This window comes from Micromys minutus, assembly GCF_963924665.1.
Source record: "Micromys minutus genome assembly, chromosome: 25".
Classification (NCBI taxonomy): domain Eukaryota; kingdom Metazoa; phylum Chordata; class Mammalia; order Rodentia; family Muridae; genus Micromys; species Micromys minutus.
In genome coordinates, this window is record NC_137960.1 from 38,539,401 (window position 1) to 38,744,543 (window position 205,143).

At 44.2% G+C, this 205,143-nt stretch overlaps 2 protein-coding genes across 5 annotated transcripts; one reads left to right on the forward strand and one right to left on the reverse strand.

Annotated features, from left to right (window-relative positions):
• Positions 1-1,250: 1,250 nt before the first annotated feature.
• Positions 1,251-29,436, reverse strand: SNX3 (sorting nexin 3). Its single transcript, XM_080938378.1, has 4 exons — positions 29,064-29,436; positions 7,586-7,681; positions 3,814-3,938; positions 1,251-1,955 (listed from the first exon to the last, which is right to left on the reverse strand). Exons 1-4 carry the CDS (start codon positions 29,223-29,225, stop codon positions 1,850-1,852), a joined length of 489 nt encoding a protein of 162 aa, XP_080794504.1. The 5' UTR covers positions 29,226-29,436; the 3' UTR covers positions 1,251-1,849.
• Positions 29,437-49,035: 19,599 nt separating this feature from the next.
• On the forward strand, positions 49,036-195,305 carry AFG1L (AFG1 like ATPase). Of its 4 annotated transcripts, none has more exons than XM_080937873.1 (13): positions 49,036-49,291; positions 68,527-68,750; positions 88,837-88,888; positions 98,503-98,604; positions 99,891-100,021; positions 110,115-110,214; positions 125,809-125,867; positions 152,185-152,267; positions 171,502-171,572; positions 171,829-171,929; positions 190,500-190,640; positions 192,088-192,201; positions 194,353-195,305. In XM_080937873.1, the coding sequence occupies exons 1-13, from the start codon at positions 49,156-49,158 to the stop codon at positions 194,479-194,481; spliced, it is 1,443 nt and encodes a 480-aa protein (XP_080793999.1). In that variant the 5' UTR covers positions 49,036-49,155; the 3' UTR covers positions 194,482-195,305. The 4 variants fall into 4 exon arrangements, with proteins under 4 accessions (XP_080793999.1, XP_080794000.1, XP_080794001.1 ...); XM_080937874.1 differs by having other exon boundaries at positions 194,381-195,305; XM_080937875.1 differs by lacking the exons at positions 192,088-192,201; positions 194,353-195,305 and adding an exon at positions 191,976-192,069.
• The last annotated feature ends 9,838 nt before the right edge of the window (positions 195,306-205,143 follow it).

Consider the following 205,143-nt stretch of genomic DNA (forward strand, 5'->3'; position numbering starts at 1 on the left):
ACCGACACTCGCTACAGCAAATGGGCAGTCACTAGGGCTTCCCAATGCCAGGACAAAACTCTCACCAACTGAGCGCCATCTCCAAGCCCAGAATTCGGTAACTACAGAGAAGCTTCTCCATATCCCTAAGCTTCTTGTTCTAGACTTTCACAATTAATCCTGTTAGTTAACTTTTGTGTCTCCCTGTTTATATCTTTGTATCTTTGTAAAAGATTTTTTTTTTAATTTTAAATCATGTGTCTGTGAGTACAGCTGTCCTTGGAGGCCAGAAGAGGACATTGGACCTGGACCACCTGGAGCTGGGGTTACAGGCAGGTGTCAACTGCCAGATCATGTGTATATAAATGTGGAGACCCAAAGTCAAAGCCAGGTAGGTGTCTTTGCCTACTTTCCCACACCAATGCACTTGGAGGATTTCATAGAACCCTGAACTTTCTATGTGTTGGGATTATAGATTACAGGTGGCAACATACCGGTCTGGGCTTAACACAGGTTCTCGGGCTTTGAACTCTGCTGGGCCCTATCTTCAGCCTTGTTTAGATACACCTCCCCCTTCCTTCGGTTTTTCAAGCAGAGTTTTGCTCTACATTCCAGATTAACTCTGGAATTTACTGTAATCCTCTTGCCTTTGCTTCCTGAAGGCTGGGATTACAGGTGTTCACCGCTGCACCTGACTGCTTTATAACATCTTGTAGTGATTCAGTCAAGTAACTGGCTTTATAGAATTCTGAAATACTGTTTTGAGCAACAAGAGGTCTTTTTCTGCACTTGTGACTTCATTGCACTTGTAGCCTTACAGATAGCCCAAGCTAGTTTCTTCTTAAATATTTTGTCTCAAGCTTGTGTGTTGGCACATGCCTGTGGTCCCAGCATTTATTTGGGAGACTGAGTGACAGAGAGCAGACACCTGCCACTCACTACATCATCACTCATGCCTGGGGAGCAGCTCAGAACAGGAGGCGAGGTACTGACTAACTTAAAAGGGCCTTCGACAGAGTGACTTGAGACTGCACAGCATTTGTTAACAGTCCTTCCCAGCAAGGCTGTAAGTGGAGGAAGCTCTGTCTCCCAGTGTTTAGAGCCCCATTTGAAAAGTGGTGATGTGTTTGGTCCCCTACCCTTTGAAGAGAGGTGCTATGGGAATGAGAGCTGCACAGTGAGCACACAGTCCTCAGTCAGGGAGGACTGCACCGCAGCCACAGAAGGCAAGCGCTCTGGAGGCCATGCAATCAGAGCACACAGAATGCATTTCAACTTTTATTTGAAAACAACTTAAATCTTAGACAAATGATTTTAGTATATAAATTTTTGATTTTGTTTTTATACAGAATATAAAGATTTCCCTCATTAATCTTTCATTAAGGGGATTACAGGCCAGAAGGAAGACACATTCTGCACACAAAGTACACCTCGTATGTGTGGCACTGGAGACAAATGGTGTCGTGCTCCTGCACATAAATTAGGACCAAGTGGTGACATCACACATCAAGGGGTGGGAGGAGAAATATTCTAGCCAATCAGATTCAAGAAGCAAACATGACACAGAAACTGCAAATAAGAGCAAGTGGGCAGCTTTAGTCAGGACACTGAGGGTCTACAGGGCTGCGAGGCTACAGTGCACATGGACACAGTGGGGAGAGCTACTGAGAAAGGCTGGAGCGAGGGGGTTTCACTAAAGCAAATTCACTTCTTGTCAACTGCCAAAACAAACAATGAGGGAGCGAGTGAGTGTTAGTATACCCGGGGCGTGGCAGCCCAGTGTCTGCGCAGCATGCTAAGTTAGTTACAGCTTCTTCACTGGTGCGGGTGAATCATTCATGGTCTCAGGTTTTATCTCTTCTTGCCAAACTCAGGCATGTCTGATTTTAGATGGAGTATAGCTTTTATCTATAATTTCATCCTGTAAAAACATGTGAAGACAACGTTCGTTCTGGGCCAGAGGATGACCAGCAACCCTGGAAATAAAAAAACACAAAATTTTAGTCCATTGTTTATTAAAGATGGTGGTGGGAGGGGTCAAAAAAAAAAAAAACACACTTTAAGGCTAGGAAATGTGTATAATTTATTAACTGCAAGCATTCCTCTCAACTACCCATAAGCTATGCTATCAAATAATGGTCCTTCCGTTTGACATATAAAGGTGGTAAGGTGGCTCAGTGGGTAAGGGCGCTTTTGGTCATGTCTGGTGATCTGAGTATGGTTCTCAGGACCTCATGTGTCAGAAAGAAAGGACAAGCCTGCACACACATGCACATGTACACACACACACACACACACACACACACACACAGTAAATGTAATAATAAAGAAATAAAAATAACTTTTAAAACTTTGTAATGTTTCTGGAATGCATATTGTTAGCTTAATTAGTTGGTACACACCTAAGAAACTTACATTTTATTGTTACCTGTGAAATAGTTCATGCATTATTAAAGTCCATTTTAAACATACGGGACCCAAACCAGTGTTAGCCCATGCTGTAACCCCAGATCAGGGAAGGCTGAGCAAGGAGGCTGAGTCTAAGGCCAGTTTGGACAAGTAAAAAGAGATAGCACAAAGTGAAACGGGATAGGTTTTGACCTGAAATCCAGAAAGCTCAGAAATGAACAACTTCGCGCTTAGGTGTCTGCTCTTCCCCTTTCCCATCTAAGTTTTCCTCTGTAGCTTGCAATGAGCTGTGTGCTTCAGACCTAGCTTTGCTTTCTTGAGGAGTGTGTTCACAGAAAGGAAACTGCAGGGGGTGCTGGTGCACACCTGTCATCTCACTCATCTCCCTGCCTTGTGAGAGCTCAAGGCCAGCCTGGGCTACACAGTGAGTCCAGCCTTTGCCAAAAACAAAAACACAACCACAAATGAAGATTATGTGCTAAACAGTTAACAAAGGTACAGGCTTTTGTTCACCTCTCTCAGATACCAAATTATTAGTTAAAATTAATGTGTAGCTCAAACAACTATCTTCTCCAAGAGCTGACTAATCGGGTAGATCTCAAGACTACACAATCACACTGGGTCCAGTGGCCTGCTGCGATCTCAGCTCCTCACAGGCAGCCCAGCTCAGGGCCAACAGTGCATCTCCACCCCGCCCCCACGCTTCTCCCTGCAGCCACAGCTGGGTGCGTGGGTGTCTCAGTGCTGGGCCACATCTCTTCGAGGAAAGAGAGAAAGATGGGGTGGGGGGTGGTGGTGGATAATACTGGTTTGAGCTTATCAATCAACAGCTGCTAAGAAGACAATCATAAATTTTCTTAAGTTTTTCAAAAAAATTTAACACATACTTTTACATAAAACACGTTGATAATACTGCTACCTGCAATCAAACAAAATGATTGCAAATATAATGTACATTTTATTATTCACATGAGAATATACCTTAAATCAGAATCACAAGTAAAACTATTTTTTCTGAATGATGCAATTTAAAATGTAATTTGCATAAATTATCCAAAAACAACAAATATAAAACTTGGGTCAACACAAAAATCCCTCACTTCAGCCACTCAAGGGTGTCAGCATTCATCACGTGGTGTTCAGCTTCAGGGGAATTTCAGTTCATTTAAATAATATACAAAAAGTCTGGAAATGGCTAAAAGGCATAGATTTACTTTAACATTTAAATGACAGGTAGTCAGGGCTGTAGATGGTTCAGCAGTGGAAAACACTGACTGCTCTTGTAGAGGACCTGAGTTCAATTCCCAGCATGCACGGGAAACATACAGGCAAAACATCCAAACACACAAAATAAAATACTGAATAAATACAAAAGGACCAGCAGTCCTCTAGGGCACCGCCCCTGCAAGGGTGAAAAGTACTTACTTGTTGATGAACTGTTCCAGCCCTTGCTTCCTTTCCTCGATGAAATTGTCATCAAATATCCCATCGTCTCCTCTAAAAGGAAGCTGCCGCAAAAATGCTTTCCCAGGGAGTGGAGGAACTACAACCTAAAACACAAACAGAGTGAGTCGTGGTGATGCCAACTCAGGAGCCGCTCAGTTGGTGAAGTGGAGGTAGCAAGCCTGTTCACTGGAGCACGGCTGCCCCTGGCCCCACACGGTGGAATGAGGACCAAGTCTCACAAGTCATCCTTTGACCTTCAAATGTGGCACTCATGTGGCTGCACACATTTACATGGAAGGGCATGTGTGCACACATATGTGCACGTATACACACACACTGAATCAAATGTAATACAAAGAAAACGTAAGTGTGGTGTAAGCTTTTAATCCCAGCACTTGGAGGCAAAGGTGGGCAGATCTCAGTGAGTCCAGTCAGCCAGGGCCACATAATGAGAATATACAGCACAACACAGAGACAGGGACAGAGTGCCCTCACAAGGACAGCCATCTTACTCTCAAACCGTTCAAACACACAACCGAAAAGAAAAACACAGAAAGCGGAGAATGTAACTCAGTGCTGAGAGTTCTTACCTATCAAGAGTGAGGTTCAATCTCAGCACTGTAAAAACCAAATCAAAGGAACAGACAAACCATAGTAGAAAGACATGGCTCTGGAGGCAAGATGAGCAGCTGTGGATGTGAAGAAGTCCATGGAAACAAGGCTCCTTCAAGATGGTGCCACAGGTTTCCTCTTGAACTTATTAAAGAACAGTATATAAAGACAACATCCTGTCCTTTGACACGGAGACAAAGGTTCCTGAGCCTCTCAACACCTCTAATACTAAGTGGCGAAGGCAATGCTTCTCGCACAGACTAAACTCAAGCCCTAGCTAAAGAATAAAATGTCCTTTCTGCAGCAGAGCTGGTGTCAGAATCCACACACCTGGGAGCACTGCACGTTTCTGCCGGTGTGACGGAGCCCATCATCACTTCTGCGGCCATTCTTCTAACAAACCATCTACTTTCCCCCAAGCCCCCTTTTCCACTTTCTCCACTAGCATTTCTTCTTTCCCACTTACAGACTACCCCAGTCCTTCCCACTCAACATAATCTGAGTTCAGGTTTCCTGAAGCCTGGGAATTTTTCTAAAACACAACCATTTGGTTCCTTTACACAGCACCTAGCTACACAACTCAGTTCCTTTGTCCATCGCAGGGTCTCACACCCCAGCTGGGCTCCTTCCTTCTTTCACTGGAAGGAACTGGGATTTCACCCAGGGCCTGTGCACCTTAGGCAAACAAGGAAACTGATGCAGAAGATCAAGAATTCAAGGGCAGCCTCAGCTACCACACAGAGTTTGAAGTTATCATGGGCTACATGGGATCCTGTCTTAAAAGAAAACAAACTCTACCAAAATACTCCGGGTTGCCATGGTGCTAGGGGCTGTAACTCTAAGCAGCCCAGGAGCTCAACTCGAAGTCCCTGAGGCACAGTCCCTGGTTCTTTTAACCAGGTCCTTCCCATGCAGCCCTCTCTGTTTCTTTACAAACTTACCCTAAAACAGTAACTCAATGAAGTTAAAAATAAAAGAACCAGTTCAACTGCACGCAGACAAGTGGGACAGCAACAGAAAAGAGCAGCAAGGAAACGGATTTACTTCCAGAAGTCTGTCTTAGAACCAACATCTCTCTTTCCATATTGGCAATTTGTCAAATTAAATGTTAAAACCTGCAGAGACTTCACAGTAGAGAAAGGACTTGGTCCCACAGTTCTAACAGCCTGGTAGGGAGGGAAGAGCACCCACACTTACAAAATTATCTATTAAGGAAAAAAAAAGGCTGGGTGGTGGTAATGACACACACCTTTAATCCCAGCACTCAGGAGACAGCCAGTCAGGTCCCTGCAGTTTGAGGCCAGCCTAGTCTATATAGTTAGTTTCAGGACAGCCAGAACGACACAGAGAAACCCTGTCTTGAAAAATCAAAAAAGGTGGAGGAGATGTTCAGCAGGTAAATGCACTGAGGACTGGCTGCTCTCCCAGAAGCACATGGCAGCTCACAACTCTACAGTTCCAGTTCCAAGAGACTTAGATGTCTTCCTTGGCATACAAATAAAATTTAAAATAAAAACAAAACAACCTCAACCAAAACCAATAGAACCAGTGTACTAAATAATCATCTTTAATCTATGTGTAAGATTGCTTTGCTCTTTTTTCAATAAGGTTTTATGTAGCCCAGGCTACTCTTGAGCTTGTTATGTAGCTGAGGATAACCTTAGATTTATGACTCCCCTGCCTCCACCTGGGATTATAAACTTCAGCCATCTGTTTTCTGTAAATACATTTTCTTCCTAACAATGTTCAAAATAGTCAGTAGAATGGACCTTATAGGTAGCAGGCTTGATACCTACACAAAAGTCATGAATGGCTTATCTTGCAAAGAGCCTCTCAAACAGCAAATAAGCTAAGACAACACTGCTACATTTGCTGACTTATTTGTGTGTATATGTGCTTAAGTGTGTAGCACATGTATGTACAAGCTCCTAATGGTGCCCATGTAGACAACTTGCAGACGTCAGACCTTTTCTTCCACTGTGTGAGCTCAGGCCATCAGGCATGTGCCTTTATCTGCTAAGCATCTCAGCATCAGCACAGCCAACAATTCTTAAGTATGACAACATTTAATTAGAATTCCTTTATTTCACTTTTGTAGCTAAGGATGACCTTACGCTTCTGGTCTTCCTATGCTGGGACTACCTGTAGGTGCCATCAAGCTGGATTTGTGTAGTACTGGGAACTGAACTTGGGACTCTGTACATCAGAGAGCCAAGCACTCTGACTGTGCTACATATATTCAAAGTTAACCAGGATTCTTCTTATCAATTTGCAGCCAAGAACAGTAGGGCACACTCATAATTTCAACTTGTAAAAAGCAGGAGAAAAGACCTGAAAGATACCTTTAGTTACAGAGTTTAGAGGTCAGCTTAGACTGCATGAGACCCTGTCTAGAACAAACACACGAACACTTCTTATATGTTTCTGTATGTGGGTAAAAAGGAGGATGTCTTCTTAGTAAAATGTTGAAAGCTAAAGAATCAAACCATGATGACAAACAGATACTGAACTTGGTGTGATAACACATGGCTGTATTGCAGCTTTCAGACCAAGGCCTACAACTCTAAAATCTGGCTGGGATGGATGAAGTGGATCTAGGGCTTGCTGGCCAGCCATCCTAGCTAGGCAGCCAAACTTCAGCATCAGTGAGAGACCCTACAAAAGTGGAAAGTGACAGAGGAGACATCCAAAGGTGGCTCTGGTCTTCAAATGAGCACACACATGTTCATCAGGCTCCTACGCCTGCCCACAGGCTTATCTGAAGAATACAATGACTCAAACAATAAGATCATGTTGTGAAATGCCTACATACATTGGGATAAGAAATGCAGACTGAGTTAAACAAAATTGAGAAAACATACTGCCCTTGAGGATGAGGAAGGAACAGCAGGAAGGCGTAGGGGCTGTTCAAATGTGACGCTGCAAAGGCTCACTTGCACCACTGAGCAGAAAAGGGCAAGAGCTCTGATCAGTGAGGATGACTGTCCTCTACTCGGGGCACAGCTTGAGGTGGACCCGTCCACTGGCTTTCACCCATCTTAAGACGTATTTTGGAGATCTCAAGTCAGAATTGGCATGTTTTGCTTTAAAGTTACACGGTAAGTCAGCGAAGTATAGCTGCACTGTAAATAAGTCTTACCTTGCTCTCTCTCTCTAGTTCGCTTCGAAGCCACTCAAAGTCACTGTATCTTCTTCTAACAGTAGATTCCTTCAGCTTGAAGATAGGAAGATTTGTCTGAAACCAAACAGTCACTCTTAAGTTAAGACATTCAGAAAGGGAGGAAGATGCCTGCCACACTGGTAAGGTGACAAATGTGGTTACCGTACAAAAACCATAAAGTTATTAAGGGCATTACCCAGGCTAAGCCTCGACTACCCCTCAGTATATAGTCCAGGCAGGTCTTGAACTTGCTATCATCCTGCCCTGGCCAGTGAGAACTCTTCTTTTTGCAGTGCTGGGGCCAGAGCAGCAGCTCCTCATATTTTGGACTTACCTCCAGTTCAGAAATACATCTTTCTATTTTGTTTTCTCCTCTGAAATTCATTTCTCTAGCATGTGTGAGACGGTATGTGGGTGTGCATGTATGTGGAAGTCTGAGCACAACATTTTGAGTTCGTTGTTTCCTTCTCCCGTGTTTTGCAAAGATGTGTATTCTTTCTGTCTGGCCTGCCTGCTCTGAGCTGTAGGAAAGCTGGGATCATAGAAGCCTGCCACTATGTCACCCAGCTTTTCAGCATGGGTTCTAAGAGATTGAATTCACACTTGCACAGCAAGCACCTTTAATTGCCCAGCATCTCCCTGAACCCTAAATGTTATCCTTAATTGGTTTCTTTAAAAATGTCCAAAAGGTCAGGGAGTGTCATAATTTCTTTATTTATCACTAGGGGAAATTAGGAGTCATACAAAACAAAAACCACCCCCTTAACATAAAAAGGGTACTTAAGGGATCGGAGAAATTGCTCAGTAGCTAAGAGCAAGAGTCCTTTTGCAAGACTCAAGTTCAGTTTTCAGCACCAACACTGGATGACTCACAACCACTTGTAACAGGTTCCAAGAGATGCAATACCTTCTTCTGGTCTCTGTGGCCACTGTACTCCTGGGCACATGCCCACATTCACACACATCTTTAAAGATGAATATCTTTACAGGAAGAGGACATACTAAGAACTGAGACCATGATGCTGAGTATGCAGAGGTTAGTCATAGTACACACAATTTTTGGATTAAAGGCTATTTGTTGCTATTTCTGTCATCTTTGGGATAGTGGGTGGGTGTGGAGGGAGGCTGAGGTAAGGCCTCTCTATGTAGACCTGGCTATCCTGGAACTCACTATGCAGACCAGGTTGACCCTGATATATCTATATCTTCCTGTGTCTGCCTCCTAAGAGCATTGAGATTAAAGGTGTGCACCATCACTCCTGACCCAGTGACAAGAGGGTCATGACAGCCAGGGCAGGGAAAGGTCACTTTCTATCAAGCATAAGCTCAATCCCTGAAACTCAGGTGGTAGAAAGCTGTCCTGACTTCCACATGGGTACTGTGGTATGTGCATGTGTTCATAAACAAGTAAGTGTTAAGAAACACACAAGAATTGGTTTGGGGAGCAGGGTGCAGCTTAGTACTAAAGTGTTTAACTGGAAAGATGAGGCCCTGGATTCAATGCCTAGCAGAGAAAAAAAGGAAAACCACTAAGTCCTTAGAAATAATTTATGACTTAAAACATTAGCTGAAGAAAATATTTTAATATGCATGTAAAAATTATAATCCTTGTTCTCTGGAGGCAAAGTGGGACATTGAGTGCAAAGCCAGCCTGGGCTCCAGAGATACCCTGTCACACAGTTTACTGTAGAGTTCAGAAATTATTTCATGCAGCAAATGCCAAGCTCTATTCAAATTCTACTTAATATGAGCGACCCATTCTCTGGGGTGGATTTTATTCTTAATTCAGTATTGCACTTGGGGAACTGTAAACTGTTTTATAGCTGAGAAGAAAACAACTGAAAGGCACCTGGAGGAGAGTGCTTCCTGCTGTGTAGATCCAGGCAGAGTGCTATAGCATCCACTGCTGCGAGCGTCTGCTCACTTGCTAACCTTAATGCTGCTGTAAATAGAAGAATGCCTTCTATTCAGGACCTCGTTCAGTTTGTAGTGGTGTCAATTTTTCCAAAGTGTATTAACTTCTATGTTGTACAGCTTAAAGCTTGGAGCCTTCTACAGATGCTACCGGGCATAACAGTGTATAGGTTTCAAGCATGAAACCAAATCTCACAAGAGGTTTAAAAGCACTTGAGTTTTCTTTCCCAGGTAACCACAACATTTGTTCATTGTATTAATGACTAGGAGCAAAATTGCACCTAACAAGACGCTTATTATACTAAAAGTCAAACTTGCATTTAAGAGATGCGGGCTTGCTATACAGAGGAGCATTCTCATTCCTCAGAAGAAAAAATCAGGTCCCCTGGAGAGTAGGATGATAATTCCCAGAAAGAAAGCCCTGGATTATTTCTCTCTAATTTCACCCATTGGCTTTTTAACCAGGCTCACCCTTCCGCATTAAAATATTAAGTCTTTGTAAGTGTCTAAAGATAGAAAGGTCTTTACAGAGCTGAGTATTTTCTGCAGGTGAGATTTTACATTCTGAATTCCCTCCTCTCAAATTACTTTACAAAAGGGATTAACTGCTCTCTTTATTCAGTATGTTAAGATCAAGCCTGTGAAAAGAGGTCCCCAAGAATTTTCATACTTCTGGGTACGGAAGTCTGTAAAGTTAATCTCTCAAACAACATATCAAGCTTACAGGTACAATGTTGAGGGAAAGGAGCCAGCTCGGCTCGTTTTACCTCCCATTTTCCCTTTTGAACTTTTGACACAATCATGATTATATCTGATTCTCTCTAATTGAGTGAGGAATGAGGGGAAAGGCTCTTCTCTATATTAGCTAGCAGTTTTTATATTTGAAAAGGGATCTTTTAGGTTTACTCAGCTGGCTATAATTTCTCTTGTACAAGTGCTACACTGGAGTTCTGACAAGGTCTAGCAGGAAACTCTAGGCTAGGGTGTGACCGACTAATGGCGGGAGAGCCCCTGCCCAGTATGCAGAGACCCTCTAGCACTGTGAGAACAGACAAACATTGGATATTATTTTCCCATTGCATTTAGAACATTGAGCTTGACTGCGGTGTCTGTCAACGGTTTTCCTAATAAATTTCAGAGGCAGCTAGCAAAGCCAGCACTAGGTACGAGAATCAGAAAGTCACCCTCAGCTACATTAAGTGTGAGGCCAGCCCAGGATATGTCTCAATAAAGTTGTTTCTCTGAGGCTTAGCATTTACGAGCACTGGCTGTTCTTCTAGAGGACCCAGATTTGCTCCTCAGCACCCACATGGTGGCTCACAGCTTTTTTAAGTCCAGCTTCAGGGGACCTAAGTCCTCTTCTGAGCTCTGTGGACAATAACCCTCACATGGTATGTACATACGTACGTACATACACATGTATGCAGAGACCAAGCACTCATACACATAAAATAAGTCTGAAAAAGAAGTAGTCTTGATCATTAAAGATCACTCTAACTTCCCTGAACAAAAGAAAGAACTGCCATGCTTTGTTTGCACTACTGAGCTGCCACTATTTGATGGCAAACTGTTATTTGGCCACTTTCAATTTAGTGCTAATAAAAAAGGGCCTGAGGCTGGATATTCCCCCACCTTCTAACTCTGGTAGACTATTATTTACTAAGCATCTGTAAGACAACAGTGCTAAATATAGAATCATCATTGAGAACGATTAATAAAATATAGTCCAACCCCTCATGAAACACCAAGAAAAATAGAAATGATATAAAAATCTGAATGTGTATGGTTTAGGACTTGGGGTTTAGTTCATCAATGGAGCCTTGCCTAATATACACAAAGTCCTGGGATTGATCTCAGTACTATCCCACAATGCCTTTACAGCCTTCTACATTAAACCAACCATGTACCCCCACCCCAAAAGGGAAACTAACAACAAAAGCAGGAAACTAATGAGAAATTTGATCAGAACTGTAAGAGGGACTTGCCATATATAGCCCAGGCTGGCCATGCGTTCTCTCTTCAGAGCTCTCATGCTGGCATTCTCTGAGTGAGTGAGTGAGTGAGTGAGTGTGTGTGTGTGTGTGTGTGTGTGTGTCTGAGGGTGCATATGCCCAAAGGTCAGGGGGTGTTGGATCCCTGGTGCTGCAATCACAGGAACTTAGCTGTGAGCTGCACCATGTGGGTGCTGAGAACCAAATGGCAGTCTTCTGGAAGAGCACATGTGCTCCAGATTACTGGGTGACTCTTAATGACTGCCACTGATAAAGTGTCTCTAAAGGAAAGCTCAAAGACCTGGTGTGGCGGTGAATTAGAACAATCCTGTTGTTTGGTGGGGATGCTCTTAGGAAGTAAGATGAAGACACCTCATTAGGAGCAGGGCAGAAGAGCTGCTCAGCGAACCCTGTGAGGCAGGTGACTAGATACAAATTCTAATACTTGAAAGAGCTATACAAATGATCTTGAATGTTTTATCAGAAAAAAACATGTTTCAGATCTATTTAGACTTCATCCCAATATATATCCAAACATCATAATTTAGCTGATGATCCATCATTATGTAAAAATTTTTGTTGTTCTGAGACATGTTCTTTACATAGTCCAGGCTAGCCTCAAACCACTCTGTAGCCCTGGGATGGCCCTGAATTCTGATATTCCTGCAGCAGCCTCCTGAGAACTAATCCCACTTTAACATGTGCAATTTTAAAGTACCAGGTTAAAAAAACAACAACAAAAAGATGGACGAACAAGATGGTTCATCAGGTAGAGGCACCTGCTGCCAGCCAAGCCTGATGACCTCATGGTGATTCCTGGGCCCCACATGATGGATGGAGAATTGATTCCCACAGGCTGTTGTCAGATCTCCACATTTTTACCCTATCACATGTGAGCACACAAGTTCATGCATATGTGCATGTGCACACACAGAGTGAATAAAAATGTAATTTATTGAAGCAAGTTCTTTCCCTGAGGCCTGAAGATTTCTGACTGGCTAGACTGCAGCCAGAAAACCTCCAGGATCTGCTTGTTCCTATGAGTCAGTGCTGGGGTTACAGGACTGTGCCACTGTAACCATGGCCAGCTCTTGAAACAAAAACACACAGGTGCTGGGATCTGCTCTCAGGTCCTCACACTCCACAGCAAGCACTCTATCCACTGAGCCACCGCCTCAGTCCCAATGTGTTTTTGATTATTTATAGGAAGAGTTACTGTAGTTCAGTGGGAGTAGGGTCTGGAGGGACAACGGGAAGGTTGCCTGTGAACCTTTGTTTTACTTGCTTACTTGTACACTTTAAAAGATTGTAAATGGAAACAGACAACAAGGCAAAACAGAGTTACAGTATAATTCAATACCCTGTATGCTGTTTTCTATTTTCTCCAAGTTAGCAATATATTTTCTATGTCTTTTACAATAACCTAAAAAGCAATAATTCCAATGTTATAAGAGTTGGCCTTTGAGTGTATAAATATAAGAGGAAAACCACTGGAGTTCATGTATTGAGAGTGGCTTACTAAAGCAAGCAAGCCAGTAACAAAGCTGGTAACTTAGCTGTGCAGGGATACCAATGCTTTCTGAGGACCCTACTTGACATGCTCAGAAGGGTGCTTGGTTCATACTGTTACAGGACAGTCTTCGCCTTGCCAGGTTTCTCCAGTGTGGTTAACTTTCAGTCTCCTTCCCCAGTCCTCTATCTAATCCCCCAATGTCTGCCTGTTTTCTCCCTCCCAGAGCTGAGGCTTGAGTCCAGACTGTACACTACTAGGTGAGCACAAGATCACTTGCCTGGTCACCCAGTCTTTTCTTTCCCTCTTTCAAGCATCTCTCCCCATCCTCCAGTACCTGTCCTTTATACAGTTCAAGAGTTATAGAACTTATATGAGGACAAAAGAAATTCTGCTTCTTGGGAATTCATGTATTTGAGTGAAGTTGCCTAAAATGTATTTTTATCAGTACTCAGGACTGAACACACGACTGCATGTTAAGCATGGGTTTCATTAATTAGTCACAACACCAAATCAGTGTGCCTGACTTTACCACTAAGACAGAGACAAGTTTTTTACTGAAGAAAGCAGCCATTCGGGCTGGAGAGATGGCTTGGTGGTTAAGAAAACTGACTGCTCTCCAGAGGTCCTGAGTTCAATTCCCAGCAACCACATGATGGCTCACAACCATCTGTAATGGGATCTGATGCCCTCTACTGGCGAGTCTGAAGACAGCAACAGTGTACTCATATACATAAAATAAATAATTCTTGGAAAAGAAAGAAGGAAGGAAGGGGCGATTCCCTGTAAAATACTGTGTGAATCAACAGATTGTGTTTTATGGTCACAATCTGCTGATTCAGCATTCAGCATACACAGCATGTCTTATAGTCGAGTTGGCAGAAAGGATATCTGCCTCTGTCCAAAAGAAATCCAGTGTGATGGGTACAGTTCTTAGGTATCATTCTTGCCTAGTCATTTGCAACAGATAACTGAATTCTTCTAAGTTCACAAGAAAGACTAGATTACAAAATGATGGAACACAGAAAAAAAAAAAAAGTAGTCCATGATGGTGCATTCCTACGGTCCCTGTGCATGGGAAGGAGGCAGGGGGATAGATTCCATGAATCTTTGGATACACAGCAAGTATGAGATCAGCATAAGCTACCTATGACCTGTCTCAAAAACCAAAAGTAAGTAGCACCATCTTACTGCTTTTAATGTACTTTAAATACCAAAAGCAAAATGTACCAATATTAGGAAAGACCTCTGCAGCCTGTACTCTTAACTTGCTACTTAGAGAAAAATAAAAATGGTTAAGAGCACTGATTGCTCTTCCAGAGGTCCTGGGTTCAATCCCCAGCAACCACATGGTGGCTCATAACCATCTGTAATGGGATCTGATGCCCTCTTCTGGTGTGTCTGAAGACAGCAACAGTATACTCATATACATAAATATTAAAAAGAAAGAAAGAAAGGTCAGCCTTTTTTTCCTCCTGAAACTGTATATACATCACATGGGTGAGAGCATCAGGACCCAGACGGACAGTGAGAGGACACCTCTCTGAAGCCATGTATAGAGCTCAGAAACAAACTCCCTTCAGTCTAAGCAGGCAAGCCGCCCCCTCATCAAGCCATACACGTACACAGCTGACCCATTAAAGTCAGCAGCAGCTCACATACACCCTATATGTAACCCGATCACCACTGATACCAAGCAGAAAACTGAGCTTTAAAATGCAATCAACTGAATATAGCTTAACAGATAGGAGAAAAATGTTTACCAGGTGTTTCTAGTATTTCTCCTGATAGTGTCACGTGTGCATTTGAAAAGACTGGCAACAACATCAAAAGTACACTCAATAGAGCACACTCTATTCAGCCAATCCTAAGAGGTGTAAGCGGATGCCCGCTCCAGGCTCTCCTTCGGCAGTTGCGTTTCTTCAGATATCTGCATCTAGATAAAGGATAAGGTGAAGTGCTGCAGCTCTTACCTCTCCCTCCAGTACTGGATGCTCATTTCACCCACTCCACAACAGCATGAATGAGCAGAGATATGGTTTATAACCTAGATGAACTCCTAAATATGGCTGCAGAGAAGTCACTTAATTGAAGAATAAGCTTTTAGTCTGAAGAACCTTTGAAATGGAGATTGTGACTAGGCCAAGGTATTTAGTTTCGCCTTTTTTAAAAATTAAGGACACGGCCCCTTAATGATACAATTTCTCATTATTGTAAGGAAATATGCTTTATGGTATAATCTCCAAAAAGGACAACAAAGAGTTATTTCTAAACTAGTTTAATGTATAAACCAACTCACTCATATACTCTTCCCACTTTGTTCACAGCCTGCATTTTATGAATTGCCAAGAACATAAAAGGTTTTCCATGAGCAACCTTTGACAGAAATGTATAATAATTCCACTGTAAAGGAAATTCATGTACAAGTTTACAATCATAATTCTACATACTTATGGTAGAAAAATTAGGCCTATAAATGAATGTATCTGTTACTAATCTTACATTTTTTGCACATTTTATACGTTCAAAAGCTTAAAATTTGTATTTAAGACCCATCTTCCCAACTTGCCTAACCGTAAGAGCCATACCTAGACAGGACTACCACCTACAGTGGCACCGAAATGGCTGAGGGTAGTGTGGTAGTTACTTTTCGGTTGCTGTGATAAGCACAATGACCAAAAGCAATGTATAGAATAAAGCGTGAGTTTATTTGGCCTTAGGATTAAGAAGGTAAGACGTGTTATGGCGGGAAGGCTTCGCATCAATAGCAGGAACCTGGGTGTTCACATGTTTTTTGCTCCCTTTTCTGTTTTTGAGACAGGCTCTTTCTGTATAGTCTCTGGCTCTCGAGTGCTGGAATTAAAGGTGTGTGCACAGAGAATGCTCACATCTTGAACCACAAGTACAAAGCAGAAAGAACTGGGGGGCCTAAAGCTTTAATCCAAATGACATACTTCCTCCATCAAGTCTGAGCCACTTACATCTCCCCCAAAACGGGACACCAACCAGTGACACAGGGCTTGTTCAAAGTACCACAGGCAGAATCTAGCCATCAGCTGAAAACTACAGCCAAGACTTATATGAATTAAGGCAAAAACTCATGAATCTGAACATAAATCCATTTTGAGGTAGCTAAATGTGAATATGTTGCCTTGAATAGAGATCCAGAAAAATGTGAACTGGGAATGGTAGGCAAAAACCACTGTGAGTCCATCCATCTAGGATGTAAAAATGAGGAAAGACTATTAGTTAAGTGGCTCTATCTGACAAGATTAAAATTCTCAGGGAATCAAAATCTTGGAAGAGCTAATACAATTTTGAAAAAGAAAAAAGAGAGGCATTACATTTTCTGAATTAAAAGTAATGAAATTGTATGGGCTGACCAGATAACTCAGGGTAAACACATGTGCTGCCAAAACTGACCACAGGAGTTTGATCCTCAGAGGCCACATGGTGGGAGAGAACTGATTCAGTAAGTTGTCCTCTGACCTCCACATCTGTGTCCCAGCCCAGGTACGCATACACATGAATAAACACATTTTAAGAAATCAGGGAAAAGAGGGGAGTCCAATAAATAGACCCAGAGATAATATGGTCAAGTCATTTTGACAAAGAGCAAAAAAAAAAAAAAAAAAAAAAAGACATGAAAAAAGTAAATCTCTTTAAAAAAACTGTGCCATAGGAATTGGATGTTTATCTAAAAGAATAAAACTTGCCTGGCAAGATGGTGACAGCATGTGCTACTCAAGCCTGAGGAGCTGAGTCCAAGTTTTGACACTGATGTAAAAGCTGCAGGAGGAACAGACTCCACCCAATCCCTGTGACCTCAGCCCTCGAACCAGGGCATGTGCACATTCTACATATATAGCAGATGGTCGGTCGTCTTCTGCTCCACTCACTTGCTCGGATACACACACCTTTATAGAGGTGCATACACACAACATTCATCCACCCGACAAGAATAATATAAGTTAAGATCTTTTGTCTTCAACTATAGCGCTTAAGAGAAATGCATAAAAGAAAAGTAGGCCGGGGCGGCTTCAGTGATGGAGTACCTGACTAGCAGGAGGCCTTGGGGGTTCATCTTCAGTATCACCAAAGCAGGCAAGGCTGCAGCTTCGACACTGTTGGAGTGAGCTCTATAAAGCCTCTTCTCCATAATAACAATTGTGTCAAAGACAACTGAGTTAAAGGCGACTGTATCTGGCCTTTAGAAACTGGGCAGTGGCAAAAGCAAGCTGAAAAGCATTCACTAATAAAAACCACAGGCTGGGCCGAGCATGGTGAAAGCCTAACACCCACATCCTTGGGAGGCTGCGTAGGAGGGTTTTGAATGTGAGGCAGTACAGGCTACATGTGATGCTGTTCCACAATGTGCTACTGAACAAGTAAGAGTGCAAGTATGGAATTTTGTTACTGTCATACCAACTCCCACTCGAATCCAGCAATGATAGAGAAAATAATAAAGCTGTATTTACAGGTATACTGCTTAAAAACAATAACAAAAAAAAGTGTTCTTGAGAACTGAACACTGGGGAGGGCAAATACTGCAGGAAGCAAAGAGTGCAATTCTAAGTAAGGTCTCAGAGACCTGAAGGACAGAGGGGAACAGCCGTGACAGCCTTGACAGGCTTCTGTCTTCTCTCGGGTGGCTTGAAATGAGGAGAAAGACTGGAGGTTTAACACTGGTTATCTACAGAGCTACAGCTGAATGTGATGCCTCCACAGGACAGAAACAAACAGAACTGTGCTATGTAAAAGCTAGGGCAAATTCATTAAGTGCCTGAAGTCTGAATCCATTCCCCAACCTACACACTGATTTCTTCCAAAGGCAGAAGTTTTTCTAGCTTTTTATGTATTTATGTATAGTATAACCTTGGACCGGTGGCTAATCACTAGTGTAAGATGATCCAGGGGTGACCCCCAGGAGGCCAGGCTTAAAACCTGAAGAAAAAAACAAAAACTCTGCTCAGAGAAACCAGCTCATACTACAAAGCTTACAGGCAAATCCCTAAAATAAACAATGAATAGAAACAATGGACATGATGTGGCTCTGTCAAATTGTCTTCCAGATCTATGTTTTCTTTTACTTTTTTGCCCACAGATTGACAGTGTTCTTTACTTTAATCAGAGGTTGTTTTTGCAGTGGGCAGTATATATTACAGACTCATAACTGGTTAAAGTATTAAGAATAAGTGACTCCTGGTGGTGCACGCCTTTAATTCCAGCACTTGGGAGGCAGAGACAGGTAGATCTCTGAGTTCAAGGCCAGCCTGATCTACACAGTGAGTTCTAGGACAACCTAGTAGGGCTTCACAGAGAAACCTTGTCTCAAAAAAGAAATACTCTACTAGCCCCAGAAAGCTCTGAATATCCAAGAAACAACTCACAGACCATATGAAGCTCAAAAAGAAGGAAAAAGAAGAATGGCCAAAATGTGGAAGCCTCAGTCTTTCTTAGGGAAAAAAAAGTGTATAGTACCTTCTCAAAGTGTGGTACACCTAGACCTTAAATCATTAATAATTCAAGAGCTAAGAATGCAGCATTGTGGCAATCCTTGGTATTTAAAAATCATTATGTTTAATCTTTACACACCAAGAAAACTTTGACTATTTCCACATTACGTTTTGTTCTATATGTACTTTATGCTCATTGTAACAAGTATGTTTTCAATGTACACTATCAAACCTTTAAAAAAAATCAAGTACTGACAAAAATATATTCATATAGTTTTAAGCAAAAATGCTCTTAAAATCTATACATTTATCTGCTTTTTAAAAATAAAGTTGTTTAATTTAAAAAAAGAAACAAACAAACACCCAAACAAGGTTATCAGAAGATTACTTAAGAGAATGGGTGTGAAGTCAATCCACACCTGGAGTTTGGCACAGAAGTTCCAGTGATCAGACAGTGCATAGAGTGGAGGCCACATTCTAGTACACACTGGATCCTTCATTAGAGCTGCCCTGTACATCTCAAAGGCTACCGACCATCACTTATGATAAATAAGTACAAACTGAACAAGCCAAAATCAATTTCTGAGAGACCAGGCAAATGGGAATCTGGTAGTGGGTCTCTAACATCCCCCTGAAATGACTGCTGGGGGCTGGAGAGATGGCTCAGAGGCTAAGCACTGATTGCTCTTCTAAAGGAGCTGGGTTCAATTCCCAGCATCCACATGGCAGCTCACAGCCATCCGTAACTCTAGTTCCAGTGGATCAGACGCCCTCTGTCCACAGTGCAGACATACCTTAGGCAAATACTCATATGCAAGAAATAAAAATAAACACCCCCTGGTAAATTTAATGATTGTTGGGTACTGTATTAGGAAAATTCTAAAACAGAAAAGACCAAAAAGCATATTCCTAAGTAATTCACCCGCAGAACTAATTGTATTCATAACGGATGGCCTTAACATCTAAAGCTTTCCTTTTTTCCTCTTTTCTCAGCTAAGGTCTCTCTCTACAGGCTGGTACTCATTATGTAGAGCAGGATGTTAACTAAAAATTGGACATCAACACTCAATCTCCTGTCTCTACTGAGTGTGGGGATTGCAAGTGCATACCACTGACATGGTATGGACATTAAAAAATTCTTAAGCTGGGCATGGTGGCACACACCTTTAATATCAGCACTTGGGAAGCAGAGGCAGGCAGTTCAAGTTCAAGGTCAGCCTGGTGTAATGTAGCCAAGTCTACATAAAAAAAAAAAATCCTATCTTGAAAAACAAAAAAACCTCTTTGTATATACATGATGTGTGCATGTGTACTCAAAAAACAATTTAGTGGAATTTGGTTCTCTTTGCAGCTTTAACTGAGTGGATCTGGAGACTGAACTTGGGGTGTCAATCTTGCAGCATCAGGAAGCAAGTACCTTTTATACACTCAGCCTTCACATGGCCTTATGAAAAAACATTGTTCTTGTTTGTCCTTAAGTACAGGAAATTGTGCAGTGACATATTTATTAGCTAAAAACCTTAAGAATGCTTGTACTATTGACACTTAAAGCCACAAGTTGCAAAAGGACTTCTAATGCATGCAGAAATGTGACAGCACTGACTCTAGAGCCTCGTCCAGAACTCTGGTGGTTCAAGTCTGGAATTATGTCAAAGGCTGTGTTTGTGTGGGGTGGGGGTTGTGAATGGCTACCCAGGAAGTAAGATGTAAACAAATGGGATCATTTTTTAAAAAGATTGTGCTTGTGTGTGTAACTCGAAAAAACAAGTTTATGGAGGTCTGGGGAGACAATTCAGAGGGTCACACAAACACAAGAAACGGAGTTTGGATACCCAGAAAAGGATAGTGTGGTATGTCCCTATAGTCCCAGCACCCAAAGGTTGAGACAGGAGGATCTCAGGGACTTGCTGACCAGCCAATCTAACCAAGCTATGAGCTTCAGGACCCTGCCTCAAAAAATAGGGACAAAGCCTATCAGTACTTCATGCTGACCTGTGGTATTTAGGTACATATACATGAATACCATCCCAACCCCAGTAAACAAATGTTTTAACATATAGTTCTTTCATTTTCCTTGTCTTTCCTATTTGTTTTTAGATGGGGATGTCTGTCTGTTGCTTGACTGTCCCGGTCCCACAGCCTTCAGAATAGTCAGTATTGCAGACATGTGCTTCTGTGCCTAGCTCACTCGGCCTAAGTGACTTGTCTTTGGGAAATTTTTCACATTTTCTTTTTATAAGCATTTACTTACTATCAAGATGGATATCAACCTTTTCTCTCTGGTATGTGTGCACTCCAAGTGTATATGCATGCACAAACTGTGCTTGTTGTGTGGCCAAGCCTGAAAGCCACGGGTTGACATTAGGATGTGCTCTTCAATCACTTAAATCTTAAACATTATCTTATGTGTGTGACTGTCTTCTATGTCTGTCTTTCTGTACACCACTGTGTGCCTGGTACCTTGGGAGACCAGAAGAGAACATCAGATCCATGGGAACTGGAACTATAGATAGATGTGAGCCAGTACATGGGTGCTGACACTCAAACCCAGGTCCTGTGTTAGAGCAGCCAGTGCTTTTAACCATCTCTCCCCAGCCCCTCAGGCAGTTTTCTAACCTTATTTAACACAGGGTTTTCTCACTGAATCTAGAGCTTGTCATTTCAGTCAATGCCCAGTGAGCCCAGTGGGTATTGCCAGTCTCTGCCTCTCAGGGTTGGGGTCCAGACACTGGCCACCACACCGAGCTTTTTGGTAGGTGGTGGAACAGAACTTGGGTCCTTATGCCTGTGTAGCAAGTGACAATATAAAATGTCAAACATGTTGGTCATTTGGCTAACAGTCATGTAAGCAACAGAGACACCACCAAACATTTAGAGGGAATAGAAGCATTCAACATCCTTGGCCATCAGGAGAATGCAAATTTAAAGTGCTCTCTCTCAGGGCCAGGGAGATGGCTCAGCTGGTAAAGCACTTGACAACCTCACCGCAACCCCAGGACCCAAATGTTGAAGTGAACAGACTCTAGTAAATTATCTTCTGAGACCCACAGGTAAACCATGGGTGTGTGTACCAAACCCTCACATACCCAAAACAACCTCAAAAAAAACTTTATCTCACCCCAGTCAGAACAGCTATCATTGGTAAGAGCTGTGTGGGTGTTCGTTAGAACATGGACAGACAGCAGTATGAAAGGTCATCAATTACATGATCCAGTTATAGCACGCCTTAGCTCTAAGGACTCTGTCAGCAAAGGAGAAGCAGTTGTATGTCCTTGTTCACTGCTGTATCACTGCTGTATATGCTTGACTGCTGGTGTGTAGAACCAGCCCTGGTGCCCAGTGACAGTGAATGGATAAGGAAAACCTACTACTTACATGAAATGGAACTGTATTCAGTTGTAAAGATTGAAACTGTGACACTGCAGGAAAATTAAAATTATGTAATGCTGGCCTGATAAAGACAGATACTACATTTTCTCACATAACAAGTGAAAGCTTACTCGTGTATGCATGTGGGGAGTCATGAAAGTGAAAAAGGGACTATGGGCAGAAAGGAACAGGTCTAGAGAATAGAGAAGGAAACAAGAGTGTATGTGATGAGGCAGACAGGAGGGTTCTTTAAAGGAAAGAAAAACAGAAAGGGTTCAACGAGAGGAAAAGGAGACAAAAGAAGGTAGAGAAACGTTTCGGTCTGACAGTAGTAACAAGGAGTCCTAGAGAATCAAGTAGTCAGAAACCACTATCAGGATTACACGATGCAGGCAGGTCTATCTATATGCTGGCAGGCAAATACAGAAAACATAGGCGCTCCCTCTACTGGCCCATCTTCTGCACCCATACTCCTGGCCGGAATGGGGTTCTTATCACATATCATGCATTCTCACCAAGTGTGCACCAAGCTGGAATTGAGCTTACCTACTCCCCTCTCCCCACCTTCAACCAACCCCCCAACACACACACAGATACAGAGTGTGAGTATGTATCCAGGTGCATGTGGAAGCCAGAGGTCAATCCTGTGCACTGTTCCTCAGGATCCATCCACATTGGGGACAGGAGTTTCTCACCAGAAACTAGGCCTCTCAGATTAGGCTGAACTGGTTGGCTTCAAGCTCTAGGGTTCCTCCATCTTCACTTCCCACTGCTATAATAACTAGCTTTTTACATAGATGCTGGAGGGCTAACCCAGGTCACTATGCTGGAATAAAAATGTGTGCCAATATGCCCAGCCCCAGGGCTCCTCATCTTTTAGTCAAGCACACAACCAATACAGTTATCTGTCACACAATAGAATTTATAAATGTTCATTTATTGGCTGGTTGTGAAAAACAAGAACTGATCAGAAAAATCCAGTCCTATTTTAGGATGGTGTAGTTTTATTTTCTGAGAGTCACTGAGCAAGCCCAGGCTTGCCTGGAGTTCCTTGTGTAGCCCAAGCTGGTCTCAAGCTCCTATCTATCAGTCCTCCTTCTGGTCCTAGTCCCCAGTGCTAGGACTGCAGGAGCTACCATGTCTTATTCAACTCAGTCTTTTAAGCATTCAATAAGGAACTGGCCCCCAGAAACTACTCAATTCTAAGAATTTTTTCTTAAACATGTATTTGTCTTTTCTTGATTTCTGGCTTACTTTCATGTTATAGAATAAATATGCCTAGAGGTAAAACCACTTGGCTTAGGTGAATATAGTCTAGGTCTCTCCTTTTCAAATACCAAGCTGTAGAAACTGACATTTTTTAACCTATTAAACTGCCTCTCCTTCAAAACACATTTTCTAACTTTGAAAATTATCCATGGCTTTCATCATAGGCTCTGCCATATTTGTATTTATCACAACTATTTCAAAACCCTTTAGTCCCATCAAGGCTACTAACAAGTGTAGCTGTCTTTTTCTCAGTCTTCCCTACTGTGTATTCCTCAGGGAGACAACACAGCACACTAAGAAAATTCCTAATGAGGTGTCCAAGGTGCCTTTGCTGGGATGCTTGTTAAACTACCACTGCCCAAACCTTATCTATCTAGTTAAGAGTATCTTTAATGGGGCTCAAAAGCTCTCCACAGGACGTGGATATGTGAGGGTGGTAGAGCAGGTATACACTCTATCAGAAAAAGATAGATTTAAATCCCAGCTTCACCACTAAGAGTTATGACCTTCAGCAAGTTATGTCCCAAATCAGAACGAGTCTAGGTGTCCACTATGTGCTGAGCAGTGTATGATATAGAAACCACAGAAAGCCACAAACATAGGGCAACTAAGGCACACAGGATGTAAAGCTAGTCTAGTGAGGCAGGATCAGCAACATCTCTACAAAGAGAACATTAAATCCGAGTCTATGGGATAAGTCATGAGAGCAGATGAGGCTGCTGAAGAGGAGGAAGCACACAGAGCTCCGAGTAGAGTGCACTTGCCCTGGCGTGGTCTGACTGTTCATGTACTTCCCATATAACTGCTATCAAGGGAGTAATCTCTCCCCTTCACAGTGTTAGGCCAACATTCTGGTTACCTCTTCATCTTCTCAGCTGGTTTTTAGGCACACCTTACCTGCTGATGTCAACTTCTACATTTCAAGCTTGCCAACATTGGAATGTCCTTCCCAAGGGTTAAAACATCTGAATACACCAAAATTAGGGTATAGATATAACAAGTTTAGTGTACTTTTTAAATAAAAATAATTGCAGTCTGTACCAAATACTTAGTTTATAATCACAGCAGCTCTTGTGCATTAAACAGACTACTTCTTTTGGGGAGGAAAGAAGCTAAGCTTTTTGCCTTTGTTTCTGACTCTTTAAGCTGGATATAGATCTGAGTTTCTAATTATCCAACATAAAACAATAAGGCTCCTTTCTAACTGCCACTGCCTTTATGGCATTCTCTTAAGGCTGGTGTTAAGTTAGAACATACTCTTCTGCCATCAGTGAGTGACTCCACTTGATGAAGATCCAGAAAAACCAATCACAGGACTGAAGAGATGGTTCAATGAGTAAGAACACTTGCCACTCTTGTAGCAGACCCAATATCAGTTCCCAGCACCCACACAGCAGCTCCCACAGCCACCCACAACTCTAGTTCTAGATCCACTGGTCTCTTCTGGCCTCTGTGGCACCACTAGGTACACATCACATACAGGCAGAACATTCACACACATAAAAAGTAATTAAAAAAATAAAGAAATCTTCAGACTGGAGAAATGGCTCAGTGATTAAAAGCACTGACTGCTCTTTCAGAGGTCCTGAGTTCAAATCCCAGCAACCACCTGGTGGCTCACAGCCATCTGTAATGAGAGCTAATGTCTTCTTCTGATGTATCTGAAACAGCTACAGTGTATTTATATATAATAAATAAGTAAATCTTAAAAAAAAATCTTCAAAAGTCAATTTCAACATTTCAGCTGGGCATGGTAGTACACCTCTTTATTCCTGGCACTCAGGAGACAGAGGCAGGAGGAACTCTGTGAGTTCAAGGTCAGATAAGACTATATAGAAAGACCCTGTCTCGAAAAATAAATAAAAAATAGTAACACCCCAAATCCATGGCTGACTGACTGACTCTGAAGATTGGACAACTACCCTCTGGCATCAAGATGACTTGATTTGGGCTTAGGAGTTGAAAGTACGTGCAGTTTTTGCAGAGAATCTGGGTTAAATTCCCAAAACCCACACAATGCTTTACAAACACCTTAACTCCAGCTCCAAGAGACCGAACATCTTCTCATCTCACCCTTGAAGGCACCCAGCATGAATGGAGCACAGACATTCATACAGATAAAATAAGTGTATTTTTTAAATACCTGGTTTTCAGTTGGGCATAGTGGCACATGCCTTTAACCCCAGTCCCTTGGAGATAGTGGGAAGTGGCCTTTGAGTACAAGGCTAGCCAAGGCTAAATAAGATCCTGTCTTTAGGGGAAAAAAAAAAGGATTTTTTGAACCACTATTTTGGCCAGGCATGGTGATGTAGGTGTGTGATATAGCACTTCTGAAGGATCAGGAATGAAAAGCTAGAGTGAGTTGGAGGGCAGTGCTGCCTCAGAAATCACAATATGGATACATATACATACATACATACATATACATACAATTTTGACCCTTTAATAAAATACTTTCATGATTTCCGAATTTAGTATCAGAGGACTAAACCCAAAGAAAACCCTAGAGCTGGGGAAAGGCATGCTGGATACCCAGCCATCCTGCTACTTCTACCAACTACCTCCATGTTAAAACTTTTATTCATCAATGCTTATATTAAGCTTTAAACTTTAATGCAAATTTCAAATGGCTATTTGGTTAGGTACTAAACAAGATGGCTGCTTTTTGTATCTGACTTGCCTCAAAGAAGTGCCTCAAAGAAGGTAGACGTTCATGTCAAATAGTCTTTCTGACAATAAGGTAATCATTTTAGTAAGTCAACTGCAAGTTAACTTTCATTTAGAAGACATTTATATTTAGAAAGGGCCAGACTTCCATGACTATTGGGTGCCAGTCATTACATTATCCAGTCCGAGGAGGTAGGTGTGACTACCAAGGATTTTCTTCATGGAAAGAAAAAGAATTTTAATTTTTGGTACCCCGTCCTGCCAGGAAATGGTACTTATTTTTTAGCTCAAACCTCAAGAAAGAATCTCGATTGTCTCCAGATACAATAGTAGACTTTAAATAATTGAAAAATCCCCAAACTATTAACAAACTTCAAGCAGTGCCTGAATTTCCTTTCCAGCCTTCTCTTTAGTATGCCAAATAATCTGGACCATAGCTTTCCCAGACCTTTAATCATTTACAGTGCTCTCTGCTGTACCTACCCATTATGACAATTTAAAAAAACATTAACACTGTCCAATTATTTTCAGAAGCCGCGAGATACTAATCAAGTGATCCTAATAGTCTTAAACACTGTTCTCAGAGAGGAGATAAATGGAGATCGGGAAACTTGTACTCTAAAGTGCCACCATCTAGATGAAATTACCCTGTGAATTGGAGCAATTTCAATCAATCAGTCCCTGTAAAACTCAACATCTTTCTCAAGGCTAGGATTAGAGTATAACTGTAAGATAGTTAGTTTAAGGGCCCAGACTCTGGAAAATAAAATGGCCTCCTACATGATAAATACAATGGCAAAAGGCAAGCAGTGGAAACTAGAGAATATCAACAGGTTGAAACAGAATGCATCCACCTCACCGTCACTCTACCTGTCCCCTCCTATCCTGGAACTACATAGACCAGGCTGGCATCGAACTCAGAGATCTGCCTGCCTCTGCCGCTCAAGTACTAGGGTTAAAGGCATATGCCTCACTCTACCTTAATACAAGATCAAAATCACTCTCAAAAATCACAGCTGCCTAAATAAAGCCTAATGTCTTACTACATGGTATCCTGGGTTTTCAGTCAATACATTAAATACTAAGAAAAACTCCAGCATTTTCTAAGCATGTAAAATTCTCAATTATGTTTTATTGTTGGGTACCAGTATTTCAGACTGTAAATTGTTCACATATAACCAACTGCCTCATAATAAAAAATAAGGCAGAGGAAGTATACCATTTATTTAATTATCTCGCTAATCACTATTTTCTATGAACATAGACAGGCCATCAATAATTATATCCAAATGTCATACTCTTTGGTAATAAGATCTGTATTTTAGGAAAGAGAGTCATCTACTCAGATCCTTTAACAATGTACTCAGCAAGATAAGCACTAGGTTGTTAAGTGGAGGAAGTGGGGGCGGATCCAACTCAACCATGACAGGAAGCACTAGCTATGGAAGTTCAGAAACAGGAATGAATACCAAGTTTCATGCCAACACAGGGAAAAAAATTCTGGTGAATAAAGGCCAAAGAGGAAGTTCTTTTTTGTCACAGGCCATATATTAAAGACAAAAATCATCCCCAAAGGTAAAAAGAAAAAAAAATCACCTCTTAAAAAATGTTTTGGTTAAAAAAAAAGTATGTCTGTCTGTGTACCATGTGTCTGAAAGTGCTCAGAGGGACCAGAAGAGGGCACTGGGTCCTCTGTACCTGCAGTTAGAGGTGGTGTGAGTCATCTGAGGTGGGTGCTGGGAACTCAGCCCAAATCCTCTGCAAAAGCTGCCAAGTGTGCTTAACCACTGAGTCGCCTCTCTCTAGCTCCTAAAATTGTCCCCCTTTAAAACAGGCTTGGGTAAGGCTCTAGTGTACTGGAGCCTGAACTTTGCAGGCTTTGGAAAACAGAATACTAATTTGGCTCATGCTTTACCCATCTATACGGTTCAAAAAGGAGCTTCAATGACCAGGCCATTAAGCTTAATATCTTATAAGTTCGATGATCCAACAGGCAAGGAGACACACAAGTTTTAATTCCAGCAGTTGTGGCCAGCTTGGTCTACATAGCAAGTTTAAGACCAGCCAGGAGCCTACATTTCCGATTCTGTCTCAAAAGAAAGAAAAGTTTTATGATTAGCTTTTTTCCAGATCACTGACCACTCAAGAACCACTCTTTAAAAGTGTGTAAGTTTCACAAGCTAAATATATACAGCACTCCCGAACCATACAACTTAAAAATGACTAGGATGGCAAATTGTGTTTACCACACAGAAAGTGCTTACTTTAATAAGAAATTTCTTCACAGAAACGCTAACATTAACAGTGGTCACAGCTTCTTATGAATTCCTCCCATGGCCAAAATTATCTTATGGTTACATTTTAATATTTAACTTTTAGCAATGAACTAATTTAATAACTTTTCCCAAATGCTGGATAAAAAAGCCCTTTAATCCTGATATAGAGTAAAACAAAGCAGCACTCTCATTTAGTATCCCTCAAATTAATTACTGCCAAGAAACCCACTAGTTATGAAATTCTAAGTGTACGTTTCTACTTCAGCCTATTCCTTCACTCTGTGGAAGTGAAAAAGCTAACGCTTAAGAGAGCAAGATTAAGGTTCCCCGTTCCCAGGCAGTTGCTACTTTAGATACTGAGGTAGACGACATTCCACACACCTAGGCCTTCAGCAGGAGGACAGCCAAACATGCTAAGGTCAACCATTTCTCATCACTGCTAACGCTTGGTTCGGCCCCACCACAAAAATCTGACACGCTCCCGTGAACTCCCATCAAGTTCTGCTCAGAGAAGCGTACGACCCAGGTTACTCTTACTGTAGCCCGAGAAAGGCCTAGAAAGAGCAGCTAAGCTTGGCTTGGCTACGTCTTGGTAAGCGTCCAGGAAAAAAAGAGAGAGGGAGGGAGAGAAGCTTCAACTTTACACTCCCCCCCCCCCTTTTCCTTCAGTCACACCTAGATCCCTTTGCGGAGAATGGTGTTCTCGAAAGATCTACCTCTTCAACTCAAATGTCAAGCCCAGATCAGCTGCTGGAGAGGCAAGCAGAGCTCAACCCACGCCCTCATCTTCCAGCACCTTCTACCAGAGCCAGCGGGCTGGTCCTCCTACGAACCGTCCACCGAGAGAGCGAGCGAGCCCCGGGCTCACGCCTCCGCCCGCAGACAAGCTGCCCTGCAGGGGCGTCTGGCCTGGCCGGCCGCTGACATCTCAGGGCCCCGCGCCGGGGTCCCGCAGGGGACAGCGGCCCCGAACCGAGGGTTGCGGGAGAGGGGCGGACGCCTCACCTTGACCCTGATCTCGTAGGTGGTAAAGCGGCCCCGGCCGACCCCCACGGTCTGCGGGTTGCTCACGTCGATCTCGAGGAAGTTGCTGGGCGGCCCGTAGGCGTCATTCAGGTTCTGCGGCTTGGTGATGAGCCGCCGGGTGTCCGCTACGGTCTCCGCCATTTCGCTATCGCCGCGGCAGCCGCGGGCTCCTCTCTACCGCCGCCGCCTTCCGCCAACGCCGCCGCCGCCGCCCGCCGCGGGGACTCCCGGCTCGCGCGCAGCGAACAGAGGCGAACGAGCACGTAGGACGGGTGGGCGTTCGCTCTACGCGAAGCTCCGCCCTAGGCCGCTCGGGCTTCCGCCCTTTACCCAAGGAGAAACAGCTGACTGGCCTGAACGCCGCGCTCGGTTCACAGGCCCCGCGGCGGCCCCGGAGGGACACTGCGGGGTGGGGCTGAGGCGTGGCGGCGTCACGGGACTGTGGGCGCCTAGGATATGGGGAGACTACAGCAACCACAATGCCTTAGGCGAGCGCGCCGCCGCGCGTCGCGCAGGCGCAGTAGCGGGCGCTTGGGAGGGAGCGGGAGGGAAGTGTTCCGGTTTTCTTGACCCAACTTCTCCGCTTGGAGGGACCCCGGAAACGATTTTAGCTGTCCTGGTGCATTGAAGGCAGTGGTTAGGACATCAGGAAGAAGACAAAACTGCCTATACTGTAAGACAGCTGTGATCTCTAGAAATTCATTTCTAGAAATCTTTAATAAACGTCTCAAATGAATCAGTGCACACCTGTAATCCTGACCTTTGGGGAATGGAGAACAGAAAATCAAGACTTCGAGGCCAGCCTGGGCTACATGAGACCTTATCTCACAAAACCAAGGGAGCTGATGATGTAGCTCAGTTGGTAGATTGATTGCCTAGGATTCATTAAGTCCTGGTTTCAATCTCAAGAAACATAAATTCTGGCATAATGTAATGCCAGTACCCAGAAGGTAGGGAGGGCTGAGAGGATCAGAAGTTTCAAGGTCACCTTTGTATGCACTGATACACAGCAGTAAAATAAGAAGTGAAAATGTTACACCTACAAAGTCAAACTGCCATTTTGTTTCAAACACTGAAACAAAAATGTGGACCAGATGAAAGCCGGGAACCCTGTCTGGGTAAGTTGCCATTCTTGTTCCCCACAAATCCTAGTAAGTTTGTTTTGCTTTTAAGTGGTAAATTCCAAATTACACTTGGAATGCAACTTAGATAAAATTTATGTAAAATGGGAGAAAGGACCACAGAACGACTCTGGAAGGGGAAATAGAGACAGGAAGGCAGAGGTGTGCTGAGAACCAGGATACCAGGAGCCAGTGTGCATCAGGTATCCATGATACCTGAACAAAGCCATGATTCTCGTATGTTCTTTAGAGACCCTTCAGGCCAGCCTACGGAACCGCGTGGTAGCACAGTCATAACGCTAGCAAGCTCCAGAGTTAGCAGTTTCTTTCCAGAGTACAGGAGAATACAGCTCTGAAAAGAGTTGGAGCTATGGTTCACTGATTAGCAGTGCTGGTTGTTTGAGCACGAGGACCAGAGCTTGGACCCCAGCGTTCAAGCAACAAGGCTCGCCAGTACCAGCACTTTTTTAACAGTACTGTGGGGATGGGGTGGGGAATCACTGAGGTTTGAAGGTTCTCAGCCTGGGGTGGGGTGGGGTAGAGAACTACAAAACAATGAGCCCCAGGCTCTGGAGAGATCATACCTCAGAGAAATAACTAAGGGTAATAGAAGAGGACATGGGTGTTGGCTTCTGCATGCTTGTGTGCACCACACACACATAGGCATCACACACACAAACACACCATATTACACACACACTCGGTAGGGGGAGAGAGAATTAAATAATCTAGAATTAAAGAGACAACATGGCTAGATGAAAGTAACAGTACTTTTGTTTTGTCTAGACAAATGCCTAGTTATATTGGCAATGGGAAAAAAAATTAAAGGAAACAAACACAGAGAAAACAATGAATCCTATTCATAACAATGACCTTAATAACCAAATCTCAAGACTTCATGGGAAAGCAAGCACCTGGACTTCAAGGATATCCTGGGGAACATACCACATTTAGAGGTTTGCAGGAGACTTTTTCTCAAAAAACGAGTTCAAGATTTAAATTAATAAATGAAAGATGTGGTCTGAAACACAGTGTAGTTGGTAGAATGCCTGCCTATCGTGCCGTGGGACTGTGGGTTGATCCCGGCACCACGTTAGATGGCTGTGAAGGCAAATGGCTACAGTCCTAGCTCTCAGTGGCTTAAGGAGGATCAGGAGTTCAAAGCCAGCTTGGACACCTGAGACCTTGTCTAGAAATAATAAGTGCTGGGTTTGGAGACACATGCCCATCATCCTAGCAGTCAGAAGACTGAAGCAGGAGACTTCATTGGAGACCAGTTTGAGATTCAAATCAAGACCCTGTCTCAAAAAGAGAGAGGGAGAGAGGGGGGGGCGGGATTGAAAAGTTGTAGAACTTAGAACCCCAAGAGTGTCTATCTTAATGTGAGAAACAACTGTATTATTTATTAGTTACTCTAATTTATTTTTTATTATTTATTCATTTATTTTTGCTGTGACAAGATGCCCAGTTGGAATAAATTAAGGGGAAAAGGATTTATCTTGGCAGAATTGATGGGAGGAGGGCGCGGGCACACAGCCGGGACTCCTCACTGTTGGAAAGACCAGGAAGCCGACAGCAGTGTATGTTGGCATTCCTTTTTCAGTTTCCATTCAGCCCTGGCCCCTAATCCATGGGATGGTGCTGCTCACATTGAGAGTGGGTCTTCCTCCGTCAGTCTAACCTCTTGGGAAACACCCTCCCACATGTAAAGTCTATGTCCTTAGTGTTTCCAAACCCAGTCAAGTAAATGTTTGGTTTCAGGACGAGGAATTGAGCTGCATAGCTTACATAACAAAGCGGACCTGGCCTCCAGGTTCTCCCAGCATCCCTCAGTCCCTATCTGGCATACCCTCCTCCCAACCTTGAACTTTCCAGCCCAGTATGGATCTGCCCTTCCCTAAGAGGCTCCTCCCTATATAATCCAGACATTTTACTCTCTTGCTCTCTTTTCTTCTCTCTCTGAATGCCCTTTCTTTCTTTCTCTTTCCCTTCCCTCCCTCCTCTCCTTTCCCCATGGCGACTTTCCTGGCCTAGGTCCTTGGGGCCAGCGATCTCCCGAGAACAGCTTCCTACTAAACCTGTCTTTAATATGATCTAATCTGGCTTGAATTGGCTTATTTCACTCGTGCCTTTAACTTCAACACTTGGGGGCAGATACCGGTGGGTCTCTGTGAGCTCAAGGCCAGCCTGGTCTACGTATAGCACAGTCCAGGCCAGTCAGAGCTACACAGTGAGACTCTTTCAAAAGAGGAATGCCTGTGCTTATCAGTAATTCACACAGCCTCTGAAGAAGGGAAGTTAAATAGATAATAAGCATAAAGCCTGTGCCCGAATATTTCAATCAAATAAATGCAACTGGCCAAGGCCTATACCACCTACACCCAATTTATAATTTTCACCTTAATGTTGTCATCTTAAATGTCAGTTAAGGGTCTGCTTTATGAGTGTCTTTCTTACTTGGTTAGGTCACTTCCCCAAACCCAGAAATCTCAGAGGGAAACAAAAGCAAGTAATTGGGCATCCAAAGAGTCAGGATCTGGAATCACAGCACACCTAAGAAGACTTAGGGTGGCAAAGATCAGCCCAGTCTCTCCTAGATCATTTACCAGTGCAAAGCTCTTTAAAGCTCACACCCTGATCTGTCTCCAGGCTGCTCAGCTGCGCTGAGGAAAATCCCTTACTGAATAGCACCTTGGCTATTCTTGGTTCCCAACTTCATCCGAGATGTCAGTACACCCGAGAAATCTCTTATTTTACCCTCTTACATAGGTCAGTGTTTCCTCACTCCTAAAGGGTCACCTCACTTTATACACACAGAGAAGTTTAAAACAAACACAACTGGGCATGAAGGCACAGAGCTGGAATCCCAGCACTTGGGAATTAGAGGCAGAAGGATGGGGAGTTCAAGGTCATGTTCGGCCATGTAAGGAGTTAGAAGCCAGTCCAAACTACTAAGACCCATCTCAAAACAGACCAGTGCTCCTTCTGCAAACCTGGATGACCCAAGCTCCAGCCCCAGAACCCAAGGAAAGGTAGGAGAGACCCAACTCCACAGAGTTGTCCTCTGACCTCCACACCCCTGCCCTGGCACATGTCCACCTACATACACATCTCACATATGCTAACAATACTAAAATTAAAAATCGAAAAGGAAAAGGAAATTATGGAGCCCAGCACATCCCTATTTACAGCCCAAGTTTCTCCCAGAACTTCTCAGACTGTTGAGGCCATATTAGGCCATGTGAGTCTTTTGAGAATTTGGGTAGGTTTTTTTTTTTTCTTCTTACTATGGTATTGTAGATACGATAAGAACTGTGCTTTCTATTATGGCAAAGTATGAGGTTGGAGAGATGGCTCAGTGGTTAAGAGCACTGACTGCTCTTCTAGAGGTCCTGAGTTCAAATCCCAGCAACCACATGGTGGCTCACAACCATCTGTAATGAGATCTGATGCCCTCTTCTGATGTGTCTGAAGACAGCTACAGTGTAGTCATATACATTAAATAATTCTTTTTTAAAAAAGGTTGAATTTATTTATGTTATGTGTAAGAGTGTTTTGTCTAAACCCATGTGCACTGTGTGTACTTGGTTCCTGAAGGGGTCAGAGATGGACGGCATTGGATCTCCTTGAACTACAGTTATGGTATTGGGAACCCAATCCTGGTCCTCTGAAAGGACAAGTGCTCTGAACTGATGAACCATCTTTCACACTATACAATACATGGAGTACATTTGTCTGAAGCTTCACAAACACTGTGTATTATCTTTTTTTTTAAAATCTTTACTCATTTAAATGGTATCCTGATTTGAATTTTTCTTATTTTGTTATTTGTTTAACATATATTTATTAATATGAATGCACTTTAGCCCTCTTCAGACACAGCAGAAGAGGACATCTACTTCCATTACAAATGGTTGTGAGCCTCCATGTGGTTGCTGAGAATTGAACTCAGGACCTCTGGAAAAGCTCTTAATCACTGAGCCATCTCTCCAGCCCTGAATTTTCCTTATTTTAAATGACTGAACACTTTTTTTTTTTTTACAATTTATCAACTCTTTATATTTCCTTTTGCTATGCGTGACCTATACAGAGTTTTTGCCTGTCTTAAATCGATGGTCCGTTTTCTTCTTTCTTTCTTTAAAAGCTATATACCTCTTGTGTGTGTGAGCCTTGTATTGGAGTGCCCTGTACACCAGAAGAGATTGTTAGAGCTAAAGTTACACACTATTTTGAACCACCATGTGAGTGCTCAGAATTGAACCTGGGTCCTTTGTAACAACAGCAAGTGTCCTTAACCACTGAGCCATCTCTCTAGACCCTGGCGGCTGCTTTCTTAAAGGATACTTTTTTTGTAAATAACAAATTACTCTCTCAGTTTACGTTTTGGTCATGATAATGATGATGTTTAATACTCAGTTCTCTATCTATCTATCTATCTATCATCTATCTATTATTTATTTATTGAGACAGGATTTCACTCTGTAAACCTTGCCGGTCTGAAACTCACAGAGGTCTTTCTGCCTCTGCCTCTGCCTCCTGAATGCTTGGATTAAAGGTGTGTGTTTGTGCCCTGTCTTCTATAGCATCTGAATTGTAAAAAATGACAAGAGGGACTAAAAACCCACCACCACCACCGCCATCACTACCACTGCCAAGAACAACAACCAAAACAACAACACCACCTCTAGCACCATCACCAACATCAATCAACAACAAAACCTCCAGCAATTACTCTTGCAATAGGAATGTCAGGGTGTGGTCAGACTAAAATATAGCAAAGACAAGTGGGAATTTCTGTCAGGGAACCAGAGTAAGGGTGTCAGTGCATGGAAAACTACCGAGAAGAACTACCATGATGCCAAGATTCTTGCTAAGCAGAACTAAGAAGATTCTTGCCATTATCAAACCCAAGGGTTTAGACATCAACTGATCTGGCATCTCTGAGCATTCTTTCTAGACTGGCTTAGCAATGCTTTATTGAGGACGAACATGGAAGGTCAAGATGAGGAGGGCTAGCAAGAGAACAGCTCAAGGATGTGAGGGTGATGTGGCTGTGGCATCTGGCACTTCATTAATCACCCAGGCTGATCTGGATGATCTGTCAAATGTCCCCTTCCGCCTGCATTGCTACCATCCTTCCTGAAGTTGCATACTGGGTGGAGAGGGACCTTTCCTCTCTAGCCAGGATCTTTGTTCCTCCACTAGCTGGTCCCAGATAAGCTCCTAAGAGCTCAGTGGGGCCTCTATGCTGATTGTTCACTGGGAGAGGCTCCCAGTAGTGTGAGAGGGGATACCACTGAAGAACAGTGAGATTACAGAGCAGACTCACGGTTTTCTCTGACCTGCTCCCCTCCCCCAGCTACTTAATCATTCCCAGAGCTCCAGGAGATAAGGGCCTGAACTTTCCTTTCCAGGAGGAATGCAACTCTTAGGAAATCCCACTTAAGAAAGATTAGCCACCTGAGCGAGAAAAGGGTAAAGGTCTCTTTTTTGTAAGAATGGCTCCAACAGATCACCTGAGAGGTTTTATCTGCTTAAAACAACCTTTGGGTGTGGGGTAGGGAGCACATGCCAATGATCTCAGGTCTCAGGAGGCTGCAGCTGGAGGGTCATGAGCTTGAGGCCAGCCTAGACCTGCCTAGTAAATCCCTGCCTTAAAAAAAGAAAAGCAAGGGCAGAAATGTTTGGTTAATTGGTGAGGTGTGAGAGAGTCCCATTCTAGGGTCAGTGGCATTTTGTAATCTTGTGGCCGAGTAGAAATGTCCTCTTCACCAGAGCTTTACAGTGAGAGACCTGTCTCAGAACACGAACAGCAAGAGAGACGGTTTCTCCAGGACTTTTGGATCCCTTTGGCTGTTTTTTAAAACAAGCATGTATTAAGCAGGTTGTATAAGGCTCGAGTGGATGGATGGGAGCCAGACAAGAGGACGGGAGATGGCCACAACTGGTCATAGGGACAAAACAAGGACACCATAATCCCAGCAACTGGGAGGAGGAAGCAAGAGGTTCAGCAGCTCAAGGCCAGTACATAGTGGGTTCTAGGCCATTCTGGACTACGGAGGACCTGTTACAAAACAACGAAAAAAGTCACACAGCACAGTCGGGGGAAGGGGTTCAAAAATAGTGAAACTGAAACATGAAAATGTTACGGATTTATTTGTTTGTTTGTTTATTTGTTTTGTTTTGTTTTTTTTTTTTTTTTTTTGTGCTAAGGACTGAACCTAGAGTCTTGTTCATGTTTGAATGCTTACTGTTTCCTAGCCCTGGAACTGATAACTGACTGGTAAATTGCCTATAATTTGGGTGTTCCTTGGGGAGATACATTTCAAAGATAGGGATAAACCATTGAGAGTGTAGTTGGTGCACACTTTTAAGCCCAACACTTGGGAGGCAAAGGAAAATGATTTTTGTGAGTTTGAGGCTAGCTTGCTCTTCATAGTGAGTTCCAAGATAGCTAGGGCTATGTAGAGAGACCCTGCCAAAAAGAAAAGAAAAGAACCAAATCATCACAGGAGGCTGGCTTGGTGGCTCACAGTAATCTAGGACTTGGTGTCAGCATGGGTTACATGAGATGGTCTCAAAACAAAACAAAAACAAACCAGACCAACGGACATGGCGCAGAAGATAAAGGTGCTCACTTGCCTCTAAGCCTGATAACCAACATGCAGGGTGGAAAGAACCAAGTCCTCCAAGCTGTCCTCTGACTTCATACAAGAACCAGGCACACACACTCCCATAAGTAAGTGAACATAATAAAAACGAAATCCACCAAACCAAATAAAGAGCAACGAAAGCTGCAAGACTAAATGTATGCATCAGGCCACAGAAGAACAGGCTAGTGACAGAGTCAATCATCCTAAAGTACCATGGCAACCAAACTCAACTGAATCAGCTTATCTGACTTGCTGAGGATCTAGGGTAAAGGTGGGATGGACTTATAATCCTAGCACTTGGGAAGCTGGGACAAGCATACTGCAAGTTCAAGGCCAGCCTGGACTAGCACAGGAGACCTCTGTCATTTTTTTTTCTTCTTTGAGTTGTTTTTGTAAAGAGTTCTGTTTCTGTGGACTAGAGTTAACAGAAAAAAAATGCTAAAGTTGTAGATAAACCTGCGATATTGGTGTAGGCATCTCAAAAGAGAATCATCTCACTGGGAGGAAAAAAAAATCCATCTTAGGGAAAAAATAAACCAGTCTTAAAAAAAAGTAATAAATAAATAAATAAACAAACAGTTAAAAAAAAAGCTGAGTGGTGGTACTCACTTTTAATCCCAACACTCTGAAGGCAGAGACCAGCAGATCTCTGAGTTTGAGGCCAGTCTGGTCTTCAGAGTGAGTTTCAGAACAGCCAGGACTACACAGAGAAACCCTCTCTGGGGATGGAAGCGGAGGAAGAAAAGCAACGCTAGGTCCAGCTACAGGTACACCCAGGACTGTGCCTCACTTGTTACAGGGAGCTGGGATTTGAACTCGGGTCCTTGTGTTTATGCAGTGAGAGCTTGTATCTGCTGAGCCATCTCCAGCATCAATAATGGCAGGCTCTCTACTGTGCTCCTTCAAGAAAAGAAGCCATCCCAGATCAGCAGCAGTCTTTTTCTTCTGGCTCTGTCTCCCGTCCCTGCTATGTGAGGAAGTAATTTTGCAGTGACTAATCTATTTTCTGTCTGTTTGTTTGCTTGTTCTTTTCTGTCCATAAAACTGAGCTTTTCTTTTCAGCCCTTTGGAACATTTATCCTGTTCTGGGAAACGGAATACTGCCAGTTCTCTAATGAAGAAGAAAGTCAGTCAAGACCTTTAGGGAGAGATGGCACAGAGGGTACAGGCATTGACACCACCTCAGAAGTGGAGGAGGAGAGTCCTCTGATCCTACGTGCTTGCACACACTCCCCTCTGTCATACTTACGTCATACACAGTGACCACAGTAATAATAAAGTCAAAATAAATCTTTAAGCTGAGAATGTGGCTTGTCTGTAGAGAGCTTGCCTAGCGTGTACAAGGCTCATCTACAAAAGCAAAGTTTAAATTGCTGTCCCTGTCTTAGCCTTAGGGAAATAGACTCCAAGGCGTATTGCAAAGGAAGCTGCAGATGTCTTGGGAGCCCCTAGATAAACAGGAGTTTATCTAGAACCTGTGTATTGGGTTTGGTAGGTACCTCCCAAGGGCCAAAGTGTGGCCCCCTGAGCTCTCCACTGCCCCCAGTCTCTTGTTACCTCAACTGGGATGTGAACATATCACTATATGATTGACCACGCAGGGGACAGTGATGCGGTTCAGCGGGTAAAGGTGCTTATCTTAGTTCCATCCTAGGGTCCACAAGACCCAAGGAGGAAAAGGACTCTGACCCTGCCACCAAAGACACACAAACGCAAGGGGATGGGGGAACAGTGGGCATTCACACATTCACGCAGGCACCTACCTATACATGATTTGTTTGTTGTACCAATTAGATTCTTTTAAAAATCATCCTCATCTATTTCCCCTAAAGAGAATTCCAGTATTTTCCTCCGTTTTCTGCTCTCTGTTGCTTGGAATGGGGACCTGAGTCCTTGCTTTTGCTCTTCTCCCTGCTCTCACCCTGCTCAGCTGACTTAAGGATGCTCAGACCCCGCCCTGCCTTGCTCCTGCTGTAAACTCCAGTCTGTTGTGCATAGCCCTAGCATGACTTAAATAGAACAATTCTAGTCTTTTGGGCTTTTGTATTATAAATTTATCACGGCTGAAATTTCTGCCTAAGATGGAGGCAAGGCTCTAAGCAGATACAATTCTATGGCAGTAACCTGAAGGAAAATTATCCCTGCCATCCTCCTTCTTTCCTGCCTTACTCTTTCTCCCCAACTCCCTCTCTCCCTTCTTAACCCCTTCCCCTCCTTTCAACAGTCTTGGTATACTGCTCAACCTAGTCTGGCACTTGCCACATGGCCTAGGCTGGTCTCCAGTGTGTGATGCTCTTGTCTTAGCCTCTGAAGGGTTGAATAACAGGTATATAACTCTGTACTGGCTGGTTTTGTGTCTACTTGACACAAGCTGGAGTTATCACAGAGAAAGGAGCCTCAGCTGAGAAAATGCCTCCATGAAATCCAGCTGTAAGGTATTTTCTCAACTAGTGATGGGGGGGGGGCGTTGTGGGTGGTGCCATCCCTGGGCTGGTAGACCTGGGTTCTATAAGAAAGCAGGCTGAGCAAGCCAGGAGAAGCAAGCCAGTAAGTGGCATCCCTCCATGGCCTCTGTATCAGCTCCTGCTTCCTGACCTGCTTGGGTTCCAGTCCTGACTTCCTCTGGTGATGAACAGCAATGTGAAAGTGTAAGCTGAATACAAACCCTGACTAAGACAAACCCCATGTCAGGGTGAGTTTACATTTCTTCACATATATAAGATATAACCCCAGCAGGGCCTGCTGCCTCGAACCTGTAATCCTAGCATTTAGGAGGCTGTGCTAGGAAGAATGCTGTGAATATGAGGCCAGCTTGTATTACAGTTCTAAGTTCGAGGCCAGCCATGACCACATAGCAAAACCTTGACTCATGAATGAATGAATGAATGGGGGCCCTGATAATGGCTCAGTCATCAAAGTGCTTGCTGGATAAACAGGATGACTGTTTAATCCTCAGCATTCACATGACATGACAGACCTGCCAGAGCAAACTGGAGGCTCTGACACTTATTAGACAGGCAATGTGGCTAAATCATGAATTCCAGGTTCAATGAGAAACTTGGCCTCAAAAAGTAAGGTGGAAATTGATTGAAGAAAATACCTAGGACCAAAGAGGTAGCTCAGCAGGTAAAGGCTGCTGAGTTGAATCCTGGAACAAATATGGTGGGAAGAAGAGAACTGTCTCCTTTGTCCTTGAGCTTCCGTGTGTGTGCATATATACATGCACTTACATACATGTAATAAAAGGAGGGGGTCTGGAGAGATGACTCAGCAGTTAAGAGCACTGACTGCTCTTTCGGAGGATCTGGGGTTGGTTTTCATATGGCAGCCTACAACTCACTGTCAACTTCAGTTCCAGGATGTGTGGCCCACTCCTTTGGCCCTACACATGCACAGGGTACACCTATATACATAAAGGCAAAGCACACATACATTACAGAAAAAGAAAAAGGACACCCAGTGTTGACTCTGGCCTCCGCATGCAGACATGCACACACACACACACACACACACACACACACAAAGCATGATCACATACAACTAACAAAAACAGGGATGGTAAAGGACTACTTCACTGAGCACCAAAGGAGTTCTTACTTTGGAGGCATTTGGGGAAGTGTCCAACTCATGAGTCAACCAGGTAGTGGGCTTTTGTACAAAGAATACGATGGTGAGAAGTCATGAACCTGGACTGCCAGGATTACGAGTGACCTTGGTGGAGTCTGGTGGGGTCCTAGGAGAAAGACCATGCCTGACTGAATCCTAGAGGGATGCTTAACCACCAAGCTTAAATCTGATGGAATGTTTGAATACCTTCATTTATTTACCATGTTTTTAAGTTCATCAGCATATCAATTGAATGCAAAGTCAGTAAGACCCTAAACCCAGTAGTGTCCATAAAGGTTTATATCACCAGAGTTTTCATTTAAGGGAGCCAAAGATTTCTAAATGTGCTTAGTTTCAAAGTTTTTTTTTTTTTTTTTTTTTTTTTTGATAAACCAACTTGAATACTGCATTGTGGGTAACAAGGTTAAATAAAGGTTCTAATAAGACAAACAGTGACAATTTAAATAAATCAGATGTTTTTGTGGAAGATTACTCTGTGATTTTCTCCAATTATTCATGACATTTCACCCATTCATATTGTGATCTGCTTTAATAGTGGAATGGGAAAAAGAAAAAAAAAAAAAAACTCTTGTCTCCTTGTTTATTCTTTGTTCTCAAGGAGATAAGCTGTTTATAAAGACACGTTATTTGTTATTTAAATCACTTTTACTGAAGTTGTTTATTTCCTAGTTTCAGTTTCTAAAAATATTGCAACAATTGTAATGCTTCTTAGAGATGTCTATTCAATTCGCAGTGATTTGTACTGAAATCTTTGCTAACTGGGCCCAGGTGCTGATGTGTAGAATACACTAGTGTGAGTCAAAACCCACAGTCTGAGAGATGGGAGAGGGACTTACTGGGTCAGCTTCTCAAATCTGTGGCTAAAATCATTCTAGACCTTTAAAAATTCTACATGTTTACAAAGGTCTGATGCTATCACATGCCATCTTGTAAGCATTTAATAATAGTAATAATAATGACGATGATGATAATAATAATAAGCCAGGTCTAAAGCTAAAAGCACAAGCAGAAAAACTGCGCAATTTAAATCCAGAAATCTGTTCCTTAGAAAGTGGCCTTTAATCACTTTGCAGACTTTCAAGATCATAATTATTACATAAAAGTAATTACATTAAAAGATAATTTACCTGCTAGTAAAGTATCAAATTAAATGCTGAAAAGCACTACTTATAAACAGAATTAAATATATATTTTTGAAAAATTGTTGGACAGCAAACATGAAATTATATCTCTCTTACTTCCTTTCTCTTTGCCACCCACAAGCTTACCACAGAAATAAATTTCGGTGCTTTGCTATTAAGAAGGCACATGGGAATCTGCCGTGTGGCCACGTTACACATCTTACTTACACAGCAACCTACAAACCTAATCGCCGGCTCGACTTCGGTAAGCGACAGGATTGGCGTGTGAGAGCACACGGGGGATTTGATGTTAGAAGGGACTTTGCATTATTTCCAAGAAGAACAGCTCCAAATCCAGCTGGGTTGATTTGTCTGAAAAGAAAGTGAAGCTGGTAATTTACAGCCTGCATTCCTGCGGGGTGAGCCTGGTACTGGCAGCCCGGGTCTGTGGGTGCTCAGCTTTCCCCTTGAGACTGATGAGGACCGCTTGTGGTAAGTGAGATGCATGCTGGGAAAATTGAGCCCTTACATTGGTGTGTGTAGACATTAGTGGTCGCACGGCACTTTCCTGATCTGGTCTCTCCGTTTTCTCCAGTCTTGGTTCTGGCGGAAGATACTCAGCTTTGGAAACTATAAGATACTATCCACCACATCCGTCTATCATCCTGGGTCTCACTTGAGAACTTTTCCGTTGTCAGTGAAGTTGGACAAACAAAACTTACCGGATTGAAATCTTATTTAAATCATCTCAGGTATCCATTTGCAAAACCAAACCGAACCCAGCCGACTCCTTTGAAGTCCAGGCCAACTCCCTGCTAATTCGGAGTGTAGTCACCTACAGCAGGGAGTACAGTGGGTTCACATAGTTTCATGATGAACCACAAGGATTGGGGGCATTTTGGGCCAGCCTCAGTTCCTCAGGATGAGTGGGCTATATAGAAAGACACTCAGTTCTTACTACCTGGGCACATTCATCAGATACAAACACCATCACAACTATAATGGTTAGATGGTCAGGGAGCAGTAGCATGTTCCGAAGCAGTTAGAAGTCTTGGGATCTGTGGGACCCGATGTGGTTCCTGGCTATTAGATCCCTGGGGCAGGCCTTTCAAGGGTAAGGTCTGGTTCCTACTTGCCTCTAGGCTCTGCCCTTAATTATTCTTCTTAATCTACAGTCATGTGAACAGCAAGGTCACATGACCTATCCACAATTGAGAGAGCCAGTCACCTTGCTTTCTCTGCTATGATAAACAGAAACTTCTGAAAAAAAACGTGAGTCCAAAGGAATCTTTCCTCTCTGCTTTGTTTGGTAACTTAGGACAGCAGCAGGAAGAGACAGAATCCTCTTACAGTATAGCCCTGGCTACCTTCTAGCCTTAGCCCTTAAAGTGTAGGGTTAGTGGGGTCCTGCGTCGACTCTGCCACAGGGCTCAGCTGCTTGGGGAGACAGGCTCTGGGGATAAGGAAGTGCAGTCTGAGGTGTAGGGCAGCCGGAGCTAGCTCTGGGGTCCGTAGGTCTGCAAAGAGGTCGGGGTCATCTGGTTCTCAGGCTGTCAGACACCCAGGTACCACTGGATGCTACAGAAGAGCTGAGAATAGAGAGGAGCCCGCTGGCTGGATCTAGCCTGAGACAGAGGGGAAAGGGGAGGCTGGACCCTGAGGGGAGTCCTCGGCTTGACTATGGTGGCCTTGGTCTTGGCCTGGTGGTGGTGGAGGCTGGGAGTTCAAAGAGACCTTCTACGAGAGATTAGAATGGCTTTCCATTGCAGATCCCGATGAAAAGAGGCAGTCCATGGTTTCAGGGCATTTATTGTCATGGCTGAAAGTGGATGAGTAAAACGGTGCCCCACTTCTCAGGGTGGACCTGAGGTTAAATACCTTTTGCAGGGAGGAGTGTCTGGGAAGAAAAGCTTATTGTCTAAGCCTCCAGGCCTTTAGGCTCCTCATTAAAATGGAGATCTGTCTTGAGCCTATGGCCTGTGGAGGGGTTTGGGGTGTTGCCCTTATGTTACTGATGACCACAAATCTATGGAGAGCTGTGGCTAGTGACAGGGGCCTGGTTTCCTGAGAATCAGGCAAAATGCCTACGGTTCCTTCAGGATTCTGGGGTCTCTAGCCTTAGCTCAACCAGGAACCAAGCTGCTCTCCACGGGCCCTCATTCAAGTGTTTGTGATTATAAATGTGTACCACCCCCGCTGAATATCCAGTTGCTGAAATCAATTCAAAGCCACACCACAGGGCTGGTGAGATGGCTCCGTGGTTACAGGTGCTAATGTCCAGAGCCCATGTGTGGAAAGAGAAAAACCAACTCCAGCAAGTTGCAGGAGGGTGTGGCTCTGTGGGCATGTGTGTGCTCACACATGCACACACCCATACACACATAAACAAACAAACTTAGTAAGAAACTAACCCTAAAATCCCACTATCGGGCCACTTGAGCCTCAAAGATACGTTCTCAAAAGTGTGACTCAAAGCCACCCAGAAGCAGCAATAAACTCTTGCTGCTCTCCATCCCGAAGCTTTCCCCACCTTCACCTCTTATCTTTGGCTAATACAGATGTACAGACAATACACATGTTTTGTTGCCCACTTAAGTGTGTGTACCACATACCTGGTGCCCATGGAAGGCAGGGAAGGCATTAGATCACCTACAAGTGGCGTTCCAGATGGTTTCGAGCCATAGGAGGGGGTGTTGGTGGTGCTAGGAATTGAACCTGAGTCCTTTGCAATAGGTACAAGCATTCTTAACCGCCAAGCCAGGCCATCTCTCCGGTTCTTCAGTCTGGCATAGTACACACTTCCCAGGACTGCTTCACTGTCCTGTCAGTAGCTTTTGGAAATGTTCCCTGGGACCTGGCTCTTTTCTGGCTAGCATCTATTTTGTTCCTTCTTAATAAATTCCCCCAGGATGGCCTGCAACCTCCGCACCCAAATGATTCCCTGCCTTGCCTTTCAAACAGCCAGGACTGTGGGCATGTGACCCTCAGCCTGATTCTGGCAAAGTGATATAACAGTTTATTAAGCCCTTTTATTTCAGAAATTCCCAGGCTTCTGAGTTCTAATTGAAGCATAGAAACTCAATGCATATGTAGTAGCAAGCCTGGAACATTCTTGCCGTTTCCCTGGAAACTTAAATTTTAGATGGTTGTTCTAATATTTAATTTAAAAAAATACACCTTCAGCTGCCTAAACTTATGGTGATCTTCCTGCCTCTCGAAGAGTGTTGGTCCACCATACCTGACTTAAAAATATGTTTTTATTAAAAACACAACAACCCGCAAATAGGATCAGAATACACACTTAGGAAATAGAGTATAAATTGGTAGATTGGACTACTGTTCTACTTCTTCTGGAATAATATATAGTAATCACTATACTAAAACACAAAAACAAATAAAATGCTTGCTAAACATACTGATGTCATTCTCCAAAGCCTGGACTCTTTAACATGAGCAGAGACAGGAGCCATGTGTTGATTTTCTTAAGTTTTCTTACAAAGACATAGTGCCAAGTGTGGTGTTGAATGCCTTTAATCCCAGCATGTGAGCGGCAGAGGCAGGCAGATCTCTGTGCAGACTAGCCTGGTCTACATAGGGAGTTTTAGGACAGCCAGAGATACATAGTGAGACTATGTATCAAAAGGAAAAAAAAGGAGAGGAAAAGGAAAAGAAAGTAAATGGTGATTTATCTTTTCACTCTTTGGTCTATAGGGAAGTTCTCCTAACTTAGTTATGTTACAGCTTTGGAAAGATACACAGAGCGGTTTGGAGAGGAAAGAGACTACATCAGCTCTGACAGAGCAAGTGATAAGGCTCGGATTTAAGGTGCTTTAAGACATTAGGGGCAATGATATTTGAGGAAGGATTGGATGTGAGGGTTGAGGCCCAGAAATTAATTGAAAGTGGTTCCTAGCTTCCTTGTGTGTAGCTGGGTGTGATGATGCATGGATGGAAGCCCACTCCTTCAGAGGCTGAGACAGGGGGATTATTGCTAGGTTAAGGCCACTTTAGGCTGCTCAGTACCAGGTCAGCTAAGGCCACATAGTGTGCTGGGGTCTAGGAATCACCTCACAAACCACAGGAACACAGAGCTCAGTCAGAAAGGGATAGTTTATTGAGCATGTGCCCCAGGACTGGTTGACCAGGGCATAGTCCAGATTTTGGAACCAGACCATGGCCCCGAGTTAAGATCCTACAGGGTATTTAAGCTCCAAATCCACAAACATCTGTGCCAGGTTATTTCACCATTTTATCCTGTTTCCATTGGTGGGGTTCACCTTGGTGGGGGACTTGCTTTGTCTAATATTCATGTTTTAACTTGCCAACCAGGATGTCAGTTGCCCAAATACACGTCTCTTTCTGCCAAGTGGGATGTCAGTTCCCAGGGAGGTCTTGAGGACTTAAGCTGCACTTGACCACTACTCAACATGGAAGTCTTATTCCAAATAGTTTCTTATATTGGTGCCGTTGTCTCTCTTATTTGGGGTCTATCTAAGGGGCAGCTTATACCGTAAAAGCTCATACACAGGTGCAGGAAGTGCTGCTGGATGGTTTATTTATTCATTTTAGTTCTGGATAGTGAAAGACCTTTTTAAGAAAAAACAGGTCGTGAGCAGCAGAGATGGTTCAGTGGTTAAGAGCACTGACTGCTCTGTCAAGAGGACCTGGGTTCCATTCCCAGTGTACACCCATCCATGGTCAGTTCCGGGAGATTTGATGGCCTCTTCTGGTCTCCTCAGGCACCAGGCATGCATGTGATACACAGACATGTCTGCTGGAAAAGCACTGATAAACCTAAAAAGGTTTAAAAGCACGTTGCTTCAGCCAGGCTGGGAGATGGGAGTTGGGGGATGGGGGGCACCCTTTCTATCACTCAGGAAGCAGAGGCAGGCAGATCTCTGAGTTCAAGGCCAGCCTGGACCTGCTAGTTTTAGGACTAGCTCTGTATAGAAAAATAAAAATAATAAACAGAGAGAAACACACACACACACACACACACACACACACACACACACACACAGAGGGGCGGGGAGAGGGAGAGGGAGAGAGAGAACGAATTAAAGGACTGGAGATGTGTCTCAGGAGTTAAGAGCACTAGATTTTTTTTTTTTTCTAGAGGACCCAGATACAGTGACAAATGAATGGATGAATGAATAAATAAACAAATAAATAACAAATAATGCCATCCCACAAAGTGTCACACTAAAACTAGTAATGCTAATGGAAAAAAGTTCCCTGTGGTATGGAGAAACAGTTGTTCCCATCAGAACAATGACATTAAAAAGTCGGGTGTGTAAATCAGTAGATATGGTTGTTAAGGTCAGAGCTAGGTAGCCTTAATAAACTAGAACCAGCTACCAGCCCTTATAGAGCAAATTAGAATAACACATAAACACAGGTAAAGCAGATGTGGCTCATGTCTCCAGTCCTAGTCCTCAAGGGGTGAGGCAAAAGGATCACCAGGAATTTGTGGCTAGCCTGGGTTACAGAGACCCTGATTCATAAAACAAAAATGATAGACTAGCAGTGGTAGCACACTGATCCCAGCACTCGAGACGAAGAGGCAGGTGGATCTCTGAGTTTGAGTCTAGCCTGGTCTATAGAGCGAGTTCCAGGGCAGCCAAGGCTATACAGAAAAACTCGGTCTTGAAAAACAAAACAAACCAAAAACAACAACAGCAAGGTTAACATCGGAATGCTGGCCACGCCTTTAATCCCATCTGGGGGGGGGGGGGGAAGGGGGGAGGCAGAGGCAGAAGAGCTGTCAGAAAGACAGCCTAGTCTGCAGAGTTCCAGGCCAGCCAGGGCTACCCAGAGAAACCCTGTATATGAGAAGAGGGGGAGAGAGGGTAGGGGGAGGCAGGGGGAGGGGAGAGGAGAGACTAGCTAAAAGTAAAAGCAGGAAACATAGGCACATTAGGAAGAGAAACAGAGATTCAGCAAATAGGCTTAAATCATAGGAAGAAGGTACAACAACTCAGCTGTCCAGGTCAGTGTAGTCTGCCCAGCACTGACCCACCCTGCTCCAGTGAGCCCTATGTGGTGGTCTGGCATGTTGTCTGAACTCTGTGACGTCACTTCCTGGGAGACAAGTTTCTCCCTTGTCTGGTTGGCACCAGGCTTCAGCCCCTTCCTTGTCCCAGCGTGAGATTCTTAGGACCAGTCCAATTTCTTAGAGGCCATTGTTTCAATAATGTAATAGTCAAAGGGAGGGACATAAGTGTCTCTCGTTGGACTATCTTCACTCCCATCGGGGTGGGTACATACTTTGACAAAGCAGCCGAGAAGAGTCTTGAAGTTACTCTGGCGCTTTACATCTTCCATTTCCTGTTTCTTCAGAATTCCTCTTCTGGTGAGCACCGTCTGGCTCCCTGGAAGTGTTCTCTTCTGGTTACACAATTGAAACTTTTGTTTTCCCCTCCCTAGGAATGCTAGACTTTCTTGTTTTCCATAATTCCCAGCTAAATGTTCAGGTCTTTCAGGTGTGATCCATGGTTGAAGGGTTTATTTATTTATTTTTAATTAATTAATTAATTAGTTAATTAATTAATTTTTAAGGATTTCATGTAGCCCAGGCCTATGTAACTATGTAGCTGGACTTCTAATCCTGCCGTCTCCATTTCCCAGGTGTTAGGATTGCAGCTTGTGCCATCCCTTCCCAAATTGGTGAACCTTGGGCTTCCTGCTAACTAGGCAAACACTCTATTAACTGAGCAACACCCTACGTCCCCCGGGGAAGGTCTTTATCTTTTGTTAAAAGTTAATCTTGTATGCACTGCAGAACTGGCTCAACAGTTAAAATAATATCTAACTTCTGCAGCCGACAAGGGTCTGGTTTGTAGCACCCATGTCTCGTGGCTTTGACTCCAGCAAGCTCCAGGGGATTAATACCCACTTCTGGCCACCAGAAAAATCGCTTTTAATGTACACATACATATACACACCTAGGTTAAAATTATAACTTTTCATTCTCCTTACTTCTCCACAACAGTGCTCTCTCCTTGATTCCACTTTTTGACTCCAGTTGCAGTTTTCATCTACCCTAAGAGTCGCCAGCCTCAAATGGGGGCAGTCACAAACTCAGCCCATGACTACCACATCCACCAGTTGTCAATCTGGGGCCTTTGGCTTTCCTGTCTTACTTATAAGCTTCTACAAAGCATGAAAGCATGTGCTATATAGAAAACGATTTCTATTCATATTATGCAGACTTAGAAGGTTCAGGAATTGTTACCAGCTACAGTGTTTTTTTAAGGCCTGGAGAACTTGGGTTCCAGTGGTGGGTGTAAGCTCCCAGCCCGCTCTCAGTGGGGCGTGGAGCACCCGGGACTGTCGGGCCACACCTTCTAGAGGCGCGTTGCCTCTCGGGAATTGTAGTCCCAAGGCCCACCGGAAGGCGTGAAGGACAGGCGTTGCACCCTTTCTAAGCTTGAGGTCACCTCTCTTTAACACTCCCTCATTCTCAGGCGTGGCCTCTTCGAGCGCCTCGGCACTGTGGCGTCTTCTGGGTTACAATAAAGTTTTCCTCCCTGTACGGAGGGAGCTCAAGATGGCGGCCTCCTGGTCGCCCTTGGTTACCCTGTGCTCCGCTGCGCGCTGCCGGCTGACTGGGAGAGGTGTTGGGTGCAGGGCGCGGGTCCTCGCAATTCCTCCGGCCCCTGGCCCCGGGAAGTCCCTTTGGAAAGGTCAGTGACCGTGTCACGAGCGGGCCGCGCAAGGCCGTGGGGTTACCCTACTGTCTGATCTCTCCCAGCTGCACTCATGGCTTCACAGGTTTTAAGGATCCTAGAGACAAGTTCGTGTCTGTTGACCTTTTGTACCTCGCTGCCCTGAAGGAGCGCTGAGCACCTTAGGCAGCTGCCCAGAGTAACTTCCATTTGAGGGTCAGAGGTCAACTAAGTCTTTCCCAGGTACCTGAGACCTGGAGAGGGCAGGTATGCAAGTGCCCTGCTCAGAGAGATGAGGTAGGCAAGGGTGGGGCTGGTGTGTGGTGAGCCTTTCACCCCACCCCATCTGGGTTCTTAAGGCTGATAGTAGACTTAAAAGTCATGGGACCCTGTGACCCTCTTCACCTTTTTTTTCTAGAAGCAGTCTCAAATGAGGATCTTGTTCTTAATGTTTAAAGTTCTAGAGGCATCAGTTTATCTGTCTATCATGTATGTATCCATCCACCATCCATCCATCCATCCATCCATCCATCCATCCATATATCTATCAGTCTATGCTTTGCCCCTGACCTTCAGTTCACTCGTTCTACTGTTGTGTGTCGGTGAATGAGTGGATTAATATTTTGGCTAACCAAGCCTGTAAACTTTGTTTGCCAAATTATATTCAAGGGGTCTCACTGTGGTGCAGGCTGGCAACTTGAGACCCTCCTGCTGCTGTCTCCCAGAAGGGTGGATTTTACCTCTCTGTTCACTGAGCTGGTTACTCAAAAGACAGCAGACCCCGCGTTACTATCTCCCTGGCACTTGGGATGGTGATCCGTGTCTGATGAGCAGATATTTTCAAATGAATGAAGTTATTCTCGTGGTCTCTCTCGTTCACGAATCTGCTTTACCTTTTCTCATCTCCAAGCGCCTCTTTATATACCTTAATAAATCGATATAATTTAACAGTATATATAATGAATATCGATTCTCATCATCTCAAGATAGTATTTCTCTCCAGTTACTGAAATGAATATTAGAACTGTTAACCTTCCATGGCCCTATTAGCAGAGGGACTTGCTTGAGTTCAATCCCTAGGCTCTATATGGTAGAAGGAAAGGACCAACACCCACCACTTGTCCTCTGACACACACACACACACACACACACACACACACCATGGTAATGCTTTTTTTTTTTAATAGTAAAAAGCATTTTCCTCCATTTTATAAATGAGAAATCCTGAAGTTTAAATCTCATCAGTTGAGTCTGGTTTACAGTTTCTGTCCCTTTCTTGACACCCTCCCCCCCATCAAGAAATAACCCCAGGAGGGGGTGTTTAGTATTCACACTGTTTTATCTCTATTACTCCCCCTTGTTTGAAGTTTCATTTAGCAAAGCTTGGCTTAAACAAAGACAGGAAGGAAGTGATGGGAAAGACTTTGAGAACAGGACGGGCAGGCTTTGGCTTGGGCTTTGGCAGTACTGTGCTTTGAACCCAAGGTCTCCCGAGTCACCCTTCTGCCCCTGGGCTTTAGCTTTACTTCTTTACACTTTGCTTTAGGATGGGGTCTAATTTGCCTCCGAAGCTCTCAGTTCACTCAGGTGGGGTTGATGCCTGTGGCTCTTTTTCCTCAAACTCCTAGGGAGCTGGGACTGCCTGCCTGCACCACCAGGCCTGGGTGATCATTCCTTCCTTGTTTTCTTAACAATTATGTGTGTGTTTTGCCTGCATGTGTGTTTGTGTTAACTCTGTCCCAGCAAAGCAATGGACAGCTACCAACAACAAAGAAATCAGATTGGCCAGTGTGTGGGTAGAAATGGGACAACATGGTTAATGTGTTTGAAGGAGTTGTGCGAATGAACTGGGGCCCTAGCCCTTGGAGAGAATTACAGTACCTAAAGTTTGATAGCTAATGTGTCAGGAACTTAAAAAAATTATATACACACATATAGACACACACTCTTATGTTTTAGGAAAGCGAGTCTTGGCTGGAGCTCACTTGCTATGAGTTCACTAGGTTTACCTCAATCTTGCAGTCCCCTTGTCTTGGCCTCCCAGCTAACATTCCAGGCGAGAGCCACCAGCTCCAGCGGAGCCTTTTCTGTATTCTAGGCTGACTTCTAATCATTTCTTTCTTTCTTACCATCTGGGTTGCGTTTGTTTTTTTCAGCCAAGTGTGGAGAGAACAGCCTGTGACCCCTCACTGGTTTTTATGGTTCTGAGGGAGGGGGCAGAGGTGAACCTAGGATGGGGGCTGCCATTTGGGTTCAAAGAGCCGTTGATGCCAAGGGGGCTGTCTAGGCTTAATGAGATCAGGTAGTGGAGGGTTCTTTGGAATAGATGTGGTTGGGTCTGTTTCGGCATGTGTGCTTCTGGGCCTGCCTGGACATACTAGGCACTGGAGGGGATGCTGATGTTGGAAGTTCAAATACTTGAGAAGGCAGTTTTGTTATAACTAGATATTGCTGTGGTAAAGGGCAGGGTGTTGGGGAGGGAATTCAGAGATGGCTTCTTGATAGGATCGACAGTCCTACAACAGATAAGGAAGATTAGTTAATATCAACGTGGAACTCCTAGTTTGGGCTACTTAAGGGAAACTGAATCAAGGCAAAAAAGAAGCCCAAAGGGGTGGTTTGATTTTTTTTTTTTGGCTTAAATTGTTGTTTTTAAACATATTTATTTATTTTATGTATATGGGCACTTTTGTCTGCATGTATATCTATCTGTATACCAGAAGACAGCGTCAGACAGTGGTGAGCTAGGTGCTCGAACTCAGGACCTTTGGGAGAGCAGTGAGTGCTCTTAACCACTGAGCCATCTCTTCAACCCCGCTTTTGTTTGTTTGTTTGTTTGCTATGTTTTTTTTTTTTAAATAAAACAAGTTAGGTATCTTGGAAGGGCAGCAAACATTTATAACCACTGAGCCACCCCAGCCCTGAGAGTCAGTTTTGACTAGTTAAACTTGAAGTGTTGGTGATGGTGCTAGTTGTGGGAGTCTAGCTAGTTGTGGGGTGTGGGGAGGGAGGAAGAAATTGGACGGGGGGTGGGGGAGCTTGCCTGGGCAGGTCTGTGGAGAGGAGTGGAGAAGCTCTGGAGAACTGGGGCAGAAACCGAGAAGGATTGATTCTCGGCGTTTTCCAACAGAAAAAAAAAAAAAACTGCTGCCTAAAATTCTGCTTTATTTGAGCTAGCCTAAACCAAGTGTGTTTTGTAGGGGCAAGAGACTGTGAGGGAGGTCAGATCTCTTGATTGCTCTTTGTTGTCATATGGTGTGTATTTTTAGGTGTTGCTATTGGATGGTACCCTGTTACGTTCAGCTCACAGCATCCTCAGAGGTCCTTCTCAACAAGAGTGGAAGTAGCTTACATGGCGAGGACTGCACTCACCGAGCTGCCTCCTAGTCCTGAGGATGTATTTTGTATTTCTCAGTGTAGTGACTGTTGAGTGGGAAACAAGTCAAGTCCATTGGTTTTTATTACATGTTAATAATAATTAATAATAATTTTTATTATTAGAGATGAGCATTCATCCTGCCCCTGCCCCCTTTGTTTGTCTTTCAAGACAGATTTCTCTGGGTGTCCTGGAACTCATTTTGTCGACTAGGCTGGTCTTGAATTTAGAGATCTACCTGCCCCTGCCTTCCACGTGCTGGGATGAAAGCTGTGTACCAGCATTTCCTTCAGGCCTCCTCTTGAGAGTGCTTTTTTTGTTTTTAAGATCATTTTTTTTTTTAATGCCATTCTTTTAAACACTAGATATAATTCTGGGATAAACAGAAGTTTAGCTGTAGTAGGGCTGATCTACAAATACATGATTAACCCCCCCCCCCCCACTAACTTGGAGAGGAAGAAATGGCTCTGAAGTTAGAGCATTGGCTGCTCCCTTGAGGACCTGGGTTGGATTCCCAGCACCCACATGATGGGTCCCAATTGTCTGTAACTCCAGATCAGGGATCTAAGTCACTGGTACACAAGTCATACAAAGACATGTATGCAGGCCAAACACATAAATAAAAATTTTAACTACAAAAATAAAAACCTCATAAGCTTCAGGGGTTTAAGATTACTTAAAAAGCTTTATTGCCCTTAAGTGGCCGATGAATATGGGATACGAATGTTCTAGATTTGCCTTTTCATGGTAAGAACCATAGTAACAAACAAAAGATATGGAAGCCTGGGAATTGGTGGTACAACCTTGGGACAGTATAGTAATATGCTATCTAAATTCTCCAACAAAAAAACCTCATTTTGGTTCTCATGTGTATGAAATACTAGTTTTCCCGTGCTGCTTGTTTCTTTCTGACCTGTGACCAAGATTTGTCTTTTAGATTTTCTATTTTGTTATTTTATTGTATGTGTGAAAATGTTTTGACTGCATGTATGTCTATGTATCACGTGTATACCTGGTGCCTGTAGAGGCACAAGTGGTATGGGCTGCCTTGTGGGTTCTGGGAATTGAACCCGGGTCCTCTGCTAGAACAGTCAGTGCTCTTAGCGGCTGAGCCATCTCTTCAACCCATAACTCTTAAAGACATGTTCACGTAGAAATGCAGGTGTGTATTCTGAGTCCCAGGCTAGCCTGGGCTACACAGGAAGACACTGTCTTAGAACCCCCAAAACCTGAAAAAGACAACAACGAAAACAAAACTTGATCTCTGGGATACGGTGGAGAATCAAGTTCCTTAAGTTGTCCTTCACGTGTGCACTGTAGCGTGTTTGTCCCACCTCTCTCCAACAGTCAACAGCTAATCAGAAAGGTAATCAGAGAAAACAGAAAGCGTGCTGGATGTTGCTGTTCCTGATGTTTGTCCTCCTTGGCAGGATGATTTCTTGGGTTCCATCTATAAATTCCATTTTTTGGAGATGTCTGGCAATGGTCACAGTACTATGGGTGTGCCTTGTCTTGTATGGCTCTCTCTCTCTCACTCTCTCTCTCACTCTCTCTCTCTCCCTCCCTCCCTCCTTCCCTCCCTCTCCCTCTCTCTCTCTCTCATTTTTATTTGTATGTTTTTGGTTTTTTGAGACAGGGTTTCTCTGTGTAACCCTGACTGTCCTGGAACTCACGCTGTAGATCAGGCTGGCCTTGAACTCAGAAAGATCCACCTGCCTCCGCCTCCCAAGTGTTATATGAATCTCTTGACCACATTACACTGTATTGATTATTTCTTGTTTAAAATAAACCACCCTGCATTATTAATGTTGTGTATGTGTATCTGGTGCATGGGTCTGGCCGACACATGAAGCTCAGAGGACAGTTTTGTGGAGTCAGGTCTGTCTCTCCAGCTTTGTGAAGGTTCCAAGGATCAAACCCAAGTGATCAGGCATGTGCAATTGCTACCCTTCCCTGCTGGGCCATCTTGCTGGCCCTGGCTAGCTCTTCAGTTTCTTCCATTACTGTTCTCACCCTAGAGGCTCCTTCCATCTGCATTTTTTTTGTTTGTTTGTTTGTTTGCTATGTTCTCTACCCAGTGACAGGTTTCAGTTAGGAAACCACAGACCCTGAACACATAGTTATTTTTTAAAAGTAATATTTTAAAAGTATTATTTGACAGCTTAATACATGTGCACAGTGTGTTTTGATCTTCTCTACAGCCCCATCCCAGACTCTCCCTTCCGTTCCCTTCTGTTTTCATTTTTTCAAGATAGGGTCTCACTATGTAGCCCTGGCTGTCCTGGGATTCACTATGTAGACCAGGCTGGCCTCTGCCTCCTAAGTGCTGGGGTTCATGGACCCTTCGCCCAGCTTTTTTTTTTCCTTCTTATAACTCACCAGATGTTGCCTATGTGAGCATGGTGTGGGGCGGACACTGGAGAATGGGCAACCTACCAGTGTGTATACTACCCAAGAAAAGTTGTTCTCAGTCCTTCAGCAGCCACCAAGCGCTAATGCCTTCCGTTAGGGGTAGGGTCCTGTGGGCCCCTGCCCCACTCATGCTGGGATGCGGGCTGGCTTGATCTTGTGTATTCAATCACTGTTGCTGTGAGTTCATTCACACAACAGTGATGTTGTATTCAGAATACACTGTTTTCTATCACTAATCCCCATCCTCTGGCCCTTCCATTCTTTCTGCCCCTCTGAATCTTGGTGGGGCATGTGGGAATAGGAAAGTTGATATGGATGCCCCATTTAAGGCTAATCACTTAGTAACTTGCTCCCAGCACTTGGACCAGTTAGTTGAAAATCTCTGCCAGTAACCACTGCCCACTGCAGAAGCTTCTCAGACCAAGGCTGAGAACAGCACCCATATATAGATATTCCTGAACACATTTATTTATTTTGTATATAGGGTTTTAAAAAATTACATTAGTGTTTTGTCTGCATGTAGGTCTGTCCCCTGGACCTGGAGTTACAGACAGTTGCAAACTGCCATGTGGGTGCTGGAAACTGAACGGGGTCCTTTGGAAGAACAGCCAGTGCTCTTAACCACTGAGCCACGTCTCCAGCCCCAAGTGAATATATCTAGAAGGCAGTTTGACAACATGACCGTCTAGCAAAATAAAACAACAATAGTAGGTTCTCTCCCTGCCATGCCCTAGTGACAGTCCCCCCCCCTTCCCCATCTTTGGCTAGATTTGTAGTACCAGTCTTGAATTCCATCCTATGGAGTCCAGCAAGATTGGTTACTCCGGTAGCAGTCAGGCCACCAGTGCAGCAGACACATCTTGTCTGGCAGGTCAGGGTTGTAGCATTCAGGCTCCAGCTGTGTGTGAGATTATGTCTTTTCCTCCTTGGTGGCTGGGATAGCATCCGGCACTAAGGAAAGCTCGTTGGCAGGAAGACACTTCTGGGTGGGTTGCCGTACAGCTCTGTTTTGACATCTCTGGTGTCAGGTACACTAACTGCATACATGGATACATCGTGTAATGATGATATCAGGATAGTTACCCATCCCGTCTCCTTCAACCCTTACCACTCATTTCTGCCGGGAGCCCTCAGCTCCCCTCTATTACATCTGAGTAAGACATGTAGTTACAAACTGTAGTCAGTCCTCTGTATTTTGATGCCCATTGCCTGGCCTTCTGCCCCCTTCATCCCTAGCCTATCAGTTACCGTCTATTCAACCCTCTACTTCTGTAAATTGACTTTAGCTTCCATGTGTGAGCGAGACCCCGCAGTGAGCAGCATTGGAGCAGCGTTTGTGTTTCTGTGCCTGGCGTGTTACACTGAAGTGTCATACCACTCGGCTCCGTCTACGGACGTGGCATTCTAAGGTTGCTTTCTCACGGGTTATCCTATGCCTTATATTTTCTACGTAACTCCAGCATTCAGAAGGTGGAGGCGGCGGGATCTGAAGTTCAAGGTTATGTGCAGCCACGTAGTGAGTTCGAGGCCAGCCTGGGTAGCATGAGACCCTGCCTCGATTAAACAACACAAGGACGCGATCATTTTCTTTGTAATTCGAAGGAGATGAGGTCTCCTAGTCCTCCTTAGCAAATCATGTGCGCACAGTGAGCACTAAGAAGTTACACAGTGTGCTGGGCCATGCCTGTGATTACTTCAGAGTGGTTTTATTCAGATTTTTAGGCACTATTTTACTGATTTGTTATCATGAAATTTAAAGTACTCCCCCTCCCCCGTAACGTTATACACACCGGCACATTTAAGATTACCTACCTTCTAAAGGAAAAGAATGATAGCCGGGAGCGCTTAGTTTTAATTTTCATAATTTTTCTATTTAAATCAAAAGCACCATTTTAAAGCCCCCAAATCAGCCTTTTATAAATAAAGTAAATCATCGCGCTATGCATTCCTTGATGACGGCTTATGTTGTTTTTTTAAAGAAAGAGTTTAATTAAGATTTGATTTTCTTTATTCTGCACCCTGTTTACTCATCACCAAATCAAACACGGGTCTTCAATGTCACCAGGAGGCTTGACTTCTTGAGTCCTTTGTGACCATTTCGTTTCTCAGAAAAGAAGCGGAATGTTTATCTTTTGGGATGATTAGAATGTAACAGAGCATAAAGGAGCTGCTTCTGACCCCAGGATAAGCTTTTGCCTCCATAACAGGACATTGCTGGTCAGTGGCTACTGTTGACAGTGTGCTGGAATCAACACAAATGTACTAATAACTCAGGAATAATTTGTACACAGTATTTGAATGATGTTTAATAAATATGCATTAAAAATCTAATTACAGTAATGAAGTTTACAGCTGAAATTCTAATCCAGCCCTTTAGAAATATTAAATGTGTTTTTCCTGATTGTGCATTTTTTCTCTCCCAGCAGTTGGGTAAACATTTTAAACTAGAAATCGAAATGCCTTATAGAGTTTTGATTCATTTAGCTAAGCATGCGTTTGTTCCCCTTTGTTGAATAAGTGAAGCTTCTTCCTTGTGTAACTGGTATTTGGAAGAATTTCCCATTAGTTCTGTTTTGGGACCAGTGGATACGTGTGATCCCAGGTGACTACTAACATGTGACCTGGAGAGCTTTGACTGCCATCTTGATTCTATTCTGGGTCTATTTCCTCACTGTTGATTAGTCCTTCCTTCTCATCATGGGTGAGGCCCAAATAGCTGTTGGATGGTCCACTGAAAGCTGTCAGGAATGCATGGCTGTGCCTGCAGTCACTGGGCCTCTGAGACTGATGCTCGAGGGATGGTGGCTCCCAGTCAGTGAGTTCTCTAGGGCAGCCTGTAAGATGCTGATGCTGCTTGGATTGTAGAGAATGCTAAGGTTAACCATGGCAGGTTAACTGATCCACTGATGCGCTGATGCAGGGACTGCGTTCTAGAAAGGAGCTTTTTCAAATTCTGCCCAGCACTTGGGCCGTACGTGGGGGCCAGTCTTCATTCAGTGTTTCTGAGATCATCCATGCAGCTTCTGTAGATAATTTGGTTCTTTACTTTTTTTTTTTCCTGAAAGACAGAGTCTTGTTATGTACATACACTTGGCTGGAACTCACAATGTTGTGGAGGTTATCCTTGAACTAACAGCAGTCCTCCTGTGTCTGCCTTCTTAGTGCTGTACCTAGGCATATATCACCGCCTGTGGCTTTCGGCAAAAGAAACAGAACGTTTATGCATCCCGAGGCTTTGATTGTTATTAGCTCTGCCCCAGGCACATTTGACAACTGGGTCAAATAGGTTTGTCTCTTCCCGATGTATGTGCTGTCTGGTTATTGTTAATTTGACACAAACTAGAGAGACCTGGGAAGAAGGAACCCCAATTGAGGAGTTACATCCATTAGATTGGCCTGTGGTTATGCCTTTGGGGCATTTTTAAGACTCGCTAATTGATGATGAAGGGCTTATCCCATTGTGGGAGGCATCATCCTTAGGCAGGTGATCCCGGGCTGTAGTTGAGCGAAACAAAGAAGCAAGTCAGTCAGCATCCTCCTCCGTGGTCTCTGCTTAGTTCCTGCCTTCAGGTTCCTGTCTGAGGTTCTGCTCTGACTCTCCTTGATGGTGGGCTTTGCCTGGGACCTGCAAGCCAAGTGCATCCTTTCTTCCTGGAGTTACTTGCTCAGTGTTTTACCATAGCACTAGAAAGCAGACAGAAGTAGAGATATAACCCTGGGTCACTCCACTGAATGTTGTCGGTGAGACTTCACTAAGGTAACGTTCAGTGGAGAACTCCAGAATTAGAGTTTTCTTCATCACTCACTCTCTCTCTGAATACATGAGTGTTACTTACTGTACCACAGCTTTTGTGTTTTTGGTAGTAATAGTCTGTTTACTTACTTATTTATTTTCAAATAGGGGCACTCTCTATGTAGTCCTGGCTATCCTGGGACTTGTTATGTAGACAAGGCTGTCCTAGAAGTTCTATTTGTCTTCTTGACTCAGTTTCCTGAATGTTGGGGTTACAGGCATGTACCGCCAAACTCAGGTGTTTGTTGTTTTTTGGGTTTTTGGTATCTTTTGGTTTTGTTTTTTTTTTTTTTTTTTTTTTTTTTGCTCACCTAGGTGGATCTCAAATTCTTAGACTCAAGCAGTTTTCCTGCCTTGGCCTCACTAGTAGCTAGGACACAGGCACAGGAGTGGGGCGGGTCAGACACTGGGGAGGGCCGTGAGTGGTACCAAGGGAACTAAAGCTTATGCTGGCTACTCCGGCTCCGCTAGTCACAGTCACTCAGCTTTGCAGAACCCTAAGTACAGGTGTGGCTTTTTTGGGGGTGTGGGGGGTTATAGTTTGTATGGTTGAGGTTGATTATAATCAACCCCATACTTATTCACTTATACTTACTAGACACTTGGATAAACTCTTGGACATGAACTTTCTGCTTTGTCTACCCCCCACCAGCACCTATGCCCCCTCTTTCTCTCTACTTCTTGTAGGGTCTTGCCTTGTAGCCCTGGCTGTTGTGGAATTTGAGATCCTCTGACCCTAACCTGTGGGGTACTGGGTTTCAGGTGTCACAACACCAGCCTAGCTACAGCTCCCTTGTTCAGTTTCCCTGTAGATAGAAAACTCTGACAGGTCTTTATTTTTTAGTCTCAGACCTTGCTGTGTGCCTCAGTCCAAGTTCCTCCAGTGCTAAGGAGTCAAACATAACTCAGTTTGTATCAAAGTTGAGACACTCAGGGCTCAGTAGACCCCCATCTTTCTTAGGGGTCTGCCGAGAAACCTTCCCAGACTTCGATCTGAGGAGAAAGAGAAACTAGAATAGAACCCCACTTTCTGTTTGGCAGAATATCCCTTTGGCATTTGTGGTCTCTGTTGTGGCAATCCGATGGGGCAGGAAAGTGGCCACGGCAATCCATAGCTGGGCACACACCGAGTGAGCCGCACAGAGTCTGCAAACCCCGCCCAGCTAATAGTCATATGTACTTGGCTTCTTTGTTTTGAATTAGAAATATTTACAGTAAATCTGGATGTGGCAGCATGGGTTTATCATCCCAGCACTTGGGAATTGGTGGGAAAGTGAGCAGCTGTCCATAGCAGCAGCTTGAGTTTGAGGTCAGCCGGGGCTGCGTACGGCCCCATCTCATAACAAAGAAGCTGTCACCAACAAACCACCTGGCAGGTATGTATTCCGGTGTGTAGTAGGATCTACTCTAAATCAAAGTCTTTTGCTTTTCAGTTTCCAGATGTTAGTTGTTGGATGATCTGTTGCCTTCCATAGCTTACTTCAGCCACTCAGCAGACAGCCTGTGCTTTTCATGTATGTTCTGCCTCTGCTAGACACTGTACATACATGGTAAACTGAGTTACGCAGGTATGGCTTCTTCTTAAAAAGAATGACAAATGTGTAGTTATAAACTGATGGGAAACAAAAAACACCCCCCCCAAGGGGGGAAAAAAAACAAAACAAACCAAACCAACAAACAAAAGAAAAATCCAACCCCAAAAGACAGTGGTGAGATTTTGAGATTTTTCTGTTCTGAGCTATATGGTAGATGCTTACTCCAAGCCCAGTGGCCTGAGTTATCCCCAGGACTCACAGGGTGGAAGGAGAGACCAAAAGTTGTCCTCTAATTTTTAGTTTAAAAAATTCAAAAGATTGGTTTATTTCATTTCTCCTTGGAATATGTGTCCTAGCCATGGCTCTTTTTGTGTTCTTGCTTTTTGTTTGTTTATTTCGGTTTGTTCTGGTAAGGAGGGAGATAGTCTCCTGCATTCGGTTGCCTTTGGACTCTAGTCTGTAGCTGTTCTTGAACACCCAGTCCTAGCTGCCTCCCTCTCCAAGTGCCGGGAAACGGGTCTTTCTGTTGGAACATTTCACGTATTTTTCCACATTTGGTAGTCAGGAGGGCTTTGCTACTTGATTTCTAGGTGTGGTGAGCATGTGTTTCTGTAGCATGTGCCTGTTACCCCGAGGGGGAGACCAGAGGTTCTGTCCTGTCTTCTCCCATTCCCTTCTTCTTGTTTCTCGAGACGGGATCTTTCACTGAGCGTGGAGCTCATCGGCTGGCTACACTGGCCGGTGAGTTCTGGGGCTCATTTGGCCCTGCCTGCCCCGTGCTGTGGTTATGGTCTTACTGTAGGTGCTGGCTGGGGATCCTGAGCACCTCAAGCCTGGCTGGAGGCTTTACCACCGCACTCCCTTATCCTCCGAGGGCTTTACGTTAGGATTTGGGGAAATATTTATTTTGTGAATTAATTGGGGATAATTGATAATTTATAACATTTTATCTTTCCTTCTTAGAACATGCTACTTTCTCATATTTTGCTTATGCCTTTGTGAAAGATTTTCTGTGTTTTTCATAAAGACCTTGCATCTTGATTAGTATCATTACTTAGACCTTTTTTTTTTTTTCTTCATTTTTTGAGATAGGATCCCACGGTGCTTCCACTTGATTCCAGAGCCATTCTGAACTGGGTTCCAGAGTGCGCACACTTGAGCTCCGGAGCCTCCTGGCCCGCCAGTGTGCCAGCTCCCTTCCTTCCCCTGGCTGAATTCTTTCTGCCCTTTTGATCTCAATGGAAGTGTCATTTCCCCTCACCCTTCCTTACTTTCCTGACCTAGGCTGCTATCTTTGGCTCTGTGATCTCACAGGTCGGTCCCTCCCTTTGCTGCAGAGCCGTGTTTTGTCCATGTCTGTTCTTCTGAGAGTGCACTTACAGGCCGTTTAGCTCAGCATGGAGTGCGCCGAGCTTTGTACTGTAGACGCTGCATTTCTCCAGTTCTTTACTGCTAAATACATTCTTCTGTTCAGTATTTTTTTATTATTTTATTTGGTCGATTCTTTTACAGACAGTAAGGAGTTTTTTGAGACTCTGGCTGGGTAGCCAGGCTGTTGTCAGATTTGCAGTCCTCTGCCTCCGCAGCTGAGAGGCTGAGCTGACACAGGGTACTGCCGGGTCCAGCTCGGTCGTCTTTTGCTCTTGAGGCAGAGTCTTGCTGCATGGCCCAGGTTGGTTTCAAAATTGTGGCAATCCCCCTGCCCCAGACTCTTGAGTGTTGGGATCATACCCAACTCCCAGCTAACTTTTTAAACATGAATGCGCCGTGGTTAAATTCTGGTTGGTTGTTTTAGCCACTGAGATTTTGAGTTTCCTTTGTGATCTGACTTAACTTGGTGTCAGTTTCATACTGGAGGTCATAGCAGAGGTCAGACTGAAGGTCACAGTCATAGCAGAGGTCATAGCAGAGGACTGTACACTTCTGTTCTCATCTAGTGTCTGTATATTTAACACATGTAATTGTGTATACATCTGATTACCCTCACACTTCTTTCAAGTCAGCTGTGTGAAACACAAGGGCTTGTAGACTCACACAGGAAGACTTTCTCTCTGACCCTTTAATTTTGGGCGTTTAGCCAGAGCAGTGTTGTTGGAAGAGTTTTGCCAGCATGAGATGACCCACGGTGAGCCTACCATGATGGAGGGCAGAGTTCAGCATGAGAAACAGACAGCCAGGCACTGACTGACCAGAAGCAGCAGATATAGTCTGTCACTGATGCTTCGCTTGAAGACAGACGAATTACACATTCTGTTGACTGTTTCTGGATATGCACCTGCCGTGGAATGTTCTGGAGTTTAAAAGAAAGTTTTCTTTACCTTGTGACAGCTTGCTTATCTTTAGTGTTAGGTTATACATTTGTGTTTACTGTCTTCTTATTTTTTTTTTTTTTATTAGAGGTGGGCAGGGAGATGGGTTCTTACTGTGTAGCCATGGTTGGTGGTCTAGAGCTCTTTGTGTAGACCAGGCTGTCCTTGAACTCACAGAAGCCTGCCCTTTTCTGTCTTCTGGTTGTATCCTGCCTCAGGTTTCCAAATATCTGTGACTATCAATGTTCACTAGCTAAAACCTCCAGATTGGGACAAATTTTCAACGTTTCTTAAAAGAAAATGGCTTGTTTCCTGTTGGATTTTCTTTTTTGTTTATTTTGTTTTAAAATCTATTTATTTTGTGTGTGTGGATGGCTTGCCTGCACGTGTGTCTGTACACCCAGTGCATGCTTGCTCCTGGTAGAGAGAAGAGGGAGCTACATTCCCCAGAAGTGGAGTTACAGACTGCTGTGGGCTGCTGTGTGGGAGGTGAGAACTGAACCCTAGTCCTTTGGAGGAACAGGCAGGGCTTCTAACCACTGAGCCATATCTCCAGCTCCCTGTTTGATTCTTTTGTTTATTATTTTGTCTGAAGTTCCAAATTCTATAGAGATAATGAATCCATCTGAACCCTGTGAATCCTTGTTCCCAATCCAGTCAGAACAATTGTACTTCTTGTCACATGTATGGATTATGATGGCCTTGGATGGGTCGTCCATGTTTCTCTTCATGCTCTTGAATTGCCATAGCAGTGAAGGCAGAGGGGAGTGAACGCATGTCTTGGACTCCTTCTTTCTGAAGAGGTCTGATGTCACTGTGAGCATCCCTGGTGAGGAAGGTGATCAGAGGCTGTCTGCCAGGGAAAGTGACAGTTGTGTGATTGAGTCCCATGCTGAAGCACACGGGGGCCTGAGCTCCTCCCCTTAGCATCCCAGCTCCCCGATGCACGCCTGGGACTTGTTGCTCATGCTGCCTTCTGACCTGGGAATGTGGACCAGTTACTAAGCATCTCTGTGCCTCTGTTTCTTCGGTTGTTTTGTTTTCTGAGACAAGGATTAATGTAGTTCAGGCTAGCTTTGAACATGTTATGTAGCTGAGGGTGATCTTGAATTCCTGATTCTCTTGCCACCAAGTGCTGAGATGGTAGCCTGTACCACCATGACTGTCCTGCAGCTCCCTTATCTTTGAGGCTGGGATAATGTATCTTGTAAAGGTGACTTTTATTGCCCAGATATTAATTGTCATCTTGGAGGCTTACTGCTGAATAGCTCACCTTTTCTAGCTCTGGCTGTCTGGTTCAACTCAGTTGTTCTGGTCTAAACTCCTCTCCAAGCTGACTGATCCAATCTTGCTTCTCTGGGCTTCTCACTGAATTGCTCTGCTTGTCCTCAAACTAACACTAGCAATCTGTTTTAATCTTCTGGCCTCTTCTGTCTTCATCTGTGTGTAGCTTGTTCTCCCTGCCATCTGTCTCTGCACAGCTGTTTCAGGAAAAACTCCTTTGAACACCAGGAACTGAACCATCACTAATGACCTTCCATGAACTCAGCTCGCCTGCACCGCCTCAGCTGACTCCCTGTCTGAGATGCTGCTCTTCCATAGCTTCTCAAGAGAGCTGGGCGTATCCTATCTATGCTTCATTGTGTCAGATCTTTCTCTGACTCATCACTTTGTCTACCCCTCAATTAGATGTAATTGCTTGGGCACAAAGGTGTGTAATAAAGGATTTCAGCCAGAGGGATTAAAAGTGTGTACTAAGGCATGTCTGCATTCTAGCCAGATAACACAGACCTACATTTTTGGATGTGATCCCTTGCTAGAGCAGCCTTGGTGCTGGATTAAATTTCTTCTATAGTGTCTACCTAATAGTGTGGTGGTGAAGATCAGATGAGTTGGTCTATAGAAAGTACTCAGTACAGGTCGGTGGTTCTGTCTGCGGCTGTTCTTAACTACTTGGTCTCTAGCAGTTTACTCAGCCTTCAGTGGTACCTGGTTCTAATCATCTCTCCCTCATTCTCTGCACACACACACACACACACACACACACACACACACACACACACACACACATAGTAGCTGGGATGACAGGCATACATCTCTGTGTCCAGCTCTGACGAACTTGTATAACCAGTGAGCTATAGCACAGTCTTCCAGGAACTTGGTCTGCAGAAAGCACTGACATAAGACAACGGTGATAAATACAGAGAGCATCTAAGAAGTTTTAAAACAACATTGAGGTTTCAGAAAGAACAACATGGACTTTTGGGCTTCTAAAATCTTCCATGTTTGTTTGCAGACTAGTGTATGGAACTTCAGAAGGGATTTTCCCACTGTCCGTTTAGAGTACAATAAGACAAATTAATACAAGTCAAATAATATGGTAGCAGCATCCCATAATTTGTGTATGCTGATGTAGTAACAGAGTTAATTTAGTGAAGCTTTGGAAAAGTCTTTTGTATTTCAGTGTATACAGCTGCTCTCCAGAGCTGGCCGATCTCAACCTTGAGCACTGTTCAGTGAGTCTCCACAGCTGCTGACTGGCTGAGCAGACGCCTCTTTCTCAGTTCACCTTCAGTTTCTTTTCTGGGAGCAGAAGAGTGTGTACAGTAGTGGGTAACCGTTGAGAACTAGTACAAGCAGTAAAGAGTGCTGTGCCTTCCAAAGCTGGGCGTGACAGTGTGCGTTGTCCCCAGGCCTGACCAAGTGAAATATTTTACACACGGAGATGGGGACAGGAAGACCACGTTGCTCTGAGTTTGCCAGCGATGAGTCCTAGGGGCCTTGTCAGGAGCCATCTCATCTAGGCCTGTTATCCTAGGCGGAGAGAGCAGGATATGACTAGTGGCCGGGAAAGGCTCCAGCGGTTGGTTGAGTTGTGACAGGAAGGGAGGAGAGCGTCTGTTCTACAACAATGGGGCTCAGGATGCTTTGTTGTTAATTTTGATGTTTTAAAAATAGATTTAGAGTTGAGTGATAGGGGAAAAAAACCAGTAGAAAGCCGGGTGCGGTGATGCACTGACAGTCCCAGAATCTGGAGGGCAGAGAGGAGGGCACTGTGAGTTAGAGGATGGTACAGGCCGACAGTGGGACTGTCACACAAGCAAAGACAGCAAAAACGGAAAGGCGGCCCTCAGGCAGTACAGAGGGAAAGACCGTGCGGTGGTGTCAGAGAGGAACAAGATATTCAAAAAGGTACACAGAAGATTGAAAAGTATCCAGTGGGGTGTGGAGGTGCTCACTTCTTACGCAGCACTAGGGAGATGGCAGAGGCAGGGAGGCAGGCAATTCTGAGTTCACAGCCACCCTGGTCTAGAGTTAATTTCAGGCACACGTGTGGAGGTCAGAGGACAGTTTGTGAAAGTGGATACTTTCTGTCTGCTATTCAGGCTTTAGGGATTAGAAACACATCATCAGGATTGGGCAAGTACTTTAGCCGAGTGAGCCAACTTGCTGGCCTAGCATAAGCTTTTTATGGTGATGGTCATATAGGTACCCGCTGCCTAGCATGTACCAGAATCTCTACTTGGATGAAAGGAAGTCGATATTCAGTGAAACTACATTGTTTGCAGAGGACCACTCTTTTCTGGATGTGATGATGCTACTACTACCCCTGCCCCGCCCCCTCCTCTTCCTCCAGTAACTCAACTGATGTCAAGATGCCAGTCTTGGGAACAGTCGATTGCTACCGAAATCCTTCTGTGTTAACCTTTACATGCCGTTTGTACTTAGTGTGATCCCAGAAGATAGAGGAATGGCCAGGGGGATGATGGGAAATGTGAGTTATGTGGGTATAGGTGTGCTCCTCTTTTCCTAATAAATTGAGGATTTTAAATTTTATTTATTATTACATACGTGTATAATGTGCATGTGTGGGCATGTACATGACACAGCATGTATGTGAAGGTCAAAGGACAGCTCACTGTCTACCTGTATGGGGGTCCTAGAGGTCAAGCTCAGGGCATTGGCTTGTAAGGAACATGCCTTGACCCTTAAGTCTTCTTGCTGGCCCTAAACTGAATGGAAGATTTCTGCATATAAAAAAGTTGGCAATATGGAAATCACTCATTAAATAGGATATCAAAGCTTATAGCAGGTGGCTTTTAATTTTGTTTCTGGTTTCGTCAGCATGCTATGAAACTGACCTCTACCTAGCTCACTGGAGCGTGGACTGAATTTCTTGGGATGCTGCGTTACTTGGTTCTAGAGTTGCAAAGAAAGCCAGTAAGGCCATTGGGTAGGTTGCCGTTTTTTGTCGGTTGATGGTACCCCATTTGGGTTGGTGGAAGGCACCCTAAATAGTGTAATGTCGGTAAGCAGGAGCAAGGGGACTCCCGCCACAACCTACATGAGATAACAAGAGTCCCAGCGAGGATGTCGTGTGATGAAAGGGACCAGGGAATGGGCATAGAACTGAGTAAGCGGAGAGGTTTGCAGGGAAGAGGGAGAGAAAGTGGTATTGCTTTGAGCTTTCTTAATTTGGTTAAACTTCAGAAAATCAAGAGAATTAAAAAAGCATTCTCCTCTGATTGTGAGACTCTGAATTGTTTGTTTTTCGAGACTGGATCTCTCTGTGTAGCCCTGGCTGTTCCAAGACTCATTCTATTGACCATGCTGGTCTTGAACTCGCAGATACACCTGCCTCTGCCTCCCAAGTGCTGGGATTAAAGGCGTGTGCCGTCACCACCAGGCTTCTGAGATCTTTCAATATCAGGTTCAAGTCCAAGAACCAATTCAGGGCTGACACTGTGCCCTAGGGATGAAGAGCATGTTCCCTAGTGACGGCCCAGTGCCATTGTGTGGCTCCTCTTTGTATGGCAGCTGCAAATGGGATGCCCAGTTACCCACATCTCTGCCTGGCAGGCTGCAGACTCAGGAACTTCCACGGACTTTCCCACCAGCTTTGCTAATTATCAAGAATCGCTCATACATCTCAGGTTTATGACACATTTATTATAAAGGTACACCCCGGGACATGAAAAGCAAGAGAGCACACGGGGCAGGCACACTTCCCTTTCAGTGCGTAGCTGTGGTCACTGACTTGGGAGCTCTCAGAGCCCTCTTCACGTAAGAGCACTTGTGAAGTCCAACCTCCAGGCCTCCTCTCCTCCCCAGAGTTCTGTGCATGGGGTTGAAAAGTCAGTCTTCTGCTTATGCCATCCTTTTGACAGATGTCTCTGTCTTGCAGATATCCAAATCATAAGCAGGTCATTATGTATAACAGAAGATGTACCACTCGGGATTATTTTTAAAAGATGCTATTAAAAATAGAAAGTTTAAATTATTTTTTTCAGGTGTATGCATGTATGTGCCAGAGGGTGCTGGATTCCCTGAATTACAGATCGTTGTGAGCTGGGAACTGAGCCTCAGAAAGAGCAGTTACTTCTTCTGCCTGCTGAGCTACCTCTCCTGCTCCCTTTACAATTTTAGAAAAATTATTTGTATATGTGTATGAGTGTAACAGTGTGTGGGTTTGTTATTTGAAGGCAGTACCTTCAGAGGCCAGAAGAGGGCTTCATTTTTTTTCTGGAGATGGAGTTAAAATTGTGAGGCACTGGCTCTATAGGGTGCTGGGAATTGAGTTTTGTTCTGCACTCTTACCACCAGGACATCTCTCCAGCCCCTTCTCATAGAATTCTGAGAAATTTGTAGGAACTCTTAATGAAAACCAGGGACAAGGACCAAATAGCCTGTTGTCCACCACTTGGGAGATAAAGGCAGGAGGATCTGAAGGTCAAAGCTCTCAACTATGAAAGGAGTTCAGCTGCTTACCCAAGACCTTGTCTAAACGAATGAATGAAGTCTAAAGTCGTGCATGTTTTTGTTTATAGCCTACACAGTCCAGGCATCCGAGGGTGTACGCCCAGCAGCTGCTTCCGAGGCCCATGCCAAAGCTTTGGCGGTTTGCCACGGGCCTCTGGACCACTACAACTTTCTGATCAAAGCTCAGGAGCTGAGGGATGATGAACATCAAAGAAGAGTCATTCGGTGTTTGCAGAAGTTACAGGAAGATCTTAAAGGATACAGCATAGAGGAAGAAGGGCTCCTTTCAAAGGTGAGGTTCTTGAGTTTTCAAAAGTAGATTTGGTGCTGGGGGGAGGGGGACGGACAGCCCTGAAACCACATGGAGGTTTTTCACAGGCTTGGCTGGATCTCCATTCCCGCTCTTTTGATGTTCCTTAGTGTTTTCTTACCTTCCGCTATCCAAGCAGTTTCTTAAAAATCCTGTAGCCCTGGCTAAGTGAAGCTTCTCTGTGACCCCTCCATCTGAATCCCGGCCCCACCCCATCGCCATCCCCATCCCGGTCCTTAAGCCTCATCTTGGAAAGTGGCAGGGCCAGGGAGGTGTGTGTGTGTGTGTGTGTTTGTGTGTATGTGTGTGTATGTGTGTATGTGTGTGTGTTTGTGTGTGTGTTTGTGTGTGTATGTGTGTGTGTTTGTGTGTATGTGTGTGTATGTGTGTATGTGTGTGTGTTTGTGTGTGTATGTGTGTATGTGTGTGTGTTTGTGTGTGTATGTGTGTGTGTGTTTGTGTGTGTGTGTGTATGTGTGTGTGTGTGTATGTGTGTGTTTGTGTGTATGTGTGTGTATGTGTGTATGTTTGTGTGTGTATGTGTGTATGTGTGTGTGTTTGTGTGTGTATGTGTGTGTGTGTTTGTGTGTGTATGTGTGTATGTGTGTGTGTGTTTGTGTATGTGTGTGTTTGTGTGTATGTGTGTGTATGTGTGTATGTGTGTGTTTGTGTGTATGTGTGTGTATGTGTGTATGTGTGTGTATGTGTGTGTGTATGTGTGTGTGTTTGTGTGTGTGTTTGTGTTTGTGTGTGTATGTGTGTGTGTGTTTGTGTGTGTGTGTGTGTGTGTGTGTGTGTGTGTATGTGTACCACTTCTCCCCTCCTCCTTGCTTTGCTACACTTCTGTGGGTCAGAAGGAGAAAACAGGGTGAGCAGCGGTCTTAGGTGAGGTTGAACAGAATGTACAGCAGCTAGCACTTGGTGAAGAGGCACCTTAGTGGGTTGCGAAAGCCTCCTGGGAACTCTCATGGCGTCCCATTGTTTGACTGCCTTCTTGTGACTGGGAAAACACTTCCCGCTCCTGCCGCCTGCCAAGACCTCTTGGCCCTGCACTCAGCCAATTTTTGGTCCTTTCCGGATGCTCTCTCCGGATCACTTCCTGGGTCCACTCAGGCCATAGGGAACACAAAGTTTTGTTCCACAACCCAGCTGCATGGAATGCCTCAGTTACCCCGAATTTCTTCTTTTCCTCCTCTTCCACCCCCTTCGTAAAAAAGAAAATAAACTACAAGCTCGCCAATCTTCTGTCTGCATGTGTGTCTGTGTAACCACATGCCTGTGGAGGCCAGAGAAGGGCGTTGGGTTCCCAGCAGTTGGGGTTACTGTTGGTTGTAAGCAGCTGTGTGGGTGTTGGGAACTGAACCGGGGTCCTGTGTAAGAGTGGTCAGTGTTCTTAATCACTGAGCCACTTTTCTAGTCCCCAGCCACCTCTTCTATGGGCAAGAAGTAGGCACCAAATTGATTTTGTCCTGTATACCCTTATGTTCTGAGACTTCATGCCAGCCTCAGTCACCCACTATGGTCTGTGTGCCTCAAGGCACCCACTATGGTCTGTGAAATTCCTCATTCCCCTGGGGAGGGAGAGCTCCTCTTAACTCAGCGCTAACCTTCAGATGCTTCTCCCATGACCCCTCCCTGCGCTTCTCACCGAGCTGACATCTCTCTGTCCTGTCACGATTACCAGTTCCCTCTTTGTGTTTTTCTTATCAGTTGGTTGGTTAATTAATTAATAGGATCTTGCTGTGTATACTATGCTGGATTCAAACTCTTACATGGGTTTTTTCCTTCGGGTGGTACAGGGGATTAAGCTCTGGGCTTCACACGTGCTGGACCACTGAGTGGGAGGGAGGCACCCTGGTGCCCGGGCTGCCCATTTTTTCTTCTAAAACAATCCACATGTGGATATGAGCTCCTGGGGGGTGGGGATGGAGTATTTGACTCCTGTTTTTCTCTGCTTTGAGCTTTAGCTGGAACTTGGCTCAGTCAGAATACCCATACCTTCCCCAGCTGCGGAAGCCAGCGTTATCAGAGGAAGTCACTTTAGTAGTGATAGGAGCTGTATCCCTGAGAAACTAGTTCTTCCCTAATTGACTGGCCACTGCTCTGCGGCGACCATAACCCAAACCATCTCTTCATCTGCTTTAGAAAGGAGGCACCGTGTGACACGTAGTAACACTAGTTTATTTAAAACTCTGGTGAGGGGCTGGAGAGATGGCCCAGTGGTTATGAGCACTTGCTTCTCTTGCAGAGATTCATGAAGGGGCTCATGGCTACCTAGCTCTAGGGGATCTGATGCCTGTTCTGGCTGGTGGGCCCCCTCTCACACATGGTGTGTATTTATGCAGACACAGACCTGCACATTAAAAATACAAACAAACCCCCACGCAACAGCACAAACTGAAAAGAGAAAACTCCAACGAAAGTAATTTTATTATTATTTATTTACTTAAAATTGAATATTCTTATTTTTTAAGACATGGTCTTAACTCTGTAGCTCTAGCTAGCCTCGAACTTGCTATGTAGATCAGCCTGTCCTCAAACTTAGAGAGGTCTGCCTGCTTCTACCTCCTGAGTTAATTAAAGGTGTGCACCATCATACTCAGCCAGTAATTTTAGTTTTTGAAATGCTCATGAAGGATTTGGGGCACTGGATCTGTGGTAGACACTTGGACACTTACCTAGCATGGTGGAGACCCTGGCTTTTATCCCCAGTATTGTAAAATACAGGAACAAGCAAAACCCCACAGCTATTTAAAAAAAATATATATCACTTCTGAGTATTACAAATCTCTTGTTCTGGCGTACTGGTACACCTTTAACCCCAGCCCTCAGGATGTTGTGGCAGGGGGATCTCTGTGAGTTAGAGGCCAGCGTAGTCTACATAGTAAGTTTCAGGACAGCCAGAGCTATGTAGTGAGACACAAAAAAACAAGATGGTAGTTTAAAAACTATTTTTATTTTGTTATGAGTTCGGATGTTTTGTCTGCATGTATGTCTGTGCACCACATGCATGGAATGTCCTCGGAGGCAAGAAGAGGGCGTCCAATCCCCTGGAACTGCGGTTACCAATGGAGACGGACCACCATGTGGTTGCTGGGAATCAAACCTGGGCTTCTAGAACAGCAAATGCTCTTAGCCATTCAGCTGTCTCTCCAGCACCCAAGTCTTGCTTTTTATGTAAACAGAAGGGCTTCCATTGAGTTAATATATTTTGATTGATAGGAATAATGAAGCTTCTGTGTTATGATGAGAAATAGAAATTGAAAAATAAAATCAATCATGAAAATACAAGGCCATGCATTCCCATTATAACCAGGCTTGCGGGACTTGGCTGCAATGCACTTCATCCACATCGTCGGCATTTTAAGCTGCAACTACCTTTAGCTAGAAGAGAGTAAAAACAGGACGTCACTTCTTATGCTTGAGAAGCTGGAAGTTCATAATGAAAGAGCCAGTGGATTGGTGACTGGTGAAGGCCCGCCTACTGCTTCTGGATTGTCATCTGCGTTCTCATTGTTCATTGGTGGAAGGGTGACTGAATCCCTTGGTCCCTTTTTATAAGGACACATTGATCCTGTTCTTGATGAGCTATGGATGTGGTTTGCTGGGAATTTGGAAATGGTGGGGCTTTGAGAGGTAGGACTGCTGAGGTTCTTAGACCCTTGAGGTGCTTCCCTTAGGAAGAAATAGGGATGTTCTCAGAGTTATAAGGGCAGGCTTGACTGACGAGTTTTCCACTGCCTGAGGCTTTCTGTTTGTTTTGTTTTTTAGAGATAGGATCCTTTGTATGTACACTTGTGTGTTTGTCTGTGTCTCTCTGTGTGTGTCTGACTGTGAGTGTCTGTCTCTGTGTCTCTCTGTGTGTGTCTGACTGTGAGTGTCTGTCTCTGTGTCTGTCTGTGAGTGTCTGTGTATCTGTCTCTGTGTCTGTCTGTGAGTGTCTGTGTATCTGTCTCTGTGTCTGTCTGTGAGTGTCTGTGTGTCTGTCTCTGTGTCTGTCTGTGAGTGTCTGTGAGTGTCTGTGTGTCTGTCTGTGAGTGTCTGTCTGTCTCTGTGTCTGTGAGTGTCTGTGTGTCTGTCTCTGTGTCTGTCTGTGAGTGTCTGTGTGTCTGTCTCTGTGTCTGTCTGTGAGTGTCTGTGTGTCTGTCTCTGTGTCTGTCTGTGAGTGTCTGTGTGTCTGTCTCTGTGTCTGTCTGTGAGTGTCTGTGTGTCTGTCTCTGTATCTGTGAGTGTCTGTGTGTCTGTCTCTGTGTCTGTCTGTGAGTGTCTGTGTGTCTGTCTCTGTGTCTGTCTGTGAGTGTCTGTGTGTCTGTCTCTGTGTCTGTCTGTGAGTGTCTGTGTGTCTGTCTCTGTGTCTGTCTGTGAGTGTCTGTGTGTCTGTCTCTGTGTCTGTCTGTGAGTGTCTGTGTGTCTGTCTCTGTGTCTGTCTGTGAGTGTCTGTGAGTGTCTGTGTGTCTGTCTGTCTCTGTGTCTGTCTGTGAGTGTCTGTGTGTCTGTCTCTGTGTCTGTCTGTGAGTGTCTGTGTGTCTGTCTCTGTGTCTGTCTGTGAGTGTCTGTGTGTCTGTCTCTGTGTCTGTCTGTGAGTGTCTGTGTGTCTGTCTCTGTATCTGTGAGTGTCTGTGTGTCTGTCTCTGTGTCTGTCTGTGAGTGTCTGTGTGTCTGTCTCTGTGTCTGTCTGTGAGTGTCTGTGTGTCTGTCTCTGTGTCTGTCTGTGAGTGTCTGTGTGTCTGTCTCTGTGTCTGTCTGTGAGTGTCTGTGTGTCTGTCTCTGTGTCTGTCTGTGAGTGTCTGTGTGTCTGTCTCTGTGTCTGTCTGTGAGTGTCTGTGTGTCTGTCTCTGTGTCTGTCTGTGAGTGTCTGTGTGTCTGTCTCTGTGTCTGTCTGTGAGTGTCTGTGTGTCTGTCTCTGTGTCTGTCTGTGAGTGTCTGTGTGTCTGTCTCTGTGTCTGTCTGTGAGTGTCTGTGTGTCTGTCTCTGTGTCTGTCTGTGAGTGTCTGTGTGTCTGTCTCTGTGTCTGTCTGTGAGTGTCTGTGTGTCTGTCTCTGTGTCTGTCTGTGAGTGTCTGTGTGTCTGTCTCTGTGTCTGTCTGTGAGTGTCTGTGTGTCTGTCTCTGTGTCTGTCTGTGAGTGTCTGTGTGTCTGTCTCTGTGTCTGTCTGTGAGTGTCTGTGTGTCTGTCTGTGAGTGTCTGTGTGTCTGTCTCTGTGTCTGTGAGTGTCTGTGTGTCTGTCTCTGTGTCTGTCTGTGAGTGTCTAGGCTGTAGATCAAATCTGAACTTTCACTATCTTCCCTTATTACTTTCCTCCTGTACCTCTTCCCTCTCCATAGTCCCCTGACTTAGACTATCTGCAGCTGGCAAAAATCATGCCCCTCCTAGAGCATGCAGTAGTCATGGTTAATGGCTGTGGGTAAACTGAAGCGGCCCCATATCCTACACCTGGTATTAAAATAAAAACATGTTCACATAACATCCCTGGGTTTTTAAAGAAACCAAAATTCTCACTACAGGAGACTTTTGTTTCCTTCTGTTATGGACTCTGGGCATTTAACTCAGGTTGTCAGAGTTGGCAGCAACCACCCTTATCTGCTGACCTGTTTGGCTAACCCTCCACTGTATTTTTAAGACAGTGTCTCTCACTGAATATGGAGCTCTCTGATTGGCTAGATTGGCTAGCCAGCAAGGGTCTACATGCTTCTGCTACCCCAGTGTTAGAATTACAAGTGAACACCGAAGCTGTACCTTTCATTTTATGTGGGTGGTGGGATTCTGAACTCAGGGCCTTGTGCTTCTATAGGAAGTACTTTAGCAGTTAAACTGTGTTCTCAACCTCAAGACGGGTCTTAGCACAGGCTGGCCTTGAACCAGTATGTTGCTGAGGATAGCCTTGAACTTACTTTTGATCTCCTTCCTGATGAGAGCTAGGATTAGAGTTTTGTACTTTCGGACCTGGTTATATATTGTTGGGCATGGAGTTCTGAGCCTGAAGCATGCTAAGCAAGTGCTCTTCTAACTACACCACACCTGCTGCTATAGCATTCCTAATGCAACCCGTGCCTCTCGTGCCCGGGGTGATGCCATTCGTCTTTGGTGAGAGACAGCCACATGTGCTTTCACTAGAGCCAGCACCATGCACTTTTGGTTTGCAGCCTTAAATTGAGCTAAATAAGACTTCTACAAAAAGTTAACCTGCCTCAAGAATGCCATGGTAAGACGAAACCAGGTAAAAATGGACATTGTGCCTTACATCTAGAATTCTCAGTATTGAAAGGCAGACGCAGAAGGAGCTGTGCCTGTTTTAGATCAGTCTGTCCTGTGCAGCAGGTTTGAGACTGCCTGCTATAAGATGTTTTCTCAACAACAAACCATCCAACCCAAAAACAACAATGGAAAAAAAAACAAGCAAGACAGACTTCTACCTGAACTTTCCTCATGATTAATAGAACACAAATGTTTAGCTGTAGCTTCCGCTGTTCCCTTCCCTCATGTTCTGTGTATGAAGGTTCCTGTACACATGTATGGAAGGTCCAGGTCAATGTAATCAGTTTCTGGGAGAATGTAGCCTAAAGAGGAGGCGGACTAAAGTCTCATGCAGTAGCCAACTTTATTCAGAGCATCAGACAATTTATACTGTGAGGGTAAAGCATGCAATCACAAGGACAAGCCGGGTGTGGCAAAAACATGTTTTTCTGTAGAGGTATATAAACAAATAACAATAGTTAGCTGTAATGAGTAAGCTGAAGTAACAATTCTGCAGCTCGGAAAAAGCAGAGGTCACAAGAGTTTTGTTTTCTCACAAGCACTCAGAATTCACTACCCGTGACTTTATTACTTTATTGTTGGACAATGTTATGCAACTTTCCACCTTATTTACTTCCTTAGAAAACTCTGTCTGTCCATCCATCCATCCATCCATCCATCCATCCATCCATCCATCCACACATCCATCCACACATCCATCCACACATCCATCCACACATCCATCGTCTATCATTTAGAGGGCTAAGCTGTAACTGAAGCTGGAGTTTGCCTATTGGCTATGAGCTAGCCCAGGACTTTTCCCCTTCCCCAGCTGCCCTTACAGATATGGAGGAAGTACCACGCCTGGCCTTCCTGTTGGCTCTGGGGATTTGAACTGTAAACTCTTTGCTGAATGAGCTCTCTTTCCAGCCCAAGACCCAGACATCTGATATAGTTTGAGAAAAACATGTGTAAAGCTTTATTTTTGAATATTGTAAAGATGCTACAGACCTTATGGGGAAAATGGAACATGAATAGTTGTCATAAAAGGGAAATCTGAGTGGTTGGGCCTCTCAGTTCCCTGATGATGTTTGTGGCATTATGACCTTGAGGACCTTAAGTGTGTTCTCCATGCAGAAGTTTAAAGATCTGTTTTAGTCTTCTCTCTTCCCCTTCCCTCTTCACCCCTCTCCTCTCCTCCCCTTCCCTCCCTTTCTCCTCCCTTCCTCTCCTTTCCTTCTTTCCCCTCCCCTCCCCTCTCCTCCCCTCTCCCCTCTCCTCTCCTCCCCTCTCCTCCCCTCCCCTCTCCTCTCCTCCCCTCCCCTCTCCTCTCCTCCCCTCTCCTCCCCTCTCCTCCCCTCCCCTCCCTTCCCCTCCCATCCCTTCCCCTCCCATCTCTTCTCCTCCCCTTCTCTCCTCTCCTCCCCTCTCTTCTCCTTCCCTTCCCTCTTCTTTCCTTCCCTTCCCTCTCCTCTCTTCTCTCTTTCCCTCTCCTCCCCTTCCCTCTTCTCCCCTTCCTTTCCCTCTCCCCTCTCCTCTCCTCCCCTCTCCTCCTCTTCCCTCTTCTCTCCTTCCCTTTCCTCTCTTCCCCTCCTCTCCTCTCCTCTCTTCCCGTCTCCTCTTCTCTCCTCTCCTGTCTTCCTAAGAAAGTTTCTGGAAGTCTGCACTATTATATTAAAATCGAACCTCCCTCCTTCTCTTGCTACACTTTCAGTGGTAAACAGTGGAAGAAGTTCAGAGCGTTGACTTTGCCCAGGAGCTATGGACTGTGAAGAATGGGAGCCCATGGATACTTTGTTACCAAATAAAACTTACAACCAGGTTAATCCAGCACATCTAATGTATGCATAATTGTTATTGTGCTGGGAAGTAATTAGGCATAAATGATAAGTATTTCATGTAAATCACTATAATTAGAATTACTTTTACACAGCCGAATCAAGCGTTTCTGGAGTCAGGGAGGGAGAGAATTAAACAGCCTTCCATTCCCGCTCTCTATTAATCAGGGCTGTGCAGGCTCCAGGGTTTTTCATCCTTTGGGAGGAGACATCACAACCTGTTTTTAAGGCAGTGAGACTGGGGTATCCAACTCTAGGCACATTTCACATGGCAGTGCTTGGCCCAACAATGGGGTGCACATGCCATGGTGTCTCTATGAGATGGTCTTGGCCGAGGAAGTCTCACCTGGTGAAGGTGTAGCAAGATGCCTGGTTTGTGTGACAGTGCAGACGGCTGTGTGGGGACACAGTGTCTACAGTTATGCTTGGCACATTCTACTTGAGGGTGGTAACAACCGCCACTTGTCCACATGTGAATTGTGCTGTGACAGATTCTGTCTTCCCAATGACTCTAACTCATTCTCATCCTTCCTCCCTTTCTCTGTGTATATGGTGTGTGTGTTTGTATGAGTGAGGGTACTCACACCCCTGTGTGTGTGTGCGTGTGTGTGAAGGTTAAAGTTCAAAATTTGTGTTTTTGGATGACTAATGTTATATATATATTTTTTTCATTATATTTTATGTATTCATTTTTGGGGGTACACGTGGAGTCAGAGAACTTGTAGGTAGGAGTTAGTTCTTTCTTCCACCATGTGGGTTATAGGGCTCAAACTCAGACCATTAAGTTTGGCAGCAGGTGCTTTTATTTATTCAGCGGGTCATCTGACCCATCTCCTATCTTGTGTTTTGAAGTAAGGAACTCACGGCCTGGCTAGACTGACTGCCCGGCAAGCCCCAAGGATTGCCACTCTCTATCCCCAGCCCTAGAATTCCAGGCACCTGTCTGCATCCCATGCCCAGACTTTCACACAGGCGCTAGGGATCTGAACTTAGGTCTTGTGCATTCCCTACTGAGAATCCCCCAGCCTCTGCCTTTACTGAGTCATGTATTCATTCACTCATTTGACCAAACACAGTAGTAAGTGCCACCTTCTAAAGATGAGACTAGATGGCTCCTGATTAGGGTGTACAGGGGTCAGTCCATCATACAGGAAGCAGTGTGACAGCCAGAGACGTTCACAGGACAGAAACATTTCCACGTCCCCTTTAAACATATCCCGCTGAGCTCCTTTCCAGATCTCTTTGTTTCCTGCTGATGCTCCCTTTATGTGCAGTTTGTATCCTTAAGGGCTCTCTAAGATAGTAGAGTCCTTCCAAAGTATTAAGCTTTACAAGAATTAGGTGTTTTTCGTCATTAAACTTCTATTTAAAATTAACTCCATTTCCTCTTGTGTGTACGTGTGTGAACAAGCACATGTGCATGTACCAAGCTGCCCATGTGGAAGTCAGAGAGCAACTTTCGAGAGTGAGTTCTCTCCTTCTACCATGTGGAACCCAGAGAATGAAATCTGTCAAGTTTGGTGACAGATGCCCTTATTCATTGAGTCAACATCTCAGGTGTCTGTCCTCTCCTCTCCTCTCCTCTCCTCTCCTCTCCTCTCCTCTCCTCTCCCTCTCCCTCTTTCCTGAGTCAGGGTTTCTCTGTGTAGCCCAGGCTGCCTTGAAACACTCTGTAGATCAGGCTGGCCTTGAACTCACAAAGATCCACCTGCCTCTGCCTCCCTAGTGCTGAGAGTAAAGGTGTGTGCCACCATGACTGGCGTCTTGCTTTTCTCCTCTTCCTTCCTCCTTAGATTACATCTGTTTATTGTCTGTATGTGGGGGGAGGGGGACACTCCAGTGGAGATCAACCTGTTCTTTCCTTCTAGTACGTGGGTCCTAGGGGTTAAACTCAGGCTGTCAGGCTTGGTGGGAAGTACCTGTCCCTGCTGAGCCATTTTGTAATCTTAGCATTTAGGAGGTAGAAGCAGAATATTCTTTCTCGAGTGCACAAGGTGGGGGTGGGGGTGGTTCAAGGACAGGGCTATCTGAAACCCTTTCTCAACAATCAAGTAAGCAAATAGGCATATAAACAACAAACAGAAAGGAGATCGCAAGCCATCTGCATCCTTCCGTCTTCTCTAGAGTGTGCAGTGGTCAACAGTTGAGCATGTGTTTCAGGACCCTGTGCCATGATCATGTGCTAGCTCCCCAGAGAGGTGCCAGGGGCACAATTTTGAGGCACTGCATGGCTCCCGTGGTGATGGGGACCTATAGTGAGAGTTTGGTTTCTTAAAAAACCCAGTGATGTTATGTGGACGTGTTTTTGTTTTAATCCCAGGTATGGGATATGGGGCTGCTTCCGTTTGCCCACAGTCACTAACTAGAATTGGCTCGTGCTCTAGGAAGGGCATAATTTTTTGCCAGCTGCAGATATTTTAATTCTGGGGACTCTGGAGAGACAGGAGTCAATTTGAGAAAGAGAAGGCTCTGTTCTCCCTGCTGCTCCTGGTTCCTGGTGCTGAAGTTTGTCAAGTGATTCTGACTGTGAAGATTGGACATGTTCAAGGGACATTTCACTTCTTATTGGCAGGATGTAGCCTAGAGACCCATGTCTCCCTTCCCTCTAACCTTCTTTCTCTTCCATCTGGTGTTGAGAGGCCGGAACCCAATAAAACAGTAAAACAGACACTAACAGAGACCACAGTGGAGCTGCCCTGATTTGCTTTTTCCCTCTGAACCACAGTGAGCCTCTCTGGACCCTGGCTTGGCTTGTAAGGGGAGCAGAGGAACGTGGTATCTCCTCTGTGGTTTTCTCATTCATCCCATTTCCCATGCTGGATCAAGACGATTCCTAACACATGCAACATTTTTGTTTCTTTGAGATAAAGTTGGTTATACAGTGTCTGCCATCTCTGCCTCCCAAGTGCTGAAATTAAAGCTCTGACACCACACCCAGTTTTAGGGACTATCTTATGTTGCCCACGCATGCCTTTACTAAATACTTTCTTTTCTTGGTCTTCTTGGATCTGTGGAATCAAACTCAAGGCCTGGCATAAACCAGGTCCTTAATGTTCAATCCATGTTTATAGAGTGAATGAGAAAAATAAGTAGCTGAACCCTCACAGAAAATTCATAAAATAATTCTGTGTTGATTTGAAGGCAGTCGTGGGCCTATCCACATGTACCTGTGAGTTCTTGTTTCTGTGTCTCTCTGGGGACGATTCCTTAGTAATAGTTGTTGTCGGATATTTAATCACATCCCCCAAGATTGTGTTATTTACGGAAATAAAAAAGCTGTTTCTAGCGGTGTGGCTCAGCTTTATTTACACACCCTTAGCACACACCTTTAATCCAAATGGTTAAGATAATGTTAGTTTGTAGAAGAAGTGTCAAGTTTGGAAGTGATATCTAATTGGTTGGCAGACAAGGTGACAAGTCAGAGAATGATTTGACAGAACAGGATATGCCCAGTTTCTCGGAGAAGAGACAGGAAAGGGAAGCAACTTAAGAAAGAACAGAGCTTGGGTTGGAGAGATAGCTCAGTGGTTAAGAACATTGATTACTCTTCCAGAGGTTCCGAGTTCAATTCCTGGTATCCATATGGTGGCTCACAACCATCTGTAGTGGGATCGGACGCCCTCTTCTGGCACGCATATGTACATGCAGAGAGAGTAACATAAATAAATAAATCTTTTGTAAATAAAGAAAATTATTATTAAATAATAGAGAGAACAGTTTTCCCAAGTCAATTGTACAGAGACAGGCTGCAGAGAGAACAAGCTGGACTCGGGTGAAGACAGAAGGAGCTAGAAGATTGCCAAAGTTAGTATGAGGCCAAGCAGAGCCTGAAAGAGTAGCCAGTTTGAATCAGTCAGCTTGGAAAGGAGTCAGAACAGCATAGCTGAGTGAGCCAGCAAGAGATCAGAAAGAACTAGAAAGGGTGACAGTTACTTCAGGAGGATAAAGTTACAGTTACAAATAGTTCTTAGCTAGTATAGAAGATGCCTGGAATGCCAGGTCCTCCTCCAGCTGAGAACCTCCATTCAGAGCAAGATGCTGCCTCCCCCAGCCCCGCCCATCACTCTCCCTCTCTTACTGATTTCCTGATCATTTTGGCTAATGCTCATATCCTGGGTGTCCCATCGATTAGTGGGAGATGGGGGAGGGGCACGGGGAAGGGACATGCCAAAATCAGAGTTTCAGACAGGAGCAAGAGACCAGGGAAGATTTGCTGGAAAATTGCTTTTTGTCACTTGTCTCCTAGTGGCACAGAGGAGTACTTAAAAGTACTTGTTGCTAGACCTAAGTTCCTATCACTAGGAAAGGGAAGGAAAGAAGGATCAAACTCTGGGGCTAGCTTAGGTTATTTAGCAAAACCTTGTCTTAGAAAAGTTAAAATCATTTATGTCTGTCTATTCTGTTATTAGAGATTGAGAGGTGTTTTGTTTCTCAGTATAGACAGGGTCTCTTTCTACTTGCCAGGCTGGTCTTCAGTTCTTGGCCCCTAATCACGGGGCTTCCTGAGTAGCTAGAACTGTGAGTAAGCACCATCATGCCCAACTAATTCCTTCCTCCCTTCTTCTCTTTCTTATCCTTCCTTTCTCCCTTCCTCTTTACGCCCCTTCCATTGGATGCTTAAATTCTGTGCAGCAGCTTTTTCTAGTAGCAACATTAAGCCAGCATGACTGGGTTTGAGTAAGGTGGGCACAGGACTGAGGGAGTCTGAGTGGGGACACAGGACCGAGGGGGTCTGGGTGGGGACACAGGACCGAGGGGGTCTGGGTGGGGACACAGGACCGAGGGGGTCTGGGTGGGGACACAGGACTGAGGGGGTCTGGGTGGGAACACAGGACTGAGGGGTCTGGGTGGGGACACAGGACTGAGGGGGTCTGGGTGGGGACACAGGACTGAGGGGGTCTGGGTGGGAACACAGGACTGAGGGGTCTGGGTGGGGACACAGGACTGAGGGGGTCTGGGTGGGGACACAGGACTGAGGGGTCTGGGTGGGGACACAGGACTGAGGGGGTCTGGGTGGGGACACAGGACTGAGGGGTCTGGGTGGGGACACAGGACTGAGGGGGTCTGGGTGGGGACACAGGACTGAGGGGGTCTGGGTGGGAACACAGGACTGAGGGGGTCTGGGTGGGAACACAGGACTGAGGGGGTCTGGGTGGGGACACAGGACTGAGGGGGTCTGGGTGGGGACGCATCCCTGTTCTGCTACAGCTCCATAGCTGGCTTCTAGCTGCTGCTTTACAAGCCAGTTTTTGGGTGTGTTGTAGAATCCGAAAGGCTCTTTATTTAGATACTTAAATATGCTTAATTATACAAGTAAACTGAGCAAATCGATCTACTTTAGGTTAAGGGGGCTCTTTTGAAAATCAGCTAAAGCCATTAAAATTTTTTCTTTTTATTTAAGGAGAGTTTGTGGGTGCTAACATATAGTTCTGGTTTTTGTTGTTGTTTTAGTTTTTTTTTTTTTTTTCATTTTTAAAGATCTTTAGAAACCTGAAGGATGTACTTTTATCAAAAGTGGTCCATGTGGAGAATGCTGGGATTCCAGTTTTTAGAGATGTGGTTATGCTTGGCCTTTCAGCTGGGATCCTTGTCTCTGTCCCCCCACCCCGAATTTGGGGAGATAATAATGCAGTTGTGGGGAGCTGGGGAGAAACAGGAAAAGCAGTATGCCTGCATCTTAAACAGAAAACAACACTTTCTATCTCAGCAGCAGTACCTTATCATCTAGTTGTCCTGGTGGAAACTGCTGGAGTAATAGGGCGGACAGTCCAGACAGGGCGAGGATGTGCCTTTAACTTAGGACGTCGATGGATCCTCCATGGATCATTCTGGGTAGGATTAGGGAAAAAAGGAAATCTTCATTTTCTGAGACCGAGTCTTGCTGTGTAGCCGAGACTTGCCTTTGAGATCCTCCTGCCTTCACCTTCTGAGTGCTGGGATTACACGGGGGCATTATGTGCCCAGAACCTTGGGTCATTTTTAATGTCATCGTTTTTAATGACATAGAGAACAAGAGATAAGATCTAAGCATTAAATGTAAATCTTTGGGATGGTTACTTTGAGTTTGCAGCAGTCAAAGCAAAGGAGCGGTTTGGAAAGCACATCTACAACATCAGTATGCCGGCTTTGCTAGGTAACCTGAGCTAGATTCAGATTTTCTTTCTTTTTAAAAGATTTGTTTACTTTATGTATGAGTACACTGTCGCTGTCTTCAGACACACCAGAAGAGGGCGTCAGATCCCATTACAGATGGTTGTGAACCACCATGTGGTTGCTGGGAATTGAACTCAGGATCTCTGGAAGAGCAGTCAATGCTCTAACCACCGAGCCATCTTTCCAGCCCCAGATTTTAATCCTTCTTCCCTTCCCCTCCCTAGTGCTGGGAACTCAGGCCTAGCAACAAGTACTTTTAAGTACTCCTCTGTGCCACCCGGAGACAAGTGACAAAAAGCAATTTTCCAGTAAATCTTTCCTGATCTCTTGCTCCTGTCTGAAACTCTGATTTTGGCATGTCCCCCTCACTGCACCCCCCACCCCCATCTCCCACTGTCCCACTAATCGATGGGACACCCAGGACGTGAGCATAAGCCAAAATGTTCAGGAAATCAGTAAGAGAGGGAGAGTGATGGGCGGGGCTGGGGGAGGCAGCATCTTGCTCTGAATGGAGGTTCTCAGCTGGAGGAGGACCTGCCATTCCAGGCATCTTCTATACTAGCTAAGAACTATTTGTAACTGTATTTTTTTTTCAGTTACACAGGGCTGCTGTTTTGATTGCGCACACACATACACCCCCTGCAGACTGACCAATCAGGGCAGCAGCTCAGCCTTAGGAGCCAGCTTACAGAGGAGGAGCCCACAGTGAGCTCATACAGGTGCAGGGAGCATGGCAGGGCGGTCGGTCCTGATTCAAGCGATTTTGACAGAGTAGACTAACAGAACAAACTGACATGCATATTCCGTAATCCAGGCTGTGGTGACGTCACGTCGTTTTGATGTTTCCCTCCTGTGGGGCTTTGCTGGACTCCACCCTGGATTCATTCTTCACGGGCTGGGGTCTTCTTCTTGGGTTTCCACTGTGGCTGGACTACCCCAGAACCATGAGGCATCATTACCTCAGACTCTCCCCACATAAAGTCCAATCTGATGGCCGTGTTCTTCCTGGTCTCACTGGGTTTCCTCTTCCGCTGTGGTGAGAGCTCCACAAGGAAACAAGGACGGCCTCTACTCCAGTTCTCAAGACAGTTCTCCTTGCCTACTGCATGGCCTTCAGAGCACCCATTCCCAGCAGCCTTATGCTTCTCCGAGCCCTCAGCAGACCGCAGTCTGGTCTTCCAGGAGCTTCCTGCTTCAGACTCTCCCAGCCTTTCCCTCTTAACCAGCCCAAAAGTCTGCCACAGGCTCAGGGACGGTGATGGAAAGGACCACATTTTACTTTCGGAAGAAAAAAGGAGGCTGGAAATCCAAGAGATGTTATGGAAGGTGCTGTGTCTGGTTCTCTGTTCTTGTACTTTATCCTCCTGAAGTGACTGTCATCTTGGAGCCTTTCCGTCTCCGTCTCCTACCCTAGGCCTATTCCTAGAAGCTTCCAGCCTCCCTACAATCTAACCTACTCACCGATCTCAGTCACACAGGGAAGAGTTATTGAACTCACACCTTGGGACTGATCGATCAGGACGCAGTTTCATAAGGGAAGACACCTTCTGGTTTCTCTTGGAGAAGCAGGATCCATTATCTGAAAATGACAGGGATCTAAAATTGCTTGAGCTTACTAGCGAACTTTATTGTCTAGATGATTTGGGATTATTTTATTTTCTGTGCATGAGTGTTTTCTCCTCCCCCGTGCCCCCCCCCCGTGTGTGTGTGTGTATGTGTGTGTGTGTGTGTGTGTGTGTGTGTGTGAGAGAGAGAGAGAGAGAGAGAGAGAGAGAGAGAGAGAGAGAGAATATCTGATATATGAGGTGACCAGATATGTGGATCCTCCTGGATACATAGAATAGAATACATAGGTGGTTGTGATACCTTGTGCGTGCTGGGAATCAAACCCAGTCCTCTGCAACCTTTAAATAGTTTTATTATAGTGTATTTTATAATTTTTTATTATTGGCTGTTATGGCCAATATCTTATCAATAAGTCTATGTAGCAAAGTACGGCATGTGTGGGGCTCAGGATAGACAAAGTATAAAGGTCCGGGAGGACCATGCTCACTGAGAACAAGGACAGACTGTTGTGTGTGACATCATTTATGGGGCCGTGGGAGAGCTCAGTGGGTATATTTGATGACCTGAGTTTAACCTCTAGGACTCACATGGTGGATGGGGAGAACTAACTCTCGAAAGAAAGTTGTCCTCTGTCCTTAACATAAGCGTGAGAAGTACACACACCCCTCCACCTACACACACAAACACACAACTGCAATAAACATGTAAATGCCACTTAGACAGGCTGTGCTTAGCCTTTATGGTAGACAGTGTCTGGGTTTTATTTTTACTTTAATTAATTTTTGTTTTGAGACAGGGTTTCTCTGTATAGCCCTGGCTGTGTCAGAAGTAGCTTTGTAGACCAGGCTGGCCTCAAACTCACAGGAGATCAGTCTACTTCTGTCTCCTGGGTTCTGTGATTAAAGGCATGTGTCACTTGGTATCCAGGTTTTAAATAAAGTGGTCAGAACTTCTCTATTTTGTTTATCAGCTTTTAATTTTTATTTTTTTTGGTGGTGCTAGGATTAAATCTAGAACCATGTGAATGGGCAGAGGTCAACCACAGAACTATATCACGTCCTTAGTTTTTTTGTTTTTTTGGTTTTTTTTTTTTTTTTTTTTTTTTTGAGACAGGTAGCCCAGGCTAGCCTCTTGTTTGAGCCTCCAAGTGGCAGGTTGGCCATGGGTACTTAGTAGCATCTCTTCGCCATTTAAAACACAGAAGGTCCCATGGAGGCCTGACACTGTGCTACAGGCCCTCAGTCCCACGGTCTACACAGAGAGTCCCAGGACTGCATAGTAAGACCCTCTACCAAAACCCAAAATATCCTCACCCCTAAAATCTACCAAATCAAGTCCAAATTCAATTTAATTTAAGAGAAAGAATGGGAAGTAAATATAAATTTTCAAAAAAAAATCAATAAAGTATATTTTCAAATACATAAAGCAATGTTATATAAAATGCACATTTGGCATACAAAAATCTAACAGGTGCTCTTTCTAAAACATATTGGGTTTTTGGATAGGAAGGAAAAAAAAGAAGACAGGTTCATAACTGCTTCTTCCTGAATTGCTTAGCCATCCTGGCCATTCCATTGGCCAGGAAGTACTCTGCCATCGAGGTGCTCACCCCACACACAGTGCTACGGCTGCTGGGATTGCTGAGCCCCAGAGGAGCCTCCTTCCAACATCGTTGTTTTTTCCAACTTGAATTTCGTGTATTTAATGTTTATTGATAGCATCATGTGAACAGTAGTGTTGCAGTCTGAGAACTGCCTCACAAACCACTGAGTTTCAGAGCTGGTTTATTGAATGCACACCCCAAGGCTGACTGATTGATCAGGGATGTAGCCTAGACTGACTGTGACCGTGAATGTTTCCTAGGGCCAGTTCAAAGGTGAAACCCACACGGAGCTCATTTGCAGGTGCAGGAAGTGCTGCCCAGTGGTCGGCTCTGATTCACGCTATTTTTGGCTGGCTAGACAGAGCAGTACTAACTGACCTTTATTCTGATTGGTCCTAAGTGGAGCTTACAGTTGCAGAGTTTCTTAGGATTGACTAACCTCAGAGCACAACAGGGCACATGGTCAGCTTGACCCTGCTCCGAGTCAAGCTACGTTTTTGTGTCGGTAACAGTGTAAAATGACTGGCAGGCATGGAACAAAGTGGCTGCAGCTATGCTGTGGGGAGCAGGTTTCAACAAATACTAGAGAAAGAAAAGCTGTTCCAGGTGTGGTGGCTTATGACCTATAATCCCTGAACTGGGGAACTTTGAGTTCAAGGCCAGTCTGGCCGTCATAACAAGTTCCAGGCCAACCAAGGCTATGCAGATACAAGGCTATACTGTCTTTAAAAAACAAACAAACAAACAAACAACAGGAATAACAATAAAAATTATTCTTACAGAACAAATTTTGAAGAATTTTGAATTACAATGCCCCCACATTGGGATTCAGGAGTCGCCCCACAAACCACATAAACGCCAATCTCAGTCAGATAGTGATAATTTATTGAGCATTTGCCCTTGGATTGATCGATCAGGGGCACAGACCAGACTTGGGAACTGACTGACCACGAGCCAGAATCCTGCAGAGCTTTAAAGCCTGAAATCCACAAACATCGTGCCAAGTTATTCCGCCAATCAGGGTTGAGGGATGGGGGACTTTCTTAGGGACATGTCTTTGTTGTATATTCATCCTGTTCCCATTGGTGGAGGTATTCAGCTGTGGCGGGGGACTGGCCTTGCCGACCATTTCAGTTTTAAGTTGCCAACCAGGATGTCAGTTACCCAAGTACAGGAATCTTTCTGCCAAGTAGGATGTTAGTTCCCAGGGACGTCTTGGGAACTTAAAACTTTACTCTATTCGTACTTAGAATAGAAGTGTTATTCCAAATGGCTTCTTATATTGGCGCAGGTGTCTCTCTTATGCTGGGCTCCATCCCAGGGGCATCTTATAAAAGCAAAAACCATAAAAGCTCATACACAGGTGCAGGAAGTGCTGCCGGGTGGTTGGTTCAGGTCCAAGCTTATGGTGGGTAACTACACACAACAGTTCTACTGACGTCTATCAAAATGGTGCCAAAGGAACAGAGCATAACAGAATATGTAATCAATACTGGCATTAGAAAGTTTCCTAGTAACAGCACATAAGAAAGTTTCCTTGTAACCGTAATAACAGCATAACATGGCTGTCCAGACAGGCAGCAGTTACCCAGGCCTTGATATCCCAGTTACCTAACACAGAATTGCTGTCAAAAGATTTCTCCCTGGACAGTAGGTACATACCTTTAGTCTCTGAATTCAGGAAGGCAGGGGCAGGGGACAGGGGGCAGAGGCAGGTAGATCTCTGTGAGTTTGAGGCCAGCCTGGTCTACTGAGCAAGTTCCAGAATAGCCAGGGCTGCACAGAGAAACTGTCTGGAAAACAAACAAACAAACAAGCAGACAAACAAACAAAAACCAAAACAGAGAGACAGAGAGAGAGAGACAGAGATATTTCTCACATTGTAAAAACTGATTTTTTTTATGTTTTATGTTAGGTTTCAATATGACATTGCTCTGGAATTGTTTAAGGGAGTAATCCTTTTTTTTTTTTTTTTTTTTTTTTTTGTTGCAAACCAAGTAACAATGTTTTACAGAAGAAAGAAAGAAAGCCTCAAGTGTTGGCAGGTGGCAATCTGTTCTCAGCTGTGTCTTAAGAATAGTGGCTCTCAGGGGACATAGGGAAGCTGTGCGTGTGTTGGAAGCACAGTGGAGAAGGCTGGCTTGCCTGGCCTGCAGGGTGTGGCTCACATCTGGAGACGGGTCACTGAGCCAGCCATCTTAGGCAGTTCTCATTGCACACAGCTTAGGGGTCACCAGTGTCGTAGTCTCTGTATCACTCCTACCCGAGCCTTCATGTCACACAAACGGGACACTGTTCCCCGAACAGTGATTCCTCGGCTCTGCTCCACCCCGGGATCCATGGTTTCCACTTCTTGTCTTTATGATTTTTTTTTTTTTTTATTACTCTGAGTAACATGGGCAAGAAGTATTTTATCTTTATGTGACTAGCTTGTTTTACTAATCCAATGTCCTCAAGATATATCTGTGTTGGGGGTCTATCAAAAATACCTCCCTTTTAAAGGCTGTGTAATGTTTTTGCTTCACAGACTTTTACACCAACTTTTTTTCTACTTATTGTATATAATTGCCCCGTTGATGTCCTATATATAGCACGGTTGGGAACATTATGTATATATATGATTATATGTAATTATTTGCATGGTAGAAAATTTGTAATTTGTTCTTAATTTGCAGCTTTTTTCAAGGAACAAACCTCCAAAGGGCCTGTATGTTTATGGAGACGTTGGTAAGTGTTAAATAAGTGTTGGGTGGGCCAGTCAGGACCTTCTGCAGCTTTCCCTCAGGGATGAAAACGTTGGTGTCCACACCGCTCAGTCCCAGAGAGGAGGAGAACAGGATGAGGAGTCTGGCATGAGAGGGAGGGACAGCCATCAGCTTCCACTCGTGGCTCATGGCTGTGGCTGCAGTGTAAGGCAGAAGTGTGACACAAGTACACTTTACACTGGGCCGGCCTAGGATGGAAGTCATCTGCAGGTGACCACTGGGCTGCCCGCTAAGCCTGCTTCTTTCTAAAAATGAGCTTATTCTTTTCTACTTTTCAGTTTCCATGCGCATTCTGTTCATGATCTAAGCCTCAGTCTCGCACCTAGTTCTGCCCATTGGGCAGAATTGCCTTTTCTCAGCTCCTCTGCTGGTCTTTGTGAGTTTCCAGATGGGTGCTCCTCAGTGTTTTGTGCCTGGAGGCCTGGCCCTCACTCTGGTCAGCTCTTGTTCTTTGGGAGAATATCACAGTTCCTGAACATTCCCTTTCGCGTTCAGTCATTGCAAAAGTTCTGCTTTTTGTTGTTCCTGATACCTTAACCACTGATCCATAAATGGAGATGGTTAGGACAGACTTAACAGAAGGACGTGACAAACAAGACTGGGAAGGCTGCTGGGATTGCCTGACTAAATGAATGGAGATACACTGTGAATAATGCATCAGAGTTCTTGAAAAAACAAGCCATGAAGGAGACCTGTAATCCTAGCACTCAGAAGGCTGAGGTAGGAGGGGCTTGAGCTTGAGGCTAGCCTGGGCTATGTTGTAAGGCCTTGTCTCAAACAAAACAAAGAGGGTATAAGAGAAGGAGGCTAGGAGAGAGGCAGAGAGAGGGGTGGGGGGAGACAGACACAGAGAGACAGAAACAGAGACAGAGAAACAGAAACAGACAGAGGGACAGAGATACAGAGACAGATACAGAGACAGAGAGAGTATAAATATAATTGGGAATGTACAGTGCAGACTGGAGCACATAACTGTTGGTTAAAATACCTTTATAATACAGAGGGGAAGAGAAACCAATCTTAAACTAGGAAGTGAGATAACTTTTGTTGGTAAGAGCAGGTTTAGAATACTCAAAAAAGGGGTAGTAATAAAAGGTGTCAAATTCTCGTTTCGGGGGGTTCTCTGGCTGGAAAAAATAGTCTCAGAATGCCACACTAATAAACTGTTATTCTTTACCTTCCCATTTTGGACTCAAGAATCAGCTGTTAAATCTAGGGAGGTTTACTGGGAAGGAGGGTATCTGCTTTCTAACCCCACTTGCTACCCTTCATTTTGCCACTGTCTTGTGTACTCTTTATTCATAGATGGGTAGAAATGAGGGGCTTGGGTGGACCCTACATTCAGGGAATCTTCAGAGGGTTGGTATTTAAGTTGGTGGATTAACATTGTAGCTCAACCTTCAAGAAAACGTGTAGTATATTTTATTCTGTCAGGGGTTTCTACACTGCCTTTGATCATTCAGTTTCCAGATAAAAGATACAAACCCTTCATATTTATAATAAACCTTTAAAGACTAGAACTAGAACAGATTCTATCCTCTAAGCTATGAGTGTCTACTTCCCTCCATGTTCCATCGGGGCAGCTCTTAAATCCAACTGAGCCCTCTTGGGCATATTTTCATGACTCACCTACCCCATGGCATTTTCTCCTCTCAGATCTTCTTTTTATCCTTGTGGTCCTCCTCAGACCCCAAGCCCAGGGACCAAACACCGCCTACCTCTCTTTATCCCAACTATAGGCTGTAGGCATCTTTATTCAACCAATAGTTTTAAGTTAAGGAACAAGGTTACTGTTTTAGTTAGGGTTTTACTGCTGAAAATAAACTCCACAACCAAGGCAACTCTTATAATTGGGACTGGCTTACATTATCACCATGGCCAGAAGCATGGCAGCAAGCAGGCAGACACAGTACCCAAGGAGCTGAGAGTTCTACATCTTCATCTGAAGGCTGCTAGGAGAAGACTGTCTTCCAGGCAACTACACCCACAGTGACATACCTACTTCAACAAGGCATCACCTACTACAACAACCACACCCCCAAATAGTGCCACTCAGTGGGACAAGCATATACAAACCATCACATTCTATTCCCTGGCTCCCAAAGGTTTGTTCAAACACATGAGTCTGGGGAGGCCATACCTAAACATAGCATAATGCAAAATACATTTATTTCAACTTCAAAAGTCCCCATAGTCTATAGCAGTTTTAATGTTAAAATTCCAAAGTTCAAAGTCTCTTCTAAGATTCATCTTGGGGTCTTGAAGTGAACTTCAACTTCACAGCTTAGGGATCCACACATGATCTTCTGGGCTCCTCCAAAGGGCTGGCATTACTTTTCTAGCTCTGCCCCCTGTAACACTCTAGGCTCTAGTGACTCTACTCCACTGATGCTGCTGTTCTTGGTGATCATTCCATGGTACTGGCATCTCCAATACACTGGGGTCTTCCACTGAAACTAGGCTTCACCAATGCCTCTCACAGGCTCTTTTCATGGTGCCAAGCCTCAACTTCTTTGCATGACTCCTCAGTCCTGGGCCATCATGTACAACTGAGACTGCACCTTCACCAATGGCCTTCCCTGGCCTCTCATAGTACTGAACCTCAGCTGTTCTTCATGACCTCTTCATGCCTTCAATACCAGTACCGCCTGGGTGACTCTTACACATTACAAAGTACAGCTGCAGCCTTGGTTACCTCTGGAACATAGCTTCTTTGTACTCTCAAAAAACTCTTTTCAGAAGATTTCACCTCAGTGATACTGGTCTCTTCTTAATCACAGCTAATTCCTCAGCTCCAGCTTAGCATCATCAATTGTCCTAGTTGTCCCTTCTGTTAATTCACTCTAAAGCCAGAGCCACATGGCCAAAGCTGCTGAGTTCTGCTGCTTGTTGGGGCTGGAACATGGTTCCCCCTTCTTCGTCATCTTCTTCTTCTTCTTCTTCTTCTTCTTCTTCTTCTTCTTCTTCTTCTTCTTCTTCTTCTTCTTCTTCTTCTTCTTCTTCTTCTTCTTCTTCTTCTTCTAACATTTTTTATGAGTTATTTATTTTATGAATGTATGTACACAGTAGCTGTCTTCAGACTCACCAGAAGAGGGTATCAGATCTCATCACAGATGATTGTAAGCCACCATGTGGTTGCTGGGAATTGAACTCAGGACCTCTGGAAGAGCAGTCAGACCTTTTAACCACTGAGTCATTTCTCTAGTCTGGTCCCCCTTATTTTATTACTAGCTTTCTGTTTTCTAATTCTTTCAGTGACTAAGCTTGGCTGTCCTGAAACTTGCTTGGTAAATTGACCTCAACTTTAGAGAACTGTATGGCTATTTCTCCTAATTGCTGGGATTAAAGGCTTGTACCATTACACCTGAATTTAAGCTTTTCTTCATCTAGAACTTACTCTGTCCTAGGCTGGCCTTGAACTCAGAGATCTGGTTGACTTTGTCTCCTGGGGTTAAAGGCGTGTTCCACCATGCCTGGACCTAAGCTTTCCATGGACACTGTTCCTGAAGATCAGGATCAAAAGTCTGTGTCTTCCAGCCTCAAGATCTGGACCACAAGTGTTCCCTCTACTTCTAGTTTATATTTTATTCCAGATTAAAAGTCCAAACTATTTCTGTTCAACTGTGAACACAAACAGTAAGCTTAGGTGGGTGGGATCTTGTCCTGAGATCACCGTTCCCTTAATCTTTTTATTGCCTTTTATCTCCTTTAACACAGGATTCAGCTCCGTTTCCCTTCCTGGTGCCCTTTTATTACTTAAACTACTCATTTTGTATTTTTCTCCTAAGCTTGCTACACTTCATTATAATGCTCTTCATGAGTCTAAACCACAGCAGAGTCTGAACTGGATTGTTATGCAATTAATTTAACATTTTTCACCTGAGCCTCCAGCAGACTGCGACACAAAGCAGTAACTACTTAACCAAAATGTCCTAAGAACAGTCTTTCAGCCACACACTAACATTTTCCCCCTCTAGAGCCAGGCTTCCACAGTTCAAATCACCCTCAGCAACAAAGTCTTCCATATTCCTACTAGGATGGCCCATTAAGCCCCATTTTAAGCATTCCACTGCTTTCCAAATCCAAAGTTCCCAAATCCACATTCTTCCAGACAAAAGCATGGTCAGACCTACCACAACAATACCTCATTCCTGTTACCAACTTCACAAAAAAAAAAAAAAAAAAAAAAAGGATTTTACTGCTATAAACAGACACCATGACCAAGGCAACTCGAATAAAGACAACATTTAATTGGGCTTGCTTACAGGTTCAGAGCTTAAGTCCATTATCATCAAGGCAGAAGCATGGGAGCATCCAGACAGACATGGTGCAGGAGGAGCTGAGAGTTCTACATCTTTATCTGAAGGTTGCTAGGAGAATACCAACTTTCAGGCAGCTAGGATGAGGGTCTTAGAGCCCACCCCCACAGTGACAGACTTCCACCAACAAGGCTACACTGACTCCAATGAGACCACGCCTCCAAATAGTGCCACTTTCTGGGCCAAGCATCTTCAAACCACCACAGTTACATAGCATCATTTGATGTATGTGAAGATTTCCTCATCCCTGGGGGCAACCAGACCTTGGGGCCAGTATTTAGCATTACAAGTCATAGCAACAGACCGAGCCTCAACAAAAACTGTTTTCAGTAATAGTATTTCTGTTTAGCTTGTTACATCCAGAGGCTGAAAGTCTCTAATGGTGGTGGTGGTGATGGTGTGTGCCCCCACTCTTGGCATATTTCTGGTTCTGTCGAAAGCCTTTGACCAGAAGACTACTGTCTAGGCAAAAACTCATCTCCTAGCTCTAAGATAGAAAGAGACCATTGTTTTCTGAAGCCAAATGAGCTGCTGGGGCCTAAAAAACACAGATTCAGCTTTCCCAACACTGCACTCCATTTCGGAAGTGCTTACACAAGATTCCTGTAGTTGCAGAACAAAGGAAATTGTAAATAAACACATTGGTGGGGCCACAGCCAGACAAGACAACTGTGGTAAGTTTGAGACCTAGTAACATTCCTAAATTTAGGGCAAGTGATCAGCTAATAAGTTTTAAAGTTTTAATAGTCACAAGGATGTTAGGTCAGATATAGGTGTGGATAATAAATAGCTTTCAAAGGGACTAAAAATAGCTGAGTTAACTTAGCTCTCATTTGCAACATTTTAATCTTGAAGTTTAGTCATTTAGCCTTGTAGAATCTTTACCATAGGTACAACTTTCCCTCCCTTTCTTCTTTTCCTTGTTTGGGAACTCCAGTTCTCACTTTATTAGAGCCTGCAGAGTAGATGATCTGTCTGGGATGTAGGAAGAGAGTGGAAGCACGTGTCCTATTGTTCTTACCCAGAGCATCCTGGGAAGCACCTGTACTATGGTCCTTACCCAGAGCATCCTGGGAAGCACCTGTCCTATGGTCCTTACCCAGAGCATCCTGGGAAGCACATGTCCTATTGTTCTTACCCAGAGCATCCTGGGAAGCACCTGTCCTATGGTCCTTACCTAGAGCAGCCTTGTGCATTCTACCAACACACGGAACTGTAGAACCTCTGAGGCACTGCTTACAACTTTGTCTGCAGGGAGAGGAGGAACCACTAGGGATGTTCTCTAGGAGTTGTTGTTAGCTTCTTATTCTAGGGCTTGACTGAATGCTGAAAGCTGTAGATTGCCAAAGTTGACCCCTGCAATTCTCTCTTGAGAAACCACCAGGTCTAATTTATGATTCTTAGAGAGTAAAGCAACATTGTGAGCCTTGTAGACTTTAGTGTCAGACTCCTTCCATTTCTTCCCAGGTCCCCTAGCTTTGTCCTTACCACCTGGTGGGTGTGGTGCCAGGCAGTGGGTCGCTTTGGGAATGTAGTGCATAGACAGTCAAGCCACTGCTCTCTGGGAAGTTTATTTCTAGTTCCCACTTCCCCCATTTTCTCTGGCCTTGGATCCCCTGGAGACCACTGTTCTGCCTACTCTAGGCTCCTCACAGAGAGGGAGTCTCTTTCATATCTGGCTTCTTTTATTTATTAAAGTATCTTTAGGATTCATCTATCTTGTCCCCCACAGCAGAATTGTCTCCCTACAGTCTTTGGTTTCATGTTCTTCCCATTTTTAAGCCATCCGTATAGTTTAAAATAAACTTTATAAGCTATTAGTTTGAAGTGAGGTAATTTGATGAATGTATCATGAATAAACTAAAATTTTTTCTTAGGGGCAAAAGAAAAATTCCAATCACACCAGAATTTTCTCCCCCACCCTTTTTTGGATTGGAACCTAGTCTTTTTCCTGTTTTATTTTATTTTTTTCTTCTTTTAAAATTGGATATTCTTTGTATTGAATTTTTTTCCTCTTAAAGGCTGAATAATATTCCCTCTCCTGTGTATACCACAGGTTGTTGTCCACTTATCGGAGAGTGTTTTGGGCCATTTCGTCTTCCATTATCGTGAATAATGGTAATACGAACACTGATGCACAGAGCTTTGCTTATCTTCCCCTCCCAGCTATTCTCTGTACCCCAGTTGGAGTTGCTGGGTAGCAGTTGTATTGTGTTTAGTTTGGGAGCCTGCCATCCTGTGGTACAGCCGTCGGCTGTGCCATTGTTGTGCCCACCAGACGCACACAGTAACTCAGTTTTTATTTTGCTGTTGCTTTGGCTTTTGAGATGAGGTTTTATTTAATCTGAGCTAGCCTCAAATTCAGTGTGTGGCTGGGACTGGTCTGGGGTTCTGGGATTTTAGGTGTGTGCCACAGTAACCTGTGGTTGAATAGCTCTATGCGCTGGGGTCCCCCAAAGACCTGTTACATACCTGTCTAGAGCCTGGATGGAGATGGTATTGAAACCAGACACTTGAATATCTACCAGTAAGGTGTCTACAAGGTCCCTTAAGGACACTCACATAAGTGACACGCTGTGACAGCTGCTTCCAGCCGTTACTTTGTGTTTCATTTCATACATTCATATATGTTAAATATATATACACATGTATATACATATTCTTTAATGTATATTACTGTATTTAGTAATATAATTATATTATGTTATATGTAACAACTTATATAATATATTAATGTAATATATATGTATATATGTGTGTGTATATATGGGCATATATGTGTATGTATGTATACATATATGTGTACATTAATGGCTTTAGTGATTTAGCTCCTGGGTTATTGATTTCTTAATTTTTAAAATTTATTTTATTACATTTCTTTTTCCACTTGCTGCCTTTTCTGACTTTGTGGAATAGGATACCTTCCTGTTGACTTTAAGGTGTTGCACTCTAACAGAAGCTTTTCATGAAATTACCTCTAAAAGACAGGAAGTTAGGAGAACTGTGGGACGGGAAAGGAGCCCCTTTGAGATAGACTGTCCTGTGACTCATGGTGCTGGCTCTTCAGCCTTCTGTAGGCTGGGATCCCAGGTGAGGGCCACAGTGCCCACGGTTTCCGACCTTTTTCATGAATTGATTATCTTACCTTGCAGTGTCATTCTTTATCCTTGATTCCATGTCCTGTTTGTCTGGACATGTAATTTGTCTACTCCATATAATAACTGCCACTTTCTTTTAAGGAGTATTTGTGGGGCAGGGCATCTCAGGCTTTACTTTTCTTTTTTTAATTTTCAAGAATAAAACATGTTTGAGTGTTCTGCATGTATTTCTGTGTATCACATGCATATAATCATCAAGAAGACCGATCGGTGTCAGATCCCCTGTAACTGGAGTTACAGATGAGTGTGAGGTACCATGTGGGTGCTGAGAATTGAACCCCAGTCCTCTGGAAGAGCAGCCAGTGCTCTTAACCTCTGGGCCATCGCAGAAGCATTCACCTTTCACTGTTAACAACGAGTTTAGGTATCATGAGGAGAGGCTGTGGTTCTTACCTTTTGTTCATTTATCTCAGCAATTTATGCTAGCTCCAGCTCACACGATGGCCCTGCTCTGTGTTAAGCCTATTTGAAGAGAGTTTGCACACATGCCATGCTCAAGTACATATTCCTCACACTGTTGATTAGATTTTTCAGGAGCTTTTCTGGATCAGTGTTACATGAGTAGATTTTGAAAGTTTACTGCTTCACTGAGAATCTGCTGTTGCTCATTCTAGCCGGAAGTACTGTACTGAAGCTTTTGCAAAGAGTTACTTTTCAAGTTAAATGAACCTTTTTTTTTTTTTTTTTTAATGAAAAGTCTGACTGGGAATTTCATTTTCACATACAAAAAACAAAACAAAACAAAAAAACAAAAACAACAAAAAAAAACCTGGTGTTGAAATGGCTGGGACTGATGTCTTCAGGAGTGGAGGAAAGCCGCAAGGTGGGTCTGTGCCTTCCTGCTTGCTGAGTTGCCTTTGAAGTTTAGTAATCGCATTGCATCTCCTGATGTGTGTATGTGGGGAGGGGTGAGGAGAGGGAGGGAGGGAGGGAGGGGAAGAGAGAGAGAGAGGGAGGGAGGGAGGGAGGGGAAGAGAGAGAGGGGGGGGAGGGAGAGAGAGAGAGAGGGAGGGAGGGAGGGAGGGAGGGAGAGAGAGAGAGATAGGAGAAAAGGAGAGGAGGAGGAGGAGGGAGGAGAAAGAAGAGGAAGGAGGAGGAAGAAGAAGAGGGAAGAGAAAGAGGAGGGAGGAGGAAGAGGAGGAGGAGGAGGAAGAGAGGAGGAAGGGGACAGGATCCCTGTATGCTCTTCTGGCTTGCTGACTTATGGGCCCTGTTTTGCTCCACCAGGCACTAGGTTTCTGAGAGAGAAGAAAGTTTGCACTTGCCTGTGTCAGGTGTCTGACACCCAACTGCTAGTGTACATCTAGGGAGTGACATTTTCACGTGGCGAAAACTAGATCATTTAGTTCTAAGGACGGATTATCAGTTTCTGAAGTAGGGCTCAGTTTTGAAAAAAATGTTCTCAGAGTTAGAATAAAGTATTATAACTGACCATTTCCTCTGCATTTATTAACTTTCACTTCCTTAAACAAGCTTATTTGTATCTATATTGTTGAGCATGCCTGTGATATATGTGTATGTGTGTATGTGTGTGGTGTGTGTGTATGTGGTGTGTGTGTATGTGTGTGTGTGGTGTGTGTGTGTGTGTATGTGTATGTGCATGCGAGAATGTGTGTGTGTGTGTGGTGTGTATGTGGTGTGTGTGTATGTGTGTTTGTGGTGTGTGTGTATGTGTGAGTGTGTGTGTGTGTGTGTGTGTGTGTGTGTGTGTGTATGTGTGATCAAATGCAGGTTGTTAGGGTAGCATGTCAAGTGTAATCTGCAGGCTCCCTTTCTCTTTTAATTTCCGAACTTCCCACACTGCCCACTATGCAGTGACACCAGTAGATGAATTCATTCTAGTGTCTGTCAGAAGAAAAGATGGAAGGTCATGCCAGGTTATGGGCACACCTCTCAGTGTTGACCACAAACAGGAATATGACGAGAAAGAGACAATCAGTTTAGCAGGGAAAACAAGCACTCCCCTCCACCAGAGCAGTGCTCCCGCCTCTGGCTTCCCAGCGGAGACAGAGCAGCCTCGTTGTCTCCCAGCTAATGAGCAATCATCAGTGTAAGCTCTGTTCAGTGGTATTCCTTAGTTTTTTATCTTTATTTTTAAGGTACAGGAAAAACAATGGTGATGGACATGTTTTATGCGTATGTGGAAGTGAAGAAAAAGAAGCGGGTCCATTTTCACGGCTTCATGCTGGATGTGCACAGAAGTAAGTCCGGCATCCCAAGCAGCAATTTTCTGTGCAACAACTACAAAATCATTTTCCTTTGCAGTGCATAAGCTTAAAAACAAAACAAAACGAAACGAGGCTTTCTCTTGGTTGAAATGAAGGTTTTTTGTTTGTTTGTTTGTTTGTTTTGTTTTTTTGATATCTTTTGTTTCATTGTATATGGGAAAAAGGAGGGAATCTAGGGAACATTCTTAAGATCAATTCAGCGATCCACAATTAGAGCAGAGTTAGGCTTGGTGAACCGGGTAAAGCCGCCCTGTTTCAGGAAGTTCCTTTTGATTAGGTTCCATACTGTCTTACCTGTCCTGGAGGCACTCAGTTTGCATTTGCATGTAGATTTTATAGCTTCATTTACAGGTCTTTCTATCCATCTTTTTTTGTTTTTGTTTTTTCTTAATTTAATTTAATTTTGTTTATTTGAAGTAAACAAAATTTATTTTATTTATTTTATTTTTATTTATTTCTCTGTGCAGTCCTGGCTGTCCGGAAACTTGATCTGTAGGCCAGGCTGGCCTTGAACTCAGAGATCTGTCTGCTTCGGACTCAGAGTTCTGGGATAAAAAGTGTGCGCCACCATGCCAGGCTTCTTGTTTACTTTTTGAGACAGCCAGCTATAATTTCTGATCCTTCCGCATCACCTTCCATTAGTGGGGTCCAAGTGTGTTCCATCTTGCCTATCTCTCTTGTTTGTAGATCATTTCATTGTTTGTACCCGTTGCCTATCAGCTGTAACTCCCTAGAATAAAAACACTGTCTTCCCCCTCCCCCACCCTCCCCCACCCCACCTCTGTGGCCCTCTTACCCCCCCCCCCCCACTGCCCCCACTGGCACTTTTAGTGTTTGGTGTGAATATTGTGAATAAGCAGGGATGGATCGAGTTTTGGGTTGTAGACAAGAGAACATTCTGATTAGATATGCTGGACAAGGAGTGCACTTCCTAGGCTGCTCTTCAACCTCAGGACCAGCCAGTCCACGGATGGCCGCCTGTCACTGCCGCCCATAAACTGATTCCACATGAGGCGGATGACTCTTGAGTTTCTGTTACAGCTTTAAGATTATACTATTCGAATAACATGTTTTGAAGTAGACATATTGCAACTCCTTCCAATAATCAAATCGGGGTGATTAAACTCCATTGCATGTGGAATTTAAACTTAATTTTTATATCCAAGTTAACTTTCATTTAGAGATTAAAAATACGTTCTGGTTCCTTAAATTTTTCTATTAATACAACACTTTTGTCCATTTTATTTCAAACACCTAAGGGATACATCGCCTTAAGCAGAGTTTGCCAAAAAGGAAGGTGGGATTCATGGCTAAGTCATATGACCCGATAGCTCCCATAGCCGAGGAAATCAGCCAAGAAGCTTGTCTCCTATGTTTTGATGAATTTCAGGTAAGGTGGAGATTTTTCTCTTCTTCTAGATTTATTTTTTTCATTTTAAATTGCGTGTGTATGTGTGCTAGTGCACGTGTGTACACGCGTACAGATGGAGATGTGTATATGAGGGTGAGTGTCCACATACTCCCTGACATTGGTCCCCTAAGAGCTGTGGTTTCAGGTGGCTGTGAGCTGCCTGACTTGGGTCCAGGGAACGAAACTCAGGTCCTCTATTAGAGCACCAAGCACTCCGAACGGCTGAGCTCTCTCCAGCCCAGAGTGGCATATTTAATGATGTATGGATATTTACATTTTGCTCCTGGTATTTTCATTATTTTATGATTCAATTTCACATATTCTCTGTTTCTACTTCATTTTACTGTCTTCTTTAGAGTTTCTAAAACCATGGCCTACTCAGGATAAATTGAGACCTGCTTCTGTGTGGTCACTGAGAGAAAGAGAATGTGTGTGTGTGTGTGTGTGGTGTGTGTGTGTATGTGTGTGGTGCACCCTGCCCCCCAGGTACACACTTGTGGGTGTCAGATCCCTGGAACTGGAGTCACAGGTGGCTGTGGTGCTGGGAACTGTATTTGAGTCCTCCTCAAGAGCAGAAAGAGCATTAGCTGCTCAGCCATCTCTCCAGCCCTGGGTTTATGTTTTATGTGGTACCTGAAAGAAGAAGGAGGAGAAGGAGGAGAAAGAGGAAGAAGAGGAGGAGAAGGAGGAGGAGGAAGAGGAGAAGGATATTGAGGAGAAGGAGGAGGAGAAAGAGGAGGAGGAGAAGGAGGAGATTGAGGAGAAGGAGGAGGAGGAAGAGGAGGAGGAGAAGGAGGAAGAAGAGGAGGAGAAGAAGGAGGAGGTTGAGGAGAAAGAGGAGTAGGTGGAGGAGAAGGAGGAGGAGAAAGAGAAAAGATAGAACAGAGAATCTGTGTTGCACAGAAAGCCTGAATGCTAACTTATCTTGGGAGGCGTGTGCTGACTTGTAAGTTACAGTAAATGGTATGTTTTCCTTCTTTTATACCAGATGTAGTACAGTTGTAAAGTAGCACTTGACTTTTAAAGCCAACCTCATTTTAAGCTCAGGGTACAATTTGTGATAAAGTATGGTGGTTTGAATGAGAATAGTACCCCTAGACTTGTATGTTTGAATATGGTGGTGGAACTGTTTGAGAAGGATTAGGAGGTGTGGTCTTGTCAGAGGAAGTGTGTCACTGCGGGGTGAACTTTAAGGTTTCAAAAGCCCATACCATTCCCAGTTAGCTCTCTGTGCCTCCTAGCAGATCACCTAGCAGATCAAGATGTGAGCTCTCAGCTACTGCTCCAGCACAGTGCCTGCCTACTGCCACACTCAGTAGTCATGGATCCTAACCCTCTGCAGCCATGAATCCCAAACCACTGTGGAAGAAGGGATCTTTCTTCTTTTCCTCTTCAGTCATATTAAGACAGTTTGCCAATTCACCGTTATAGTCTAGAATGACAAAGGTCTTCTGAGACAAGGTTTTTCCAGAAGAGAAAGCACTCTTTGCTTCTCTAAAGAGCTAAATTAAGCACACTAATAGATGCAGAAGGAGAGGATCTCATCTGGCTGTTCTGAAGATGGCACTGTGACTAACAGTCATACTGCTTCTGAGAATGTCAGCCCATGATGATTGGTGTATAGGTAGGGATTCTATAGCTGTGCTAAAACATTATGGCCAAGGTGACTCATAGAAGAAAGGGTGTATTTGGATGGCCACCTTATAGGAATGGCCCATGATTGGAGGTGGCAGGTAGCAGGCAGCTAGTGCAACTGCTGTGACCTCACATTTGAAACCCAAAGAGGAAGCAGAGAGCTAATTCAAAATGGCACAAGTCTTTGAAACCTCAAATCCCCACCCCCAGTGACATACTCCCTTCATCAAGACCATACTCCCCACCCTGTGACATGCTCCCCCCAGCAAGGCCATACCCCCCTGACATACTCCCTTAGCAAGGCCATACATTTCAATCCTTTATAATAGTCACCAACTGGGGACCAAGTCAGTATTCAAATGCCTGAGATTTATGGAGACTCTCTTTCTAGCTACCATAGTCAGAAAGAGCCACGTCCTCTCATTTTCATTATTATCCTGTTAACTAACACAGTTCTAAATATGTTAGTCTGTGTAGTTAATTTTTATTTCACTTTAAAGATTTGCTTATTTTGTCTTATGCATCTGCACATTTTAGCTGCTGTGTCCATGGAGATCAGAAGAGGGCATTGGATCTCTAAGATTTGAGTTACAGATGGTTTTGAGACCCCTCATGGGTGCTGGGAGCTAAACTAGTGTCCCCTGCAAGGACAACAGGTGCTCATAATTGCTGCACCATTTCCCCAGACTCTTTTATTTTTATTTTTAACATTAATCTTTTATTTAAGCATCAAGGATATGTTGATTATGCAACCTTTGAAAAATGACTCATTTTAAAAATGTCTTTATGTCTGTGTTTAGCTCGATAATATAATTACCATCTTTTCTATTATGAGATGAGACTCTAGAGGTATTAAGAGTTTCCCAGGTGCCATATAAGAATCTTTATCTTTGGTGTGTTGAGCTGGTTCTGCAGGTAAAGATCCCTGTGCTCAAGCCTAGTGATTCGAGTTTACACTAATAATAATTTATAACATTAAAAAAAAAAGAGTTGTTGGGCTGCTGAAGTCCATCCTCTGGCATCCACATGTGTACTCTGACATGCACACGTGTGTGTACGTGCGCGCACACGCACACACACGCACACACACACAATAAGTAAATACATAAAGAAATATAATTTAAAAAAGAGTTGTTACCTTTGACATTAAAATATGAAGTTAGAAACATCCAGAGAGGTTAATTGTCATATTCCTATGGCATGGGAGCTTTGGAAAAACAGCACTAAGGATCTAGGCGGCTACTGCACTTTGGATGTGGGAAGCAAGTGATCTTGAAAAGCTAGCAGGGCTGATGTATCCATTAGGCACAGTGTGCACAGTGTCCGGGGCCCATGACACTTTTGGAAACTTAAAGATGTTTTAACTTGGTTTCTTTTAAAATTCAAAGGATAAAATAAACATGTAGTAGTGAACAAAGTCTGTATATATTTATATCCATATTAATTTTATTTCATTTTTATGTATGTGTGTTTGCCTACATAACTTTATATGTACCATGTGTGTATAGATGGCCACCATGGCCAGGGGGCACCAGATCCTTTGAAACTAGAGTTCCAGGCAGTTGTGAGAGCCCATTAGGAGCGATGAGAGAAGAGCTTAGGTCCTCTGTAAGACAGTTAAGCATTCCTAGCCATCTCCTCAGACCCCTAAATCTCATAGTATGTTGCATGCATATGTATGTATGTGTGTAAACATACATGTATGCATTTTTATTTTAGTTGTATGAATAGTTTCCCTACTGGTATGTCTGTACACCATGTGTGTGCATTGTCCACAGAGGTCAGAAGAAAGTATTACATCACCTGGAACTGGAGTTACAGACTATTGTGAACTACCATGTGGGAATCAAACTGGGTCCTCTGGAAGAACAGCCAGTGCTCACAACCACAGAGCCATCTCTCCAGCCCTATATCTGTTTTTATATCAACACAGTTACAGATTTTTGTGTTTTTGATTAAGGAAGGCTCCAATCAAGGTATCTGTCCTAGAGTTCCCCAAAATCAAAATGTTTTACAAATAATGAACTCCTAACAGGAACTTGGCTGGCTGAGTACTCTCTATTAAGTTTATATTTGAGAAGGTTGACTAATGGGAAGAAGGAATTGAGAAAAATGTTAACATTGGAACTTAAAACAAGCCTAGTCTTATAAGAGAAACACAGACAACAACAAGTGTTTTGTCTTGGTACATATTGACTGTTTTAGTTACTTTTCTATTGCTGTGAAGAGATACCACGACTAAGGCAACTAATAGGAGAAAGAGTTTATGAGGGCTTGACAAGGTTTGACAAGGTTAGTCCATCGTCATTATGGTGGGTAGCATGGAGGCAGTCATGATGTTGGAGCAGTAGCTAGGAGCTTACAACCATGGCATAGAGAGGGAGAGTTAACAGGAAATGGCCCTGGGTTTTTAAACCTTAAAGCCCACCCCTGATGTCACACCTCCTCCAACAAGGCCACACCTCCCAATCCTTCCCAAACAGTTCCATTGACTGAGCATTCAACCATATGAGCCTATGGGACAATCTCATTCAATACTAATCATGGAGGTATGTGTCATCTCCTGTCTCATCCAAACTTGGTTTGGTAGTTATCCCAGATGCCTAGCTCCATATCACAGGACCTTTTCTGTCCCACGACTAAATAAACTATGCTTGTCTATAAGTAGCTAATCTACAAGCTTGTCAGGAACCTTGGACCTATGTTTTTTATGAATTCGATCTAACTAGAGAAATACTTGTATAGGGAATGCTTTTAGATACAGGTATTTCTTTGTCACTATCTGTTCAGGCACTATTATTTAGGAACTGGATTTCCAAATATATTTTCATTTTTCATATTGGAAGCTTTGATGGTTGAGGTCTTGCTTCAAAGCATCTTTCCCATCGTCCCAGTCAGGGTTTGAGGATTCTCTTTAACGATGTTCTCTTTTAAATAGTTACACAGTTTTATCCATTCCTTATCCACCACTTTATTTATTTATCTATTTTGAGACAGGGTCTCACTGGTTTGGGACTCTAATAGATCAGGCTGGCCCCAGACTCACAGGAATCCATATGCATTCTGGCCTCCTGAGAACTGGGATTCAGGGACTGCTTCACCACAGCTGGCCATCTGCTTATTTAAGATTTCATTTATTGTATTCTATTTGCATAGATGTTTGCCTGAGCGTATGTCTATGTATGCATGCTTGGCGCCCTCAGAGGTAGAAAAGGATGTCAGATCCCCTGAAACTGGAGGTAAAGATTATTGTGAGCCGTCATGTGGGTGTTGAGAATCAAACTCAGGTCTTCTGGAAGGGCAGCCAGTGCTCAACCGTTGAACTATCCCTTCAGCCTCCCCTGCGTTTTTTAAAGATTTATTTTTATTTTAAGTGAACGAGTGTTTGCCTGCATGAATTTACGTTCACTGCATGTGTGCCTGGTGCTTGCAGAGGGCACCAGTTTTCCTGGAACTGCAGTTATGGTTGTAAGCTGCCACATGGGTGGTAGGAACCAAACCTGGTGCCTCTGCAAGAGCAGAACGTGCTCTTAATTGAGCCATCTCTCCAGACCCTTGTCCACAGCTTTATATGTGCTCATGTTCTTTTCTTTGCCTAGTTGAACCTAATTTTTATTCTTATTTATTTATTTATTTGCTCTGATTTCTCACTATAAACCTGGTATCAAACAATAACAGTGCCACAGTTGGATGCTATGCAGGGTTGACTCCCTCCCCCGCCCCCCAATGAATTAAAAGCTTGTTGGCTTTGAAGTCAGCCTCACTTAAATTGACATTTCCAGGACATGAGCAGATGATGTTGCATGCTTTGCGAGACTCTAGCCCAAATGGCCTCTAGCCCAGTTCCTAACAGAGTCCTTTTTGCCTAAACCTCACGAGCAGTCCGTCAGTCTTTACTGCCCATGTTTTGGCATCCTGGTCTTCCAAACTTCCACCAAAACGGCCCATTAAGTTTTGCTTACAGCATTCCCTGATTAAACATTACTACCCTTGTGTATCATACCTTTCAAGCAAAATCAGAATTATTGGCCCTGAAAACTAAAACTTCAGCCCATATTTTCTCCTGTCATTGTCTTGAATTTTCTGATAATTTTTAATTGTTAATAAATGGATATGATATCTTATTAATTTATGTTATTTATGCATCAATATACATTTTCTCAATGTTTACTTACTAGTTAACTTAGTCTTTTATGAAACGTTTGAGGTGTTGCTTATTTATTTATTTGAATGTTACATTCTATCTGTCATGTATATTCTTCATTTTGTTGTTTTTTTTTGTTTTTTTTGGGGGTGCTAGAGATTATGGCTAGGGCTCTTGCATGTTAGACAACTCATCTACAAGCTGCATCTCAGCTCCTTATACATGTTCTATAACGTTTGGTACTATCTGTGTGTTTTCCGTGTGCCTATGTGGTTTTATTGTTCATTTTTGTTTGCTTTGTGACAAGCCTCTCTGTGCACCTCTGGCTGTTCTGAAACTTGCTTTGTAGACCAGGCTGGTTTCAAACTCACACAGATTCATTTTCCTCTGTCTCCTGAATCCTGGGGTTCAAAGTAATGCTCCATCCTGTCGGCCCTTATGCTGCTGCTGCTGCTGCTGCTGTTGCTGATGATGATGATGATGATGATGATGATGCTGATGATGATGCTGATGTTGTTGTTCTTCTTCTTCTTCTAAACAAAAGCTTTATTTTAGTTGTAGTTGTGTACATGTATGGACATAAGTTGGTTGTCTGTAAGAAGAAATCATGGGTCCCCATGAGCTGGGGTTATAGGCACCTATGAGCTTCCTTTCCTGGGTTCTGGGAACTGAGCTAGGGTCCTCTGAAAGAACAGGAATTCCTCTTAACTGCTAACCCTAATGCCCATGTACTGTATGTGCTATCTATCCTTCCGTTTGCCATCAGAATTCAGTATAGCAATGCATTACTATTATGAAGTATATGTACTACACACACACACACACACACACGTATATAATAACCATCCCTAATGTTTCTTGAGAGTTTAACATATGTCTTACTAAAGTTTTACAACAGGTATTATTATTGCTGTCATTATATGGATGAGGAAATGGCCAGTCAGAGAGAGAAGTTACATGACTAATTGGTGGCCACTGAGATAATGCAGCTCAAATCCAGCACCCTTGCTCTGAGTCGGAACACTAAGTTATGTATTTTCCTTAGTACACAAAGTCTTGTATTATGTGTTTAAGTATCTGGCAAGGTGAGGTTTTGGTCAATGCTTTAGTAACAGAACCTAATAGTCTTTAAGCCTAGTATGGTACTTGCTGGATTTGTTGAAGGAGACTTTTTAGGTGCTTTCTTCTTAGTGACAGTGTGTCTGCAACTGCCACTTCCCTCTTAGAACTGAAGCATGTCATTCTTTTAGTCTTGCTGGTTTCAATACATGTGGTTGGCTTTTGGGGTAGAGGGAATGCATGTGGTGCCTGCTCTATGGGAGCCACATGGGAATTATTGCTCTTCAGAATCAAGGACACTTCTACCTGTGCTCTTGACTTTAGGGAGGTTTTAGCATCATTTAGCTCACTTTTTGCAGAGCAAATTCTCTCTTCGTCATCCTTATTACGAGTGCCACCCCAGTCTTAGCTTGGCTAGGGATGTGTCTGCATAGGCCTTTTTTTTTCCCTTCAGTGTGTTTTAGAGGCTGAACTAAAGGATACCTCGTTCTTAAGGCTTTCTTTCAAATCTTTATTGCATTTTCTATAACTGTGTTACCTGCTAAACCACGTACTCTTTGAATATGCTAAACTGCTTATGATTCTGAAAACATCAGAATCCTGAGGGAGACATGTCTTCCAAAAGCAGCATTTTTAACAAGCGTTTTGATGAGCAGACCTCTGTGTAAATTCTCCGTAAGCCATCAATATCCCTCAGCAGATACTGTTAGCCATTTTTATGAAGCAGGCGCGCTATTAAAAACGGCTAATAAAAAGTAGGTGCTTGTTTTTGTGCTAATACTAATTACTGATAATGCATGCTTATGTTTGTCAGTCTCTCCGTGGTGGGTACCAATCAGCGGGTGACTGGGATGCAAGCACTTATACATGGAAATGAATTACTTTTGTTTTAAGTGAGTCAGGATGGAAGGCAACTCTAGGTCATAAAGATCTCTTCTCTTTAATGCTAATGAAACGTCTCCAACTCTCTGCTCGCAGACTACTCTTCTTAGTAATCTGTAGCCTTGTCTTTTGTTCCGGATGGTAATGAAATGCTGGGTTCTGAACACCCCAGCTCTCCAAGAATGTGGGGCCAATTGTCTTCTGTTCACTTACACTGTAAAATTACTGTTCCCCAGCAAGGCGGGGCAAGTGCGGGGCCAAGATCAAAGAGTCTACACTGGCATCCAGCTGCACTGGGTGACTCCTGCTTTATTAATTAGTCATAGCTCCTCCAAGTTAATTTTCTCAGCCAGCACAGAAACATTCCATAATGTAAAAGCAGCTACGTGGAACCCAACCGCAAACCCTGACTGTCCGCTTCATCCATTTCTGGTTTAAGTTTTTGTACTGTGTTACCAGCTGAATGTTCTGCTCTGAACCTCGGGGCACAAAAGCTGTTTTTTCCTTTTTTTTTTTTTTTTTTTTTTTTTTGTTCCGTGGACGTAATCAAAGGACTGCCTTTGTTTTCCAATATTGAGTCACATTTCATTGATTTTTCACTGTAAAGTAAATATACGGAGAAACTAGACCTGGCTTCAAAACAGGAATTTAAAAGTTCAGTTACTGCTGAATTTTGCAAGCTCCTCCTGTCCCCTCATCAGAAATGCCACTGGTGTTTAAGCGCTTGTAAAGGACTTTCTCTATGAATGTTTTTGTGAAAGCAAAAATTTGTCCGTGATCCTGAGCTCAAACCGAGCTCCCCAGTCTTTCTTCTTCAGCGAGCACTTGAAGTTCCAGGAGTCTTTTTATAGAAGGCATTTCCAGTAGTTTCCCTTAGGTAATAATGTTTTTAACTCATTGCTTAACTCAAAAAGAACCCCCCTGTCCTGCTCTTCCTCCCGGTTCCCTTTGGTTCAGGTAGGTGTGGAAATCATCAGGACGATCTGGCCCCGAAGAGAGAAATGGGTTAGACCTGGGCAGCTCAGGTTTGACTGGCCGTGTTCTGAGGAGTCAGTTGGTCACGTTTCTAGACCAGATAGGAAGGTTCCCAGGCGTCTCTGCATCCTGTCACTGGGAGAGCTAAGAAGGTGAGGAGTTAGTAGGCACAGGACGGGCAGCGTGTAACTGAGATTCTTAGAGATGCTGGTAAGGGTGCTCTTCTCCTGAGGGATTAGGAAGCTTTCAGCAGCCGCAGGGTCTCTGTGTGTCTTCATCCTCATTAGGTTGTGTGTGAAGTTTCCCCGCTCTGATTGCTGAGTTTTTTGTGAACTGTAAAAGCCTCTTTTAAAAGTGGCCGTTAAGTGGACTTTTTGATTATGGATTTGAACAAGAAATAATTTTAGAAGAGACAAGTAGCTGTGTTCCTATTGCCTAACGTAGTTTCGCTGGCCCTATTTTATGTCTGGTTTTATCTGCACGATGAGCTACGCTTCTGGTTTCACCAGAGGCTGTTTTAAAGCACTGCACTAAGCATCCTGGTCAGGGTTGGATTTCTTTCTTTCTTTCTTTCTTTCTTTCTTTCTTTCTTTCTTTCTTTCTTTCTTTCTTTCTTTTTTTTTAAGCAGGAATATTTGTGTTTGGAAGGTTAGCAGAGGCTGGCGTGCTGGAAGTGACTGCAGTGCCTTTGGATTATTCATGGACAGTAATAGAAGGCACTTAAAAAGAACAATGAAATTGCTTATTTCTGTGATGGGCCATCTGTTGAATTGTTTCGTGCAACAATTGCACAATAGTCTCTGTGTCATATCATTCTATTTTCAACAGCAGCTGATTGTGTCTCACTGGCTACTTGTCCTTATTTCTGAAGTCCCACAGCCATTAAAAGTCACCTTTCCAGGGACCTTTGCCAGAAAGGTATTAGGAATTGCAAATAGCCTGTATATTTTAATTGTTATTCTTACTCCCTTGCCTTTGTGTGCACGAGTGTGCATGCTGGAGGGGGTGGTGGTGGCAGGGGATGATGGCAGCATAGGGAGAGACTTGGTCATGTTCTAATTAATTGGATTTCCTAAATGCTCAGGACACTTTTCTATGTTTTCTACATGTGCTTGATGAGGAAGTTCTCACAGAACCACTTGATAATTTGGGTGGAGTGATTGACTCGCCGCGCAGGATGTGTGAGTTTAAAAGACTGTTCGATGGCCTTTCATGCTTTTAATTATCTACTCTTCCTCAGGACGATAATTAGAATTTTTCCTCTTGGAATTTACTTCCATCTTAAAAAAAAAAAAAAAAAAAAAAAAAAAGAGCCATTAGCAAATTTGTTAGAGCAGAAGTGAAATTAAAATAAAACAAATGTGTTGTCATCCGCAGGTCACTGACATTGCCGACGCCATGATTCTGAAACAGCTTTTTGAAAATCTGTTCAAAAACGGGGTCGTCGTTGTGGCAACATCCAACAGACCACCGGAAGGTACCGGAACATCGCGCTCTCCACATCCAATTAGATGGAGACTTAAGCTTTCGAAAACTCATGTTCCTGTAGTAATTTTCTTGTGCTTGTAAATCTGATGATTTCACCTACCCTTGCTTTTATAACAGGCTCAATCGGAAAAATTAGTCTGAATTCACATTTAAAAATATTTCTGGTTTTTTTTTGTTTGTTTGTTTTTAAATCAAGGTGGGTCCAGTCGATTTCCTTGTTGGATATGGATTCCCCAACACTAGACACGTGACACATACATATAAACGTGCAAGTCTTCTTAGCTGCTTTTTATGCCATAAAAGAAACACAAGGAGATGGAAAACTCTTAATTAAATTTTAGAAAAAGATGAAGCTCACTTTCACGAATAGTTTTTTTTTTTTTTAGTACTTCACTTAATTTATCATTTCTAAAATGGCACTTGTGGCTTATTAGGAAAGTATTTAAGAATTAAAATACAAGTAGTGGTTAGACAAATGTAATACATTTCAAATCTTGTATTTTCTTTCTTTATCTCATCATGTGGTCAGTTAAAGGTGAGGAATCCAAAAGAATGTTTCACAGGGAACTCTTAGAGTCTTGCTCAGAAGCGCCTTTCCAGAGGGCCCTAGGCCTGCCTTCTAGATCGAACAACCCCGCCCCCACCCTGTGGCACTTATCCTTACCCCTCTCTTTCTTCACGTGGCAACATGCCTCACCATATTTGACTTACTTAGTGTATTTTTGGCTCATTGTCCGCCCAGAAACTTTCTGAGGACATTGATCACTCGGTGTCTTTTCTCCCCGTGCATGGGTGTGAGTGCGGACGGATCTTGAGCAGCCCCAGAGTGACTGTGGAGTGTCTGCAAGAATCTCGGGCTGCAGGGCTGAGTGCTTGAGACTGGGAGTGGGGACTGTCGTAGTCTCAGACGCTGTTTTCTTATAGGCTGTCTGATGGACTGGGTCACAGGGAATTGAAAAACAGGCTACCACTGGGCTAGCTCCTCATTCTTCAAGAGCGTGGGAAAACTCAGCTAAGTAGGGTGGAAGTCTACCGTTGACCGACAGCCTTCTGGAGCTTGGCGACTAATGGAGGACTCCTTGTTACAGGTGTTCTCCTTCTCTGACCTTGTGTGTGGAGTTCAAGGCCCCCACAGCCGCCTCTACCTGAGGAATGCCACATGGTCTCAATTAGTTTATAGTTTATATATTAATTTCTTTTCTCCTGACAAAACCTCTTCAGGCAGCCCCTGGGATCCCTGAAATGCTTTCCCATGCTAATGAGGTATGCCAGGTACCCTAAGCCCCCAGCCAGTGACCCTCGCCCATCTTAAATGTTCCTGCTTTCAGTCCCGCAAAACTTTATAAGTCTTGAATTACCCCAAGTTAAACTGATGTACCTACTGACAGGCAGTTCAGTGTGGTCATTCACCATACCTACTCACAGGGCTTCTGAACCCTGCTCCCCCACACTCTCTCTTCCTTTGCCCCTGCGGACCTAACGGTTGATAATCCAGGAGGGCAGAGAGACCCACACAAGAGCTTTTTTTTTTTTTTTTTAATGAAATTACTGTCTGGGCATGGTAGGGAAGCAGGGGCAGGTGGATCTCTAAACGTTAAAGGCCAGCCTACTCTACATACTGGCTTCTAGGCTAGCCAATGCAACCTAGTGGAACCCTGTCTTAAAAAAGAAAACAAAAGAAAAGGTGGGCATGGAATGCTGTGGTAGTTTGAAAGAAGATGCCCCCCATAGGCTTGCATACTGGGATGTTCGTTTCAGAGCTGAACTGCTGGGAAAGATTAGACATGTAGCCTTGTTGCGCTGGGGCTGGGGGTGGGCTTTACAAAAGCCCATACTAGACCAGAGTCTCTCTTTTTCTACCCATTGCTTATAGATCAGGATGTAAAGCTCTCAGCTGCTGCTCCAGCACTACTCCTGCCCACATGTTGCCACACTTCCTGCCATGATGAGAAGGGACTAAACTTCTGAAACTGTAATCAAACCCCCAGTTGAATGCTTTCCTGTATTAGAGTTGCTTTGGTCATGGTGTCTCTTCACAGCAGTAGACTAGTCACTAAGACAAGAAGAGTAACAGAGGAAGACAAATGATATGGACCTGTGGTCTCCACACATGTATTTTGGTGCACATGCTCTTCCCCAGCTAAGTGGGAATGATGTCTGCCTCTACTACAACTGATTTAATAATGCTGTCAGGATTATCTTTGCACAGTGACAATGCTATGCTTTGAAGTAGCAAGGTGCTAGAATACTCTAGGAGTCCTAGCAAGATTGCTGAAGGAAAGTAGTGCTTGGCAGTGTGGCAAAGCAAGGCAGGCAGTCACAAGGAGAGACTGAGGGACATTCGGCAACACAGATTGTGTTGCACAAACAAGGTGAGCAGGAACTATTCTTTGGAGAAGCCCCACAGTGAATTCAGGTGCAGACCTGCAGTAGTTGAACTATAGTCACCTGACAGCTCTTTTCTCCACAAGCTCTAGAATCTTTCCCATTGGCAGACAAAAATCATCTTAATAGGCTGTCTGTCTATCTGTCTGTCTATTTGTCTGTCTATTTGTCTGTTTATCTATCTATCTATCTATCTATCTATCTATCTATCTATCTATCTATATATCTCTATATCTCTATATCCATCCATTCATCCACCTACCCACCTACCCACCTATCTATCTATCTATCTATCTATCTTTCTATCTATCTATCTTTATCTATCTATCCATCTACCTGGAGATAGGGTGTCATGATGTAGCTGGCTTTTATTTGTTTTTTATTTTTATTTTTTATTGGCAGGGCTCTGGCTCTCCTGAAACCCACTCTATAGATCAGGCTGGCCTCTGCCTCTCAGTCCTGGGATTAAATGTGTGCACTGTCACCACCTAGCTCTGGGCTGGCTTTCAACTTGCAGCCTTATTGTCTCTGCTTTCGGAATTCTGGGATCAAATAGCTTAATGTTTGATGCTAAGTCGTGGTGGCATTATACCTGTAATCCTGTCACCCAGGAATGTAAGTTGAAGGCCAGCCTGGGCTATGGGGGAGACAATCTCAAAAACAAACAAACAAACAAAAAACAAAAAAACCCCACAACAACATAACACTCTCAAACCCCCCAAATTAAAAAAAAAAAAAAAAAAAAAAAAAACCTGTAAGGAAAAGAATACAGCACAGTGAGAATGTGGATATACTTATTCACACGTGTGAGTCCATTCCTGTGTGTGTATAATCTTATTGGTGGAGAAAAAGACAGGAAAAGACATAATGAGAGAATGAATGATAAATTGGTGATTATGTGGGCTGGGGAGAGAAATTTTGAGTGCACGGGAACAAAGGGAGAACCCTTTCTTGGTGTATTGGAATTGTTCTGTATCTTGACTGTGGTGATGGTTATGTGTTAAAAGTCACACAACTGTATACCACAAAAGCTAATTTTATTCTATATAAATTAAGAGGAACTGCACTGGCTGCTTCCTCCTTGATGGCTGTAAGTGATCGTGGTCTAACTGCCCCAGTTAAAGGTTGATCTCTTTTCCAACCATGAGAATACGCGCAGGTTTTCCTGCAGGCTATAGCTTTGATCCAGCACCCCAGATAGTGCTGTTAGCGAAAAGAAGTTACCATTGGGCAGAGTAGCACGTACCTGTAATCTGACACTGGGGTGGCAGGGACAAGAGGATTGGAGTCTGAGGCTAACCTAGCCTACACAAGTTCCAGGCCAGCCAGGGTTAAATGAGAGAGACCTTTTCCTCTTCTATCCCCCAGATAGCAGACTCTCAGATGGCTGTACCAGCTGGGAAAAGAAAGTTCTTGGCACAGAGAAAGAGTAGTGTATCAGAGAGCTCAGAAGACAGCCAGTGTGACCAGAAAATGGGCTGTATAGGATGAAGCTGGAGGTATGAGCTAGCTTCTGTAAGGCAACAATAAGGATTTTGAATTGTATTGTAAGAGATGAAAATGTAAGCCACCAAAGCTCGCCTCGAACAGGACTGACAAGATTCCAGTTGGGAAGATTGCATCGGCTGTAATTTGAAGATGGGCTTCTGGGTAGAGTGTAGTGATGTGATGGAACCAGGCAGACCTGTTAGGAAACTGCTGTGGATTACTAGACAGGAAATGGCTCCGTCTTAGTACCACACAGCAGTTCTCCAGTGGGGACCGTTCGGCTTGAAAGATATTTAGCAGTGTCTGGCTGTTCTACCCAAGTGGAGGGGTGTCCTGGCAGGCAGCAGGGTTGAGGCTGGGACTGCTGCCAGAGACATTGTTAGTGCAAAGAGCCATTCTTCATGCAGAGGACCACGTGGACAAACATGTCAGGAGTGTGCAGAATAAGAAACCTGGTACAGGGTGATGACGGCAGTGGCTCTGCAGGGACAACTAGAAAAGGAACCCGTGATTTAAAATTTCACGCACGTAGTTCTCATGGTTTATGTTCCGAAATAGAAGTTTTTCTGTTTTCATAACGCTCCTAAGTTTTTCTAGTTTCATGATATTCCAGTGCAGGGAAGAAAAAAATAGAATTAATTGGATGGTGACCCAACAAGTGAGCAGGTCAGGAGATCAAATTAGTTAAAAATTCAAAATTAACTTAATGATTAAACTTGAGAACTCCATCTAAAAACAGGAGTACAGTGTTAAAGGGGAATAGACTGGGTAGGTTGAGTGACTGTTCCTCACTCTCAGTCTAATTTGGGTCACAGAAAGAAAGGCCCCCACCCCCAGGATTGAGCCTAAAGCTACTCAGAAGATGTTAAGATGCCTGCTTTTTTCCTCTTTAAAATTTAGAAATATTTATTATTATTATTTTATATGTATGGGTATTTTACCTGCATGTGTGTCTGTGCACCACATGCGTGTCTTGTGCCATTGGAGGCTGGATTCCCCAGCAGCTGGAGTTAGGGATGGTTGTGAGCCACCTTGAGAGGGCAGAGAGAGTCAGGTCCTCTGCAGGAGCAGCCAGTGCGCTTAGCTGCTGAGCCGCCTCTCCGGCCCCCAGTTATTTTAACATTAAAAAATGTAAAGTTATGTGTTTGTGTGAGCACACATGTGCACAAGAGTGCATGCCATGCACATGCACATGTGGAGGTCTGTGAACAACTAGAAGGGATTGGCTCTCTCCTACTACAAGGGTCCCAGAAATTGAATTCAGGTCATCAGGCTTGGAGGAAGAAACTTTACCCACTGAACCATCTTGTTGGCTCAAGTTCCCCTTAAAAAAAAAAGATTTGTTTATTTTATGAGTACACTGTAGCTGTCTTCAGACACACCAGAAGAGGGCATCGGATCCCATTACAGATGGTTGTGAACCACAGTGTGGTTGCTGGGAATTGAACTCGAGACCTTTGGAAGCGCAGTCAGTGCTTTTAACCACTGAGCCATCTCTCCAGCCCCAGTTTCTGTTTTCTACTTACTGTTTATTATAATGAAGAATGCCTTGGGTCACATTACAATACCCTGAGTAGAATGCTTTGAAGAATTCATTTTCTTAGACCACCAGGCAACAATGTTATATGATTTTTATCCAAACCAGTATATTCATTGTAAACAAAGGACTAGATAGCACCACAGGTTGGCTACCAATATGTGTAGTAGTCTCATTTGTGGGCACACTCGCATTTGTGGGCACACTCGCATTTGTGGGCACACTCACATTTGTGGGCACACTCACATTTATGTGCACACTTGCATTTGTGTGCACACTCACATTTGTGGGCACACTCACATCTGTGGGCACACTCACATCTGTGTGCACACTCACATTTATGCCATTTATTTTATTATTAGAGGAAAAATTTTAGCTGGCTGTGATAGTGTATGCTTTAATCCTAGAATTTGGGAGGCATAGGCATCCAGATCTCTGTGAGTTTGGGGCCAGCCTGGTCTACACAGCAAGTTCCAAGCTCTTTGGAACTAAGCAGGGAGATTGTGTCTCTCTCAGGAAAACAAAAGAACAACAGTAATACGGTGGTCATTACTACAAAGGCTGAAAACACATTTGGAACAATCTAACACCTTTCATAAAATGTACTTAGAATTGTCTTTTTAATATGATATCAGATCTATGTGTTTTATTTCAGAAATGTGTATTTATTTCAGAGTTACGTTTAGTGGTGTAATTCTGTAACATTTCTGAAGTAGTGATGAACTTGTCAGAGTATACAACTACAGATTTTTAAAAAGTTAATTCCTTAAGAATTTTGTACAGTGTATTTTAATCCATTTACCCCAACTCTTGCCCCTAACTCTTCCTAGATCTCCCTTCTCCTAGATTCCACCCCTCAACTTTGTGTCCTATTTTAAATAACAGATTGGGCTCCAGTTTGTGCTGCCCATATTTATTTCTAGGTGTAGAATCTTTCACTGGGATGCCGTTGACTAACCGGGGATCACACCCTTAAAGGGGACAGGCTCAGTTTTAGAACACATGCCTTGTGCCCAGCTTCTCAGTTAGGTGTAGTAGCTTGTGAACCTCCCGGACCCCTTGTGAGAATGCTGGATGGCTTGATCTTGCCATGGGCTTTGTGCCGGCATCCACAGCCGTTATGAATCCATGAAAGCAGCAGTCCTGTCAGGCCCAGAAGACAAGGCTTTGCTCCAGTCCTTCCTGACCTCTGGCTCTTACAGTCCTTCTTACCCCATTTCTCTGATAGCCCCTTAGTTTTGAGTAGATGTGATTCATGGCCTACTAGTGGCTGAACACTCCAGGAAACCCTTTCTCTGCAGTTTGAGCATCCACAATCATTATTGAACATGAAACTAAATTATAGACAGGGAGAAAAAAAGTCGGTGTGTAGTTAGAAGAACTGTGCCAAACCATGTATTTTATCTAAATTTCTGAACTATATGAAAACACCATCTGAACTGCAGATACACACGGCAGTTACACAGGGCACAGTTTGTTCAATCCTATGAGCAGAAACCACCATAGCATTAGAACAGTAACAGAGACTACAACATGAAATATGGCGACTAAAGGCAAAAAGCAACAGTTTTTCAAGACAGATGAGCTGCCAGAGCAAAGAGGGAATGCCTCAGGAGACTTCGAAAGTGGGTCCAGTGGTCCATGCCAGGAATCTGAGCACTGGACGGGATGAGTCAGGAGGAGATCGTGCCTGGTGCTCCATGCCTAAAATCCCAGCACCAGGCAGGGCGAGTCGGGAAGGTAGTAATGTGAGGCCACATGGGCTACACAGCAAGATTCTGTCTCGATGGAAAGAAAATAAGAACAACATCGACTGTGTGAAGGAAAAAAATGTAATATTATTTATTTTTAAAGGTAACAAATTGAACTGAAATCTTGTTTACTGAAAGATTGTCTCAGTTAAAGAAAGACAATGAAGTGAGAAGATGTTAAATCCATGGATATCAGTCTTAGAGGCACAAAAGTGTAGACATGATACTATAGAAAGAGAAATGGGTGATGTTTGGGAGACTGGCTTAACACACCTGGCAGAATGTAGGACCAGAACCAGAGGACAGGACGTTAGTCCCTGTGGAACAGATGTTAGAGGGGCTTCACTGAGGAGAGTGAGATCATCGGAACAAGGGGTGAGAAGGGGATCCTGACCTTGCTGCAGGGAGTCACAGACACTGAGTAGCCACAACATCATTTTGTGTGGCACGGGACAGCCTCACATATGACATCCTCCTGCCTCAGTGCTCCAGATGCTTCATTACAGATCTGAGCGACTCTCTCTAGCTTTCTTTTAGAATTTAAAATAAGCCTTTTACTTTCTAAATTAGTAGAAAAGAAAAAGAAAAGAAAAGAAAAAGTAAAACTGCTCCTCAGAGCAAAATCTTATAGATCAGCCCAAGTCTATGAATAAAAACTGTGCAGCAAGATGAGACTAGTGGCGGGGCATGCCGTGCGTGGCTATTCTCTACGAAACTCCTGCTGCACTAAGCAAGCTCCCGGCTAAGGGACACTTAGAGTAAACAGTAAGAAACTCTGAGCACAATGCTTAGCAGTTATCGGTGGTCCTAGAGAGTGAAGAAAGCTGAGAGATTCCAGAGAGAACTTGGACTAGGTCCCAGTGTGGACTTTGGGGGCCAGTAAAGTCAATGCACTGGCACCTGGGGTCCTGTTTGAAAACCCACAGTTTTTTTTTTTTTTTTTTTTTATGGGCTGAAGAGTCACATTAAAGAGTTTGAGGAGAGGAGGTCTGCTCCACAGAGAACTAGATAGACTGAGATAGCCCCAAGTTCTGCATACACATCCTACCTGAACCCAAGACTTCTGAATCACACATGGCAGCAAAATATCTCATCTCTACTCTTACTGTGACTGACCTAGAAGATTAGAACAGCCCGTCTCTGAGCCTGTCTATACAGCATTTCTGGAGGTAATTAACTAAGGGGAAAGAACCTCCTGAATTGGGCAGCAGCATGCCAAAGCCAGGGGCCCAACTGACATGAGTGTGGAAAGAGGTAGTCTTGGAGACCGGGTGCTCGCTCCTCGATCATTAGCTGCCCTGACGGAAGTGCATTTGATTGTCACAGTCTCCTTGCCGCGAAGGGCTGAGATTTCTAAAATATGATCCGAGATACATCTTCCCTTCCTGACTTTAAAAAATGTGTTTGGTTATAGTGATGAGACGTCTAATGAAGAAAATCGGTTTTAAGTGTGGGGTCATTGCTGAGAGTCTGCCTTATGATGGTCTCAGGTAATGCTTTGGCGTCCACGACATTGAAGTCCCAGAATGCCGCAGGCACAAGACCGATCGTGAGTGTGATGGTTTGCAGGAGAAAGGCCCCAAACGCTCATGTGTATTTGAATGCTTGGTCACCAGAGAGTGGAACTATGGAGGTGGATTAGGATTAGGAAATGCTGGCTTGGATGAGGTGTGTCACTGGGGATGCTCTCTCTCTCTCTCTCTGTGTGTGTGTGTGTGTGTGTGTGTGTGTGTGATCACGGACAAACCCTCTAAAGCTGTAAGCAAGCTCCCAGTCAAACACTTTGCTTTACAACAGTTGCTTTGGTCATAGTATCTTCAAGCAGTGGAACAGTGGCTTTGACAGGGTGAGGGCTCAGAGGCTGAGCGTGTTGGTAAGAGTGTGGACCCCGAAGGCTGTGTTTGGGGATTTCAGGTAGGAACTGGAATAGAGTGCATGTCAGACTGTGACAAAACACTTGTCCACTTTTTGTGGAAGTAGAGGGACCTTTTGTTTTTACAAGTCATTAGTTGTTGGGCATCGTGGTGCACACCTTTAGTCCTAGCACTGGGAAGGCAGAGGCTGCTGGGCCTTTGAGTTCTAGGCTAGGCAAACTACACAGAGAAACCTAGAAAATCTAGGGAAAAAACCCCAAATGATTTCTTCTTATTATTAAATCATATATAATCACACACACACACTCGCTCACACACAGATGTCTGTGTGTGAGTATGAACATTTGGGTGTGGGTGCCTTCAGAGGCAGAGGCATTGAGTGTCCCTGGGGCTGGAGCAGCAGGTATCTGTGAGCTGCTGACATGGGGTCTGGCCCTTTGTAAGGGCAGCGCATGCTGTCAAACACTGAGTCATCTCTACAGACTCTAGCAGAGCAAATTTAATTTATAGTAAGAATTGTGACCAAACAGCAGAACAACTGGGTTTGAATATTTTTCAATTTGCACCCCCCCCCCAAAAGTGTCTATAGGGTTGGGGGCTAAGGAAATAAGGCTGCTGAAGAGATTTAAGCCAAGTACTTAGCCTCAGGAATATAGAAAAGGTACCTCAAGCTACATTTCGCCCTCAACATCTCCCTCTCCTCTGTCTGTCATTAGGGTCTCACTGTCATTAGAGACCACACTTTAGCAGATCCTCCTTCCTTCAGCCTCAGCTCCCACGTGCTGGGATTCCAACACCACCACCTGCCTGACTGTGTAGCTACAATTTACAATCAAAAGCAAAACTTAATTTGCTATACTGTTTACAGATTTAGCAAAATATTGCTTGGACTTCAGTTTTATTAGTGACGGAAACCAAACACTAGGCTGTAGGCATTGGTAAAAGTATTCCAGTTTCCATATCGGCCTGACATTTGTACAGAAATTTACAGCCAGTGCAGCTGATACTCACTGTATTCAATATGTTAGGTCTTACCTACGTGGATGGATTAGAGAAACTAATAAAATATCTTCTAAATAATGAAAGAGAAAAGCTAAATTTCTGTTACTGCTTAAATGGTCTAAATGTGCTCTCTATGATAAAATAATATTATCTTAGAAGGAAAAATCATATTGCCCCATAGAGCTATGTAAATGTTTTCTGTCAGAAAATATTTTATTCCTATTTTATAGAAAAATTCATTTGAATTACCTCTTTTAGATGCCTTTCAAACTCTAAACTGGCTTGTGAATGTACTAATAGGCATCATTCTTCCTCTTGGTACTGAAAGTTGAATTTTAAAGACTGGACCTGCTACCCGCACCATCTCCACTGTACCCGCACCATCTTCACTGTACCCGCACCATCTCCACTGTACCCGCACCATCTCCACTGTACCCGCACCATCTCCACTGTACCCGCACCATCTCCACTGTACCCGCACCATCTCCACTGTACCCGCACCATCTCCACTGTACCCGCACCATCTCCACTGTACCCGCACCATCTCCACTGTACCCGCACCATCTCCACTGTACCCGCACCATCTCCACTGTACCCGCACCATCTCCACTGTACCCGCACCATCTCCACTGTACCCGCACCATCTCCACTGTACCCGCACCATCTCCACTGTACCCGCACCATCTCCACTGTACCCGCACCATCTCCACTGTACCCGCACCATCTCCACTGTACCCCCACATCTCCACTGTACCCGCACCATCTCCACTGTACCCGCACCATCTCCACTGTACCCGCACCATCTCCACTGTACCCGCACCATCTCCACTGTACCCGCACCATCTCCACTGTACCCGCACCATCTCCACTGTATGAATGTGCTTGTCATGACTTTAAACGTCCTCTTTGCATATGTTTTACCTCTTAAGTATCTTCCCCATTCTTCACTCTGGAGAGTTTGGAAGCCCTCAATCTATTCTCTACAAACGAGGTCCCAGAATCCCACTCCACTGTCTTACACAGCCAAGTGTACATTTAGCTTATTCAGAATCATTAAAAAACCAAAACAATCAAACCAGAGGCAAGAACAGGTGAGTGTTAACTGATATTTAATAAACAACAGCAACTGTTGGCATAAATGTAACAGAAACCTTTATAGCTCAGTGTAAGGGTCCATGGTTTGCTGAAGAATGACATCCTAGACTCAAATAGTATGTAAATGCAAATGTGCTTTACTTTGCTGGGGCCTATCATCTACAAAGATGGAGAGACCCCAGAGTGAGCTGGCAGGCTAGATTAAAGCACATCGAGAATTCCGGGGAGGTGTAGGTGACCTCTATCTTAATTTTGGCTCTATTTCTAGGGACAAGCCAGAACCAGAGCTGGGGCCTTGGGGACTGGACACTGCTGGGGAGGTCTGGAAACTGTTGTTGAGGAAGTCTGGAAACTGCTGCTGACCCATTGTCCTTGCCTTAGGTCAGGTGATCGGGAAGCTTCTGAGGCCTGTACTTGCCTGGAATTGCCCAGTTCATGTAAACAGAGATTTAGGCCTAGACTCCTGAACTGCTAGTTTGAAGCCTGTCGTGGAGTTAGCCTAACCTTATAAGAAACTTAAAACTAAATATGAAAAATTTTGTAGCCAAATAACATTTCAGGAGATGGATCTATTGTATTGCAATTAGCGAAATATTTGAATTGCAGAGAAACTCTTCAATTTGATGACGATAGCCCTTCTTCCATTTTGTGTCCCATAAAAGCCTGAAGATCTTCAAGTCAACTGATTTCTGCTTGGGATTCTGTTTAGACAATGCCTCTCATAGGTTTTGAATCACATGTTTTTGTACAGGCACAGTTTAAAAACGTAACCCTTGGAGCACTAAATCTGTAAGATTTAAAGGCTAGTGTACTTTTCTGTCACTTTGCTGATGAGTGGAAGTCTTTCAGTGGAGAGGAAGTGAGCCTTTACTGCTCTCCTGGGTCCCAGCATCCCAGTGCACATGTGTCAGCTGCACAAGGGAGCCCCTATATCATCAAAAAATAAAGATGAAACAGATGTGTGGTGCACGCTTTAATCCCAGGACTACTCAGGCAGAGGCAGACAGATCTCTGTGAGCCAACTTGGTTTGCACGGTGAATCCCAGGACAGTCAGTCAGGGCTGCATAGATAGACCCTGTTTCAAAACAAAAGCAAAAACAAAAGTTCCGTAAGATAACACCTTGGCTTCGTGCCAGTCTCTTGTGCGCATAGATATTCCTAGTGAATATCTATGATATTAGATATTAATAATAGAAAAATGTTGACCGGCTAATTAAGGTTAAGGTGTACCATTGTCGGATATGGCAGGGCTTCCTTCCCCTTCTCTGACCTTGTCTGGGAAGCTATAAAATCCCTACATACATCTACTGCTGAATGTCACTAGCCTAGATGGAGATTACAGGTTCACCTTCCTTTCTCCTGATAACAGCACCCGAGATTCCTGGGATGCTTCCCCATGCTAATGAGGCATTTTGGTACCTTAAGCCTTCAGCCCATCCTGGATGTTCTGACCCCAGTCCTGGTATGAGGTCATCACCTTGCATACTCACAGAGCTTCCTTTGTCCTCATGGACTGATTTTGGCTGATGACCCCTGGGTGCAGGGAGGGCCACAGAAATGGTGTGTTTTAAAACCTATTGGTACATGGGGTTGGGGTCGTGTAAATATAGTATTCATACATTTCTAAAAAAAAAAAATCGAAGTTAAATCCATCATTGAAACTATCAGCACAACTGTGTTGCAGGTGTTTCTGTTTCTTGCCACACGTTCCTGCGTCCTTTTGTTATCACTCACTCCCGCCCTGTCCTCCTTCCCCAGGTGAGGGCAAAGTTGCTTTTGTCACTGTAGATGGGCTTGCCCTCGCTGCAGTCCTATGTCAAGAGAGCTACTCAGTATATATTGCTTGGGGTCTGGTTCCTTTTGAGATTTGCCTGTTGTACACGTAGCTTATCTTTTTTTATTGCAGAATAGTAAGTATTTCACTGTGCTGACACAAATGATTTGTTTTCTATCCATCCACGCTGCACATTCAGATTGCTTTCAGGTTGGGGTGTTACAAAGAAAGCTTAGAAGTTGTTTGTTTTGCTTCTCCGTTTATGAATAAAGCTGCTAGAATATGGGCTGAGTTTTAAAAATTCGTATTTTTACTTTTTCGTCCTTCCTGTCAGTCCATCTGTTATGGTTTTTTTTTTTTTTTTTTTTTTTTGTGAGTGGAGGTCTGGAAACTGAACCTAGGCCTCATGCATGCTCTAAACACACTTTCCATGGACACCCCCAGCCCCCATTGTATTTTTGTGCACCTTCTCCAGCAGCTTTTGCAGTTGGTAAAACCTGTGGAAATGACTTAGCTTTAAACCCATTTCCTGCATCTTATCCACGTTATTCAACAGAAGTATAGATTAGAAAAAAAAAATCATGTTGAACGTTGACATCCTCACAACATGGTCAGCATTATCTTACCTTTTGTGATGTTCCTAAATCAAAATGTTAGGTGAAGTGAAAGCAAGCCTCTCCTCAATCAGCACAGAGCATGTGCAAACCCCCCTTCACTGTGATAATTCCATGATTAGTAGTTCTAAGAAGAATAAATGTTTTCTAATGACCATTTCATTTTCATAAAGATATGGTAGTTGAAATCTATCACAGTTACCATTTCTTCTTTAAACAAGGAAATATAGAAAAGATTCTATAATGCTATACTTTGAAAACCCTGACATGCAGTGTAATCTAATTTATGTTTTTCACTATGGAGGAAATTGTTTTTTTTTTTTTTTTTTTTTTTACTTTTTCCATTTTTACCGTTTATAAAAATCCAACAGCTTAATAGAATGGTTGTTGATACAATAAGATTTTAAAGTCTCTTAAAAACATTTTTAGGTTTTTATATTGTTTTAATTTATGGGCATGTATGTGTCTCTGCATGTGTGTATAAGTGTGTGCATGAGGGTGCCTGTAGGTGGGCCTGATGTTACAGTTGTGAGCTGCCTGACAGTGGTGCTGGGAGCAGAACTCTGGTCCTCTGTGAACCATTTCCACAGCTCCCTCTTTCTTTGTGAAAGACTTATTCTATTGTTTATTTACATACACGGGTGTGAGTATGTGCACATGCATTTATGTACCAAGGAGGCCAGCATATGTTGTGGTTTGCCCTGGAGCTCGTGTTACAAGTGTCTGTGAGCTCCAGTTCTGATTTTTAAGACAAAGCAATTCTTTATAGCTTAGGCTCGCCTTAACTGGAATCCTCTGAGCATTTGTCTCCTTAGTACTGGGGTTACACATGTGTGCCATCCTCAGGACCACAGTTACACATGTGTGCCATCCTCAGGACCACAGTTACACATGTGTGCCATCCTCAGGACCACAGTTAGTTACACATGTGTGCCATCCTCAGGACCACAGTTACACATGTGTGTCATCCTCAGGACCACAGTTACACATGTGTGCCAACCTCAGGACCACAGTTACACATGTGTGTCATCCTCAGGACCACAGTTACACATGTGTGTCATCCTCAGGACCACAGTTACACATGTGTGTCAACCTCAGGACCACAGTTACACATGTGTGCCAAACTCAGGACCACAGTTACACATGTGTGCCATCCTCAGGACCACAGTTACAAATGTGTGTCACGCTGTTTGGCAAAAGTCTTGTTCTATTAAAAAATATATAAAAATCCTTAAAATCCTTAAAGTGTGCTGCCATTTTCTTTTTGTTTGCTTTTGAAAATAAGTGTATTTATCTGTATTTGTGTAAGCATACACTCACGGTGACACATGTATATGTTGCAAAGTATCTAAGTGAGAAAATATTGCCTATGATATAATTACCGGTGACTTGGGTTATTGAGAAGAGCATTTGGTCTTTTAGACAATTCATTTACACTGGCCTTTCTTTACCGTTTGATCAAATATGCCACCTTGGTACAAATCCAGGAGTAGTTTTTGTCTAATGATGTGGGTTTTTTCTTTTTTTTGGTGTGGGTTTTTTTTTTTTAATAGTTAATTTTACATGTCTTTTAGCTAATCACCAAGAACTTATAGGACAAAAAACAACGATGCAGCCTTTCCTGATGGAATCCTCTATGGTCAAGGGCCAAGTGCTTTTAGATGTGTCTTGTCTTCTTCCTCTTCCTCCTCTTCCTCTTTTCTTTTCTTTCTTTTTTTCTTTTCTTTTCTTTTTTTATTTGGTCTTTTGAGGCATGTCTTCTCTGTGTAGAACCAGGTTAACCTGGCACTGAAGGCGTGTGCCACCTGCCTCTCTACATGTCTCTGGATGAGGGACTTGGGACTCTGAAGGCGTCCTCCTCCTGCTGGCCATTTCCCATAGCTGCCAACTTTTTCTTCCTTAAAAAAAAGAAAAACTTAGTGAGTCTTGGCACTTTATGAATAGAGCTAATCCTGGTGATGTTTTCTTCCACTCCCTCAGTCAGTAGAGAGGTTCCTTAGCCAGGCTGGAGATGCTCTGTGACTGACACCGGGTAAAAGGCTTGTGCATTTGTGTGTTTCAGATCTCTACAAGAACGGACTCCAGAGGGCTAACTTTGTGCCATTCATAGCTGTCCTGAAGGTAAGGGGAAATCATTGATCATCCACTGACTGACACAGCCAGTGACCCCTCACTGATCTCTGAAGACTTTTGTATCAAGCAAAATTCACTTTCCAGTTCAGACAGTAGTAGTCAGAGACAAGAGCAGATATCTTTTTAAATAGTATTGCCCCATGGGAAAAAAATTACAAAATATGGTCCAAATTGTCCCTTGGCTGAAACATTCGATAGCTTACATTTTATAAATGTTAATTTAAGGTTTGCTCACAAATATGATAGCAGAATGTTTAAACTTATACATTTATTTCTGAAAAAAAGTGTTTGGTGTTCTTTGTTTCCTTCGGGCTAATGGCCATTATTAACATGTTTTCCTAGCTATTAAAGTTGCTATTCTAGAACACCATTATTACAAAAATATTCTAATATATTTAAATGTGATTGCTATCAAGTTATCATGAAATTATGTCAAGTTGAGGCACATAAATAGTTTAAATATTTGTGTGTATCATTGCTGCATAGAGTTTAAAATAGTCTTCATTACAATATCATTAAGAATAAAATAGCCTCCTCTTTTTACTGTTAATTTTAAGTAATTTTTGCATGATTATTTACTAATTCCATAGCCTACCAATATTTCTTGAAAACCTACTCTGTGCAAACTGCCACACTAGTCATAGTATGTAATAGAATTATGAAATAGGTGGTTTTTATCTTCAGGTCTTTATAATCTTGTTGAGAATGCAGATTGTACACAAATACTTAAAGCAGGAAGGAAAGTATATAGGTCCCAAATGACGCACAATTATGTGCCAAATGTAATTTATCTAATTTTAGGTATGCAAATGTTCTTGATGCATATCAATATATTCAAAAAAGAATAAAGTTTTATTTAGCAAAACTAAACTTTAAATTTTCGTGCTAAGAAGGAAGAGTTGAAATAGCTTCAGATACTCTAAACACACAGTCAGACAAGTTCTTTGACATAACACTGGATTATTGCTGGTGTCTGTACTAACTCAGAAGAATTCAAACATCTGTTTCCCTGACCAATTTTAGGTTCCCGGGGAACTTAATTTCTCTGAGATATTTATAGAAGTAGGGAAAGTGCTTTCAGAAGGTCCATACTGTCAGAAATGTCTCCCTTTGATATTCATGCTTCGCACATGGGGAGAGGTGGATTTACAGTGTTTCTGCTAGGTTCCAAAGTAAGATCTCTACAGAGAGACCACGATACAAACAAGAAATGAAGAAAAATCGGTGCCCAAAATAGTATCTTCATACAGCGCTAATACATGAGCTATAAAAAAGAAGGCTCGCAGAACTTTGCCTATATATGTTTCTGGGGGGAACTTAAACCTTTTGTTCCTCTTTGGCTAGTAATTTATCATAATTTAATATACAATACCAATGATAGACGACTAAATCAACCCAATCAAATTTTCTTTCCTTTCTTTTTTCTACTCTTGATTTTTTCTGAAGAGAGAAGAACACCCGAGATGAATATCCCATAATTTCAAATTGACCATGAACTGACATGTCCAAGAATCAATGTAAAGCATGCATTAGAAAATATCTAAAATGTCCAGTTCATTGCAGAGATTTCTCATATATAACAGAACACAGTTGCATGACAAGAGCTGGCTTAGGTGGAGCTTGTCCATCTTTGTGTTGTTTCGTGTTTGGTCAACCGGACAGACAAGAGTCACTGGCATGAGGGAAGCTCAAGTGGAGCATAGTTCCATTGGATGGGTTGGGGGACACGCCTGTGGGGCACTGTCGTAATTGATAGACGAGGCCTAGCCTACTGTGGGCGGCACCATTCCTAGACTGTATAAGAAAGCTAGGCTGGAAAGCAAGCCAGTAAGCAGCGTACCTTGGTCTCTGCTTCAGTTTCTGTCTCTGGCTCATGCCTTGAGGACCTTGGCTTTCCTCCATGATAGTGAAATAAACCCTTTTCTTCCCGAAGATGATTTTGAACAGTGTTTTATCAAAGCAACAGAAAGTAAAGTTGGGCAGTTTGTATGTGTGAAGACTCCTTTAGCAGAGAGAAATGTACAGCAGAAACCATAGCTGTGCTGATGATGTGGCTAAAGGGATAGAGGCACCGGTGGGAGGAGAGAACTGACTCTCAGAAATGACTCCCTAACCTCCACACATGTGCGCGTGCGCACGCGTGTGCACACACACACACACACACACACACACACTTAATAAACATGCTCTCTCTAAATAAAGATATTAAAATAACAGTCTTAATTCAGCAAAGAGAAAATTAGAATTGATTGAGAGAAAAGAATATTATAAATACACTTTTTATGTTTCTCTCTAGTAAACAGAATTTATAATTTACTACAGAAGCTTATAGTTTATTGCTTGATGTATTGAAAAATAACAAGTACTTATGTAAGCTCTTAATAAATAATAACATTTTCATTAGGTAATATGAATGGTGGAGAATTGTGTACTTAAAGTCTATAGGTTTATCAATAAATATGCTATAGATGTATATAAATAAAATACAGGCTATATATAATGAAATAGTATGCATATATATTGGAATTGTACACATGTATGTTAGAATAGTATACATATATTGGAACAGTACACATACATATTAGATTAGTATTCTGCCATAAAAAGGATTGAAACTCTGACACATAGTTGTAACATGAATAAATCTTGAAAACACTATGTGGAGTGAAACAAACCAGGACCAAAAAAGGATACATGTTTGAAAGGACAAATATTGTGATTTGTTTATGTGAGTTACCTAAAGAGACAGGCATATAGAGAACAAAAAGAGACCGGAGGGTACCAGGTGTTGGGCAGAAGGAAGAATGGATAGTTATTTATTTTATTTTATATCTATGAGTATCTTGCGTACATGAATGTTCGTGTATCATGAATATCCTGGAACTGGAATTATAGATGGTTGTCAGTTGCCATTTGGGTGCTGGGAATAGTAATCAGATTCTCTTTAAGAACAAGAGCTCCAAACTGCAGAGCTATCCCAGCCCCGGGAGGAGTGGATACTATGTTTACTGAGAACAGAGTATCCACAAATGGATACTGATGATGAAGCGCCCAGATGCTCAAGGCATCTATGTTACCTAAAGTCTAAAGTACTGTAGACACTTGATGTGGTAGGACCTTCAGCCCTTCCTCTTCGCTGGGGGATCCAGCATGGAAATTGTGTCAGTTCTGGGAGCTAATCGGTGTACTGAGGGATAGAGTTAGGTGGAAATGTATAGGTAGCTAAGGCCTTTTCTTTCGGCATGCGCTCCAAGGGCACAAGATCCAGAAGACGTGACTCCGTGGAGTCATGTGGACTGTAGAGTTGTCTGTATTGTTTATGTAGTCGGGACATTGTTCATGTCATACCAGGACACGAAGAGTTGTTGGGAGCAATGCAGCCTCAGGACCAAAGGCTGATGAATGGGGTCAGTCTTACACTGAAACGGAAAACTATACCCTTCAGGGAGCTTCAGTGTCTCTTTTATCACTTTCTTGATGTCATCACATCTGAGCCCTCTCTCCACATGCAGGTCACATCCATGATGTGGTAGGGTACAGAGAAAGCCATGCCATTGGGCTTGCTGCTCAGCTCAGCTGGGCTTGCCCACAGCTGTGGCGGTATCAGTAGGTCCAGGGATGAGTTTTCTGGCCCACCCTTGGCAGTTGTGCCATAGTTCCCCGGGGTAGGAACCTGCAGTCTTCTGGGCTGCAGTGATGATGTGGACCATGGTCACAGTTCCATGGATGTCTTTGGTCAGAGGCTAAGCAGATGATGATGTTAGGGGCACTGCTGCCAACGTGTACACACACACACACACACACACACACACACACACACACACACACACACACACACACATTTAAAAGATATAGTGAGGACCAGCTAGATAGCTCAGTGAGTAAAGTCATCAACCTGAGTCAAATCCTTGGAACCCACATGATGGATGAAGAGAACGGACTCCTGAAAGTTGTCTCCTGACGTGCCACGGATGGATGCCTGCACACACATGTTCTCCCTCATCCCTCAGAATCAATCAGACACACACAGTCCAAATCGTAAACTCAGCTGGCACTGGGATAGAAGCTTCTCCTGCTGGCTGGCTTTCACAGTGCAGAAGATGATATGCGGGTTGCTCAGGAGAAGCGTCAACCTTTCTGCTCATTATGTATTGGGGCTGTCTTCCATATTGACGCCTTCAGAGCCTTCATATTTGCTTTATAAGTAATTTCCAGGGTTCGAAATTATATAACTCCACATCCCCAAAGAGGAAGTCATCTTATTAAATGTCTTCATATGTGGGTTCTACTGTCTGTTATTCCTGGTTGTCGGTTTATTCCCCTATGTCTGGTAATTTAGATCAGATGCTAAGATACAGTGCTCATGGCATTGAGTCTGTTATTTCCTTTAAATGGGCTAAGAATTGTTTTGGCTTTTGTTTTCTAACTTGTGGCTAAAAGCCTTGCAGTTAAGCTTGAGTCTGTTGAAGGTTGTTTTTTGAGATGGTTTCTCTATGTGGTCCTGGCTCCCCTGGAACTTCACTCTGTAGACCAGGCTGGCCTTGAACTCAGAGATCTGCCTGCCTCTGCCTCCTGAGCGCTGGAATTAAAGACATGCATCGCCACGGCCACCTTTGAGGGTCGTTTAAGTAATGTAAGGATCTATGTTTCCAGGTCTATTTCAGCACCTCTATGAGCGGCTCATCTAGACGCTAGGCTAGGCTCTCTAGTGAATCCACTGGTGTTCGGAGAATATTTGTTTACTCTGGCTACTCAGAGTGCTAACACACTTCCCAGTTTTGTGTGGCTTCTTTGTAAGTCATGTATCCTTAGCAATAATTCTCTTTTATGTCAATGGTAGTTTGAATGTGATGCACATAGTCTCTGGTATTTGAGTACTCGGTTCTGAGTTGGTAGCACTGTTTGGGGAGGCTTGGGCGTGGCCTTGTCGGATGTACCTCTGAAACCTCAAAGCCTAGTGTCGTTCCCAGTGCCGTTCCCAGTGCACTCTCTCTGTTTCGTACTTGTGGTTTGAGATCTGAGCCCTCAGCATCCTTTTCCAGCCTTCTACCATGCTGTTCCTGCCAGGTTATCTAGCCCCCAGGAAACGTCAGCCCAAGTAAACTTCTTCTGTGAGCTGCCTTGGTCGTGGCCCTTTACTGCAGCAATGAAAAAGTAACTGATATAGAATTTGGTTCCAGCAATGGAGTATGTGTATTTTGTGCCATTCCACGTTGAAAGTATGAAATTTTAATTTTTCATTTTTACTGGGGGTTACAGTTAATAGACAGCATCGTGTCTCAGAAAAGATTTGTGTCTTTTAAACGACACTGAGACTGAAAGAGTCTGAGGACACATGGATTTAGACGTATGTGTGCTGTTATTGTAATGTGGCCGCAAGCCCATGGGGGCCAGAGAGCAGAATGAGGTGGTTTAAGTGAGGACACCCCACATAGAATCAGGTATTTAAAGACTTGGTCCCCAGTTGGTGAGCTGTTAGGATAAGTGAAGGAAGTGTGACCTTGCTGGAGGACATTTGTCACTAGGGGTGGACGTTGAGGTCCCAGAGCCAATTACCATTCCCAATATAATCTGTCCCCATCGTCCTTGCAGTTGAAGACATGAGCTCTGAGATTGCTTTCCCCCTTTCCCTGCTTGCTGTGCCGTACTCGGGGCCTCTGTGCTTAGCCAAATGGCAGCCAACAACTGCCCAGAACTCCAGTTTCACAGCATCCAATGCTGTCTTCTGCCTTCCAGGGGCGCTGCACACATACATTCAAGCAAAACACCCATCCACACAAGATGGAGCAACGAAAAGAATATATGGTCTTTGGACAGTTAGGCCATTGTGCACATTTAACCCCCAGACATGCCAAGTGTGGTGCTATCCCCAGTAATCCTGGCACTCAGGAGGTTGAGGCTAGCCTCGACTACAATGTGAGACCCTGCCCCAAATAAATGGACCAGTGTATCAATCAATCAATCAATCAACCAACTAATCCCAGTTACATTTCAGAAGGACTTAAATAAAAAAAAGCCCACAGATATGTATTTTTGGACACATGATAATGTAGGAATTATAGTCTTTATAAAATTTCCTGAGCGAATTACTTTTAAGATTTCATACCACCAGTCAAAATGAATAACTTATAAATAGAGATATCACAGTAAAATAATTGGTGGTGGTTGAATTGGATCTGATTAAACATTTCAGGCAGTAACATTTTTATCATGTCATGTGAGCACTTCTGTAATTGAATTAAGTACGGAATGCTAGGGAACAAGGCAGAGAGGGGCAGCTTCCACAGAGAAAGTGACGGAGGTCAGGATACTCCCAAGGGGCACGTGGCGCTTACCCGGAGACTGAAAGAGTCAAAAGTTACTAGGAAATGAAAGGCATGATCCTGGAGGAAGGGTATGTAGAAGGATGAAAGCGTGAAGACTGTATATCTAAAGTGATTAGCAATTAAGTTCATTAATATTTTATGAACTAATCATTACTATTCTTCCACTTACTGGAGGCTTTGCACGTTTGTATAAAACTTAGATTTCCCCCTCCCTGCCTCCAAATGAAAGCAGGATCTATTTGGTGCAGGCAAATAAAAAAGACCCTGGTCGGCATTTCTTTCTCTTATAAAAAGATGGTTAATACGGCAACCATCAAAAAGTCTGTTATTCGAAACTCCCCACTGGCCAGATGATGCAATGTGGTATTTGATCATGTGGTTTTTATATGTTGGGGAAGTTTTCTAACCTATGCGTACCAATAAAGTTGTTAACGCTTTTACTGGTATCTGCACAAGATCATTCTTTACAATGTGTCTGTCTCAGCCTCTGCACTGCGGTAGTTTACGGGAACAGGATAATCTGTTATCAAGGTCAGCGTACCTGGGCAGTCGCCAAGCCTGGCCTGCTACCTCCCATTGCGAATAAAGCTTTATTGAAAAGCTTTGTTTGTTTTTGTTTTTGGTATGTTATCAATAGCTCTTTTCACACTGCAGCAGCAGGGTGAGTCCCCGTAGCAGAGACTAATGGTCTTGAAAGCCTAAGTATGTTCTTTCTGCCCTTTCCCAGAGGGTGTGTGGACCCTCACTGATGAAGCTTGTTTGCGTGACAGGAACCCCGTGCTAGGGTAGACTCAGTAGTAGCTCTCACAGAAAATGTTACTTCAAAACATGGAGACATGCTTGGTAAAAGGAGGGAGCTCGGTAGGCCAAATTCCAAGACTACCCCAGGGGAGTCATGGTCAGTCCCAGCTAATCTAGTAGATTGAGGTTATTGGCTTTGTTAAAATCAGGTGAAAATGTCATTTTCACACATACATGCAAACAGGCATGCATATTATGTATTTGCAGTCTCAGAGACTAAACCCAGGCCCTGGCCAAATATTGGTCAAATACCTTCTGTCTGAACCTCTCTGAACCTTTCCACTTGGTTGTTAATTATGTAGAAGCAGTCTCACTCGGTCTGTATGCCAGGCTGGCTCAGATCTCACTGTGTAGCTCAGGCTGGCCCCAGGCTCGCAGCATTCCTCTTGTCAGCCTGAGTCCGAGTCATGCTGCCCAGTGATTCTACACAGAGTTAAACAGCAGCAGGCCTTGAGTGTATATTGACTGAATGGCCTTAATTCAACTCAGTCTGTGTTATCAGTATTTAAGATGGTTGTGATTAAAGGAATAGAGCACCAACGGATGCTGTCAGAATAGTGTTTTGGTTTTTAGGCTACTTCCATTTGGGCTAATGTTAGCCGTGAGGGTTGCATTGGCTGGCAGTTACTTCTCTTCCCGTCTGATCGGGTTCCGGGAACAGGTGACGTTAGGGCTGCCTTTTCTATTTGGGTAGAAATCCTGTTCACTCTACCATTTACCACTCAGACTGTTCCTTTTCATCTTTTTCCTCCATAATGAAAGAAATGCTGTTTGTAGATTTTAAAGTTTAAAAATTCAGTATGAATCTCACTTTCTTACCTCTAGAATAACATCCCCATGGGAAGTGTCCTGGGTATTAGTCTCTGCCTTGTTCCTCACACAGATGTGACGCCACTGGTAACTCAGAGTCTGACTGTCATTGCACAATGACAACAAGCTCTCTGGTTCTGGAAGTCCTCTATTTCCCCTTAAAGCTAAAATCTGGGTGACTGACTGCTAGCACCACAGCTGAAGCAGGGGACTGCAAAGCAGGCTGTAGTCTAAGTGTCTCTTCCCTTAATGCCATTTAGAAAAGGAAGTTAGAGAACAGTCAGGCCCAGCATCAACTCTTAGGAGTTTTCCATTTCTGACCAAACATTGCTCATTTGGAAGTATTTTTATTATGATTTGATTTAGTATGAGTTGATTTTAAGTATGCAATGTATGGGCTCTTAGTAATCAAAGAGAGTAACAGCTTTGTTGTTCCTAAGTTGGCACTATTTAATATTCAGGAATGACTACACATCTCCTTGGTAATATTCCTGGACTGTTATGTTTTCTTGATCAAAACCGTTAAAGCTGTGTGTATACTGTTCTCTATTATTTTACTTCCTGAGAATCTTTTCCGAAGGACCCTTAGCCTGTTAAGGAATACTTTGAGAATGTTTTTCCGATGTGCAAACTGTAGAAAAACTGTTATGACCTCAGGCAAACCAACATGACATTTCTCTTTTGTCCAGTACTGGCATTAGAGTTGCTAACTAAATGGGTCTGGCATGCTGTGCTGCTGTGGTTTTCACACCTGCTGAGACTTATTCGCTGGTGTTCCTGATGACTTTTGTCCCAGGAGTTCACCGTGGAAATAATCAGAATTAGCCTCGTGGGTAGTGTTTACCTAGCTGACTTCTGCCAAGCTAATCAGCCTTATAGAGTGATGCTGCCTTTCCTTAGCCATGATGGGGTCTTTACTTAGGAGTTGCCTCTTCAGTACTTGAACCTGAAAAAACCAGAACAGAGCTAGCAGACCAGACACATGAATACAAGAAACCCTGGCCTCCCACAAGCTATTAGAGTTCACTTGAGTCCTGTAGGGTATTTGATGCCTTATAAGACCCCCCCATGATCATTTAATATGCATTTCTGTGATAAGTGTCTCTTAGACCCAAGTAAATTAAGGATATCTACCCAAGGTGTTGCCACCTATGAATTTATTTCAAGCTTGAGAGAAAAATCTAATTAAAATTACTGAAAAATACATTAATAGAGGAATTAAGCTTCATTGATAATTGTGTTTTTGAAGCGTATAAATAGGATTAAAATTTTTTAAGTTTTGAGAAATAATTTTAAGATGTAATTCTTATCCATCTGTATCCCCGGACGGATACTTTGTGTTAGACAGTCTATAGGAAAACAATTTGGGGCATATGGTTTTAAAAGTATTTTTCCTGTCCTATAAAATGGAAATAAAGTTTTTTTTCTGTAAAATATATTAGTTTTAGACTTATTTTTAACTGGAGAATAAGCAGCTGTGGCTCACATGAAAACAGATAGTCCAAGACTTGAATTTTTGTCCTTGAATAAATAGTTATTTTCAATTTAATTACAAGGCATCAGTTCTGTGGCAACAAAAATTGTTTAAAGGAAGTGTGTCTTAAATATGAGTTAGTGGCTTCTTTGAATCATGAGATAAATTAGTTTAATCACATATGGCAATTTTCTCTGCTAGTGATATAATGTGAAATAGAATTCTCCCTTTCCCTTCCCTTAAAACTCAAGCCAATTAAAAGAACTTTTAAGCTCTTTGTCACAGGCCACCTTGGAGGGCCGCAGTGAAGAACTTTAATCCAATAAACATTTCATTTGGATCATGAAAAGCAAACATGAGGAGGTGCTCCTATAAAGGCCGGTGTTACTATGATCTACCCATGAAGAGTTGTGAGGAATCTGCCAAATTAACCAAGAGGTCCTCATATTTAACGCACAACCGTGTCAAAGCTAACAGAATCATTATTTAATTTGCTTGAACTCTACATTGAGGGAACTCTGAAAAGCCACAACTGTTTTCTTCAAAGCCTCCACTGTGGGGCGGGATGGACAGGGCAGAGGGAGGCTGTGAGAAATCCAGATAGCATTTAGCCCTGGCCAGAGCTGGTCAGAAAAGGGAATAGATAATTAGGCATAATTAGCGAGTATGAATCGTTGTCTCTCTGCCCTTAGCTTGAATAAATTTTGAAGGAAAAAAAAGCTCCTCGTGGTGCAAAGCCTTTGATGTGGGAAGAGTCATTGTGTCCTGGTTGCGTACAGGCAGTGTTTTATACTTTTGACATAATGGTTGTGGTACAGAAAGACTGAATGGACCCCGCACCCCGGTCTGCTTTATACCAAGGACTTTTGGAGTCTCTTGAAACAAAAATGCATCACAAGTTTTCAGTTGTCCTTAATGAGGTAGCGGACCTCATCAGGCCTCTGGGGGAGCCATCTTTAGCTTTGTTTAAATCTTAATCACACTTAGTTTTTTTTTTCCCCCTGGGAAATCAGTTTTTTTTTTTTTTTAAACCAAAACTTCTCCCCACTCCTAAGCTTGCACCTCTAGAAAGGATGAGTAGGAGGAGAGCCAACTAGAAAAATTAAAACAAAATGTATCACACAGAAGACAGCACATTTCTGTGCTTCCAATCCCTCCTGGTTTGCTGAATCTTTCTGTCTTCAAGTCGGTACATTCTAGTAAGATTGTTTTATAAGAAAGATGGTAAGAAATCATACAGGGAATAATTGCTTTTTGCAAAGAACTTATCTTAAAATGGAAATGGCACTAAGTAAAATGAAAGAATGTTGTTAGTTACAAGATTTAAGTTTTTAAATGAGATCAGTTTGGTTAAAATATCACTCATTATATTTATTGTATGCCTCATTTTATTTTTGAGCCAAATGTACATCCTGAGAGCCTGGCTGTGTGTGCACAATGGTCTGTGTACTATCATTTTACTCCTGGGAAGGAAGAACTTCTTTTGGAAAAAGCCTTGCATTTATTTTGAAAGATTTGAGTGCTCAGAAACAACCAACTCACCTAAAATCCAGGGTTCATTTATTTTGCTAGTTGATTTATGTTCCCTTGGATGGCCCAAAATATTTTCAAATTGATTCCCAGAAAAAGTAAATTAGTCACCTGAAATCTCAGAATTAACCTATTTGTTTTGCAAATGTGGTAGGAAAGCTGAGGCGTGTAGACAGATTGCTCAGGCTCAGAGCAATGCCCCTTGCTAAGTCTCCTGTTTCTGACACATATCCAACAGCTCCCATCAGCGACTTGGTATCTTGTGAAAAAAAATTTTTTTCCTCAGATCCTAAGCACTGCACTGCATTTCCCCAGTGTCCTTTCAGCACATCTCAGGTGTGATTCAGTCGCAGCCATCCTCCTGTGTCATCCACGAACCAATGTCTGTTAGTGTCACTGCTTAAGGATAGCTTTCTTATGACGTCATGATTCCGAGTAGACTTCTTTCAAGCCACGGTGCTCTGAGATGCTTTTGGCTACTTAACCCACTTTGCATATTGTGCCATTTGCAGAATAAAGTAGCCTTTTATGCTTCAAGTTGATGTGAACTCTGAAAGGCAGCACCTGAACATCTCACAAAACTGGATAATTATGGCTGATTGTGTTTTTCAGGTATAGGTCACAGGAAATTCATTTGGGGTAAAGTATGTACAAAGCTAAGAAATATGCAGATCCCCTGTTGTAGGACTGTGTAAAAATTATTTACAGTTAATACTTGCATAAAGGTTAGAAAGGTTGATGAAGTGATATTTAGTTTTGCTTTACTATTCACTGCATGTCAGAATGTAATTATGACTGATTCATGAAACTGTCTTAGAAACGAACCATCTTTATTAAAATGCTGATCAAGATAAGAGCTGACAGTAATAAAGAATAGAACATTTTAGTCTTGTTGCTTTTGAATGATTGCTAATTACCCCAGAGGTCATGTATAGTGCTTGGTAGGATTCATTGACATTATTTCTTTTAAGTCTGCTGTTTCAACAACATCTGAGTGTGAAGACACAAACTGCACGCTGAACAATAGTTTGGCCAAGTTCTCCAGGCTCCAAATGCCTAAGACGTTTGTTTTCCTACTATGTGAATTTACTTTTTCTCTGTCAAAATCGTAATTATACTAGGGGTGCTTGGCACAAAATGCTTTGTGTGTGCATTTGCTGCTTACTCTGTCCGCATCTTCTTTTCCCTTTTTAAGTTGCTTTTGTGCACTGTACGTAGGCTACTGAGACAGCATGTCTCCTTATATTTCTACATAAGATTAACAAAAGCCAGACTAAACACTGGCCTGTAAGTTAGAATCTGTAGAAAGGCTTCTGAATGTATATATATCCTTACTATCCATAACTAGTGCTTAATTTACTTCTTTGATTTTATTAAAAAAGAACTCTGTTATTGTCTTCAAAAATGTGTGGGAATCTCTATATGCTATTCCTTAGCCTAAAATGCTTGGTAGGATGCATATATTAGTAAAATTTGGTTATCTGGTTAAACTCTTTCACAATATCTAAAGTAACCTTTAAAATTCCTTACAACCCAAAATAGTAGTGTGTGTGTGCATGTGTGTGTGTAAACCACACACCATTCCAATCATCCCACATATCTGTATAGCTTCCATAGTGCAGAAAACCCAAGAGCCTAGGTTACCTTTAACCTGTGCTCTCGTTTTCCTAAAGATTGTCCAGCTAGTAGCAGAACCAGGCTTATAATCCAGACTTCTGTTCTTTATTGAGAGTTTCTTCCACAGACCATGTTCCACAGGTGTGTGTGTGTGTGTGTGTGTGTGTGTGTGTGTGTGTGTACTCATTATATTTGCATATTTCATACATTACAACCTTTGGGTAGAATTCACTATTTTGCATTTTTTCAATCAAGAATTCTTTATCTTTGTTCTGTAGACATGGAATCTGCCTTACTCATCTGGCCATGTTCTTATAGACAGTGAGTTGGGTAGAGTGAGTCTCAATAACCTTTTAGCTAACAGCTTAAAGCTACTCCTCAGTGACTTTCTTTTCTTTTTTTTGTTCTTGTTCATTGTGTGTGTGTGTGTGTGTGTGTGTGTGTGTGTGTGTGCTGTGTTTTAGGACAGGGTTTCTCTGTGTAACATTTGATGTCCTAGAACTCACTTTGTAGAACAGGCCTGCCTCTGCCCCCTGAGTGCTAGGGTTAAAGGTGTGCACCACCTCCCTCTCTCCGTTTCTCTCAGGAGGAATAACTATTGGATTGAGTTAAGTTGTCTCTTTATCCTCAGAGAAAAGCGCTAACCAACAATGGCAGAGGAAAAGTTGAGCAAATGGAAGGAAGAAAGAGAAGAACTGGGGCTTAGAATTTTATAAACAGTATGTTGGATACCAAGAACTATTATTAATCAGCTGTACAGAGACGTTGGAGCCTGGTTTTGAAGCTAAATGTTTAATTGGATTTAGTTAACGCCACAATTTCTCAGAATGACTGCAAGAATTGTGTGCTGTGAACCTTGCACATTTCCAATACAGCCAACAAAGTACTGTGTTCCGTTCATGTTGGGCAGGAAAGTTCTTTCTTTCCTTGGTTATGTATACAGAAGGAGAAAAAAATCCTTTAGGTAGATTTTTGGTTGTGAATAATCTAGATTTTTCAAAGTGACATTTACTCTGGGAGGTTCCTGTTCCCTGAAGTATGTCTTGGACAGTTTCTTTTTTGTGGCAGAAAATTAGGGTTAGCTTTATGTTTGGTAGGACAGCTATTCCAAAAAATTGTCTCGGGGTACATACATGTTAGAACTTCTCTGAGCCTGTGCTATGTCACTTCACCTTTCTGCTTGCCGTCATATCTGCGGACACTAGTTGTCTTGAATAACGCCAACAGCAGGAAAAGCCAGGCATGCCAGCTGAGGTTGTGCTTTAAGGCAGAGCTGGCATTGCGTGATTGTGATCCCAGTCACATGCCACTGTCAGCTTCTGAGCATCCTACAGGGGACAGAAATCGCTTGAGGGAAGATCTCTCTTACAAAATCTTATTGGTGCTAAAGAAATATATCCTGCACTTAGAAGTGTAATCATGATGTGTGTGCACAGGCACGTTTACTAAATAACAGAACCCCTTTTACTCTTTGCTCCCCCCGTTTTACCCACTTTCCACTCTACCTCACGTCTCCTTCCCTCCTCAGGAAGGGTCACTATTAAATCTTAGTTTAAGTATTTTTGTGTAGATTCATGTGCAGACATATCTATCTGTATGTGTGCTAAATATATAGTTTTATTTTGTTGTAAATTAATGGGACTGTAGGTATGTCTTAATCTGAGTTGTGTTTAAGAGGCTGTTATAAATGTATTTGAACAATTTTCTGTTAGTGTGTGTGTGTGTGTGTGTGTGTGTGTACACATATGCATGCATGCTGCAGCACATGTGATGGTCAGAGGACAGTTTATAGGAGTCAATTCTGTTCTATCTGCTTCTCTGAGATGAAATTCAGGACTTGGGCTTTGAGACAGGTACCTTCACCTGCTGAGTCATCTCACTAGGTCACAAATTAACATCTTTCAATTCTGAAGAAACCATCTTAATGGAATGTATTTGTTTATTTTGGGAGGGCATATGGCACAAATGTGGAGGCCAGAGACAACTTGTCCGTTTTCTTTTTTCGTCTCATGGGACCTGGGAATTGAACTTAGGTCATCAGACTTGGGGGCAGACACCTTTACCTGCTGAGCCATTCATAAATTAACTCCTCACAAAATGATTGCGGTTATTATTTTGACTCCTCTGTGAGGATGTTGGAAGTACAACCCTGGTTTGGGGCGTCAGTGGGATGGACATCTGTGCTAACTGAAATTCATGAACTCTGCTCAAATGCTCTCCTCAACTGTTTCCAGTTTTCTGATGAACAGAAACAGATCTTCATACTAATTTTAGAAATCTTTGTTTTATTTTTTTCACCCCTGAGATAAAGGGATTAGAACGGCAAATGTATTGGTCCCTCTCTCTGTCTATGGTATTACAAAATACCGTAGATTCTTTTTATATTGAAGAAAAGCTTTGCTGGCTTGGGCTCATGGTTCTAGACCTACGTCTGTGGGCAGCATTTGGTGAGGGTGTTTTTGCTGGTAGATTCTGAGGTAGTGTGGGTATTACATAGCAGAAGACTGGTGCCGGGCTTGCGTGTATGTGCGTGCTGCATGTATGTGCGTGCTGCATGTATGTGCGTGCTGCATGTATGTGCGTGCTGCATGTATGTGCGTGCTGCATGTATGTGCGTGCTGCATGTATGTGCGTGCTGTACATGTATGTGCGTGCTGCATGTATGTGCGTGCTGTACATGTATGTGCGTGCTGCATGTATGTGCGTGCTGCATGTATGTGCGTGCTGTACATGTGTGTTTTCTCATGTTGTTATTCAGTCAAGGGAACTCAACTCTGACGATATGCTTTGTCCCAGTTGCCTTCCAAAAGCTCCACCTCTAGATACTAGTGGGATTAATTTCCCATCTTTTAGTTACTCCACCTCGGGGATTAAACTCTAATGAGGGAGGAATCAACCAAAATGAAGTATGTATAAAAATTCCATTTTGAAACTTGTTACATTCTAAGCTAACTTTACAAATTAAAACAAAATATATGGATAAAAAGAAAATAGCATTGGCATATGACTTCACACTCACACAAATCACTGACACAATCAATCAATCAACCAATCAGTCAGTTGCCAATGTATGATTGTAGCAGCACACGGACAATATCTTATAACTTCTGACTGGATCTCCGTCTTGGCACAGAGAACTGAAGTGGTCTTAAATGGCATTCAAGGTTTTAAATAGCTGGTTTAGGTTTTCTACACTTTTTACTGATATTTAAAGACTGCATTTATGAGTTCAAATATTTTTTAAATTTTATTTAATTAATTAATTAATTAATTTTGTGTGTGTGTGCACGTGCGCACGCACTGTTTTGTCTGCATAAATTTAAGTGCACCACACGTATACAGTTATCTCAAATGCTCTGGAACTAGATAAAGGTTGTGAGCTTCCATGTACGTGCTTGTAGCCAGATCTGGGGCCTCTGCAAGAGAATAGCAAGTGCTCTTAACTGCTGAGCCTTCTCTCTAGCCTCCTAAGTGTTACAAAGCAAGTCAGCTTATCCAGATTAGAAGAAAGTAAATCGTTAGCATTCCTAACAAGACCTGGGAGACAGCGGAGTTGCTCCAAGCTGGTGTCTCTCTTCTGTGGACGGTGGCAGTGATGGTGTCTGAGGTGTTCTTCAGAATTCCGACCACAGGGAGACTCCTTCAGTGCTACATGTGGAGTGTGACCCGCTATCCCCACAGCCTCTGATGCTTTGCCCTTTTAGAAAGAACGGAGGCTTGGCTGCTTTGAACATATCTTTAGTGAGGTGTAAACAAACATTCATTGCTTCAGGAGAAGAGCGGATGCGTGCTCACCTTATTTGTGCTCTCAGCCCAGCTCTCTAAACTAGGCTCCTGGAATTTGAGTTGTTGAAACCCCTTTCCATGCCTGACCAGTAGCTCATTACCAAGGCCATCTTCCTAGTGGCTGTGTCAAGTTCCCTTAGCGGATGCTCTGGTTTTATCAGTGTGTTGTTCCTCAGCGCACTACTCCTTCATCCATTCAAATAGTTCTTTTTAACCCAGATGCTGTATGTCTTTTGCTGCCGTGCAGAAGACTGATTTTTTTTATTGTTATTTTATCCAAATGTAAACAAGAGGAAGTTGCAGGCAGTTACGGTGACAGAGACAACTTAAGGGAGGGCAGGTTTATTTTGGTTTATATTTGGTTATCAAGGTTTCAGTTCAGCTTGGCAGAAAGTCCTGATGATGGACCAGGTCACAGGACAAGGCTTGAACCAGGGACAGGTACAACTTTCAAAAGCCCACTCCTACTGACCTCACGTTCTAAAGGCTCTGCAGCCTCCAAAACTGCTACAAACCGGGTACCAAGGACTCAGAGCATGAGCAGGAAGGAGACACTGTGTACCCAAATCACAGCATCCTGAACCTGTAACCCCAAAGGGTCAGAGCTCTCTGGGTCTCAAAGGGCCACAACGCAAAATGACTTCAATCCAGCTTCTAAGGCCCCATGGTCATAACAGATCTGACACCGTTCAAGAGTTTCAAATCTTTTCTGAGACTCAAGGCAGTTCCATATTCCTAGTCTGTAGTGGTACATAGTACTTCCCAATCAAGAAGGAGGGATGGGCAAACAAGAAAAGACTGGACCAAAGCAACCAGAGCGGGGCAAACAGTGAATTCCATAGCTCCATGTCCAGCATCCAGGGCACACTGGTTATGATTGGAGTAAACCCAGCTAAGGCAGCTCCATCTCTAAGGTCCTGACATTTGTAACACACGTGGCTTCTTTCTTGGACTGGCTTCACTTGGTGCTGGGCTCCCCGTCATTTCTTTACTTTCCCTTTGAATGAGCACATAGTAATTATTAATAGTGGGTTTCATGGACACATTATCGCACCGTACGTGCTGTGCTTGGACCCGTACCTCGCACTGCCTCCCCCCACCCAGCTCCTGCTGCCCCCACTCTCTTTCCAGCGAGCCCTCTTCTGCTTTCCTGTCCCCACTTTTTCATTTCTAATTTTAATTTTTTTGCTGTCTTATTGGATTTCACTAGGGTTGCTTACATGAAACTTAAAAGCTATGCAGAGAATCACAGGGTACCTTCGAAGCACTGGCTACACCACTGAAGTAAATGCTGTTTCTCCTCCTCACCCCCCCTTCACCTACCACCATGAACTGTGTATAAGCCCTCAGAGAGGCCACGACACGATGTTGGTGAGCCCAGTCCTATATAGACCTTTACAGACCTTCACAGACATATCCCTCATTTCCTCCCACCCTTACATGCATTCTGCACCTTTGGTGATAGTCCCTGGTCCCTATAGGAGGTCATATAGGTACCCTATATATGGCTGAAAATCCAACAACAGCCACTTAATTCTCAGTACTTTACCTGGTGTGGGTCTCTGCAGTCCCCACTGCCCTCTGCAGAAGGAAGCTTGACTGAAACCGGCAGCAGCGGTAATCTGTGGGCACAAACGTAGTTGGATAGAAGGCGATTTGAATGGCACATCACGTCCATTAACCAAAACATCACCAGTACCTTCATAGGCTCCTATGAAGCTATGGTCCCTAGTCATGGCCTTCTGACCTCCTGGGTTTACAGGACCGGATGTTTGTTCCCTCATGTGAGTCAGGACTCACATCCAACCAGAACAGGTACCACAATTGTGGCAGTGGGCACATCTTGCCTGCCTGACCTTGTAAGCAGGGTCCACAGATGAGTCACATTGTCCTAGCGGCCTGTGGAGTATCTCCCAGCACTATGTGGGCTAGCAGCAGGGAGGAACTTCTCTGGACCATCCCAGCTTGACTTCTCGATGTCTTGCAACCCAAGTGTGTTGTTTCTTCAGCAATAATGTCTTGCTGTCTAATGCCGGTATCTGACCAACAGCAATGGTAATATTCACTCACACCTTCCCCTGGCCCTGGGACTTTCAGTCGCCTATGGTTTCTTGAAGCATCGTTGTCTGAACACAGGGTACCTGCATTCAAACTATTTGCAGGTTTTAAGATTACTGAGTGTATGATTTCCTTATGGTTTTTATAGTCGTTAGTTTTGGTTGGCATCTGATGTGCTCTCCTCGCTCGTCTCTCACCTCCCTCTCCACTTACACCCCCACTCCACAGTCCCTCCCCCCTTTTACATCAAATGTGGTTTATGACTCTGTCTCCACAGCTCTAAGAAGTAATCTTTGTCTTCCTGTGTTCACTGAGAGGTGTGTTGTGCTTTAACATATGATCTAACTTAGAGAAAGTTTTGTAGGCTCTTGAGAAAAACTGTAATTTTTGGTGTTTAGACAGAATACTGTATAGATGTCTATTAGATCCTTTTGACCTGTAATGTTTCCACTTATTTATTTGCTTTTGATTGAATGACTCATGTTGGTGGTCATAGTGTACAGAAACCACCCACCATTGTGGAGTTGACCTGTGACTTTATTTCTTGTAGGATTTGTTTTATAAGGTGGGCCCACCAGTGTTTGCTGTGTGCGTGGGTAGAGTTGTAACACCTTCTTGAGAGGCTGCTCCTCAGTCGTGATAAAGTGACCTTTACATGCTCTCTTATCTTGAGTCTTTCCCCAGGCATTAGGGTAACAGTGCCAACTTTCATCCTAGCTCCATCTACTTGGGTGCCATGTTCCATCCTTTTAACCTAAGTTGGTGTCTACCTTTCGTGAGTTATGTCTTTCTGGAGGAAGAAAATAGATGGATCCTGTTTTTTAAAATCTAATTGGCCAGTTTGTGCCTTTTGTTTCAGGGAATTTGGGCCATTAATCTTCCGAGTTTGTACTGAGAGGTGTGTGTTACCTTTAAAAAAGGAGGAGAAATTTTGAAGCAGCTAATTGAGAAGTCAGTTTCTTTTATTGCAAGTAAAGGACAGATAGATATAGATGGATGGATGGAAGGATGGATGGATGGATAGATAGATAGATAGGATTACGTGACTAAGTAATTGGCAGCGGACATCAGTTTATCAAATTGGAAAATTTGCCAGTGTTTGGGAGGAAAAGAAAATGGTGGGTAACTTAAGACAGAACCCTGAGTCTCTAGACTATGTAAGCAAAAGCTCCTCCCCCATCACAACTGCCCATCACCTGGGAAGCAGCTTGCAGGCACAGATCCTTCGAGTTTATTAGGCAGATCCAACGTCAGTATTGACACTGGCAGGTGCTCCTTGGACTGCGATATAAAACAGTGTGGCATATTGATGAACTATAAGAAGATTTCAAGGACACAGTCTCCATGTTTAAATTCAGTTGTGAGGGGTTGGAGGTTAGCTCAGTGGATAAAGTGCTGGCTGCACAAACATGATGACCTGAGTTTGTCCCCAGGAACCTTAAAAAAGCCACATAAGTGTGATAGAGTCGTGGGTCCCTGGAGCAAGCTGGCTAGGGACACTGGTACAGATGAGTCTCCAGGATCAGCAAGAGGGCCTGCCTCAGAAAATTAATTAAGTGGAGAGTAGGAAGACACAGACATAAGCTTCAGGCCTTGACACTCACGGGCAGCTCATGTGTACCACACATGTATACCTGTACACACACACACACCCCATAAACCAGTGGTGGCACACGCCTGTAATCCCAGCATTTAGGAAGCTGAGACAGGTGGGTTACCAGTTTGAGCCAGTGTGAGCGAAGTAATGAGCTCAAGGCTACATAGTGAGATCCCAGACAGGTTTAACTGTGACCCTAGCAGCAGCAGATAAACAAGGATGTCCACACACCACTGGTGTGAGTATAGATCTGTACAGCCTTAGAAAGCTGCTAATGTCCTCTGAATCTAAACATATTCTTACTGGGTGGTCAAACAGTTCCTGTTGTGGGTCTATCTAACATGAGCCTGGACACACCACAGCAAAAATCACGTGCAAGAATGTGTGTTACTATGTTATTGGTAAAGCTGAATAACTGGGAGCTTCAGCTGTCCAGGAACAGTAGAACAGGGAGGTGGACGCAGGAGGACCAGGGCTTAGAGGCCAGCCTGGGCTGCAGGAAATCCTGTCCCAAGAAACCCAAAACTAAACCAATCAATGAAGAAACAAACAGATAGAGCCACAGAAGTATGACTGTTCTGGCAGACTCACGAGGAAATACAATAAAACAGCAGATAAATTAGTAAGATACAACGTCTGGGAACAAGACCCACAAAGGAGTGCATTCTGTATGGTTCTGCTACAGAAAACCCTCAAGTCAGGGGGTCCAGGTTCAATTCTCAGCACCCTCATGGCAGCCCACAACTGTAACCCGAGGATCCGACTCCCTCACACGGACATGTGTAGGCAAAACACCAGAGCACATAAAACAAAAATAAACCAGTTTAAAAAACTCGGGCTTGGGCTGCCTTTTCCCCACTTCGATATTTCCTTCCATTTTACAGCAAGCTATTAATCTTTACGTAACTGGAGGTGAAGTATAGGCACATCTCAGTCTTTCTGTTAGAGGTCTGTGTGCTGTGGTCTTAAAAGCTTTTCTCCATTGTGTTGTTCCTTTGTTCACCTTTTTTGGTCCTGAGCAAGGACCCGGCGCCCAGCATCCACGCTGGGTAAGCACTGCACCTCCGAGCTCTGGCCCCTGCATCAAACTGGGAGCAAAGTAAAAGCCATGGAAAGCCACCCTGTGAGATGCCCTGGTCCCTGGGGCTTATCCCGAGTTGCTGTACTGATGACAGGTCAGAGGACAGTGCCAGCGGCTGAGGTACAGGGACTTTATTTAGATACTTTTCTTTTCCAAAGTCAGAGAGGCCTTGGGCTTCTGCTCACCGCCATATGCAATCTCCTTCTTTTTCTCCCCCAGATCTTCCTAATTGCATTTTCAGAGTATTTAATTGTATTTGTCCTTTGTACATAAATACACAAACTATTTGAAAATAAATTTCACTTGGTGGCTGATTGGTATAGTGCTTATGCATGAAAACCAGCGCTGTTAAGAGGTCTCGGGGCTCAAAAGGGTACCGGGAAATTAGGGGATGTTCTAGAGGTATCCCTTAGGTTCGTCCTCAACCCGGGCCGAGTGTAGCTTCCAGCCTTTTACACCCCTTTGCAACGCACTTCAAAGAATCTAGGTTAGTGTAAGTGAGAACAATTTGAAGATTTGACGTTTATTTTTCCTCTAAAAATATAAACTGGGAGTTAATCTCTTGCAGACAATTAAGAGCTCACATCCCAGGGCTTTGGGTACAGATCTTAGCTGCTGATTAGGTGTTCCTTAGTGTGATTACTAAAGTACAAATGCAATCATTTGCTGCGGCTTAATCACTCACGTTTGAGAAGTTAGCTACCCAGAGAGAGAAACTGAAGCGTGTATAACTTCCATTAGCCTTATTTTTAATACTGAAAAAATAATAATAAGGAAAGAAAGACAAAGAGAGAAGAGGAGGAGAAACTATGGCTAAATTAGGAATATTGGGTCATACAGGATAAATTGTAGTGGAGAAGAGATACGGAACCTAGCAATTCCTGGCCCCAAATGGACAGGTTCCCTGTGGTATGCTGTCTGTAGCAGAGGGAGCAGATGAATGGCTGCCCTCGCCCACAGTCCACGATAGCTTCCTCAGAGAAGCAGAGGAAGACCGGCTCCTCAATCTGGCTTTTTCTTCCTTTGAGATGATGGCTGAGCCCTCGCTGTCACAGGAGGGGCAAAGATAAATCTCTTTCCTCTGGGTTTCCACAGTGGTCAAAGTAGAGGAGAAGAGATGGAGGTGGGGAGCGATAGATGAACGTGACTTTTATTTTAGTTTGTAGCAGGCCCTACGAAGCGAGGAGAGAATGGGATGGTGCGCTTGTGCGATGCCACAGTTCATCCTGCTGTGATGGGTTACAGGCAGGCCTGAGAATGCGGCGTGGACAGGATTTAAGTGATTAGCCCCGGGTGACCATGAAGGCAGTTAAGAAGCCAGGATTTTGTTAGGTTCGGGAGTCATTCTTGGAACGTGTGCTGCCAAGGCTCAGCTGTCTGATTCCTTCAGGGGTCCAGCTGCATGGAGCTTATTTTATGCAAAAATAAATTTACAATAGCAGCTGTATAATACTAATACTGTCTGTGTTCCTACTCTCTAGTCTAGTTTTCTGGATCTCAGCTCTTACGGTGACTAGTCAGGAGATCACCCAGACTATCCTGATATGTCCTGAATAGGCCTTTGTCACGAAGAACACCCCCCACCCCCAACCTCCAGCTCACTGGTCACCCTGAAGATGGGTTCTTGTTGCCACTATGGGTGGTCTTCTGCCCCGGGCCGTTGAGAAGGAGCCCTCACTGCTGAGGTATACAGCAGTGCCCCTGAGAAGGAAGAAGAATGCTACCTCCCAGGTGTGCCCAGACTACGTTTTCGTGATTGATTGGCGGACAGCCCCTGCTTGTAAAACGTGCAGGCCTAAAAACAATCACTTCTTACAGCCTTTAGTTCTTGTGGACTCAGCTGCTCATCCAACTTCCTCAGCACCACGGCGAATGGCCGAGGCTGCAATAGCTGGGAACTGGTCGCCATGTTAGTGTAGACCCTCGTCAGGTGTTTTGCATGGAGAGCTTAGGCTTCCTTGTAGCATGGTGGCCTCTGGGCAGTTGGACACTTACCTGGCATTTCAGAGTGCCTGAGGACATATTCTAACTGCCAGCTAGGAAGGTGCTGTGGGCGGTTGGTACCTATCATTCTTCCCAGTGTTTTCACCTCTTTTCCTCCTGGTACTAGAGACTGTGTAGATGGCCCCTGCATCTGGGCCAGCACGGTATCACAGAGGCGTCCCTCAGCCTTTTCTGTATTATGTATTTGAAATAGCCTCTCCCTAAGTCACCCGGCCCAGAGTTTTGGAGTTTGTTCGAAGGGTCTGTCTACGCATCGTTACCTGCCATGGAACTTGAGCCAGGTTGTTGTTAATGCCCAACAGCCCTCATGCCCCACCCTGGGGTGTCAGCATGCCCAGCCATGCCCAGCATTTCCACCTTTCACACGTAAAAAGATTCAAGGGACAGGTCACGAGCCCTGTTTCTTTTTGGTCGATATATCACAGCACATTATAAGACCATGTTAGGATAAGAGGTGTTTGAAGTGTTTTAGTATTTTAGGCTATTTTAGAAGTACTGTCTGTTCTTGGCCTAAGAGATTTGAAAAGTGCAGTTTTTATTAATGAAAAGAAATGAAGTCATGAAGATACTTTTTCTCATGAAGTTTTTTAAAATCCAGGGTTTGTTTTTAATACAAACTAAAAGGATATCCTATAAACATTTCTTGGCATGTCCTAAACACCCTGGATTACTCTGCTGCTGAGTGAATATGTATGTATGTATGTATGTATGTATGTATATATGTATGTATATGTTTATGTATATATGTACATGTGTTCCCTCCATCCTACAGAACCCCAATTAATCCAGGTAGGAAGTTCATGAGTTTTTGCAATGATATGTTTGGAGTGGTATGTGTGTGTGTGTGTGTGTGTGTGTTATTTACATGTTATTTACATGTACATATGCAGTCGAGAGGATGGAAGAAAAGGTTATTTGGGTGAATAAAGGATTAATGATGAGGGATGCTTCAAGCTGAAGGAGGCTTCTAGAACAGGAAAAAACACTGCCGGCTTAATGGCTGGAAGGAGGGATGAGGGACTGGCAAATATTCAGGATGAAGGTGGGTCTGCAGAAAGTATCATTTGCATGTGCTCATTTGGTGTTAAATACCAGCACAGCTGTCTCTCAGACTGCTTTTCTCCCACCTCCGTGCTGAAGTATTCTTTCTGGTAGCTTCCACCTTTTTTCTTGTCCAGAGTAATAGAAATTGGTTATTCTAAGAGACAAATATCAAATGTAGGTACTTGGAGAAAATTTCTGACAGCACAAGTTTGCCAAAGTTTTAGGAAAAAATAATACAAAACTTACTTTTAAATTACTATTTTATTGGCATTGTATATATTTTGCAAAGGAGGTGGCAGCTGCCACAGAACAGCCTTGGCTTGGAGGGGGTTTCCTGAGAGAAGGGTGTTGGAAAGTGTCAAAAGGAACAGCTCTAGGTCAAATCCCATGGTGCAAGCTGATGGCCTGCTCTCTGCTGGAATAGGTCTCCAGATTGCTCTCCTTGCAATTCTAGTAACTCTCTGGATAGCTCATCTCTTGCAGATCAAAAGTTCAGCCTTTAATTTACATATCAATTCATTCATTACCCCAGGTTTCCTTATGATTATCCCAGGAATCAGCGGACTATGACTCCAGCCCCTAGATTCTTAGAGGCAGCAAGCACATTTTTAAAAAAATATTGTAAATGAATTCAGAGATTTGTCTGTCTTTGTAAGCAAAGACAGTGATCTAGCTGGGTTGGATCCTGTCCTGAGATTGCCATTTCCACCACACCTGGGCCCAAACTGGCTCTGTCCCAGGCTGGCCTGGAACTCAGGAATCTGCCTGCCTTTGTATCTTCCTGATAGACCGGCTCATAGTGCAGGTGTTTGTCTCAGGTCTGTGAAGCCCCTCATAAAATTCATATTGCATTCTTATATTTTGCATAGTTGAGAAATTATGTATTTTTGAACTCATGTTTTCATAGTTCTTTCTCACATCCTTGAGGCCTGTTCTGATAGATTCAGAATTTACCATTTTGCTGAAACATAGACACATCCTTGCCTCCACAGCAACCATTGACGCTTGTGGAGGCCTATGCCCTGCTGGCTCTGGTCCACCATCCTTTGCATGGACAAGCTGGACTTGGCAATATTTAATGTTGAAACTTAAATTTTTTGACTCTTGCATGAGTTAAATTGTTTTCTACGTTCATTATATTATTTTATTGAAACATCTCAGGAACCACACACACATGTACACACACATACACACAGATACGTACACATATACACACATACATACATATATACATACACATACACATACACACATACATACATATATATACACACATATACACACCTATACACATATCCATATATACACACACATACACATACATACACATATACACACATACACACACATACACAATACATTCCTTAGGGATTTTTCACTTGTTTTTTTGTTTGTTTTTTACTTCTCAGGATTGTTTTTCCAAAGCATTTTTAAATTTTATGCTTCTAACAACAAAACACAACAAAATAAAGTATAATAAGGTAAATTAAAAACCACCACACGGAAGTTGGACAAGGCAACCCAACACAAGGCAAAGAGCCCACGAGCAGGCACACAAATCAGAGACCCGCTTGTGCACACACTCGGGCATCCCATAAACACCCCACTGAAAGCCACAGTATCTGTGCAAGGGACCTGGTGCAGACCCGAGCAGGCTCTGCGTGCTGTCCCAGCCTCCGTGACTTCACATGAGCTCTGCTGGGTTGATTCAGAGGGCCTGCTTCTCCTGGAGTCCTCCATCCCCTCTGGCTCTCACACTCCTTCTGCCTCCTCTTCTGTGGGGTCCCTAAGCTCTTAGGGAAGGGATATGATGGAGACATCAAATTTAGGGCTGAGTGTTCTAAGGTCTCTCTTCCCTGACCCGTGTGGGTCTCTGTAGTTTTCTCATCTGCTACAAGAGAAAGCCTTTCTGATGATGGTTGAGTAAATCCATGACTATGAGTATAGCAGAGTATCATTGGGGGTCATTTCCTCATTCTTATTTTAATTTTTTTAGACTATTGATTTGATATTTGCTTGATATTGTCCCTGGGTTATCTAGTCTCTGGTTCTTGGTCATCCAAGCAGTATTGGGTATGGGTTCCATCTCATGGAGTGGGCCTTAGGTCAAATCTATTTATGGTTTAAAAAATGTGTTTATTTTTGTTTTTTGTTTTTTTTGTGTGTCTGCATTATAGGAATATTGCACTACGGTCCAGCTGGATTCTGGGGTAGATTATCGGAAAAGGGAACTCACCCCTGCAGGGAAACTCTACTACCTGTAAGTGTTCTTGGTGTGTGTGTGGTTTCTAATTTTCTAAGCTTATAATGTAATGACTTATCAGAAAAAGATTAAGAAGATAAGTGCTTTATTAGAACCTGAAAGACTAATCTGAATTTTATAATTTTATAAGCAGAATGTTATGATGTTAAGTTCTTTATCCTGCTGTAACCATTCATTCATATGTGCGTCCTGTCTAGTGTGTGATTGGCTGAAACTTTAATTATGTTTTTGGGGAGGAAATGACAGATGGTCAGGAAGTAATGAGTGTCCCCTCAACAGAGGCTGTGGTATTAAGAGGAAATCTTTGCTAAAGGAATTAATTATTTGTGGACATCTCTGACAAGTGTTCCAGCCCCGTCACCCCTGCATTGTTGCTGTATTTTGTTAGACAATCTGTCTATATTTACTGTTGTTGATTGACTCCCGTGGATAACTGATATAAAATGCATCCTATATGCAAATGCAAAAGAGTATATCTTGAAGTCCTTTAAAAGATTTTTACAAGTAGAAGCAATTTATAATAATAGATGTATTCAGCACATACAGTTATTGCTGAGAAAACAAATACAGTTTGTTTGAAAATGTCACTCGTGAGAACCCCGGGCTGGAAAAAGTGCTTTCTAGATGCAACTGTTGTTCAGTATCTGCCAACAGTATTTGGCACATAGTGGGCTCTCAGGAGCTACATCCCAGGCCGAATTGTAATTTAATGAAAGGGCATGTTTCTGGTAATTTAAATTTTGATGACAGCGTGCCTAGGAGAGGCTGAGCAAACTTCTTGTCTTGCCACCTTGTAAGCAGAAGTACTTACTGTTTTTGAAGCAGAAATTAGCCAGGAAAATTACATAATTAAAATTGCATACTTTAGGGCATACCGAAGGGACTGGTGCAGCTTATATCAGACGCTGGTGATTATTACAGATGCTTCTTCATCCACCCTTAAGTGCTTAGTTTTTAAAGTACTTTATGATTTATAACTATTCTCTGAATGCCATTGTCTGCTTTCACATGTGTACTTTCTTCCCAGTTTCTTTTATCTTGAGGTTTTTCTGGGTCCTTTATTTTTTTTTCTGACGTTAATAACCTTCCCCTGACTTCCTGTGGCCTATTTCATGTTGTCTCCAATATGTAGTATTTGTCAACAGAGGGTCATTTCCTTTATCCTTTCTCAAAGGAGTATCCCCTGTTTTTAGGCAAAGTATTATGGAAGAATTAAAATAGTTCTCAGTGAGGGATTGCTTAGGTGAAGAAAATGCTGGTGCCTCTGTCAGTCTTCGAGGACTGGGGTTTGATCTCCAACTGCCGTGGAAAAGCTGAGTGGGGCAGCGTGTATCCATTAACCCAGCGCTGGGGACGTGGCGACCCGAGGCTCTGAGCTCACTGCCAGCGTAGTCGGACCTTTAGGTTCTAAGAGACACTGTCTCAAAAAATATGAAAAAGACGATTGGAGAAGTTACCAGACATTGACTTTTGGCATACCCACACGTTCACGTGCATGTGGGCATGCGAACACACACACACACACACACACACACACACACACACACAAAAGCACACACACACACATACACGCACACATGCACACACGCACACACATGCACACACGCACACAGGCATGCACACACGCCTAATTCATGAAGTCTCTGTCATGGTGCTAACACTGTCTCAGTAGGGTCCTTGAGGTAGAAAGGCTGCCTTTTGCTGAAAACATAGACATTTTACTTAACCTGAGGCACCCAGTTCTTTTTCCTGATAAAATCAAGGTGATTTTATTTTATTTTTAAAAATGTAATTTTTTTTTTTTTAGTTTCTTGTGTATATATATGTGTTTACATGTTTACATGAAAGTTCATGAACTCACACCCATTTCTCAGGAACAGGTGGAGGTCAGAGGGAGCTGGCTCTTTCTTACTGCTATGTGTGTTCCTGGAATCAAAATCACACAGTCGGCTTTTCGAGCAATGCCCTCTGAGCCAGTGCGTCTGCCCACAAAGCAAGGCGATTCTAACAGAGTGAAACTCAATTTCTAAGACTTGCGGTGGGAAGACACAGACTCACGCTAACACCTCAGAGCCCAGGAAGCCAGGATGTGCAAGGGAACGCTGAAATACGGCAGGGTAGGGGGCTCAGGGTGTACCCCTTATTTCCTCGAATGAGCCCTCAGGCAGAACTCCATCATGGAGGAGTAAGAGACAACCCCCTTAAGTCACAACAACAGTTTCTGCTTCAGCTGGATGGTTTTCTTATGTCTTTTTTTTTTTTTTTGTGGTATTACAGATGGAACCCAGGACCTCAAAGAGGCAAACACTATACACTAAACTATACCCGAGCCCTGTTGTTTTACTTTTTATTTATTTTTAAAAGATTCACTTTTATTATTTTAAATTATATGTATGAATTTATGTGATCGTGGCAGGTGTGTGTGTGTGTGTGTGTGTGTGTGTGTGTGTGTTGGATGGAGGCCCCCTGTAGAGGTATAGGTGGAATTACATACAAGTGGACGTATGCTGCTGAAATGGGTGCTTGGAGCTAAGCTCAGGTCCTCTGCTAGAGCAGCCTCGGCCTCTGAGCCATTCCTTCCAGCTCTGGGCATCTGTTCTGAGACTCTCACTCACTAGCCTTAACTTCCCTGAGACCTAGCAGGTCTTGAACTTTTGAGCTTCCTGCCTTACCCTTCTGAGGTGCTGAGATCACAGAGCCCCAGCCCCAGCTTATCCTATAGAAAACCTTACAGCGTTTTCCTCTATGACAGACTCGTGTGTGCTATGCTATTCTCTTGCCCCGTCAAAACATGTTTCCCTCCATTACTCTGGACAAAATCTGTTTCTACGTATGTGGGTTCAAACTACTCCCCTATCAGCTTCACTTCATTCCCACTACCCTACAAGCAGAACCCTAGCTTCAGCCTCAGAAATAGCACCTACTGCCAGATTCTCTTACCAAAAAACTCCCATACATGATTGTTAATTACATAGAGATATTCAGACGAGACCAGTGTGTCTGGCTGGGGTGGGAGACTGGAAATATTCATTAGCTCAGTACTTTACCACAGGCTCCCAAAGGCAGTGGAAACTCTCCCAGGCTCGAATCCAAATACTACTAAAAATTACCAGCGAGTTCATTGAAAACAAGCTGCAAACAGCTCAGAATCTCGTCTGCTCCCTGAGACCTGATCCTCACAGACAGTGCCTGTTCGCTTGTCGTGCATTTCAGGAGTTTTGTGCATGTGTGTTCAGTGTGTGTGCTCCCGCCAGGGCATGCATGTGGAGGTCGTAGGGCTTGCAGTAGATTCTGCTGTCTCCACCTCCCGTTGCTATAGGGATGCTGGAGTTACAGGCACAGCCACACATCCTCATTGGCTTTACAGTAGGTTCCAGGGATCCAAACTCAAGCTCTTGAAACATCTCCCCAGCCTTTCTAAGGAGGTTCCAAAGTGTTGGTTTTGTTTTGTTTTTCTTTTTACTTATCCCAGCTAGTTTTTAATCCTACCTATGCTAAGCTTAGGTCCATGTTAGCAAGTTGCCAGCAACAGAGAGTTCGAGTCTAAATGCTCAAATTTGCCCCTGGCTGAAACCAGCCCGGCTCCGTCAAGTGTTTCTTCTGCAATAGCTGTACCTTTAGTCCTCGGACAAGCACAGTTTCTTTCTGGATTCTTGTTGAGGAGGTCTGTTAAAACCCAAGCAGTTCTGTTAAGTTTTGGATTTCCCATTTGTATCTGGGTGGCCACCTGGGGACCACTGACTTATTTTGAACCTCATGGAGCTTGTAAAATATGACCTGTCTCACACTTACCCAAGGATTTACTTGCCTCAGATTGGTTCTTTGTTTGGAGCTGGTAAGAGGAGAGGGTGTCATTTTGTGTATGCAATGAGCATGACTGTCCAGCAGGGGGCACAGCTACGGCCGTGGCCTCGTGGGATGCTGGCCCTGGCCATTTTGCTGTCTCTCCTGCAACAGGAGGATCCACTGGTTTCCTGAAGAGAGAAATTTTGGTCACCTTAGTCCCACATTTTCTGTTTGTTTTTCGTTTGCTTTTAGAAACTGAGAAGTGTGAGGTTTTTCTGGTAAGTCTGTGGAAGGATCTAGAATGGGACGTTCTTAGGCACACAATCTATATCTTTCCCAAACTTGCATACAAACTCCTTAGCACAGCAGCTGTGGCCTCGTGGGAAGATTTGTTTACTTTTAAAGTGTGTGTGTGTGTGTCTGTGTGTGTGTGTGTGTGTGTTCGTGCACGCATGTATGTGTGTGATGCATTTGTATGCATACAGGTGCTATCCAGAGACATCGTGACCACGGCAACTGTTATAAGGGATAACATGGGGCTGGCTTACAGTTAAGAGGTTCAGGCCGTTATCATCATGGCGGGAAGCATGGCAGTGTGAAGGCAACAGGGTTCTGGAGAAGGAGCTAAGGGCTCCACATCTTCACTCAAAGACAGCAGAGGGAGACTGTTTTCCAGGCAAATAGAGAGGGCTCCTTCAACCCATGACTCTGGCACATCCTGCAAGTGTCCCCCACCCGCCCACTGCCGGTTTCTGTTGTCTCTCCCTCTGCTCTCCCCTCCCCTCCCCTCCCCATCCTCTCTCACACCCAGTTCCCTTCCTCCACCTACCTGGTCCAATATTTATGCTGTTTCCTCCTCCAAGAAAGATTCAAGCATCCTACTGGTACTTGGCTTCTCTGGGTCAGTAGATTATGGCATGGTTATCCTATATTTTATGGCTGATGTGCACTTATCAGTGAGTATATACCACGCATGTCCTTTTGGGTCTGGGTTACCTCACTCGGATGATATTTTCTAGTTCCAGCTATTTGCAAAATTCCTGATGTATTTGTATTTAATAGCTGAGTAGTATTCTATTATATAAATGGACCACATCTTTTAATCCATTTTTCTGTTGAGGGACATCTGGATTATTTTCATCTTCTGGCTATTATGAATAAAGCTGCTATGAACATAGTTGAGCAAGTGTCTTTGTAGGATGGTAGAGCGTCTTTTGGGTATATGCCCAGGTGTAGTATAGCTGGATCTCGAGTTAGAACTATTCTCAATTTTCTGAGAAAATGCTAAATTGGTTTGCAGAGTGATTGTATAAGTTTGCCACCAGCAATGGAGGATGCTCCCCTTGCTCCATGTCCTCACCAGCAGGTGCTGTCCCTTGAGTTTTTGATCTTAGCCATTCTGATGGGTGTTGTTTACAGACCTTGAAAGAAAATCATATGGAAAAACAAAACATAAAACAAACAAACAAAAACCCCAGGTACCTAAAACAATCCTGTACAATAAAAGAACTGCTGGAGGTGTGATGGTTATTCCCAGTGTTCAGCTTGGCTATAACTGGAGTGAACTACAATCCAGAACTGGACTGCACACCTGTGATCTGGATCTTGACACACAGTGGCATGAGAGACTAGGCCCAGGTAAGGAGGTGCATCTTTGATCTCTGAGTCAAGGTCAATCTACTGAGCAAGTTCCAGGGCAGCCAAGCTTAGGCAGTGAAGAAGTTGGAAAACAGAAAGCTGGTGATAATGTAATAGAACAAGGGGAACATGTTCCAGCTCCAGCAAGTAGCAGAACTTGGCAGCTTCGGCCATGAGGCTCTGGCTTTAGAGTGAAAAATAGAAGGGACTACTGGGACAATTGATGCTGGTCAGCTGGAGCTAAGAAATTAGTAATGATTAAGAAGAGACCAGCATCACTGAGGTGAAATCTTCTGGGAAATGTTTTCTGAGAGCACAAGCAGGCTGTGTTTCAGAGATTGACAAGGTTGTACATCGTGCTGAAGTTGGACTTGGTAATGTGTAAGAGTTGCCCAGGTGGTACTGGTTTTGAAGGAATGAAGGGGTCATGGAGAGCAGCTGAGGCCTGGCACTGTGAGAGACCATGAAAGGCCATTGGTGAAGGAACAGCTTCAGTTGCAGTTGATGGCCCAGGACTGAAGAGGTCCTGCAAAGGATTTGAGGCTTGGCACCATGAAGACACCCTATAAGAGGCATTGGTGAAGCCTAGTTGCAGTGGAGACTCCAGTGTATTGGAGATGCCAGTACCATGGGAGGATCACCAAGAACAGCAGCGGCAGTGGAGTGAATCAACCTGACCTTAGAGTGCTTCAGAGGGCAGAGCTGAAAAGTGACACCAGCCCTTTAGAGGATCCCAGAAGATCATGGGTGAATCCCAGACATTGGAATAAGAAGCTGTAAAGTTGACTTTGCCTTGGAGACACCAAGGCAGTGGAGAGACCAGAGCCATGGGTACCTGCCAAGGAAAGCTGCTAACAGGGAGTGGAACAAGCCTAAGAGAAAGAATAGTGTTGCAGTCATCAAAGCTGAAAAAGTTGGAAATCAGACATGGAGATGTAGAGTTTGGAGTCTTCCCAACTGGTGTTTGGTCTTTCTTTGGTCCAGTATTTCCTTACTGTGACATTTTGGAATGGCAATGTATGTCCTGTTATATTCGAAGTATATGATCTGCTTTTTGATTTTTGATTAGATAAGTGATTAAAATTATGAAAACCTCAGAAAAGAATGTAAACTTTGGACATTTAAACACTGGTGAGACTCCTGTAAACTATGGGGACTTTAGAAGTTGGACTAAATGTATTTTTCATTATGCTATGTTTGGGTATGGCCCCCATAGAATCATGTGTTTGAAGAAGCCCATGGGGACCAGGGAGTGGAATGTGGTAGTTTGAATATGGTTGGCTTATAAGGAATGGCATTGTTAAAGATGTGGCCCTGTTGGAACAAGTGTATCACTGTGAGGGTGGGCTTTGAGACCCTCCTCCTAGCTTCCTAGAAGCCAGTCTTCTCCAGACTACGTTTCAACCAAGACGTAGAAGTCTCGGCTCCTTCCGCAGAACTGTGTCTACCTGGACACTGCCAGGCTTCCTGTCATGATGATAATGAACTGAACCTCTAAACCTGTAAGCCAGCTTTAATTAAATTTTGTCCTTTATAAGCGTTTTCTTGGTCATAGTATCTGTTTACAACAATGGGAACCCTAACTAAAACAGGAGGGATTGCCATCCCTGACTTCAAAATGTACTACTGAGCAATATTAGTAAAAATTGCATGGTATCCATAATAAAACAGACAAATTGATCAATAGGATCTAATTGAAGACCCAGAAATAAACGCACACACCTACGAACACTTGATTTTTGGCAAAGAAGCCAAAACTACACAACAGAAAAGAGAAAGCATCTTCAACAAATGATGCTGGTCTTAACTGGATATCTGCATGCAGAAGAATGAACATAGGTCCATATTTATCACCCTGCACAAAACTCAAGTCCACATGGATCAAAGGCCTCAACATAAAACCAGATACACTGAATCTAATAGAAGAGAAACTGGGGAATAGCCTTGAACTTATTGGTACAGGAAACAAACTCCTGGATAGAACACCCACAACTCAAGTACCAAGATCAACAATTAATAAATAGGACCTTATAAAACTGAAAGGCTTCTGTAAGGTAAAGGACACTATCAACAGTACAAAACAGCAGCCTAAAGACTGGGAAAATGTTTTCACCAACCTCATATTTAACAGAGGACTAGTGTCCAAAATATACAAAGAACTCAAGAAGCCAGATACCAACAACCCACAGAATAAAACATGAATAAAAAACGGGGTACAGAGCTAAGCAGAGAATTCTCAACAGAGAAATCTCTAATGGCCAAGAAACATTTAAAGAACTGTTCAACACCCTTAGTCACCATGGAAATGCAAATCAAAATGACTCTGAGATTCCACAGACTGGGGCTTTTGTGTTCTCTGCCTCTGAGTTCACAGATTGCCTCCTAGTATTTTATGGATCTTGGCAGAAGAAATGTCTTAGTCAGGGTTTTTATTCCGGCACAAACATCATAACCAAGAAGCAAGTTGGGGAGGAAAGGGTTTATTCAGCTTACACTTCCACATTGCTGTTCATCACCAAAGGAAGTCAGGACTGGAACTCAAGCAGGTCAGGAAGCAGGAGCTGATGCAGAGGCCATGGAGGGATGTTACTGACTGGCTTGCTTCCCCTGGCTTGCTCAGCCTGCTTTCTTATAGAACCCAGGTCTACCAGCCCAGGGATGGCACCACCCACAATGGGCTGGGCCCTCCCCCCTTGATCACTAATTGAGAAAATGCCTTATAGCTGGATCTCATGGAGGCATTTCCTCAACTGAGGCTCCTTTCTCTGTGATAACTCCAGCTTATGACAAAACCAGCCAGTACAAGATGCAAGACATCTGGGTCAGAAAGATAGGTTTTTATTAGTCTGGAACATTCCTTCCTCGTGCCCAGGTCTCCTGGGGTGGGAGGGAGTTTTCCTGAGGCTTGGATGATTCCAGAACAGGCCTTGCGTCTTGTGTCACGAGAGGAGCTCTGAGCTTGTGTGGAAACTGTCATTTTCCAGCCAGAAGGAAGCATGTCTGTCCTTTGTCTCACGGGTCACACTGTCTCCTCTCAGTACAGCCTTGGGGAGAGTGAAGGCCTTGCCTTCTCAGCACCCAGCTCAGTGTATGGGAGAATAGAGACCATGAAGGCCTCCAGAGGTCTCTCTCAACAGGCCACTTATCAAAGTTGAGAACTTTTATTTCAGTTGGCTTCCATCTCTCAGGCTGGTTACCACTGTGACGTTGATCACGGCAGCACCATCCCTATGGAGCCACGGCTAGTGTTTCATGGCTGTCTTAACTGCAGGTGTGTGGGGATTGTGGGACCTCATGAACAAGAAGAAAATATGACTTAGAACACTTTAGACACAACCTATATTCATCAAAAACATACCTATATCTATATCTAATCTATTTATCTATATCTGCACACACACATATCACATCCATCCTTTGAACAGATTTTATATATTAGTTTCTTCTTAAATACTTCTTCAGTGAAAGCTCCTCCCCATGGCCATTCTTAGATTTCCTCTCCAGGAGCATCTCTTCCAAGAAGCATCTTGGTGGCTTTATCTTTGAAGTCCATTTCTTATCAAGCCACGACTACTTGATACACAAAGCTCCCGGATGCTCTAAGGCCAGAGCTCTGTTCAAGGAAGGATGGCGCTCACAGCCACTTGGGCATAGCTGACCCTGCTTCTCCCCCGTGGTGTCTTTATAACGGCTTCTCGCCCTTCAGCTGCGAGGTCTCGTTGTTGGTAACGTTTCTCAGTTTATGGCTATTCCTTCCCACACCTAAAACCTTGGCATCAGATCTTGAGACACAAATTTTAATTAATTTTATAAGCATTTGGGTGTTTTGCCTCCTGTGCATTATGTGTGTGCCTGGTGTTCTTAGAGGCTAGAAAGGGTGTCTGATCCCCCAGAAGTGGGGTTATAGATGGTGGTAAGCCACCATGTGGGTCCTGGTTATTGAACCTGGGTCTCTTTGAAAAGCAGCCGGTGTTCTTAACCACTCAGCCGTCTTGCCAGCCCCTTAATTTTGCTCATGAATTATGTGTACGTGTGCATACGAGCGTGGTGCCTGCAGAGGCCAGAGCAATGTAGTTAAAGTTATAGGCGGTTGTGACTGCTTCCCACTGCAGTCCAGCTCAGCTCCTCAGCAAGAGTATGTGCTCTTAATAGCTGAACCGTCTTTCCAGCCAGACTTTGGCAAAATTGTAGTTCCTGCCTGGAAGGTTGCCGCTTCCTAGTTTGGAAGGTGCCTGGCACATCTTGGGACCCCCTTTACCGTAACCCACAATCATAAATCAGCTGTTTCTCCCAGATGTTCGTCCTTGTATTTTGACCTCACATTGATTGTCACAGTAAGTCAAGCCTATTTATTTTGGTCTTTAATCCCTTCCAACAGTGCTTTGTACTTTTCAGTACAACATGTTTTAAAATTCTTCTGTTAAATTCATGTTAGTACTTTATTCCTTTTTATGCTCTACAAATGAATTCATCCCAATTTTATTTTAAATGGCTTTAATACTATTAAAAGTGCAACATTTTTTGGATATTGATCTTGCTGAACTGGCTTATTAGATTCTTACTAGAGGTCCTAGAATTTTCTAAATACAAGATGATGTTATTTTCAAGCAAGCTGGACATCTTTTAGTTACTTCTCTGTCTAGCTTTTCTTCTAATACAGTGCTAAGAAGAGATGAGCCCTGTCTAGTTTCTGACCCATGGCAAATGGCTTTAGTTTGGCCATGACTTATGCCGTTGTGTCTGGGTTTTCATAGTTGCCTCTTAGCAGTTAATCACATCCCTTTCTTGGTTTGTTGAGCATTTTTGTGATGTTAGCTTTGGTGAGATGCATTTTCTGCTCTTACTAAGATCCTTGTGTGATTTGAGTCCTTTGTTCCTTTCATACCACTAATTGGTTTTTAGATAACAGATTAGCCTTGCATTTTTTGAAATAAATACCATCATAGCGGTCAGCTTTTCACTCCTGAGCTGAGCCTCTGAGTTAAACCCCTTAGCAAGAGGAGATTCCTACTTCTGCCCATGGTTTCATAGGCTCCATCCATGTGCAGGTGGTACCCACTGCTGTGGGGCCTGTGTGGAGTAGGGCTGGGCACTGCGGCCGGGAGTGTGGTGGGGCAAGGGCAGCTGGGAAGCGGATGGGGGGGGAGAAGAAAGTAGGAACAAGGGTATCAGCTTTCTATGTCTTATTCCAGGGTACCCCCTCTTAACTGCATTCAAGTGGGCCCTACCTAAGCTTTCTCTGCCTCCCCCTAGAGCTGCCAGCTGGGAACCACACCTTTAACATAAGCTTAACAACAGTGGAAGAGAGCAGCGTTTTGAGGGGGACACTTTGGCTCAAAACTGTAATAACCACAGTGTACAGTTCCATTTATGCTTTGCTCAGTTAGGCTTGCCAGTGCTTTACTGGGGAATGTTGTTTACAGTCAGAAGAGATAGGTGTCTGCCATTGCTTTTCTTTTCTGGACATATTTTAGTCTAGTTTGATAGCAGGTAATGCTGGTCTCACAGAACAAGTTTGGAAGGACTCCCTTTTCTTCCACATTCCCTTTCTTGGGTCTGTTTTAGTAGTCTGTACCTTTCTAGGAATTTGTCTGTTTTACCCAGGCTAGCCCATGTGTCAGTTTGCAGTTGTTCATCAGACAGGTCGAATATTCCTTATCGAGAATGCTTAGATCTTAGAGTTACTTTTTGTTTTTGCTTTGGAATGTTTGTGCAACCTCAGATTGAGCACATATAAGCTGAAATCTAGACTTTCAGATTAGAATTAGTCATTTTATTATCTTATAGCCCATCTTATTTTGACTACTCCATTTTATTTGATAATAATTCCCTCCTGCCTGCCGACACAAACATACAGTTGTATGTTACAAACAGCAGCCTCTTGCTTTAGATCCTGTAGAACACAATCACACAAAGTATTTTTCAAGTTTTTAGCTGTTAAAACCATAGAAGTATTCTTTTTGACATAATTTGGATGTACACTTAAGCATTAACTAGTCACACATTAATTCAGGGCTACTGAATAAAAAATTAATACCAAGTGCGTGACACTGTTTAAAATACCACCTAACAAATGGCCCAGCAAAGTAGAACCCTATACAGACTTCCAGAGGCGCTGTATCAGCCGGCCCAGTGTAGCTCTTCCTTCTCTACTGAGCCGCTCTGACACCCTCACAGCACGGGACATTTAGGCTTGCTGTCACGGAAGAAAGTTTAAGCACACTGGCCGAGGTACGCAGTTGTAGATAACAGTCTGGAAATGCTCACTGTGTGAGCAGACCATGTGCATACAATTTTTCTGTCTTAACAGTATCTTCCCCTGCCCTGTTTTTAAGGCAGGGTCTTGCTTAGCCCAGAACTCGCTATGTCATCCAGGCTGCCTTTGAACTCACTCAATCCTCCTGCTTCAGCTTTTCGTATCTCGGGATCATAGGCATGAGCAATGACGCGGCTCAGGTTCCTGAGCATTTTTGGCTGCTGGTTATTTCCAGTAGATCACAGCTTGGACTGAAAGTCAGTCTCCAGTATAAGAAAAACTGATCTGGCAGAAGTCCCAGGTCCTTGGTTACATATATGGACTGGGAAAATAAAAAAGCTCTTAGAACTCCCCTGACTCATTTCTCATCACTCGGCTATTCGTTTATCTTTATTGTTTTTAAAACTTTGTGTTTGCTTTGCCTTTCTGAAATGACACAGAAAGGATTTTTTTTTTTTAATGTAATAAACCGAAGTTCCGCAGAAACGCAGCATAGAAAATCAGCAGACGTTTTATCTGGAGATGAGAGGGTGAAGCTCTGTAATTTGAGGAGAGATCCCACCTTCTGCACTGTGTGCAGGTCAGGATTAATGGACCCAGGTAAGTTATTCACCAGGTGACTGAGAAGGGTGGGAAAGCGCAGATTGAAATACATCTTTGAACAGTTAAGCCTGTGCGAGATCAAGAAGATAAACGGCAGGCTAGACCTCCATCTGGACAGCCGATTCCGTTATGTAAAACACACCTCCAGGGTCTGAAACACGACCAAGTCTGTCTTACATTAAGGCAAGTATAAACCAACTTAATTTTAGACCTGCCTCCAGCCCCAGATTATGTTTGCTATGAAGACAAAGAGTCATACAGCATGAATGTACCAGGAGTCGGCACAATGCAGGCTCTGCCAGCAAAGTCTGGCAACGGACCCCAAGAGGAAGGAGAAATTTCTCTGTCAGATCGACTTTGGCTCTCTGGCATAGAGAACTCAGAGCGAGGGGGACTGAGGAAAGCCAGCTCCATTCTACTTGTTGATACCTTAACAAGCTGTTGATTTTCGAAAGGGGACAAAGGAGCAAAGTGTGGTTAGCATTCTGTCCCCTTGAGTCAATCCTAATGAAGTGGGAGATTCTTGAAGAAATGAATTTCCATTTAAATTCATGCATGACCCTCTTCCAGAAACCTCTAAGTGGGAAATTTTGTTGAGAATTTTAAATGACCCAGTAATAATAAGCTCTCTTTCTGACGTGCTCTGTTTCTTTGAGACTAAGTCTTACATTGACTGCCTGGTTTTCGCTGTAAATTTTTTTTTTTCAAATTTGGAATGACCGATTATTTTCTTTTCTGTTTACCGATTTAATGCGGGAAAGACAAAGCGCGGTTCTCATACTTGCAAAGCAGCCAGGCTTTGCATCCAGGTACTGTACTCAGGACTCCAGTGGGAGCTGGTGCCAGATTTCCTGGCAGCTGAACAGTGGTTGGTTCCAGGGCTTTTCTGACTTAAAGACACAGTGGTACTGCTCAACAGAAGATGGAAAGCCGTCCCTGAGCACAGTTCCCGAGGAACAAAGGTGGCTGGAGCTTCGAGATGGCCTGGCTGGATTTCAGGGCAAGGCAGAGCAGAAGAAAAGGAGGCTGTGGTGTGCTCTGGCTGCCTGGGCCCTCAGGGGAGGGAAACAGCTTTGGGAAAGAGTGACTTTGCCACAGATCAGAAGTGACCCTAATGTTCTTTCTCTGTCAACTCTTGATTGGCTGTGGACAGGCTTTCTTTTCTTGCATCTTATCCACACAAAAGCCTGGTATATAATAGTGTTGTTCTGTGAGCCATTACCCAGAGTCCATCTGTCTCCAGGGAACTGAAGCAAGCCAGTTAATTCTCCTAGGGCTGGGGATTGAACCAGGGCTGTGCACGCTGGGCGGGGGCGCCACCACTACAGCACTCCTCACTCCCCCTCAGTCCCCCTCACTCCCGCTCATTTCCTGATTCCTTCGGGAGAGGAAGGGACACTGTTCACAACATCAGCCTCAGTCCCTGTCCTCCAGCCATTTTGATGCTACACCCCTGTTCCAGGATACGCCTCTTTATGGTTGGAATGGAACCACATAAAACTGACTTGGATATTTGCTACATTGTTACATCCATTTTTGTAGCTCTGAGAGAAAACTCAGAATTAAGCTCATTTGGGGAGGTATGTGGTTAGGTGTGTGTTCACGTTTGTACAGGTGCACATGAGGTGCGTGTGGACATGAGGGTCAGAAGTCCATGGCAGATGTATTGTTTGGCGAGCTCCATCTTTTTATTTTCTCACACAAGCCACTCACTGAACATGGAGATCACCGATTTTGCTGGCTTGCAAGCCCCAAGGGTCTCCCTGTCTCCGTTGTCCCGGTGCTGGGACCACAGGTGTACGCCATCATCTTCCGTGGATACTGGGCCATCTCTCCAGGCTCCAAACCCTCTTGACTAGGGTGTTCTGAGGCTGAGCTTTCCACTCTCTGTCCTGGAGACTGACAATTGTTCTGTTACTTTACATAACCCAACCATTCCTTCATTATAAGCTCTTTAGGGAAAAGGCCCTGTATGACATATATTCATAAACGTTTATTTAAAACACGACAATCTAGAGAAATGTCTTAGTATCTAAGATCACTTGCGGTCCTTCCGGAGAACCCTAGTTTGGTTTCTAGCATCCATATTGGGTAGCTCAGAACCTCCTGTAATTCCAGGTCCAGAGGATTCATTGCCTTCTTCTGGGCTCTTCAAGCATTTCCACAAATGCAGCATTCCACAAACACACATCAATAATAAAAATAAGTCTTGCAAAACCCCAAACTAACTAATAAAAAAAACCTATCAAATCCTACATGGGTCTGATTACATTTCTGAATAGAGTTTTAGTTTAAGGTAATGTTCTTCCCCTTTAAGTGGTTTCAATTCAGAACTGTAACGAAGCCATTGCTGCTCCTCTAGCCAGCCATGGGAAATGTCGTGTGTCTCCCCTCCCCCTCTCTCTTCCTCCCACTCTCCCTCCCTTCCTTCTTTCCTCCTTTTTCCCTTTCTCCCTTTATTCCTTCTCTCCCTCCCTTTCTTTCTTCCTTTCTTTTGTTTTTTGTTTGTTTGAATTTAAATGTATTTTCTGTGGTCTGAAGTTTTTATAATAATATTGTACATTTGAAATTTTCTGCTTAAAAGCAGACAAGGGTGAGGGCTGGAAAGAAGAGTCCGTGGTTGAGAGCATCGGCTGCTATTCCAAAGGACCTGGATTTGATTCCCAGTGCCTACGTGGCGGTTCACAACCATCGGCCACTCTGGTTTCAGGATATCTGATACCCTCTTCTGGCCTTTGCAGGCACTACACACATGTGCTACACAGACATACCTCAGGCAAAACATCCATACTCATAAAATAAAAATAAATCTCAAAAATTTAAAAATAGTAAGGGGAATTTTAGATGTTTTGAAATGTAATTTTACATATTGTTTATATGGTCATGATATTTTATTAACAGATCTGGGCAAAAAGAAAATATGTCTGGCTTATATTATAAATTATCATTTCTAATGCACACATCATAATTATTGCAGTGGATTAAGAGCTGCAGGATTGTAGGTTCAAAGGAGGAATGACCTAGGCTGTCCCTGGAGGCTTCTGCCCACAGTTCCTGAGTAGAGTAGAAGGCCATGGTGGTGGGGACCTGGGCAGGTGGCCTTACCTCGTGATCTACTTTCTCCAACCAAGCCCACTTCCTAACATGTCTCGTCCTCTCTCCCGATGCACTCATCTACCCATGAAGTTCCTGTACTCCCCAAATGCACACCAGCTGCCAGCACACCCCAACAGTGAGCCTGCAAGGGCCATTTCCTGTTCCACCCCTTGTGCCATCTTCTAGCCTCAGTTCCCAAGGCCTGGGATCACAGTCGTGCAACACCACACCTGCATGACTTTTTTTTTTTTTTAATTTATTACTTGGTAAGAAGGAACAATGGGCTCTATACAAGTTGAACCATCTTCGTGTGCAGCTTCTGAAGGGCCTTTTGGCAGTGGTTCCATGGAAGTTTTCATACGGTGACAAGTTGTGTATGCTTTGATATAAATGGTACCACGGTGCTCCCACTCTGCCCAGGTCGTATTTATATCTCCCTCATACAGAAAGTTTATGCCTCTGCATGTTCAGATCTGATAAGTGACGTAGTTCTGAGTATTCGCCTTCCTCTTCTCTGACAATGTGATAACGCTAGGATCCCCATGGCCAGGCGGGAGTCTCATGTAACCCGCCGTGGCAGAGTATCCAAGGAAGGGTAGTTTCTGCTGTTCCTCTGGCCACACCCCGAGAAGGTTAGAACCACCCAGGGTTTGTGTGGCAAGTGCAAGATATACTCAAAACTGCTTAAATTAGATTTGGAAATGGACCATAGGTAACTGGGCCTTTTAGGCTAATGTAAATGGGTAGTTCATTTTTTTTTTTCTCTTTATTTGATCCATGTAAAGATCAAAGGGCAGACCAGACTCACAGAGTTGTTCTCTGGCCTCTGCATGTGCTCCGTGGCCCACATGTGCCTGCATATATACACCCTACACCAATACATGATAATATACATACAAATATGGGATCTGAGTAGAACGAAGGGAGATAAAGGAGATAGAAGATTATTTGTTAAGGAATTTGAGAGTATCTACTTATGGTGAGAATTCCGCTTGCCTTTATTTTATATCAATCTGACTAAATCTAAACACATCACACTGTGCCATGTCCCCACTCCACACGCCTTTAAGGTGACAGGAAGGTGTCCTGGCCTGGCCTCAGCGGTGACGCTTACTCCTATGGCCAAGCAGTCCGAGCCGCATAAATCACTTTTATAAGATGCTTTTGGCTTTGGACCACTTAACACTAATGCCTTTTTTTTTTTTTTTCTATTTTGGAACTTTGGAGGATCTGTTTACACTAGGGTGATAAAATTCTTATAAGACAATGTTAAAAATAATTTTGTGCTGGGTGTGGTGGTACAGTTCTAGAATTTAGTGCTCAGGAGACAGAGGCAGGTGGATTGCAAGTTATAGGCCATCCTAGACTATATGGTAGGATCCGCAAAAAAACAAAATAATAATAAAATAAAATTCGACATGAAATGCTAACCGTGTTGTAAAGGAGAGGTCATCTCTGTGAGCATGTGTGTGTGTGTGATGGTAAGCAGGTTCTGTCCTGATGAACTCTGCTTCCGTTCTCCTTGCTGCGTTCTGTATGCCTTGACAAGTATGTCACTAGGACCAGCAAGATGGCTCGGTGAGTAAAGTGTTTTCTAAGAAGCCTGACAGCCTGAGTTCAGTTCCCAGAAGCCATGGGAAACAGGCAAAGCTGTCCCTTGGTCTCCACACGCACACTATGGCATTCGCATGCCCCTAACATACACTGCTAATAAGTAAAATAATTTTTAAGTAGATCATTAACCAAGCACTCTGGAGACTGTGGTGGGGGGGCACAAGTTCAAGGTCAGCCTGGGCTATGTGATGTGACCCCCCCCCCTTTTATTAAAACCAGGGTAGAGAAGATGGCTCAACAGGTAAAGTGCTCGATATGCAAGCGTAAGGCCCTGAGTTTGAATCACCAGCACCTACCAAAAAGCCAGGTGCAGAGGCACCTTCTGCAGTCTCAGGGCTGGGGTGGGGCAGGGCAGGCGAAGGCCAGAGAAAGGCTCTGAGAGTTAGTCCTCTCTCTGCCCGGTGGGTCCCCAGCCTCACCTCAAGTCATAAGGCTTGGCGATGCTTTTATCAGCCCTGAAAGCAAATTTAAATATATATTTAAATATATAGAGAAAGTTCAGAGTCAGTATTGATGCCATAACAGCCACATGGGATTCAATAGAACAATGTCTGCCATGTAGTGGAGTTAGTTATATACACACACGCAATGTCTGTAAGAAGTGATGTGTATATGTGCATACTCATGTGTGTAAGTGTGTGTGTGTGTGTGTATGTGTGTGAGTGTGTGTGTGTGGGTATGTGTGTGTGTGTGTGTCTGTGAGTGTGTGTGTGTGGGTATGTGTGTGTGTGTGAGTGTGTGTGTGAGTGTGTGTGAGTGTGGGGGGTATGTGTAAGTGTGTGTGCACTCGCATGTGCACACTCGTGTACTACCCAGCCTTATGACCTGAGATGAAGCTGGGGGGACCTACAGGGTAGAGAGAGAACTAACTCTCACAAGCTTTTCTCTGGCCTTCACATGAAATGCAAGTGTAATTTTTAAAAAATACTTTAAAAAATCTTTTTGGTGATTGTCTCTTTAAATCATTCTTCCCATAGTGTATTTTGGTTACTTTAATGTGGCTTAATTGAAGGTCTTATAGGGCCGTATGAAACTCAGGTGGCATTCCCTCAAGCCAGGCAGACAGTATTTGTGAAACCCGCAGAGGTGGGCAGCCCCTTCATGGCGACTCTGCGGCTGTTTTTTAAGTTGCTGCATTTACCACACTGAGGAATTCTGTGGTTGTATGTTAAATGTCAGCAACCTGCTAAGAAAGATTCTGCTTCGTTTCAACTTTATCTTAATGACTAATTTTCAATAAAATTGATTGGCTGTCAGTCACTTCCACAATTAGCTCAGATTGATTTGTGTCAAAATTAAGCATATTGTCAGGTCATCTTGTGTAAGTTTGAATGCGGGATTGGAAGAAACTTCGATTTGCCCTTGAAGGGTTTTTTTTTGGGGGGGGGGTGGCCTTTCTTCAACCAGTTATTTTCTTCTATTGACTGTTAATTTATCAGTCCTTCTTTTGGAAAAAAAAAATGTGAGAAGAAAAGAGGTCATAGCAATATCACATCTCTATATGTGAGCTCCTTAAACCATATGGTGACTCCTAATTAGAATACAAAAGATTGTGTGGTAAGACTCACTCCAGAGCCAGTGCATCGGGGGCCTCGAAGAAGGAGGGGGCTGGGGGTGCCATTTCAACAAGGACACTTTTGAGAGAAACTGTGGACCGTTCTCGCCCTTATCCTGACAGAAGGCTGTCCTGTGTGTGTTCAGATGCACACAAGTCTGGTAAACTTTCTGAGGTCAGTTAAGTTGGCATTTGGAAGCTAGTGATCTCATTCTGAGTGCTCGAGCCTCTCAGCCGGTGGCTTGACTTGGTTTTTCTCGTTCTAAAAGCACCCTCGGTATTTAATTTCACATGTACCCTCTCCGCGGAGATCTCAGAGGATACTTGCTGGATACTTGACCATCTCGCCTCTTCGCCCTTGTTTTGCATGCAGGAGAGAGCCAGAGCTCTCTCCTCACTGTGCACACAGTATTCATGGGTTTACTCTGCCCGCATCCTCTCATTACAGAAACATCTAGAAGCTCAGAAGTCTTTCAATGTATGCAAATAAGGCAGGATCGTCTACCTGAGAGTTAATATTCTCTGCTTTTAAGTGTATTCTAAATCTAATGTTTGTATTTAGAGCATAACATCCTGTTCTCCTCTTTTTTTTTATGGGCAAAAAGCTAAGCAGGCTCAGGCAGCTGTTTGATGTTGGCTTCGAGTGTTATTAATTTCATATTCTATTATTCTTTTCACTGTAGCACAAGTGAGGCTGATGTGGAGACTGTCGTGGATAAGTTGTTTGATGAGCTGGCTCGGAAACAAAATGATTGTACGTAAGTTAATTTCTCTTGAAAGAGAATACATTTAGAACACAATGGCCAATCTCCACTGACCAATTAATAAGTTCCATTGCTGTATATGGGTGGATGCCACACTCAAGTGGCCGCCATTGTATCAGCATTTTCTCTAATTTATGTGTTGAATCATGTGCCATTATTCATCAAGCTATGCATTTCCTATCTGTAAGAGATGAATTTTATAGTAATTATCCAGACAAGATTGAGTCTTTGTTCATGTTCCCATAGTAACTAGCCCAAGGATTCTGAAAGTGCACGGCAGAGAGCTGCGGCTGAATAAAGCCTGTGGAACCGTCGCCGACTGCACATTTGAGGAGCTCTGTGACAGAGTAAGTCTCCAGGCCTGGCCGGACTCACTGCCTTTTCACATGTTAAAATACTTCATATCTCCCCCTCCGCCAGCTTCACGTTTTAAAAATGCTATTCACAGAGTCAGAAGGGAGATAGAAATCTCCACAAGGGACACTGCCATTGATTTCCCGAGCAGTTTTTATAGGCACTGGCACACAGTCTGCTCTTTGAAGGGCTTTCAGGAAAAAAATGAAAAATATAGAGACGACTGTCAACTGTTGTTGAAGCAGAAGCAAAATCAGTATCGTGTGTGGCTCCTTAGTGCAAGTCCCAGTGAGGGCAGTAAGAGAAACTGAGGTAAGGGCCGGCGAGGTGGCACGGTGGGTAAAGACATTTGCAGCCAAGCCTGACCGTTTGGGTTCTATTCTCTGTGGCCCGGTGTGGTAGAAGAAGAGAACTCCCACAGGCTGCCTCCCGGCCTAGGCATGGAATGGATGAATGGATAAATGGATAAATGGAATAACGTTTTTTTTACAAGGAGAAAAACAGTGAGGCGGGATGGCAGTGGGGAGCAAGTTAAGCAGTTTCACTGTGATCTAAGGAGAACTGTGCGTAAGGAACTGTGTTCTTCAAATTCTCCGTTCAGCTGCCATGCTGTCTGAGCTGCTTGGGCCAGGTGAAAACGTCAGTTTCTAAAACTATGCACTGGTATTGTAATAGAAATAGTTTATCTCACAGATGAAATCTGTGCGCACACACACCCCCATAGATCAGAACGCCTTTGACCGCAACTCCTCTGTGGATATGAAGTCTGTCTTTTCAGAGTTTGGGAGTTGTCAGTGCTCAGTGAATACTTACTGTCATTATCCCGTGTAAATCCTAAAACATCCAAGTAACGTTACCCAGAGTTCCTCAGTCAAGCATCATCTCTGGCCTGCCCTTTTAGCTAAGCAAAACAGAGCTGTTTGGAGGCACACTCACTGCATTTATACCTGCTGGGTGTTAAACAAGTGTGTTTCTCAAAGCAAGAATTTGTCACCTTTAAATCACAGAAGAGTCCAACCTGCAGTGACTTAGCTCTTTAGAAGGAATACAATTAGGATTAATTAAGACTCTGATGGAGAGCCAAGCTCTGACCCCCACCGTGGCTGACAAGCCTCATCCCTCCTCTCCAGCACATCAGTCCTAACTCCCCATTCCCTGTGCAGCAGGGAGAAAACCTACTTTACTGTCTTTGCTTTCTCTTGTCAAGGATGAAGGCCCTTCTCACACGGCAGGAGGACCCCCAGTGAGTCAGGGGAACAGGCAGGCTGTGGGGACCTGGAGGAGGCCAGGGTTAGGGAGCAGATCCTGAGTGTCTTACTCTATGTGAGGCTCATTGATTCTGGACGCTTGGTGTCAGGAAGAGGCTGTTTAGAATCCCAAATCCTTTATCGCCCTTTTTTTCTGTGCAGCGGGTTGAAGGGAAGAAGGTTACTCAGCACTTAACACGGAAAAGTGAGAATAATGCCAGCACAGCTCACCTTCATTTGACAAAAGTTTGGACTGCACGACAACTATGAACCAAATTGTCAAAATCAACAATAACATAAGATTTCCATTTTTTGGCATAACTGTCTTATCGACGTTCTGGTTGTGACTGGTTGGTTGTTCAGGTGCATGAGAAACCCTTTCTATCAGACATTCCAGAACTTCATGATTTCTTGCTGTCCTTTTAATGCGTGAACATTCCAGTTGTCTGTGTTTGGAGTTTTTGCGGTGCCATTACCTCTACCAAGTTTTTCCTTCCTCTGGTTAGGTAGACCCTTCATTTGCCAGCTACACGCACAGGTAACTGGGAATTTATTCTATTGTAACTGGGATGTTTTCTGCATGGACAAGCCCTGTGACTGACAGGGCGTTGGCTTGGGGGGCGTGGCTCGTTTTCCACTGTTAGATGCACCCTGGGGAATGTCTGAGGAAAGGCTTAATTTTTAAGTGGTCAGTTCCTCACTACCACTTTCTTTATTATGGCGATTTTGCATTTCTTTGCAGCTTTATAATTGTGGCAATTCAGAGACTGAATAGTTGCATAAAGAGGATCCTTGAGATCAATCAACTTCAGATTAAGCCTAAAACTCTTAATTAGTTACGATGATCTTCTGAGCCAGAATACGGAGCTGCCAAAAGATAGTCGTAAAGATAAAAACAAAGTACCCAACCCAGGTATTTGAGTAAGCATTTGGGGGTTGGGGTCCAGCTTTGGGTCACACGTAGTCTCTGGGAGGCTTGAGACCCACTCAGCTGCCTTTACAGACATGATCACGAGAAGGTCATCCCTTAAGGAGCAAACCGTTGGCACTCTGCAGTGATTAGTTTTGAGCCATGGTGGGTAGCAACTTGTCTATCTGTGTGTTAGTTAATAAGGTACGAGAAGGTTTTAACTCGTGCTCCGTCAGTGAACCAAACAGTAAACCAGGGCATCTCACCCCTACATCCCTCTCCCTCCCTGATCTCACCCCCTACATCCCTCTCCCCTCCCTGATCTCACCCCTACATCCCTCTCCCCTCCCTGTTCCAAGCACAGTCTCACATCAGTAACCCTGCAGAACAACGCCTATGTTTTTGATATCTCTAGTATTATCTCTTTTCACAAATCTGATGCAGCACTGCCATGCTCAGACCAGTCCAAAATAGGACCACTCGGCACCCATATAAAAATAACAGCCAATAGAGCCACGCATAAGGCATTCCAAGTGTTCTTTATATAGTAGCTTTTTCAATGCCATGATAAATAGATGCTATTATTGTCCCATTTTACAGATAGGGAAATGGAGGCATTTAGAGGTTAAGTAACTTTCATTTGGTCATACAGCTAGTGCATAGCAAAAGGAAGACTTGAACTCCTTGCTGGTATGAGGGTTAGATGTGACATTCTTTACCTCTATCTTATGGCCTGGGACTGTCTGGGCAGGTTCCGTCTCAGTTCATTAATAGAATTCGAATCCTGCCATGATACCACTCAGATTCTTTACGTATTTCCACATCTGAGGTCAGCTTTGAGATTCGGATAGAGCATGAGGCTGGCTGAGGAAGCAGACCTCTAGTCCTGAGAGGTTCTCAACACAAATATTGTTGCTTTATCAGAGTGTCCCCAAAGAAAAGCAAAGCCAGAAGTGTGGTGCACTTTCTGGATCCAGACCATGGCCTGGCTAGTTCTTTATATCAGTGATTTGTGTTGAGGAATCCCAGGTATGCAGGGGCCCCGTGAGCCCCCGGGAGTCTGTGGTCCACACTCTCTCTGTGTGCAAGCACTAGGTTGCTCTGCTCTCTTCTCACTGGGTTGAGATTTCCAGCAATGGTGCTATAGAAATCTGCTGAGTGCAGGCAGTAGCACCAGACCGTGCTGTGTCCTCCATAGCTGGGTTCTCACAGAGGAACAACGCAGCAAATGCCAAGCAGAGAGAGAGAGAGAGAGAGAGAGAGAGAGAGAGAGAGAGAGAGAGAGAGAGAGGGAGAGAGGGAGGGAGGGAGGGAGGGAGGGAGACAGAGAGAGAGAGGGAGGGAGGGAGGGAGAGAGAGACAGAGACAGAGAGAGAGAGAGAGAGAGAGAGAGAGAGAGAGAGAGAGAGAGAGAGAGAGAGGGAGGGAGGGAGGGAGGGAGGGAGAAAGAGCGGGCAAGCGCTCCGTCTAAACTGAGTCCGCACAGGGAGGTCAAATGACTAGTTTCGTTAAGTTCCGACTGTGAGAACGTGCGCTCTTACTCTTTTTGTGGGGATGAACGGCTGACTTTATGAGTCACTTCTGTGTACCAGATACCATGGCTGCCTTAAAGCACAGCCCTCAGTTTTTGTTCTTTTTCCTCCTTTGAAGATTACCAGTTCTTACGGAAGACTGAGTGACAGTGTGGTTATTCCACTCGGCAGACATTTCCTCAGTGCTTGACAGACATTTCTTGGAAATGTGTGGAAACTGTCATTTCAGGCTAAAACAATGAGCAGTGTTTGTCACCAGTATGGAAGTCTGAGCGAATGAGTAAAAGTTAATTTTGTCACTTGTCTCTGCCGTCGTGGTCCCAGTATTTGAACCCCCCCCCCCCCCCCCCCCCGTGAGATTGATGGTCAACAAATGCAGAATTTTGGGAGTCTGGGGAGAGGAGGCGGGGCTAAAATGATCTCTCTCTCTCTCTCTCTCTCTCTCTCTCTCTCTCTCTCTCTCTCTCCCTCTCCCTCTCCCTCTCCCTCTCCCTCTCCCTCTCCCTCTCCCTCTCTCTCTCTGACTTAGCTGGCCCTGAACTCCTTGACCTCCTATTCAGCCTCCGGAGGTCTCAGGTCACAGGTGTTTGCTGCCATGTCTGCCTAATGTTTTGGTAATTGTATGATTGAACATTTCAACATTTGAAAGGTCTGGTTTATTGAAAGGAAGTTTCCCAATAACCAGTGCATACTGTTGTAAAATCACACATGACAGAAGAAAAATACAGAAGACTAACGGGAAATAATAATCCAAAAAGTATAAGCTAAGTATGGTGGTACGTACCTGTAATCCTGGCATTCAGGAAGCTGAGGCAGGAGGATTGGGAATTTGAGGTTAGGTTTGGCTACGTGTGGAATCTTCCTCAAGCTGGGGACAGGGGTGATCATGATGGTTCAACACTTAGCCACCAGCCTGTAGCCTGATTCGATTTCACACATCCCTGTAGTGGAAGGAGAGAACCAACTCCAGCAAGTTGTCCCTTGACCTCCATACATATGTGTGACACATACAAATAAATGTGATTTTAAATATAAACACACATACACAAACATACATGCACACACACATGTACATACATACACACACAGCAGAAGTTGTTCCTGATTCTACTTTGCAATTAGCATTTTAAAATTTACCTCTCGTCAACTTCTTTAAAAAAATGTAAATAGGCAGGTCCTGCATCTCACCCAGGCAGCATAGTAGGGCTGACCCTGGTAACGGGGGCTATTGGGGAGCCAGCCCTGAGGGTGTGAGGGCAGAGGCTGACCAGCTCAGGGACCTCTCAGGCTCAGATTCAGAGCTTTGAGTTGGCCCACCCCAACATCCACCCCACGGATGAACTGCTGGAGGGCCTGAAGGGGCTGGTCCTACAGACCCAAAGCCGCAGAGTCTCCATGACAGAGCAACAGCATGATGCCGGAAAGGAGTCCCGGGAGGTTCCTGTATCATAGAGTAGCAGAAGCCAGAGGCCTCAAACCAGACCAAGGAGTCATTGCAATGAACATTTGCAAGCAAGGAAGTGTGAGCAAAAGGTGCTCTGTGGTACACACCATGGCACACCGCAGCTTCCATGAGGTTTTCCCCTCTGTGGGTGGGAAGGCTGAAACATAGGAGAGCAGGTACAAGGGAAGGGGTGTGTGAACGGGTTTAGCATGCATGGTGTGAAATCTACAAAGAGCCAATAGAAAGTTTTTAAACATTTAAATAAACATAAATTTTAAATCAGTTTAGGTTTATAGGGGGAAAAATGAGAGGAAGTGGTGTATGGTGGCTCACAGTGGTAATTTCAAGAGTCAGAGGCCCAGACAGGAGGGTCACTGTGAGTCTGAGGGGAGTTGAGACTACACAGTGAGTTTAAGGTCAACCTGGGCTGCAGGGAGGCGTTGTCTCAGAAAGCAGAAGAGGAAAATGGAAGAAAAGAGGAGGGAGACAGAAAAAGAAGACCTGAGGTCAGAGTACATCTGCTCCCAGATCTAGGTTCCCTTATAAACATCTTCCATTAATATGTGTTCGCTGCATTTAATGAGCAAATGTGGGTGCGTTTCCCATGGTGTTATTATTTCCCATGGTGTACACGGGCCTCCTGAGCTGTTATAGCTGTGATGCAGTGTTGCTAGGCTTCCACTCCATCCACACTTCCTTGCTTTGGCCTAGCATCCTTACTCTGTTCTAGGATCCATGGATACTGAGAGTATCATCTTCTTAGTGATATATAAGTTCACTGTAGCCATCTTCAGACACACCAGAAGAGGCCATCAGATCCCATTACAGATGGTTGTGAGCCACCATGTGGTTGCTGGGAATTGAACTCAGGACCTCTGGAAGAGCAGTCAGTGTTCTTAACCACTGAGCCATCTCTGCAGCTCATCTTCTTAGTTCTTAACTGTCACAGTTTCTGAGACTTTTCTCATTTTTGATGATCTTGACTGTTCTGAGGAGTCCGAGGCAGGCATTTGATAGACAGAATGATGTTTTTCTCACGATTACACTGGCTGAAGGGCCAGGTGGTGCTTCCTATTCATCGTCCCGGGGGCTGCCCTGTCTCCACACTTGTCCTTCATGGGGCCAGTGTTCCCTCTCCCAAGGGGGTTTCCTGTTCTGTCTATAGCATCAAAGGATAATCCTGAAACTATCTGGAAAGGCTATTAAAAATATGTTTCCAACCACTGACCCCTGTAACGAAGCTTCCCTAAATTCTCAGCCCACACTACTCACTTGCAATGGATCGAATGTAGAAACAGATGAGAATTAGCCATTTTCTACTGAGCCAACAAAGAGAATTATTTTCAATGTAGAACAGTGTCATGAAAAATCATGAAATTATTTTTACTTTAGAAAATACACTAGTTTTTAAATGTCATGACTTTAATATAATAACTTTACCATTGTAGATTCCAGTGGTTATATAATTTTAGTTTTCCTCAGTTTGAATTTCTGATATATTAATAACAAAGGTAGGAGAGAAAGCCCATGGGAACCAAAGCTCCTGGGGTTCCTCGGTTATTGTTACGAGAACCCCAACACCCAGGATCCACTCGCATTACAGTTAAACTTTCGTGACCCAACAAGGAAAGAATCATTTTCAGAGAAAGCAAGCCAAAGCCGGATTCTAAAGGCTTAATGAGTAAACGGGCTGCTCCTGGATTTCCCTTCTGAGAAATGTAATTTTTACACCTGCAGAAGATTGTTTCCTCAGCTAATAACTGTGTTCACAGGTAACTGTTTGCAAGGGCATGTTATTATTTGTGGTTTTAAAATGACAGGCGGCCAGGTGTGTTTGTGGAAAGTCTGGGCAGAGAACACGCCCGTGGACACATAAGCATGGCTGTTAGTGGGTGTTCGCCGGCATTGTCCTGTTCTCTGTCCCTCTGTCTGTCGACTCACTCGCCCTTGGTGCTCAAGGAATACATGTCCGTCAGGATCAGAGCAGTGTGTTGGCCTGCCTCTGTCTCAATTAGAACAGACTGGCTTATATACTGTCACACTACAACTCTTACCAAATGGAATCTTCTAGAGAACTCCTGACCGGAACCCTCCTTCCACTTCATGCTTTGTTTGGTTTATTCCTAATGGAACCGTGAGCTGGGAACTGCTTCTGGGTTTTCGTCCTATCGGCAGTGTCAGGAAATGCCAAAGGATGCTTCATCTGTGCTACTGGACCAAGATTGCTGCTTTGGGATTTGCATCTGGTTGGGGACGTTTATTAGCAGGAATCTTCATGGCCCTTTCTCTTCCCAGCATCAGGACCATTCTCAACTAATTCTTTTCTTACCAATGCTGACTCCTGACAAAGCCATGTTCAGAATAAGGCAGCTAGCCAACCTCCCTAAAGCAGAGGCAGCAGGGAAGCCTCAAGTGACGTCATAAGGGCCTTGGTGGACAACTGGGCGGGTTTTTATGGGAGGACGAACCCAGTGCTGAGTTTTGCTCTGTCTTTCCTGCTGTAACCCTGGTCAACTCTGTAAAGAGGCACAGCTGTGGCATTGGAAGGTACCTTTGTGCCTCTCTTGCTTGTTTTCCGGTGTACATCTTTCTCTAACCGAGGCCTCCACTTGTTCTGTGGCTTCACTTTGGGGATGGATGTACTTCAGCCTGCAGAGAGGAATGGCGGGCGTGCTCATTAGGTATAAATGGTACCCACGTGTGCGCTTAGCATGACAAGGGGATTGGAATAAACCCACCATTGGCACAGACCACATTCTGATTTTAAAAGGAGACATGCGCACGTTGCTCAGTACCTGAGCTCATGTCACTATTTTGAGATTGGGGACATAAAGGAGAAAATAATTTTCTGTAAGGTTGTGGTTGTTCTCTAATTGTTGTTGATTTATGTCTTCCAAGAACATCTCTCTATGTTAGGTCACAGCTTGTTGACACCTATATCTGTTGTATTTTGGAAGGAGAAAGGAGAAAAGACTTTTGGAGAGATAATCATGAAAGAGATGCTGGATTAGAAACTTGAAAACTCTTTGGACATGGAGTCATAGAGATTGTGTCCATGATGAAAGGAGACTTGGGAGATGTCAGAAGGAAGGAAGGAAGGAAGGAAGGAAGGAAGGAAGGAAGGAAGGTAAGAAGGAAGGAAAGAAGGAAGGAAGGAAGGAAAAACTGGCTTATGGTACACATTGCTATGTTCTCTCTACGGGGACATTTCTGTTGGAGGGCAAATCCTTAGGCAAGACACTTTGGCCATGTGTCTGTTTCCAAACCTAATCAAGAATGGTACCTTTGTGACTCTTGTTTATGGTTGTAGACTTGCATATCTTCAAATTTCTTTTATGTGTATGAATGTTTTGCCTGCATGTATGCATGTGTGCCTTGTGCATGCCTGGTGCCCCTGGAGGCTAGAAGAGGGTTTCAGGTGTCCTGGAACTGGAGTTACTGATGGTTGTGAGCCATGTGTGGGTGCTGGGAATTGAACCCAGGTCCTCTGAAAGAGCAGCCAGTGCTCTAAACCACTGAGCCATCTCTCCAGCTCTGCTGTAGACTTTAGACTTTAGACTGGCCTAATGGCATGGCCAGTCGAAAGCATGGAAAAATTGGAGTGCAGGATCAATGCACTGAGTTTATCATTTGTATAGTCTTATGCCTGAAGGCAGATCACGATCTATTATAGTTAATCAAAAATTCAGTAGAATTCAGCCAGGTTTGCGGTCTAAGGAGCCACAGTGGAACAGGTGAATATCACAGCAGCCAAACCTCTAGAAAAGGAGGGAAAATATCACAAAGGAATGGCCTGGAAAATCAAGTCTCAGGTGAGCCTGTGGACTACATACATAGCAAAGGAAAGGCAGATGCCTGGACAGAGGTGTCAGCGATGTTTCGCAGGAGACAGAGCTGAAGTCTGAGGCCACCTAAGTTAATTATCTACAAAAGCAGAAACACTGAAACAAACCAGTATAAGCAGTGCAACCCAAATCGCTAGGTATACGCAGGTGCCAGAAAATGACCCATTTTGGAAAGAGACTGTATGTGGTTTAAATATGCTTGGCTCAGGGAGTGGCACTATCAAGAGGTGTGGCCTTGTTGGAGTAGCTTTGGCCTTGTTGGAGGAAGTGTGTCACTGTGGGGTTGGGCTTGAAGACCCTCTTCCTAGATGCCCATGTGACAACTTTTTCTGTTTTGTCTTTGGAACAAGATGTAAGATTCTCAGCTCCTTCAGCACCATGCCTACCTGGACGCTGCCATTTTTTTCCCGCCATGATGATAATGGACAGAACCTCTGAAACTGTGAGCCATCTCCAACTAAATGTTGTTCTTATAAGAGTTACCTTGGTCAATAGAAACCCTAACTGAGACAGATGGTAACCAGCAGAAACTTACCCTGAGATGACACAAACGTCAGAGTTACAGATGGAATTTTAAAATTACATTTATTTATTTATTAGTGGGGGGCGTGGCTGCGTGGCATGCTGTGTGGAGTCCAGAGGGCAATGGAATGAGCCCACATGGGTCCCAGAAACTGAACCCATCTCACCAGCCCTAGACAAAGTTTGCAAAGTAGCTTGAGGTAAGCAGATTTTTATGAGTTCAAGAGCAGCCTGGTTACACAGCTAACCAGAGTTGTCTCAAAAGGGGGCCGGGTTATATGTATGTTCAAAGGTGGAAAGGAAAATGTACTAGTAACAATGAGTAAATCTTAGAAGAGAAATTGAAAATATAAAAAAGAAACAAATGGAAAATTTAAACTTAATGATTCTACCTGGCACTAGCGAGACGGCTTGGCAGTGAGCAAGGACCCAAGTTCAGTTCCCAGCACCCACACCGGGCAGCTCACAACCACCCGTCTCCCACTTCAGGAGATTTGACACCATTTTTGGCTTACAAGGGCAACTGCACTCAGATGCACACACTACAAACCCCACTCCCACTCCTAGACATGCATATAAGTAAAGATAAAAATAAACCTTAAGATACTCTCAGCCTCGGACCTGGAGTCCCTCAGTGGCTCAGAAGATAGAGTTTCTTGTCATGTGTGAAGACAGGAGTCCAGATTCTGAATCTGTTACCTACGGAAGAGCTAGTGTGTTTATAAACCTTGCACTAGGGACAGGGAGTCCCTGAGACAAGCTAGCTGTCTAGACTAGCCGGAACTCTTCTGCAGCGAACAAAGTAGGAAGCTGCGGAAGAAGAGGCTAGCCTCTGACCTCCACACTTGCACCTACACGGGTGTGCACTCCCACAGATGTGTGGACACACACACAATTATAGACCTAATCCTTTAGAAAACATGTGCTCAATGCCAGATGTTAAACGACAGGAAAATTACCAATAGGCCAGCACCGTGGCGCACGCCTGCCGTCCGAGCTCTCCTGAAGCAAATGTAGAAGGCTCCCATGATCTGTCGTCTGTGGTCTGCAGAATGAGTTTCAAGTCTGCCAGGGCTAAACAGCCTCACTAGATGTTCTCAAAAACAAAACAAAACAAAACAAAACAAACAAAAAAAAAAAACAGCAGAGAGAAAAACAAGCAGATGTCTTGAGACCTGGGTGGGATGAGGTGGCTCAGAAAGAGCTGTGAGGTCAAAGCAGCATCCCACAAGTTCGTATCCCTGAACATCTCTCAAACCAGAAAAGGTTTTAAGTGGTAGAACTAAGACCAGGGCTAAGGCTGTTCGGGTTTCCTTGAATGTTAATCTTTTGATAAAATTTAGGCTGCAGATAATTCAAGGTTGTCTTCTAGGCAAGAAGATGGAGTGAGTTATTTACAATGTCGTTCATGGTCTGAAGGGTTTGGCCTTTGTATACTCAGCAGTGTGGCGAGGCATTTAGCCTTGCTCAGATGAATGGGCATCTTTACCCATTTCGATGCCGTGGAAAGCAAAAGAATGGGAGGAAGAACAATAAATCTCAGAGACATCACTTCGTTTTCAGTACTGATTACACATTTCAAACATCCAAGCCCAGGAGGAATCAGTTTGTCCCCAGTGGGCCCTCTCAAAGGAGAACCAAAACCAAAACAACAGCAAAAACCCAAACCATCTAGCTGCAAACAGAACGCGTGGAGGGAGTCCATGTTCAGTCATTAGAATCCTGGGGTTTGAAGGACGGTCATTGTCTAAAGCCTCTTCCCTGTCTCCCGCTGCCTGCCTCCTGCACGCAGCTGACGCTCCTCTGCAAACCTTTGCTGGTGGGGCCAGAACCTGATCTTGTACCATGTGAATAGTCTCCCAAATTTCTGGAAAGATCCCAGAGCCAGACACATCTACAGTGCCAGCAATTCCATCTCACAGGCACAGCAAATGCTGCCCTCTGCTGAGGGATGATCAGGACGCTCCGTTACATAAGTGGCCAAGGCTGCTCTGCAGGGACAGATTTGTCATTTGGGCAGAGCCGTGTTGCCAATTCCTTCACCGCTGTCCTATAGCTGTCTGGCTAAACGCATTACATTTCAGAATGAACAGGGGGAAATGGAAGCATCTCAGTGTTGGCCATACAGTCGATCGTCTGCTGTGATCCCCACAGTCAACCCCCACCGTCCTCTGTGCAAGGCATTCATAAAAATGGTTAGCCAGCTGATGAAGTATTTATCCCAAGTGGAAAAAAGGGAAGGAGTTGTTATAGAGTTATTTTAATAAACGAGTTTATGAAATAATTCTAGCTCGACTTGGACTGTTTTGCTTTCCCTTGCCAATGTTGTTCTTGCAGCGTCTGCCCAGTTGCTAATATCCACACTCGCGTTTTTCAGAGAACTAGTTGGTTTATGTGGCTACGCTAGTTCTTATTTGTTTTAAGGGGTAACTCGCTGTGTTTAACAGCGGAGGATCGTGTTAAGCTGCCTTTAGACCAGGGCCCTTAAGGAGATTAAGCTGGAGATGTTGCACAGTAGTAGAACACTTGCTCCCCACTCTGCCCAGTGCATCAATACAAACTAAAACACAGTGGCCCTACCCAGTGAGACTTGGGGTGAGACTTGGAGGTGGGAGGAGTTTATGTATCCCTGTAACCACAGCCCACACTCCCAATGTCCCCACATACCAGGAGTAATTACCAAAGCAATCACATACATAGGTGGCATGTCCCTGGAAAACAAAACAAACCCCCCAAGACTTGTTACTTGTGTTCCGGATGTGGGGGACACATAAAACCCTGACTGGAGTACACTGGTCGACTTATTTAACTTATTCCCATTTTTCTGGAACCCGATGTGCTGAAGGGTGTTGTCCTGAAGAACAGGGGAACTTACTCACCAGTCTTACAAGCAGGAAAGTTGGTCGTGTTTGTCGTGGACGCCAGGCTACCTCCTCACTGTGCCTTACACTATAGCTGAAAACCCTGTGTAGTTTGTAAACTACATCGATCTGACTTAGACGTGTTTGAGTGCTGGGGTAACTGTCTGTGAGCCACACTAACCCATCTGCCAGTCTCAGTCTGTTTCCATGTGTATGAGGCACCTGCACACTCGTCCTGGTAGTCTGATGTGCTCGATCCTAGGTTGTTCCTACAACCCACCCCATGGAGCTGTTCTGCAGGTCTTGTGTGCTATCTTGGGTTATACCGTGTTTATATCCAGCGATTCTTATTAGTAATTATGAGTCTAGTGATAACTGTTTCCTAGTTCTAATGATTATTTTCTGTATGTGATTCTATGTGAGTGTATGCTGTATGTGTGCATGTTCCCGTGGAGGCCAGAGGGGGCGTTAGATTCCCCGGAGCTGGAGTTAAGGGATGGTTGTGAGCTGCCTCATTTGAGCACTCACATATGTGAGGTCCCTGGGAAGAGCAGCTCTTTGCTGAGTCATCTCTCCGGCCCCTTCCTCCTTCTAACAGCACTGCCTCTTCTTTTTCTCCCTACCGCTGGCTCTGGCTGTGCGAGCCAACAGCTTCCCTCCGACCACCTCCTACTCTCTCCTCCTCCACTAAGCTGGAAGTACTCCCAGGACCCAGCCAAGCACACTTGTCACATGGGAGGCTCTTGATGGAGCTGCCTGGTGTGACTTGTGCCATTAGGGGGTTGTCAGTCCCAGAATCTTCAGAAATTGGAGCGTTCTTCATTGCACAAAGCTCACTTGGGGACAGAAGGTTTATATGTTAACTGGCTTACTGTTAGAATGTCACTCTCAGGAGTCCTGCCTTAAGCACAACAGGGGCTCGATCCGGCGGACTTAGAACTTGCCTCCCAGCCTTCAAATGACATTCACAACGGAGGATGACTTTTCCTCTGCACTCCCAAGAACACTGTGGAGAGAATCTGTAAGAGTTGGCACAGCGTCCTTCTGTGATGAAAGTACCCCTAGCTGGGTCTTATGGTCTCGTGTTCCTGAGATTTCTCCAATCAGACTCTTGGGGAAATACTTTACCAGTAGATTTCATTGCTCTGTCGTTTAATAACGTCAGCTCATGTGGTCTTTGGGTTGTTTTGAGAAGGCCACATTCACTTTAATTCTTGTTCCTGGGGTATTTTATGAACTGAGGCCCATTGTAAACACAGCAAGATGCCACACATACGTGTTTAATGAGATGTTCTCCAGTACTGTTGTGAGGCTTCATAAAGACTAAAAGTGACTCTTGGGATGTGTAATCTAGACAGAGCTCGACACCACAATCATCCTACTTGAGCAGAATTAGATTTATAGTATGGCCAGGAGACAGACCCTCAGGCGGACAGCCCGTGTGCGAATGGGAAACGGACAGATGCTCAGTGTAGGGCAGCAGGCAGCACTGGGGGTGGGGCATGAAGAAAATCCCCACTCCTGACACTAGGGTCAAAACCAAAGCAGACAGCTGTGCTATTCCTCACACGGGAGAAAGATGCCAGCAAGCGAGCTCTTTATTCCTCAAAGTTTGCCAGAGAAACTGCTACGTGTGATGCAGCTGTATATACTCCCGGTAATTAAGGAAAACAAACGCTCTTTGCAAACTCATTACAGATTTAAAGTTCCTTAAGTTTCCATCAGGTTTCTGCAGAAACAAAGAGTTGGAGACAATAGTGGGGAATGCACAAACCATCGAATAAGTGGATTTTAATTGTTCCTGTCTCGAAAATTATCCAGATAACCAGCCGCATCAAAGACTATTAAACTTTTTAATTGTTCAGGTAGAAAGACGGAGAATGTCATCATTATGTGTCAGAAGAACCCGCTGTAGATAATGCTCCTTGAATAACATCCTCAAGGGTACTACGAAGTGAAGTGCCATTTAGTACTCAGAAGTAATCATGGGCTTTAATTATTCATAGGCACATTGCATGAATCCACAATGTCTGTTATGGTTTCGGAAAGTACCCTATGCTGTGGCTAACTACACAGGAGGCTGAGCGCCTCCAAAATAGAAGCACAGGTATCTGCAAGGCCCATGACATCCCATGTCTGCCAGTTAGCATGTTACCCTGGTCAGCAGGCCGGTGTGCTTTCACAGTTCTTACAGGATTTAATATTAGTCCTCGTCCAGGTTCTAGTTAATTTAGAAGTCCTTTGTTTGTATTTTACTTCTAGACAGGGTCTCACCTGACCCAGGCTGGCCTCAAACCTACCAGCTATGGAAGAATGGCGTTGAACTCCTGATCTTGCCTGTACTGCCCAAATGCCCAGATTACTGCCCTGTAACGATCATGCAGCGCTGGACGGCGTCTGGTCTTTATACTTACCTAAAATGGAAGCCTTTGTTCTTTCTGCTAGGGAATGCAGGAGGTGGGATGGTCGTGACCTTCCGAGCCTCTTACGCTTCTACAGGGATATAGCAATGGTGGCAGTGGCAAACCTGAAAAGGTGTACAACCTTTCAAGTTTCTCACTGCCGTCACGTACTCCTTCATGTCAGTATAGGAGTATGTCTGAGGAATGAAAATGCTGCAGGAAGCGGTTTTATCAATGTGCTCATGAAAACGTGGACTCAATGGAGAATCTATTGTTCCTGAGCTTCCAACCTGCACAGTGGATTGCTGCACTGAATGCATACCAAAGGCGCGTGAAACATGGGAGCACATGTTTGTGTGTAAGTGTCGAAGGGGTACGGTAAAGAAACTAGGATATAGGAATCTTTCAGTTCCATTATAATTTCATGGACCCCTGTTGTATATGACCCACGTTGACCAAAAACATCATCATGTGGCCTGTGATTGTATTTGCACTTTCAGGGATATTTTACACCTGACTTTACGTTAGTTCTGGGGAGAGTGCAGGGCACTCGGGAGCTGAAATGTGAGAAGTAGTGTGAGAAGTAGCAGAGATGCTACAGGTGAAGGCACTCGTGTGAGCCTGGAAACCTGCGTCCGAACCACAGAACCGTGTAAAGGTGGAAGGACAGGACCGACTCCACAGTTCTCTTCTGACTGCCACATGGCTACTCAGAAGCATGTACACACACACACACACACACACACACACACACATACTCACACACTGCACCACACACACCACACACACACCACCACACCACACACACACACTCACTCATACACACACACACCCCACACACACCACACACACCCCACACACACCACACACACACCCCACACACACCACACACACACCCCCCCACACACACTCACACACACACACCCCACACACACACCCCCACACACACTCACACACACCCCCCCCACACACACCCCACACACACACACTCACACACACACACTCACACACACACACACTCACACATACACACCCCCCCCACACACACACACTCACACACACACACACTCACACACACACACACACCACACACCACACACACACCCCACACACACCACACACATACGCAGTATTAAAATTATAGATAGGAATTAGTGAAGATATTTCACATTGCTTAACATCATCATCCTATTTTATTCTCTTCTGTCATGGTGCATTCTACTTCTTTTGTAAAATATAGAACTTTTTTTAATGAAGCTCTTCAAACACAACGCTTAGTGAATCTGCAGGTAGCAACTGATCCCTTTCCTACTTATGTAGCTTGAGCAAAACCCACGACTTAACACAATTATTAACTTGCATCAAGCTTTTCTCACTCAATGTTTCTCATAAGTGTGTTTCCATATTGTAAACATTTTTATGAACACTGTAGTTGGCAGCATCCCTCTGCCTGTCTCTTCATTCGCTCCTTCCCATCAGATGTCAAGGTCCAGTTCAGCTACAGCGCTCCAATGTCCCTGTGCACACACCACTCCAGTGTCCCTGTGCACACACCACTCCAGTGTCCCTGTGCACACACCACTCCAGTGTCCCTGTGCACACACCACTCCAGTGTCCCTGTGCACACACCACTCCAGTGTCCCTGTGCACACACCACTCCAGTGTCCCTGTGCACACACCACTCCAGTGTCCCTGTAGACACACCGCTCCAAGTGTCCCTGTGTACACAGCCTCAAGTGTCCCTGTGCACACACAGCTCCAGTCTCCCTGTGCACACACAGCTCCAAGTGTCCCTGTGCACACACCACTCCAATGTCCCTGTGCACACACAGCTCCAGGTGTCCCTGTGCACACACCGCTCCAAGTGTCCCTGTGCACACACAGCTCCAGTGTCCCTGGGCACACACAGCTCCAGTGTCCCTGTGCACACACCACTCCAGTGTCCCTGTGCACACACAGCTCCAGTCTCCCTGTGCACACACAGCTCCAAGTGTCCCTGTGCACACACCACTCCAAGTGTCCCTGTGCACACAGAGCCTTTTGTTGGATCTCAATTATTTTGTCCTGTTGTTTCCTACTAGTGGCTGGGTCAAGTTTATACCGTGTAAAGGGCTCTTATTGAGTCTGACGTGTTGTTTTCTGGCACAAGTGAATCAACTCGGTCCTCAGGGGCCCGGGGGTGTGGTTACATGCTTGCCTACGTGGAGCAGCTGTTTACTTTCTTTGGCAAGACCCGTATGTAAAGCACAGCCTGCAGATGCTGTTTCATCCTTCCTTGGCGACGATGGCCTGGCTTCACTTGTCTCCCAACCCTTATACTTGATGTAGATTTCTCATTCTGTGACTTGTCAGTCCAAGCCCTACATTCAAATTTCTGTTGGAATGCTCTTAAAATGCCCTCTTTGTGTCAATCACCCTTTCCTTGCAACTCTCCACTTTCAGTCTTTCCCACGTCTTCCTGCGTCCTGACGGGATGCTACATAATTTCCAACTTTCTTACTTGACTCCTGTGTGTAGTAAATCTAAAGCTTTATTTGTGGAAATAAAATGTATACCGTGCCATAAAATTTGAAGTCAATACAGGAGTCAGTGGTATCAGGTAAGTCACAGAAAAACTATTTTCATATTTTTCACCAGTAATGTAGAATTTAAAAATCTATATTTTTCACACGTGCCGAACTTGTTATCAACACTGAGAATATAGAATTCATAGTAGTTCTCTCTTGTGAGAATGGTTATTGCTGCATAATAAATCATCCCAAAACTTAGTGTATTAAAACAATAAGCATTTATTCCTGCTCTCTAGTGTCCTGATCAGCTGGGACGTTCTTTTGATCTCTGTTGGATTTGCTTTGGCATCTGCAGTTTTGCTGATCTGAGTTGGACTCTTGTCTGTTTGGGGACCTGCCAGCTTTATGCTGGTCCAGGGTGTGCTCTCGTCAACACAATCAGCTTTTCTGCATTCTCCGCAGCAGCTGACTGAGGTATTGCAGAACCGTAGGTGCTGAGACCTGTGCTTAGGACCTGAAGCTGTCTTCTGCCTCTTTTTAATGGCCCTGGTTTGCAAATCCGGGTTGAAAAGCCAGATCCTTTGGCTTCCTATCTGGATAGCTGCAGTCCATGTAGGTATAAACAAGCCTGCAGGAACACCTCGAGGTCACTTCCGTGCTTGGACCACTGAACATGGGCATTCTTCATTTCTCCAAAAAAAAAAAAAAAAAAAAAAAAAAAAAAAGCCAGATGTCTTGACTTATAATTTTCTAGAATATTTTTTCATTAATACATTGAATGCTTCCAAACATTTTAAACACTGAATGCCAGAAAGCAAGGGATTCCGTGGCAGCATTATCTATGAATAGCCTTCTCTAGTCTCCATGATGGCTGGTATACAGCAAAAGTGACACCATCGTGTGGCCTATAGCAATATCAGTGCAATATCAGTGATATGTGGCTCAGTGAAACATTTAAGTCTGTATGTTATAGAATGAAAAGAAACGATCAGGTAGCTAGGCGTGGTGGTGCGCACCTTTAATCCCAGTGCCTGGGAGGCAGAGACAGATGGTTCTCTGTGACCTTGAGGCCAGCATGATTGACAGACCAAATTTCCAACCAGGGAAGAGTGAGGAAGGGGAAGGGTACCTAGCCATTTGTTACGTACATGCCCGTGTCCTTTCGTGGCCTTCAAACACTGCCTCACTGGGTCTAGTCACCCTAAAGTCACCATCTAAATCTCAGTATGATTTTCCAATTAAATGAATCCAAAGATGATCACAGCTCCCTTCTCTCTGTTTTACTTACAGCCACTTGGAGCAAGTGACTATTTGGAATTATCAAAGAATTTCGATACGGTAATCATACGGAACATTCCACAATTTTCACTGGCAAAGAGGACACAAGCACGAAGGTTCATCACCCTCATTGATAACTTCTATGACTTCAAGGTAAGGATGGACGCCATTTTCACAGAACTAAGCATTGTGGACCGTGAAGTCCGATGACCCAGCTGGAATCCCAGAGGTACTAGCGCCTTGACTGCTCTGTTACTTGCAGTGTTAAACTCCATTACAAATGGCTCTCTGCTACTCCCTGTCCCATTACCCCACCCGTAGATTGTGTCATTAACCAGACAGAGTGCTTACATGTCAGACAAAGAATGATGAATGACCCTTTGCCTTACAGAAATGCTCCCCGTGATCTCCCAGCACCACCCAGGAACTAACCACCAAGAGACATCATGGTGTACTGTTTTCAACCCCTGTGTCTTAGCAAGGAGGTGTAGAACCGTTGTCTGCCCATGAAAGGCAATATAGCCCAGTGGTTAAGGAGCAGACCCTGGCACCAGGCTGTTTGTCCTGGAGACTGGCATCAGCCTCTGAGATTCTGTAGAAGTGAAGGGTAATTAATGGCGGTACTTGTATGACTTATTGAGGAAGTGTAGCAGGTTGCAATCCAGGTGAGCCCCTCTTTAAAGTGAACACCCCCCAAAGAAGATACCCACAGTAAAAATGGTTTAAGCAGTTTTTAAACTACTCAAGATCTCCCTCCACAGTCTTTGCTCAGAATAAAGCAGGAATTCTAAAACAGGGGATTTGTTGGAAAGGAGGAACAGAAGCTAGGAGAGTTTAAGACTCCATCTGCTTATCCATACAGTGACCTGCATATTCCCGAGCAAGATGCTCAGCTGAGACACAGTGGTCCTGTGCCCAAGCAACATTAGTTTCATGTCTGTGGAGATCATGTTCCATTACTAGTTGGAGATGACCACACACCTAACACTGAGATAATGAGAGCTAGCTGGTGTCATTCTCTTTGGAGAGTCCCCGCAGGATGCTAATAGACAAAAGGTCTGGAGAGATGGCCCGATGGCTAAGAATGAATACGGCTCTCCCAGAGAACCCAAACTCACGTTGGACACTTACAAATCCAGCTCCAGGGATCCCACACCCTCTTCTGAGCACCACAGGCCCCCAAGCACACACCCACACACAGACATACATGATTGAAAATAAATACTAAGAGGACAAAGGAGTTCGGGCAAATCTTTGTGAAACCATCATGACCCCAATGGCCCCACCTCTTAATAGTCCTGTATTGGGAGGTTTTCAACATGAGCTTTGGAGGGGCCATGGACACCCAAACCAGAAACGTAGAGGAAGACCACTGGAATAGGACCCAGGGGGACAGACTGAGACTGCCACAGGCCCGGGGTCCCCTGCAAAGTCCCCTGCTGTCTGCTTCACAGCGTGATCTATACCATGTGCTATGTGGTTTTCAAGAGTACAGGTTGCTGGGGAAAACCTCAGACGCGGTAAGAGCAAAGCCCCCAGCTCTTTATGTGACAGACATGTTGTGAGCGGAGTCCCACCGTCCACCCTCTTCCTGGCTCAGGTGCGAATAATCTGTTGTGCTGCGGCTCCCATCTCAAGCTTATTTCTGCATCAGCACCAGGACAGCGAGTCCGACCAGAGCAGAGTACTGATGGACGATCTGGGGCTGAGCCAGGTAGGGGAAACTAGCTTCATTTCATCTCATTATGAAGTGGCTCGATGGTTCAGAGTTCGGTGCACGCCACATTTTGCACAAGGAATGCAGTGTATAGTTAGCCCTGGAGAGGTGCTGTCTCGCCATTCCTGCCTCAGTTCCGGCACATCAACAGTCTCATCTTGGAGCCCCGTTGACTGTGAACGCCTTTGCTTCACAGACAGAGTCCCATGGAGAACCTAGCAAGTCCCCAGCTTAAGAACGATCCGTGCCGTAGTCCCAGACTTTTTATTAGGGAGACACTTACAGAGTCTTACAGAGCACCTCTGGGTGCCGGGCTCAGGGTTACTCTAGAAGACACTCTGACATGGTCCGGGGTTTTCTCTGGAGTTTGAACTCTGAACTCATCCCAGGCCAATCAGAAGGATTCCCTTCTTCTGTGAAAGCATTAGGGGGTATATTGACCAGCTATCAAACCATTGACCTATTAGTCAAAAGTTAAACTGTTAGCACTAGGGCTGGAGAGATGGCTCGGTGGTTAGAGCACTGACGGCTCTCCCAGAGGACCTGGGTTCGATTCCCAGTCTCTGCATGGCACAAGTTCTAGGGGATCTGATGTACTCTTCGGGCTTTCATGCGTGCTGCATGAACATGATGTGTAGACACACATGCAGGCAAGACACCCATACATGTAAAATAAAAGAGTAATCACATCTCAAAACAATTTAATTGCCACCATTTGACCCCCAAGAACAGGGACAGCATTCTTCTAGGCCTAACAGTAAATTCTTGTCGACTTGACTAGACATTAGTCATCCTTGGGGTAAACCTTGAAAACATGATTGCTTTGTGTGCCTGCTCTTCAGGCTGCTATAGCGCATACAGCTTCTCCACCATGGAAGCCATTTCTCACAGCTCTAGTCTGAGGCCATTATTCTGTCATCTGCCTCACATGGTGGAAGGAAGGATCATTGTGATCCTTCTTTTATGAAGACATTGCTGTTCTTGAGGGCCCCATTTTCAAGACCTAACCAACAGCCCCAAGGCCCTGTCACAGAACATCACTCCTTCGAGGGCTAGGGTTTCAACGCGGACATTTTGGAAGACACAAACATCCAGACTAAAGTGGTGTAGGATTAACTGTTTAAAACCCTCCCGTGGGAGCCACAGCAATGTCACTGCTCCAAGTGCAATGTGTATCATACAATCATTGTCCTTGTTGATTTCAAGGCGTGTCCCCGAAGTCCCAGTCAGTCAAATTAGTTTCTCGGCAGAGGCTCTTAACATTTTTGCAAGAGTAAGGGTTCAGACATGGGCCCAAATGAGCTCAGCCCATCATGGAGAAGCCAGGGAATGAGACTTAGAGTCCTAGTGTCACAGGGACCCAGTGGGAAAGACGGGCTGAGGAACAGAGACATCCCGGAAAGAACTTAACAGCAAACCCCAAGGAGAGGAAGGGAAACCGAAGCCATCTTCATGACCACACGTCCATGTTGAAATTCCCAGTCTAAGGGCGCCTGGCCTCCCCCTCAGCCAATACCAAACGTCCGTCACTGAGGACCAAAGCAGCTCTCTCCCTTAACTACGTCGGATTTCAGACAGCTTCTCCAGGGCCAGGGCCACCGAACCTCAGTCTAGAAAGAGTTCCTTGAGAAGCTTCCTAAATTATCAGAACTGCTGGGCCCCCTCCCTCCCTCCCTCCTTCTCTCTCTCTCTCTCTCTCTCTCTCTCTCTCTCTCTCTCTCTCTCGGTGAGGGGGAGGGTAAGACCATGTTGTTTTAAATTTACAATCTTCTTGCCTTAACCTATGGAGTTCTGGGATTAGAGGGTAAATCACTGTGCCTGGCAAAATTACCATTTTGCTCTTGGCTGCTATCTGAGAGAGATTTCTTTTCTAGCATTGTTCCCTTAGAGTTTGCAGCGAACTTCCATTCTGAGCAAAAGCTCTGTACTTGGCTTCGATCTGATATTTTTCCTTTTTTCTTCCTGATTCTGTTGACCATCTATTGGTTTAGTTGACACTTTAGTCTTAAGAGATTGTCTATGGAAAAATACATCATCTAAATCGATAAGACTGAAGGTTTCTTTAATCTGGGATTTGTTTCTGCAAGTCTTCCTCCAGAGTGACGGTTTTCTCAGGGGCTGGCCTTTGTCTGTCTGTTCTGCTCACAGGACTCAGCAGGGCTCTCCGTGTTTACAGGAGAGGAGGAAGTCTTCGCCTTTCAGCGCACCATTTCCCGGCTCACAGAGATGCAGACCGAGCAGTACTGGATCGAAGGGGACAGAAGGGGACAGAAGTAGGAAGTAACTGTCACTTTCACAAGAGTACTAAAAAGAGTGACTGTCACTGCATCACTGTGAACCGTTTGCCCTGTGGGCTGCCGCATCTGAGGCGGTGGACAGGCACCCCGAAGACGGCTCTTCTTTGAGATCTGCGTTTATTTGGGCTTACTTCTGCACCACACGTGGAATCATCACCCTTGAAGATTACTGAAAAACCTGGCATGCTGGCACTTAACTTAATCATAAAGGAACAAATAGGCAGAGAATGCAGGAAGCCTGGGCACCTCCAGGCTTCGGTTGCACAGCTGTCAAACCCTTACAAATACATTCACTGTAAGAAGCAGGCGGAATCCTACTTTTCAGGCTAAAACAAAGAAAGCTTTCTGAACATATGCTGAAGGGAAAAGCATTTTGCGTTGGCCTCTGTATTTCTGCTTATTGGTTGGTTATGAATGGCAATAACCTTCAGGCCCTAAGGTTTCCTCAGCACCAGAGAGAACCTGTGTCTAACCTGTAGATCTAGGTTCTCAGATAGTACCTGATCCCATGTGGACATGGGTTACAAAGCCACCAGGTAAGAAGCAAGTGGAAAATAGCCATATCTCCCCTCTGACAGCCAAGGTGGGGCAGGTGCCAGGATCGTGGCTAGTGGGAGTTATGGAGGAGCCACAGCTTCAGCAGCTTGGACCACCCCCATCACCGAGTTCCCACTCTGTTTACCAGCATCTGGTGGCACCTCAGTCACTCCTGTCCTTGATTCTGAGCTACAGAGTTGGGCCTCATAGGAAACTGGAAAGGACACTTGACAAATCTTCTGTAAATAAAGGCTGATTTATCCTTCATTGAGCGTGTCTGATTCATTTACGTAAAAACGCATCTTTGCTAAGTTTTATCACTAAAGGGAATTGGGTTGTAGTTATTTTAAAGGGCTGGAGAGATGGCTTGGTAGTTAAGAATGCTTACTAATCTCGCACAGGACCAGAGTTAAATTCCTAGCACCCATGATAGGTGACCCAAAATAACCCGCAACTCTAACTCCCAGGGACCTGATGCCCTCTCCCAGCCTCCAGGGACACCACATGCACGTGCCCCTATATCCACACAGACTAACATACATACACATAGATTTTTTAAAATCTTGTTTTTTAAAGATTAAAGACCTTAATTCCTCTTCAGAAAAGATAGACTGTTCAACCCTCTTCTCACAAATGATGTGAAAATTAGCTGTTTGGGAGAGTGTCAATCATATGTCTCATGGCAATGTAAATGTATCCTGAGGCTATTTGTCATTTAATGATCTGTCCACATCATTCTATTTTGGATATTAACTCTTATGTCACACAAATAGATGAACAGAGTAGCCACACATTAGAAAAAAGTCTGAATTAGGGCTTCTAAAAGTTAAATGTGGTGTAGCTGTGTGCATGTTCATATAGATGGATGGATGGGCAGGTTAATGGGTAGATGGATGGGTGGATGAATGGACAGATGGATGGATGGATGGATGGATGGATGGGCAGATTGGATGGGTGGATGAATGGGTGGATGAATGAATGAGCAGATGTATGTATGTATGTATGTATGGATGGATGGATGGATGGATGGATGGATAGGCCAATAAATGGATGGATGGGCAGATAGATGAGTGGATGAATGGACAGATGGATGGATGGATGGATGGGCAGATTGGATGGGTGGATGGATGGGCAGATGAATGGATAGGCCAATAAATAGATGGATGGATGGGTGGATGAATAGATGGATAGATGAGTGGATATGCCAATAGATAGATATGTGAATGAATGAGCAGATGGATAGACAGATGGATAGGCCAATAGACAGATGAGTGGGTGGGTAGATAGATGGATAGATGATGGATTGATGGATGGGTGAGTGGATGGATGGGTGGGTGGGCACACAGATGGATTTTTGCGATGCTGGCTACCAAACTCAGGGCCCTCCCCTATGCTAGGCAATTCCTCCACCACTGAACTTTATCAATACCTGAAAGATATGTTTACTGAAGTGAGACACTGAATTGAAATGAAGGAGAAGGGATGTTTCCAAGCTGGAAAGATGCTCAGTGGCTTGGAGTGTGTACTGCTCTTGTAGAGGACCTGAGTTTGAGTCTCAGCACTCACAATCTGTAACTCTGCTCTCTTCTAGCTTCTTCTGCACACACATGCACATACAGACACACACACACACACACACACACAAACAATGTTTAAAAACCCTTTAAAGAAAATAACTCACTATATTTGAAGTTAATGCCAGGTAGTTGTTCTGTTTTCTCAGTTTAAAAAGTAGACCTACAAAGAAAATTACAGATCAGGAAACTAAGGTTTAGGAGAGTGAAGTCCACTTGACCAGAGGTTCACATCTCACAACTACAAATTCATGTCATTTCACCCTGTTTATGAATAGAACCCTGTTTGATGATGACTTGTGGTGAGCATGCATACACTAACAGCACAGTTGTTGTTCTGAACGCAAGTAGAAACAACTTGACTTCACTTTTAGATCGTGTGTGTGTGCACGTGTGCATGCTCAAGAATGCAGGTATGAGTGTGTGCGTGTATGCATACTTCTGTGTGTCTCAATGTGTCTGTTTATGTCTCTATCTCTTTGTGTGTATCTGCATCTGTGTGGGTGTCTCTGTGTGTATGTGTGTCTGTGTGTCTCAGTGTATCTCTGTGTGTTTGTGTATGTCTTTGTGTGCAGTGCTGGGGTCTTACCCCAAGGCCTCACATGCCAGGCATCCCTCCCTCAGCCACACCCCAATTCTAAAGCTTAGCTTTTGCTTTTCACATTTTATTTTTACATTTAACCAAAAGACAGTGTAGATGGATAGACAGATGGACAGAGGACTGACAGGAAAAGAAACTGTAGCAGAGTGAATGGTATTGGTGGTACCTCACTCCAGCTTTTGTTCAAAGTCCAGGTTTGGACCTAAAAACGTGTTTGGGTGTTTCTGCAGATAGGCTCAGCACTCTGTGCCTCATTCACAACAAGGTGAGCCCCTGATGGAGAAAGTTGTCTTCCACAGGGAGAAGCTTCAGGAAGGACACTTGGACTGAAGAGGAAAAAGCAGGGGACACCTACCTACCCATCCATGTCAGCCAAATCAAGTGATGAGCATGTGGCAGGCAACACAGCCAGACCACACCCCTCCTGCCCGTGGTCCGCTGTTTGGAATACAGTTTTATCCTTCATGGATCAGTGATATAGCATCAACTCCCAGTGTAGGTGGCTTGTCCTTCTGCTGCTGAATCGTTTAGACTTTACAAACGCTGTGTCTGTAGGGGAACTGTAGTGTAATGCTCTGCCTGCATAACCGCAGGGTGACGTCTCCGGTTCCCTCTATTCCTCCAGACCCCGGCTCCCTGGGCCTTGTGGGAGAGGCGATGGTGGAAGGGGCTATCTCGGTTGGGAGTGGGGTTCAGAGAGGAGGGCTGGAAGTCCCTGTGAGGGTTCTGACTCCATATGAGGAGGCAGGTGGATGGAAATGACCCATCACCACCCTGTTCTCCCTACGGTCTGTCTCACAAAGCAGCATGCAAGAAAACGAGACCACCAGAAAACAACATGGCAGCCAGACCAAAAGGAAACAGTGGTTGGGTACTTCCAAAAGAAAAATCACTCAGATGCTCAGGAAGGGTCTGAACGCCGAGGGTTTCTTAGATTTGGGGTATTTGCACATTTATTATGAGATATCTTTGGAAATGGACTACAACTTACACAGAAAAGCAATTAAGTTTTACATAAACCTGTGTATAATATAATTTTATATGGCATTCTAGTGGACCTTCATTTAAATGTATTCATTGTATTTTATGAGACACATGGGTGTCTTTCCTGCATGTACACGTGCACTGTGTTGTGCACACCTAGAACCTTCAAAGGCCAGAGGAGAGGATCAGGTCCCTAGAACTGAAGGTATAGATGGTTGTGAGCTGTCGTGGTGCTGGAAACTGAATCTGGGTCCCCGAGGGCCATCGAGTGCTGCCGAGCCCCCGTGCTCACACTTTGACCACGATCTGTCACGTGAGGGCAGGCATGGAATTTTCCACCTGACAGTGTCAGTCGAGATACGGAAAGGTCCAGCTGGTGCCACAGCTCTGGGTTTGAATGTCAACTTAGGGATAGTCTGCCCATAATTCCGAAGTGTGGCTTGTAATAATCCCACACTAGAAAGCCTCGCCCTAGTCTCTCTTCTGCCTGTGGTCTGTGAGGCTCCCAGCTTGCCAGTCTTTTCCCTGAGGTTGGAGACCAGCTCACGGGCTTACCGGAAGTGCAGGGCGTGTGCGTATGTTAAAAGATGGAATCCAAGTTTATGCTGCTGCAGAGCAAGGCTCTGCTCCCCAGGACCCAGACCAGGAGGCTGGAGTCCAGAAGTACCAGGTCCTGCAGCACACTTCTAATTCGCTTCCCGTTCCCCGATTTGACAGAAAATAAACGGGAAGAAACAGGATTTTTTTTTTTTAAAAGAAAGTCCTATTGCATTTTTCTTATATTTTAAAGAAACAGTCCATGTTATTTGCTGGTGACATGTCATGAGGTAGACAACATGGAGATTTACATAATTTGAACCCATTTCCGGGACCACAGTACTACTGGATTACACTGGCATCATTCTCGGTGGGGTTTTACATTTTAATCCTCAGGTAATGCTTTAATATTTAATATTTAATTGTTTTTTGTCTCCTCAACTTTCCCTGTTCTTCCTTACAATTGTGAGAATAATAGACATTTAAAACAAGTTGGGATTTAAAAGCAAGCTTTACATGTAGCATAAACAATTGGATATTCTCACATTTACTTATTCAAGAGTCCCGAGGCACATAAGTATCCCAGGTTCTTCATAAACAAATTCACTTGATCCTTGTGACTGTCCTCTGAGACACACTTACTGTTACCCCCATTTTACAGACAGGGAAGCTAAGGCCAGAGCCATGGTGCCAAGACACACAGTAGTAGAAGGACCCAGACACTAACTTCTACCCTCTTCCTTTCCCTGCCTGTAAAATTCACACCTGCAGCCTCTCCATGTCGGTGGAAAACACCTCCAGGCATGGGAGGCCATACCTCCAAAGTCAGTGGTTGGGTGTGTCTGGCCTTGAATCTGTCCTCATGCTGAGCCAACATCTCCTGAGGAATCCCAGGACTCAACCTCAGCCTTGGGAGGTCTTCCAGCACTGACTGTGACCTACAGTGACCTTAGGTGGTCTGGATTCTTCTAGAACCAGGGGACTTTTGTGCTGGTTTTCACTGTGTGACTCTGCCTCAAGTTTTTCCAAAGGACTGTTCTGAAAAAGTGCTAGCAAGCTTCCGGCCAGCCGCTGGTCGACTTTACTAACCGGGTACAGGGTTAACAAGCGTGTTCAGAGTCAGAGTCCATGACTATTGTAAATTATCCACCGTCGAGGAGAGCGAAACTGAAAACACAGTCCAACCGGAAGGTTTCCACACAGGAGCAAGGGCCGCAGCTGCGCTGCCATGCTGGGGTATGTGGGTGCCCTGAAATTCCCGGCGCGCTCGGTCGGTGGGCCTCAGCCATTTCCCATGAAGAGGGCACCATCTTGTGGTCGGTGACTGAACCGACAGGGAAAAGTTGGGAACTCTCAATGCTTCTTATTCCCAGGCCAAGCCCCACTCCAGAGAGCCAGGCATCCTGGCATGGGGGAGCACCATGTTCTGTAATGCTCGCCACGGGACCCTGGCGTTCGGTAGGATGAGGCTGTCTGGTGATGACGCGGCCAAACTGCAGCCTGGGCTCCCCGACTCTGAGCCCCTGGTGGAGGAGCATTTTCAAGGGTTGACCAACCACTGCTGTACTCATAGGTCTTGATGCCCAGGTCACAAACACACGAGGCCATCTCAAAGCCTCGTTGGTACCTTCGCATGCCTGTGTCTCTCCCTCCCGGGGGCAAGAGTTCCTGCCTTCTCCTCACCCGTGATGACAACAAACCAGCCTGTGGGTCTGCAGCGCGTGCTCGTTTCCTGCCCTCCGTTCCGGGCAGTGTGCTAAGTGGGAGGAGGCGTGCTCATCCTCTTAAAAAGCAGTAAGAAGAGTATGGTTTACGTACATATTATTTAAAATGTATTGTTTAGTTCGAAACAGCCCACCTGACATCAAACTTCTGCTCCTCTTGCCTCAGCCTTCCGAGGGCCGAGATTACAGATGTGCGCAATTGCATCTGGATAACGTCTGCGTTCATTCCTAACAGGGTGATCCGCGTCCACCCCTGTCTCCCAGCTCCTGCCCTCAAAGTCTTTTGAGAGCAGTAGTCATTTTAAGAGTGGAGTGCGATGTTAGACCCTCTTGTAACTGCGATGGAGTTACTCCATCTCTGGGGGAGGGGCTCTGCCCTCTGCTCGCCTAGCTTGGCTGTTCCTGAACAACGACCGACTGACAGTTACCCTGTTTGTGTATCTGACTTGGAGTCAGTGCCAACCTGTGCTGCTGTGGGTGGGACGGTGGGGGTCCCGGGTTAATTTACCATAAACTGGAGTCATCCAGGAGGAAGGAACCTTGACTGAGAAACTGTTTTCATTAGATTGGCCTGTAGGCAAGTCTGTGGGCGCATTTTCTTGGCTAATGTTTGATGGGTAGGGTCCTGCACACTGTGGGCAGTGCCGTTCATGGGCAGATGGTCCTGGGTTGTATGAGATAGCCGGCTGAGCTATAAAGGCAGGCGGAGTTCCTTCATGGTCTCCACTTCAGTTCCTGCTTACTGTCTTGTCCTCACCTCTATTATAACTGTAAGGTGAACTAAACCCTTTCTGCCCCAAGGGTGCTTTAGGCCATGACATCTGACACAGCCATAGAAAGCACAGTAGGATGCAGTCGGGTGTAACATCACATACACACACACACACACAGAGAGAGAGAGAGAGAGAGAGAGAGAGAGAGAGAGAGAGAGAGAGAGAGAGAGAGAGATCACAGAGCTTCTGGAAAAGTTGCCCAGAGCCAGGCCCAAAGATGCAGTCTTTTTTTTTCCAGATAACATTACTGGTTTTGTGTTGCTGTAATAGAAGCAGAGACTGAGCAGTTTACAACAAAGATTTGTGTCTCCCGAGGCAGAGGTGTCCATGGTGGATGAGCCTCTGCTTTGCATCGTCCTGTGGTGGATTTTATAACTGTGAAAACCACATTCAGTGTGTGGCAAATAACTTTTACACACAGCATCCTCTTCACACTCTCCTTTTTAAAAAGAATATTTTATACGTATAAGTATTTGCCTAGATGTATGTATATGCACCATATGTATACCTGGTACCAGAGAAAATCAGAAGGTTTAGATTCCTGGAACTGGAGTTACGGATGGTTGTGAACCACCACGTGGATGCTGAGAACAGAACCCACGAGTCCTCTGCAAGAGCACCGTGCGCTCGCCACTGCTGCCTTCTCTCCAGCCCCGTCACGCTCTTGATTCCTACAGCTACAAAGACCACCTGAGACTAATTATTCCCAAAATGCATCTCTTCCCTAATTCCCACCCCCAGTTCTAGACTGCCTGCTACCAAATCCAGCGTGGCTCCAGGGACTGGACCTGACTGGGAGCCAAGAGAGAATAAAGAAAGGACAGACACAGATGTGGGGGACAAGGAGGTCAACCTTGTGAAGGAAAAATTGGGATGGAGAGTGAGGCGCCATAGGGTCCCGCGACTCCGCGGAGAGTCCTGATCTGCCCCACACCGCATTAGCGAGATCTAAGATGGCTCCCAGCACACCAGTGTGGTAGCACAAAGGATTGGAGGCCAGGGCAGTGGCTGCTTCCCCCATCTTCACCAAGTCCTCACAGGTGAGTTACCTTCCGTTACCTCACCAGCCAGGTCTTTCATTGGGCCATACTGATAGTGTGGCAAGATATGATTGGTTGAGGATTTCGGGGCTTGGGATTGGCTCAGGCATTGCATGTAAGTTTGGGCCACCATGCAATAAGCTCAGACCTGCACCCTGGAGAATCTACACCTCCGGAGTCTGAGTCCCAGGATTCCACCTGTGACTGTCACCCCCACCGCCCACCTCCATTTATTTCCACACGAAGACACACAGAGAAGCTGAGATGTGTTGACCCAGACGCTGATGAAGACTCCACAGCCCCTGGAAGCTCAGTGTGTTTATCACATACATTTGAACAGAGAGGTGGGGCTGTCACAAACAGCTGGATGAGGATTGAGGCTGCGGCATACAGATTAACAAGGACCGCCATTATTTGAATGGTTGGATTTTCTATGTGAGTGCATCTCAATGAAGTTGTTCAAAATTGCACACAAGCACCCACTAACCCTCCTCCATTCATTCACTCACTGCTAGTCAAAGAGCCAGGCAGAGACACATCTACACGAATAGGAGAAACTCCCTGGCCAAGACGGACTCATAACCTCCTAGGGACAAACAGACACAATATAGCGACCACCAAGAACGGCTTTATCGGGGGATGTGGAGGGCTGTCGAGTCAGCCAGGAACCACAGTGAGAGGTAGAGGAAGGGACCGAGTGCTAAGCCACGCCCCTGGTCTCTTTCCTATTAGATGAGTACCGAGTTCAGTGCAGTGCTTGCTAAGCGCCCAGAGAAATGACCACGTGCTTCTGGAAACTCAGAAGAGGAGGCAAAATGACTAGAGTGTTATTTTTCCGAATGTTTAAAGGGGAGTCAGATGTGACCTGTCCCCCGGGACTAACAGCTCCCTGTGTAAAAGCTGCGGCTGTCACCAATCTGCATCTGTCAGTTTGCACTAATAACCTGTCATTTCTTAACAGAACTCCGTAGCATGCAGAATAGTAAATGTATTTGCTGAGGGAGTATCGGCTGATTTCTGCTGATTAGAGTAACATAGTCTGTAGAATTAAAAAAATAATTGCTTAAACTTTTATAGTACTGATGTAATCAGATTTCACAACACGAAAAGAAGCATCAAACCACACTAAAGCAGTATTAAGCTTAGGACAAAAATGGTCCTAATGTTGGCTGAGCCAAGGCTCGGTGTAGCCCCCACACACTTCTGTAGTCACCGGTCAGGCGTGAAGAAGCAATAGAAGGACCTATTCATGGGACAGGTCGGGAGGCCATTGAGTTACTGTAGAGAGAATATCCTGTATGGATGCATCACCTGTCAATTAAAAACAAAACAACCTATGGTCTCTAGGAAAGGGTAGAATAGAAGGTGGGACGTCCTGGAGAAAGAAAGGATTCTAGAATCGAGCCAGACATGGGAGATCGGCGCGGGAAGATGGGATGAGACACACACATGGTTCCTGAACACAGATAACCAACCACGTGGCAGAATGTAGATCTGATAAATGGCTTTAGTTATGATCTAGTCGGAGAAGAGCCGGGCTATACGGCCAAGGTGTTTGTGACTATATTTTGAGTCTGATAGTTTGTAACTATATTTACTTCTGGGAGCATGGGGCTGAGAGGAAGAACCAGGGCCTAACTTCAACAGTGAGAGAGAGAAAAGGGTGCCATCCTCCTTGGTTAGAAGCCGCAGGGTGATCTGAGGCCAGCCAGGAACAGGCAGGCTCACCTTTCTGACACAGCTAGTGTGTCAAGCTAGTGTGTCTAGCTTGGAGAAGCCCCAGGCAGGGTTCTTAGGGGCTGAACCCTCCTCGACACTAGAGCCTAAGAGCCTTCCCCTGGGCTCTGCCCTGTCCTCAGAAGCCACTTCCCACCCCCATCTCAGTCACCTTCCAAGGCTGGAAATGAAGCTCCAGGGTTGTGGGGGTGGGGAAGAGTCCTGAAACTTGCTCTGTCCCCGAAGCCCATACCTGTCCCATTCAAAGAGCTGCTGTTGGCTAGATGTGGTGGCAGTGGAAGGAAGTGTTGAAGCAGAAGGAGCCCCACAGATCTGGGGCAAAGCCCGAGCTGTGTTATGTTCCAGGCCAGCAAGGTTACACAGTGAGGCCTGTCTCATCAGCGGCAAGAGTATATGGAACGGCCATCTCCTGCCTCTGTTTACCCCTCTGAGAGTGTTCTGGGTGGCAGAAAGGTCTGCGTCAGAGCTGGGGACACCGGTAAGGGTCTCAGCTCCTAGAGACATGGTGACTTGCTTTTCCCATTGTTGCAGCGAGGGCTAGTTTGCTCTTCGGACCCAGAAGACCTGAGTCAAGTGCACAGGTCTCACATTGACATCTGGGTGGCTGTACGGCCTCTTTACGGTGTTTTCCTAACAACTGTATGTCAGCAGTAGTGCTAGTCACGGGTGCTTTTCACTGGATGCTTAGTTCAGGCTGCTATGGTATTCTCCAACTTCGTGGTTCATCAGAAACATCTGGGGTCGGAATATAGACGATCTACAGGCCAAACTCAAGCACAGCAGCTGTGGGTGGGCCTGGGGACCTGTATCCCGGAAGCCGGATACTTAAGACGAGTGTAGGGGGAGCAAATTGGCAGGTGCCGGGGTGTCCCTGGGTTGGGAGGGGAAAGTACATTCAGTTTTTATTTGATGCTGGCTTGTGATATTTGTCTCACAAGGTTTTTCTCTTTTCTTTTGACTTTTTTTCCTAAACACCTTTATTTAGCTAGGTGTTTAGAAAACTTAAAACTTTAAAATCCCACAAATTGCTGAAAGCCTCTCTCTATAAACTCATTGGAGACAATCTCAGAAGCCAGTTAGGGATGGAATATGGATCAGGTTAGCACTCGCCTAGCCTGGGTGAGGCCCCAGTGTG

Bases quoted from the DNA above. Each gene is read 5' to 3' on its own strand.
- SNX3 (XM_080938378.1), bottom strand. From the start codon at position 29,225: ATGGCGGAGACCGTAGCGGACACCCGGCGGCTCATCACCAAGCCGCAG. The intron at 3,939-7,585 runs GTAAGACTTATT...TTTGTGTTTTAG, and splicing joins AACTAGAGAGAGAGAGCAAG to GTTGTAGTTCCTCCACTCCC. The intron at 1,956-3,813 runs GTAAGTACTTTT...TTTTATTTCCAG, and splicing joins CTGGAACAGTTCATCAACAA to GGTTGCTGGTCATCCTCTGG.
- AFG1L (XM_080937873.1), top strand. From the start codon at position 49,156: ATGGCGGCCTCCTGGTCGCCCTTGGTTACCCTGTGCTCCGCTGCGCGC. The intron at 88,889-98,502 runs GTAAGTGTTAAA...TTTATTTTTAAG, and splicing joins GTATGTTTATGGAGACGTTG to GTACAGGAAAAACAATGGTG. The intron at 171,930-190,499 runs GTAAGTCTCCAG...TTTTACTTACAG, and splicing joins TTGAGGAGCTCTGTGACAGA to CCACTTGGAGCAAGTGACTA.